The sequence below is a fragment of the Ochotona curzoniae genome, unplaced genomic scaffold (assembly GCF_017591425.1).
Source record: "Ochotona curzoniae isolate NIBS_2020 unplaced genomic scaffold, NIBS_Ocur_1.0 contig_2723, whole genome shotgun sequence".
In the NCBI taxonomy this organism is placed as follows: Eukaryota; Metazoa; Chordata; class Mammalia; order Lagomorpha; family Ochotonidae; genus Ochotona; species Ochotona curzoniae.
This window is the reverse complement of record NW_024465573.1, coordinates 11,232,071-11,496,058: the sequence shown is the minus strand read 5'-3', so window position 1 is coordinate 11,496,058 and position 263,988 is coordinate 11,232,071. Positions and strand designations below refer to the sequence as shown.

Sequence of the window (263,988 nt, the reverse complement as noted above, 5' to 3'; positions counted from 1 at the left end):
TGTTTTATAAAAAATAAAAACTTGCCTTTTCCTTTCAGTATGCAATTTCATCTAAATATATTTTTTCTCCAAATATTGCTATAGATCCAGAAATAAGGAGGGAAATATTTAAGAAAAGCAGCAAGGTTAGTAAGTACAGATATCAGTAACTCTAGTTTGCCAGTTTTCTCCGGTATCAGAGTGTGAGCGGTTGAAGTGTCAGTTTTTCTCTCTGTCCCTGACCTAGGGTACTGATAACCTCTAAGAGGGGTGTGCTCTCAACACCCTCTTAAATAAACATAGAATTGCTTCACTCTAAGGCTGCTCATGATAAGAGTATTTTTCTTTGGAATTTCCCATGATAAAAAAGCTATGAAAATTCAGTCCCCTCTGAATGTTTTCCTTATCATATTTGGATATTTATATCTAAGATTTCTACTGAGGAATCCAGAACTTAAAGTGAAAGTGAAATCTAACGAGGAACACGCTGTTCTAATTCTGAAGTAAACGCAAGAGTCACCATGAATGCGAAGAATTCCCTGGTCTGTTGAGAACTCATGATATCTTACAAATAAAATGCAATTAGATCATCCTTGAGGAAGTGACAATGAATGTGGAAATCACACAAGAAATCCTTTTCTCAGTGCAGTGAAACTTGCTCCTTAAAAATAGTGGCTTGCTTATATTTTATCCTGGCAGTGTTGTAATGAAATATAATTTTTGTGGTGTGAAATATAAGCAGCTCTTGACCGTGTAGCCCCCAGCGTCCTGGGAGATGACAGTTTTTCCAGGTGATCATCAATCTGAATGTCAAGAACATTTTCCTTCATCCCCCCAAACCCTCCATGCCTTTTTCATCAATATCAAGCTAGTTAATATCATCACCTATTCCCACAATCATTACTATGATTTCTATCACTATAGACTCGGCTTGGCTGTCCTTGAGCTTCACAAAAATCAAGTCAGGTCACCAGCTTCTTTTACTCAACATCCGTTTCAGTTTCATCACGATCACAAGGTGCATCAAAGTGTCACCTTTTCAAGGCATAGTAATAATTCCCTGGATGAACATAGTATATCCATTCTCCTCTTGATGGATAGTTACGATGTTTCCTGGATTAAAACCTCTGAAAAGCTAGAAACATTTTATTTCAAGTCTCTTTGTGAATGTATGAACCCAGTTTTGTGGGATAAGTACCTGGACATGAACTTGTAATTGTTTAGGCATAGGCTTATTGTTACTAGAAATGGCCATTTTTCAAGTACTTGCACCAGATACGGTCACACCAGCAACGTGCGAGTCTTAGTTGCTACACAAAACAGTCACCATGCTTGGTATCGGTGACCTCATGGGCCCAGTGGTGAAGTGCCTCTTAATCATCGGGCACCTCCTGGCTTCTCATCGGGGAGTTCCCCAGCCACCACTAACAGGACTGAACTCAGAAAGTCATCCTCTCTCTCTGTCTTATTTTCCCTCTCATTTCTTTACCTAGAGAAAAGCAGCAAGTGTTTCTGTCCTGCTGAAGTGGAGACTTCTCTTTACTGGGAAACTGTGGAAAAGTCATTCCTCCTGCAGCAGCCCAGGACGCTGTACCATGAATCCTGCTCTCTGATGAGATGTGTTCTTTTTGTGAGTTGTGCTCAAAGGGGTAGGGTCCTGGGCAGGCCGCCAAGGAAGACATGAATGGAATCAATGTCCCCCATTCAGTGTGCACATAGAAACTCAGAAGCAATTATTTTTCTGGCCCCAGACACAAACCCAAGAAAAAAAGGAGTGAGGGGGTCCGGCGAGATAGCATAGCGGTTAGAATCCTCGCCTTGAACGCGCCAGGATCCCATACAGGCACCAGTTCTAATCCTGGTGGCCTGCTTCCCACCCAGCTCCCTGCTTGTGGCCTGGGAAAGCAGTCGAGGACGGCAGAAAACCTTGGGATCCTGTACCTGCGTGGGAGACCTGCAGCAGCTCCAGGCTCCTGGCTTTGGATTGGCTCAGTTTCAGCTGTTGTGGCCACTTGGGCAGTGAATCATTGGATGGAAGATCTTCCTCTCTGTCTCTCCTCCTCTCTGTATATCTGCCTTTCCAATAAAAAAAAAAATCTTAAAAAAAAAGAAAAGAGAAAAAGGAGTGAGGGGGTGACTTTTCCTCTACTACTTTGAGTCTTAGTGGTGTTAAGCCCTATTGCTGGGGCTTATGTGGAAAGCCCCTGTATTCAATTCTGGGACCCTCCCCTTTCTGTTCAGATCTCATTGCTGAAGCCCATCAGGAATAATTCCCAACCTTCACATTGATGTAAGTTAGGGTCTTATCTCAGGGCTTTGTCTTAGAGCAAAAGTTGGACAATTCGTTGGTTTTAAAAGAGGTGGGGCCTGGCACAGTAGCCTAGTGACTAAAGTCCTCACCTTGAATGCACTGGAATCCAATGTAGGCTCTAGTTCACATCCTGGTGGCCCCACTTCCCATCCAGCTCGCTGCTTGTGGCCTGGGAAAGCAGTGGAGGACAGCCGAAAGCCTTGGGACCCTGCACCCGCCTGGGAGACCTGGATTAAGCTCCTGGCTCCGGGCTTTGGATCAACTCAGTTCTGGCTGCTGTGGCCATTTGGAGAACAAAACAGCAGACACAAGATCTTCCTTTCTGTATCTTCTTCTCTCTGTATATCTACCTTTCCAACAAAAATAAACAAAATCATTAAAAGATAGAGGTAGGGCCCAGTGTGGTGGCCTAGCATCTAAAGCCCTTGCCTTGAATGTGCTGGGATCCCATATGGGAGCCGATTCTAATCTGGAGGAAGTTCCTGGCTCCTGGCTTTGGATCCGCGCAGCACAGGCCATTGTGGTCACTTAGGGAGTGAATCATTGGATGGAAGATCTTCCTCTCTATCTCTCCTCCTCTCTGTATTTCTGACTTTGTGATAAAGACAAAACAAATATTAAAAAAAGAAAAAGATAGAGGTAATGAGACATCCACAAATGGATGGGCTGAGTGCTAACGTCTGGGATGGAGGCAGGATTTCAAGGTCTGGAACCCAATAGCAGGTAAATGTGAACCACTCCCATTAGTGGGTATGGGCCCTCAGTAAGGACTGAGAATTTATTGTTTTGGAGATCAGTGATGCCTGATTGATAGTAAGGGACTGAGAGGAACTGGCAATGCCCAAATTATAGCCATTTTCCTTTTCTTCTACCCTCTTACAGATGGCAGTTGCAAAATTCAAAATTCCTAATGATTAACCACTGGATGTTTGTTTAATCGTTGGAACGAGTTAGGCCCTCAAAGACTTCAGAAATGGACCCTCATTTTTCCTGTACCAAGGTATGGCTCAAATACCCTTTCAGAGATCAAGAGAAGTGGCCCAAACAGGGGACCCTGAATTAGTATGCCATCCTCTGAGAAGGTATTTTTCATAAAAAGCAGGGCATATGTGGTCTGAGGTCACCTAGATCTGACCCTTCTTCATCTTTAGAGACCACCCTGAGTGGATAGGGGAATGCCACCACACCCTACAACTGACCACAGTAGGAGTCCCCCCCCCGCCGCCTTTTGAGATGACCCCAATAAATGTATTTGGAATGGCCCTGTGCCCTGTGGGACAACCTGGAGAGACATAACTGTCACTTTGGGTAAGACCCTAAACCCAACTGAGAGGAGAAAAGTGGGTGAACAGCCTATTTGGTGTGGCCATGGGTATTACACATCACACTCCAAAAGGCACAAGAATGTCCCCAGTGGCAGAGTAGCAGTGTCTAAGGAAGACTCCAACTGGAAGCTTGAAACACGGTGCCATTAGCATTTCCTCTACTGCGTCATGTCGGGCCTTCAGGGTTCCAGGGTGAGCCAGGAATGCATATTCTACTGTTTCTGGTTCATTGGAAAAACCAAGAGCTCCCTCAGCTCTGCCACAGCGACACAGGGAGACTGCTCACTAATGTCTCCGCAGGCCTGGAGGGGAGCACACTCCTCCAGGACAGGTTCCCGGGACAGTCTGTTTCAGACACCCAGAAGGTGAGGGCACAGGCTAACAAACTCCTGACACCATATTTTCCCTCTCTGGAGGGAAAAGGAGGCTTATGCGTGGCTGGGCTGAAACATCCAACAGCAAGAACCAGATTTGGTTGAAGGCCAGTCAGGAAAAGCCACTGTTCCTGCTAGGACAGGAGGTGAACTGAGCAGGGCTGGCTCATGGCCCCCTGGTCTGCACGAAATCTGGCATTGGGAGAGGTTCTGTTGGGGGAACCTGGGCAACTCCTCTGGCAGGACACAGACCCTGCAGGTAAGTGCAAGAAGCACAATAGGAAACAGCCCAGAACAGGCCATGGAAAGTTTCCCACTGGCATACATTTGGCATGGGTCGGGGGCAGACCAGGCTGAACTAGTTCATGTCACCCACTGGCAAATCCAAGCACCAACAGCCAGGTTCGGTTGTGACAAAAACTAGTACACAGTACGGAATGCCAAGGTGAGGTTACCTGTACCGGATGTGACCGCAGCCCCCAAACAGCACATATGAGAACCAGGGAGGGAGGGGGGCAGGAGGAATGTGGGGGGGTCCCCTGCTGGACAGCTACTCCCCCTGGAGAGCGTAAGCTGGGAGGGGGGCAGACCAGACTAGGTAGGGCTATAACACCTGTACGCCTCATGTGAACTAGATCAGGAAAAACCCAGGCTGGGCTGATTATTCCTATTGGTGCAAATAAAAATTACAGTGGGTGAGGGTTGGTTGGGCTTAGCCACAGCATCAGCTGGCAGAAGCTGGCACTGGGGGCTAATTCTGTCAAGTTACACTGCAGAACCACCTAGAGAGTGCATGATCCAGGAGTGGAGTGACCTAGAAGGGAAATAATGGGCTCCTCCCTCTGGGGTTACCACTCTCACTGGAGGGCAAGAAAACCAGGACAGGGGCTGGGGTGGCTAGACAGAAAGGCACCCAACAGCATGTGTGTGGGCTAGATAGTGGAGCTGGTTAGGTTGAACTAGGCCTCAGTGCCCATTGACATGTATGAGAGCTGAATGGGATGTAGGACTGACTGGCCTAGTCTGCTACACATACTGGCAAGCATGGGAACCAGGGAAGGGGGCGGGCCTGGTGGGGGTTATTGTGGGTTGTTCCGACTAGGTTATAGCTCCCACTGGTTTGAGTGAGTGTCAAGTGTGTGCTGGGCAGAATCAGGCTGGACCGCAACACCCAATGGTTCCAGTGGAAGACAGGGCTAGAAACAGAACCGACCCAGCAATTGTAACCACCAGCTGATTGGGACTGAGCCGGGCCCTGTACTTGCAAGTACACACAAGAATCTGATCTGGGAACACCTCAGACAAAGTTTCTTTGGAGATTTCCACAGTCGAACTGCCAGACTCAGAACCCTAACCATGAAAAGACAGAGGACAGAACAAGTCAGTCAACCACCTCAGCCATATGTTGGCAGTGAAAAACTGAGCAAACGGAGACTCTAAGATGGACTATGTCATCTGTGGATTGTTCAACGACCTCAACCTGCTTGGAATGGCGAGGCTGGCAGCAATTCATAGCTGTTGAACTATCAAAACCACTTGAGCAAGACCCTCGGAGCATGCCCCACATCACGGACATGGGATGGGTGGGAGACTGGGTGGGCCTTCTCCCTTTGCCTCCCCCTTTATCCCAGATACATGAAAAAAAAAACAATGTGGAAATAATAGTCTTACCTACTTTACTGTAGCCCTTAACCTTTTGCCCTAATTAACTATGTAAAAATTGTCAAAAATAAAGAAAAAACAAAAAGGAGGCTTATGGTCAGTCATAACGCCTCCTAGCACAGAGAACACTTGAGCAATGTGTCAGCCCCTGCAGTTCACTCGCTATGGAGTCCAAACGGGCCAGGTACATGCAGAGGGCCAAGACTCGAGGCTTGTTAATGAGGCAGTGGTTCCATTCCATCCAGTAATCCCCTAACCGTGTACCCTCCTGACGCAGACACTCAAAACTGCTGGCTTTCCCCCCTCCTATTTATTAGATCTTAACGACACCTTTTTTGGCGTACCTATAGACCTGGGAAACCAGCCTGCTTTTGCTTCTGAAAACTCATTGACTGGGGTTAGACAGCTCACCTGGATGGCAAGCAAGGACTTACAGACACCTTCCACCTATTTGGACAGATCCTTTGTGGAAGATCTAAAGCATCAATCTCTTGAGGGGGTGAAGAGATGACCTAAAATGTAGACCTGGAAGAAGATCCTGGATTGCAACCTCACACTGGCCCAGCTACAGCTGTTGAGGCCATTTGAAAGTGAACCAGCAGCGTCAGATGTTTCTCACTCTTTCTTTCTCTCTCCCTCCCTCACACTCTATAACACTAGTTTTCGAGTAAAATAAAAATAAATCTTAGAAAACAGCAACAACAACAACTTTGTTCGCAACAATGTTGCATTTGTAACGCACCTCCGCTTCATGGCATGCTCGCCTCCAACACACAGACCCCTAGATAAACTCACGCACATACATGCTCACCCTATGCCCACGGATCTTGTATTTTGCAGGAAGGTTGCCTTATATCAGCGAGAACATATGATATTTGTCCTTTGGGGATTGGCTTATTTAATTGAGCATAATGGCCCCTAGTAGGGACCATCTGGTTACAAACGGTGAACTTTCATTCTTTTCAATGGCTAAGTAGAATTCCATGGAGTAGATGGACCAGTTTCTTTAAGATATTCTAGCAATGGTGAGGTCTTCAAAGAGTTCATGAAAAATGTGTATCACAGAGAAACATTTTTTTCAATTCTTGGATTTTAAATTCCTCCACCAAACTTGTCATTTCACTCCACTTTCCAATAACTTTTAAAAACATTCTCAAATCAGCCCTTCAATTGTCTGAATATTGTGAATATTTCCTCTCCATTTGTGCTTTGCCTTTGCTCTGTCTTTGACCTTTATTACTGATTTCTTTTGATGAATACATGTTATGTTGAACGTAGTTTAAGTTAAAATTCTTTTTTAAAAACAATTTCTTGGGCCCAGCGTGGTGGCCTAGTGGCTCAAGTCCTTGCCTTGAGCGTGCCGGGATCCCATATGGGCACCAGTTCTAATCCCAGCAGCCCTACTTCCCATCCAGCTCCCTGCTTGTGGCCTGAGAAAGCAGTCAAGGACGGCCCAAAGCCTTGGGACCCTGCACCCGTGTGGGAGACCCGGAAGAGGCTCCTGGTTTCTGGTTTCAGATCAGCTCAGCTCCAGCTGTTGTGGTCACTTGAGGAGTGAGTCATCAGACAGAAGATCTTCCTCTCTGTCTCTCTTCCTCTCTCTCTATATATATTTGACTTTGCAATAAAAATAAATAAAACTTTAAAAAAATTTTCCAAAAGATTTGTTTTAATTTTATTGGAAAGGTAGATTTACATAGAGAAGCAGAGACAGAGAGAAGGATCTTCTGTCCACTGGTTCACTCTCAAAATGTCTGCAATAGCTGGAAGCTGAGCCCATCTGAAGCCAGGAGCCAGGAGCTTCTTCCCGGTCTCCCACATGGATGTAGAATCCCAAGGCTTTGGGCCATCTTCTGCTGCTTTCTCGGGCCACAAGCAGGCAGCTGGACTGAAACTGGATTATCTGAGACATGAACCAGTGCCCATACAGGACGCTGGCGCTTGCAAATAGAAGATTATCCAATTGAGTCATTACACACTGGCCTCACAATTCTTTTTAAGTGTAGTGAATTAAACACACTGTTTAGGAAACATTTGTCTAGTCCAATATAATGAAGACTTCTTCGATGTTTTCTTTCAGAAGTTGTGTGAAATTCATTTATGGGCCTGGTGCGATAGCAGAGTGGTTAAAGTCATTGCCTTGCAAGTGCCAGGATCCCATATGGGCGCTGGTTCTAATCCTGGTGGTCCTGCTTCCCATCCAGCTCCTTGCTTGTGGCCTGGGAAAGCAGTTGATGACGGCACAAAGCCTTGAGACCCTGCATCCATGTGGGAAACCCGGAAGAAGTTCCTGGCTCCTGGCTTTGGATTGGCATAGCATCGGCCATTGCGGTTGCTTAGGGAGTGAATCATCGGACGGAAGATCTTCCTCTCTGTCTTTCCTCCTCTCTGTATATCTGACTTTCCAATAAATAAATAAATCTTTTTTAAAAAATCAATGAATATGTCATTGTTTCTGAACTCCAATTCTATTATTGTGTTTATCCTGCTTATGCCAGCACCACACTGCATTGTTCATTGTACTGTTATAGTGAACACTGATGCCAGACAGTGTAAGAACTCTGACTTTATTCTTCAAATCATCATGGCTATTTCTTTCCAATTTTATAAATTTCTTAGAATTGTCTTATAAAAATCATGTATTTTTTATTTATATGAAGGGAGCAAATTCTGTGTATTTCATATATACACCTTTCTAGATTTTTTTTAAAAGATTCAATCATTTTTATTGGAAAGACAGAATTATAGAGAGGAGAGAAATTGAAATATCTTCCATCTGCTGGTTCATTTCCCAAATGGTCACAATGGCCAGAGCTGTACCAATCTGAAGCCAGGAACCAGGAGTCTCTTCCAGGTCTCCCCCGTGGGTGCAGGGTCCCAAGGCTTTGGGCCGTCCTCGACTGCTTTCCCAGGCCACAGGCAGGGAGCTGGAAGGGAAGTGGAGCTGCCAGGATATGAATCAGTGCTCATATGGGATCTTGGCACATGCAAGGCAAGGACTTTAGCCGCTGGGCTATGCACTGGGCCCTAAAAGCTTATTTCTACGTGTTTCACATGTTTTGAGGCTATGATGAACCTTACTTTTACATTTAGCTTTCTAAATGTCCATCTTTTGATGACATTTTAAATTATTTTGCTAATACAATAAAATGAAACTGGTTTTATATGTGTATCTCTTGTTTTCTATTGCCTTGTTAAGTTTGCCTGTTACAGTTTTTCCTTTTTTTTTTTCATAAAAAAAAATGCACATGGAGGATATGACAATCCACTGGAGCCTGCAGATGACAAGCTTATGCTCACATGGGAGACCTAGACGAGGTTTCTGGCTCCTGACTTCAGATCAACTCAGTTCTGGCCATCGTAGCCAGTTGGGGAGTGAATCAGCAGTCAAAAGATCGTTCTTTCTGTATTTCCTCCTCTCTGTATATCTGTCTTTCCAATTAAAATAAATAAATCCTTTTAAAAAGACTAAAAATGAATTTCAATTAAAACAAAAAATAATATAAATTAATAAAAATAATTGACTTCCTCAGTTTTGCTAGCCACGTTGCAAGTGCTCACAAAGCTACATGGCTAGTGGATGTGACTTTTGACACAGCAGTTTTATAGCACACTTACTTAATCCTGGCTGACTCTGGAACCCATTGCTGATGTCCCCGCTATGTGCTATACATGAGCTCTTCGTCCTCCTTACGGACACTAGCTTACCCCTCTTCCCTCCTCACTGTCTGCTAAATCATCTCTCAGGGTGCAGCTTCAGTAATTTTTGTTCCCCTCCTCAGCAGCAGCACATGACTCAATTCAGATCTCCAAGTAGGTGTCAGGGACCCAGCTCCCCGTGCCACAACCTGCTGTTTTCCAGCATGGACAATGCAGGATGCTCAAACTGGGGAAAGTCCGTGGCTCAAACCCAGTACTGCAAGGAGAGGGCAGGGAGCAGTAATATGAAATATTCCAAGCCATGTTCTAGCCACTATGCCAATGACCATACTGATAGAATTGCTTCTTTTAAAAAAAATTATTTATTTTTATTGGAAAGTCAGATATATAAAGAGGAGAAGAGACAGAGAGGAAGATCTTCCGTCCTATGATTCACTCCCCAAGTGACCGCAATGGCCAGATCTGGGCTGAAGCCAGGAGCCTTCTCCAGGTCTCCCACATGGGTGCAGGGTCCCAAAGCTTTGGGCCGTCCTCCACTGCTTTCCCAGGCCACAAGCAGGGAGTTGGATGGGGAGTGGGGCCGTCAGGACACAAACCAGAGCCCATTTGGGAACCCAGCACACGCAAGGCAAGGACTTTAGCTACTAGGCTACCCTGCCGGGCCCTGACAGCATTACTTTTAAAAAACATTCAAAATGATGAAGGAACTGGAAATGATCCAGGATTCTAATTTTCACTTAGGGAAAGAAAGAGTCTCTGACAACTAAATAAGTTTAATATCTGTCTCTTCAACTGAATCCTTGAGTGACAGTTGAGCATTTAACCAATGAGGCAGTGATCACCAAAAGATAACGTGCAATCTACAGAACAATCTGGTCCCAACACACCCCACTTCCTGTTTTGGTAAGCTTACGGGGGTGGTGGTAATTCTGCAGATACGCACCTCATCCAAGTGCACTTAGCAACACCACTCACAGTACCTTGCAGCAAAATGGACACAAATGAGCCAGATGGTATCTCTCTGCCTCTGATATATACCCCAAATTAGTGTGTGTTAAGCAGGTTTTTTGATTGCCTCCCAACAATGTCTCTAAAGAGAAGGCACCCTCAGGATGTGGTATGAAATCTGTTTTTGGCAATATTTTAGTGAAAACAAATAAAACTAGACTGGATGGGGACATTGCATATCATTTAAAGGTAGCAGAAATCTAGGACTAATGGCCAATAAATTCAGCAGGAGCAGTCTCAGAGTTTAAGAGCCAAACGGGACCAGTGCTATGACACAGAGCTGTGAGACACCACCTGCAATGCCAGCATCTCATATTGGAGCTCTGCCTTGACTTCCAGCTTTCAATCCAGCTCTCTGCTAATGTGCCTGGGAAAGTAGCAATTAAATAAGTTTGGAATTCCAGGCTCCTGGCGCTGGCCTGGCCCAGCGCTGGCCATCACAGCCATCAGGGAATGGATCAGCAGATGGAAGATTTTTTTCTTTCCATGTTTTCCCCACCTCTCTCTGTCACTCTTCCTTCTTTCTTCATTTTTTTTTTTGCTTTATTATTATTATCATTTTATGATACAGTTCCATTGGCCTTGGGATTGCACTTAGCCCCTCCTCAAGCTCCCTCCTCCCAAGCCACTGAGTTCCCCCTGTATTATTACTGCAGTATAGATCTGCATAAACAGTTATATGCCCATCATTGCGGGCATGGACATTGGCAGAGAGTCCAGCATCCTATTGTCAAGATATAGTAAACAGTTTCATTGGGAGTCCATCTTTGTCTGGAAGTAGAGATGCACACTGCATTGTATCCTCACATCTGGATATGATAGTCTCCATTACACAGTTACTATACATCCCCTTAAGTGAAAAGCCACAATACAAAATCAACAACAGGCAGAAAAAAGAAATACCACGAAGTTATATAACATGCTACTGAATGACTAATGTGTCACTGAACAAATGAAAATGAAAATCAAGAACCTTCTTGAGGAAAATGATGCTACTGTGTGATCTATGAGTCAGTAAAGAATTTAATGAGGAAGAAAGTCTTTTTGAAGAGATAAAAACTAAATTTAAAAAAAATCAAAAGCCATGAAATATAGTTTCTGCTTGTATTTGTTGGTGAGATGTCTCCTGTCGGCAACAAATAGATGGGTTTTGTTTTTTTTAATCTAGCCTACTAATCTGACATTTCATTGATGAGTTTAAGCCATTTACATTTAGGATTAATATGAATGGGTGATAATTTGGTCCTGTCATTTTTCAATTGATTGTTCATTGAGGTAGTCTTCTGTTGTTATTTTACTGGAATGTTCTTCACATTTGCCTTTGGTTTGGGTGGGTGCTATTCCTCTTCTCTGTCAAGAGAACATCTTTAAATTTCCTTTGTAGGGCAGCTTTGGAATTAGCATATTCTTTTAACTTTTCTTTATGGTGGAAGGATTTTATTTCATTTTCAAAGACAAAGGAAAGCTTTGCTGTGTACGTTATCCTGGACCAACAATCTTTTTCTTTTAGAATCTGGAATATGTCGCTCCTTTCTCTTCTGGCCTGTAGAGTTTCCTGGGAGAGATCTCCTATGAATTTAGTTGGCATTCCTATATATGTCAGTTGATTTTTTTCACATGCACATTTCAGGATCTTTTCTTTATGTTCAATTGAAGAGAGCTTGATAATCATGTGTCTTGGTGAAGATTGCTTTTGATCAAGCCTGTTGGGAGTTCTGTGCCCCTCCTGGATCTTGTTTCCCAATTCTTTCTCTAGATTAGGGAAAATTTCCCTTATTATTTCACTAAATACATTTTTAAACCCAGCTTCTCTTTCTGCACCTTCTGGGACTCCCATAACTCGTATATTTGGCCCCTTAGTAGTGTCTTTCAATTCTTGAATACTTTTTTAGCTTGACCCAGCTCTGCTTCCAGCTTTTCGCTTGTTTCCCCTGGTGACAGGAAATATTTTTCAATTCTGAGATTCTTTCTTCTGCCTTCTTCATTCTATTTTGGAAACTCTCCTCTGTACTTTTAATTTGCTCCACTGCATTCTTCATTTCTAACATACCAGTTTTCATTTGATTCATTTCGTGTGACATGTTTCTTAAATTTCTTAAACTCCTGCATTGCGTGCTTGTCATTGTTAAGCAGCTTTATAACAAGTGTTTTGAATTCTGTATCCCCTACTTTCTCAATGTCTTCCTCAGTTAACTCTGAGGTTGGCAAAGGGTTTTTCTGCTTTGCAGTGGAGTCTTCAGTAATATTCATTGTGCCCCTGTATTTTCTTTTGTTCTTGGTCATTATACTTCCAGGGAACAGATTCTTCTCCTTGGGGCAGGTTTCTAAGCTGTGTCATGCACAGGTTAGCAATGCAGTTTTACTTATTGTGGTTGGCACATGGCTCTTTGTTTGCAATCATTGTACCACTCCCTCCAGTGAGTTCCAGGTCTGGGTTCTTAGGTTAGATGCTACCTTGGTCTTTGTAGTTCCAGCTCCTGGCTCACCACTCTCCACCTCCTGTGATACCGTGCTGAGGCTGTACCATTGTCTGTACAACCTTTCTCCCACTTCCGGTTGGAGCAGGTCCCAGGATTAGGGAGACAACTCATGTCCCATATAGCTAGGTTGTTAGTGGTGGCACTGACCTTGTCGGAACCTGTTGGCTGTTAGGTCTGGGGAATCACACAGACCTATTTTGACCCATATGATGCCAAAGTCGGTATTATTTTCCCTGTGGGACCAGTACAATGCAATGAGCTCAGTGAGTTTGCTCCCAGCTCAGCGCATGCGCAACTCACTGTTGTCTCCTGCAGTCTTAAAGTTTTCCACACTGTACAAAATGGTGCCTGATGTGCCACTACTAGAGTTCTTGATCTGCTGGCCGTCAGGTCTGAGGGCTACCTGGACCTATCTTGGAACCTATAGGATGCCATGTTGTTCACTCCCAGCTCAGTGCGTATACAGTACCCTGCATATCCTTTGCCTCCCTATAGAAAATGGCACCCAAATTGGCTCTAGAGGGTGGATTTGGGCTGAAAAATCCACCCTGTTCCCACAACACCCGTCTGAGACCTGCTGCTCTGTCTCTGCTCCTGGTCAAATCAAACATATCAGCAGGACAGGCAGTTCTTTCTCTGGGTTCACCTCCTGAGCTCTCGGTGAACGTCCCCTCCCACCTTGTTGCTGGTGGAGTTCTGGCTGCCTGTGTGGTTAGGATCACTGCTTGCTGAATGCCACTGGGGTATCACCATCATGCTGCTTTCCTGTGTCTGTCTGTCAGTCTCGAGGCGCCCCTCTGCTGTTGTTCTGTCCTCTCCTATTTCCTGGAATGTGCCCCTCTCTGCTTCACACTGGCTAATGTTTCCCTCTCTGTTTAAACGTGTCCTTACCCTATTCTGCCATCTTGATCCTCTTACTCTGCCTTTCAAATACACAAAATAAGCAAGCAAAAATTTAAAAAGAAAATTCCCAACAGTTGTTATTTGTGGTTTAAAGTGACCCCACCAGGGCATAAAATAGGTCAAGCACAGACTTGAAGAGCTATGATTTGTATGGCAACTTGGGTTTACCTGGAAATATATCCAGTTGCAGGTGCAACAAGATGTGAGGGAAGTGTACAGTTGCAAGAAGTTGAGATGTGGTTATAACAGTGTCTGGCAGCTGTCATCACCACAACTCTTGATCTGCGTGAAACTTTCCCTACTCTGGGTGACATTCTAGGTGTGGCTCATCCTTTTCCAATGCACAGTGAAGTCCCCCTGGGTAGCGGGCACTGGGGTGGCTGCTGCTGCCACTCTTACCAGCAGCTCCTCCAGCCCACTGCTACATAAAAGTGCACAGGTTGTAAGAAGGAGTCAGCTCTCAGCACTGTAACAAGTACTCCAGTCCCACTGTGTAGTGCAGAGTAGGGATTGTTGACCATGAAAACTGCTTTCTTGTTGAGGGAGAGCCTCTATGGACAGAAATGAAGACAGCTGCAAGAATCTGGCAGTTGCCTCTTTTCCAGTCTCTCCACATCATCTGGCTATTGACATTAGAGCATCTTGGGGCTGCCCTTATCATCTGCAAAATGCACAAGCTGGAAGCTCTCACATTTGTAACTGTAGCACATGGCTCTCCAGCTGGAGAGCTATTTATTTTCCTTCTTAGATGTGTCCACATAGCATACACAGTGTATTCCACGATACCTCCTAGCACAGTATGCTCTTTTATTCATCTAGTTCTTGTACCCACCTGGAGGTACGTCTGACAAAAGCAAGAACCAGTATCCCTGGCACATAGAAAAGTGCCCAGCATATAGTAGACATTTAAATATATGTTGGGTGAATGAATAAAAATATCAATTCCATATAACTTGCTAACCACAGAAATATTCAAAAATGGAAAGGATACAATGAGTTCCTATGACTGAAGACAGTCACTTGTTGGGGATATGGGGCAATATGTGTAATTACTCACCAGAAACAGGAAGGGAGATAACTGAGATCACCTATTGGCCCATCTTAGGATTAAGGATGCAAATGTAGGTGGAATCTGCATAAATATAACTGATACTGCTTCGCATCCCCTAATTCTTTTTCTTCTCAGTTGTCTTCTCTCTCTCCCTGTCTCTCTTTCTCTCTCTCCTCTCTCTCTCCTTTGCTCAGTGCCCCCCAACACACATATTTTTATGTAACCTGGATGCTGCTATCTGGAATCCTCCCTTCCCGTTGAGATCTAGATTGCCCTAAGATCAAGCTGCATGATCCAGGATACCCAGATCTCTATGAACTCCTGGAAATACATGTGGCTTTGAGAATCCTTATCTCACTTGCTGGCTCTGTCTAACCAGCACAACATAGAGTTGAAATACAGCTTGTTTATCATTTTCCACTAAAGCCCATAGCCTTTGCAGAACCACTGGTGTCGCTCACAGGCCTGGCTGTCCATGACTATTTGAACAATTCCGTGAAGTGCTTTGTAGACCCTTCCTCCAGTCTCCCATCCAATTTTTTTCCTGTTTCGTCTCCTTTTCTCCCTCTTCTCACTACATCTCTCTTTTCCTCTGTCCCTCATACTGAAAAGAACCAAATTCCTTTCCTCTATGAAGTACTGACCCAGGCCATATCCAGGCTTTGGAATTCTCCATATTCCCAAATGTTTTCCTGTCTAAGTATCGTTATTATAAACAAATATTTCTTGTCTATGAACAACTGTGGCAGCAAGTATCAACATGGCTTACTTGATGTAAAATTGCCCATTGTTATAATAAATTTTGAGCTCTTACCACATGCCAGACAATAATCACATCTAATTTTTGCCATTTAACCTAAATTAGTACTAATGTACCTAATAATGGAATGAAGCAACAGATGACCAAAAATATTAATTTAGAATGACTAAAATTGATAATATTCTGTGTAAATGCTATTTAATGACATAATTCTTATAGTTGATATTGAATTCATCTCTTCATCCTCTATATCAATTATGTTCTTTTAAAACGTAGTTTATTGTCCTTTCGATTATAATGTGAACACACACATAATCAGAAGACACAGTGCAGATACTGTTGCCCACAGCCAGGACTGTGGACACTCACCATGTGTCCAGCACACGTTGAAGTGTTGTGCTGCTGATAGACTGTAGGCCACATATTCCACGAAGTCCCCTCAACTCCTGATGGGTACAGAGAGGAACAAAGTTTTTTATTCTCAAGGTCACATAAGCAGAAATTAAAGGTCACAATAATTACATCATCTAGAGATAATCACTGTATTCACAAATATTTGCCACACTTTTTTCTTTTTTTAAAGATTTATTTATTTGTTGGAAAGTCAGATATACAGAGAGGAGGACAGACAGAGAGGAAGATCTTCCGTCTGATGATTCACTCCCCAAGTGAGTGCAACAGCTGATGCTATGCCAATCCAAAGCCAGGATCCAGGAACTTCTTCCAGGTCTCCCACAGGGGTGCAGGGTCCCAAAGCTTTGGGCCATCCTCAACTGCTTTCCCAGGCCACAAGCAAGGAGCTGGATGGGAAGCGGGGCCACCAGGATTAGAACCGGCACCCATATGGGATCCCGGGGCGTTCAAGGCGAGGACTTTAGCCACTAGGCCATGCCACCGGGCCCCACACTTTTTTCTATTACTCAGTTCTTTGTAGGGCAATTGATTGGATTGTAGGCCTAGTTTACAAAACAGAGAGAACTTCCAGGCAAGGGTATGGGAACAATTAGTAGGATCTGTAGGCAGGTGTAAAGGAACCCCCATAATCTCAAGTCAACCCCCCCAGATTGGACCCCGACTCTGTTAGAGACGGGGGATGATGACTGGCTGCTTCATGCTGAGAAGGGGCATAGAGGAACAACAGGGTTGATCTAAGCGTCAACTAGCAAAAGATAAAAGTCTTCAGGTATCCAAAGTACTGTTGGAATTTCACCGCTTCCTTTTACAGAGGTTTTTTTTTTTTTTTCTTTTTCTTTTTTTAGATTTATTTTTATTGGAAAGGCAGATTTTTACAGAGAAGAAGGAGAGACAGAGAGAAAAATTTTCCGTCTACTGATTAACTCCCCAAGTGGCTGCAATGGCCAGGGCTGAACTGATCCAAAGCGGGGAGCCAGGAGCTTTTTCAGGGTCTCCTACATAAGTTCAGGGTCCCAAGGCAAGGCACTGGACCACAAGAAAGGAGCTGGATAGGAAGTGGAACAGCCACGACAGGCGAGGACTTTAACCACTAGGCTACTGTGCCAGGCCCATAGAGAACAATTCTTTAAATGAGATATTAAGCCACAATTTTATAAACCATATTTTTAACTTAATAATACTGCATGGCTGACTTTGCATGGCAATAAACACAGATCCCAACCATCATTTTTATGGCTACAGAATGTTCCATTACGTAGGGGTAGCATCATATAGCCATTTCATTGTACTCTAAACCAAGTGGAAATAAATATCCATTCATCTCTTGATGTCTGACACTTTATCTTATCATAAATTTATCTTTTTTATGATTTGAAAGGCAGAGTGACAGAGAGAGAGAGGGTGAGTTAAAGAAAGAGAGAAAGAAGCTCCAAAGGCCCCAAATGGATTGGGCTGGGCAGGATGAAGCCAGGAGGCCAGGATGCCATCCAGGTCCCCACATGGGTGACAGGAACCCATGTGCTTGGGCATCATTGATTGCCTGTTAGTCACATTAGCAGGAAACTGGATCAGAAGTGAAGAGTAGCCAGGATTTAAACCAGGCAATCTGAAAGGGTATGTAGGCACTTCATGGGGCAATTTAACGTGCTATGGCACAATGCCTTCTCCTTGGCATGACTTTCAAGGAGCACTGTTGTTGAACCAACAGCATTGTGAAGTTATAATACAGCTAAGGGCAACAGATACGTTTTTTGTATGTATAATTTTTTTTTAATATCACTTTTCTAGACTTATCACTGTGGTGGCTTAATTCCCCAGGACCAAGCATTTGCTGTAGCATTTAGGTTTTGTTTGGGATACCCCAAACCCTTATTGGAGTGCCTGGCTGGAGTTCCGGTTCCTGCACTCCCAATGGCAGCCTTCCTAGAGACAGCAGATAACAGCTCAAGTAACTGGAGCTCTGAACCCAAGAAGAAAACCCAGAGGAGGACTTGCCTCCTGGCTTTGGCTTGGCCCAGCCCTGCTATTGTAGGGATTTGGGGAGCAAGCCAACAAATGCAAGATCTCCCCTGTCCTCACTCTCTCTTTCTCCCAAAAACAAATACCGATATCCAAGGCAAAGGCCTCAGAAGTAAATTCTCTCTCTGCAATTCCCCTGCTCTCTGTCTCCCATTCTGCATTCTGGCCCAAAGCAAGTCACGAGTGTGAGAATTCCTCTTCCCCCAGGTGGTCACAGAAAACTGAACCTATTTTCCCCAAAGCCAAACATCGAAACTAGAATTATTACTCTATTACCCTACTCCTCCCCTGCCTTTCTGTGTGGTGCCACTTAAGAAGAGGTTAAGACCCTTCCTGCTCAGGGGGCCTGCCCTGTGCACTCCTGAGGAGCCAAGAAGAGGTTAGACAGGCAATAGGCCTCCCTCGATTTTCCACTCAGCCAGTTTCCACTGACTCATGCCACTTTTGTCCACTCACATTTCTTGCCTCATCCGACCTAAGCACAGAATCTGAGAGCTTCTCTACCTCGTTGCGTCTTCAGCTTAGAGGCTCCCATGTCATGTAAGACTGTACTCGAATACATGGGCTGTGCTTTCCCTTTGCTAATCTGTGTTTCATCACAGGAAAACTATGAAAAAAAAAAAAAAAGCTACGTTCCCACAGAAACCTTCAGAGCAAAAAGGAATCCTGCCTAGTGCCTTTTCAACTTAGACAACACTTAGCAAACTTGCAGAAATAATCATAGAAATACTTCACCCCTGAGCTCTTGGCTTGCTTTCCCTAGAACAGACTTGAAATATTAGTGAATTTCTAGCGGTGTTGTTAGCGCCTCCTAGTGGTCAAAAAAGCAAAACCTGGTTGTGATTGTTACAAGTTTATGGGTTTTTTTTTTCCCCCAAGCAAAAAAAAATTAAAAAAAATTTTTTCTGTAGATTCCTGCCATTTTTACTTCCCTTTCCACTCTGTTGCTAATGTGGCAAAGGCTTCAAAACTCTGAAAAGCGACTGAAATATTCTGAAGTTGATTCAGAGTATAATTTCCTCGTAAGTATGAAACCATGCATTATGTTGTCATAAAAGGTCATGATTCTTCATGAAAGTTAGGGGTTTTTTTTTTTGGAGGGGGCAAACTTTCCACAGTGCCTTAGATTTCTAAACACTCACCTAAACCGTCATTGTCTTTGTGGTGATGACTTACCACTTTGTCTGCAGTTGGGACTTTGTTTAGATATCAGGGCCAGACATTGTGCTAACTCGTGGGCATCTGGCTACAAGAATAGAAGATGCAACAATGAATACTTGGCAACAAAAGGAAGAAAAGAAATACAGGCCCCACTGAGAGCAGAGAGCACTGCAGCAGAGCTGTGCTCGGCCTTCCACAGGTGTCTCCGTCCTCGGGCGGCTGGGCTGCCTGTCCTGCCGCGGCAGGGGAGACAGCTGGATCAGCCACCAGCGGATTATCGGCGTGCCATGGGCCAGAGCAGCTGTCCCTTGCTGGGCTGCAGTGTGGTCCAGGGTGGACACTGTCACATGCCCAAGGCTGTGTGTGCTCCAGGCTGTGCATGCCTTTCTCGATGCCCTTGCCCCGAGGCTGCGAGCAGGACTCTCAGTTCTGGCACTGAGGACTTCGGGACCGGAGGACTTAGTTGGGGTGGGGCTGGGGGAATCCTGGGCATTGCATGGTCCTTAGCAGCTTCCCTGGCCTCTTCTGACCAGACACCTGTCACTCTTTCCGCCAACCCCAGTGGTGACAAAAACGTCACAAATGGTCAGGTGACTAAGTGTACCGTCACCTTGGTTGCAAAACACTCGGTTACAGGCTCGGCCCAGCGGGGCCTTGAATGCGATGGTAAGTGGCCTGTACTTTACTGTGAGTGCAGGCATATTGTAGACTGCAGGTCTGTGATCCCTCAGTATTCGTTTGTTGAAGTTGTAACACCCAGTGTGATGGTGTTAGCCAGTGAGAGCCTTGGGCTATGATTGGGTTGTGTGGGTGAAGCTCATGTGAATGGGATTAGCGCCCTTGCAGGAAGAGATCTGGAGCTGACGTCTGACTAAGTGGGTAGGTTGATGCTCGGGATGGTTGGAATCTGTATCCAAGTGCCTGGGTTTGAATCCCAGCTCTTCCACCATCAGTCGGCTTCCTGGGGATGCATATCCTAGGAGACAGCGGCCCTGACACCCACATGGGGATCAGAGATGAGTTCTGGGCTCCTGGCTGTGGCCTGGCCCAGCCCTAGCTACTGCAGGCATTTAAGAAATGAACTAGTACATGGAAGACCTCTATATCTTTGTCTCTGCCTTTGATAGAAAGAGAAATTAAATAAACATTTTTCTTTGTAATGTGAGAGTTGGGACAGCTCACTTGTTTTCGGCTATGTGAGGAAAAAAACAAAAACAAACAAAAAAACAACCAGTCCGCTGCCCCCAGGAACTTCCAGTCGTGGAACTGTGGGAAATGTGTTGCTTAAGCCACCCACCGTGTCAGTAGCAACCCTTCCGGCAGCCTAAACCATGACAAATGGAAGCCGTGGAAAATTCCAAACAGGAGAACTACATGATCTCCACTACACTTTAAATATTCCCTTTGGAGGTTATCAAGCACTTGTTGGCACTGGTATTTTAACTTTGCCTACCAGTTCCAGCTCATCTTCATCCCCTAGTGCCCTGCTACGAAACCTCAGCTTAGGTCTCTCCTGACAAAGCCCATGATCTGGGGTGAGAATTAGTGAGGGGGCCTGGCAGGAAAGAAGTGGGACAAGACCCCTCCAGGGCTGACAGGGGCAGTGTGCCCTCCAGGTCTCCCTCCTGGGGCCCAGGGGCTGTGCAGCTGCAGGGGGCACGGTTTGCTGATGGCCTCTGGCTGTTGCTGCCATGGGCTCTGCCACGTGTTAGCTGCAGTCAGGCTGTTCCTGGAGAGGCAGAGGGCTGGAATATTTTTGCCAGATGCAGCCGCCTCTCATTGGTCATCTTGTTTCAGACAGCGTCTGAGCCTTCTTCAGTCCGTCATGGCCTCCTGCCCCTTTTATCTTTCGCAGGTGCTTCCGGTGCTTTACCCAGTCCCAGCATCTGCCACCCAGAGGGCCCAGTGTGCCGCTTGCTTTGCCCTCTGCCTGGAACTTCTCCTTTCCTTCTGCCCCTCTGTATCGCCACCTGTCCTCGCACTGCCAACACCACTATCATTTTCTCTGCAGAGTTCTCAGGAAAGCCCCTACTATCTTTGTTCAGAGATCCTACAAAACTTCCACCCAGTTTTATCACAGAGAAGGGAAAGAGAAGTAGTGTTGGCGAAGGGAGGTGACAAGGGATTCAGGTTCTTATCAAGGAGGAGTCAGAGGGACAGGATGAGCAACTTTCCCGGGAGTAATGTGCCATCCAGGATGAACCTCCGGGGTCACCTACAGCAGGTGGGGGAATGGCGGAGCTGCGCACCCTGGCTCGTGTGCTGCTGGGGAGGGAGGGCAGCTCCGCGGGAGGGAGAGGCAAGGTGAAACCCTGAGCCGCTAGGTTTTTTAAGAGATGCACAGATCTGTACCACCTTGGAGCCTGTGTAGGCCTGCTGGGAAGGGCACTTGTAAAGGGCAGCTGCGCCGGCAAGACCGAGGCGGGAGGCCCTTCTTGCCGGCGCCAAGCAAGGTCTGCGGAGGCAAAGGGGCACACAGCACTTCTTAAAACAGAAGGGGTTTGTGCTCCAGATGCAATGGAATTCTCCTTGGGGTAAGAGATGTGCTGATGTGTACAGAGCAAAGAACAGCACGGTGACTGCTGGCGGCAAGCCTGACCAAACCGGGGTCAGCTGGGAAAGGTGAGTCATGGCAGCAGGCTGCCGTCATAGGGGCCCTGTGATGCTGTACCCCTCAGGGATCATGGGGAATAAATGCAGAAACATGGGGGGAATGGACAACTAGGGGGAGGCACCGCTGTGACACGGTGGTAGACAGCCAGCCCACGCTGGAGTGCCTGGCGTTCTGGTTTTGCCCCTGATCCTGGACACCCTGGGACTCAGCAGATTGCCAAGGTGGTTTAGATCCCTCCCGCCCCTGCAGGAGACCCACACGGGCTGCCAGCCTCCTGGCCCGGCCCAGCCCTGGCTGCTGTGGCCATCTGGGGAACTAGCTCAGCAGCTCAACTAGGTTGAGGCTAGTTAGTTACAATCAATTATCAATGAGGTCGGAGCTAAATCAGTTGTTGACACTGCACTGCCGCTCTGCGGTGCGGAGCTGCCTGTTTCTGACTGCGTTGGCTGCAGCAGAATGGATATGTCCACAATTACACCCAAAGAGAAAACCTTATGGTATCAGTCCTTGGGATGGGAGGGTGCGGGAGCAGCCACGAGGAGCTGAAGATGTGATCATGGATCTAGCCTCCATCTCGCCCTGAGCAATCTGGATGCTGCAAAAATGCAGTCTTTGGGGCTTTTTAAATTTTTATTTATTTATTTTTTTTACTTGCTGAATCTTATGCACAGTGGCAAGTTAAGCTTGTGAATATCGAGTTAAAATGATGATTGTGCAAATATTGTTGAAGAGAGGGAGGGGAGAAAGGGCTGTCAGAGAAGCAGGGGAGGGATGGAAATGTGGTTATCTTTTTGGGACTGTGCTTATGGAATGCGTGGAATCTGTTCTCTTTGTACTCATAATAAAAATTTGGATTAAAAAAATTTGCAGTACAGAGCCAAGCAAACACTGCCATCTAGTGGCAATTCACACTTACTGCGCATCTTCTATTCTACCCATCAGTAATCATTCACAAAATGTCTACCATGTACCAGGCACTATCCTTTTGAAAAAAGGAAGAAGAAAAGGATTGATTTATTTATTTTAAATACAGGATTATAGATGGAGATGTAAATCAATCTCCCAACTGCTGGTTTACTTCCCAAATAACCACAATCAGCCATGGCTGGGCCAAGCCGAGGCTAAGAACATAAAACTCCATGCAGGTCTCTTACATGGGTGGCTGGAGTGCAGCCACTTGGGACAGGCTCAGCTGCTTTACCAGGTGCATTAGTAGGAAGCTTGATTGGAAGCAGAAGAGCCGATTCAGATTTCACATGGGGTGCCAGTGTTGCAGGCGGCAGCCTGACTCACTGAGCCGGAACCCCAGCTCTGGTCCTGCAGCAGTGCTGTTGATGCCACACGTTGGAAGAGACATGAGCATCCAGACTCAACAAGCTCAAGGGACGCCACACACGCCCAGTCCTAAAAGATCGTCTCCAGGGCAGGTTGTAGTCACACTGTCAGAAGTGGAAGACAAGGAGAGAATCCTGAAGACAGTAAGAGAAAAGTCACACACATACAGGAAAACCAGTAAACTAACGCCAGACTTCTCCCCAGAGACCCCCAGGCTGAAAGAGCATGAGACAATATAGTCAAGGTCTTAAGAGGAAAAAAGAAATCTTTCAACCCAAAATAGTATATCTATTAAAGTTATCCTTTCAAAGTGAAGGAAGAAAAAGGTATTTTCCAGATAAAAAAAAAAAAAAACAGAACAAATTCACCACCACACCAGGAATTCTTCGATAACAATTCCTGAATGGAGACCTGCGTCAAAAGGAAACAGCATGGAAACAGACCTCCACGGTCTGAGAAGGGGCACGGTGTGATTTCGGCCCTTAGGTTTGCTGGGATTAGATGTGCGGTCCAGCGTGTGGCCCGCCTACACACCCTCGCCCCTGCTGCTCAGAGTGCGCCCCCTGTGACTGCTGTGTGTCATGCCCTGTGAAGGCCTCGAAGCTCCATCTGGTTGAAGCTATGCGTCAGCTCAGATGCATCTTTCCTGATTTTTCTTTCTAGATAATCTGCCCAATGAAGAGGGTTGGATGGTGAAGACACCCCTGTAATTTTATTAAATTCTTTCTCGTTAGGTCTAATAGTATTTACTGTATATGTCTAGATGGTCTTGGGTACATATATAATTGGTGCATCTTCTTCTGAATCAAATATTTATGAAAGCATAATATCCTTCTTTATCTCTTTATATGTTTTGATCTAAAGTTTGCTTTATCTGATATCAAGATAACTATGCATGCTCACTTGGGTCTCCATGGGCATGTTCTCTTTGTCCAGCCCCTCACTTTCAGTCTATGTGTGCCTTTGTGAAGTGAGTTTCTTGGAGGCAGAGTGTAGTTGGTTCTTGGTTCTTGGTTCTTTATCCATTCAGCCAGTGTAAATCTGTTGGCTTGAAAATTTAAGTCACTTGTAGTCAGGGTTTGAATTGATAGATAAGACCCAATACCTGTCACTTTGTTGGTTGGATACAGCAAAAATAGCAGGAAGAGGGAAGTTTAAAGCAGTAAGTGCTTACACTGGAAAAAAAAAAAAGAGAAATGTCTCAAATTAAAGATCTAGGGGCGCATCTTGAAGACAGAATAACAAGAATAAACCTAACCCCAAGTCAGAAGGAGGCAAAAAAAATAAGAAGAATCAGAGCCCAAATACATAACATTGAAACTGAAAAAATAATACAAAAGATCAAAAAACAAATTTTTGAGAAGATCAACAAAATAGATAAACCTTTAGCCAAATTAATAAAGAAGAAAAAGGAAAATCTCAAAATTAGAGATGAAAAAAAGAGATATTACAACTGACACCACGAAAACACAAAGGCTCCCAAGAAACCACCATGAAGAACTACATGTTAATAAATAGAAGACTTCAAAGAAATGGATAACTTCCTGGATGCATACAACCTACCAAGATTAAATCAAGATGATGTAACTAGGGGCCTGTGCAGTAGCAAAGCAAGGTAATCCAGAGACTGTGGCTCCAGCACCCCATGAGGCCACCAGTTCAAGTCTCTGTCACTCTACTTCCAGTTCAGTTCTCTGCTAAAGGCCTGGGAAAGCAGCAGAGCATGGCTCAAGTTTTTGGGCCCCTGCACGCACATGGGAGACCCAGAAGAACTTACTGGCTCTTGGCTTCGGATTGGTTGAGCTCCAGCCATTGCAGCTACTTGGGGAGTAAACCAGAGGATAAAAGGCCTCTCTCTGTGTCTCCCCTTCCCTCTCTAACTCTGCCTTTCAAGTAAAAAAAAAAAGATAGGGCCCGGCGCGGTGGCGCAAGTGGTTAAAGGTCCTCGCCTTGCACGCCCGGGATCCCATATGGGCGCCGGTTCTAATCCCGGCAGCCCTGCTTCCCTTCCAGCTCCCTGCCCGTGGCCTGGGAAAGCAGTCGAGGACGGCCCAAAGCTTTGGGACCCTGCACCCACGTGGGAGACCCGGAAGAGGCTCCTGGCTTCGGATCGGCATAGTATCGACCTGTTGCGCTCACTAGGGGAGTGAATCATTGGACGGAAGATCTTCCTCTCTGTCTCTCCTCTCTGTATATCCGCCTTTCCAATGAAAAAATAATAAAAATAAATCTTAAAAAAAAAAAGATACTTAAAAAAAATAAATAAGATATAAACAAGCCAAGCAGACCCATAAGAAGTAATGAGATTGAAATAGGAATCAAAAGTCTTCTATCAAGGAAAACTCTGGAACACAGTACTTTACTACTGAAATCTACAAAGCCTTTAAATAGGAGCTAACTCTAATGTTTTCCAATTATTTTAATTCATTAAAAAGGATGGGAATCTCCCAAATTCATTTCACTAAGCCAGCATTGCTTTGATGCCAAAACTGAACAAAAACATGACACAAAAAGAAAACTTATACCCATAGTGAATATAGATGCAAAGATATGCAAAAATATTATAGCAAATCAAATCCAAAAACCACATCAGAAGTAACACACATCAGGATAAAGTGGGATTTATCCCAGAAATGCAAGGGTGGTTCCACATTGGCAAATCCAAAAACATAAATCACACGAATAGAATGAGGACAAAAACCATATGATCATCCCAATAAATACAGAAGAAGCATTTGATAAGAGTCAATATCCCTTCATAATGAAAATCCTCAACAAATCAGGTATAAACATATTTCAAACTTGCAAAAGCTATATATGACAAACCAACAGAAAATATCATACTGAATAGAGAATAGCTGAAAGCATTTCCCCTAAGACCTAGAACAAAACAAGCAAATTCGCTTTTACCACACTTAGAACTTTTAGCAAGACCAACTAGGGAGGAGAAAGAAAGAAAGGGTGTCAAAACCGGTGAAAACCAAAGTTCAACATACACATGTTTGCAAATGCCATGATGTTATACATAGAAAAACCTAAAGATTCCACCAAAACGCTTTTAGAATTGATCAATCAATTCAGTAAAGTTGCAGGCTATAAAAGGAACATTTTAAAAAGAAGCTTTTTGACCAAAGTTGTGGTGTAATTGGTTAAGCCACCACCTACGATAGCAGCATTCCCTACAGGTGCCAGTTCAAGCCCCGGTTGCTCCACTCCTGATGTGGCTCTCTGCTCACACACCTGGGAAAGCACCAGATGATGTTTCAAGTTGTGGGCCCCTGCACCCACACGGGAAATTAGATGAAGCTCCTGGCTTCAGGCTGGGCCAGCCCTGATTTTTGAGGCCATTTGGGGAGTGAACTAGCAGGTGGAAGATCTATCTCACCCTCTTTCTCTCTGTAACTCTGCCTTTCAAATAAATAAAATGCTATCTTCTTTTTTAAAAAAAAATTGTATATGCTATTAATAAACTCACTGAAAGAGAAATCAAGAAGTCCCATTCACAATAGCCACAAAATAAGTCAAGTATTTAGAAATAAATTTAACCAAATAAATTAAAGCTTTCTGCCAGAGGCCAGCTCCATCCGGGTTTGGAGCTTGAGAAGGGTTTGTGGAGTCAGACAAAAAGGAGACATGCACACGGTCACTTGGTGTTCTTGCCTGAACAGCTCAAGAAGCTGCCCTTTTGATTTACTCAGACACACACACACTCATTTTGCTTCAAAGCAAGCCGTTATGCACTCTTCAGTAGCAGCCATTGGGTGGCAGGCAGGACTCCAAGGCCAAGGCACATACAGCTGCAAGCTGCATCAGTAACACATTCCTACTACATTTCCATTTCTACAACTTACATATCACTTCATGGGAGAAATACATCCAAAGGGAAAAAACATGAAGATCCAAGAGAAGAGTCTCAAACATTAAATCCCCTTACAACTACAGGCTTAACTGTATTCCTGTGTGCATTCATTTTCATAAGCTGTTAAGACCCACTCACCAAGACATTGTCAGCAACATTAACACCTAAGCTCATGTCAGGTGCAAAAACCATGTCACAGGGCAAACAACAACACCTCAGTAGATTACAGAATTCTTCAATGGGGTGGCTGAGTGTCCTTGCAAATGGGGTGGAACTGTGTTGAGCTGGCTGGAGAGACATCCACCAGGCCTTGCCAACAGGAGAGCCCTTCTCTTTACACCTTTGTTGTTTGTTTGTTTTTTTTTTATTGTTCCTTACATTGTATTATGTAGTACAGTTTTATAGGCGCTGGGGATTCCCCCCACCCCTCCCATACCCCTCCCCCCATGGTGGATTCCTCCACCTTGTTGCATAACCATAGTTCAAGTTCAGTTGAGATTCATTGCTTGCAAACACATGCCTAGCATAAAGTTCAGCGTCTTATTGTCCAGATAAGTTCAGTGGCCTCTTGGGGAGACCTTCTATGGTCTGAAGATAGGTCTAACAGAGTAAAGATCCGGTCAGTTAAAAGCCCCAACAAGGCCTCAGTATCAATATACAACATTATGGAATTAATTGACATAGTAATGGGTAGACAATATGTTAAAAATAATGCAAGTTCCATTCTTCGAAACATCTGGGTTGAGACAGTATCAATGACAGGTTCAAAAAATAACCAACAACCAAACAAAAAATTACAGGTTAAATCAAGGCAAACATGTGGTATCTAATCTTTTGGGATTCACTCATTTCCCTTAGCATTATAGTTTCCAGTTGTGCCCATTTAGCCACAAAGAACTGCATTTTGTTTTTTTTAATAGCTGAGTAGTATTCCATGGAGTAGATGAACCAAAGCTTTCTTATCCAATCTTCTGCTGATGGGCATTTTGGTTGCTTCCATGTTTTTGCAATTACTGATTGTGCTGCAATGAACATAGGGATGCATGTTGGTTTGTCGTAAAACAGGTGTTTTGGATATATTCCTAGGAGTGCTATTGCTGGGTCATATGGTATGCAGATTTTGAGTTGTTTGAGTGTTCTCCAGACTGATTTCCATAAAGGCTGTACCAATTTGCAGCTCCACCAGCAGTGGAGTAGGGTTCCCTTTTCCCCGCATCCTCGCCAGCAAGCGTCGTTGGTGTTCTTGTTTATGTGGGCCAATCTTACTGGTGTTAGGTGGTACCTCATCGATGTTTTAATTTGGATTTCCCTTATTGCTAGGGAGCTGGAACATTTTTTCATATGTTTGTTTGCCATTTGGACTTGTTCCTTTGTGAAATGTTTGCCCATTTCCCGTGCCCATTTCTTGAGTGGTTTGTTTGTTTTGGTTTTTTGGTTGTTTTGAAGTTCTTTGTATATCCTGGAAATTAGCCCCCTATCGCCTATATCGTGTGCAAAGATCTTCTCCCACTCTGTGGGTTGCTTTTTTACTTTGTTGATTGTTTCCCTTGCTGTACAGAAGCTTCTTAGTTTGATGAGGTCCCATTTGTTTATTCTGTTCTCAACTGCTATTGCTTTTGGTGTCCTTCTTAGAAAGTCGGAACCTACTCCTAGGTCTTGCAGGGTATTTCCTACATTTTCCTGCAAGAGTTTGAAGGTTTCTGGATGTAGGTTTAGGTCTTTTATCCATGTAGATTGGATCTTAGTGTATGGTGATAGATGTGGGTCTATCTTTTTGTTTCTACAGGCTATCAGCCAGTTGTCCCAACAACATTTACTAAAGAGGCCTTCCCACTTGCTTGAGTTGTCATTGGTCTTTTTGTCAAAGATTAATTGGCTGTATTTGTGTGGGTTCCCTTTTGGTGCTTCTATTCTATTCCATTGATCTTCCTTTCTGTCTTTGTGCCAGTACCAGGCTGTTTTGATAACCACTGCTCTATAGTATGTCCAGAGGTCCGGGATTGTGATTCCCCCTGCTAACTTCTTATTTTTCAGGATGGTTCTAGCTATTCGTGGTTTTTTGTGTTTCCAGATGAACTCTTGAATCATTGTATCCAGTTCCGTGAAGAATGTTTTGGGCAATTTGATTGGAATTGCGTTGAAAATGTATATTGCTTGTGGTAGTATAGACATTTTAATGATATTGATTTTGCCTATCCAGGAGCACGGGATGTTATTCCATCTTTTGAGGTTTTGTTCAATTTCCTTTTTAAATAGTTTGTAGTTTTCTTCGAATAGGTCTCCTACGCTTTTGGTTAAATTTATTCCCAAATACTTCATACTTCTCTCTGCTATTTTGAATGGTATCCTGTTGGTTAGATCTTCTTCCATCTTGGTGTTATTTGCGTACACTATGGCTGTTGATTTTCGTTCGTTAATTTTGTACCCCGCCACTCTGCCAAACTCTCGTATAAGTTCTAGCAGTTTCTGTATTGAGTCTCCTGGTTTTTCTATGTACAGGATTATGTCATCTGCATATAGTGAAAGCTTGACTTCTTCGTTTCCTATACGTATGCCTTTGATTTCTTTTTCTTGTCTTATGGCCTCTGCAAGTACCTCTAGGACTATGTTGAATAGCAGTGGTGATAGCGGGCACCCTTGTCTTGTTCCAGATCGCAGTGGGAAGGGTTCTAGCTTTTCTCCATTCAGTATGATACTGGCATTGGGTTTTTCATAAATTGCTTTGATTATGTTGTGGATTTTCCCATCTATGCCTACTTTGGCTAGAGTTTTTAGCATGAAGAGGTGTTGGATTTTGTCGAAAGCTTTTTCTGCATCTATTGAAACTATTATGTGGTTCTTGTTTTGCAGTTTTTGGATGTGGTTTATAACATTTATGGATTTCCGAATGTTGAACCATCCCTGCATTCCAGGGATGAATCCTACTTGATCCGGATGAATGATCTGTCTGATGATTTTTTGAATTCTATTGGCTAGGATTTTGTTGAGAATTTTAGCATCAATGTTCATCAGAGAAATAGGTCTGTAGTTTTCCTTCTCTGATGGTTCTCTGTCCGGTTTTGGGATTAAGGTGATGTTAGCTTCATAGAATGAGTTTGGGAGGGTTGCTTCCTCCTCTATTGTTTTGAAGAGCTTGTAGAGGATTGGGGTTAGTTCTGTTCGGAATGTTTTGTAGAATTCTGTAGTGAAGCCGTCTGGGCCTGGGCTTTTTTTCGTTGGGAGATCTTTGATGACTGTTTCAATCTCTACCTCGGTTATGGGTTTATTTAATTCTGCAGTTGCCTCCGGACTGAGTTTTGGTAAGTGGTGGGAGTCCAAGAACTTTTCTATTTCTTGGTGGTCCTCAAATTTGTGGGAGTACAGTTCTTTGTAGTAATTTCTAATTATTTTCTTAATGATTGCAGTGTCTGTTGTTATGTTGCCTTTTTCATCTTTAATGCTATTGATTCTCACTTTCTCTTGTTTTTTTTTGGTCAATCGGGCCAGTGGAGTGTCTATTTTGTTTATTTTCTCAAAAAACCAACTTTTTGATTTGTTGATTTTATGTATAGTTTTTTTGATTTCTATTTGGTTTATCTCCTCCCTTGTTTTGATGATTTCTTGTTTCCTATTGTGTGTGGGACTCTTCTGCTGCTGTTTTTCCAGATCCTGGAGGTGTGAGGTTAGTTCCTGTATTTGGCGTCTTTCTTGGGCCTTGACATGGGCTCCGATTGCGATGAATCTACCTCGTAGCACTGCTTTGGCGGTGTCCCACAAGTTTTGGAATGTTGTATCAGAGTTTTCATTGGTTTCCATAAATTTTTTGATCTCATCTTTAATTTCTTCTCTGACCCATTGTTCGTTTAATAGCATATTGTTCAATTTCCAAGAGTGCCTATACTTCCTGGGGAGTTTTGAGTTGTTGATTTCCAGTTTCATCCCATGGTGGTCTGAGAGGGTACATGGTATGATACTAATGTTTTGGAAGTTGTTTAGATTCGCTTTATGTCCTATCATGTGGTCGATTCTGGAGAAGGTGCCATGCACCGCTGAGAAGAAGGTATAGTCTGTGGCCTTAGGATAAAAAGTTCTATATATGTCTACTAAGTCCAGTTGTTCTATTGTTTGTGTGAGCTCTGTTGTTTCTTTGTTGAGTTTTTGTTTCGTAGACCGGTCCATTGTTGTTAGAGGTGTGTTGAGATCGCCTACAAGAATTGTGCGGGTGTCTATGTCTTCCCTTAAGTCTGTAAGTAATTGCTTTACGTAAGTAGGTGCATTAAGATTCGGTGCATAAACATTAATGATGGTGATTGCTTCTTGATGGATCATTCCTTTCACCAGTATAAAATGGCCTTCCCTGTCTCTTTTGATGTTAGTTAGAATGAAATCTATCTCGTCTGAAATTAGGATAGCTACCCCAGCTTTTTTTTCTCGTCTATTGGCGTGAAATATCTTTTTCCATCCCTTCACTTTCAGTTTCTTTGCATCCTTTCTGGTTAGATGCGTTTCTTGTAGGCAACAGATGGTTGGGTCTTGTTTGATGATCCATTCTATTAATCTCTGTCTTTTGATTGGTGAATTTAGACCATTTGTGTTGAGAGTTAAAATTGAGAGGTTGCAATTTTGCCCTGCCATGTGATTGTGTTGTGTGTGTGTTGTTGCCTATGTAATTGTCTTGTTGGTGCGGCCTTTAGTTTGGAGACCTTCTTATTTGCCAACTTTGTTTGTGATTTGCCTCCTTTTTGTCCGGGACTAGCGCATTTCTAAGGAGACTTTGCAGAGCTGGTTTTGTGTAGACATATTCTTCTAGTTTTTCTTTGCTATTGAAGTATCTGATTTCGTTCTCATATACAAATGAGATCTTTGCTGGGTAGATTATTTTTGGTTGACAGTTGTTTTGTTTCAGGACTTGGAAGATCTTTGTCCATTCTCTCCTTGCTTGTAGGGTCTCTTCGGAGAAGTCAGCAGTGATTCTGATGGGTTTTCCCCTGTATGTGATCTTTTCTCTACTTCGTACTTGTCTCAGGATTCCTTCTTTGTCTTCATTGGAGTAGAACTTGAGCACCGTGTGTCTGGGTGAAGATCTCTTTGGATCATGTCTGTTGGGAGTTCTCTGTCCATCCTGTATGCGGGGTGGATTCGTGTTCCAAGTGTTTTGGAAGTTTTCCTGTATAATTTCATCGAGCACTGCTTGCATCCCAGATTCTCTTTCTACTCCCTCGGGGAGGCCGATGATCCGAATATTCAATTTTCTAAGGTAATCCTTCATCTCTTGCATCATTTTATTAGTTTTGCTGAGGTTTGTCTCCAGCTGTTTAATTCGCTGGGCACTTTCATTTTGTGTGTCTTCTGTTTCAGAGATCCTTTCCTCTGCCGCATTTATTCTGTTGATGAGGCTTTCAATCTTATTATCTTGGGCATCCAGTTTGGTTTTGATTTGTTGTATTTCGGTGATTATGCGGTTCTGGAGGTCTTCCAGCTTTGTGTCCACGTCTCTGAGAGATTTTAGCATTATTTTCATCAATTCCTTTGTTGGTAACACTTCCATGTCTTCATCTCGTATCGTCGATATTGATAATGGCTTTTGGCCCTTGTTTGGTGGGGTGCTGGCTCTTTCATCTGGAGCACAACTCTTTCTGGTGGTTTTTCCCATTGCGTTGGTGTATTCTGGTGAGGCAAATGGACCCGTGTGTTGAGGGGCTGTCAGGTGCTTTCCTGTAGAGATTGGAGCCTGTAGGCGTGGTGTTGCCGGGCGTGGTAATTTTCAAGGCACCGTTGGTGCGTTCTCAGGGCCCGGGGCTGTAGAGCACCACCTTGGGGGCCCAGTGGATTCCAGGCACACTCTGGGCACCTCTTCTACAGGTGTGACACCCCAGGGCGTGGCGGGATGGAGGCGCTCTCTGGGTGTGCTCCCTTCACGGGAATCCGCAGGGCGTAGAAGGTTTTATGTGCTTTCTCCCTGCGTTCTCCGTGTCAGGGACTGCAGGGTTTTTCAGAGCCCACCTGGTGCGTCTCCCACACACGGGACTGTGGGTGAGGCACTTTCCAGGCGTGGCTCTTATGCAGTGAATCCACCACTCGTGGTGTGTGGGTGTTCAGAGCCCCTGCTCCCGTGTGGCTCCCCCACACAGGCCCTTAGCGGAGGAGTGGCCCAGGCGCCCTGTTATAATGACTTCACGGCGGCAGGTTCGTACCGTGTCAGTTTGGTGCAGGAGTTCTCCTGACACCTGACACCTGCGCTACGGAGGTGCTGCTGCTGCAGGCGGGGCGCCCAGCCCGCTCGGTGCGGCGTTCAGAGTCCTGGTGGTTTCAAGCACTCACCAGGCAGGATGTGGGGGACTCCAGACCCTCGCCAGCTACCTCTGCGCACCGAGCCGCACTGGTCCCCTCAGCGCAGGAACATCCGATGCGCCTTCCCGGGGCCCCCTCAGCCACCAACACAACACCACTGTGCGTAGTTCCACACAGACCCAACAGTTTCGGCCGTCTGCTCCGCGTTCTGAGGCTGGAGCCTCAGCAGGGGGCAAGAAATGCGGAGGCTGCCACGTCAACCCCCAGCTCACCAAACGTCCGGCCGCTGCAGTCTGCCTCCACCGCTGCTGAAGCCTCTTTACACCTTTGTATGTCCCAATGACACAAAAGCTGGGAAACCTCAGCTCCCTGCAGATTTACACAATGAAAATTATCAAATATTGATGACATAAATCATCAAGGATACACAAAAAGACAAGAAATATTCCTTGCTCACAGATTGAAAGAATTGGTACCATTAAACTGCCACTACTGCCTAAAACAATCTATAGATCCAATACAATCCCTATAAAAGTATCAATAACATCCTTCATAGAATTAGAAAGGCAACCCTAAAATTCCTATATAATCACAAAAGACCCAGAGTAGCCAGGGGAATCCAGAGGGGGGAAAAAAATCAAGTTGGAGGATTCACAATATGTGATTCCAAAGCATATCATAAAGCTATGGTAATTAAAACAACATGGCAGGCACTAGCATAAACACGAACGCATAGATCAACGTAATAGAACAAAAAGGACAACATAGCACAATATAAATTAATCCATAACATACAGACAACTGATTTTTGGTAAAAAGCACTCAGAACATACGTTAGAATAAGCATAATCTCTTTAACAAATGGCGCTGGTCAAACTGGATACACACACACATAGATAAATGAAATGAGATCCATATCTTTCACATATATGAAGACCAACTCAAAATGGATGGAAGACCTAAACTTAAGACCTGAAATTACAAAAGTGCTAGAAAAAAGAAAAAGGTAGGGGAAACATTCCAAGACATTGGTACAGGAGACAACTTCTTGAACAAACCTCTAAGGTAAAGAAAAAAAAAAAAAGCAAAACTAAACAAATAGGATTACATCAAACTCAGAAACTTACACACAGTGAAGGGAATGCTCAAAAGCATGAGGAAACATCCAAGAGAATGGGAAAAACAATATTTGTGAGCTACCCATTCAAGAAAGAATATTCAGAATGTATCAGCAACTTGAAAAACTCAACCACAACAAGAAAACTGAACCAATGCAGTTAAGAAATAGGCAAAGCACTTCAATAGACAGTTTTCAAAAGAAAAACAAATCAGCAATTAATATATGAAAAAATGTTCAACGTCATTAGTCACCAGGGAAATGCAAATGAAAGCAGGCATGGACAATGGCATTGTAAATTCCTATTTTTCTTCCTGTTCTTGATTTTGGATTGTGGTTTTCATTTAAGCAGATGTATGGTGGCATGTCCAGATGTGAGGATACAATGCAGTATGCATCTCTACTTCCAGACAAAGATGCACTCCCACTGAAACTGTTACATATGTTTTGACTTTAAGATACTGGACTCTGCCATTGTCCATGCCTGCAATGGTGAGCTTATGACTGTTAATTAAGAACTATACTATAGTAATGATATGGGGGAACTCAGTGAGGGGAGGATTTGGGGAGAGGGCTAAAGAAATCCCAAGACCTATGGAATCACATCATAAAATGATAATAATAAAGTAAAAATTGTAAACTAAAAAAAATTGGAAAAAAGTCTTTCTATGGTAATGTAAATATGTATACTATATAAAACATGCTATCTCAAGAACTAAACAAGGAGGTGGGAGAGGAAGCAAGGCAGGCAAGAGGAGGGAGGGGAATGGGAGAGAGGACAGGAATAACATTATACTCTTAGAATCGTATCGAACGGTTGGCATCGTGGCTTATCAGACTAATCCTCTGCCTGTGGCACCGGCACGCCCATATGGATGCTGGCTCATATTCCATCTGCTCCAATTCCTATCGGCTCCCTGCTGGTGGCCTGAGAAAGCAGAGGAGGATGGTCCAAGTCCTTGGGACCCTGCACCCACATGGGAGAGCGAAAAGAAACTCCTGACTTCCAGTTTCAGACCGGCCCAGCTCTAGCCATTTCAACCATATTAGGGCAGAGGGGCGGGGGTGACCGTGAACTAGTGGGTGGAAGATCTTTGCTTCTCCCTCTCTCTATAACTATGACACTCAAGTAAAATACAAGCTTTTAACAAAAAGGAGGGGGTATGAATTACATTGGATCCATGAAAAATTAATTTAAAAATGTGTAAAAATTGCTTAAAAAAAAAAAGTCACCAGGGAACATCCAGGAAGACTGAAGGCTGAGCTTCAGGGAGACTCACATTGTAATGGGGACAGAGAAGCCCCATCCCACTGGAGTACCACAGGCCTCAGCAAGTGACTTAGTTTACATGTGTCAATCCTGGAGACCAAAACCACAAGTCCTTCAAAGTGCTCGTGTAAGGATGGTGCAAAACCTAAGACTGAGGCCAGGTGTCTGTCCTAACAGTCAGGATGCCAGTTCAGATGTCTGTGTCCATTTTGGGCACGCCTCGGTTTGATACTCGACTCTGGCTAGGAACTCCAACTTCCTGCTAATGCAGACACTGAGAAGCAATGGTGATGGCCAAGTGGTTGGGACTCGGCCACTTATGGGGGAGACCTGGAGGAAATTCCAGCTTCCCAGATTTGGCCCAGATGAGCTATGGCTTTGGGGATCATTAGGGGAGTGAGCCAGCAACTGAAAAATTTCTCTCTCTCCTTCTCTCTCCCTCCTCTCCAAATTAATAAATAAATGTTTAAAAAGTTAAGCCTATTTTGGCACAAAACTTTTGAAATCCAAATATATGAGAGGTCTGCAGAAAGCTCATGGAAAATATGAATTGGGAAAAAAAACTATGCATGGATCTGCAAAAATGTTCACAGCAAGAAAACTTATCTTTTAATCCCCTTTTCTCACAAACTGTTGGAAATACCCTCATGAAGATAAGACATAGTTACTAATTCTTTAAAACAAAAACAGGAAAACTATGTTTTAACTTAATGATATGCTGGGTAAAACAGTTCCTGAAAAAGCCAGCTTTAAAGTTCCATTTTATGCTATTTTTAACCTTCTCTGGATCACGCTAAGCATTTTTCTTCTCACTGCTTTAAAAAATTAATTATTTATTGAAAAACAGAATCACAGAGAAAAGGTGAGACAGGAAGAGGGAAGAAAGGGAGACAGAGCAAGAGAGAGATCAATTCTCAATTTGCTACTGGCTCACTCCCCAAATGCTTGCAAACAGCCAGGATTGGGCCAGGCCAAAGCAGAGGAGCCTGGAACTTCATCTGAGTTTCCCACATTGGAGGCAGGATCCCAAACCCTTGAGCCAGCCCCTACTGCCTTCCCAGGTGCATTGGCAGCGAGCCGGATCGGTAATGGAGCAGCTGGGACTCTCAAACCAGTACTGATAGGGCTGACAGACAGTGTGAGAGAAAACCTTCCATCCACTGGCTCACTCCCAAAATGGCTGCAAAGGCAAAGGCCAGGGCTGCTCCAGGCAGAAGCCAGGAGCCTGGGACTCCATTATGGTCTCCCCTAAGGGTGATAGGGTCCCAAGATGGGCCATCTTCTGCAGCCTTCGCAGGCACATTATCAGGGAGCTGAGTGGGACTTGAATTTGGGATACTGTCATCAAAAGCAGCACCTTAACTTGCTTTGTAATGCTGCCCCTCTCTCCTCAATTCTTAACATTTGTAAACGTATAAACTAACTTTTAAAATGTGCTTATGTGTTTTCCTGTAGGCGGGGGCTGTGGCACAGCAGGGTAACTTGCCACTTGAGAGTCCCATATTCCACATGCGAGTGCTGCACTTCCAATCCAGGTCCCTGTAAATGAGCCTGGGAGGCAACAGTGACAGCCTGAGTACTTGGGACCCTGGCACCCATGTGGGAGAACCTGATGAAGTTCCAGGCCCCTGTTGTCAGCATGGCCCAGCTCTAGCCACTGTGGGCATTTGAGGAGCAAATCAGCAAATGCAGGGTTTCACTCTCACCATCTCTCGGTGTGTCACTTTATCTTCCAAATTAAATAACTCTTTACCCCAAATCACTTTTCTGTTTCTGCTGAACACCACCACAAGAAGTAGGGTCAGCATCTATCGTTAATAAGCATGGGATTTTACAAGGTTTTATTCCCATTACAGAGTCTGACTCTTCTTTCTGACTGCTGACAGCTTTGGAGTTTCCCTCTTCCTCACTCCTGCCCACATCTGGGCAAGCTGATAAGAAATGCTGGGGGCGTCTCCTCTGGCACTCAAACAAAGCACAAGACATGAGAGCCTGGGCCCCATGAGAAGCCCACCCCAATCCCAATGGCAGCCAAGCCTCTCCCTCCTCTCCCAGCTCTCCGGAGCCCTCCTTGAGCCTATGTGGGCGCCGCCCTGTTCTGCCCAAAAGCCTCCTGATGTGATGACTAACCATTTTCATTCCTTCCTGGTACAAGTGTGGTGTCATCACCCTCCTCTCCCAAGCCAAGCTGGCCGGGGAGGCAAGGGGTCGGTCCAGCCTGAAGTTTTGAAACCAATAGGAAAGCACATCTCACATAATTGCTTCCACATACTACTTTGAGTACTTTGTCTTATCTATACAGCAGCCTTTATTCAGTCAGGTGCCATGTTTTCAAAAGCTGAAGATACTTTTGCCTGAGCGAATTGTGCCTTTGTAGAAAGGTGTGGCTCAAAACAAATACTGATATAAATATATATATAGTGAGAGAGAGCGTGTGTATATAAGACATCTAGGGAGTGAACCAGCAGACAGCAAATCTCTCCCCTGGCCTCCTTCCTCTTTCCCCTCTCCACCTTTTCCTTTTTCTCCTTCCCTCTGCCACTCCTCCGTTTCTCCTCTCTCTCTCTCTCTCTCTCTCTCTCTCTCTCTATCTATCTATCTCTTTTTCTGCTATACCAGGTCTCTGGTGCTCTGCCTTTCAAAGAAATAAAAAATAAATCCTTAAAATAAACAGGGGCCATTGCAGTGGCTCAACAGGCTAATCCTCTGTCTTGGAATGCTGGCATCCCATAGGGGAACCAGTTCATGTCCTGGCTGTTTTACTTCCAATCCAGCTCCCTGCTTATGGGCTGGGAGAGCAGCAGAGGATGGCCCAAGTCCTTGGGCCACTGTTGCCACATGGGAGATTTGGAAGAAGCTCCTGGATTCTGGCTTTGGATCAGCTGTCGCAGCCATTTTGAAAGTGAGCCAGTGAATGAAAGATCCGTCTCTCCAATCTGTGAATCTGTCCTTCGTGTGTGTGTGTGTGTGTGTGTGTGTGTGTGTGTGTGTGTGTGTGTCTGTATGTGTCTGTGTGTGTAACTTGAAGCAAATAAACAAAAGCCTGGTAATTTCAGTTTGCTTGTTCTCCCCTCCCCTCCTCAAGCCACTGGTTTTTGAAATCCAGCATTGGAGAGTAAAGGGGTAGTGGCAATTTGAGCAGACACCCAGCTTTTGCGCCTGTTTTGTTTGCATCTTTCCAGCTCTTTTAACTCCACCTCGTGAGGGTATAAAACAACTGGACTTCAAGTTCCACTCACCTGCACCAGAAGACCTCTTCTCATCTGTACTTTTTTTTAATCCATTTTATTTGAAAGCCTGAACAATAAGGAAGGGTATCTTCCATCTGGTTCACTACCTCAAATGCCTCCAACAGCTGGGCTGGGCCAGGCCCAAGCCAAGAGCCTTGAACTCTGTCCAAGTCTCCATGGTGGGTTCCTTGGTGGCAAGGACCCAAACACTTGAACCATCACTCGCTGCCTACTCACTTGTTCATTAGCGGCAAGCTGCACCAGAGCCAGAGGTGGGACTTCATCCAGAGCATTTTGATACGGGATATGGCCATCCCACGCAGTCAGTGGCTTAACACACTGCGCCACAACATTCACCCTTAGAATTTTTTTCTCTCGATTATTTTCAATTCACAGCTTAGTGTACTAATAGATACAGAGAGCTTATTATAATTTTTCCCCACCTACATGAGCATCAAAAATAGCATTGTAAATTTCTACTTTTCTTCCTGTTGTTAATTCTGTATTGTGGCTTTTTATTTAAGAGGATGTATAGTAACTGTGTAATGGAGACTAACATATCCAGCTGTGAGGATACAATGCAGTGTGCATCTCTACTTCCAGACAAAGATGGACTTAAAATGAAATTGTTTACGGTATCTTGACAACAGGATGCTGAACTCTCTGCCATTGTCCATACCCACAATGATGGACATATGACTGTGTATGAAGAACTATACCATAGTAATAACATAGGGGAACTCGGTGCAGGAGGAATTTGGAGGGAGCTAATGAAATCCCAAGACCTATGGAATTGTATCATAAAGTTATGATAAAAAGAAGCAAAAAAAATTTTTTTAATGCATTTGCTGTTCATTTCTTGGTTTTTCAGTATAACCTATATGTCATTACATGTTTCAGTAGACCATTAGCTTCAGCCTTTCAAAATGTTCCAAAAATCTCAAATGTGACAAAATATTTTACCTTCAGTAATTAGATGAGGAGAAGCCAAGCACTTTATCAGCTGTTGCCTTCAAGACTGCCTTAGCATGAGGTTGGAGCAGAAGTGGGGCGTCTCAGGACTCAATCCTAGGCACTGTGAAATGAAATGCAGGCATCCTAAGCTGTGGCTTATCCCACGGCACCACAACACCCACCCCTCCTGACACAATATATGGGGTAGAGTGCAATATTTCAACCTTTGTACACATTACAAAGCAGTGACACCAGGCAATTAGTGCCTCCGCTTCCCAGCTCGTGGGCCACAGTTACTCTACCTGGGGGGACTCGAACATGTGACCGTCACCCAACCATGTCTGGAAACCTATTACCAAGTCCTGCCAAGTGCCTAGTAATTATTCCTCTAGATGTATGTGGCTCACACACACACACACACACACACCTTCCATATATGAGAAAAACCATGAAAAATATTGAAAGTGTTATGAATTTACAAGTCATCCTTGCACTGGGACCATGCTGATCTTGGTATCACCCCAATTTTAGTATATGTGCTGCCGAAGTGAGCACCTGTCCATATCTTACTAATTGAGGGTTGCAGAAAATGACTCACATCAGTTTCAGCAAACCCTAAAGCACAAATCACCTGCAGGATCTGGGTTTCCCTTGGAGCGAGCAGGAAGCAAGACCAGACAGCTGCGTGAACAGCCCCAGTTTTAGTAATCCTTCCCTCAATCTGTAGTTCGAAATTCCAGATACTTTCACAAAATGATGTAATAGGCCTGAAGCACAGTTGATCCTTACACCAATTCCCTGTTGCCCCTGGGCTGGCTTGGCCCAGCTATTGGCGTTTTCCAGAAAGGGAGAGATGATTCTGAGCAGGACACCCAACCCAAGAGGCACCTGTGGCGTGCAAGCATGCATGTCAACTAGTTTCAGAGGTTTGTTTCTTCAATTTAAAAAAAAAAGTTGATTTGAGAGTCAAAGCTCCCATCTACTGGCTCACTCACCAGATGCTTACAGCAGCTGGGCTGACACCTAAGCTCACATCTGGGAACGGAATCCGGGTCTCCCATGCGAATGCAGGAGCCATCAGCTAGGCCATTGTGGCTGCCTCTCTGGAGCCAGGATCAAGAGCCAGAACTGGGAATCAAGCCAACTTAAAGGTGGGGTGCAGGCATATTAACTTGCAGGCTCAGTGTCCACTCCTGTGTCCACAGAGTTTCCTAACATTTTTTCTCACAGTGCATATTCAATGACATTCCCCAAATATATCATTTTCTACAAATTTAATACTCAGGATTAACTAAGTATAAGTAGATAACACTAAATGCCTATAACACATATATGGAATTACATATAAACCAGTATAAAAAGGAAAAAAATCTCTTTTCATACAATAACTTTAAAAAGTTCTGTGATTTGTATTTTGTCTCATACTGACTTCCTAATAGGGATTTCAAATCATCCTAAATATTACATTTTCCCGGGTAGGGCAGGTTGCATGTTCTGTTACCACAGATCTATGCTGTCATTCTTATTTGAAAATAGCCATAGACAATACACACATTGAAACTGTGTGTGGATACTGAAATTGGAATTTTAAAGAATAATCTACAGCATTCTGGGTTTTTAAAAAATAATTATTTATTTTACCTGCAAGGCAGAATTAGAGAGAGAGGACTAGACCAGGCCTAAACCAGGATCCTAGAATTCCCAGAGGAGCCCAAGTGTGAGTAATAAGATGGGATAATAGGCAGTTAGGTCAGGCCCGTTTGGAATGGGAAAATGGGCAGTCTCTTTAAGACTGGACAAAGGGGCCCTGGCGCAATAGCGTAGTAGTTAAAGTCCTTGCCTGTAATCTAAATTTGGTTTTGACATGTTCACATGTCCTGAACATTTTTCAGCCAATAAGAAGAGAATCACTAAGGCGACAACTGCCATAGCACCTGTGACAGAGTCAGGCATTGCCCTTCGAGTTGCAGTAATTGGATCTTCTAAAATCAACAGACAACATGGTGTGGGTGAGTTAAGTATCTCACCACAAGGTGACTTGGCTGCTGGGAGGAACCGGGGACCTTTTCAGATACAAGAGCCACAGGCTGCTCTTTTGTGAAAGAAAGTGTAGATGAAATCCATGTTGGTGAAGTGAAAACAGCCTCCTCCTTGCCCCGGGGTTGTAGACAGGCTGTTCTGGGGCAGGGCGGGCTTTCTGCCTGCGCAGGACAGCAGAGCCTGGGGGCCTGCGGGACCCTTGGCCCAGACACAGATGTCCGCAGGTGCTGCAGCCCGACAGGCCCTGTGCTTCCTGTAGCCTGCTCCATCTCGCTTCCCCAAGCCCAAACCCAGGCCCATCGGTCACCTGTGTGTAAACTGCACCTCTGGCCCTGCGGATTGGGCTTTTTGTCTTCCTGTTCATCTATTTTCAGTTTATCTCATCAACTGCATTATAGAGCGTTAGAGGTGGGGAGGGGCTATCCCCTTGGCCTCTATAACAGATTATCATGAGAAAGAAATGGAGCATACAAATGTATTCACCTGCCAGAAGTTCAGGAGCCCTGCAGAGAGCAAGCCACAGGGCCACTCTGAGCATCCCAGAGGGTGGCGATGCTGAGACATGAAGCGTCAAGGGAAGACGAGTGTGTGGAACAAAGGTGCGTCACGGTGCAGATAAGGTCTGCCCAGTGACTCTCCTATCTCTCCACACAGCATGTGACATCCTGTGGCAACCTCTGGGCAAAGATGTGATGCAATCTTCCCTAGATCCAGATGAGGCAGCCAAGTGAGCCTTGAAGAAGGCCTGACTCCACCTGCTGCTGAGGGGCGCTAAGGTGGACTTCCCCTTCAGGTGCAAATCTCCCCACTGAAGGCCTCCTGCTGGTGCCCGGCATCCCTCTTCAGAGCAATGGTCCTGTAGAGATACTCTCCGCCATGGCCTATTTAATCCACACACTCTACTACAACTGACCTCTTGTTAGAAAACGGAATTTAACTCTGCATTTTTATTCTAACTGGATTTTGATAACAAAACCATTGATGACACCTAAGCCTGTTTTCACTAGTATTGGTTCCTGCTTTTCTCTGTAATTAAGATTAAGCTATCATTTTTTTCTCTAAGGTACTTCAGGGACTAGAACTGCAGTGTAGTCAGCTAAGCTTCTACCTATGGTGCTGGCATTCCATATGGGTACCAGTTCGTGTCCCAGCTGCTCCACTTCCCATCCAGCTCCCTGCTTCTGAGCTGAGAAGGCAGTGGAGGATGGCCTAATCCTTGGGACCCTGCACCCACATGGGAGACCAGGAAGAAGCTCCTGGATCCCAGCTTTGTTGCCCCAGCTCTGGCCATTTTGGCCATGTAGGAGTGAACCAGTAGATGGAGGGTCTCTCTGTCTCTCCTTCTCTCTGTAACTCTGCCTTTCAAACAAAAATGAAATAGATCTTTAAAAATTAGAAGGTGGCACTCCACAGATGATCTGAAATGAATGTATTAGCACCTATGTTAAAACTGGAACATTGTGGGACCCAGCACAGTGGCCTAGTAGCTAAAAATCTTCACCTTGAATGTGCCGGGATACCATATGGGAGCCGTTCTAACCCCGGGAGTCTCACTTTCCATCCAGCTCTCTGCTTGTGGCCTGGAAAAGCAGTTGAGGATGGCCCAAAGCCTTATGACTCTGTACCTGTACAGGAAACCCAGAGGAAGCTCCAGGCTCCTGGCTTTGGATCGGCACAACTCCAGCTGTTGCAGTCACCTGGGGAGTGAATCATCAGACAGATTTTCCTCTCTGTATATCTGCCTTTGCAATAAAAATAAATAAATCTTAAAAAAACAAGCCTGGAACATTGCATCCAGCCCAATCTTACGCAGTTGTGATGAAAGTTATCTTGCGCGTGCTTGGTCTCTTTGTTCTTTGCACACGTCTACCAACTGATCTCACTGCTCTTACGTCAGTTTTTCCTTTCTGTTCCTTCTACGCTTCAGAATCAATAGGAGCCTCACTTTCACTATAACAAACAATTTACCAGTGAAAATTATGACTTCTTTTGTATTTCAACAGAGGGAGGGATGGTGTGTATATGGCACGCTGAGCCTCGGGAACCACTGTCCCCCAGAGCCCTGCTTCCTGCAGGTTCAGGTAGTCAAAGCCTTTCTTTCAGAAACAGCCCCCCAAATCACACCTTGATGGAAGATGACCCACAGATGCCCCATCACTAGGGTGTTCCCACTTCCCCTGCAATGGAATCCCACCTGGCCCCAAGCAGCCTTTAGTCCCAGCTGTCCTCCACTCTAAGCCTGGCATAGGTTGGGACAAATGGCATTCTTCAGGAAGAGTCACACAGTGAGAAAAGGATTGTGTACATTTTGGAAATATTGGCACACACCCCTGTGATTGAAAAAAACAGTGTCTAAACTGAAATGCTTAGGAGGGAGTGTTTAAACTCAGACACTCTCCCATGCCCAGGCCGTCAAGTCCACCACATACGGGAAAAGGCTTCAAATGCTGCTGGCAGTTGGCAATTCCTGTGGAATATCACTCTTTATATTTACTTTACATATAAAATCATCTATATTTACATAGCCTTACTTTCACAAGGTACCTAAAATATGCAAGTGAGTATTGAACCTGCAGGAAACGGCAGATCTGTATTGTTATATACAGTTAAGAATGCCTTTGGATTCTTGCCGGAAGTGGGCAACATAACAATTTAGAGCCCAGACTCAGAGGCTTGTGGAGAAGAGAAAATTCTTGTCCCGGGAGAAGCAGGTTAAGCTGTTACCTGTTCACTGCCGTTTCACTTTTGTTCCTTCGCTCCCCACGGGGCGTGAACTCTGAAAGGCTCTGCGCCTGCTGGCTTACAGGAGACCGGGAACAGAGCTGAACGAGAAGCAAGAGCTCCAGGCTCTCGGGTTACAATCTACTTTCCAGCCGTTTGAAGTTCATCTAACCCTCCGCTAAGTACTTGGCAAACTTGAAACTATACATCTGCGAAGCTGCTTTCCGCGCTTCACTCTACCTTTCACCCACTTTAAAATAAACCTCTCATTGTTACAGAGGGAAAAATCAAATTTGTTTTTCCAAAGTAATCCATAATGGAGTAAAACATTGCTAGAAGGTTTGCAATTAACTAATTTACTATGCAATAAATCTCAGAGGGAACAAAAGTTCGTGTGGGAACCATTTTTCAACCTTCAATATTTAGACCTCTGTTTTTTTTTTAATTAGCAAAACATACTCTTTAAATTACGAAAGTATATGAACCAATTTTTTTAATGTTTTATCCATACACAAACACACAATTAGAGAGGGAAAAGTAATAGCCCATTTTCTTGTGTTTCTTGATTTGGTTTGGTATTAAAATAATGGAAATAAACTTACAGAGGTTCACAAATTTTATTAGACTTCACTTTTGGGTTGACTTATGTTTTCTGAGATGTTGCCACTTAGAAGTAACAAAAACTGTTTCAGATATCACTAAAGAAATAACAACGGGAGACCTACTATGTGCTAAGGGAGGTGATAGGAAGATAATTAACCCTGAATTTGTAACTCTACTGCAGGCAGTGCGTTCCAAAGGAGAACTTCTTACCCGGGCTCAGAAGGCTTTTGCCTGGTTCTCACAGCTTCATCATGTACACTTGCCCAGCCCGCCAGCCCTAAGAAATTATTTGCAATTCTACACACTCGGTGACCCTTCCCATGCCTTTTACGCATTTGCAAATAGTAGTCTCTCTCCTTGCCCTGCCCTTTCCCCTCTGGAACACTCCATAAAGTTCCAGTCATCCTTCACATGTCAGCCCAAACATTACCTCCTCCTTAATGACTTCCAGGTTTGTTCCTTAAGTAAAAGTCATTCACTCCTGTGTCCTTGGACCCTTGGCCCTCTTGACAATTATACAAAGGGCTTCTCATAATCATTTGCAACCACTGATTTCTGTTTCTGTGTAGAGTTCCTGAGAGTGCAGGGGAGAAATCAGATGGCTTTTTTTTTTTTTAAGATTTATTTCTTTTTATTGGAAAGGCAGATCTACAGATGGGAGAAAAGAGATATCTCCCCATCCATTGGTTCACTCCCCAAGGGGCCACAACGGCCGGAGCTGAGCCAATCTGAAGTCAGGAGCTTCTTCTGGGTCTCCCATGGGGGTGCAGGGTCCCAAGGCTTTGAACTACCCTCTACTGCTTTCCCAAGCCACAAACAGGGAGTTGGTTGAGAAGCAGAGCAGACAGGACACAAACTTTAGCCACTAGGTTACCACACTGGGTCTGAATTCAGTCTTTTTTTTTTTATATATTCCCACTGATTTTCCAACATACCCACTGCATGGATGCTAAAAGCACAATGGGAGCATTGAGGATGGAGTTACTTCCTCTTTCTAGTTGGTGGGCAAAGATCCACACTTCTGATTGCTGGCTTTGATCGGGAATTTCTCAGTAAATTTCAAGTAGTAGGATATGCAGATATACCTAAGCTGATGTAGAAGCAAATGAGGCCTAAAAATGTGTTATCAGGTTGGGCGTGTGGCCTGATATCACACTGCCTAGAACAACCACACCCCTCACTGGAGTACCTGGGTTCAAACCTCACCTCGAGCTCCTGCTTCCTGCTCACACAGACCCCGGGAAGCAGGGGTGATAGCTCTAAGCACTATGAATCCTTGTCACCCGTATGGCACACAGGGACTGAGTGTAGCCCTAGGCTTTAATTAACCTAGTCCTGGTCATTGTGGGAATTTGTGGAGTGAACCAGGACTGGACCAGACGGAAGCATCCCGAGTGGATGCAGAGGCCTTAGTACTTAGGCCATCTGCTGCTGCTTGCCCAGGCACATTTGCAGGGAGCTGGATCAGAAGTGGAACAGCGAAGGCTCAAACTGGTGCCTAAATGGGATGCCATCATCATAGACAGTTTGCTGCAAGGCCGGCTCCTGGAGTGGAGGGTTAAGCACTGAGTCATAGAATGAGGTTTAGAGCGGATGGAATCTGGAGTGCAGGCAGAGAGGCTGTTTACCACAGCACTGCTGCCTGCCCTATTTCAGCTCCACTGCGCATAGACGAGACTTTGGGGGGGCCAGCTGGTTAACTTGACTTTCACTCTCGTATTACATTGTTTCTGTGGAAAAAGTGATTTTCAAACACACATTTGGAACCTTTCCCATGTGCAGTCTGGGACTGGCTGTTCTAAGAGATGTGGGACAGAAAGCCAGGGTTTGTAACAGCTCAGCACCAGGCTTAGTAACGTCACAAGGTGGACCAACCAGCAGTCTTGCACATCTGAAGAAATTACCACTTTGCTACATGAAATAAAATTTGTACTTTTCCATTCCTATTAAGTTATTACTACCAACTGGCTAGTGAGTAGGAACAGAGATCAGCTTTCACAATGCTTTCTTTGCCTGCCAATAAGTCCAGAAGCTATCCATTTCTAGTAAATAATAAAAAAGTATACGGTGATGGGAAATTACTGTATTCGTGCTATAAAAATAAATGGATGACGATATGGAAAATGAAAGTCAGGTATAAACAGGTAAAAACAGATAACCAGCTGAAGGAAACATCTTCCGTTGCCAGTGGGTTAAAAAAAAAATGACTATTTGTTATCACTATGCAAAAAATAGTTTCAGGAGAAGGAACTGTAATTATACATACTGTTTATGGTTAAAACCTGATCTCTGGAAGATAGGTCCTGGCTTAATCTAAGGTAATATATACTTCAGGGCTATTACATACTGCAAAATATCCTGCCCCACCCCAAGATCAGTCCTGACACAACTCTCAGGGCCCCAAAGCTAATAACAAGATTAAGTCACAATATATTCCAGATGGGGTCATGCCGGGCCTGATAAGAGTGGAAAGAAACTACTCCAAAGAAGCTGCAGGTGAGAGCTAGCACACACCAGCTGGAGGCAGGGGAACTGTGCCTGCCATTGGACGGGTGAACCTGGAACGTGGGATGGACAAGAGAAAAGTTTATTAACTTGGAGAAGATCACAGGATTTACCACCCTGGACAAGACCCGAGGGAGTGGTACAGCTGCACCAGCAGGACAGTTCCTAGAAGCAGACACAGAAACAAGAGCCCGTAATGAGCAAGGTAGATGTACAGAAAAGCAGAGGCACTACTAGTTTCAGAGAAATGGGCATGCTAGTAGGGATGTACTGTGGAAGACCAAAAGCAGCCATCAGAGAGCTGTTCCATGGAAGGCCATTTTCCAAGCAGGTCCATCACAGAGCAACACGTGTGGGGGGGCAGGGGAACACTAGAGCATCAAGATTAAGGTCTGAGTACGCTGCTCCCCAAATCCAGCTCTGAGGGAGCTTCAAAAAGCCCGTGGCAGAAAGGAATAAAATGATCATGTGCATTCCCAGAGCTTTCGGAACCCTCCCTCTTGGCCAGTGGCATAGTAAGAGTCAAGGCCTTGAGAAGGGGAGCAGGGGGCTCGCTGCAACGGCACAGCAGCTAAATCCTTGCCTTGCAAGCACCAGGATCCCATATGGACAACCAGTTCAAGTTCCAGCTATTCCACTTCCCATTCAGCTCCCTGCCTGCTGCCTGGGAAAGCAGTAAAGGATGGCCCAAAGCCTTGGGACCCTGTACCCAAGTGAGAGACCTGGAAGAAGCTCCTAGCTTCAGATCGACTCAGCTCCGGCCATTACAGCCACTTGGGGAGTGAACCAGCAGAAAGAAGATCTTTCCGTCTCTCCTTCTTTCTGTAAAAAAATCTGTCTTTCCAATAAAAATCAAGAAATGTTAGGATCCCATATGGAGTTCCGGTGCTTTTAAGTTAAGGATTTAGCCATTGAGCCATCATGTTGGACCGGAGTCAGATATTTAAAGAAATAGACCTCTAGCTTGTTTTTATTTGAAAGACAGAGTTAAACACACACACACAATGAATCAGAGATCATCTGTAGGTTTATTCCTCAAATGGCTGCAATGGCCAGAGTTGGGCTGGAGTGCAATGCAATACATTTGTTAGTAATGGAAATGTGACAGGATCATTGTCCTTGAGTGGTGGCAAGGATGGAATCTGGTGTCCAAGCCAAGGTGTTGACCTGGAGAGCGTGGACTCCATAATTATTGTACGTGAAGAGGCAGAACACATAGGCACGCTCATGGGCAGGTGAGTCTCAGGAGAAAGTCGAAACTCTGAATGCTTCTATTTGTTCAGTAATATAGAAGAAAGGTTATCAGCCAAGAGTGGCGCTGTCTGGGTGTTATCCTCTGAGGGACAAGGAACCCCTGGGCTGTTTGGAGAAGGGGTAGAATGTGGCCAGATGCAGATCTCGTGACTGAGACTCGGGGCAGTAAAGGAGGAGAGACAGGCGGAATAGACGGTGGGGATGAGGTGTCTTGATAGCGACCACTGGACAGAAAGGCACGGAGACTTTTAGAGTCAGAATCAGGCTTTCTAAAATAGATTCCTACTCTTCATCTCCTTCCCCTTATTTACTTTACTATTTCTTTGTTTATGAATAAACACAGATCTGCCAGTCTCTGGTTCATTTCCCAAATCTCTGCCACAGGGAAGAGCAGACCAGGCTGAGCGTGGGTTTTTCTTAGCAGGAAAAAGGCCACAGAGGCAAAGCCCGGGGACTCCAGCCCAGCCACTCTGATAGGAAATGTGGGCGAGCCAAGTGCTGTCCTCACCTTTGTCTCATATGCGTGTCCTTTTCATTATTTTTTTTTTCAATACTAATTGGAATCTGACAGTATGATCTGTCCTTGTTCGTAGATGGACTGAATACTTCACTAGAATTACATAGAATGTCACTTCTGATGGGATAGAGCCATCCCTGTTCTACCCCCACCCCCACCAGCCAGAAACAATGGTTGGCATATATTGAAGCTTGATAAATTCATGCTAAAAGAATGATTGGATGTAAAAGACAAGGGGGAGGTAAGAGTCTAGGGTAAGTGTGGAGTTCAGGGTTGAGGTCATTAGATAATGCTATGGAAACGCTTCGACAAACTCTGGAAGCACCCTGGCCTCAAAATTAGTAGTAGCTAAATTTGGAGCAACAATGAGGTCAACACCCCTTATGTACACAGCTCACTTCCCTTTTCCTACTAAGTACTCTGCCTGGGCACTTCACTCTGCTGCTTGCCTATAACTATTAGTACTCCTTAGCAACAACTAACAGGTAAACATGATCGTGGCTAGCATGTCGAGGCCGCTAGCTGTCTCCTGGCATGATGGCTAATTCATGTGCATCAATACTCAAGGGAGAGGAACTCAGGAAACAGAACTTATTTTGGAAATGAGAAAACAGAAGCCTGAAGATTGATTGATAGAGGCAAAATTTAAGTCTGGGCAGCTGGCTTCAGGGACCCAAGAGCCCGGTCTATACCATGTAGCCAAAAGCGTAGGACTTGAGCAAGAGTTGGCACTGGCACATGGCAGAGGATTTCCTAAGTTTACTCTCAAGTTTGCTTTTCTTTTCTTTCTTTTTTCTTAAAGATTTATTTATTGTTATTGCAAAGTCAGATATACAGAGAAGAGGAGAGACAGAGAAGAAGATTTTCTGTCCAATGATTCACTCCCCAGGTGATTGCTGTGCTGATCCGAAGCCAGGATCCAGGAACCTCCTCCAGGTCTCCCATACGGGTTCAGGGTCCTATGGCTTTGGGCCGTTCTCGACTGCTTTCCTAGGCCACAAGCAGGGAGCTGGATGGGAAGTGGGGCTTGCAGGATTAGAACCAGCGCCCATACAGGATCTCGGTGCATTCAAGGCAAGGACTTTAGCTGCTAGGCTACCTTGCCAGGCCCAAGTTTGCTTTTCACAGGATGTTCCAGCAAAGCTTACCTGGAATCATTGTCCTCAGAGGGGGCCAGGCCAAGGGTTGATCACAGCTGCAACAGTTCAGTGTGAGTCAGATTTCTGATCATGCAATGCATGAAGAGGTATATTTCAGGCAGGAAGTGCCCTCCCTCAGTTCCTTTCCCACACCTTGGACTTTCCCCTACTGCCTGGTCCAAAAGCCCTAGCAAACTGCTTCTGGGGAGACTATTTCCTTAGAGAACTATAGCTTCACTGCTCACAAGGAATAGAAGGTTTCTTTGAGCAACTTCCCCCTTGGGGCTGATTGTTCAGCGAACCTCAAGTGAGCAGCCCCCTTGTGCCCGTTACCGGCTGCCTAGTTACGGTAGACGACGGCTGAGGGTTCCTTGTACCCTGGCAGAGGCAGGTGCATCGCCTTGTACCAGTGTGTTATCCTCAAACAGCAAATGCTATCTCCTAGGGCTTCTGCCAGCTGGGAATCTGGGGGTAGCCTAGCCAGGCGGCTCTTCCTGCAGTCAGGATAGTCTCAAGTGCTCTGGGGGCAGCAAGGGTGGCAGTGGTTAGCAGCCCGGCTTCTCCAGAGCTCCTGGAACACCCTGCACAGCCTCGCTATGCCAACAGGCCCCCAAGGAAGGTGCTTTCCACTCAAGGGGCAGGGCAGGAGGAGGCCAAGAGAAGAGGGGCAAGGTCGGTTGTTACCCTGCCCCAGCAGAGGCGGAACCCAGGCCCGCCGAGGCAGCTGGAAGGACCCTGAGCATATGGGAAGCACAAACGTGCGGGGGATGAGAGCACATGGGCCAAGCAGGTGCTAGTGGCTAAGCCCCAACGTGCAGACGAGAGCCTGCAGAGAACAGTAATGGGAGGAAAAGTGTGGCCTCTGATGAGGCAGGAGAGTAAACGCCAAGTCTGGTGAGTGTCACCCACCACGTCTTCTCAAAGGCCCTGGCTCCCCTCTCATCCAGACCAGAGGAATATCTTTGTAAAGATAAGCTTTTCTTTAGTATGGCTAGAATCATTTTTTATACTTTATTTATTTGAAGGCAAAGCTACAGAGAAACTGAGACAGAGAATGAGATTTAGGGAGTTCATTCCCTAAGTGGTCACAGTTGGCTGACCTGAAGCCAGCACCCATGAGTTTCTGTTGGGTCTCCCACATACTCTCTGAGTCCCAAGAACTTGAGCCACCTTCTGTTGAATTCCCAGGTACATTATCAGGGAGCTTGATCACAAATTAAGCAACTGGGGCTCTAACTGGCACCCAAATGGTTTGTTTACACAGCAAGTGGCAGCTTTACCTGCTATGCCACCTCATAGATGCCTAGAAATCTTTTTAAGGAGGAAGGAATCCAATCTTCTCCCATTCTTTCTTCTTTTACTTTTACCTTTTAAGCATAATTGTTGTGGTTTTCTTTTTAAAGAAAATCAGGTCCTTTCTTAGTTTTATTTCTTTTTAAAATAATACATTCAGGGCCCAGTGCCATGGCCTAGCGGCTAAAGTCCTCACCTTGAATGCGCCCAAGATCCCATATGGGTGCCGGGTCTAACCCCGGGGGCCTCACTCCCATCCAGCTCCCTGTTTGTGGCCTGGGAAAGCAGTCGAGGACAGCCCAAAGTCTTGGGACCCTGCATCCGTGTGGGAGACATGGAAGAGCTCCTGGCTGTTGGCTTTGGATCGGCACAGTTCCAGCTATTGCAGTCACCTTGGAGAGTGAATCATCGGACATATCTTCCTCTCTGTCTCTCCTCCTTTCTGTATATCTGACTTTGTAATAAAAATAAATAAATTAAAAATAATAATAATAATACATTCACTGTAATTTTTATGATCTTTGCATGGTTGAGAGAGATGCATGCCCATGTGGACCACTGGTTAGGGCTGGGAGGGTCGAGCAATGGGGAAAGTGGATGAGACAACTGCCTCCAGTCTTTTTTCTTCCGGTATCTGGGGAAAGTGGGGAGTGAAGGGGAGGGCTGCTTCCAGCACCCAACTGCATCAGTACCCAGGAAGGGCTGAAGGCCACTTGATGTCAACCCAGGCGCCCCATGTGGAGCATGTTCACAGGGCGCTGCTCAAGTAGTTTTGACAGATACTGTTGATTTCATTGCTCCAAGCTTGCAGAAATCCTTCCAAGGACCACTGGCTGACATAGTCCACCTTCGAGTCTCCACTCATCCAAATACTCCGTTTTAAAGCTTGACCAGGAGAGCTGTCTAATTTGTTTTGCCCTCTAATTTGTTTTGATTTTCACCATGGTTGGGTTCTGAGTCCAGTGACCTAGTTATGGGGGAGTCCTCAACAAAATTTCACCAGAGATGGCTCCAACCTGACTCCTGCGTGTGCCAGCCAGTGTAGAGTCTGGCCCAGTCCATCACTCACATCAGCCTACACACATACTGGTGGCTATCATCAGCTGGTCAGTTCTGTCCTCGGCCACATCTCATACATGAAACCAATGGATACTGTGTGGCCCAGTGATACCCTATCCACCACACACTTTGAACCTTGGCCCACATCCTATTCAACTCTTGTGCATGTCAATGGGTGTTGGAGCCTAGCTCAGCCCAACTGACCCCCCTATCCAGCCCACACTCATGCCAGGAGGCGCCACTGACTGTCCAACCAGGCCCACCCCAGCCCTGGTTCTCATGCTCACCAGTGGGAGCTGCAGCCCATTAGAGGGTTGCCCACAATTACCCCACTAAGCCCACACCCAGCCCTAGATCTTGCACTTTTCAGGACTTGCACCTGCTAGCCAGTAGTGTGGCAAACCCAATCAGCCTGAGTTTATTCTGGATCAATTGTACACCAATCTGGCTAAATCCTAACCCAGCTCTCATGCAGGCCAACAGATGCTGCAGCCCTGCCCAGCCTGATCTGTCGCCAGTCCCAGCTCTCATGCTCATCAATAGTGGCCCAGCATAGCAGCCCCTAAAGCTCCCCTACTGGGCTCACTTCCCATCCCAGATCTTATGTATGTTGGTGGGAGCTGTAGCCCAGATTGGCATGGCTTGTCTCACCGCGGCATTCACCAGCAGGTTCTGCAGCCTGGCTCAGCCTGGTCTGCTCACAGTTCCAGCTCATGCTGGTGGGTGCTACAACAGCCTACCCCAGCCCAATCCAGCCAGCCCCCAGTCCCAGCTTTAATGTGAAATGGTTGGTTCTGTGGCTCAACCCAACCTGTTCTGTAGCCTGTCCTGGTTCTCACACCTGCCAGTAGGTGTTATTAACTGGCTCAGCCTGACCTGTCCCCAGACCTGACCCACATGTATGCCAGAAGGTACTGTAACCTGGCCTAATCTTGGCTGCTCCCACCCTTGGCTCTTTTTTATTTTTATTATTAATTATATTTATTTTTATGGTAGTTTATTAGGGTGATAAGGGTCAAGGGCTACAGGAAGATGGGTGAGATCACAATTTCCACATTCTCTCTCTTTTTTTTTCCTTCCTGCATGTGGGGAAAGAGGATAGACAAGCAGAGCAGCCACACACAGCCTCCCAAATGCCTCTGTACCCTGGGATGGAGGACAGCCACCTGACACCACCCCAGAGTCCCCGATGTGGAGCACGCTCTGATGCTTCTGCTCAAGAGGTTTCAATAGTTCAACAGTTCTGAATTACTGTCAATCTCACCACTCCAAGCACAACAAAATCAATCCAGAATCCACCCTTCGTTCTTATGCTCACCTGCACAGACTGCATCCTGACAGAGAAGCTCCCTAAGCTCCTCTATCAGGTCACCTCCAGTGGCAGACCTCTTGCAAGTGGATAGGTGCTTAGCCCAGCCTGACTTGGCCCACCTCCTGCCCTGGCAGGAACAGTGGTCTTTCCTGATCAGCCCATGCCCATTCTGGTTTTTACTATTGGGTGCTACAGCCAGCCCTCCCTGGTCTACTCCCAGATCCAGCTCTTGAATGGTTTGGTGGATGCTGAGATCTAGCCCAGGCTGTCCTACACCCACTCTAGCACATATGAGCATCAGCTCACAAGTACTGGAACTTAGCCCATTCTAGCCCACCCCAGACCCAGGGACCATGTCCAGCCCAGTCTGCTTCCCCCATTCCAGTTCTCACACTCACCAGCGGGAACCACAGCCCAGCAGGGACATTCCCTTAGCTCCCCAGCCAGGCTCGCTCCAGCCACAGATCTTATGCATGCCAGTGGGTTTTCCAACCCAGCTCACCATAATCCATCACCACCTTGACCTTAGCCATCGAGTGATACAGCCTGACTTGGCTGCCCCTAATTCCAGCTTTCATCGATATGTGCTGCAGCTTAGCCCTGACTAGCCTACCTCCCATCTCTGGCTTTCATGCAAAACAGTAGGTGTGATAGGCTAGCCTAGCTCAGCATGTCCTGTACCCCATCATGGTTCCCATATACGCCAGCATGCTATAGTATGGTGTAGCCATGCCCGGTCCCTCTGCCCCTAGAGCCAACCCATGCACCTGCCAACAAGTGAAGCAGCCCTGCCCAGCCTGACCAACATCCAACCCTACTCATGTCCTCACCAGCAGGAGTGACCACCCACCAGGGGAGATTCCCCAAGTTTCCCAAGCAGGTCCACTCCAAGACCCAGATCTCACACATGCCAGAAGATGTTAGGCCTTTACCCAGTATAGTCTGAACCCTAGTTTCAGCTTCTGTTTATGCTGGTGGATGCTGTGGCCTGGCCCGCCCCATATCCAATTCTTGGGTGCCCCTGTCGGTGCTATAGCCTGGACCAGTCAGGCCTATTCCCAACCCCAATAGCCATGAATGATGGTGAATTCTATGGTCATGCCTACCTTAGTCCATCAGCTCCCACAGCCCTTCAGCAAACCAGCTGGTATGGCAGTCTCACAGGGGTGGGATCATGATTACCCACAGCATCTGCTCCCAGACCCAGTTCTCTCATGAGCTGGTTAGTGTCATGGTCCAGCCTAACATGGTCCACACCCTGCTCCAACACTCGCTGGTGGGTCCACACCCTGCCCCAACACAACTGGTGTGGTTGGGCCCCTCCAGGCAGGCCCCTCATCCATGGCTTTGTATGTGCCAGTAGGCAATGGTTGATACCAAAAATTCTAGCTCAGGTCCCCTACGTGGGTGGACGTTTTGATTTGGCCCATAAGGTCCTCTGATTCCCCTCCTTTAGACCACCTGGTCTCGGCCCCCTCATTTACCTGCAAGTGTAATAGCCTGGTTGGTGGAAGCTCCCCAGAAGTCACTCCTCATCTGCCACGTTCTTCCTCAGCAGTCCTCCCTCCCACACATCCCAGACCCACTTTCCTGAGCAATGCATAGCCTCCCATGCTCACGAGCACAGATCCCCAGGTTTGGACCCTCGGAGGTGTGCTGTGCCAGCTTACAGCCCTGTCTACCAAAACCCACACACACTTGTATACAGGTCCCAAGTCTGCTTGTGTGCCAGCATCTGCCTTCCAAATATCTTTGAAAAATAAAATAAAACAAAGATTGGCAGCTATGCTGGCACATTGATATAGTTAACACAAATTTGGCATTAACCAGGCCCAGGATGCCCACCAACTATTACCTGACTTTCTCTCAGCAGTATAACACTTGCCTAGATAAACTGCAGCCCAGGCAGTTGCCTACAATTGGCTCTTTAAGAAGTTAAATAGGAGCCAGCACTCTGGCAAGTAGGCTAAGCTTCAGCCTGTGGCATGGCATCCCATGTGGGCACCAGTTCAAGTCCTGGCTGTTCCACTTCTGATCCCATTCACTGCTTATGACTTGGGAAAGCAGTGGAGAATGGCTAGTCACTGGGCCTTGCACTAGCATGGGAGATCTGGAAGAGGCTCCTGGCTCTGGGCTGTCTCAACTCTGGCCATTGTGGCTATTTGAGCAGTGAACTAGCAAATAGAAGATCTGTCTCTCTCTCCTTCTCTCTGTAACTTTGCCTTTCAAATAAAAAAAGTTATCTTTAAAATGAAGTAAGCAAGAGGTTGTTTTTTTAATAACCAGAAAATAGTAAGTTATTGAAATATAGAAAGAATTGACTAATATGTCAATGTAAAATTATATAGGAGCACACTAAGTGATCATTTGGAGTCATCATTTATGATGATATGAGGATCATATCATAATGTGCCTTGGACATTTTTAATTACTTTCACATCCATATTTATTCTATTTAGTAAAATTGTTTCCTAAGTAAAAACATTCCTTGGTGTGTGTATTTGGCACAGGGACAACAGCACTGCGCATGGGAGTGCCTGGGTGCAAGGCCCCACTCCAATTCCAGCTTCCTATTAATGCAAGCAGTGAGTGAGAGCAGGAAATGATAACTCGAGTACTTGGTTTTCTACCACCCAGGTGAGAGTCCGAGACCGGGTTCCTGGGTTGTGGCTTTGGCTCAGCTGAGCCATAGCTATTGTGGGTATTTGGAAAGTGAAACAACAGATGGAAGATCTTTGTCTCTTTCAATTGCATTTTAAAAAGAGAGAGAACATTTATTTATCTGAAAGGAAGAACTAGGGGGCAAGAGACAGGGGGAGAGAGAGAGAAGGGAAAGGGAGGGGGAGAGAGAGAGAACAAGCTTGCATTTGCTGGTTTGCTCTCCACATGACTTCAGTGGCCATGGCTGGGCCAGGCCAAGGCCAGGTGCTTCCCCAGGTCTCTCGAGGTGGCAGGGGCCCAAGAACTTGGGCCATCTGCCACTGACTTCTGAGTGCATTGACAGAGAGCTGGATGGGAAGTGGAACAGCCAGGACACAAACCATGAACTGATACCCATCTGCGATGACAGCACCATAGGAGGTGGCTTAACCCACTATGCCAACACAGCTGGCCCTTCAAATAAATATGTTTTAAAAAGGAAAGAAAGGCTTGAATGTCGCCCCAACCGAACTGTACACATTTTTGAACATCTTGGGCTGTGGTGATGCAGATTCCCTTATTATTTCCTGAATGTGCTGTAAAAGATTAGAGATGCAGCATTGCTGAATGTGGTATTAAGTTGTGAATCGGTGGGACTTCCAAGGAGCTTGTCAACATTTGAAGATATTGGTACTTAATGTCCTCTCAAGGAAAATTCACCTCCTAATTGAAGGTTGGAAGGTCACTGGAAAACCACAACATCTGAACTGGCTGGATCTGGATGGGTCTGAAGCCGAGTAGGTAGCTTCCTTTGGGTCTCCCTTGTGGGTGTGAGATCTCAGCATCTGGACCAACCTCTGTTGCTTTCCCAGGCCACAAGAAGGAGCTGGACTGGAAACGGGGCAGGTGGGGCTCAAACCAGTGACCACACGGGATGCTGGTGCTGCAAGAAGAGACTTAGCCAGCTATCCTGCAGCGCCAGCTGCAACTAAGATTTAATGAGTTCCTAAAAGTGGGATCCAACCACACTGTCAGTCTGCTTTTAGACTCACAGCCTCCAGAACTGTGAGGAAAGAAGTTTCTGTTGCTTAGTAGGGCAGCCTTAGCAGACCCATACAACATGAAACCAGAAACATACTTTATAACTGCTACTGTGACACTTTTGTTCCCATATGTGAACAATACTAGGTAGCCCTCATTTGCTGCCTGTACATGCTATGATGCCTTCTCTAAACTCACACAGCTCCTGGTTAGCACAGTGTTTCTCCTGGGGTATGCTGCATCACAACAATTTTGTGTGTGATTGTCAACTAACTCAGGAAAAGGTGAGCTTCAGTCTAGCGCGGCAACAGAGAATCATGCGGTAGCTCTCTGAACAAAGCAGGGAGCTGGGATGTGAACTTCAGGAACTGGTTGCATTTCAGGAGTGAAAAGTTGAGGGGGCTCTGACCTTTCGCTGTAGGGTGGTCACCCCAGAGGGATGACAGCCGAGTGGCAGACTTCCAGGGGTGTGAGGCTAGCGCCAGCTTCTGGGTTTTCAGAAGTGAGGCTGCTGACACCGTCACGAATCAGCTGGAGTAAGTTTAGAACTGGTCCTGGTAGCCACTTGAGCTATGACCACAAAACAGTTGGTCTGTTCCTTGGAGGCTTAATTGGGTTTGATTTTTTAAATTTGCATTCATTTATTCGAAAGGCAGAAAGACACAGCTCTTTTCATGTGCCACTTTATGTCCCAGGTGCCTATCAATGCCAGAAATTCCACCTGGGTCTCCCTCATGGGTGGCAGGGGTGCAAATACTTTGAGCCATCACCTGTCATTTCCAAGGCTGCATGTGAGCAGAAAACTGGATCTGAAACAAAGGAGCCAGGTCTTAAACCCGACTCAACAATATGAAATCACAATATTCCACATAATGACTTCATCGCTGTGCCAAATGCTTGCCCCATTTGTAAACCCTTTTCATCTTGGCATCTAACAGCATATCTTACTCCGTGAGTGTTGGCCTGGTTCAGACCCAGCTCTGCTGCTGATCCAGCTTCCTGTCTGTGTGCACCCTGGGTGGGGTCAGGGGCAGCAGTGTCAGCCAAGCAGTTGGGCCTCTGATGCCCACGTGCAAGGTGCGGGATTGGACCTCAGGTGGCTGGCTTCATTCTACCTCTAGTGGGCCCTTGAGGGCAGTAAACCAAAGGACAGACGATCTCTGTCTGATTCCACATCCTCAAATAAATACATATATTTTAAAGGGGGAAAAAAAATGGCTTTTACTCCATTTTCCTTTTACCCACAAAGATCAGGTCAGATCTCTTGGTTGGTTGGCCAGTCTTACCCAGTAGAACCCATTCTCTTCATTTCTTGATATGCCATGCCCTTCATCAATAATATGCATGTCCTAGCAGAGCTGCCCTGAACCCAGGAGGTCCAACATGGAGATAGCATGAGATAAGATGTGACTAATAGCTATAATAAAAGCCACCATCTATGGTGCTCATCCGAAAGGACTATATAAAACTGCTATGTGTCCTATATATATACATACACATCTACCTACACACAATGATTAACATATCTATGATTGAGTTATAATTCCTTAATGTAAAAATCCAAATATACTACATAATTTATAAAAATACTTTTTAGTGTGGAAAAGTTACTAAAAATGTCAACTACTAGGGCAAACATTTAAAATTTTTTAAAATGAGGAACATATGAAATCTTAGAAATGGATCCCAGCTTCCTGCTTGTGGCCTGAGAAAGCAATTGAGAATAGCCCAAAGCCTTGGGACCCTGCACCCACGTGGGAGACCCGGAAGAAGCTCCTGGTTCCTAGCTTCAGATCAGCTCAGTTCCGACCATTGCGGTCACTTGGGGAGTGAATGATCGAATCGAAGATCTTCCTCTCTGTCTCTCCTCTTCTCTATATATCTGACTTTGCAATAAAAATAAATCTTTAAAAAGAAGAAAGAAAAAAGAAAATGGATCCCTTTGATGGCAAATAGTTTAAAATAATATCTAATTTAACACAGAAAGTAAACACCTAAAATCACCTTTGAAGCTGAAGATTACTGTAGAAAAAACTGGCATCCAAAAATGTCCTCTCAAATGGACTTTAAATGGGGAAAGTTTATAGAAAAAAAGTTGATTTTTATTTTCATAAACATGACAAAACTATAAAAATAAGCATTTTACTTTAGTTATCCAACAAATCAAATGGTCCCCCTTGGTCCCAGTAGATGCCTAAAAACATGCAGAACATCAAACCATATGCTTTTTTCCTATACAAAATACATTGTTTAATTTATACATTAGGCACAATAAGGAATTAAAGATTAGTAAGACAGAGCAATAACGTGCCAGACTGTGAATGTGATCTCTCTGTCTCTCTCAGAAAGGTCTTGTTCTGTACTCGTCCTTACAATATGAGATGTTCCAAGGCCTACCTGTCGGGACGGTATAAGGTGTCTGACCAGGCACCTGACACACACTTTGACCACAAGTTTTGAGTTGGATGTACAACAGCAAAACTACCAGATACTTCTTGTTTCTTCTTCCCAATCTCACAGATTTCTTAACTGTGGATCTCAATAATATCAGCATATGGCTTCATTTTTTATTTTATTTTTTTCCTCTTAACAGTCAAGAACTTTCACATTTTCACTGAAGGAGAGCACTTTACAACTTCTCTTTGGCATATGTGAATTGCCACCATCACTACTCTGGTGCTTTGGGGCCATTACTAAGTCAAGTAAGGATGACTTTAACGCAACCGCTGAGGGATATCTTGACTGTCAACCTGATAATCCCGATGACTACTGAGTGGCTAAGGGACAGGCAGTGTACACAGCTTGGATACACTGGACAAGGGGATGATTCAGTCCCACACAAATGGAGCAGAACCGTGTGAGATTATAGACTTCTTGGAATGGCGCAAACCTTGAAATGTAAGAATTGTTTATCTCAGGGGGTGGGGCATGCCATGGCATAGTAGCTTAAGCTTCTGTCTGTAGTGCCAGAATCCTATATGGATGTTAGTTTGTGTCTTGGTTGCTCAACTTATGATCCAGATTCCTTTTTATAGCTTGAGAAAGCAGTAGAGAATGGCCCAAAGCCTGGGGACCCTACAACCATATGGGAGACCCAGAAGAGGCTCTTGGCTCCTGGCTTTGGAACAGCTCAGCTCCAACCATTTCAGCCATTTGGAGAGTAAACCAGCAGATGGAAGGTCTTTCTGTCTGTCTCTCCTTTCCTCTGCAATTCTGCTTTAAAAAAAAAAAAAGACTGAAAAAACAATTATTTCTGGAATTTTCCAGATAAAGATAGACCACAGATAACAGACACAGAAACCCTGGAAATTGACGTTTCACATAAGGAGGAACGACTTCATTACTAATTTATTCAATTTCCTCTTTAAAAGGATTTAATTAGGTGAAAAGCATCACAGCAGCACAGAGGGGAAGAGAGAGAGAAAGAGAGAGATACCTTCCATCTGCTAACTCACTCCCCAAAGGGCCCACAATAGCCAGGGCTGGACCAGGCCCAGCTGAAGCCAGGAACTCCATCTTGGCCTTTGGAGTTGGACGGTCCCCTGCTGCCTCTCAGGCCACAGTTGCATCAAAAGGGCAGGGGCGCAAACACTCCACTGGCCTCCAATGCAGGACACAGGCACTGCAAATGGCGGCTTCCTAACACTTGCCATGATATCCACCTCTTTTTTTAAAAAAAGATTTATTTTATTTTTATTAGAAAGTCAGATATGCAGAGAGGAGGAAAGACAGAGAAGATCTTCCATCTGTTGATCCATTCTCCAAGTGGCCGCAATGGCTGGAGCTGAAACCAGGAGCCAGAAGGCTACTCCAGGTCTCCCACACAGGTGCAGGGAGCTTTGGGCCGTCCTTGACTGCTTTCCCACGCCACAAGCAGGGAGCTGGATGGGAAGCGGGGCTGCTGGGACATGAACCAGAGCCCATATGGGATCCCAGTGCTTGCATGACAAGGACTTCAGCCACTTGAGCTACCACGTCAGGCCTCATGCTATCCCTTTTCTGATATTCACTATGTTTAACATGCCAATGTGAGTGGATTTCTCCAGATTTTCCCCAAAGGCAACATTAGTCATTTGCTAATCAAATCATAGTCTTTCCAGACACTTACCCTGTCCCCATCCTTGTAGATTCTCCTTCAGTTTCTAGGCGCTCCTGCCTTGCTTGTTTGTCAAAGGCTCTGTCATCTCCACCACCACAGCTTGGGGCCATCCTGTGTCCGTGACACTTCCCCTAGACGTGGTCTGTGAGGACAAGCAGCAGACCCAGAGGCGTGTCTGAGGGGCAAGTGTCCTTTAGAACACCGCTTCCTTCTCTGACACTGAAGGCTGCAAGGGCCAGGACCCTCCAGGAACTGGAGGAAAACTGAGCATTTTACCCAACTGTAATTATATCCTGAAGCCTCAGTGAACAGAAAAGCAACCCCAGGTCACCCAACCAACTAGGAGCAGCTGTGGGCTAAATTCCAGCTCTGCAACCCTCCCTCTTCCATCGTGCGGGCTGGGGAGGGGGGGAGAAGGGGAGCTTTTGGCCACCAACCTCACCGGCTCAGAACGCTCAGAACGTCCCCACCTGGAGGAACTGTCAGGAGGAGCCAATTAACTCATCCCCAAAGCAGCTCAGCCATCCTCCCCAGGCGGGCCAGAGAAAACTGCAGGCTGCTCTGAGCACAGCCCAGATTAAATCACTGAGCACCGGGTTTAAGCAGAGCTGGCAGCAGGGTTCACAGCTAATCCTGCAAACTGCTGTTTCAAAAGCAAAGTTCAGGGGGCGAATCACCGAAATAAAAACAGAACCAACTCCCAGCTCCCTACACAAAGGGAGAGGAACAACTCCACTGACTTGTTTAGGCCTTCTCATCTCCCAAGGCAGCCTGCAAGCCCCAGCCTGAAGCCTCGGCCCTACCCAGCTCCACCCCGTTTGGCGTGATCTCCAGAACAACTCTCGGGAGGGGCCGGGTCTTACGCAAGGCCTCTTGGCTTTCCTGATTCCGGCGGCAAGGCACGTGGAGGTGAGAGAGAACTCAGCTTTACAAAGAGGCAGTTGAGTCATATAGGGATAAAAAAAAAAAAAAGTTTTTTTTTTTTTTTTTCCAACTGACTAATGAAACTTGCTTTGGAATTAAGCCTAGTTCATAGTGGAGGTGATTACAACCCAACTCCATCCCATTTGCAAAGGGAGCAAGCAAATCCTTCTAGGAGTTGCTGAGAATGTAGAAGTCTATGGCTTGACCTCAAAAATTCTAGGTAGCATTTGTTTTAGACTTGAGGCATTCTTCCTTTGTCCCTCCTGCGACACTGCGCGGTGAGGAGCATAGTCGATTTGGCCCTTGCGTTTCTGATTTCCGTCTAGAGGATTCTTCTCGAAACCCACAGCAGATTCTGCAAACTCCCTTCAAGACATGCTTCGCGGCTCCTCTCCCCCTCTGTCCTTGCTCTAACCCCTTTGTGTGTCCACCTTCTTCACCAGACAGTAATCGTCCTGCGGGTTATTTTGTCATTAACGCCTTAGTGCCAGTAAACTGGTGGACCCTGAGTGTCCATTTGTTGAATCGGACTCTGAACACAACCAACGCTTAAGGGCTTCGGCTCAGGGCAAGACACACAGGTAACACTGACATATACTCTGAATCCGCAAACAGCTGCCACCTGCGGGGATCATTGACCCCATCTTATGAACATGGACATTGAAACTGGAGAGTTAGGTACCTTGAGCAAGGTACATAGCAGGTGGCGATGCAAAAGCGTCGCCAGGCAGGTACACAGTCTTCTGTGGCAGCCAAGCGACGCTGCTTTCCCCGAGTGCTGGCTGTCCCGGGCTGCCCGAGCCCGCCCGCCCGGGCGCACAGCCAAGCTCAGGCCCCAGTGAGCGGCAGGTGTCAGGGCGCAGGTCCCGCCGCTCCACGCCCGTCTCCGCGGAGAGAGGGGCGAGGCCTCTGGCGGGGTGGGATGGGCCGGAAAACAGCGAAACCTCCGTTCCAGGTGTGCAAACTCGAAGAGGGGAGAGGTGTTCACGAGGGGTCGCCCCCAAATCAGGAAACTCCTCCCCCTGTTGCCCAGGAACCAAACAGGTCAGGGTGTCTCTCAAACTCCACTCTAGCCTAAGTCTGGGGGTGGTTTGTAAACTGCTCTGTCAGGGCAAGTTTTGAGAGAGAGAGAGAGAGAGAGAGAGAGAGAGAGAGTTAGTTTTCCTAGACTCTTCCAGCTTCGCCAGGCTGTAAACAATGACTTTGCCTTAGAAGCTGCAGTTCAAGAGAAAGCGCTTGGAGAGCCTTTTGAATTGAATGCCAAGTGTGCGCTTTTGAAGCACCGCAGAAGTTGCCTTGAATCGCAGCCCAAGCGGCATCTTTTCCACAAGGGCTGGACGCATCTCTGGGTTCTGGTCCTTCCCCGGGGAACACTTGCCTCCCTCCGAGCCGTGTCTAGGGCAGGTAGATGCCTCTGCGTGGTCCAACACCCACGGAAGGACTCCAAAGTCCACTTGGACGCTTTCCACCCCCGAGGCCACGGCTCTCTCTCGGTTCTGCCTGTTTCTTGGACAAGATCCATTGGCTCCAAGACACCCTGTACTCATATATTTCTGTCTCAGACGGAAAACTCGCCCTTTCTTCCCGCTCGCTTGTCTCCCCTCCAGACTCCGAGAGCCCCATGGCACAGATGTTCTGGGGTTCTGTGTCAGTGAGTTGCCCTCTGGCCCACGGAAGACTTTTCTGGAATGATCTCGAAAGGAAGATGAATCCAGATAAGACCAAGGCTCAGGACACATCAGGGGCACTATGTAAATTTGATCTCTTATGAACTGGAGTCATGTATTTGGTTATACAGATAGGCAAAACACCACAAATTACTGCATTTTGCATGTTACATCCCCACCCCTTTTCACTCTTACGTGTATAAATGTAATTTACTTTAGGGACAGGAACTATTGAATTTTTATGTTTGATTATAAAATTTGGGGGGGGGGGATTGTTTGATTTACTTATCGGAAAGGCATAGTGACAAAGAGAAATCCTCCAAGTACTGACTCCCTCCCCAGATGCCTACAACAGCTGGAACTGGGCTAGGCTGACACCAAGAGCCTGGCGCTCCAACTTTGCTCCCACATGGGTGTCAGGGCCTCAACCACTTGGACCAGCATTCATTACCTTGTTAGGTAACCTTCCCAGGGGCTTTGCCTGGAAGCTGGAGCCTGATATTAGCTGTGGGTGTCACAGGGCTGTTTAACCTGCTGAGCCACAGCGGCCACTCCCTAACACTAGTTTTAAGGAACAAGAAAATTTGAACTCAATTTCTAATGTTTTTAAAAACTGAAATGAACACTTCACCACTCTTACTCAGCTATAGCTGGGTTCAGTTCACAGCTCCAGCTCTGTCGGCTCACTCCAGCTTACTGCCAGCAGTCTCTGGGACAGCAGAAGGTGAAGGCTCAAAGAAATAAAACAAATCTTGACAACAACAAGAAAAGCAGCATTTCAGAGAGGGAGGAACAGTGAGGTCTTCCACCTGCTGGTTCACTCCCCAAATGGCTATAAAAGCCAGAGCTGGACCAGGTTGAAGCCAGGACCCAAAAGCGCTTCTTCTGGGTCTCCTATGTAGATGGCAGGGGTCCAACACCTGCTTTCTCAGGTCATTAGCAAGAGGTTCAATCAGAAGCAGAGCAGCTGGGATTCATGTGGGATGCTGGCATTGTTGGTGTTGCAGGTAGAAGCTTAACTCCTTATGCCATAATGTTAACTCCTCTTCAGATTTCTTAAATTCATAATTAGTATCTCTTTTCAACACAGATGAAACTATCTCAATATTTAGATACAAAAATAAATGTGACTTTTTTTTTTTTACCTTATTTTCCCAGAGAAAGAAACACATGTCATTTCATATGAACTCTAGATTTGGAAGACGTTTTATAGGATAAACAAGCCTTCCGATTAGACTAAGGGAAAGTCATACAGGGCTCTGACAACACAACAGAGCAAGGAGAGCAGATGTTTAGCCTCCCTGGCTGTCAGGATGCCCTTGGCCTGCATCTGAGTTGCTGGATTTGCTTCCCAGCTCCTGAAACCAGCTTCCTGCCCCTACAGACCCCGGCAGACAGCAGAGATGGCCCGAGGTGGTGGCTTCGCACCTCTCACATGGGACCAACACCTAGATGGAGTTCTTGGTTCCTGGCTTCAAAAAAATATTTGTTTAAATGATTGAATAAGTATAACTAAAAGCTACAACGTTTTTGTATACAATATTTGAAAATGACCTAATTGCTAGCCATCTGTTTCTCAGATGGACAGGATAGGACCCCGAGACTTCCCATTGTCATGAATTATGGACTTTGCAGGATCACTGACTGAATGGGATAAAATTTCTTTCTTGCAAGATTTATTTATTTAGTAGTCGGTGCTGTGGCAGAGCAAGTTAAGCTAATGCCTGCAGTGCCAGCATCCCATATGGGCACCAATTTGAATCCCGTCTGCTCCACTTCCAATCCAGCTCCTTGTTAACGTGCATGGGAAAGCAGCAGACGATGGCCCAATGGTTTGGGCCCCTGTAACCACATGGGAGACCTGGAAAAGCTCTGGATCCTGGTTTCAGATAGGCCCAGCCTGGCTGTTGTCACCATTTGGAGAATAAACCAACAACAAAAGACACACACTCTCTCTCTCGCTCTCGTTCTCTCTCTACCTCTACTTTTCAGATAAAGAGATTTATTTATTATCTGAAAGGCTGATCTACAGAGAGAGCCAGGGCAGGGGGAGAAAGAGAGAGAGAGAAATCTTCCATGTGCTGGCTCCCCAAGGGCTGCAAAGGCCAGAGTTGGTCTGAAGCCATGAGCTGGACCTTCCTCCCAGTCTCCTATGTGGATGTAGGGACCCAGAGACCTGGGTGGTCCTCTGCTGCTTTCCCAGGCACATCAGTAGAAAGCTGGATATGGAGCAGTCAGGACTAGAACTGCTGCCCATATGGGATGCCAGCATTGTAGGTGGCAGCTTTAACTATTATACCACAGCCCCATTCTGAGATGAGATATCTTAAATCATCAGTTTTGCTGAATGGTGATCAGCCTGAGATATTTTATAGTAAAAGCCACACTGTGAATAAAATAGAACATTTTATAATTTTTGAGAGCAAACGAAAAGGTTTAAAAGAAATTTTGGCAGTGCCAGCATCATCTCTTGAATTTCCCAATCCTCATGATCCTTTGCTTCCTCCCTGGACTATGCATTTACTTCTTTTTCTTCAGATAAGTTGCAGAAGGAGGAGCTTAAGATTATTTTTGTGTAAAATGTTGATGTTAGTGCTCATGGAATGACCTTGAGGAACGCTAACTAACTCTGACCTTGGCTGTGTCTTCATCTTTATCATTCTGCTGCTCTTGTTCTTTCTCTGTCTCCTAGGCCTACTAACTTCAAAAGAAAACCTAAAGCTGTTATTTCTTTTAAAATAGTTTACTCCTTGCTTAGGCTGCACTTAAGGACTGTTAGAAGAGTGACAAATTGCTAATAATACTTTCTTTTAAATTGTCTATACATGGCCTGGCATGGTAGCCTAGCAGCTAAAGTCCTTGCCTGAAACACACTGGGATTCCATATGGGCACCGGTTCTAATCTCAAGAAGCCCTGCTTCCCATCCAGCTCCCTGTTTGTGGTCTGGGAAAGCAATACAGGATGGCCCAAAGCCTTGGAAACCTGCACCCATGTGGGAGACCTGGAGGAAGTTCCTAGCTCCTGGCTTCGGATTGGCTCAGCTCCAGCCATTGAGGTTGCTTGGGGAGTGAACCACCTGACGGATGATCTTCCTCTCTGTCTTTCCTCCTCTCTCTATATCAGACTTTCCAATAAAGATAAAGAAATCTTTAAAAACAAACAAATAAATAATTGTCTGTACATACATAAATATTGCATACAAGTCCTTCGGCTTCAGGCCACACAGTGTTCTCCTCTGTAGAGCTCCTTTGCCAAAAGCACCATGCCAGGTTCTCTCACTCTGCATCCACAGCTCTGACTCCGGAATGTTCACAGATCTCTACTCAATGTAGCACCTGCAGTGATTCCTTCCTGTTCCTTTCCAGGAATGTGCATCTGCATTTCCTGCCTCACTCTGGAGATGACAGGTTAAGTCCTCCTAAGGCCGAGGTGCCTTCACTGCATATCCCACAATGCTGGAGGCCAATATTATGCAATTCAAAGTCTGTGTCTGTAACTATTTCCTGTTGCTTCCGTTCATTCAGGTCTGATGAAAATCTTTAAAACCGTGAGATTTTTTTTGATTAATATGTAATTCTATCCACCTTTATGGAGTACAAGATAATATTTCAACACATGTCTACAACATAAATCAATCAATCAAATTAAGCAGTTAGCATCTTTACCTCCCCATCCTTCATTTTTTTTTAATTCTTAATTTTAATTTTAAAAATGCTTTTGAAAGGCAGAGTTATGAAACGAGGAGAGACAAAGAAAGAATCCTCCATCTACTGGTTTACTCCACAAAGGGCCTCTATAGTGGAGGCTGCGCCAGGCAGAAACCAAGAGCTTCTTCTAGGTCTTCCACATGGGTGCAGGGGCCAAAGCCCTTAGGTCTTCTTCCTCTGCTGCTTTCCCAGGTTGTGGACAGGGAGTTGGCTTAGAAGCAGAGCAGCTGGGACTTGAACCAGCATCCATATGGGATACTGGCATGGCAGGCAGAGATTTAGCTTGCTATGCCACAATGCCAGCCCCATTGCCATCCTTCTTCCGTGTTGGAAACCTATTGGCTACTCTACTGCAGCTCTGGTTTTTCTTTCCTTTTTCTGGGTGCAGAGAGACAAAGAGCTTGCTCCTAGCGGCTCACTCACCCCCACAGTCAGTGCCTGTATTCGGCTGAGGTGAAGGGTAGGTGCCCACTCCAGGTCTCCCTTGGGGGTGACAGGACCCCAAACCTTTGAACGGTTACTGTTACTCCAAGGATGTGCACTAGCAGGAAGCTGGAGTCAGGACCCAGAAGCTGGAGTTACACGCAGGCACTTGGACTTGGCATGCTGTCATCCTAACCCCTAGTCCAAATGCCTGCCCTCTGCCTGTTGTTTGTTTGATATATTGCCTATTAGTGTGTTCTGCAGTTAATCCACTCGGCTGTGGAACACTAGAAGCAATTAATTTTCTTATCGTCAACTGTGTTTTAATTCGTGTTATCCAGCCTCCCACCATTTTCCTTCTTTCCAGTCTTCCCAGTTACTAAAAAGCATTCAGAAAACAGGACACTGCTTTAAGGTGCACAGAATAAGAACAGAGGTGATATTTTGAAAGACTGATAGATTGAAAATCACCTCCTTCTATGAGACAGACTAAGATAAGGAAATGACTATAGCCCTGAGAAAGAGAGAGAGAAAGAGAGAAAAAGAGAGAGAAGATAGGGAGGAAAGAGGGAGAAAAGACAGAGCTACTTCCATGCAGTCTTTTGCTGTCCCCCGGGGGAAGCTCGGGCAGTGGGAGCTGAACCGGCCGGGAGCCCTGCCCTGGGGGAGCTGTGTGTTCGCTCAGGCACTGCGGGTGCTGTTTATGAGAACACACAGGCCGGCTGGAGGGGAGCTCACAGAACGCGTGACTGTGGGCTGGACTGTAAACTCCCTCATTAACTACAGCACAAATCACGTTTCCCATCCAAGTGCAGGCTGCCGTAATGCTAGGTCTTGAGAGGTGTGCAATTAACTCATACCAGCTCTGAGCACAAGTTTTAAATTAAACAGATGTGATATATATTAATGGTCTAATGTGACATCAAAGAGCAGTTTGGAATTATTTTCTTTCTTTTTTTCTTTTTTTTTCTCCAAATGGGCTTTGATCTGGAGCACTCCCTCTCTTTCTGCCAGGATTAGTGTGATGGCTAGAGGCTCAATGTTAGAAACACACAACTACTTAAGGGCTCATTGCGCCGCGGCGGCTGCCTCTCTCCGAACCCAATTTCCTATGGGAAGACCAGCATTGGTTCTACTTAGAAGAAAACAAATGAGAAAATGAATCCAGGAAGGCTTAGTATACGACACAAAAAAATACCAAGAATAAAACTTTCTTGGAAAAGGCCGTTTCATTATTTCCTTTTATGACTGTGCTATTCTTTTAGCATGTAGAAGGTACAACTTTTGGAATTGGGGCAAACTGTTATGCCTAGTAGCTGAGATGCAGCTTGACATTCCCCACTGCCGTGTCTCGGTTCGATCCCTGTGCCCCACTTCCTGCGTATATCCATCTGGCAGGTAGCAGCAATGGCTCTGGTAGTTTGGTTCCTGTCACCTACACGGGAAACCTGGATTGAGTTCCCAGCTCTCACATCTATCCTGACCCAGCACTAAGTGTTTGTGACGTGTGAGAAATGAACCAGCAGGAGGGAGCTCTTTCTGTCTCTCCCTGTCTGCTTTTCAAACAAATAAACATTTTTAAAAATAGACAATTTAAAAAGATGTATGGGAGATGAGTGTTGTGGAGCGCAGGTTAGGTTACTGCTTAGGAGACCCACCTGCTACGTTGGAGTGCTAGTTCAAGTCTGGGCTGTACTGTGCTTCTTCCTTTTTTTTTTTTTTTTAAAGATTTATTTATTACTTTTTTATTGGAAAGACAGCTACACAGAGAGGAGGAGAGACAGAGGGGAAGACCTTCCATCTGATGGTTCACTCCCTAAATGGCTGCAGCAGCTGGAGCTGAGCTGATCTGAAGCCAGGAACCAGGAACCTCCTCCAGGTCTCCCACATGGGTGCAGGGTTTCAAGGCTTAGGCCCGTCCTCGACTGCTTTCCCAGGCCACAAGCAGGGAGCTGAATGGGAAGCAGGGCTTCTTGAGATTAGAACCGGTGCCCATATGGGATCCCGGCATGTTCAAGGCAAGGACTTTAGCCACTAGGCTATCGCACCAGGCCCTGCATTGTGCTTCTAATTCACTTCTGCTTATGTGCCTAGGAGACAGCACGTGGCGCTCTAAGCACCAGCCATCCATATGGGACGTAGTTCCAGGTTCCTTCTTGGTTTCGGTCTGACCCAATTCCAAATGTTGGGGGCATTTTGGGAGTGAATCAGTGGGAGAAAGACCTCCCTTTGTCCTTCTCTCTCGCTCCTTCTGCTTTTAAAATAAATACAAAAATAGGAGGCTGGGTGGGGCTTCTCCTTTTATCTCTCCCTTTACCCCAGACACAGGAAAAAAATGTGGAAATAATAGTCTTACCCACTTTCCTATAGACCTTGAACCTTTGTGCCCTAAAATTAATTATGTAACGATTATAAAAATAATATTGTTTTTAAAAAATGAATGAAATCTAATACTTGAAAGTAGAATACGTTCAGTGTATCAGAACAGTACAGAGAACAAAGTATAAATTATATAGTTTATATGTGTGTATATATGTATACAAAGTATATAATTACACTTTATTTGTAAAATCCTCTTATCCCTACTCTCTTACTAGGTACCCATAGAGAAAGAGGAGCAAAAATATTAGTGCACTGTAGTCCAGGAAATAAAACTCTGGCATAACTTTTTTTTTAAAGTCAGGGCATTCAAGAGAGAAATTTCTTCCTTTTGTGAATGTCAGTTGATATGACCTGAAGTAGACATTGTCATTTTTGTTTCTGATTCCTAGCATTCAGACTCTTAGTAACAGGAGAGACCCACCTCCACGTCAATGCTGAAATGCCACATGGCTGCTTTCCTGGGCTGTTTTGCATTTAGGGTAAAAGTATGTCACCAGGATTCCTTTTTCTAGGTAGATGTACCCGAAATCTAACTGGAAGTTGGTGACTCCAAAATGCAGAGGAACTCTTAGTAGTGACAACAATACAAATCCACCTAGTATTCTAATTGAGCTTTGGGAGCCTGGACACATAGTACTGAATGAGCATGGAAGGTACTCCTTAAAATAAGACAGAAGGATACAATATTGGAGCCAAAGGGAGCTGGAGCACTGTAGGAATGGCTGGTTGCTACCAGACAAGTAAAAAACAGCGACTTGGATAAACACCACCTCTAAGCCAGGGTTTCCAAGGAGCACCCATTTTAATCACAGTTGCTCCACTTCTGAACCAGCTTCCCACTAATGTGCCTGGGGAAGAAGTGGAAGACAACCCTAGTGTCTGGGGCCCTGTTGTCTGTGTGTGACATCTGACCGAGTTTCCCGTTCCTGGCTTCTGTCTGTTGCAACCATTTTGGGGGAATGAAACAGTGGATGATTAATGAATCTCTCTCTCCCTCCGTGTGTGTGTGTGTGTGTGTGTGTGTGTGTGTGTGTGTGTGTGTAACTCTGCCTTTCAAGTAAATAAAATAATCGTTTTAAAAAGAAATGAAATTGGGGAACTCAAGAGTTGTAAATTGTTGACCAAGGCCCAGCTAAAAATAAGACTCTAGCACTTAAAGGAAAACAGCACATAACTATAGAGCTAAGGGTGATAAAAACCAAACATCAGTTGGATCTTGGTAAATTATACAATTAGCTCTCCCAGCTGTGAATATAGAAAATTAGAATTCTGGCTGGACAGGAACATTTCCCAGAGAACAGACAAGCTCCTACCTGGGACTTCAGCACATCCTGAGTTCCATCATGGAGGGTGCCGCCCAGCGTTCCTTCTTGTGCACGTATCCTGGTGCACTGGTTCGTAGTTCATTACTGCCACACACAGCCGAGGGGAGCTCCTTAGGAAGAAAGTTCATTTCAGGCCACAGTTTGGGAGGTTCACAGCCTAACATTGGGCAGTTCCACCAGCCTGCATCTAGTAAGAGCAACGGACGCTGATCGTATGCAGAGGGAAGATCACAAAGAACAGCCAGGTCCCACTAAGGTGGGGTTTTATTGAAGAATTATTTTTTTCATTTGCATGTTTGTTTTATTGGAAAACGAGAATTACAGAGTGAGGGGAAAGACATCAATCTGCTGGTTTATTTCTAAATGGTCACACCAGCCAGAACTGGATTTGTCAAAATTGGAAGCCTGAAGCTTCTTCCGGGTCTCCCACATGGGTGCAGGGCCCAAGAACTTGGGCCATTCTCTGCAGCTCTTCCAAACACATTTACAAGGAGCTAGATAGGAAGTGGAACAGCTAGGACTTGAACTGGCACCCATATGGGATGTGGCCACCACAGGTGGGGAAGTAGCCTGCTATACCATGACGTTCCCCCACTCCCCTCCCAATTCAGGGCTTGGTCCAATAATCCAAAGAACACCCACTGGGCCCACCTCCTAGACATCATAATAATATTATGTATTCATCCTTAATCCACTAACATAATCTATTAACCATTAATAAAATATTTTGGGAACCAAGCTCCCAATGCATATGCCTTTGGAATATATTCAAACAATTGTTCAAAGTAGAATATTTGTTTTACTTAAAGATTCTGCAACAGTTTTAACTTGCTTATAAGAGGAAACCACTTCCTCACATGCTCTTCCCTTCATTTTTCCTCCAAACTAAAATTAGAATCAGAATCTAATATGCTGCAGTGACCAATTATAAAGTAAGACTTTTTAAAAAAAAAGTCAGATGGGGCCCGGTGTGGTAGCCTAGCAGCTAAAGTCCTTGTCTTGCACATGCCAGGTTCTGATCCTGGTGGCCTCGCTTCCTATCTAGCGTCCTGCCTGTGGCCTGGGAAAGCAGTTGAGGACGGGCCTAAGCCTTGGGACTTTGAACCCGCATGGGAGACCCAGAAGAGGCTCCTGGTTCCTGGCTTCAGACTGGCACAGCTCCAGCCATTGTGGCCACTTGGAGAGTTGTAGGAGGACATTGTGACCCTAGAAGGTCAGCGAGCACAGGATTACAGTTGATTGGATAATATTTGCATGAGAACAACCGAATGGCTACCTTTTTTATACCTGATGGGAGATCATTTGTATAAGAACAGTTGAGTGGACAGCATGTGTATGAGAACACTTGGTGGAATATACAAGACAAAAGGAGTTCGGAACAAAAGTATAGAAACTGTTACTGGGTTTTGTTGATAAGCTCAATACTTCCTCCCTTATCCCATATGACCTTCAGTGTATAAAGTCTGATGCCACTAATAAACTTCGGCTTTGACCATCAGTCAGGGTCCACGCGTGTTATCGGCTCTGTGCACCAAGTCCATCGCTGTGGGACAGCGACAGAGAGTGAATCAATGGACAGAAGATCGTCCTCTGTCTCCTCTCTGTATATGACTTTCCAATAAAATAATAAATAATAAAATAAAAATAAATTTTTAAGAAGTCAGATGGAGGGGAGATTATATTATTACTTTGTGTTAGAAAAATATGGAATAGCTAAATGCTACTCTTAGGATGCTAAATGAAATGGAAAATAATATAATTTGGATTAGACTAAAATTATCAATGTGGGTGAAATTGCCAGATATTCTGAAATCACTGGTCCACATCGATATCACTGGGAGTAGTTATAACAACATGTGCCATTTTTATATTAAAATCTGACACACTGTGACAAATTATTGCCCAGAGCTGTTACAACAAGCTCCCACTTGGCCTGATGAGGCGAAGGGACACCATACGGCAGGAATTACATTACAGATTTGACGTCAGAAATCCTTTCTTTTGCAAATAGGTGGGCACTTGATGATGGCAAGAGTTTCCCTCTCTCGGCCTATGGTGACTTCAAACGTGGCCAGTCTTCTTCCTCCCTCTGTTGACCTGATGGCTGCTGAGACTGTGGAACTCACGGCACAGCTCTGAGATGACCGGATGTGCTCAGGCACACCAGCATGGACTCGTCATCATCTGAATGTTGTGCAGCCGGGTCTGAGATGTCATTCCCACCAACACACTAACATAGATGAGCCTTGGTGGTTCCATGCTGCCCTAGCTTCCCCGTGCAAATTGAAGCTGAGATATTAGAAATCCCTTAGTAGGATACAAAGGGAGTCATCGAAGCCTTAGAAAAGCAGGAATGTTGGAGTGCATTGTGATGGGGAGACAGCTCACTCATCTCGTGAATATAGAACGGGCTAGAAGGTTTCTGTTCATTAAGACCTTGACAAACACTAGAAAGAGCACCTGCATGTGGAAGATTGCCATAGTAGCTATTAGGAAATGCCCCAAATGACACAAACATCCTGATTTCTATGGGGAAAAAACCCACGGATTCAGTAGATGCCAAGTGGATGTCACTGTGACCGAAGGCCACAAGTCTGGGTCATTTTCAGAATGGTCTGACATTCAGGACCTGGCAGACTATTGGTTCTTTATGACCAAATTATAGGGCAGCCGGTGCAGGCTCTGCCTGTCAGTCTCCAGGATTGTTGAGCTTGAGTCACCTTGATGACGGACAGTCACAACTGGTAAGACCTGGTAGGCAGGAAATAGCAGATAACCAGGATGACATAAGAAGACATCCATCCTGCCTGCCAAAATGGAAGATCAATCATTAATCCCACAAAAACACAGAGGCCAAGACCATAGGACGTCTTTAAGGGCTTGAGGTCTGGAGCAGGTAGAGACACTTTCTCCTAATAGTGGATAAAATAAATGACCAATACAAGTACATGAAAAATTCTCACGTCAACCTCACACTTTAGGCAAAGCCAAAGGACTAATGACAAACTGGAAAATATTTTTGTAATTTGTGTAACAGAGGTAACCTCCCATTAACAGAACCTTTATATTCATGGAAGAAGAAGGAAAAAACCCCACAAAAGCACAACCCTAAACCCCCACCATCTCAATAGTAAAGTAGGATGGGGTGTGTCTGGCGTTGTGGTGCAGCAGGCCTCTGTGCCCACGTCGGCGCCTGGGTGAAGCTTCTGGCTCCTGGCTTTGGCTGGCCTAGCCTTGGTCACTGTGGCCACTTGAGAAGGGAACCAACAGATGGAATCTCTCTTTCTCTCCCTCTCTGTAACCCTGCTTTTCAAGTAAATAAATCAATCTTAAAAAAAAAAAAAGAATATGAATCAAAGGAGAGGGTCTATACTGTCACCGCATTAAAGAGTGAAAGTTGTACTTATGTCTGTCCTGAGTACCACAGGTAGTTTTCAAAAAACTTATAGTGTGATTTGATAAGGAAGCACAGGACAGACTGTGTTTAGAATCTTGAGCTCACAGACTGCTGGTGCTGCAGACCGAGGTCAAATTCCATACACAATGGGCTGCCCATGGGTAAAAGTCCGAGCCCAAGGGTGAGGCCTGTGGGCTGGGGTCTGCAGTTGGGCAATGAGCCAAGACCACAGGACTGTGTGCTTTAGGGTATCCTTGGACAGTCACGTGCTGACTTCTGTACACGCATCATGCTGTTGCTTCCTGAACGCCAAGCATTGGCTGACTTAAAATCAAATGGGATGCAGCTTTGTGCCACATCAAATCCTGTTGAGGAAACAAGCCTTCTGGGTCTACCACCTTCCTCAGGCAAGGGGACTTCCCTGTTGTAGTCTTTCTCTTGTGTCTGTCTCTTTCCTTATGTTCTCTGTTACACACTGTGCCCTCTCCGCTCACGGTCATGCTGCACTGCTTGTGTTACTGGGTGTTTCATGGGCTGCACATTTCAGCCCAGAGATGACTCAGTCTGAGAGCCACTTCACCTGAAAAATGGCACATAAATGGCATCAAGAAATTCAGATGGGAGGGGGTCGTTGTCCAATTCTGTTTGGGTAGCCCCCATTCCAGTCTGCTTCTGATCCAGTTCCCGCTAACACACCTGGGGAAGCAGCAGATGGCATGAACTACTGGAGTCTCTGCTACCCACATGGGAGACCCAGGTGGGGTTCCTGGCTTCTGCTTTGGCCTAGTCCAGCCCTTAGTTGTTATGACAATTTATGGAGTGAACCAGTGGATGGGAGCTCTCCTTCTCTCTCCTCTTTCTGTGATTCTGCTTTTTAAACACATAAATCTTTAAAAGAAACATATCACAGAGGTGTTAGCCTCCTGAGGGAGGAGCCCAAACTCCTGAGAAACGTGCATTTTGCCAAGAAGCACAGGGAGATTTGGGGCAAGGTGCACATCACAAGGCCAAGGCTGTGAGTGTGTGCTGAGAATGTCAACCCAAGCAAGTTAAGGGCAAGAACCAAGTATCAGCTGCAAGTTCAATCTATTTCCTGTTGCCTACCCCAAGCTCAGGAAGTGGATCATGCCTGTATAACTGAAGTCTTCAGCTGTCTTAGCCAAAGCTCAAAGGCCGAGGGCAAGCCTGAAACCAAGTCCCAGATCTAAGCCCAGGCCCAGGCCGCAGGTGCAGCTTCAGCTCTAGTCTAGCTCAAGGTCAGACACCTAAAGGTGCCCAGGCCCCCAAAGACTGTTATAACAGAAAGGAACAATTCAGCGGCACTTGGAACAAAAGTGAGAAGGTTGGTGGAAGCACAAAACAAGAGTTGAGTCAGGGTGAAGACCAGGGAGTCCTTGGCCGCACCCCGGCCTCCTCACTCGCACAGCCAATGGTTGAGTGTCTCCCTCCGACGGCTCAGTTTCCATTCACTATTCAACCCACTGCAATCTGGCTCCCACCCACGCCCCAGCTACTTTTGGCAAAGTTTTCAGTGACTTTCTAACTGCAAAATGCCATGCACAGTTATTTGAAACTGTGGAGTCATCCTCCTCATTGTCAACATCGTTACTGTCAGTCTTCGTGCCTCTGGATTGTTCTTGCTGGGTCTACTTTATTCATGTAAGAATTCGTGCTGGTGTTGGGAGTAAAATGTACCAGCGTCTTCCCTTATGGGGAAAGACAGACCCTAAGGAATAACCACAATTAGAAGTAAACAATTACAACAGCTTCATTGTCATTAGGAACACCATGCCACAGAGTACCAGGGGCCGTGGCAGCGTGTTCCAGGGATCTGGTTGACACTAAGGGCTCAGCGAAGGTTTACCTGAAGAAGTTACATTTAAGTGAAGACCTGAAGGACCAGAGGCTGTAACTAGGGGAAGGATTAGCAGCACAGGCAGAGGGAATAGAATGAGCAAAGGCCCTCAAGTAGGAAGGAATTTGCACGTCCCAGGAACAAAGAGACCAGCATACTCTATCTTATAAAAACAGCTTGCCATGTCTAAGTTTGAATTTATCATGCCCCATCTGTTTTTCCTATTACCTGTTTAAAAAAAAAAAAGTTACAGAGGGAGAGGGATAGTGGAAAAGCAGGAAGGAAAAGGAGAGGAGGCAAAGGTTTTTACTCCTTAGATGACTGCAACAGCCAGAGCTGGGTCTGGTGGAAGCCAGGAGCTTCTTGTAGATCTCCCACCTGTGTGGCACGGGGACTCCTATGGGATGCCAGCATTGCAGAGGGCAGCTTAAGCTGTTAGGTCACAACACTGGCCCTGTATTTCCTTAGTTTTTAGTATTCTTTTTCCGTTCCAAGATACATTACCCTTAGTCATTGTTGGCTCCTTGGGCTCCGCCTCACTCTGACAGTTCTCTCAGACTTACCTTTTTTTGAAGACCTTGGTGATTCTGAAGCATATTGGTCAGGTGTGTTGCAGAATGTCTGTAAGCTTGGATCTGGCTGGTGACATCCTCAGAGTTATATCGGGGATGTTTTGGGGGAGAAAGACCAGTTCCATCATTTTCATTCATATCAGGAGTATATGCTGTCAAGGACCTGTGTGGTAACATAGCACATTAATCTCCCTGTAGTGCTGGAATTCTAAATGGGTGCTGGTTCAGGTTCTGAGTGTTTCATGTTCAACCAGCTTCCTGCTTATGGTCTGGGAAGATAGCAGAGGATGGTTCAGGTCCTTGGGCCCCTGTACCCATGGGAGAAACCAAGAGGTAGCTCCTGGCTTGGGATTGGCTCAGCTCTGGCTGTTGTGGCCATTTGGGGAGTGAATCAGTAGATGGAAGATCTACAAGATCTCTCTTTTTTTTTTCTCTGTAAATCTTTCAAATAAAAATAAATAAATGTTTAAAATGAAGAGTATATGTCGAAGTCTGTCAAGCTGTGGATGGTAAGTCATCCTGACTCCCTGATCAGGCAGGTTTATCAGGTTCTTCCATCGGAAGCTGCTGTTCCTGCCCTCACCCCACCTCTATCTGGTCCTTTAGGAATGGAGTCACTGCACACAGCCCACATTTGAAGGAGGAATCATGCTTGAGGGGAAGCATTTACGTAAGTTATTTGCAATTCTTCTGCCCATCCTCCCTCCATGGACCTACTTAGATCAACATGGATTGATGGTTCTAAAAAGCACTTTGGGTTATAATTCAGATAACTTCATTTTCTTGCTCAGATCAGACTTCTCAGTTTGGGACATCAGGAGCTCTTAGTGGGCTCCAACACAGCCCTTGTTGTGGGGCAGGGCAGTAGTGCTTTCTTGCTTTCTGGTGCTTCAGAATCATGTTGTGAATTTCCTGCCACAATCCTAGGAGAAGCCATTTCTCCAAGGAACCCTGGATCCTTCTATTCGAAAACAATATTGGAAACCAAGATCTGACACACAGCCTGCTCTTTGCTCCTGGAGTGTTTGTCTTAAGCCCCACCCAATTGGCAGGAAGGAAATACATGTGTGTGTACTTGCTCACATACACACACCTGTACATGTTTCTTGATGCTACCATGAGCTAAATATGCATTCATACGGATGTCTACCACAAGAATCCATTATTCCAGGGGTCATTCAGGTCTCCTCCCTTGCTTTTCTGAAACCTGTCCCAGCAAGTGAGAAATCAAATTCTCACCTCCACTGTGCATTTAGCTACACATTAGGCCCTGGTGCACATGGAGAGTGGCATCAGAGTCGACAGGCTGTACACTGTGGGAACTAGCTTTATCAATTAGATAAGAAGGTGTACCTACAGCTCCTTGGGCCTTTAATTCTAAAAACTTCACATATTTCCAAAGTTACTTAGGTCAGTAATTTTTTTCTCCTACTTTTCAGTGAGGCTGTTTTACAGACGTGTATTACATTTGCTTCCTCATTTTAACAATCACTCACACCCTATAGGTTTTGATAAATGCATGGTGTCATATATTGACCATTAGAGCACCAAATAGCATTCTTTATCCTCAAAATCCAGAATTAACATTTTAGAAATAGGGCCCGGCGCGGTGGCGCAAGTGGTTAAAAGGTCCTCGCCTTGCACCCCCGGGATCCCATATGGGCGCCGGTTCTAATCCCGGCAGCCCCGCTTCCCTTCCAGCTCCCTGCTTGTGGCCTGGGAAAGCAGTCGAGGACGGCCCAAAGCTTTGGGAACCTGCACCCGTGTGGGAGACCCGGAAGAGGCTCCTGGCTTCGGATCGGCATAGTATCGGCCCGTTGCGCTCACTTGGGGAGTGAATCATCGGACGGAAGATCTTCCTCTCTGTCTCTCCTCTCTGTATATCCGCCTTTCCAATGAAAAAATAATAAAAATAAATCTTTAAAAAAAAAAAAAAACATTTTAGAAATAAGTCCTATGAAATAGGTTGCACTTTCAGCAATGACAAAGTGTCCAACTGGATGTGTACTGGTCTACAGGCCTTCAGAAATAAATATAAATGACGCAAAGGAATATTATCTGTAAAAATGCATTTGAATTAGAGATTGATTTTGTTTTCCTAAGAAAGAGAGACAGAGAGGGGGGTGGGAAGGACCGACAACAGAGAGCTCCCATACAGTGGTTCACTTGCTGTCTGCCCGCAGTGGCCAGTTTTGGGCCAGGGCCAGAGCCAAGAGAAACTCATTCCAGGTCTCCTACACTTGGTGGGGGGCAGGAGGGACAGGTATCCAGTCGCTTAAGCCAACCAGCCCTATTATAGCTCATTCCCACCTGCTGTTTCCCCAGGCGCGCATTAGCTGGAAGCTGCAATCCAGAGCAGAGCAGCACTCAAAACCAAGCACTCCCATGTGGAATGTGGGGGTTCCAGATTACATCTTAACTCCCCAAACTATAAAGATTTATAGTCACAAACCCAAGATTTCTTAACAATGAAGTGATATCTGTTGGAAAAAACCAAAATCACATAAAGAGTTCTACCACCCCAAAACAACTTTTTACTTTAATGAACACTTACATCATTTTCATAAAAATGTACTTAAATGTTTTTCAACAACAACAAAATGGGTATACATGTGTATTATCTTGTAAAGCCAGGAGGTGCTAGTCATTGTCACTGGTTTACAGGCTTTTTTGGTTTTGTTTTGACTTCTTAGCTTAAAAATGCAGTTTGTATTGTTCTGGCAATAAGCATTTGATTTTTCTCTTTTCGATTGAAATAATGTCAAGCTTCCAGAAAGCCTGCAGGAATATTACATATTTTTGTGGTTGCTGACATGGCATTCCATCCCCCAGGCTGTTATGAGTATTTTCCAGAATTAGGTGTGTTTTCTCCCTAGCCTTCGTCATCAGAGACACCACTGTACCCAGGGAACCCGCAGACCTCAATCAAATCCCTTCATGGCTTTTCTTCCCTCGAAAAGGCTCCCATCATCCCATGCAGGGCTGCCGGAGCACCCACAAGCCTGCCTCACACCTGTGGGTCAAATGTTCTCAGGTTGAATTACTCAGAAATGAAGGGAAGAGAAGAAAGGAAGCAAAAGCTGCACATTTTAAATTTTATACAAATGCTGTTTGCTTAAATTTGCTACTCAGTTTCCTTTCCTTGGTATCCACTGAAGGAGAGGGGTTTTATAACTGTGTGACCTTAAACTAGCTATCTGCCTTTCTGTGCCTCTGCTTTTGTTTTGTTTCTTTTTCTTTCCTTTTCTTTCTCTCCTTCCTTTTTTCCTTCGTCTTTCTCTCAAGATTTATCTTATTTATACAAGAAAGGAAGATTTGCAGAGAGGAGAGACAGAGAAAGATTTTCCATTCACTGGTTTACTCCCCAGTGTCCACAGTGGCCAGAGTTGAGTCAAACCGAAGCCAGGAGCTTTTTCTGGGTGACCTACATGGATGCAGAGTCCCAAGGCTGTGGGCCGTCCTCTACTGCTTTCCCAGGCCACAAGTAGGGAGCTGGATGGGAATCGGACATGAACTGGCACCCATATGGAATCCTGGCATTGGAAGGAGGATGATTAGCTAATTAAACCAACATGCTGGGTCCCTGTGCTTCTGCTTTTAAATAAGAAGATATTATTTATTCGAGGAGTTATACATTTATATACAATACACTCAGAACAGTACTTGGCTCCTAACTGCTTAATAAGTAGTAAACACACTAGGATCCCATATGGGCACCAGTTCTAATCCCAGTGCCCCACTTCCCATCCAGCTCCCTGCCTGTGACCTGGGAAAGCACTTGAGGATGGCCCAACACCTTGAAACCCTGCACTTGCATGGAAGCTGCTGGCTCCTGGCTCCTGGCTTCAGAGCAGCTCAGCTCTGGCTGTTGTGGCCACTTGGGGTGTGAATCATCGGACGGAAGATTTTCCTCTGTCTCTCTCTCCTCCTCTCTGTATATCTGACTTTCAATGGGAATAAAAAGGTGTTTTAAAAAAATAAGCTATCAAAAGAAATTAAGGTTACCTTAAGAGGCACTCTTTATTGGGTTGTTGGTTAAATGCAGATAAACATAACCCAATTGCAGTAGTCTGCCTGCACTAAAATAAGCTTGCTTACAGACGACTATTAACATTTTCCTCATACATGTAGTTTGATTTTAAAATATATTAATACGGGCCTGGCGGTGTGGCCTAGCAGCTAAAGTCCTCGCCTTGAATGCGCCGGTTCTAATCCCGGCAGCTCCACTTCCCATCCAGCTCCCTGCTTGTGGCCTGGGAAAGCAGTGGAGGACGGCCCAAAGCTTTGGGATCCTGCACCCATGTGGGAGACCTGGAGGAAGTTCCTGGATCCTGGCTTCAGATTGGCTTAGCATCGGCTGTTGCACTCACTTGGGGAGTGAATCATCAGACGGAAGATCTTCCTCTCTGTCTCTCCCCCTCTCTGTATATCTGACTTTCTAATAAATAAATAAATCTTTAAAAAAAATACATGTTTGTACAAAAATTTAAAAATATATTAATATGCCAATATACTAATAGTTTTCTTTCAGTGTACTAATTCAACATGTTAGTAAAAACAAAACTAGAAAAGTTAAGTTTTAGTTAACTTTCAAAATACTTTCAAGTGATGTTTTAATCCAGTGCCTCTTCAGGTTGTTGCATATTACTGTATGCACATTGATGTAATTGGGCCAATTATGGGCTTTAAAATCAATACATCTTAAGTCTTAAAGCCACTTTATCACTTACGGTTATTACTTCAGATAATGACAGATTTGACTTCTGTAGTTGGAGTACACTGTAAGAATTCATTGCGAATGGGGTTTTTGGAGACAGAGTCAATTTTTCCATGAAAAATAACTATGAACAGTTCTCAATTTCTAAAGTAGGACATAAAATCCATTTGTTCTGTAGGCAGCTGTAATTTCAATCAGGATTTCTGTAGACTAGATGCCAAACCTTCAACTTAAGGTTTATGTTGGATTGAGGATGGTCATGTCTAGCACACAAGGAAGTGAAGATACACTGCAGAATAAAGGGGGACTCCCAACGAAACAGTTAAATACACCTTCACCATAGGATACCAGACTTTCTATCTTTGTCTATACCTTCAATTCCATGAGGCACCTAAATAATAGAATGGTAAACTTGTAATTAAAGAGCTATAATAGAGCTCGGTGCAATAGCCTAGTAGCTAGAACCATCACGTTGCACGCACCAGGATCCCATATGGGCACTTATTCTAGTCTCAGCAGCCCTGATTCCCATGTAGCTCCCTGCTGGTGGTCTGGGAAAGCAGTCGAGGACGGCCCAAAGCCTTGGGACCCTGCACCGGTGTGGGAGACCCAGAAGAGGCTCCTGGCTCCTGCCTCCGGATCAGCACAGCTCCAGCCTTTGCAGCTGCTTGGGGAGTGAATCATCAGATGGAAGATCTTCCTTTCTGTCTCTTCTCCTCTCCGAATATCTGACTTTCCAATTAAAAACAAAACTTTTTTTTAAAAAAAAGAACTATAATACTATAATAATAAGGGGGAAAACGGCAAGATGGGAAGTTGGGGGATAGAGAAGGGGAGGGAAAGACTATTTTTTGCCTGGCCTAGCTCCTAGCTGTTGCAGGGATCTAGGGAGTAAACTAGTGGATAGAAGATTCTCTCTCTGCCTTACAACCAGTTACTTTAAAATAAATAAAAGTACAGGTGATTCCATTCATTTTAGCAGAGGCCCTAGCGAACCTAAAATGAGTGAGATTCTCCTGCAGTGGCTGCACTGGTTCTAGTGTCGGCCACCATGGCCCGTTCCCTGCACTGCCAGTGGCTTCCTGCCTGGCTCACTGTCACACAGCAATCTTTCAAACACACTGACGGGACCATAGCATTCCTCGGTTCAAGCTCTTCCGTGGCTTTCCATGGCCTTGAGGACTACACATCTATATCCTCAGCAGTTGACTATACCAGCCTGCTTGTTCAGTTTCCCTTGGGCTGACAGTCACTCCTTTCCATCCTGAAGTTTGTGAGACACTGTTCCACCTGCTGGCTTGACAGGCTCCTTGCCTTCGGTCCCGGTGACTTTTTCTCTATTCTATTTTCCTCCTTAGAGAAGCCATCTCTTGATCCCTTCAAGATGGATCATTTTCCAGACTCTCAGGGTCCTTCCTGGCTGCTTGCTGGTGATGCTGGTCACAGTGGTACACAATTGTGAAATAGGTTACAAGGGTCTCTTCTCAGGAGTTGTTCTTTTAAGGGAGGAGAGTTTAGCCTTGCTCTGCAGTAATTCATGCCTAGTTTCTTACACCTGTAGGTGTGGGTGTTCAGTATGTACTAAAATAAGGTTATTCCATATGGGTCTGCATGGGGCCTAATGACAACTGGCATTTGTTTCACTTTACTACTACTACTAGCTCTTATCTTTCTGACATAATCTAGTCTCTCCTGAATTGAGGAATCATTCATTCAGGGCTGATGGCTTTCTAGAAGAATGGATGGTGAAGTGTACTAATATTGTGCCCCTGACTGCCTGTCCCTCTGTGAGTCTCTGTTGGGAGTTTCCAAAGAGCTTCTCTTCATAGCACCTGTCTTTGGTGGTGTATTTTGCTGGGAGTTAGGTCTTTGTCTCCAGAGACCACATGAAAGCATTACACTGGAGACACTGGCTTGCAGCTCCACATCCCTTGTGTGCAGGCTTCATATCTCTGTTCATTGGTAGGGAAGGACTAAAAGGGAATTTCTGCATTGATAGCTCCAGAGAGCCAGCTGACCCTGTGGGCTTGGCAACCAAAGCCATGTGGTAGACTCCATGAACTTAGGCTTCTATTTTTTGACCAGGAGAATGTGTGCCTCTTCCAGTGATCATTATTTGACAAGTTTTCTCACTAAACTACAGGCACCTTAGTGCAGGGATATTATTATTGTATTCTAGGCCCAGGCTATGCAACTGCTTGGGACATGGTAGCTGTGCAAATATGTACTGTAAGAGCTTGACTCAAGAACACAGATGGGACCACAGAAAATGGCAGTTGAGCAAAGGATTTCCTGTTCCCAGCACCATTTTTTTTTAACAGCCTTTTAGTGAATTCCTGTTCAGTGACCCCAAAATGGACTGACACTTTGGCCTTTGAGTAGCTGTTCTTGGTAATCTCATGAATTAAAATTTTCTGATTTTCTTAAGTTTTACAACTCAGGAATTACTTTAGAGAAATTCCCCTACTTCTTAATAATGTAGGAAGGTATGCAAACTTTTTACTAGTGCATTCCCAGGGCCTATACATTATAAAAGTGCCTTGCACATTTACATTCAAATAACTGGTCAACCAATTCATCTGTTATACATTTACAATACCAATGGAAATACTTCTCATTCTCAGTTTTCTTGTCTTGTTTTCTCCTTTGCTACCCACCATTGCTGTTGAGTCAGTCCTATCTCCTCAGTGTCTTCTGGAAGATGTGTGCAGCTATCAACTGATCTTCCAAACTACTTTAATTTGGTTCTTTCTAAAACAAACAAACAAAGAAACAATCAGGCAAATTGCCCAATAACAGGATTTAAACAGGACTACTATCTACATTTCTCACATATTTTGAATAGTTTATTCCCCTCCCTCTAGGGGACCATTCTCAAATCCAAATGTATTTCTGAGAAGTGTATTAAACTTGCAGAAAGCCAAAGGCTAAGGGATTCTGATTTTCAAGATACCGAATGGAGGCTGGCTCACAGTATTGGACTTCAAGCCATACAACAGAAAAGATGGCAAAAGTTCTTAACACTAGAACATCATCTACAGATAAAGCTAAGATTGTATGTTGTGCTAGTGAAATAATTACTCTCAAGTTCCATGATTTGGCATTCTACGAACACAAAGAAACCATGCAAAGTAAATTATGGAACATTTCCATATCCACCTTACCAAAACTGGCATGTGTCAATAACTGATCTAAAAACACACACACACACAAAATATAAATAATTTCCTAGGACAGCCAAATCTACTTCTCACTAAAGGTTTAGGAACCGATCACTTAAATTTGTGGATATTTTTATTTGTGAAACAACAAATAATGCTTTTCACTAAAGCTATATGTTCTAAATTGGAGACCATGAAAGAACATATTTGAGGAAATAAAACAAAAGGCCATTCCGCAGTCTCATGCTTGTCTCTTTCCTCAGTACCATTACACGTAAAATGACTTCAGAAGTAGACAGAATTCTGCTTTTATTCCCACCGATGGTTTGTGGAAAGCACCAGACATGAATTTTAAAGAATCACATGCATCAAAGGTTCTGAATGCCAGGCCTAACTTTAAGGAGCTATATAACCTTAAGTTTAGCCCAGTTTTTACTGTGGTCACCTTTTATTTTCAGTGCTTGTTCTACTGGAAGATCGATAAGCCAAGAAATATTAAATATTATCAACTATTAAGAACAACAAAGAAGGGTTTAAGGAAAGAATATATTTGAATCACATAAACAAACAAGAAGGTATTACATAAGAAAAAATAATGTAACAATTTATGTAAGTACCTAACATGAGCATGCTCTTATACCTAAAACAAAAGACAAAAAGGTAACACTGCTACTATATATATATATTTGACAAGTGTGCATTAAAGAAATCTCTAATATAAAACATTTAAAATGTGGAGAATACTTTTTCAAGATACAGAAAACAACTGTTAAGACAGGCACACCCACAATTCATAAACATGCTTGTGAAATAAAATGCCACTGAGCCCATTTCTCAGATAGAAAACACTGCAAAATTATGGATTACTGGATATTGCCTTTCATTTTGCATTGAGTTTCAACACTGATTGGTATGAATTCTCAATTACTGTCATTTTTCAGTTTTCCTGCATGAATGCATTTATTTAGTATGAATACTTAAAACAGCAACATTATTTGCATTGAAGTCATCTTTTGATGTCATTTTTTAATTTAAAAACGGCACTGTAACTAGAAAGTTTTTACACTTGATCTGAGTCAAAAGGCCAAGAAGCAATTAGAAAGTTTTTAATACAACATATAATGCTTTGGAAGATCTCAAACTCCCAATCAACGTGTTCCATCAACCATAAGTATGATCTAAGGAACCCTAACTTAAAAAAAAACCACAAATGTGAAAAGCTGGTTATGTTTAAAGATTATAAAATTGATTTATTGTAAAAGCAATTCAAGAATACCCAGTTAAAATCTTATTACAATGCTACCCAATACAACCAAGAAGCAGTTAAACACTTTTACATCAGGAACAAGGACATAAAACAAGAAAGATCACTTCAAGGCTGTGATTCAAACTAAGAAACAAAGGGCGCTTAGGTCTCCTTAAGGTCAGTACATAAGATACGATAAGATCAAGGCACTGTGTCAGTCAGGTACCACAGTGTTGCTACAACATTGAGGTATAAGTGAGCAATTAAATTCAAGGGCAAATAAAGATCTGCATATTCTTGTTTGTGGGTATACTTAAGTGACTAAAGAAACTGCTTTCAATGACAGCAAGATACAAGACAAGTCTTTATTGAAAATAGTTATAAAATTCTCTAGTAAGGTCCCACTAAATCTTCACAACCCACTCCCACCCGCCCACTAAGCTAAAGCTACTCTGCTGATATATATGATATGATCTTAATTTGTGGCTTACTGGTAAATTGTAGGCATTCCTCCTAAGGAGCTTTGATCTTCTGCACATTAAAAACAACAACATGCTGTAAAGTTCATATACTCAATTTTGCTTTCTAGGTAGAATTTCATTACTGCTTTAAAACTCAATGCATCTGTACAGCGGGTATTCCCCCCCACCTCCCTCCCTGACTTATCCGAGATATAATCTTTCTGCTGTTTTCTTAATAAAAGCCTTCGAGTCAATTTTTATGAGTGATTAGACCTATGAATCATTATATACAACACAATGATTGCATTATTTGAGCACTGAAAGTACTTAAAATGAAACTTCCACTTTTGCACTCCTCCAAGTTGAAGGGCCAAAATACTTACATTTAATAATTGAAAAAAATTCCATCTTCCCATGGCAAGGCTTTTCATAGCAGCTTCAGCTAGGAAAAGGGGTTTTCTGTCTGTTACAAACCCTTGAAAATAAGGGCTTCTAGAAACATTGAAAGACCCTTAAATCACAGAGGTTGCAAGCGGGTGCCACTATAATTCATAACCAACTACTACTTCATAGCTTATACTGAAGAGTTAATTCATGTTCATTTTGTTCCTTTAAAAATACTCTTTGGAAACCATTATTACTACTGTAGACACTCTAATTATATCTCCTCCTGTAAAAATAAAGGTATAATTATGATTATCTCTATTTCTTTGCTAATTTCAACTACCAATATACATTTCATCAATCTGATCACCTTACCAACTAACTCATGACCTTTCAATATTCTAAGTACTACTGGGGGTCAATTTTCAGCATAACTATAAGCAAGTCTTACAACAACAACTTTGCAGGTAAAACTTATATCTAGTCTTTAAAATGTTCATTACAAATGAAAACCAAAGTACTAGAATTTACTTCTAAGACAAAGGTAAAAGTAAACTTTCCAAGCTAAAGAAGGCAAACCACTATAAAGCTTATTTCTGTCATGTACGTGACAAACTTAGTTGTAAATTCCCACCAAGACTCAAAATTCATCTAGGGAAGTCCAAGGGGGAGAAATAAAGTCATTTCCTGTTTGTTCCTTTCCAACCCTTCAGATTCTACTTACTGTGTGTTCAAAGGGCATAGAGTATTTTCCTAGGCACTATGCATATGAACAGCCCTTTGTAGAATACTAAACTACCTCAAACATTTGCAGGTTACCCAATTAAGTTCGAACTACCTGTGAAATATAAACCGCTAGTAATGTACTCAAAATGCATACATTCAAAGCTACCATTTAAAAAGCAACTGCAAAGAAGAGACCTAAAAAGATACATTCTGCTATCACACTATTATAAACATTTGCAGTGTGCGTGTGTTTACAGAGAGAACAAATATCAAGATTTAAATAAGATGGTAAAAAACTAGGAAATGTTGATTTTACCAAAAGAACTACCATAACCGCCCCAAGCTACACCTAGAAACAAACTAATATGGTAATTTGCCTATGTTCCAACAAAAATAAAAACAAAACCATAAAAGTATCCACCAAAACCTACACTAGAGTATGCGGCAATAATTAATATATTCCTATGGAAATTGTCTCATGCCTTATAAGCTCCTAAAGTAAAATCAAGGTCACTATGTGACTAACGATAGCACTAGGAGGAAAAAAAAAAAACCACTGAAAGTAAAAGTCTTCAGCCTTAGTTTCAGCTACCTCTTCAAATCAGCATTACTCAATTAATATTAGATACAACATTTTTGGCTTGTCAGACCAGTAAGTCATGTTTTCCCACTGGCCAAAGCCAGCTGAAGAAACAACTGCTTGAACAAATTAAACGCTGTGACATGAAGCATTTGATTTGCAAGTCTGAGTACTTAGTTAAAAGGACTGGTGAACGTCTAACTGGGCAAAAGGAATGGCATCAATCATCCAAACAGGCTCACTTCTCCAAGCCCCCGAATGAACAGTAGTTGTAATAGCAAAAAGAAATAAAACAGTTTTGCTTTTGCTTTTATGTTTTTTTGATTTTTTAGAGCCAACTGTGAGAGTTCAGCAATGTATCAACAGCAGCAACGGACAAGGGAGAGCAGAAGAGTGGATGAAAGGTTCTTGCTGGACGTCTGTTCATCTGTTTCTGTAATGGCCAGAATATTGTGACTGGCGTATCAGGTGTTATGTCTTATCTCCTAAGATCCTTCACAGATTTACAATTCAGTCTACCTGAGAGCTCTATAACCACGTAAGAAAGCTTTCTTTATCTAGCTTGGTTGCAGCCAAAACAGATTCCATATCATTAAGGATGTCAGAACTCAGCGCTTCCTGCAGACTTGGCATCAGCTCCTCTCCTTCTATGTTCATTCCATCTCCTTCCAGTGTTCCAAGGTCCACATTTGTCCCAGGAATGGCTTCAAGGTAGTCTGGGAAACGGTTCTGCTGTGAAGGCAGGGTGCTTTGGTTTATGGTATCACCTAGTTGGAACAGATAGAGATTAATATGGACCTTCTAATAAAGCTAACATCTGAACTGTATCATATGAACATCCAGAAACCTGAACCTATGCCCAGAATTTATTTTAGGGTCAACAAGCCACAGATAACAAAATAACAATATAAAGTTTACTTTTGCCTCAACATTGGTTAGGATATTAACCAACAATTTCATGGCCTAGTACTAGGTACTGAGCACTGGATAATGAAGAGGATTAAAAAAAAAAAACCTCTTTAAAAAATTATGCAGCAGAATGAGAAAGAACAAGAATATCAACATCACTACCCTACTGTTTTTCAGACACAAACCAGCACCATGAAAGGAAAACTAGAATGCTAGAGACCTTCTCTTTCCCTTACATATTCTCTGGGGAATACTAACGCGATGTAAGGACTACAGGAATAGTCTATTACACTCTTGGAGATTCACATATATCATGAAGAGCAAATTCCTGGGAGGTCTCCAAATAATAATCATAATCATAATAAAAGTCTTGCTTCTAGGTTTCCAAACCCACCTAGCCAGAGTTTTTGTTTTTTGATTTTTTTTTTTGCATGTGACAACATTATCATTCCTCAGTACTTCAACAGAATATGCTTTTTGAAAAACTCAGAGTTCACTGGGTGCTATAGAGGTTTGAGAAGATTGAAAATTAAAACAGGAGCAAAGGGAAGTGAGGTACATGATAGGTTTGAAATGATTTCTAAGGATGATTTAAGATCTGGGTTAAATAGAGGAGGTGATGGTGTGAATTCTAGAGCACATGCAAGCCTCGGAGCTAGGTAAGTAATACAGGCATAAAAAGAAGTCGTGGGCTAAATTTGGAGCCAGCTAGCTATAGAATCGTTTCATTTCTTGCCAGTTCATGAACCAGCTGTCAAGTCCAGGGTAGTGGGCACCAGGAAAACCAAAGGAGAACTGGTTCCTACTCACCCATGTGCAGCAACTATTTTTTAGCTCTTGAAACACTTTTTTTAAAAAACAAACAGTAAGCAACTACTCTAACAATAAAGCACTTACTACCTAACACTGCCCACCTGCTTCCTAAGCCTGTAACAGGTAAGCTGGGCCAAACATCTGCAGAGAAAAAGAGTCAGGTAGGTGTTGAATTCAATAGAGAAACCTCTTTAAAATTAACAATGTAAATTTAAAATGGAGAGAAACACTTCTAATAGGGTTCTTTATTACTATGCTGCTAGCACATTAAAGTAAGTGACCTTATCAGTTTTAAGCTCCAACTGAATTAATGCTTACAGGACTGTAACTGAAGAAAAATCTGTGCTCACTGTGGCTTGTTAGACTTGATGATACTAGGATTGTCTATGAGAGTAGATCAGCCAGAATACCAACCTGTATCCATCTCATCGACGCTGTTCAGGAAGTCATCTGGCGTGCGAGGGACACTGTAGCTGCTCATGCTCAGTCCACTGTCCGTACTCTCATCTCGAGAGTGATAGGTGCCACTACAAAAAAATGATTTAAAAGCTGATACAGCAATTTATGAAACCCAGGGTAAGCACAATGATGTATCAGACTAATCCTCCATCTGCAAGTGCTGGCATCTTTCATAGGTACCAGTTCATTTCCCAGCTGCTCCACTTCCAAAGCACTTAGAAAACTAGCAAGCTCCTGGCTCCCAGTTCTGGATCAGCTCAGCTTTGACTGTTATGGCCACTAGGGGAGTAAACCAGTAGATGGAACACATCTCTATTTTTCCTTCTCTCTCTGTAAAAACCTACTTTTCAAATAAAAATAAAATTAAAAACACAAAAATTTTAAATTTCATGAAATCTGGGCACAGCATGGTAGCCTAGTCGCTAAAGTCCTCTCCTTCATGTGCTCGAGTCCTACAAAGGCACCAGTTCACATCCTGGCTGCTCCACTTCCCACCCAGCTCAGTGCCTGTGTCCTGGGAAGCCAGTAGAGAACAGCCCAAACCCTTGGGATGCTGCACCCACGTGGGAGAACCAGAACAAGCTCCTGTTTCCTGGCTTCAAATCAGCTCAGCTCTGGCCACTGCAGCTGCTTGGGGAGTAAATCAGTGGATGGAAGATCTTTCTCTGCGTCTCTCCTTCTCTTTAGATATGACTTTCCAATAAAAATAAATAAATCTTTACAAAAAAATTCTTGCAATCTAAGATAAAGATAAATGCCTGCTCAGTACCAATATGATCCCTAGGGGATGAGTGAAAGTCTTGTGTAATATCTGAAACAAGTTCCCTCCTTCATCACCGAGGATGAAGCTTATACTATAACGTGAAACTGTGATTCTAAAAAGACCAAGAACTCTTCAAAGGTTGCGTAATTAATAGTAAACAAGTGAAAAAAGACACACCCAATTAGTCTTCCTAGTTGACATAAAGTTCTCTGTATAGGTTTTCTTCCCATAACACCATTTGCCCCAAGTGGGCAGGGGTCCACATAACTCAGTTGTTTCAAGATTTAAATTCCTCAGTTGTGTGCACAGGGAGAGAGGTCAAAAATACAAACTCCAGGTGGGTGGAGCGACAAGCCTGTACTAGACTTAGGCTAAATTCCTCACTTTCATGCAGAGAACTGAAGCCAAGGAGAAATTAACCCAAAACAAAGAACCAGAATTCCTTTCTGGACTGGCCCAAAAATAGAATAAGCAACTGCCTATTAGATAAGAATTCCTGCAGTTTGATATCCTTGCTTCTGTCTGGATGGGAGAGGGGAACGCTTCAGCTCTAGCAAGACTTAAGTATTTTCAGATTCAGACACAAAACACACAAGAAAAGTTTCTAGAGAATCTTAGAGAAAAACATGAGCCAAGACAGATTTTTCTTACAAGCTCAATGAAAAGTTTCCCAAATCAACATACCAGTATGGTAAATAACCTGAACACATTGCTTTCATAATCAGAACACTTTGCTAAGCTAGCAGCACAAAGATACCAGCTAGCTCTCATTATAAAACTGTAGAATTCTACCAGTTCCAGAAAACCTTATGGAAAAGTACAAAGGCAAGGCAATTTTTATTCTTCTTCATGATCTCTAAACATAAATGGGAATTTTAACTTCTCTTCACAACTTGGATGCTTGATGCTTAAGTAACTACTTAACTTACACAAAAGTTACAAAACTCAAACAGAAAGCCCTGAGCTTGTAAATAAGCTTTTACACCTCGTCAAACTTACAAGGGTGACTACTCAAAATGATGCAAAGAGGCGTGAGAACAAAAAATACACCTTTATGAGCAAAGTACTTTGAGATCATAGAAAAGGGAGATTAATGAGGAAGGGGAAGGTTTCATAAAGGGGAATGTCTGAGCTGGCCTGAGGCTCTCAGAATAAAAGGGAGAATGGTGATACTAAACCACTAGCAAGAGTCTAAGCCAAGTTAGAACAATGTGTGTACAGTTTAAGGGATGCATTAAAAACTAACAAGCAAGCAAGAGAGTAACCATCAAGGATTATTCTATTTATGTATATATTTCTTATTTGAAAGGCAAAGAAATGTGAGTACCCAAACCCATATGCTGGCTTACTCCCAAATGTCTGCCACACAAGGTCTGGACTGGGCCAAAGACAGGAACTGTGAACTTAACTTGGGTCTTCCACATGAGTAATCATCAAACGCTGCGTCCCAAGGTCAGTATTAGCAAGAAGTACGGGTCAGAAGTTGAAGCTGGACATTGCAATATGGATGTGTGCATCCTAGTTTCTATTTTAGTTGGTAGGCCAAGTACTCACCCCAAGGATTAAAAAAAAAAAAAGCTACAGCCAGGTGAGTGCTTTAGAAGTAGGTTACTGCAAAGAATGTAATGTATGGTATGAGTCTTTTCTTAGACTAGCAATACTGATTAACTAGCACTATAACATCTTACCAGAAAACAGAACCTCAAATAAGCCCAGACAGCAGTCTAGTTCTCATATGAAAACTTACGTAAGAAGGAAGAGGGGACTGGCGCAGCAGTTAGGGCACCACTTAGGGAAGCCACATCCAGCACCAGAGTGCCTGATGTTAGCCCTGGCTATTCTACTGTCAAACCACCTTCCTACTCACACATACTCAGGAGTTCTGGGCTCCTGGCTTCTGCCTGGCTCAGTCCTGGCTGTTGAGAACATTTGGAGGGTGAATGAGCAGATGGATGATGTCTTTCCAATCTCCTTCTGCATTTTAAGTAAAGTGAAAATGAAAAGTAAAAACTGACAAAAAAATTTCAACAGGATATGCAGCTTATTCATTTTAAAATGGTCTAATGCTATCCCTGAGTCAATACAGGTTTCAATAAGATAGATAAGTACTACAATTGTATTCATCTGGGGGCCAGTACCATGGCTTAACAGGCTGATCCTCTCTACCCTGAAGGGCCAACATCCCATACAGGTGCTGGTTTGTGTCCTGGCTACTCTACTTCCCATCCAGCTCCCTACTTGTGGTCTGGGAAAGCAGCAGAGGATGATGCAAAGCCTTGAGACCCAGCATCCACATGGGAGACCTGAAAGAAGCTCTTGATTTGGTTCAGCTCTGACTGCAGTGGCCATCTGGGTAGTGAACCAGTGGATGGAAGATCTTTCCCTCTCTGTAAATAGGATTTTTAAATAAAAATATACGCACATTAGAAAAATCATACAGATCTCAAAGTTTATTTGGTATACACATATGAAAAAGAATCTGCAGTTAAGACCTTCCCAAAATAGCCTGAGTTTAACTTCCCAACTAAAATATTGGATGTCAGAAGAGCAAAAACAAACCTAAAATACATTTTAGGTCTCTTCCAAAATCAACTAGGTTATCAACACTAATCTTAACAGTGGGGAAATGATGAGAAATTCTATTACATTAAATATTTTAGTAGCTATGATGATAATTTCTTAGGTTCATTAAGTTTTCAAGTAGTGATAATTAAAAGGTAACATAACAGCTTCCCCAAACTATCTTAATTTTTCTAACGTGTGTTAGCTGAAATCAATTTAAAAATGAAAGACATGTATTGCCATACTTAAAAAAAACCCTAAACTATATATGAATTAGTCCAAGGACAAACCAACCCTCTTTGTGAGTCTGTGGCTAGCCTATGGGTCTGGCTAGTCCTGGGGCTGGGCTCCCATGCGGTAGAGTGCAGGCCTGAGGACACAGTGATGGGATTTTGGGGTGGAGGTGGAGGGGTGGTGGGGAATGTTAAGACCTTTGAGGTTTAGACCAAAGCACCAGCCCTTGTGGGATAGCAGATCTGGGCTAGTTAGTATTGACCAATGCTGAATACCACTCACCAGTGCACACTAAAGCTAGGGCTGGGGGCCTACCTAGCAGGGCTAGATCACAGCACTTGCCAAAAGAGTCACAACAGGAGATGGGTAATGTTAGGCTGGGCCATGACACTAACCATTACGCAAAGAACTGGTCTAGGGGCAGATACTGCTGGAGATGTGTTGGCCCACTCTGTGATCTACAATTGTAGCTGGTTTGTTTGGAGTTGGGGGTGATGACAGGCTGAGCTAGGCATGATCATAGAAACCCTCTGACACTCATGAGTACTGGGGTTGGGTACTGGCTGGGTTGGTCTAGGCTGTAGCACCCACAGACACACCCAAGAATATGGTGTGTGGTAGGCCAGGCCACAACACCCACCACTCATACAAATGCAGGACAGAGGGAGTAGCCTATGACTGTAAGGGCCTAGTACCCATGGTTATGGGCGAGATCTGGGTCCGGGAATGGGTTTGATGGGTGAACTAGGGAAATTCCTGACAGGCCATTGTTCCTGCTCAAGAGCATGTGATTGAGACCTGGAGGTTGGTCAGACCAGCCAGGTAGCACCACCTGTCTGCATGTGTGGGGGGTGGTTTTGGAAAGGGGTGGATCAGGCAGGGCCAGGCCAACCGTAGCAAGTGCACAAGCCAGGCTGGAATGTGGGGCATGCTGGGCGAGACTATTGCATCTGCTGGTTTGCATGAGTCAGGGATGGGAGCAGACAGGGCAAAGCCAGGCGGCAGCATCCGATGGCAAAGGTTAAGGCAGGAGCTTGCAGAGCTGGGTCTGAGCAACCACTGGTATGTGCAAGATCTGGGGCTAGGAACAGGCCTGGTTGGGGAGCTAAGAGGATGCCCCAGCTAGGTGTGGTTCCCGTTGGTCAGCCTGAGAGCTAGAATGGGTGTGGTAGTTTGCACTGGATGTGGCTGCAGTGTCCCTTAGCATGGGCATGACAGGGTCTGGGGCACGCCACATTGGGCTAGACTCCAGTATCCACTGGTATTCGTGATCGCCAGAATGGGTGTAGGACAAGCTGGGCTAAATTTCTGCTACCACTGGGCCACATGAGAACTGTGTCAGGGAGTAAGCTAGGTGTGGCTAAGTTTTAATACCCAATAGTAAGAACTGGATTGGGTTTGTGCCAGTTGGGCAAGGCTCCTGTTCCTACCGGGACAGGAAATAGACTAACTCAGCCTGGGCCAAGGACCAACTGGATGCACGACATCTGTCACTAAGTGAGACCCAATAGAGGAATTTGGGGAACTCCTATGTCAGGGCGCATTTCCTGCAAGAAACAAAGCAAGGAGCAGCTCAGAGCAGACCAGGTTGTAGTACCTGTGTGGCTCAGGTATGAAGGCAAGCCAGGCTGAACCAGTTCATAACATCCACCAGCAGGTCTGATAACCAGGATTGGATATAGGATAGTTGGTTCTGGCCCTATCATCAGCCAATTTACATTAAGGCCAGACTGGGGGCTGACTGCGCCAGGCTGGTGAGCAGCTCCAGCCAGTGCGAGCTGCAATGGGAGTAGACCGGGCTGGGTCAAGCTATAACATTTGCCGGCAATTGCTGAGGAAAATTGGGCCACATCAGACTGGGTCACAGTGCCTACCAGCACATGTGAGACAAAGACAGGGGGTGAACCTGGTAGGGGAGCAGTGGGCACTCCACTGCTGGGTCACTGCTCATGCTGGCAAGCGTGAGAACTAGAACTGAGGACAGACCAGGCTGGGCAAGGTACAACATCTATTGGCCTACACATGAACTGAGTTAGGGGAAGAGCCAGGCTGGGCTAACCAATTGTATTCACAGGTACTGGCATGAGCCAGAATAAGGGCAGGTGGGTTGGGCTTTGCTGCAGCATCAGCTAGCTGGCAAGTGCTGAGACCGGGGGCAAGTCCTGTCAAGACAGACTGCAGAACTACCTGGTAAGTGCAATATCTGGGACAGGGAGTAGGTCCATTGGGGAGTGGCTCCTCTCTAACATGCTACCCCCACTGGTGAGCATGTGAACCAGGACTGGGGATGGGCCTGACTGGACAGGCAGTGACATCTGCTGCAATGAGTGTGGGCTTGGAGGGTAGAGTTGGTTGGGTTGAGTTAGGCTTCAATGCCCAGTGAAACATATAAGACCTCAATGGGATGTGGGGCAGACCAAACCAATCCACTGCAGATGCTTGTAGGCACAAGAACCAGAGCTGGGGAGGGGGACTGGTCTAGTAGGGGTTATTGGGGGTCATTGTGATTGAACTGTAGCTCCACCTGCACTACGTATGGGCTGAGCGTGTCTTGGGCAGGGGTAGGCTGGGCTGCTGAGGATGAAGGGCAGAACAAACTGATCAACTACCCAGTGAAGTTTGACAGCAAATTTCTGGGTCAATGGAGACTCGGCTGGACTATGACAGCCAACTGACCTTGAAGGGATTTCCTTATCTGTGGAGTGGTGATATCAGCAGCAGCTCAGAACTATCAAAACTACATGAGCAGAACCCTCAGAAAATGCTGCACAATGGAGACCCTGGACTGACAGCAGGTGGCAGTTTCCCATCCCTAGGGGAATGTGGCAGTTGGGAAGCTGGGCGTGTTTTTTCCTCTTGTATCCCTCTCTTCCCCATATACAAGAATAAGAAAATACATAAATAATGGTCTCAGTCTCAACCATTATCCTCTGCTCCTCAGTCCTTCCCACACTGATCAACTATGTCAAAATAATCAAAAATAAGTTATTTAAATTTAAAAAGTTATTAAAGATAAAAAATGAAATACATGCATCCCCATATTTGTTAAAATCAAAACTATAGATCTGAATTTCAGCCACATCTTATTTTATCAACAGTTTACAAATCTGAAAAGAAGGAGGGAGGAAGGTAGGGAGGGAGAGACAGAGGTATCCCATTTACTAGTTCACTGCTGAAAAGGTCACAAGTCAGGGTTGGGCCAGGAACCAGGAACTCCTTCTAGGTCTTCCATGTGGATGAGAGACTCAAGTGTTTGAGCCATCATCTATCGCCTCCCAAGCTCACCAGCAGAAAAGTGATATGAAATACAGTAGACGCAACTCAATCAGGCACTCTGACACAGGATGCAAGCGTGGCAAGTGGCAGTTTTACTGGCCAATATGCTTGCTCCACATTTTAATTTAGAATGGCCGTCTAGGCAAAGATTATGACTTGCTGCAGCTTGTGGTTTCCAACAGCAGTTGAAATACACCATTACAATCTTCCTGGAAGCCAAGACTTGTGGTAACTCACTAAGAAGTGAGGTGAGTTATGTCGTTTTCAAACACTGCCATTAATCTTAATGCACTTTTTGAAAGAGATACATTCTTACTTATTACAAACTTAAATTATGCATAGCTCTCAAAAACGGGAAGTCTTACAGTGCTGTTCTGTGAAATTTCGTAGATGGAACATTTGTGCAGAAAATTCCTTCTAATCATATTTACTATGCAAAAATGGATTTAAGATACAGTTCTTGTGATTTCACAGAAAAGCATGCACATGTTCCTTCATGATTCCGTAATTTTAAGTTAACTGTTAATCAATGGTACAGGCAGAAGCAAACAGTGACTTCTGACTATGTGTCCTCTTCACAAGTCTCAACAGTTCACCTCCTCCAACAGGAGACGGTTTTTAATCCTCAACTTTTATTGGATAGCTTTATTCACAGCTATAATTTTTTGGTTTCCACACATACTCAAAACAGCCTATTACAAAAGCATGATCTTAAACCTAGTTTTTTTTTTTTTTTTCAGACACTGGACAGTAGCATCTTTACTAACCTGTTAAGAAAGGGATCTGAGCTATTGGTTGTCATTGTTCTCAATTCCTGCGACATCCCAGGAGAAGATACCGGATTCTGAGTGCCACCATCTTGTTCCAGTGTTGGCAACTGGCTACGGAGAGCCAATTCCTTTAAAAACAAACACACACAAGAAAAACAACATAAACATGATCAATCTATCCTTTAACAAATCTGTTAAGTTTAAAGAATTAACGTTTAGTAGATTCCTGTGCACAAAAAATTGAAGAATTAGTATCTGTTTCAAATGATTCACTTCCCAATCAGAATGAACAAGTTCTTTTATCCACTGGAAGTGATTAAAAATTAGGTTGCTTCAATTCAAAGTTTGTTGAGTTATATTAATCCAAAAACATACATACTTCACTGCTTATTTTTATTCTGCTATTTTCCTTTCTTTGGCAGATCCTAACAAATCCTCCTTTGGAGTACTCTGGTCTTTCAAGAGTGATTGCTGAAAGTTAATTTTTACTCACCAATTCTCATATAGTTTTTGCATCAGCATTAAGAATAAGAACATCTGATGATGTAATATAAGATACCAATTCCCCTACAGCCCACCATCATTTTGTATTTTGATATCCTGTCTCATTTTGACTTCAATTTTTTTTTTTTTACATCAACTAGACACAACATGTTTTATCTTCCAGAAAGGAAAGAAAAAAAAAATGGCATCAAATATAAAAACATGAATCTCAGGCTTCTCCACCATAGCCACAGTATTTAAAATAGGGTAAATTTTTTTCAGGGACATCCCATAATTTCTAAGCAAGATTCTCCCTAGAGCATAAGTGAAGGCAATGCACTATTACTCCGATGGTTCTACACGGTCTCTCTCAACAGGTTTCCAAGGCCTCAGCTCCTATACTTGTCCAGGACCTCCAGATCAGCTCCTCTCACTCTGACCAATTCCCACACCTTCATTACTACTGTCCTTTTTATCTGTTCACTACTTCCTTCTCTCCTGGGAATTTTCCCTGTGCCTTTCAAGCTCTCATATACATACCAAGGACAGAGAATCCTATCACTCCACTAAGCTGGATTGCTTGAAAACAGATTTTTCAAGCCCAGTGCCTCACCCCCACGGCAGCTTTCTAGAATTCTCCTGAGACACAGCTGTACTGTATCCAGCCTTCTGACCCTCATAAACACCGTGGAGTCCAAGAGGTATGAGAACACACTCCCAGTTCCATACTGTCCCTTCTAGAATATCTTTCCCTCATAGAAAAATGCTGTTCTGGAAATGTTGTTGTTTATACAGGGTTTTTGAACAAGAAGGTCTTGAGATAATTCAGAGGGCATGTGGACTTGGATGGCAAAAATATAACACTTTTAACATTTGCTAACTTATAATTTTGCACTATCCTCAATTACAAATCTAGTGTTCAATTTATTTGACTTATCGTTAATGATAATGTATTCTTCATATCATGTTGTAGTAGTTATTAAGTACATTAAAATATTACTTATGCTCATTATTATTTCAGTATAATGGTAACTTAAGACATGTTTCCAGAATTTATTATTTCTAAACTAATGAAAAAGCATAACTGCCTCCTAAGGTCTGCCCTGCAACAAAGTAGGAGTCAAACACAGGTACCCTGATAAGAGATGGTGGTATTCTACCATTGGCCAAATGATCAACCCACAAACTATAATGACCTTAGCAGTAATTCTTTTTGGTAAACTCATACATTTTCCTCATATACTTGAAGAAGCACGATAACCTGAGTGTCCAAGCAGTACATGCCACCTTCCCTTAAGCTATTTCATATTACAGAACAGAAATTTAGAGCTTGGTTCAGACTCTAACCAATCTTGGCATTCCCAAAACCTGGCTAACATGCTTCAATATTAAGTGTAATAGTTTCTTTTATACTTATTTTATATATTTAATGTGTTACATTATACTTATTAAGTACAACAGTTTTTTAGAAAAGCAAAACTGTTTTAAGCTATTTTTATTTGAAAGGTGGGACAGAGAAAAGATAAGAGATCTCTGGCCTGTGGGTTCACTCCCCAAATGCCCAAAATGGCATGGTTTGGGCAGGACTACAGCCAGCAGCCAGGAATTTCATCCAGTTTCCCACATGGGTGGCAGGGACCCAGCACCTGAGTCACTGCCTGCTGCTTATTATTAGGAAGGTGGATGGGAAACGAAAGACGCAGTTCCATACACTATGATATTGGACACAGGCTTCCCAAGCAGCAGTTCAACCTGTTGCACTGCAAAGACTTTATTCTTTAAACTTTGATTTATTTTTACTTATTTGAAAGGCGGCAAGAGAGAGACACACAGAGTGATCTGTATCTTACTTTCCAAATGCCTGTAACAGCCGAGTGGTGCACCAGGCAAGAAGCCAGGAGCTAAGAACTCAATCCAGATCTCCCACATGGATGGTTGCAGATCAACAGGAAACTGGAATGCGAAGTAGAACCAGCACTCAAGCTAAGGCTCTCCAACAAGTTATGCAAGTGTCCCAAGTGGCATCTTAATTCTGTGCCAAGTGCCCATCCTTAAATAAACTGCCAATATCCACAAAACATCCCATCCCATGTTTAAATCCCTGGTTCTCCTTTAACTTGTGATAATGACCACCACATCACCACACTGCAATCACTAACCCAGTCAGACTCGGGAACCAGCTAAGAGGTCTCTCTCTTGGGAATACTATTCTAGTTTCTGATGCCTTTTCCTTTCAAACCCATTTCTGCATTACCTCACTTCCAGTTAGCTACTTAATTCAGTTTTGGCCAACAGGTCCTATGTATTCCAGTCTGCTGGTTCCCTTATGGGCTTGTGTTTTTTTTTTTTTTTGCTTCCTCCTAACTTTGAACTCATGAGCAATGACTTGAAGTAGACACAAGCACCTTTCAGATTCTTAATGTATACCTCATGTATATATACTTTTATCCCAACCTAGCAAATCCTAACTTTAAATTAACGCTAAAATGTGCTTAACTTTATTTTTTTATACTGAAACTAATGAGAAATATTAAGGGGAAAAAATACACACTACTTACAAATTAATGGTATTTAGCCCTGAACTGGTTCTTACTTCCACTCCTTGACTTCATGTGTGTATTTGGCCAGTACTCCCAAGATGGCACAAATGCCCTCTTAAGCCCTTTCAGTCGAGTCAATTTTTAGCTTTCCATTTAAATAAGAACACTGGCACAAACTCATTCTGTTTCTTTGTGCCACCTTTTGCTATTCCACTTAAGAGCATCTTCATTCACACTCATCTTCATAACTTTTCTTCAGGTCTCAGAAAAATGAGTTTGCTTTCCTTCCTCCTCCTGCTAAAGATATCATCACATTCTCAGTGTTTCTGGGGATATTTTGTCTTAATTTTCTCTCCATCATCTCCAATCCCAACAGGTGTCCTATTCATTAAGTTAACTGTCCATCTCTTATTTCATTTTTATCAAGGAAGGTATGTTTGTATTTGTATTTGCCTAAATTTAAACTTTTTTCAGCACAATGTATGTGACACTAACCCATAAATATTTACTGAAATAAATGATTGGTTAACTAATTTGCTGCAGACTAGACTCTCAATGCTTTTGCTATCTTAAATCTTGCCAAAACGCTTTTTCAAAGGTGATAAATTTTCACTTTTTGCTTTAAGAACTGAACATGTACTGTCAGCAGACAATGTGGAACAATCCAGGTTTAAAAACAGGTAACTTAAGAGACATTAGTAAAAAGGCAAACCTGGGCTGGTGCTGTGGCATAATTAGTTGATTTGTCACCTACACTGCTGGCATCCCATATAGTTCCAGCCCCAGCCACTCCACTTTCAATACAGCTCCCAGTTAATGCACTTGGGAAAGCAGTACAAGATGGTACAAGTTCTTGGTGCCATGCACCCTTGTGGGAGACTTGTGTGAAGTTCCTCACTTCAGCAGGCCCAGTAACTCCTCTATAATCTACTTTTCAAATAAATAAATCTTGGGAAAAAAAAAAAAAAAGAACAAGAAGCAGCAGGGGGAGTGATTTTAAATTGCCTGAGACAATGTTCAAACACCTGAAAGGACTACCAAAAAGATCTTGTCAGTAAATCTATTTTAGAGCCATGACTAAGAGTAAGTAACCTATGAATTTTCCTAAACTTAACAGAGAAAATCAATGGAAACAGGTTACTTTACTGGGTGGAAGCAGGATGCATAAATTATTAATCAGGGCTGGCACTGTGGCACAGCCGATAAAGCCACCACCTGCAATGCCTTCATCCCATATGAGTGCTCCATTTCCAATCCAGCTGCCTAGAAATGCTGGGGCCCCTGCACCCAAGTGCGAGATCTGGGAGAGGCTCCCGCCTCCAGCCTGATCCTGCCCTGGTTATTTTGGCCACTTGAGGAGTAAACTGCCAGATGGAAGATCTCTCTCTCTCTCTTCTTCTCTTCGTGCAACTCTTTCCAATAATTATACATACATACATTTCATTTTCATTTCTTCAGGATACCTTAATCATTAACAACTCCAGAAATATACTAAGTTTATCTGGACTACTATGTCCACTATGTTTCTCTTAATTTTTCTAAATGGTATGGACCAAACATCAAGGTTACATGGGGTCAAGATACTTTAACTACTAGACAGAATGAGCTTGAAGATTCTTTTCCATTCTACGGTTAATTGTATGCTAATTAAATGAGAGAAAGGACGTATGAGAATAGCCAATTGTTTGTAGAGGGATACCGGCCCCTAAAAGTTCACTATATAAAGTCAGAATACTCATGTTTGCCTCTGTGAAACAAGCTGGGAAGTTTTCCACAGTCTAAGCTGGAACCATTGGCTTTCCTTTTAATGTAGATAGCTGATTCCAAATGTGTCCCAGATTAGCTAAGATTTACAAGCTCAATGGGAAAAGCCACCACATTTTTGCATTATTACAGAAAAAAATGTGCTAAAAATACTTGCTTTACTTAGAAAAAGTCAAACACTCTAAAAGAACTATTTGACCTCTGAAATACAGAACAGAGGCATGATTAAGCTTTGGCTGGATTTCCTATAACTCGCTTATTTCCCCATTTTTGACCGTCTGTCAAACTATTTATTCTAACTACCTTTGGGAAAAGAAAACTTGTATTTTTAGCTCAGTACTCTAATTTTAGGCATTGTGATCAGCAGAAAACAATCCCAAAACTCCTTAGAGAGAGATGTTAATTTTCAACATGAAATGTTTCAACTGAAATCAATTTTGTAAACACTCCTATTATGTTCCAAGGCTTGTTTTTAAAATAGGTATGACAAATTTACACAATTACAAAATAATGTTCATATTCATCCAAAATGTGTTTTGACAGGAGCACTTTCTATTGCTGTCATACAGGCATTTTCTATATGGGTAGAGAGAGGTTTATTTTTCTTTAAATGTTTATAACTAATTCCAAATTAGGTTACATATCCATATTAAAGTACTCTTTTTTTTTTAAGTCACTAGCAGAGGTTATATATAAGCCTAAAACTAATTTTGATATATCATATTTAAAATTTTTAAGATTCAGCCTTGGCATGGTGGCCTAGTGGCTAAAGTCCTTGCCTTGAACGCACTGGGATCCCATATGGGTGCGGGTTCTAATCCTGGCAAGCCCTGCCTCCATCAAGCCCTCTGCCTGTGGCCTGGGAAAGTAGTCGAGGACGGCCCAAAGCCTGTGCACCCAACACCCACGTGGGAGACCTGGAAGAGGTTCCTGGCTCCTGGCTTAGGATCAGCTCATGGCTGGATGCTGTGGTCACTTGGGGAGTGAATCATTGGATGGAAGTCTCTCCTCCTTCTCTCTGTATATCTGCCTTTCCAATAAAAATAAATAAATCTTTAAAAAAATTTTTTTTAAGCTTCAAGTGCATCATTTCCTTTCATGATTACAAGCTTTGGCTAAGAATACAGGGAATTACAAAGCTTATTCAAAATGGAAAGGCCATGACTTAATTGCTCTTCAGCAGAAGCTGGATAGCCATGGGAGGAACTCTTCTTTCAATTACCTCTAATCTCATGTTCATTTCCTTCTAAAGCTGACTAGGTAAATCATGGAGTAGGAAAAATTTCCATTCTACTTCTAATCTGCCTTCTTACATAATAATAAAGATTATTTAAAAATTTTAATTGGAAAGGCAGAAATGCGAAGAGGAGGAGATACACAGAGAAAGCTCTTCCGCCCATTGGTTCACTCCCCAAGTGGCCGCAATGCCCAGAGCTGAGAGGATCGCAACACAGACGCAGAGTTCCAGGGTTTTGAGCCATCCTCTACTGCTTCACAGGCGACAAGCAGGGAGCTGGATAGGAAATGGAAAAGTCAGGATATGAACTGGCAACCATATAGGATCCTGGTGCGTGCAAGGCAAGGATTTAGCCACTAGGATATCATGCTGAGCCCTTCTTAACATTTCTTAAAACAACTAAAACTTAAAATGCTTTTTGATTTTTAAATGCTTGTTCAGTTCACCTTCAGGACAACATTTCTGACTTAGAAAGACATACACACAGATTAGGGGGGAATTAACAGAAGTATGTGGGGGCTAGCATTATGGCACAGCATGACAAGCACCATCCTGTAATGCTGGCATCTCAAATGAGTGGTTTAAATCTTTGGCTGCTCCACTTCCAACCCAGCTACATACTAACACTCCTGGGAAAACAGCAGAAGGTGGCCCGAGCGCTTGGACTCTTGCTGCTTCTGGGGAGTGAACTGGCAGATGGAAGATCAATCTTCCTCACTGTCTTTGAAGTAAATAAATCTTTGTAAGGTGGGAAAAAACTACACGATAATTCTAAATTTTGTAGTGCAAGATCCAAAACAGAGTTGCATAATGTGTGGTACATACATCTGTTTGCATTGGAGGGGAGCAGAGGTTCTCGTTTTTAAATCTGACTGTACTCCAAAATTAAGAAGGAAAAATTACCTTTTTCCAACATAAACACACAATCTCCCTCCTGATTTTGACAACGTCTTTAAATACAAACAATAACCATTTTTTATCTTTCTTACTGAACTCCTTGAAACAAGTTATTTGTATTGCATATAAAAATGCTAATGATCTAGGAAGGAGATTATGGAGTCAAATATAATAACTTTCTAAAAAGCAAATTTTATTTTGTAGCCAATTTCGAATTATATAAGCGTATCCATTTCTAGATAATACATGCAAAACAAGCCAAAGTTCCATTGAGGGGAGGAGGAGAAGAGAATGGTGGTAATCAGTTTGTTTAAAGGTTAGCTCAAGTGAACTGGAAATATAAACTCAGAAATGAAGGATAACAATAAAGAAAAGAAGCCATTTCTAAGTTCTTTAAAATGGGTGCCTGCCATAATCCTCTTCCCCACCCCGCACCACCCCTTTTCTTGTTTTAAAGATTTGAAAGGCAGAGTTACAGAGAGTTCTTCCATCCACTACTTCACTCCCAAAATGGCTGCAAAGGCGGGCACTGGGCTGCGCCAAAGCCAGCAGCTGGAAACACATTTAAGTCTCCTAGGCGGGTGGCAATGCCCGCCGCCCCTCCCCTGGACAGGAGCCTATTACACACCAGCTGCTCTCCCCGGCTCCATTGCAAGAAAATGAAATGGTGCTCATACGGAACATTAACACCATAGGCTTAATCCACTGTGCCACAATGCCAGACTGCCTTCCTTTCTAAAACACAGCTTTTAGTCAAAGACGGATTATTTCTAAAGCCAATCCTCAGAATTTTCTTATTTTTTTAATGCTAGTACACTTCAAAGGATCTTAAACTTCAGAACATTTTTTTTCTGATTAAATCAATATACACATGAATCTGGTTTTGAGAACTGTGATAATCCCAAGGAGTGAAAAATAACATTCAAAATGGACTTGCCATTTGGTGTTATACTGACACTCAATACTCTTTCTGAGAGGCTTTTTTTTTTTTTGTAATTAGGGCTTTTATAATTTGTGATATTTAACTATGGTCTCAAGTAATAAAAGCTATAAAGGTACTGCTCAAATAACAAAGAGGTGATTTTACTTAATAAAGTCAATTCAATGAAGCATGCAATGTATAAGGTTATATCCTCATACATTGGTAATAATCGATGTACACACATAAAAGAAACCATATTCATTGCAAAACATCTAAATTACCCTGAAGTAATCAATATCAGGGCTTCAAAGAGATATATACTGAAAACAGCCCTAATACATTCTCAATCAACTTTTTTTCTAACACCTGCTACCTTGAAAGTTTAGAGGATAATAAGCCAAATTCTCTAATACTAAATTGGGTAGACAGTTTTTGGCAACCGTTTTCTCGCAGCTGGCAACAATGCTAAGTATTTTGCTTTATATGATTAAAATTGTAGACAGTGTTTTCAATAGTTTCTGGGTTTCTCCCTCACTGCACAGTGACTGACCAGCACACACAATTACATTACATATAAGGAATACCAATTACACAAATTCCAAAACCTCTACTATAATTTCCATGAAGACTGAAGCAATTACTTGCTAAAAAACAAAAATCATTCCGTATCAATTCTCTGGCCACCTAACTTGGAATTGGCTATTCCAAGATTACTTTGTTTTTTAAAAGATTTTATTTATTTTTATTGGAAAGGCAGATATACACAGAGGAGGAGAGACAGAGAGGAAGATCTTCCATCCGATGATTCACTTCCCAAGTGAATGCAACAGCCGGTGCTATGCCAATCTGGAGCCAGAAGCCAGGAGCCAGGAACCTCCTCCAGGTCTCCCACATGGGTGCAGGGTCCCAAAGCATTGGGCCATCCTCAACTGCTTTCTCAGGCCACAGGCAGGGAGCTGGATGGGAAGTGGAGCTGCCAGGATTAGAACCCGCGTCCATATGGGATCCTGGTGCGTTCAAGGCGAGGACTGTAGCTGCTAGGCCACCATGCCGCAGGGCCCCCAAGATTACTTTGTATAACATTTTTCCCCCCATTTTCTGAGTTGTTTTTAATATTTTTCCTTTTTCCAAGGGGAAGGACACAATGAAACCAAGAGTGAGAGAGACAGAGTGAAACACAGATCAATTTTCACCCATTGTGTCCACAGAAGTGGAGACCGAGTCAAGCCAAATCTGGAACTAAGAAATCAATTGCATCTCCAGTGCCAGGAGCAGGTACCCAAGTACCCGCACATCACCTGCTACCTTGCAGACTGAGTGTTAGCAGGAAGCTGACGGGAAGTGAGGCAAGTATCCCAAGTGCCACAATGCCAGCACCACACTTTCTACATAGTTTTTTGAGTTTCATAAGGCCACTTAAGGATAAGTTTCTACCTAGGCCTTATTAAGGAAATGGAAATTCTTAACTGATAGATAACAAGAGAAAGCAAGATTTTCACTACAGAGAAAAGCTCAGAAGTGGCATCACAGGTACTCAGCTAACGAAGAGAAACTGGATGAAGCAGAAAGAGAAAAGGGTACCATGACCACAACCCACGACAGGTTGCAGAGACTAACTTTATCTCTCAGATATCAGAGACCCCAGATAGTAAGAACTACATCCTTTAGCATAAGTGATTGAAAAAAAAAAATCACACTTAAGAAGAATTATCTTTCCTGAATGTGTTTCTCTCTATAGATGTTAAAACAGAAGCTGGAATACATCCTTAAATTGCTCTCCAAAGGTCACTCCAATTTACAAAGGAGCACTGAGTTGTAAGAAAGATCGTACAACTAGAAAAGTGAGTATTATTTGTTGAGTACCACAAAGCAAAATGTTTAAGAAAGTTTTATCTGAGGTACAAATTGCTTTAAAAACACCAAAACTATGCAAAATTAAAATTGAAAAAAACTTTAAGCCTTATGTGGGGAAGATTCCTCCTGACTCTATAATGATAATAAATGCAGGGACTCATTTTCATATCTCACAAGATATATGATTATTTCTAAGGTTGTGTTTACTTTTCAAAATTTTGTTTCAACATCATGTGAGCTGCATCTCAAGATTCTTTCAATAACCTCATCCTTGCCTGTTCTAGTTTATATGAAGACAGAATCCTAAGACATACACATCATTTGTTGATCCTGTGAAGAGTATGGAAAGACAGCCTTTGATTCAGTAATTCATACACATTTAAGTTTGACATCTTCTTACTTTCAAAATCACATGAAGTATATAATAATAAACTAATTGTACTTATTTCTGCATGGCTTGCACCCATTCAGCTGCTCTAGTTTTTACTAGAAAACCAGAGCAAATAAATTTTTTAAAATGTCTGGCACACATTAAGTTACATCTTTATATATTTTTCTCTTTGAGAATACAGAGCCCTTTCTTGCTTTCTTAATTATACTGATAAATCGTACTTAAAAGCTTCTTCTTTTTTAGATATACCTTTTTGTAAAATCTTTCTGAAAATACAGTTGAGACTCGGGCAATGATATCTCACAATACAGGCAACTATGGTATGTTGAGAACTTCGAACCAAAGGATCATGGCCAATGCTGAACACCACAAAGCAAAACATTCAGTATAATAAGTTTTGCCTGAGATCAAATTGCTTTTGAAACATAAAAATCATACATAATTAAAATTACAATCTTAAGCTCTCTCTACACCCTGTCTCTGCGAACCCCTCCTATTCTTTCTCCCTTTTCCCATTTCCCCTTTTCCCCATAAAATCTAGAATTCTTTCTTCCCCAAAGCATGTCACAGAAAAATAATCTCTGTTCCTCAAGACAGACCTTATAAACTCCCATGCTCACTGCAAAGCAAGCAATCAAATCCAGGAGTATAATTCTAAGCTTGCTCTACTTTTCTGTGTAGGAACTAGTCAGAAGTGCTGACATGCCTCATTTGAAAGATAAGACTCTTTTCAGAAAGGGTTCCGCTTTAAACTCAGGAGGAAGGAACACTGCCGAGAAGCCAAGAAGATTCTAAACATCAGGCTTAGTTGACTTTCCCAGCCACTAATACTACCTTTAGCTCATACTCTATCACCTAATCACATTTCTAACATGGCTGTTCATTATTCATTGAATTCAGGAATAAAAATAGAGTATTCCCTAGGTTTGGGGAATCTTCACTTCTGAAAACTCCATGTGTCACCTAAAATTATCTAAGCTTGGTTATTCTTTTCTCCTGTTAACCTATTTCTTATTATAGGATTGTTAGTCATGATCCTTATCATGAATAAGAAAAGGCATATTACTTTTCAGCTCCTACAGCATCTTCTTTAAGACCACAGAGAAAATGTGTAAGATTAACACATACATGGATGCGCCCAGCACAGTAGCCTTGCCTGCTCCAGGATCCCATATGGGTGCTGGTAGATGCCCAGCTGCCCCACTTCGCATCCAGCTCCCTGCCTGTGGCCTGGGAAGACAGTCAAGATCAGTACAAAGCCTTTGGACCCTGCACCCACGTGGGACACTCGGAAGAGACTCCTGGTTTCTGGATTGAGACTGTTTACATATACACATGCTTTCCTGATGCAAGCATCACAACATTATATGTATCTGAGCTATAACAAACTTAACACTCAATACTCATGTATTTCCTGTATTGCTGTATCTTTGCCAGGTAAATACATTGATGATTAAAATATATTTAACCATTTAATATTTTAATCTCCACCATATACAATTTTAAAAGGTCTCTTTTTAAGTTTCTTGCCTTTGCTTTAGCAAATACAAGCAATTCTGTAATTTTAGTATCTTAAAGAGATTTTTTTTAAAAAAATTCTAGTTTATCCTTAAAAAAAATTTTTTTTATTGGAAAGGCAGATATTCAGAGGGTAGGAGGAGGAGACAGAAAGGAAGATCTTCTGATGATTCACTCCCCAAGTGACTGCAATGGCCAGAGCTGAGCTGATCCAAAGCCAGGAGCCAGGAATTTCCTCCATGTCTCTCACATAGATGCAGGGTCCTACGGCTCTGGGCTGTCCTCGACTGCTTTCCCAGGCCACAGGCAAGGAGCTGGATGGGAAGTGGGGCTGCTGGGATTGGAACCGGCGTCCATTTGAAATCCCAGCATGTTCAAGGCAAGGACTTTAGCCACTAGGCCACCACACTGGCCCCTTAAAGAGTTTTTAATGACTTTCAAGCCTACACTTTCCTAAAGTTTTACTATTTTTTTTAAAGCTAAGACTTCCTGGTGGTAATTTTAATAACAGTAACTGTTTACTGTTCTAATTAAGTATGAAATACTGTTAGAAGCACTTAATTTATAAGCATAAGATATGACTAGGCAAAAAGAGAGGCAATTTCAATATCTACTTTTGGCATGGAGAACTCTTGAGTCCAAATCTCATTTGTATGAATTTCGGTTCCTATATTAGTTTCCACTTCATTTGTCATGAATAAAAAAAAACTGTCTTTCAGAAACATTAAGGAAGAAAAATCAAGAATGTCTTCCCTTTTAAAAATCCAATATTCTGTTGCTTTTCATAGTCAAATATGACGTTAATACCCTCAGCATTAATTTTTAGGAAGGTAAATTACTATGAACTATTCCTTTACTTAGTCTTTGATTAAATGGAGGAATTTGATAAAGAACAGATGTTCTTCTCTCACAGAACTGTACCTGACCTTATCGGCACAGCTCTCCACTGAACAAGCTAACAGTATCTAAAATGAGTGGAATTTGTCAACTCCCACTTTCACAGCTGGTGTTACAACAATGCACTTCTTTGGCCTCATAAAGAATGAGCTGCATTGAACGTGAGGTGTTTTCATGGTTACTTTTATCCATTCAAGAAAGGAGCAAAGACCCTAAGAATTTCGTGGACTCCTAATATACAGAATCTCTTTGGTTTCAAGGATGAGATTCTTCCACGAGTCAGACAAGTGCCTGTATTAGAGACAGAAGTGATCATAATGAGTTAGAACTGGTGGTCATTCCAATTCAGAAAGATGCTGTCACTGCCAGTGTTCCCTGAGGCTCATTAGGGATGAACACTGATAAAAGCCAACACAGAGAGACCTGAAACACTACCCAGACAAATTACGGCCCCTGCTTCATTTAGATACTGTTCTTTTGGAATGAATGTCTAAGAGAAAGACTTCTTCTCCCCTAGTATCCTGATTCTTCACATGACTTCCTAAACTAATCTATGTGACTGGCCAAATAAACAATTTATCCTACTTTCTGTTCAATTTAGTTTTTGTTTATAGCACTAACATTTTTAAATTAGGCATATCTAATTTTTACTTGAACTGAACAACATGGACTTTTACATTCCAAATGTGGGACTGAAAAGACCTCAATGGAATCAATATAAATATTAGAAGCTCTCTGGAAGGAGAAAGGAAGAGATCAGATAGTAGAAACTTTATGGGAACAGCAACTTCATCTTACATATCCTGGCAGAAAAGAGAGCTCACAATTATACTCTGGGCTAATCTACAGGAAGGACTGGCCCCTGGAATACAAGGTTCTTTTCCCTAACATCTTTTTTTTTTTTCTTTCAATGCTAAAATATCAGATAAGAGCCTACCTGACATTTTGGAGAATTTGCTGTGCTGGGATTGATATTCCGCATTGCCTAAGAGTAAAACATAAGATGGATAAAAATTACTTTAAGCCACATGGTTTGGCTGTGTAGGCTGACTTACAATCGCATACAGACATATCACCATAGCACAGAATTCCCAAAGCTACCCAAGCAACAGGCTGAGGAAGACAGAAGCCAATGGAGGGACCACGTAACAAAACTGAAACCTCAGACATCGCTTTAACAGTATCGAGTAGATAGGACAGTAAGAATTAAGCTGTCAGAACTAAAGTAAATTTGATATTGGTCAGGTAAGTTTCTATTTCTGCATATTAGATGAAGCAGGTAAAATAATTTATGTTTCAGTGATAAGAGAACTATCATGGAAGAAGTTTGCAGGGAGCCAAGGCTTAAGACACTGAGTTTATATTAATAAAACAATTCTAAAATACAGATTATTAATGAGAATCAAGTAGGTGTGTCACTTCAGCATAAGACAACAGAGTAGGTAAATAAGGAAGAATAAAGAGGTTACCTTTAAAGGAACTGAAATTATTCTGCTCAGGACCCACCAACCAGAGCAAAAGTCAGATTTAGAAGGGATAGTTTTACAAGTGGCAGCACCTTGCACACCAAAAAACCAGGCTGATCTACAGCACACGGAAAAATGCTGAATGCTCCATTTCTAAGACTTTAAAACTTATCTCAAAAACAACAAGACTTCAACATTAGCAATCAAAGAACTTCTTTCTTGTTAAGGCTTATTGACAATCTTCAAATGTGAAATTGAAACTTGTATGTTTTTGAACTAATATTCATTAACAATAAGATGAAAAGTAAATAATGAAAACAGGTGGTTGCAAAACATACTTAAACTACTGCTTCTTCTAATATCTGTGTAACTACATTATGGATGATATGACCTCATTCTGACAATAGGGTTTTATCTGAGTAGAAACGCCCTTCCTTTTCAGCCATTTGTTAGAAAGCTAGTTAGAGGTTAATAAACCATGTCAATACGTTGCCTCTCTCCAACTTGCTTGCAACAGTGAAGAAACATCTCTCTGCCAACCACTTCCCAGCAGCAAATGCTGGCACAAACTCTCTGCCTCGTCAGGGCTCACTTCTGATGCCAACCACAGAATTACACTCACCGACAGAACATAGTTTAAAGGTAGTCTGTCCGGATTTCCGTGGCTTAATTTATCAGATACCAGCTCCTAAAATCTCCCAAATCAAGAGTTCAGACATAATTATCATATTCATGCATATCATGGACACTCAAGTCACAGCTTTAAAATACAGACCATTGAAAAAGGTGTATTAAAATGGTAGCAAAAATGCAGAATGCAACAACTCTACACCGTCTATGTTAGGCATGCTTGATTTGTGAGGGGAGAATAGTATAGATATGTGTATTCTATGTTTGTAAGTACGGTGTCTTTGGGAAAAAGATTAAAATCCAGGAATCTGTTATTTAAACTCAACTGAGAAAACTGAAAAAAATATTCACTTCCAATGTACTTACCTTTTGTACACTTGCATTACTGTATCATTTTTCCTTTACCTAAAATTCTTTTTATATGAGGGTGCTTTAGTAAGTCCACAGAACACAGAATTCAAAACTAAGTTTATTGTGGTACAATATCTTGAAATCCATACAGTTTTTCATAATACACATTTCTATGAATATATGTATATACTAATTGCATATGAATTTCAACTTTGGCCTCAAAATTATCTTTCCATTTCATTTTCCATGAACTTTGTGAAATACTGTAGTAAAAATTTAAAAATATCCACATTGTTTAAGGTCATACCCCAATTCAAATAGTCTCTATTTACTCTAAAACAAAACAAAGTCAAAACTAATTTTGACATAAGGGATTAATTTATCCTTATAGAACATGAAGACCAATAGATCTGAAAGGAAATCGACATAATATGGCCAGAAAGGGTTTCAAAGTATTTGCTGTTTGGTCTTATCCTTACCAGATAAAAAGAAAAAAAGTAATGTAAAGGAAAATTTGGCTCTTCCATAATTAGGGATAATTCCGTTACATCTGAAATAAAAGTCCTTAGATTCAGCAATACTGAAACAAGTATGTCATTCAAGAAATGGCATGCTGGTTTACCACGTAAGCCCTTGTCCTCGAAAAATACATCACTTGAAACAAAAGTGCTTTTTCCAAGTGATATTCCATAGTTACCCCTTTATTCAAATCCTCAGAAATAAAGTCCAATTCCTCACACATTTGTGGAAGCACCTTTATTTCCTTAGATTTCTGTTCAATTGCAGTGTCTCTGGCCAGCTCTGTATGATATGGTTTGCCATATACACCCAATGTGACCTCAGACCAGTCCAGAAACGAAGATGATACAGCTGAACAGAATTTGTTCTTGCATTGCTCTGATTTTACAGAGACAACACTCCTTGTGACTAACAAGCAGTAAAATGAAATCCGCTTGAGTTTATATAGGAAAACGAATCCAAAAAAGTGGAAGGCTGGTTTTCTAACCTGTGGCCTCACCTGCCGGAGCAATTCTTGCTGTTTCAGTCGCAGTCTCTCTTTCTCCATCTGCAGCTGCTGCAGCCTCATCTGCTGCTGCTGGTTGGAACTGCCACTACCCAGGACACCCCCTTGTGGGCTCTGGGGAGCAAGGGGTGGTGGCTGCTTCACTGGAGCACTCTGACTGATTCTCTGGTTCATGGCTGCAATGAAACAGGAGATGTGTTATCCAAAAACCAGTAAAGGAGTAGAAAACGATGACTTCACTGTTCAAAAGCAACTGGGGACACTCAGGGCAGTGGTTTCTCTTCTTTTTTACATTAAGGATAGAAACAACCCAAAAATCCATAATGATTACTTAATATTGTTGTTTTCATTGCTGTTAAGAGCTCTTCAGAAAGCTTACGAAAAATATCAATTAAAATCTATGCAAAATCGCTTCTCAGCCTTTTGGCTAAGATCAAGTGTGAAATACTATGTAAGGCTTAAATTTTTTTACAACGAAACAATTTGTCATTTAATTCCATTTTTCACAAACATTCTGAATTACTTCTGTACTGTTACAAGCAAAGTATAGAATACAAAATGCAAAATAAAAGGAGACAGGAAATATATACTGAGTATAGTATGAACTGAAGACTAGCAAAAAGCAGCTAATAAGTTGGCCCCAGAGCTGGGAAATTGGGTGACTAAAGCTGTTAGTTTGACAGAAATCCTTAACATGTCTTAAGCTTGGATGATGAAAATATATCTACCATAAATATATACATATAAACCTAAATTAAGATCCATTACAAAAGCAACTGAAACAAAGTATTCTGAGTAATTAAAATCCATCAAAGTGCTCCTTAATGTGTTCCTATTTAAGGGTCAATCAAAAAGTTTGTGCAAAATGGAATGAAAAGTTAAGTTTTGTTCTGGTACATGAAATTTGAAGTAACCCTGTATACGTCCCCAACATAGCCAAGTAAATGCCTAGTGTATGCTCACGGCAAATGGGCCCACAAGCACCTGGACACAGGAGAGCTATAGTCACCACATACTGTGTTCCCCAGCACACACCCAAATAGGTTACAAACAGTTTATTTAATTTTTATTGAAAATTCAGATTTACAGAGAAGGAGAGACAGAGAGAAAGATCTCTCATCTGCTGGTTCTCTCTCCAAGTGGATATAACAGCCAGAACTTAGCCAATCTGAAGCCAGGAGCCAGGAGCTTCTTCTGGGTCTCCCATGCAGGTACAGGATCTCAAGGCTTTGGGCCATCCTCTAATGCCTTCCCAGGCCACAAGCAGGGAGCTGGATGGGAAGCAGAGCAGCCAGACTATGAACCAGCAAGCATACAGGATCCTAGCATATGCAAGGGGAGGACTTCAGCCACTAGGCTACTGAACCTGGCCCACATACTGTGTTTTTTACAACATTTTAACTAAATATTTAATATACTCTGGTGAAAGAAAATCCCAGGCCCAAATGGGTTTACCAACATTCAAGAAAAGCAGATCAATCACACATTACCTCTTTCAGATAACAAAGGAATATTCTCCAACACTCCAGAGGCCAATATAACCTTGGTACCACATAAGATCATAAACCTTGCAATAAAGATCTTAACACACACTGAGAGATCCTGTAATTTCTTTGCATTCCAGGCACAGAATTTTTCACATCCTCTATTCTGTCACAGTAGAATATGGCAGAACAGTTGTAATTTGTCACCTCTTCCAGACCACACAACACGAGCTTTCCCAGGATTTATTACAAACAGCAAGACTGCTTCTTTAAGTGCGTCAGAACTTTTTCACGTTGTGTAGTTATTTCTTATCAGATTCTAATTTGCTTATTCATTTGTACCCTATCTTATCCTGTCCCAGAAGCAGAGAGGCAGCATTTTATCCACATACACATCCTCAATGCCTGGTACAAAGTTGCTGCCCCCTGTGGTGTTGGCCCCTCATACCAGCTGCTCCACTGCCAATCCAGCTCCCTGTTAATGTGTCACGGGAAATAGTTTGGGCACCTGCACCGGTGGGAGATTGGGAAGAAACTCCTGGCTTCAAACTGGCCCAGCTCTGCACATTACGGCCATTAGAGGTGTAAACCAATGAATGGAAGATTCTCTCTAATTCTACTTTGCAAATAAACAAATAAACCTCAAAAAAAGAGAACACTATTTAAGATATAAAATGTCATAAGAAGGCTAACAATTTCCGCTTAGATTGCCTAGCTTTCCTACGAAGTCATCCTATCTAAGGAAAAAAAGGCCATTATTAGAAAAAAAACAGACCAGTATTTCTCAGAATGTTTTACCTCAGTAAAATCTATTGATTTGCTCAAGAACATACTAACATAGGATAATAACATTACCAATTAACTTATTTCTACTATTTATTCCCACTTCCCTTTTATTTTGTTACTGTTTTTGAATTTCAGTGTCTTATTTCACATCCCAACAGATAATCAATTATTAATAAGCTTTGGATTTATTCTCCTTAAAAAAAATCTGAGTAAAATCATATATATCTTACTTAGATATATAATAGCACATTACAAATACACTTTCTTCTATTTGCTTTTATTCTGTGAGGAATATAAACTTGATATTACAAACCAGTACAAAGGATCCCTCCCCCCAATTTTCTGAAATAGCTGAACTGTATTCCACTGAACAATTTCCTACTACCGTCTCACTATTCTCCCTTAAAAACAAGTCTAAAGAAGAAGTACTGCACAGAAATAAGCTCACATATATTTTATATCTTGCTACTTTATCTTTGTGAAAGACTCCTAAATGGGGGTTTACTTCATTAAACAGTTAAAATTGTAAGTAAATCTAGATACTGCTAAATCTTCTCCTGTCAGGGGCTGTACTCTGTTCAATGTTCATCAATAATGAAAGATAGTCTTCAATTCTCCAAAGCTGGTCCAGCTCAAAGTATCTCAGTGTGATTTTTGCTGTCTTTAGTACAAGAAAATTTAAACAACTTTTGTACTTCAAAGGATCATTTTATCTTATTTTTTCACCTGTCGGGGCCCGGGTCTCACCTTTCCACACAGGCAGTGGGAGATGAGCTGAGGCTCCTGGTGGCTCTAGGCGCTGAATCTCACCCACGGCTACGGCCAAAGCCAGGGCGATTTTCAACCAGCGCCATTAAAGGGTCATTTTAATTACTTACTGATCTGTTAGCAACTTTCTGTAAGGTTACTGTCTTTACTATTTCTTTTCTACACGAACTATATACTAGAAACAAACTTTCTAATGATTTCCCACAATTTCTCATCTGTCCTTTTGCTTTGCTTATCCCCATTTTAAAAAATTATTTATTTATTTGAAAGGTCAGGTCAGAGGGAGAGGACAAAGCAGAGAAAGCTACCTTCCAACCTGCTGGTTCACTCCTTAATGGCCGTGACAGCTGAGGACCAGCCAGGCTGAAGCCTTGAGCCTGAACCCCACCCAGGCCTTCCATGTGAGTATCGAAGAATCAAGTATTAGGGTCATTCCTGTTGCTAGTCCAAGATGCATCAGCAGCTAGCCATATCAGATGCCCAGCAGCCAAGACTCAAACAGGTATTCTGGTTCTGGCTCAGAAATGAGATGCCAGCGTTGTAGGCCACAACACCAGCACATTCCATGCTTTATGTTTTGATATTTTTGCTTAAAAAAAAAAATCCTTTGTCATCTACTTGAAAGGCAGGGTTGGAAGAAGGGGCATCAACAAAGAAAGAGAATCTTCTACCCCCTGGTTCAGTCCTCAAATAACCAAGACATCCAAGGGAGGCCAGGTAAAACCCTAGAACTTGAGGTGGGTCTCCTACATGGTTGCTAAAGACCCAAGCATTTCAGCCATCTTTCATTGCCTTCCAAGATTCATTAACGGGAAACTGAACTAGTAATGGAGTAACCAGGACTCAGATGGTACACTGATATGCAAGGCAAGCATCCCAAGCAGTGGCTTTGCCGCAATGACCACCACACGTTTGTTTTGCAAGTACTCAAATCTTCTAATCTTTCTTTTGAAATCTGAATTATATATTCCTCACTAAAGCTGTCGCAGGAATTCATCCATTTTTTAAATTGAAAACTGTGTAGTTCAGTTGTGCTTTGCAATTCAATCCAATTTTTTTTTCTGTATTGACTATTTACCAGTTTTACACTACTCTTAAAAAAACAATGTTTACCACAGGACTGGCAGGGTGGTATAGCAAGCAAAGCACCCATTTGCAACACTGGAATCCCATGTGGGCTCCAATTCAACTCCCAGATGCTCTACTTCCATCCAGCTCCCTGCTTGTTGCCTGGGAAAACAATGGAGTATTAGGTATTCTTCTAATTCACTTCTAAGTCCCTGGGACCCTGCACCCGTGTGGGAGACCAGAAAGAAGCTCGTGGCTCCTGGCTCTGGATAAGTTCAGCTCTAGCCATTGTGGCCATTTTGGTAGTGAACCAGCAAATGGAAGCTCCTCTTTCTCTCTGTACTATCTGCCTTCCAAAAAAATTTTTTTTAATTATGCTTATCTCAATAATCTTTACTGTAGATTTAATTATGGTTAAAAGGACATAATATGTATAATACTAGATTCTTAAAAATTTGTGACTTCTACATGATTTGACACGTGGATACTCCTTAAAATGTTTTACCAGGCCAGAGTCGGGGCAGCTGAATATTTAGCTTTCGTCATCAGGCTTTTTAAAGTTTGTCTTTCTGCATTTCTTTGCTAATTCTTAACATTTTCAGCCCGAGACTCTCAGGAACTGAAGGCATGGGCTATTCAGGCCTTTCACATTACTCTCACTGCCCTATGTTTTATTTTCTGATATAAGCAGATCTTTCAAAATTATTATGTGTTTAGTTTAGATTATCTTTTATATTTTGTCAAGAAAACACAGAGGGATATCAAGATAGGATTTACTGCTCCATCTTGTTTAACCTTTTATATGACACAAATCAAAGCATTTAGTTATTTACAAAAACTTGAAATATCTTTGAGGAATAAAAAAATTAAACCTTTCATAATTAAGTGGGTTTACAATTTCAGTTACAGGATTACAGAAAAAAAATGCTATTTTTTTAAAGCTAAGATTCAGCAGGTATCAGTGATCTCATTTAATAAAATTACATTTGACACCAATATGAATGTTCATGGATGGGTTCCATGGTGGGTAGGATCTGCCTTATCAGTGAAGACGCTGACCAGAATACCTACTTCATGCATCCAGCAGCATCCATCTGCTCCCTATTCTAGCTTCCTGCCAATGAGCACCTTGGGAAGCAGGAGGCAGTGACTTAAGTATCGGGTCTCCTCGGACGTGCCATGTGGAAGACCTGGCTCAAGCTCTTGACTCCTGGCTCTGGCCTGTCTCAATCCTGGACGCTGGGGGCGGCTGGGGAGTGAAAGAGCAGATGGGATCTCCCATTTCCCTCCCTCTCAAAAAGAAAGTAAAAATAATATTTTAAAAATTGTTGATTTCTTCAGCTCTAACTGTGGGAGATATTATTTCCTTTCTGGGAGTCATTGTGGAAACAGTATTCAATTATAGTCCTGTGAAGATAATTGCTCCATAAATGTCTGTCTCCTTCCTTCTGCAGAGTGGCTCTTTCTAAAACCTAAGAATACCCTCTTGGGCCTGTGCAGTAGCCTCGTGGTTAAAGTCCTGGCCTTGTACACTCCAGGATCCCATACAGGCAAGGGTTCGTGTGCCAGCTGCTCCACTTCCCATCCAGCTCCCTGCTTGTGCCCTGGGAAAGCAGCAGAGGATGGCTCAATGCCTTGGGACCCTGCACCCATGTGGGAGACCTGGAAGAGGCTCCTGGCTTCGGGTTGGCTCAGCTTCAGCTGCTGCGATCACTTGGGAAGCAAACCAGCGGATGGAAGATCTTCCTGTCTTTCCGTAAATCTGACTTTCCAATAAAGACAAACAAATAAATCTTAATACCCTCTTATAATCATTCTGTGCTCTGGTCATTTCAATATATACCTATTCTTCCTCCCATCTTATCACCTCATTTATTGTTTTTAGGTATTCTTCTAATTCACAAATACATCTTTCTTTTCTATAAGATCTAAGTGGGAAAAGTTAGGTGGTCACAATTACCTAGGTAAAAGGTGTTTTTGACAGTGGACAAGTCAACTTATTAGGGTTTTCTACCCTCCATTCGACTCCCCACTAACATACTCTTGGGAGGCAGGTGGTGATGGCTCATGTGCTTGGATCTGAGTCATAAACATGAGGGATCCAACTGGGAATTTCAAGCTCCCTGCTCTGGCCTTATTCTTCCCCAGCTGTTATGGGCATTTGAAAAGCCAATCAGCAGACAGAAGCTCTTTCTCTGCCTATCAAATGGATACAAATAACCATTAACTTCAGCACATTTGACTAATTTCAAAACAGATTCTACAGTCTCACACTTAAATATTTTATCTCTAAAATTAGAAAAATTACACTTTTCATATTATTTTACCAATGCATTAAACATGTACTGTAATACCTGTAAGCAAATACATTAAACACGTGCCTGTTTATTTACTTAAGGACAGGAAAGGTGAGGGAAGGTGGAGTACAGGCCTTGCAGCAGGGAAAGGGAGGGAAGAGTATGTTGAGGGCGGAAGGAATTTTCTATCTGCTGATGGTTTACTTCCCTAATGCTCATAACTGCTAGGGCCTAAAAACCCAAGTATGAGGGTCATCATTGGCCCCAGGCATATGAACCAGAAGCCAAATCAGAAGCAGAGGAACTAGGTCCTGGGCTGGCACTTGGTTTAATATGCAAAGGTTTAATATGTTCTACAGCATTAACCTTAATATCAAATTTAATACTTATATCATCTACATATTTATATTATATATTCCAGGTAAAAATAAATTAGCAACAGAAAAAAATGCATGAAAATAAACAACAAATAACCTTTGTTTTGCATCAGCCTCCCAGATACCATAAACTGTAATTTTTTTTTTTTTTAAAGATTTATTTTTATTATTTTGTTATTGGAAAGGCGGATATACAGAGAGGAGAGACAGAGAGGAAGATCTTCCATCCGATGATTCACTCCCCAAGTGAGCGCAACGGGTCGATACTACGCCGATCCGAAGCCAGGAGCCTCTTCCAGGTCTCCCACGCGGGCGCAGGTTCCCAAAGCCTTGGGCCGTCCTCGACTGCTTTCCCAGGCCACAAGCAGGGAGCTGGAAGGGAAGCGGGGCTGCCGGGATTAGAACCGGCGCCCATATGGGATCCCGGGCGTGCAAGGCGAGGACCTTTAACCACTTGCGCCACCGCGCCGGGCCCTAAACTGTAATTTTTAACAGCCATCGCTTGATGGCTAAATGAATTGGTTGGTAAGGTCTTACTTGATCTGTTTATCTGACTATTCCAAATCACAGACTGGGAAATGTTTCGGTATAAGATGATAGAGGAAAACCAGTCCAAAGAACGCAACAAGAATGTGCAAAAATATGCACCACAAATGTACACTTATGGCTATGTTTACTTCACTATTCTTAGATAACGATAGTAGCAGAGTGAGGAAGGTTCCTCAAGAACAGCTCACTTAAATGACAAATTCAAGCATCCCTGTTTATCTACTGACGTGGAGACTGCTTCCTCTCCAGAAGCATCCTGTTCTTTAGCCTGGGAGTATAGTAAGCATTTCAACACAACACAGAGCACTGCACCCACATGGGGTACACCAGAGACCTCACAGGCAGGCAAGAAACAAAACAAGCCTTGTTTCCTTGGGAAAGAGGGCAGGGCAGCCAGAAAAGAACAGCGTTACTAACTTCTTCCAAAATCCGAAATTCTAATGTTTTCCAGCCCTAATCAAATTTCTAAAATGTAAAGTGCCAGGGCATTGATGGGAAGCCCTATGTCAACAGAACTTGAATTAGTCTTCATTTTTAAATTCAAGGTCTATGTTTTCTGGACTGTGAAACACTCAACTGTTTCAACTTTTAATCAACAAATCAGTCCCAACGTCTTTATAGTAACAAACCAAGGCAATTACTGAAAAATAAGAAACTATCTTCTTTAAATGAAAAGAAACAGGATCATCATAACACATCTCATTTGAGTCCAAACATCTGAACTTGCAAATTTTAGTTAAGTTTTAGATTTAGGTCATCTGTAACCTCAGAACTTTGAACTATTATTACTGCATTTGATATACAGTCAAAAACTATGTGTTAATTCTAAAAACTTCAATAAATATAAATTAGAAATTCTTGAATATATTTCCCATTAACAACTTCTGAAACACTAGATATTTATATATTAGCAATGACTGTATCAATACTGTATTATTGTGTTTATGACATTCAGAAGCAACACCTGGGTTTTCCTCATATCAAAGTACACTCAAGACAGCAAAATTACACACTTGGTTTCAAAAGAAAAAGACTTTTTTCTATCTGTTGTTCAGCTTTTATTACAAAGGCAGATTTACAAAGAGAAGGAGGGACAGAGAGAAAGACCTTCTATCCACTGATTCACTCCCCAACTAGCTGCAAGATCCAGAACTGAGGCAAAACCAGGAGCCAGGAGACTCTTCCTGGACCCTTCCCACAGGGGTGTAAGGTTCCAAGGCTTTGGGTCATCCTCCACTGCCTTCCCAGACTAGGAGCAGGGAACTGGATGGATAATGCAGCAGCTGAAACAAACCAGCATCATATGGAATCCCGGTGTGTACAAGTGAGGCTTTGGCCACTGAGCCAGGGTGCCAGGCCCTATCTGTTGTTCTTAAAAAGTTAAAACATTCACCACTAACTTCTACGAACGACCTATAAAAACGTGCTGTGGGCTGGTTAATGTAGCACAGAGGGGCAGGCTAGAGCCACATCTAGACTGCTGGTGAGTCCCAGCTGCTGTTTTCGGGAAAGAAAAGTAGGGAATAAATGGCCCCAGTACTTGGACCCCTGCCCCCCATATGGGAGACAAAGATGAAGTGCCCCAAATAAAACCTTTATCAGCAGTTCATTACTAATGACCCCACCCTCCCTACTCACCTTCCTCTCCTAATACCCGCTTCACCTCTTTCCTGGCCTGTTCATGCAAACCTCTTGTCTTCTGGACATTTCATACAAATGCAATCTAGTAATATGTAGTCTTCTGTGACCTACTTCTTTCACTCAATATAATGTACTCAATATCCATTCATGCAGTAGTATTTATCAGCCCTGAACTCTTTCTCATTATAAAATGCTATCTCCTTGGATGTATTTACCATTTTGTTAGTCCAGTCATATACGATGGACTTTGCATTATGGTGTGACTGATTAAGCCACTGTACGTGACACCAGCAGCCCAAAGGGCACCAGTATGAGACCTAACTGTTCCACTCCCTTTCCAGTTCCCTGCTAATGTACTAAGGAAACAGAAGATGGCCCAAATGCCTGCATCCCTGCCACACACATGGGAGACCAGGCTGAAGCTTCTGGCTCTGGTCTGGCTCGGGCCACTGCAGCCAAGAGTAAGCCAGCTGAGGGAAGATCTCTGTAACTCCAGCTTTCAATAAATATATTTAGATAAATTAATTAAATAAGAATATTGCTTTAACATTCCAGTACAGATCTTTGTATGGACATGTTTCTAATTCAATCATGTATATGTCTCTGTGTGTGTATAAATGCAACTGCTGGGTCATATGAACATTTGTGGTTAACTTTCTAAGTTATTACAAACTATTCTGCAAAGTGGTTGCATCATTTTTCAATCCCTCCAGGAATGTATGAGGGTTCCAATTTTTACACATTGTATTCAACAACTGTTATTGTCTTTTTATTAATATGGCCATCCTAATAATAGAAAAATGGTATATCTTACTGTGGTTTTGGTTTTTCCTGTTCATTTTCTATTAGTAAGAACTTACTCTATGTCTTATATAGAAAAGGGAGTTTCTCTCCCCAAAAATCAATGCCCAAGTTCTCTGCTACAAAACTGGGTTTAAGTATTCATCTGTTCAGCTGCTCAAAAAAAAAAAAAAACACTTATGGGCCCAGGGTGGTAGCCTAGCAGCTAAAGTCATTGTCTTGTTTGCACTGGGATCCCATATGGGCACTGGTTCATGTCCCGGCTGCTCCACTTCTCATCTAGCTCCCTGCATGTGGCCTGGGGAAATAGCAGAACATGGCCCAAAGCCTTGGGACCCTGCACCTGCATGGGAAACCTGGGAGAAGTTCCTAGCTTTGGATAAGCTCAGCTTCAGCCATTGTGTCCACTTGTAGCGTGAACAGTGGAAGGTATATCTGCTTTTCCATTAAAAATAAATAAGTCTTAAAATAAAAGATAGCCAATATAAACATTTAGAATAATTGAGTTTCTAGCTCCTTTAACTATGTATCAAAAGACTGGTCTAATTGGAAAACAGGAGCAGATGCACACGGGGACATGACTGCCAGCTCCTCTAGGCCAGCAGGGGATGTCAATTACCTCATCAGAGGGTGAAAAGCAGAGCAGGTGAACAAGTCTGCTGGCCAAGCTAGCAGCATGTTCCTGGATCTGTGGATACACTAAGGCAGACTCTGTCCAACCAATAGACCTTGGAAAGATTTTCTCAACCCTGGAGCAACGAAACCAACAACTTCTCAGAACTATCAAAATCACTCAAGTGACATCCTCGGAACACTCTTCCCCACATCTGGGTCTCTAGGGTATCAAAAGACCATCCCCCATCCCTGGGTGCTGATGTAATTTGGCAGTAAGAAGTGGCCTCCCTTTCCTTCCTCCCCTGCAGACACAGGAGGGAAAAAAAGAACATTGGTCCAATCCACCTTCCTCCATACTGACCCCCTCCCTACCCTAATCAGAGCCCCACATGGGCATACATTCCTCTCAACTATGTAAACAATATGAAAAGGAAAATAAAAAAATTAAAAGAATAGCATAAAAATTTAACCTAATGATTTTTTTTTTCAAACACTGTAATTGCTGATGGAATTTTTCAAAACAATCTAACAGAACATTTTCTTATCACCTCATGAAACAGTCTGGGGCAGGACATGAAGTTGCTAAATGAGGTGAGGTTAATAAAGAAGAGAGCACTCTATCCCCAGAGCTCAATCCTCCTAGTATGAGAAAATTTACAACCTGCCTTGGATATAAAATGTAGATGAGGATATTCCTGCTCCAAAGAGGACAGTTAAATTTTAAAAATAAATGTTTCATTAGATTCTATCAATGGGCATATACATCACTCATTACATCGGGGAAATTTATAATTTAGAAAAGATGCATACAGTTACCCTGTTCTTCAAAAAAAATCCTTCCTCAGCAACCCAGACACAAGCTAGTTCCCTACATCCCATACATTTCGTTTCATAACACCTTGTTGTTGATTACCTTTCATGGTACTGAATGAATTTCATAATGATTGTTTAGTAGGTTGCTTGCACAAATGCTTCACCCTCCACACTCTAACTAGTACAGTACCTGGCATGTAACTGGCTTGCAAATATTTGTTCAGTGATGAATTTATTCTATTAGTAATGCACAGCAGTCCCCTCTAAGTCAAAGCAAATCCAGGATGAGCTCTAAAATATCTCCGCAACTAGCACCGCAGACCACAGCATGAAAACAAAAAGTCTCCATCACTCTCCTGGATCAATCTAATTTACTTAAACAGATATCTGACTTCTTAGGAACTGTCAGTATCTTTTTCTTGACTCTGAATCACTGGGTTGGCACCAACAGTGGCAAGCAACATTGGGTGGCTCCTCTTCCCCAACTTACTTCATAAGATACTTGCTGTTTATACCAACTCAATTTGAAACATGGTTCTCTTCTAAGAATCAGTGTTTTTTTTTTTTTTTCTAATTGGGGACTTTTAAGCTTTTAATTTTAAAAATCCTGTGGAAATAATTACATAAGCAAAGACAGAAATATTTCACTACACAATAACTATTTAGAACACTGAACTAGTTGTCAAACAAAAGTTACATATTAATTTAGCTACTCTATGTCCACTTACTTTGGTGAGACTGCCTACCATCATCAGTAAACTATTTTGGCACTATCCTACTAAATTCAGTATAAATTTAAAAAGTGAATAAAATGATAAAGCTGAAGTGTTTAGTCAGTTTGGTATTGATTTCATAATTTTATGTATCAAAATTTTCATTTAAAAAACGTTTGCTTATTAAGTCAAAAAATGCAGAAAAAGGAACAACTGGTAACAATCTCTAGTATACCTGACGTCAGGCTCATCAGGCACTCGGCCTGGAACCATGCTTCTGCTGCATCAAGATTTCAATCATGGTCTTTTCATGGGAGTTCTAAATTCTAGAAACAAAATATACTAATAACGCACTATCTTCAAGGCAGTTAAGTTGAACTCTGCAAACATAAGCTCCTTGAAACTCTATACAAATCAAAGCCTTTGAGAGTTCAGACAAACCTTAACTATTCCACACAGGACTTCCCTTCCCTCATCTATTGTTTGCCTGGGCATACTTATCATGTGATAAGGCTTATCTTTAGATTAAAGCATGAGCTTCCTTTGTCTCCTCTTCAAAAGTAACTCCCAACTGTGATCAGAGAACCAAAATCTAAACTTCCACAGCACAGCAACAGTTCAAAAGTGCCAATGAGACCTCAATGTACTCATTAATTGGGCAGTGACCTTAAGCAATGGTTCAAAGCACTGAAAAATCCATAATCTAGTATACTGTATTCTAAAAACTAGAAATACTCCCAAGAGTATAGTCTCATCTAATCACATTTTACAGAAGAGGAAAATCAAGAGAAAGTTAGCAGTGCCTGGTGCAGTAGCTTACAGGAGATGGCCTTTGCCTTGCATGCACTAAGATCCCACATGGAAACCAGTTCATATGCTAGCTGCTTCATTTTCATTCCAGCTCCCTGCTTGTGGCATGGGAAAGCAGTCAATAACAGCCTGAAACCTTGGGACCCTGCACCTGCACCGAAGACACGGAACAGGCCCCAGGCTCCTGGCTTCGGATCAACTCAGCTACAGCTGTGGCAGCCACTTGTGGATGGAAGATCCTTCTTTCTCTCTGTAAATCTTTCTTTTAAAAAATGAATAAAAATCTAAAAAGAAGAGAAAACTAGCTATCTTTCTGAACCAGCTAGTTACATTGTGTCTCAATTCCCAGTTAAGTACATTTTTTAAAATCTAAATCACCACTTGATTCAATTGAATTCATTATATAACCACCATGTGGAGGACATGTTAGTCACAACTGTAGATTTGAGAAAGAATTTTTCAGCGGCATAGAAAATACCAAGTCACAGCAACGCTACAATATTATCACATAATGTTCATATAAAATACTTTATCATTGTCACATTTAAAGAGGCACTAGTAAAAATGCGTTCAGAGGAGGTAAGTGATGTTAGTTAAAAACAGAATTCAAAACATAGTAAGACACAGACGGGAGTGGGGGGCAAGGACTGTTGGGATTAGAGCTGCATTCTCACAGGAGAAAGGAAACAAGTTTTTGTGCAATAAAGGATCACAAACTTCCTGGTCATCAAAACGTTTCTTACATATAGTGGACTGCCTTATACTACAGCAAGCCAGTCAAAGGAAAGGCCTGACAATCTCAAAAACAAAGATTAGCAGAATCGTACAGACAACTGAACTAGATGGCTTCAAAGCCAGCTCCAGTCAGAAATCTTACTATTACCTTTGGTTAATTACCTCAAGATGAGTCACAGAGCAGGATATGAACGTATAAAGCACGTTTTTGTTGCTCTAAAACTTGCATATCAGTATGCTATATGTGCTGATTTTTAATTAAAAACTTTTTAATTCGACAGGAACAGGCAGAAATAGAAGAATTCTTCCAGACGCTGGTTCACCCTCCAAGTAACTGCAATGGCTGGGGCTGGGTCAGGCAGGAGCCAGGAGACTCAGCTCCACCCGGTTCTCCCTTGTGGGTGGCAGGCACCCAAAAACCTGTTTTCTCAGGCACATTAGCTGAAACTGGACCGGAAGCAGAGCAAGCCAGGATTTGCAGCAGTGCTCCCCCAAGGGATGCCAATGCCACAGATGCAGCTTGAGCCACCGCACTGCAACATTGGGTTTATTAGGTAGGTGGGTTTTTGAAAGAATAGCATGCGGTCTAAATTTTCTACAAATTCCAGGTTTCAAAATAACAAGTTAAGATTTTGATCTTCCTACTTAATTATGTATATCTACATAGCCTAAAACAGATTAAGATTCCCTTAGATCTCCGAGTTCCTCAGACTTGGGGGAATGGTTGCTACCTCTGCTAGGACTTGCTGAAATCTCTGTTGGTGGTTTGGGGACTTGCAGGAACTGGAGTAGCTAGAGCTGCTGCAGTGCTCAGAAAAGCTGCACCCCTTCCCTGCAGGAGGAAATGTCGATTAGAGGAAGCATGAAAAACATTTTATTTGCAGGACAAATTTTGAGAATGACTGTTAATAATACACCAGAAAAGATTCAAAAGAATTGGCAAGAAAAATAACCTACTTTTTAATGTATGCATCAAGAAATTTGCTTTGATAAAATTTGAATAATTAGATGTTGAAATTATTTATATCCAACACTCCATAAATGAAGGTCCATAATTAGTTCCTATTGCCTTTAGCATGTTTTCCCCCATGTGTTTAGGACACATGATTAGTTGTTAACTAGGCACATTTTCATACAAAAAAAAAAAAAAAAGACAGCATTTACAACGGTTGTCAGAAATATTGACTTGTAAGAGAAGAGTTGGGGCCGGCTGACATAGTAGGCTAATTGTCTGCCAGTGGGGCCAGCATCAAGAGTTAACATGTTAAATAGATATTTAATCAAGTAAAATATTTAATGTCAAAAAGTGCTGAACAATTTTTAGCTTAATTTAATATTTCAGATTTCACTTAGTATTTTGACATTTCCAACGTAGTTTATATGAGCTATGTGAGTATGTGTAAGATGAAAATCAACATCTTGCTGTTAACTCATTTGACATTTCCACGCACAGAATTTTAGTTAGGAACTAAAGGTTATTCTGTTTTGTTCTTGTTTTAAAGACTCCAGTGTTGGGGCCCGGGCTGTGGCACAGCATGTAATGCTGCCTGAATCTGATGAGCACAAGTTTGTGTCCTGGTTGCTACACCTCCAGTTATCTGATTAACAGCCTGGGAAAAGCAACGGAATACAGCCCAAGTGCTTGGGTCTCTGCCACTCACAAGAAAGACCCAGAGGAAGCTCCTAGCTCCAGTCTGACCCTGTACTCACCTGAGTGAACCAGTGATTGAGAAGATATCTGTCTCTCTCTCTAAATAATCTTAAACAAAAAACAGTTCTGGCACAGTAGCTCAGCAGATAATGTCCTCACCTTGCATGCGCTGGAATCCCACATGGCAACTGGTTCTAATCCCAGAGGCCCCTGCTTCCCATCCAGCTCTCTGCTTGTGGCCTGAGAAAATAATCGAGGATGGGCCAAAGCCTTAGAACCCTGAACCCACATGGGAGACGCAGAGGTTCTGGGCTCCTGGCTGCAGACTGGCAAAGCTCTGGCCGTTGCAGTCGCTTGGGGAGTGTATTAACAGACAGAAAATCTTCCCCTCTATCTCTCCTCTCTGTATATCTGACTTTCAAAAAAATTAATCTTACAAAAAAAAATCTCAAAGGTGTAATTTTTTTCCGCAAATCTCTGGCTTCCAATATCTTCTCTACACCAAATATTTTTAATATCAATATACCATCAATACTGGTATCCAAAACCACAGATTAACTTACATTAGTTAAAAACATCTTTTCATGTAAATAGGAGCAATAACACTGTATAGAAGGTTAAATACATTTTTGGTGTTTTGGAGATCTTTTTTGCACTCCAAACAGGAATTATTCCAATTCCATTGTTTTCATTTAGTCTCTTACTAGAAATAGTACTATACTACATAAAACAAGTAACTGCTCCAAGTTTAGTGCACTATTTAAAGATAAGTCTCTTTGTATATACCAGTACATAACCTCCAGGAAAAAAGAATCTCTTGGGTTTTTTATTTATTTTATTTTCCTGAAATAATTTAATGGTCTGTATCATATGGAGTAAAAAAAAAGATTTTTTTTTAATGACCAAAAAACCCTTTCGATTTCCATAAATATTGGTACAGCCTATTGATATCAACTCATGTTTTGTTGAAAATGAGCAACATAAATATCAAAGAAACATTGTTTTTTACATCAAGAAATCAGATCCACAAGAACCAATTCACAACAAATTACTATTTAATTTCCTGATTATATAATGCATTACAGTATAAAGGATTTATACTTTACTATTTTAAATGAAAGAATCTGATAAAGAATAGAAACATAAAAGCACATTTAAAGGAGGTGAGTAATTAAGTTTACTTGGTATGAGCCTTGCATTCTAAGGTAAGTCTACTGGATTCAGCTAAGAACTCATCAATACTTAACACACTCAGAAAACACAGGAAAGCAAATTTCACAATCACACCATCCACTTCTCGAAAGGTCAGAAATAAGAAGGCAGTTAATATTTCTTTGGCAGAGTTAAAAATATAATCCATTGTATAGAACTTCAAATTTAAAGGAAAACTTTGAATCCTCAGCTAACAGCTTGTCTCTATTTGCTGTCACTCCAGATCACAGAAACACACATATTTTTTCTTTCCTGTCCCCGGCTTCAGTTACACTTGAGCTCCCTGACTGAAAAGGTCTGGAACAGATTAAAAGTCGGGCTATGAAATAAAAAGCTTTGGCATGCTGTCAAGCCTGTCTGGAATACACATACACAGTGGGCCCTAAAAGGGATACTAAATGTAATGGGAGAATTTCAGAAAACTTTCTTTGGCATATCTAGTTGTATGCTTATGTACATCTATGTTGGATATTAAGAGGAATTTTTTTCCTTAATAGCTTCTTATCCATAAACAAAAGACCAAGCTGTGCAGTACTTAAACTCACAGCAAAATTGTTTTTATTTCACTGTTTAACTGGAAATATTTCTTTAAAAAAAGCAGCTTTGTTTTATTTTCCGGCCCTTGCAGTTGTTTAGGAGTCAATCATCTTTCATAAACATAGGTTGCAGGGTGGAAGTGGGAGGGTGCGCCACAGGACCATTCTTTAATATTTCCAAAAATGTGAACAAACTGAATTCAATTCATTGAACATTTGGTGTTATCATTCTAGTCCATACAAATAATGAGTTTTAATTAAACTTTAACCTAACTTGGTTTCCTGTTTCAACCACAAAGGCTTATTCAAATATTAAACAGAATCTGAAGTTGCTCATTATTAACATGCCATATGACTTTTTCTAACACGGTAACAGGTACTGAGGCGCAAAAGGCTGGCATTTAAGCCCAACCGGGTATCTGTCAAAATGAGTGTCTGCCCTGACCCAGCTTTGACTTCACTTTGTATAGGGGGTTCAATCCGCCTGCAAAGCTAACCAGTAAGCTTGAATCAAACCTGAACACTCACTGTTTTGTTTAAGGCACATGTAAGACATAGAAGAGTTACTTGTAATGCTTCTTACAGGGAAGTTATCCTGCCCAACTAACTCCACATAGCCTTTTTTCCCCCTTCCCTTCAGAACTGTGTTTTGATGGCACTCATAGAGTTAAGTCCTCTTTCCCGTAAGGGCCCCACAGTTGTTGTTAGGTCAACCCCTGTTAAGCTTCAAAGGTTCCGCATCCCCTCAGTCTGACCTACTCAGTGATCTGCACATTGTTTTCATTTAGCTGCATCTAGTCCAAGACGAAAGCTTCAAAACCACAATTATCTGCTCCTTTTTAGATTCATTTTCCATGGCTTTGGAAAAATATCTCAGAAACCCAACTGAAGAAACTGAAAACAGTCAAAATGTATTTCAAAAACAGACTGAAGAACTTGTACATCCTTATCAAAATGTACACATTTGGGAGGCGAGGCTCTCAAGAGGAAAACGGTGATTTACTTACATAGTTTAGAGGAGAATCTGGCTCTCTTTTTGCTTCCTACATAAAGAGCAAAGAAAAACACCCTGGAACGTTTCTAGGCTGGTAGGTTTTCCTAACTTAGGATGGGAAACAGCACCCAGGCATGGAAAAGCACTTAACACTTTGAAAAGTTAAGGATAAGTAAATATCAGGTCACTGACAAATGCTGCGTTTGCAGGTTTTTGATGCGTCTGACAGTCCAAATACTGTTACAGCTAGAACAATAGTTCTGAAAGATGCCTGTCCCAAAATGTGAAAAGCACAGTGGATTGTTAGCTGGCTACCATGCCGAGGCTAAAAAGCCGACTTAGACTTAAATGTTTCAAGCTTAAAATGAGAGGTAGAAAAACCGCGGTAAGAAAAGTTAGGTGGACAGCCATTTTTTCTTAGCAGTATAAAACAATGCAATTTCACTTAACTATGCTTTTGTAAATTCACACACCCACAAAATACTAATAAAAAATATCTAAGAGAGTTTTGAGTTGAACCTTTACCAAAACGAGGGTCAAGCCTTGGGTCTAGCCAAGAGGTGGTCTTGTTTTTATGGTTTATATAGTAAATTTCTCCATCCTGAGTCATGGCTTGTTCCCATCCATCAGGAAGAGGACCTATAACACAGAAAAACAAAATCATGCTTTTTGGTTTTTGTTTTATTTTAATCTGGAAAACCTAAAAAAGGGGGGAAAATGTGTTAATTAACAGAAAGCTCATCCTGACACACACACACATTTCACTGAAACAGACTGAAGTCTCTGCTCAGAAAAAAACGCATATCTACACAGTCGATTCTCTTCTACTAAAGGAAATCACCAAAACAATAAAATCCTCAGACACAGTTGGGAAAAAAAAAGGCAAAAAAAAAAAAAACTCATGACTCAAGTAATTATTGCTGTTAATACAAGTCATAAGCATTTGTCTCAATCCTATCAGTTTTGTGACACTTCTCTTGCTTAGAGGGACTCCAAGGTTCTTTACCAAGTAGAGCATGCAAATATTTTCCGATCCTCAAAAGTAATATAAGCATTCAACTTAATATAAAGCACACTTAAACTAAAACTGCCAAGCTCGATGTGTTTCCACTATGTATGTGACCAACTTACATCAAGAAAAGCATAACAGAAAACTAAGACTGAGAACTTTAAACTCCATTTTTTAAAAAAAAGATTTACTTAACTTTACTGGAAAGGCAGATATACAGAAAGGAGGAGGAAACAAAGATCTTCCATCAGCTGGTTCGCTCCCCAAGTGGCTGCAATGAATAGGGCTGAACCAAGAGCCAGGAGCCTCTTCCGGGTCTCCCATGTGTGTGCAGGATCCCAAGGTGTTGGCCTGTCCTCTGCTGCTTTTCTCAGGCCATAAACAGGGAGCTGGATGGGAACTGGAGCAGCTGGCAGCATATGGGATCACAGAGCAAGCAAGGCGAGGACTTTAGTCACTGAGCCATCACATTGGACCCCCTGGCTGCTCACTTCCAATCCAGCTCCCTGCTTATGCATTGGGAAAATAGTGGAGGATGGCGTAAGTCCTTATGCCCCAGCACCCACACGGGAGATCTGGAGGAAGCTCCCGGCTCTCAGTTTCAAATCAGCTCAGCCATTGCTGGTGTAGCCATTTGGAAGTAAACCAGTGAATGGAAGATCTCTCTCTGCACCTTTCCTTCTCTCTGTAAATCTGCCCTCAAATATATAATCTTAAAAAAAAAAAAAGTTAACAGTAGTGAAGAGAGAAGTCCCTTGTGTTACTACTCAACCATATGCCGAAAATATTTTCTGCTAGGACTAACATGAAATAAGTGGTCACCATGTGTCAGATACAATTCTAATCACATTCTATACATTAACTTAGTAAATTCTAAGAGTAAACATTAGGATAATACTAATACTTATTCTAACAAGGTATTTAGGTACAGAGTGACTAAGTGTAATGTAGAATCATGAAACCAGTCAAGTGTCAGAAATGATACTCAAACCCAAACAGCCGGATTTCTCACCAGTGTTCCTTAAAACTGAACGCTCATTCACTCGCCACATTCAACATAAAAGGCTAAGTATTTTTCCTGTGCAAAAATGGAACAAGTTCCTTCTCTGTACATAGGTAGTTCAGCCTCATATGTGTTGCTGAATAGGTAACTTGGTTAAACTGACCACGCACCTGGCCCTCAGGATCCAATGCCTAAATGTAGGCCAGTTTCATTAATACAAGCAACAGAGCAATTTGGTACTATACTTTCAAAGGTCTACTACGAGGAGGCAAAATTCTTAGGAAATGTTACTGATGGTTTCTACACACCTAGATTTCACAAGAGCAAGGATGAGGAACTCTACACTACATTAATCACATACAGCACTGAATCAGGTGAATGGGAAACAAAACTGCTGGACAAATATAAATCAAGTGTCGTTGCGAATTTCAATGTCCTGTGGGCTCTGGAGGGAACTCAAGGAAAACAGACTACAAATTGAGTATTAGTGGTTTGCTATTACCTTTAACTATTAACACAGTTCAACTGCAAAATTGCTTTTGAAAATCAAGTTAACTGCTTTACATGTTCTAAGTTCCTAAGATACTAAGTGACTACACATAGTGAGGTATGAAAAGCAGGCATCATTGGATGCCTATCCATGCCGTTGGGAGCCTCAACTCAACAATCCCAAAAGATCTCATTAGTCCCAAACTTGCATGAGCATATGGACTCTGCATTCACTTTATCTGCTTATTTAAAGCAGCATCATTCCCTACCTCAACTGAGTTATTACTTTGGATACAAACCAACCTTGCCCATATGCTCTACTCACTCCATCCCACTGATAGTTCCTTCTGATCTGTCCAGCTGCAGAGTGTCTTTCCTTATAAACAGACTTACCTCCATCTACGCCACTGTCTTCTGTAAAAAGGTCACCAGGGTTTTTTTTTTTTTTTTTGGTTAAAATGTTCTCTAATCAACTTTCATCACTCATTGTCCTACTAAAACAATTTCTATCGCTTTGCACCAAGAGATTGAAAATATCCATATCCTTGCCAGTTGGATTAACCTAAGAGTTCCATCAACTTTTCACAAAATCATGCCACTGCCTTTTATCTGTTCCTCCAATTTTTAAGTATCTTTCAATCCCTGCCCCAAACTCCTATCATGCAGAACAGCTTTTCAATTCAGATTTCCAGATTACTCTGAACACAAATCAATTTCTTCTTATGCAAACACTCTTTATTAACATTAGGTGAGGCTATAATTATCTGTTTCCATGTCTGTTTTTCTGGCAACAACTCAGCCTTCTTTTCATGTTCACAGTTAGTACCTGAGTAGTTACTCAAAAAATGTTTAATGAAAAAAGGTATCATGGTTTTTAATTAATTCTATGAGCTAAAATTTATGTAGTACGTCATTTTCAATTAACATGTTTTTAAACAATGTAAAAGATAAATTATTAAGACTTTGTCATCCCATTTTCTTCTCATTTAAGCCTAAAAAAAAAAAAAAAAACCACACAAAACCAAACAAACAAAACCAAAAAAACCATAGCACTCAGTGGCAGGGTATTCTGGTGCAGTGGGTTAGGCCCATCAGTCTGGATGACTGCATCACATACTGAAATGCCCTGGCTTCTCTGTTCTTCCAATCCAGAGTCGTGCAAATACGCCTGAGCCGCAGGTGAATCATGGCCACTCACATGACAGACACAGGCTGAAGTCTGGATACCTTATTGTCTCTGGTCCAGTTTGAGTTATTACATGCATTTGGAGAATGAACCAGTAGACCTAAGATCTTTTGAAGATCTCTGTTTCCCTTCCTGTCATTCTTTTAAATGAATAAAGGAATGAATGAATAGCCTTTGAAAGCACCTAAAAGTTATAGAAATGTGTAATGGAAAAATCAAAAGTGCCACATATTCTACTCTCAGCAGGTAACTGGTACAGTGAAAATTCGTGTATACTCTTTACACACGCCTACCTCTTGGTATCATCCTGTTTATATCAGTTGTTTATATTCACTTACTACATTATGTGCATATCCATGACCTACTACACAGGTTTATAACATTCTTTTTTCTTGACACTAGTCTTACAGATCATGTTGTAGTGATATACTCGAGTTTACTGGTCCATATCCTTAGTGCTGGCTACCAAAGCAATCCACCACCCTTATCCATTTCTCTGACCACTGGAGATAATAAGATGTAAAACCCATGTGGCAGTGACAGTAGTAGCGCCCCCATTACTGCTTCTAGTTCCATTATCACCATCACAAGTGGTTAAATTTTTTTTCCCAAAGATCTATTTATTTTTTCGTGGAAACAGATCAGATTTACAGAAAGTAGAAAACACAGAAAGGTCTTTCATCTGCTGGCTCATTCACCAAATAGCCCCAACAGCTAATCCTAACAGGATCCAAAGCTAGAAGACAGGAGCCAGGAGCTTCCTTTTGGTCTCCCATGTGGGAACAGGGTTCCAATGCTTTATATCATTCTTTACTGCCTTCCCAGGCAATAAGCCAAAAGCTGGATATCAAATGGAGCAGCCAGGATAAGAAACTATGCCTATATGGGATGCCAGCAGTGCAGGAGGAGGATTAGCCTGTAATCTAATTTACAGGTTAATTATTATTTAAATTATTTTATTCATAAAACATAACATCTGCTACTTACCAAAGATATGATATAAATATGTACCCCCAACATTTATACTAATGTTTCTAAAACTTAAATCCCCAAAATAGTAACTTTACTCATTTTACAACTATGTTTTAATCTTTATTAATTTCACTTAAAAAGTAGTCAATTTCTGAGCCCAGCACGAAGGGATCAACTGGCTAATCCCTCTCTTCCAAGCGCCAGGATCACAAACGGATGCAGGTTTGTGTCCTGGGAACACGGTCAAGGACAACTCAAAGCCCCGCACACCTGCATGGGAAACCAGGAAGATGCTCCAGGCTTCGAAATGGCTCAACTCTGGCCACTGTGGCCATTTAGGGAAGTGAACCAGCAGGATGAAGATCTTTCTGTCTCTCCTTCTCTACATAAATCTGTCATTCCAATAAAAACAAATAAAGCTTAAAAAAAAGGAGACTTTAAAAATTAAATTCAGGAACTTTTTACTATTTTATGACATAACGATCAAAAACAAATCTCTAAATGCACAAATTTTGTACGTGAATATATAAAAGTCCAGTAGAAAACAGTGTGGTCATTCTGGCCAATTTTCTCACCCTCTTTACAACTAAAGAACTACACTTGATGTTAGACAAAAGGCTGAGAAGCAATGACAATTAAAGAATTGAATCATGCACATATAAGTAATTCTACTAATAATCTTATAAGAACTTTACATAAGAATTTATACAAAAACTCTGGGTTAAATATAAACTTACAGAAAAAGAGATAGCTCAAAATCAAATGAATCTGCACAATATTTGACATATTCAGTGGTACAAACTAACAGAGAAGGGCCACCTCAATGGCTCAACTGCCTAATCCTCTGCCTGCCTATGCTGGCATCCCATATGGACACTGGTTCATGTCCCAGCTGCTCCACTTCCCATCCAGCTTTCTGCTTGTACCTGACAAAGCAGCAGAATATGGCCCAAAGTCTTGGGACCCTGCATCCTCTTGGGAGACCTGGAAGAGACTCCTGGTTTCTGGCTTCAGATCAGCTCAGCTCCAGCTACTGTGGCCATTTGGGAAGTAAACCAGCCGATGGAATGTCTACCCATCTTTCTTGTTTTGACTTTCAAATAAGTAAGTAAATCTATCTTAGGGCTGCACCACAGTGTAGTTGGCTAAGCCTCCACTTGAGGTGCTGACATCCCATATGGGCACTGGTTCATTTCCTAGTTGTTCTACTTCTGATCAGCTCCCTGCTTGTGGCCTGGGGAAGCAGGAGATCGTTCAAGCGCTTGGGGTCGCTGCGCCTACATAGGAGACCTGGAAGAAGCTTCTGGCTCCTGGCCTCAGCTCAACAGCCATTTGTGAAGTGATTCAGGAGATGGAAGATCTCGGTATTTCTTCTAACTTTGCCTTTCAATTACAAACATCTTTAAATAAACAAGTGCATACATTTCAAAGGATTTAGTGTGAGACAGAAAGAGATTGTGCATTTATTGGCTGACCCCCTAAGCAGCTGCAACAGCAGGGATCAAATCAGGTCAAAACCAGGAACCTGGAAATCTATGACCTGGGCAGGACATGGGCTAACCTCCAGTACTTTACAGGGAGCTGGGTCAGAAACAGAGCACCCAGCATTCGAATGGGCGCTCAGACAGGATGATGGTACAATAAGCAACAACCTAGCCAGCTGTGCCACAATACTGGCTCCCATAAAATGAAATTAACCTAAGAGACAATATCTCATATAACTAGGATGATCTAAGACAGCGGCCCTCATGCTTTCATTGGCATCAGAATGCATACATGTGGCCAAGCCTCACTCCTATAGTTTGTGACTCAGCAGGTGAGGAGCTAGGCCCAAGAATCCTCAGATGTTCCTGGTCATGTTGGTGTAAGCACCACACCAGCAAGTCTGTCTGGTGTGGGAGGGCAGCAGGGAACAAGCAGTGAACACCATGTGTGTACCATATTGGAGTATGTAGGTTCGAATACTATCTTAATTCCTGATTTCAGCCTCCTAGTTTTTTTTTTATAAAGATTTATTTATTTTAATTGGACAGTCAGCTATACAGAGAGGAGGAAAGAGGAAGATCTTGTGTCTAATCGTTCACTCTCCAAGCGGTCGCCACAGCTGAAGCTGCACCAATCTGAAGCCAGGAGCTCTTCTGGGTCTCCCACATGGGTGCAGGGTCCCAAGGCTTTGGGCCATCCTCGACAGCTTTCCCGGGCCACAAACAGGGAGCTGCATAGAACCAACGCCCATATGGGATCCCAGCAGGTACAAGGTGAGGACTTTAACCACTACTCTATCTCAACGGGCCCTCAGTCTCCAGTTAATGTGTACCCTGGGAGCATCAGTTGATGGGCTCAAGTGCTTGGGTCCCTGTCAGTCACGTGGGAGTCCCGCAGCTCCTGGATTCAGCCTGGGCCAGTCCTGGATAGCCCAAGCTTGTATTACAGAGAAGTAAATCAGAATCTCTCATTTGTCCTGTCATGCTCTGATGGAAACGAGCAGCAGGCGTTTGGTGTTGAAGAACTGACACTACCCATGGGAATTATTACTGGCCGCTCACTTGAAATCATTTAGCTGATAAGGCCTTACCTTTAAAATGTAAATGAGTTTACACTGACAGAATATTTTCTTTATCCCACATCACAACATTTATCTTACAGTGTTATTTCATTATGTGTCTTCTTTCAGACTAGACTGAATTTCCTAACATGTGATTATACATATTTTACTCCATTGTCCAGTATAATTAAAGGCTACTATTCATTTAGAGTAAGAATAAATATTAGATGAAATCAAAGTAATAACAATGAAATTTAAATACTATGCTTATAGAACAAAATGCTATCTTTCTACCTAAGTTCTATAATCTCCATTATTTGGCACCACTGAAACTAAAGACACAGGAGTATGGCAAATTATTTCATTAAGTATTTACTCAGCACCTACTATATTCAGACACTCTTGTAAAGCCAGGTGATACAGCAATAAACAAAGTTAATAGTACAATAATAGCTAATGATGAATACAGTTAAAAAAAACATGAATGTTGAAAACAGTTTTCTTTTAGAAATACAGACCAAGAATGAACCATTGAGGACATGACCTTTAACCTGACATTTGAGTGCGCTGCAAGTTCCAACATGTGACAATCTGGGGCACAATCATATCAGGCAAAGAAAATAGTGACAAGGGTGTGCGTGTGTGTGTCAAAGAATGCGTAGATGGCTCATTCAGCTTTTATGACCAAGAATAATCCCGAATCCTTTTATCATTTCAACCAGTGAAAAGGTTGAATGAGAAATATTTAAAAGGAATTTCCATAATAAAGGCTAATACTTATTCCCTAAATTCACTGAAATCCTCATCCCTTCCATTCACTTTTACATATTCTGGAGCTGGGCCCTAAGACGTGGAAAAGCTGTAAGAGCCTTGCCAAGACTGGGTATCACACCTGATCCCCACACCAAAGCCTTTCGGTGAGGAGGAAAAGATAAAAATAGGCCCTTTGTCAAGAAGGCAGGGAGGGAGAGATCAGAATTTTATTGAGTTGCAGATAAAATAAGAAATTTGAAACAGGATAAGCAAAATACAACGGTAAGCTATAATTAAAGTAATTCACATTTTAGGATTTTTCTGTGGTGAAAATTTTATGCAGGTACTAATCTACTATAGCAAATACTTTCTAGAATACTTTTAAACAAAGTACAAATAAAGTACCCTATGTCACAATATTGGAGGTGACTCAGCATCAACTTCCTGCCCTTGCCTAAGGATCTTCTAGCATTAGTAATGACTAACTAAAACCATTTGCAATGTCTAATCAAACAAGAAAGTCTTGCCTAGCTACGCAAGATATTTGGTTAACCTCTCCCTCTCATGTGTCCCACAATTCAAGGATAAAGAAGTCACCCAGGACACTTAAAGTTTACTAAGCACACCCTGACGAGTTGCTCAAAGTACAGGAAGCAGTTTTCCTTAGAAAATAGTAGTGATAGCTGGAAAAGTAAATTCAATGGTCTTTTATAGGAAGAAAACTCTACACATCTGATCAATTTGTTTTGAAATTCTGCTCTCTTGTATTTAGGATTAGAATGCAAGGCATCATTCTATGTGCAAACATTTGTAAGGAAATATTAATTACTTAATGTACTATCACTATCCCCACTTTACAAATAACAAAACTTGAAGCAAAGCCAAGTTAGCCTGCCCAAGATCATCGGGTCCGAACAAGTGCAGGGCCAGAATCCAGCCTTGACAATCCAGTGCTCCAGAACTCACACTGTTATGAGCCACACTGCCAAATATGGTAGACAATAATCAAAAGTTACTCTTTCAAAATTTCATCTTCCTGAAGCTTTCATGAAATCCTGAGGCGCTGGTCATTTTGACTCTCATGGGTCACTCAGGGGAAAACTTCCAAAAATGTATTCCTGTATTTTGAATTGGTTTTACTTTAAGATATCATTTGCACTTGTCATCAAATTAAACTTTATTATAAACTTTTCCATCTCCAAACTTAAATTTAAGTAATAGCTTATAAATTGGTCGTCCATCATTAAACTTTGTATATACTAGAAAATCATCCTGTTTTACTTATTTTTGGCTCCATAAGTCCTGAATAAAAATTTTCACATCATTTGGTTATCCTCTATAATCGGGCTTTATTACATAGCACAGTTAAGGTACTGAAAATACCAACCATTCTAATTTCTACCTAGTCTTCCAGGATCACTTCACAGTCCTTCTCACTCAAGTTTTTTTTTCAGTACCTAACACTTCCACATATGCAGAACTCTTCCATCCTTCCTATGTACAGCTACTCATTCTTCACAATCTGAACGCCACTTACTCCTTTATCCTCATACCATACCATGTGCCATCTGCTAGATAAAATGATTCAACCACTTCAGCAATAGAGTAATCCATTCAATGTCACTCCTCTCAGTTGTATGGCTTATCATTCCTGCCTGTCCAGTATGGACCAATCATACACACTTTCAACCTATACACACTCAATGTGTCCTTATCCCTCATTCTCCTGCAAACAGCTCTGAAATTGTCTTCATTTAAGGAAAGCTTTTAAAATTTATTCACAGTTAATTTTAGAAAGAAAGCATGCAAGTGAGGGAAAATTAATCTATATTGATCTTCCATTCTCTATTTCTCTGGTTAATTCCACAGCTAGGGCTGTGCTACGCTAGGCCAAAGCCAGGAGGAGCTAGGAATTCAAGCTGAGTATTGCACACAAATGGCAGGAACACAAATACTTGAGTTTCCTAGGATGCAAATTAGAAGAAAACTAGATTCAGTAGTGCAGCCCCAATTTGGGTTTGACCAAACATTTGAGATGAGGCATCCCCCCCAAAGTGCTCTTTTTTTGTGTGAGACAGTATGCATAATTTTGCAAAGATCCTCGGGAAAAAGATGACAACATTTGTTAGAAATCACTGCAAGGGCCCCAACATGGTAACCTGAATCCTAAAGTCCTCAACTTGCATGCACCAGGATTCCACATGGGTGACGGTTCATAGCCTGCCTGCTCCAATGTCCATCCAGTTCCTGCTTATGGTCTGGGAATACAGTAAAGAATGCCCCAAAGCCTTGGGATCCTGCAGCTGTGTGGGATACCTGGAAAAAGCTCCTGGCTCTGGGCTTACGATTGGCTCAGCTCTGGCCTTTGCAGCCACTTGAGGAATGAACCATTGGATGGAAGATTTTTCTCTGTTTCTTTCTCTTTGTACATCTGACTTATCAATAAAAATAAATCTTAAGTCTTAAAAAGCAATTACTATGAGGATAGATTGTGATATTCTGGATTGCATGCTATACCTCTTAAACAAGAACCTAAGCATATTTATTCACCTTTGACTCTTCTGCAGCTTGGTTTAGAGCATTCTAAATATAAATATCTGAAATTAATATGCTTGTAACTATAAGCCCTAAACAATGTCTAGGAAAGTTCTGCTGACATTCCAGGTACAGACATGTAATAATTGCCATATGTAAACTGGAAGAGCCTTTAAACACTGTCACTGACTTTTTGTGGCTTCAATAAGTGAAATAAAAAAAAATAAATGTACTGGCTGTGAAGAAAAAGCTAATAATTCTAATTTTAGCAGAAGTAGTAAGATTTTTCTTTTGGCCTCTACTCTTACAGTAAACAATTGAGCTGAAAGGGGCTGATGTTATGATATACATGAGTTAAGTCAGCATGCGCAATGCCTGCATTCCATATGAGAACCAGTTCCAGTCCTGGCTGCTATACTTCTGAACCATGTAAAGCGTCTGGGAAAACAGAATATGGTCCAAGCCCTTCCTTGGGCCCCTGTAACCACAAGGAAGACCCAGATGAAGCTCCTGGTTCCCAGCTTTAGTCCAGCCCAGTCCTGGCCTATGCAACCATATGGGGAGTGAACCAGATGGAAACTCTCCATAACTCTGCATTGCAAATAATCAAAATAAATCCTTAAAAACAAAAACTGAGCTAAAGTAGTAGAGTTAAACCATAAAGCTGGATTCTATGTTAGGCCTACAAGCTGCAACTAGAAATATTATAAACACACTGAAGAAAATTCGTGCTGGGGGAAACCAATGTGTTAGCTATCTCATTTCATTTTTCACCTTAACTTCAAACATTTATCTACATGTTCTGTTAAGAGATTCCTTTGAGAAACTATCAGAACATATCAATGAGCCTAAAGCCCTTCTACACTATAGTGGGCAATGTGGCAGGATAAGATGAACTTTGAGCCTGTATCTGAAGGCCTGAGCCAGATTCTTGGCACAGCACCTTACCTGCATTTCACTCACTGGCACTGGGCTGCCCCAACCACCGAGCTCACGACTGCTGTACTGTAACCTCATCGTTTGCAGACTTGCAGACTCTTCTCTGCAGACTTTAAACTCTTGAAGCAGAGATCATGTTTTGTTTTATTGGTGAGGCAGCTTAGTATCTCCAGGACTTAGCACTTCCACCAAACACAACCAAAGTTAGCTAAGCTGCAATGAGTAAGAACCTAACAAGTGAAATAATGATTAGCCATGATCAACTCACAGCTTCTCAGATTCTTGGTTGGTGCTTTTAGAACTCAGAAACAATTTAAAAGGTAGATAACCTTTATTTTGCAAAATTTTTATATTAAACAAGTGAAGATGGAGTTATCTACTAGCAACATCATCTTCCACTCTAAAATAGAAATAACAAAGTAAAATTCTAGTAATATTTCTATATCTTTAAAGCGTTCAAGAGCTTTCTACCTGTGGAGCTTATGAACCAGCAGTATTAGCATCACCTGGTTAACCATTTAAAAAGCTGAATCTTAGATTCTAACCCTACTGAATTAGATGCACCAAGAATCTTAATTTTAACAAATCCTTACGCAATTTCTCCAAACAGGAATACAGAATAAAGACTTAGCTAATCTTTCTTAGAATTACCATAACTCAAACTCTGCCAATATAGCAAAAGTGACATTCAAAAGGTTACTTAGAGGCCTGGCACGGTAGCCGAGTGGCCAAAGTTCTAACCCGGCATGCACTGAGATCCCATATGGGTGCCGGTTCTAATCCTGGCAGCCTGGCTTCCCACCCAGCTCCCTGCTTGTGGCCTGGGAAATCAGAGGACTGTCAAAGCCTTTGGACCCTGCACCCACATGGGAGACCTGGAAGGCTCCTGGTTCCTGGCTCCAGGCTTCGGATCAGCACAGCTCTGACAGTTGCGGCCACTTGGGGAGTGAATTAACAGATGGAAGATCTTCCTCTCTGTCTCTCCTCCTCTCTGTATACTAAATTTCCAATAAAAATAAGCCTTTAAAAATAAGGTTACTGGGTGTAAAAACCCAAAAACCTATATATCACAAACAAAATTAAGCAATATTTTAGCTTCACATTCAACTCCGGACAGTGTATTTGTAGGGAAATTGTACAATATTTATATTCAGACAGACTTTGTTTCACATCCTAGATCCAATATTTATTAGTTTTCTAACCTTGGGCAAACGCTTGATGCTCACTTTCCTTACCTGTAAAATGGAGATAAACACTTTCTCAAGGGATTGTTGAGAACCTGCTAAAGAAAAGGCTCAACACTAGGCATAAAGTCATTTCCTTACTCTTGAAATACTCTATCGGTGTAATCTAACAATAGATTTAAACTATTAAACTCACATGTTGTATACACAAAAAACCAGGGTAAAATGAAAAATAAGATTTGGGTCTTATCGATCAAATGATCAGATGACAAAAAGTGGAAACAGAAGAAAAGACCCCCTAGTAAGTCATTACTGGGGCTGGCACTATGGCAAAGCAGGTACAAGGTACCGCTTACAATGCTGGCATCCTGGGGCCAGTAGGCTGATTATCTGCTTGTAGTGCCAGCATCTCTTATGGATACTAGCTTCTGTTCTGACTGTTTCATTTCTTATCCAGCTTCCTAACGGCCTGGAGAAACAGCAGAGGATGGCTCAAGTCCTTGGCCCTGCACCCATGTGGAACACCTGGAGTAAGTTCCTGGCTCCTGGCTTCCAATCTACCATGAAAGTGGGGTGAGAGGATACAGCAGGTAGAACCTCTCCATCTCTTCTTTAACCTGTAAATCTGCCTTTCAAATAAAAAGTAAATATTACACACACACTCACACCTCTCTCTCTCTCTCTCTCTCTCTCTCTCTCTGCCTTCCCCTACTGGAGTGCTGCTTTGAGAATCAGCTCCACAGCTTCAGATTCAGCTTCCTACTGGTTTACCCAGAGGGAGCAGTTGATGGTCCAAGTACTTGGGCTCCTACCACCAATTTGAGAAGCTAGGATTGAGTTTCTAGTTCCTGGCTTCTGCCTGGCTCACCCCTGGCTATTGTGACCATTTGGGAAGTACACCAGCAATTGCAAAAATTCTGTCACTCTGTTTTCTAATAAAATTAAAAAAACCATTTTTTAATGAAAATACATTATTTTTAATGGTGTCCCTAAATTTTCATAGTTATTTCAGATTATCATGCAATGGCAAGCCAAGGAAGCACCAGTCTCAACTTCCTACCATTCTACCACTAGTTACATGCTGTGAAAGGCCTCAGTGATTACCCATACCCTGCTACTTTCATCTTCCCTCTCTCATAATCAACTTAATTTCCACTCAACTACTGCACCTGAGGTTCTGAATCACCACTTAGCCACTTCCATAGCCACCACTCTGTCATCCTCTCCTGAAATTACTGCGAACTACCTTCTCCCTACTTTCAAAAACTTGCTCAGATGCTGCTTCTTTGTTCCAAGTCTACAAAGGCATATGTAATTCGGCTTCCTGGCTACATTTCATCAACCCACTTAGAGTGGCCTTTGTGCCATTCTTCAGATAATGTCTCAGCACCTTTAAAATGTGGTATGTGATGAAGACAAAACAGATCTGATAAAGTGGTATGCATGGAACATTCTTCTCCTTGTCCCCAGACATCTTCATGGTTCTTTCTTCTGCGTAGTTCATTCAGCCCTCTGCTCCAAGGACATCAATCACAGGCACTATCATCTCCCTCTAGCCCTACCCAATAACTCCAACCCAAACAGGTTGATTTTTCTTCTTTGCATCATTAACTACCTGGAACACTGGATTATTTGTTTATATTCTATATTTTCATGATTCTGAACAATGTCTGGCACAAAGTAAGCACTCCGTACTGGATGAGGAAATGAAGGAACTTTCCTGTTGAGAACACAAGTCTTTCCTGTTCTTCCCATTAGTGATCAGCATGCTGCAGCTACTTTCCCAGCACCCAGTACATTCATGTGCTGTAGAATTTTTTTTTTTTTTTTTTTACAATTATATAGAAAAAGTTTGTCTTAACCAGGCTGTAACATCTTACTGGCCATTACACTGCTTAGTACAATGCAGAACACTTGATATTTTTTGAATGAATGGTTAGAAAAAATAAAATTACGCCCAAATAAACCTATGAAACTGTTATGTCATTCCTGTTTGTGATTTTACAGCTGGATGAACTTCCTAAAAAAAAAAAAAGATGCATAGGCTTAGGAGAACTCTCTAACAGGGAATTATTCAAATATTCTTCAGTGTAATCTGAATTGTTCAGATTTTAGTGAAATAGCTGAAGAGTTTTAGTAAATTTACTGAAGAAAAATAGCTGAAGCAAAAATAACATTTAGGCTTTACACTGTTCAAATAAAGCAAACACTTCTGATTAAAACCTTAACATAAAGCAAGCTTTCCCACCTGCATAAACCTTGCTAATATCAAATGAAAATATTGTCTTGGAAACTTTTGGCGGCCCTAACAGATCTGTTCCATTTTCACTTCTGCTGTCTATATATGGTAGTCTATGAATATCATTTAAAAAGAATTAGTATCCTAATCTTTCACACACATGGTTGTCCTATGAGTCATAACATTATCATAGTAAGAGCAACCAAAAGAATTTAGAAATCAGTGGGAAACACAAAAATATTTCAATATTTATCAAGAATAAAAGATATTCAATCTTGCCCTTAAATGTAAATAATTTAATCTTTTTTATTCTCTAAAACTGAGCATTTTCAAACAGCCACAATCACTACAATGTTGAACGTGGACACCTCTATGTCTCATTATCTCATAACTCACTTTACTAACTGCTAATGATACGCGCAAATCTGTTTCCCTTCACACAGATAATTGGATAGACAAAGAGCTCCGATCTCCTGGCTCACTGCCCAAATGCCTGTAGCGGCAGAGGCTGATGCAGAGAGCCTCTAAAAACTCAATCTAGGTCTCCCACACGGGTGCAGGGTTCCAAGGCCTTGGGCCATCCTCGACTGCTTTCCCAGGCCACAAGCTGGATGGGAACTGGGGCTGCCGGGATTGGAACCAGAATTCATATGGGATTCCAGCACATTCAAAGCGAGGACTTAAGCCGTTAGGCCACTGCGCTGGGCCCAAGATTTTTAAATTTTTTGACTTTATCTGAAAGTACAAATAATAAATATTTTTAAAAATAATTAAAAGTCTTTGGATTGGGGCAGCTCCAGCCATTGTGGTTGCTTAGGGAGTGAATCATCGGACAGAAGATCTTCCTCTCTCTTTCTCCTCCTCTCTGTATATTGACTGTCCAATAAAAATAAATAAACCTTTAAAAAAAAAGAATTTAAAAATCTTGAGTCTCTATATATTTCTTCTTGCGCTGAAAAAAATAAGCTCTTGGAGGGTCAGTGCAGTGGCTCAGCAAGGTAATTCTGTGCCTGCAGCACCAGCACCCCACATGGGCACCAGTTCAAGTTCCAGCTGCTCCACTTGCAATCTAGCTCTCCATTGATGGCCTGGGAAAAGCATGATAGCATGGCTCAAGTCCTTGGGTCCCTGGACCCACATGGAGGACCCAGAGAAAGCTCTTAGCTCTGTTCAGTTGCGACTACTTGGGGAATGAACCAGTTTCAGATCTCTTTTTCTGTCTCTCCTTCTCTCTGTAAACATGCCTTTCAAATAAACTGCCTTTAAAAAAAAAAGGATAACCTTCAAAATAACACCCCCCCCAACACAATAACACATGAACAAATCTACCTGTCCGAAATAATCAAGTACACAACCAATACATGAACACAGTATTCTCCAAATCACCTGAGATTTTAGATAGTTACTCTGAATTTCATAATTCTGAGATTAAAATAATCTCCTAAAAAAACACACGAGAATGGCATTTGGCCTAGCACTGAAGATGTCCACGCTGCACACACAAGTGCCTGAGTTTAATACGTGTCTCCAGCTTCCTGCTAACGCACCCCCTAGAAGGCGGCAGTAACAGCTCAGCTGACTGGGCCCTTGCCACTCTCCTGGGACAGATTCCTGCTCTGGCTATCAGCCCTAACCAAAGGCACTGTGGGGATCTAGGGAGTGAATCAGTAGATGTGGGGTTGTTTCTGTGTCTTTCTCCCCAAGTTTCTCTCTCTCAGAGAGAGAGAGAGAGAAACTCCATAATATAAATACGTATTGATTTGAAATTACTGAAAAAGTTAACTGCATAAACACTTCTTAGCAAAAGCAATTTGGGTTTCTTTAAGAAGGGAAGAAAAATGAATACTTAAAAAAAAAAAAATGAAGACTGGAAGCAGGTAACATGGAGAGATCCCCAGGGGAAGAGGAGAAAGGGACTCTGGTTATCCCTGCAGAACAGAGGTGCCTGGCTGCACTGACACACACAGCATACGGAATACTGTAGCCAGTCCCCAGCCATGTGTTGGTCATCACTGGGTAGAAAGACCTCAAAGAGCTACTAACTGGAGAAGCTCCCTTAATGCAAGCTGACACCCTTTATAACTATATGAGTTCACGGAATATTTTCTTATTTCACAAACGAATTCCCAATCTTCACATTCCCTACATGCTATACACTGTTCTACATTTTAAATTAAGTATAAAATGTTTCAAATATATAATATTAGATCCTATTTATCCACTTTTATATATGCAAGATATGACACCAAACATACCCCTAATGAGCTCCAAGTTGCTAAAATCTTGGTTATTCCATTCTGCAAGTGAAAAAAAAAAATAAAACCTAATAAGCACATGCAGACACTGTAACTTCTCCAGTAAATCAAAGACAATTAGTGACAGCTGTGACTGAAATCAAGGTGTAATGACTCCAAAAGCCCACGGTCTCAGTCCTTATTCTGGAGAGTCTCTGTATCTCAAATACAAGCGAGAACTTCAAAGTTTATGAGCAACACAAAAAGTAGGGACTGTCAACACAAATTCTTTTGGCTTTAAAACTTCTCACACACCCCTTATCCTCTGTGCTCTTAAAGTTAAAAACGTTCCATTGGAGCTTTGGGTTAAGCCACTATTCATTACACATGAACACTGGTTCAAGTTTCAGCAACTTCATTTTGGATCCAGCCCCCTGCTTATGCTCCTGGAAAAGCAGCAGAGGATGGCCCAAGTGTCTGAGTTCCTGCAACTCGGGTATGGAGACTTGGAGAAGGTTCCAGCTCTTGGCTTCAGCCTGGACAATCCTGGCTATTGTGGTCATTTGGGAAGTGAATCAGGACAGAAAACCTCTTTCTCTGCATACATACATAAATATTTTTTTAAAAACCTGCAATGTCTTATTTATCATTTTTAGACCTTCAAACTATTCTCTAGCTCTGTCATTTTTCTTAGTGACTATCTCTCACTTTGCTTTGTGTGTGCATGTGTGCTGATAGAGATTACAAGCGTAACACAACAGGTAAACCATGAGGTCTTTCCATAACCCTCAGCTGCCTGCATCGCAACACCTTGCCCTCACTGTGATGCAGACACTCAGCATATTCCTCGAACAGGCGTAACTTTTCACAATCAAGACAGCATCCCCTAGACCTTTCTGAAATGCTATTAGTCAAATAAATGCCAATAGTGCTAACTTGAAAGTGTAAAAACAGGGTTTGGTGTGGTCATGGCATAGCTCGGGAGCAGTGGGGGCATCTCTTATGGGCTCAGGTTCACATCCCTGCTCACGTGCCTGGGAAAGTAGCACAGGATGGCTCAAATGCTTGGGTCCCTGTATCCAGGTGGGAAACCTGTAAGAAGCTCCTGGCTTCTAGTTGCAGCCTGGTGCTGCCATTCGGAAAGGGAGCCAGTAGGTGGAAAAACTCGTCTTTCCAGTTCCTTTTATAAACATCATTTCCATTTACATGTCAATTACATAATAATTTTAAATAAATAATTTAGGGGGCCTGGTGATGTAGTCTAGTGACTAAAGTCCTCACCTTGAACACACTAGGATCCCATATGGGTGCCAATTCTAATCCTGGTTACCCCACATCCCATCCAGCTTCCTGCCTTTGGCATGGGAAAGCAGTTGAGGACAGCCCAAAGCCTTGGGACCCTTCAACCCCGTGGGAGACCCAGAAGAGGCTCCTAGCTGCTGGTTTCAGATCCAGCGCAGCTCCAGCCACTGTGGCTGCCTGGGGAGTGAATCAGCAGACTGAAGATTTTCTTTTCTCTCTCTCCTCCTCTCTGAATAACTGACTTTCCAATCCTTAAAATGTGAGTGTGCGTATTTATTTTTTAGGAACCAGTGTAGTAGCCAAGTGGCTTCAAGTCCTCACCTTGCACGTGCCAGGATCCCATATGGGTGCTGGTTCACAGCCTAGCTACTCCATTTCCCATCCAGCCCCCTGCTTGTGGCCTGGGAAAGCAGCAGAGGGTCAGCCCCAGTGCTTGGGATCCTGCACCTGCATGGGAGACTCAGAAGCTCCTGGATCCTGGCATTAAACAGGCTCATCCCTGGCCATTGCAGCCACTTGTGGGGTGAACCAGCAGAAGGAAAATCTCTCTCTGCTTCTCTCTATAAATCTGACTTTCCTGTAAATATAAATAAATCATACATACACACATATATACAATGTAATCTTTTCCACAGGATGTAGTGAACCCTGCTTCCAACTCTTTTTCCAAATAAACCCTTTCTTTTTAAGATTTACGTATTTTTATTTGAGAGACAGATTTACAGAGAGAGAAAGATCTTCCATCCTTTGAGCCACTCCCCAAATGGCTATGAAGGCCTGGGATTAGCTGATTCAAAGCCAGGAGCAAAATGTTCTTCTGATCTCCAAGATGGGCACAGGAACCCAGGACTTGATCCATCCTTAATTGTCTACCTATGTCCTTCCCAACCCATAGGTAGACAGCTGGATTGAAACTGGCACTGCAAGAAGAGAATTTTGTTAAGCCACCACACAGGCCCACAAGGGTAATTTTTCAATTGCACATAATTGGAAATCTGCCCAATTGCAAACCACAGATTTGAGGCCCATCATTTCAACTTCCTATTTTGAAAAGGGACTTATAAAAACAAGACTCTGATCACTTCTGCTGAACTCAGACTTGCTCAGATAAATTTCATACAAGTCTCAGAATGTGGGGGAAAAGCTTAATAGTGTCATTAATCATTGAAATTATGCAATAAACAGCTTTGGGAAGTCTAGGAAATATGTATTTTAAAGACACAACAGGAGCAGAACATGAAATTGGACTCTGAGTGAGACTTTTTCAAAAGAACAAAACTAGAAAGTTCTTGCTGAATTAATTGACAAAAATGTAAGCCAATTTATACTTAGCTTGATTTACTCTGTAAAGTGCTTCAAAAGAGTTGTGTAGCCTTCTCTTTCACCACAAGGATTCAGACTGGCTTATGTGGAAGGCACTGTCCTTCACGGCAAAACTGCACACAGCCTGCTTGACCAATATGCCATGTGTTATTACAGATAATGCCCTCAAAATTTATTTAAATGCTCTTATAGTTCTCCTTTTGCTGACTCCAGGCCTTACCAATTAAAAAAAAATCCTTAAAGTATACTTTAAAGAATACTTTTTCTTAAAACTCCTGAGCATACTCTGTTGTGTGCCTTATCACAGCTCCCTTCCATGCTGAAGAATCCCTTCCACCTGAGACCTAATTGGACAATACAGCTGTAACTATCACCATGACCTGTATCAAGATTACAGAGGCTAGGAGACTCATCCAAACATTTCAACACCATGTAGAGATTATCTGCTTATTCTTAAATATTCAACAAACGAGTATGTGTAATTCAGAAAGCAATCAATAGCTTCATTATTTTCCAACTACAAATCGAATTGTGACAAAATTCAGAATAATTCAGGCTTAAGTTTGTCTGATACTGAGAATTTTCACGAAGAGTCAGGATCTTCCATATTCAAAGGCTCTGCATCTGCAGATTCAAGCAATCACAGACTGAAAATATTTGACAAAAAACAAAACGCACAAAACAGGGATGTGCACAAATAAAGGATGTTCTTCCTGGTTAATAATCCCTCAACACCAGATCAGTCAACTAGGCACAATTCTGTGATTTGAGTACACAGATTATTATGTTACAATAAAGAGGGGTCTTTTGAGTTAACAGAAAATGCATAATGAAAAAACTGTGCACACATTTAAAAGAAACTTTCGTACCAACATAAACTAATTCCAGTTTCAGCGAACTTCTTGAGGTACCCTAACACAACACCCAGGCACCCTAACACAGGGGATCCAGGCATTCTCAGATGTTTGGTACAAGCGTGCAGGTTGTGGAGGTGTGTCCTAAAACCAAACTCCCAGACACCTGGGCTACATACAGGACATATCATTATTGCTACACTTACACATAACTCCAGTCTTTCTTGGGTGGCTTTTCCCACTGCTCAACTCTACCCACAACCTTCTCTTCACTTTCCATCGCTTCTAACTCTCCAGTTCCGTTTCTTGCCGCCATACTATTGTAACTGTTTCTGCCAAAGCTAACTCTACTAAATATAGCTCTCAGATACCAGGTCTAATTTATATGCAAAGGACTTAAAAAAATATTTCATGTTTTGCAAATGAGACAGTTGCAATGCAATATATGCAATTATTCCAAACTAATACATAATTTGATTTTATACATACATAAATAAAAATTCTTTTTACCAAGCTATCGTAACATAAGAAACAAACAAATGTTCTATAAGAACTATAATCCATCTTAATAGATGGGAAATGCCTACATTTAAATCCAACACAGGGTTTAAATCCATGAGTTATTGCTATCCTCTAAAAATATTCATAAGTATTTGTATACTTGTATACTTTTCTGCCTATAAAATTTGAGATTAAATTTAATTTCAGATATAAAACAAATTCTGAGAATAAGTAAATGCTATCCTACTTTATAAGTTAAAATGATAATTTAAAAAATCTTGTTAAAGATTTTTTTATGGTATTTATTTTGCAAGAGATAGATCCTCCATCTGCTTGTTCACTTCCCAAATTGCTGCAATGGCCAGTTTGGAGCCACACTGAAGCCAGGAGTCTAGAGCCTCAGACAAGTCTCCTGTGTGAACCAAGCCCTTGGGCCTTCTGCTGCTGCTTTTTTCAGGTCAAAGCAAGTATACAGATTATACTGAAATGGATTAACCAGGACATGAACCTGTGCTTACACGGGATGCCTGCACTGTAAGCAGTGACTTTACCTGCCACACCACAAGGCCTGTAATTGATGAATTTTTTAAAAGATAAATAAAATTTATGACAATGAGAGAGAGTTCAGACACAAATTTTGTATTCTTTTTCATCTTTGGCTCTTAACTCTTTAGAGTTCAAACATTCAAATCCCAAAAGCAAGAATACAATTACGCAAATGAAAAAACCATTTTTGACCCCTGGCATTATCCTCAGGAATAAATGGACACTTCATTTTGGTGCTGTTCCAGTCTAGGAATTCTTCCATCAACTCATTTTACCACATGCCCCTTGGGCTACAGGACTCTTTCAAAAGCTGTAAGAAGGTCTACAGTGCAGCTACTAATTTTTTTTTAAAAGACAGGAAAGACGGATGTGCTGAAGGAAAACACCATCAGTGACCCTAAAACTGTTCCCTGCGTCCAATGAAGTAAGAGAGGAGTACCCAGAACCCCAGGCGTGGAGCCAAGCATCGGGAAGGACTGCCTTTTCTTATTATATTCAGGCTAGAACAGGAGACCCTAACAGAGGAAAAAAGGAGGGGAAGGGAATTAAACCAAGTTTTCACTTAGTACCTATTTAACAGTAGAAATATAATAAATGCATATGTGTATTAATTTTTTAATGTGTTCCTTTATCATAAGAAGCGCTGTTACTCCAGATGATGCAGCTGAAAAAAACCCCGTAGCTTCAAGTAAACTGCCAAAAATGAGACACAAAAATATATATTTAGGTTTATCTTTCATGAAAAAAACTGGAGATGTGTCTAACGCACCTTAACCTAGGGATAGCAAAGTGCTCTGGGTTGAGTTACCACCCCTCCAGGTATGTTCAAGATAGAATGAACATTAAATTAATACACATTAAAAGGTAGACTACAAACACTATAGTTTGGCTTTCTATCTAAACCACAAAAAGAGGAGGGAGATTCCAAATCAAACACAAGAAAGCAGCAAAACAACACATACGCAAAACTAGAAATTTGAGACACTACAGAACCAAAAATTTAAATACAGTTGGTTCTCCTTTACTGGTCCATTTATGTACCATTAACTTAGCAAGATTATGATACAGCCTATGTTCTTTTGAAATAAAATGTCTACAATGTGAACTGGATAGAAAATTGACAGCACTCCTCCTCCAAATGCCCTAAAAAGAATAATGACTATTTTTTACAGACAGTTTTCCAAATGCATAAGCATTCATCTTTGTGCTCTGAATACAGGCTCTGTCTCACCTGAGGCCGAGTTCATCATATTCTGCTGCACCGGCGGACTGGTGGGGGCTGGAACGTTCATCTGAGAGAGCATGGCCTTCCTGGGATCTTGCCACGTTGTTGTCTGATCAATGTGACTGAAACAAAACAAACCACTGCATCAATAAACACGTATACAGATGCAAAAGATGAGATAAACAAGTTTTACAGAAATATAAAATCCGTCACATCACCATCTTCTCTATACATTTTTCACCACTACATCACTCAGCATTTGCCTCCGAGACCTACAGTACAAACACAGGATTTGAAAGAGTTACGCTCAACAATTAAAAAAAAAAAAAAAAAGATTTAATTACTTCTATTTGAAAGGCAGATTTTTACAAAGAGGGAGAAGTAAAGCAAGAGACATATTCCATCTGCCAGTACACTTTCTATATGGCTACAACAGCCAGAGCTGAGCAGACCTGAAGACAGGAGCCATGGACTTCTTCTGAGTCTCCCATGTGGACGCATGGGCCCAAACACTTGGTCCATGCTCCTCTGCTTTCCCAGGCACATTGGAAGGGGCTGTATCAGAAGCAGAGCAGTGAGACTTGAACCCATAACCATGGTGCTAAGTACTACAAGTGGAGGCTTAACATACTATAAGACAGGGAACATTTTCACCTAGGAGACAAGCATTACTCACTTCTATTTTACAAGTTAATAATCTAAACCAGTAATCATGAATTAAAATTCATGATGTACAAGTAAACACATCTTCCTCTTTGAGCTAAGAATGCCAAGAAACATAATTTTTAGGCCTAAAATTCTTTTTAAAAAGTAAGACCAAACCCAGCACAGTAGCCTAGCGGCTAAAGTTGTTGGTTTGCATATGTCGGGATCCCACATGGATGCTGGTTCTAATTCCAGTGGCCCTGCTTCCCACCCAGCTCCCTGTTTGTGGCCTGGGAAAGCAGCTGAGGACGGCACAAAACCTTAGGACCCTGCACCAGTGTGGGTGACCCAGAAGAGGCTCCAGGCTCTTGGCTTTAGTTCGGTGCAGTTCTGGTGCAGCCACTTGGGGAGTGAATCAGTGGAAAGATGTTCCTCTCTGTCTCTCATCTTCTGCATATATTTGACTTTCCAATAAAAACAAATTTTTTTTAAAAAAGGCTAGGGCATAATATAAAGATGTGACCTATGGCACTAGCTTCTTATATGGGTGCTGGTTCAAGACTCAGCTGATCTAACTCCCTGCTAATGTGTCTGGAACAGCAGTGGAAGATGGTCCAAGTGCTTGGGCTCCTACTGGCTTTGGATCAGCTCAGCTATTTGGCTGTTGCAGCTATCAGGAGAGTAATGAAAGATCTACCAACAGATGGAAGACATCTCTTTCTCCCCCTCACTCCCGCCAACTTCCTCTTTCACATCTCAAGCATTATTATTGCTGGGACTGGCATGATACCTAGTGGTTAAATCCTCGACTTGTAAGTTCTGGGATCCCATATGGGCACTGGTTCACGTTTTAGCTGATCCACTTCCTTTCCAGCTCCCTGCTTGTGGCCTGGTAAAGCAGCTGAGGACAACCCAAGGCTTTGGGACTCTGCATCCACGTGGGAGACCCAGAAGAGGCTCCTGGCTCCTGGCTTTGGATCAGTTCAGCTGCGGCCATTGCGGCCAGTTGGTGAAGTGAATCAGTGGATGGAAGATCTTTTTCTTTGTATCTCCTTCTCTCTCTACATCTGCCTTTCTAATTAAATAAGTAAACACATAAATACAAAAGGATTAGTATTGCTAAGATCAAATAAAGAGTTGCTGGCCCTTCTTCCCCAGACATCTGCATGGCACCTCACCTCATCACTGTCCAATCTTTGCCCAGATATCATATCTTAGTAAGGCCGTCCCTGGCAATGCCATCTATAATCCAATCTACCCAAACTCCTTTGCTCACTTCACTTGATAATCCTTTGTCATTATCTGACATATAGTTTAACTGGTCTGTTTCCTCCAATTAGAACACAAACAGCTAGGCTGGGGTTGCAGCACAGTTGGTAAATTGCAGTATCTATGGAATGCCCATACACACAACCAGTTCAAGTCCCAAATGCTCCACTTCTGATTCAACTCCCTGTTAATGGCCTGGAAAGTCAGAAGATGGTCTAAGTCCTTGGGCCCTGGCCACTAATGTGGGAATTCTGAAGTCCTGGCTCTGGGCTTTAGCCTGGCTGAGCACTGCCTGTGAACACCTGGAGAGTGAACCACTGGATGAAGATCTGGAACCATGCCTTCAAAAAAAAATTCCTGGAAAAAATAATTTTATGTCTTATTCACTACAATATTTGATCAAGCCTAGCCTGGTTGTTGATATCATCTGGGAAGTAGGCCATCAGTTTCTCTCTGTGCCCCTCTGCCTTACAAAAAGGTAAAAAAATATTCAGAAGGGTTTAAACAGTGTTTAATATTCTCTGGTGAGATGTAAAATCACATGAAACTCATACCTGGACCATCAAACTGCAAAGATTCTGATCTTACAAAGAATAGCAATACTACTACTGTTCTCACCATCAAATCACCAGGTAAGCAAGAACATTAATTCTACCTGCAGTTACTACAGGAGTCTATTAGATTTCATCTCTCCCATAGTTTAAGATAAAGAGTCACTATTTAATCTATTTCTCCTAAGAGTTGAAAGAAACAATCAATTACATTTTTTAAAGGATCATAATTTAAGCGGTGTGTCTTGGCCAGGTAACTAGAATGAGAAATGGGATTTAAAATCCAAATTGATGTAAAGCCTGCACTTTCCACATCTGCCATTATCTCAGGCTATGCAAGGGTTTGGGTATAGTTTATACTTCCTAAGATTAATCTCTATATTATGGCCCTTCCTCCTTCAAAACCTGGCAACAATTGAAGAAAGAGAAAGAAATCTCCTGGTCAACAACCCAGTCAATTTAAAACAACAAAACTAAACCCCAGGATCACACTTCTTTGATATGCTTTCCATTCAAATACAAAATGCCTCCAGTTAAGAGAGGTCCCCAAGACTTTTTTGATGGGGACATCATATCTATCTTTTTTTTTTTGAAGATTTCTTTATTTGGAGAAGCAGAGATAACTATCTTCCATTTGTTCACAACAGCCAGAGCTGAGACAAAGCTAGGAGCTTCTTTCAGGTCCCCCACAGGAGTGCAGTGGCCCAAGCACTTGAATAATCTTCAGCTGCTTTCCCACATGCATTAGGTAAGAAACTGGACTGATATTCCAACAGCTGGGTCTCTAATTGATATCCATATGGAATGCTGGCGAGACAAGTGGCAGCTATACCCACCAAGTCACGGCCACAGCCACAATCATATCTTCTTGTATGAATAAACCATGGCTACAGGCAGGAGTTTTCTATGCAGATTCTGAAAGTCAAGAAATATCCTAGCAAAAAGATGCCATGTTAGACGCAAGTGTGGCCTCATCACTGAAATCCTGGGGTTTCCTGTACACAACAGACTGGCCAACCTCCTCTTAGGAGGATGAGCTCCTGTGAGGTGATGATGACAGCTGATGGCCGACAAGGAGTAGAAAAGTCTCAGGCTGAGATGACCGCAAGCAGATACTACGTACATGCAGATTTCCATTAAAATGATTCTACCTTCTCAAAATAATCCTCTAACCATTAAAGGCAGAAAGCCTATCTGTTAGCAAATAATATAATCAGGATTAAACCACATCTTTCAGTTTCTTGATGAGCTGTCTTTTCAATCCATTATACTGTCTGAAAGTAGAATGAATTTTCTACAATTTGTTACTCTGACAGAGCACAAAAGAAAATCTAAATCCTTATAAATGCTTTTTCCTATCATCTATTAATACTAATTTCAGAGCAAAAAATTACTTTTATTATATAAAACATACAATCACTACAGAAAATTAGCAGTTTGATCCAACTGCAGAGGCACTGTACTTACTGTTTATTCTCCTTCATCGTTTTCTTATATTTATTTATTTGAAAGCAGAGAGAAAAAATAAAGATATTTTATCTGCTGGTTAACTTCACAAATGCCTACAACTGTCAAACAAAATCTAGAAGTCTAACAATTCAATCCAGGCCTCCCCACTCAGGTAGCGGGAGCCCAAGCACTAGAGCCACTGCCATGAGGAGCTGGCCTCCTGAAAAGGATGCATTAGAAAGAGGCTGGAATTGAGAGTGGTCCAGGCTTGAACACAGGCACTACAGACAGGGCTACAGGTATCCCAAGCAGCAGCTTGACCAATGCCCCAAATGCCCTTCCCTAGTTCTTTAAATTGACAGTTTGCAGGCTGAAACACTCAGGATGGTTTCATGTGCTGAAACACGATATTCTGGCACTGGTATGATCACAGACATGATACCCTGCAAGTTGCTCTCCCATCTAGTTGCTGCTCTGGTTCTTGTTGTTTGTAATACTGTAGTATTAAAACTCCTACAACAAATTGGTTTCAAAGGCTACAGTGAAAATATCTCAGCACTATACTTCATGGTTCTACTCACTGCTTCCTTTAATGGCATACGCACAACTATGGGTTTTAAGGTGAGTAGTGAATCCCAAATGGGCTTGGACAACATGTCTTGTTTAAGGGAAAAAATCCTCATGTTGTCAGTGATATAAGCAGAATTCGAATCTCTGATTCCTTTAAAACAGCCATTACATTTCTCATGGCTATAGTTTTTCCTTAATCATTGCCGCACCCATCCCACAAATTTTTACCTAAGCATTTAAAGACCTAGATGATTCTTTTCAAAAGATTCCTTCATATAAAAAAAATTTTTTTTTTTTAAAGTAAAGCCAACATATTAAAACTCTGGTCTCTACCAATGACCATCTCAACTGAATCATGTGTTGCAACTTCAGCAAAATGTGACTGATTTACTTGCTTTCCCAAGTTACACAGAGTACATTAAGTAACATATAAAGCAACTAGGAATATACAGAAGACCCTTAAGTACTTTTTGACATAATCCTTTTGTTAGTCCAGTATTTAAATAGGAAGAATTCAATGGAATATGGATCCAGACATGTTGAAGAATGAAATAAAAATGAGAATGACAGATATAAAACTTTAAAAACTTATTCCATGAATTAGCACATAATTAGCACTTGAATATCTTTATAAGGCAATATTCCAAAAGTTGAAAGATTTTGGCTTTCATCAAATAGGTAGAGATGCATAAAGAAGCTACGAAAGGTTTGCGGCAAGGAAAAGAAAGGATGATGACGCTTCAGGGGCATCCGTTCATCCTGCGCAGAGCACAAAGGAACCCAGCTGAAAAAGAAGCGCAACAAAAGAACTTAAAAGCGAAAAGTAACTTCATTCCAGTAATCACAGATGTGGTTAACAACTTGTATTTTCTAGCATATTGGTCACTCAATACCATGTCAAATAACCCCGTAAGACTGTAAACTGTTGTTGATATTATGTTGTGGCTTTTAATTGGTCGGGATGATATTCTGCCAGCTCCGCTTTTAAACCAGAGATGATCTCCCCAAGAAACTGTTGAAATTATCTGGACAATAAGAAGCTGGACTCTATGCATGGTACATGCTTTAAATGAAAGAATCATGACTGGATTTGAACTGTAATACTGCAACAAGTTGGAGGAATCCACCATGGGGGGGAAGGATATGGGTAGGGGTTGGGGGAAACCCAGAGCCTATCAAACTGTGTCAGAAAATGAAATTTAATTAAAAATATTATTAAATAAAAAACTAGTGGACCAGTAGAAATCATCAGAATCTCAATAATGAATACACACATCTAAAACCAATTAATTGACAAATGAAATAAAAATTACTCCTTGGGGAAAAAAAAAGAGTAACTTCATTCCTATAGCCAAGTATCTCAAAATAACAATTTAAGTTTTCTACACAAATATACCTATGTATGTGTATTGTGTATACAGAGTGTGTATACTTGTATATGCATATGAACACATATACACTTTTGTATATAACACATACTCACACACATTGCTTAGGTCATAAGATGGCCAATTCTATCAATCTGCATCAAGGCAAAAAAATAAGAAACATTTTCTATGTAATAGCCAAAGCCCATCCCAACAAACTTTAAGGAATTCTTCAAATTCTGGGGTGTGTATTTGGAAATACTAAATTCATATCATTCATTTAAGCAATACTAAGTAACATAATGGGAAATGGATTTTGCTGTATTAGAAAAATACTGACAACTTTCTACATCTACTCTCAAAATTTAATGTTTACACTGTACCTTTGTAAAAGCACCCATGAATAGGCAGTCAGTAAAATAGATTTAGAGACTAACACTGATACTATGATAAAAGTGAAAACAAAGAAATGAATAACCAGAAATTGTTTTATATACTCATTCCTTAAGAGTGTGGGCCTTGGGGCCCGGCGCGGTGACGCAAGTGGTTAAAGGTCCTCACCTTGCACGCCTGGGATCCCATATGGGCGCCGGTTCTAATCCCAGCAGCCCCGCTTCCCTTCCAGCTCCCTGCCTGTGGCCCGGGAAAGCAGTCGAGGATGGCCCAAAGCTTTGGGAACCTGCACCCACGTGGGAGACCCGCAAGAGGCTCCTGGCTTTGGATCGGCATAGTATCGGCCCGTTGCGCTCACTTGGGGAGTGAATCATTGGACGGAAGATCTTCCTCTCTGTCTCTCTTCTCTGTATATCCGCCTTTCCAATGAAAAAATAAAAATAAATCTTTAAAAAAAGAGTGTGGGCCTTGGATCTATGGAACAGTGGATTAAGCTGCCCCCTGTGACACTGGCATCCCCCATGAGTGCCAATTTGAGTTTTTACTCTTCCACTTTCAATTTAGCTCCTTCTCTCTGTAATCCTACTGTTCAATAATACATATAAATGAGTTATAGCAAGGGAGAGATGGTAGAAACGAGTGAGAAAGAGATCTTCTATCCGCTGGTTTACTCTCCACATGGCCACAACACATGGTGCTGTGACAGAGGAACCAGGAACCTGGAACTTCACCCGGGTCTTTCCCATGATGGCTAGGGACCAAGTCCTTAGGTCACCTTCCATTGCTTTCCCAGGCTTGTTAGCAGGAAGCTCGATAGGAAGTGGAGCGGCTGAAACCTAATCAGCATTTACATGGGATGCTGTTTCAATAAGCTTAATCTGATGTACCACACCACCAAAACCGATGCACAGAAAATCCCTGAGAAGTTGTAGTTTTATCCAACCAACAGCCAGCTAATAAACAAAGATCTACAGATTAATAGGACCTAGAGATAGGGTCCCATACTACTTTAAGATTTCATACATGCTTCCAGGAAAAATTTTATGGTTTCAGAATCAGATGTCAACAAATAAGTGAAGGAGTTAAGGATCTCTTCAATTCTTAGCTTGTAAAGTGATTCAACCTTAGTTAAAAAGAACTAGTTATTAGTAAAAACATGCTATTATAAACTTATGTCTAATTACATATATATTTAAATATTCATTTTTATCTAAAAGGAAGCAAGAAAGAGACCTTCCATCCATTGGTCCACTTCCCAAAGAATCCAATGGCTAGAGTTAAGCCAATCCAAAGTCAGGATACAGAAGCTTCCTCCAGGTTTCCCATGTGGATATCAGGGACCCAAAAAAGTTGAGCCAGCCTTCACTGCTTTCCCAGGCCATAAGCAGGAAGCTGGATCAAAGGAGCAGCTGGTACAAGAACTGGTGCCCATCTAGGACGGTGGTGCCAAAGGCAGAAGCCTAGCCTAACACAATATGGCACTGACGAACAATTATATGTTTAATCTCCTTATATCTGCTTTTGAAAATGTTCTGGGCCAGCACTTGCAGTTGGTAAAATCGCTGTCTAAAGTGCTGGATGGGCACCACTGTGAGCCTTAGCTGCTCCATTTCTGACCCAGCTCCCTCCTCCCTGGGAAAGAGGAGATGGCCAAATCCGTAAGCCCCTGCATTCCTGTGGGATACCTGAAAGAAGCTCTTGGATCCCAGCATTGGCTTGGCCCAGCCCTAGCCACCTTAGCCACTGCAGCCATTTTGGGAGTAAACCAGCAAAAGCAAGTTCACTCTCCCCAGACTCACTTCTTCTTTTGATTTGTAACTGTCTTTCAAATAAATAAAATCTTAAAAAAAAAAAAAAAGAAAGAAAGAAAGTTTTCCGTCTAAACTAAAATAATCTGTACAGTGGCTGGCACTGTGATGTAATGGGTTAAGCAGCTGCTTATAGTCATCAGTATTCCACATGGGAAATCCAGTTCAAGTCCCATCTACCTTACCACCAATCTAGCTTGTTCTGCTGGCTACCCATGTGGAAGACTTTCACAGAGTTCCTGGCTTGGCTTCTGGTTGATCCAGCCAGAATCATTTGGGGATTCAACCAGGGGAAAATCACTGTCACTCTTCTTTTTACCACAAGTTTTGTATACCCACCATAGCGCCTAATAAACTCATTCTTTCTGACAAGATTCTGTGATGTGAGACGGCACAAATTAGGAATAATATTTTAACAGTATTGGTGAGGCTGGGATATTAATTCAGGCTTTGAAAAGTCATCCAGAGTCTCAGTGCTCCAAATCTTCCCTCAGTAGTAATACAAGGTGGGAACTTAACCCAATTACGGTGTTTGGAGGCAGGTCTTTGAAAGATGGGATTAGACTGGTTTGCTAGGATGGGACACCCACGATTAAATCCTAGTGGTTTCATGATACAGATCACATATACAAAGGATATACATACCCCTTGGATGCTCTGAAAAGCCAGCGGACTCTGTCAGCAAGAATGTCATTATCAGAAGCCAAACTTATGCAATAAACCCACCTGATCTTGGACTGTGAATCTCCAAAACAGTAAATGTGCCTTGGTTTTTGTCATAGTAATAAAAAGTTGATCAATAAAGAAAATACCCCAAGAACTTTCATAGAAACTTTTTTAAAAATGCATTTTTCTTTACACACACACACACACACACACACACACACACACACATTGCAAAGGCAAATTTACAAAGAGGAGAAACAGAAAGATCTTCTGTCCACTGGTTGACTCTCCCACGTGGTCTCCTGGCTTTGAAATCAGAAGCCAGGAGCAAACCAGGAGCCTCTTTCCTGGTCTCCCATACAAGTACAGGGTACCAAGGTTTGGGCCATCCTCCACTGCCTTCCAAGACTGCAAGCAGGGCTCTGGATGGGAAGTGAAGTAGCTGAGACACAAACCAATGCTTATACGGAATCCTGGTGTGTGCAAAGCGAAGATTTAACCATCACGATGGGCCCAAAAAAATGCAGTTTTCTAAAGTTTGTTTTTAAATTCCCAACACACCTCCAAGACTATTGTTACAAGAGGAAAAACAGAAAGAATGTCAAAAGTCACTTATTTCAAGAGTGGCCTGCTCAGACACTGATATAATGCATTTTTGTGAACTCAGACATGTAATTTACTTCATTATAAGAACAGTTTGAAATTTGTGATTTTTCCAACTAAAAAAATGAGCAAAGATAAAAAAATAATAAAGTGTGTTCTGGATTTATGCCAACCAAATCACCTCTTCCTAAGAAAAGTGGTAAGATTTATACTTGCCAAAGGAGAAATCCAGTGATCTAACCATTCTTTCTAGTAAGAAACGTTGACTTGAATAAAACTAAACCATGAATAATAACATAAAATGAAGTGTAAACAATATTTTCATTTTAAAGTTCTGTTATTTCTGTAAAGCCATCAGAGCATTCTGATGGCAGTGCTGGGAGTGGGCAGTCATCCCAGATTTACTGCTCACTTATCAAGCCCATGTTTGTTGTGTAAGTGTTATTTATAGAGTCACATGCTAGAAGCTGGTCCCAAACCAGCTAAACCTACAGGCTTAATTGACTCTAGAAACAATGATACATTGTTCAATATAATCCTCCTATGAGCTACAGTTCCTAAACCACAACCATATGCTTTTTATATTTGTGCATGTCTATTATGGACTATTTTTGGAGGCTTGAAAAGTTCAGAAACATGCATAAACTATAAACCTTTGATAAGGATGAGACAACTTGCATGGTTTGGCTCTGTTATTATCAAAAATCAAAATCTCAAACAGAAACTTAAATAATAATCAAAGGCTGTTAAAATGAATTAAAATTACACACAATTCCGGAAAATATGGACCAACAGACACAATAATTGGTTATACTACACAAACTGTATATCACACTGTACTCTAATCCTATAACCTTAGGATAAAGAAAATGAGTATCAATTTACACACAGCCAAATTTCCACATAAAAAGTGATATGCTTCTATACATTTCCTCTTGGAGATTATTGTTCTGCAAGGAATGGATGAAGATGGAGCAGTCACAAGAATAAAGGTAAGCTTCAATCAATAGAATATCTAGATATCACATGGCTTTTATGTGATGTCAGAACAGTTCTCCAAATTTAAGAATTCTATTTATTTGTCCTTATTTCAGGATATTAAAAGAAAAAGTGACTGATGTAATCATGGGATACATTAGCAATAACAGATAAGAACTCAACTCTGATGCCCAATGCAGTATATCTAGTTCCTTTCACAAGTCACCAAAAAGGAAAAAAGAAAAAACTAAACCATCCAAAAATCAAATAAAAAATAAACTTAAAACAGCTCTGAGAAAATTTAAACCACAGAAAGTCTACCTACTACACATATTATTCAAACTGTGAGCCTTAAACAACTTGGATCAAAACTACCTGAAGAAAAAAAAAAAAGGCTCCTTTTATTTTCTTTTTTAATTGGCAAGACAGATACACAGAGCGGCACAGAATCAGAGAGAAAGATCTTCCATTCACTGATTCATTTCCCAAATGGCTGCAAAGGCCAGAGCTGAGGTGATTTGCTTTCCCAGGCCACAAGCATGGGAGCTGAAAGCAAAGTGGAGCACCAGGAATGCAAACTGACGCCCATAGGGGGTCCTGGCAGATGCAAGGTGAGAATTTAGCCACTAGCTACTGCACTAGGCCAGGCTCCTAAACAGTTTTAAGCAGAAAGAAAATGGGTCAGTTGAAGTCCCAGTTGTTCTACCTCTTATCCAGTTTCTTCTTCAGTATGTGGGGAGGCACTGGAAGATGGCCTGTTTGCTTGTGCCCCTGCCACCCAACAGAGAGAACAGGATAGAGCTTCCAAGCTCTTGCCTTTCCTGGCCCATCCTTGACTGTTGCAGCAATTTGAACACTGTATCAAGCAATGGAAGGTATTTCTCTCATTCTTTCTCCTTCCACCCTCCCTCTGCCTCTTTCTAACTCTGCCTTTTAAGTAAATAAATAAATCCTTAAAAACAAACAACAACAAAACTGGAGAATAACCTAGCAATTTTACATTCTGAGTGTTTTACATACAAAATGATATTTTTGTATCCCAAAGAGCCAGATGATTAATGGTTTTATCTTAAAAAAAAAAAAAAAGATTATTTTCATTGGAAAGATTTACAGAGAACGAGAAACAGAAAGGTCTTCCTCAAGTGGTCACAACAGCCAGAGCTGAGCTAATCCAAAGTCAGGAATTCATTCCAGGTCCTGCACGCAGGTACAGGGTCCCAAGGCTTTTGGGGCCATGCTCTGTTGCTTTCCCAGGCCACAAAGCAGGGAGCTGGAAGGGAAGTGGTGCGGCTGGGGTATGAACTGGCACCCATATGGGATCCCAGCACTTGCAAGACGAGGAGTTAGCCATGAGTCACCGCACTGGGTTCAATGGTTCCATCTCACTGTTTAAACTGATTATAACTGGTCAGGTTATTTTTTAAACAAAATCTATCAGATGTCAAAAGAAGTGATTTGTTGCACAGTTAAATCTTAATATTAACCTGTCATTTTGTAACTGCCACTCTAGAAGGGGGGAAAAAAAGCCTGTTGGAGCAAGGAAACAACTGAGTCCCAACACCTGACCTAATGTGCCAAGACATTACTTAGTCCAATGGCTCTCAACCAAAGACCAGGAATATATAGGTTTAAATAGTGAAACAAAGCTATAATCAGCTTTCTGGGGCCACATCAGACACTAATGGCTTCCAAATAAGGATCTGCTCAATCTGCTGCTAATTCATCTACGTGAGGGAACCACATTTAGTTAGAAATGGGGAATTATATACATGTTTGACTATATTCAAGTCTTGTACTACTAACAAATTTTTTACATCATCATCACAGGATTTCTGCACCCAAAATACTCAAGCAGGAAAAAAAAATCCATCAGCTTCAAAATTATTTCCCAAAATACCAGGAAAGACAATCAAGAAAATGTAACCAACTCACTTCTAAACAAAGTAGGCAAACAGTTCTCACCAAAGGAAAGCACACATGGAACCTTTAACAAATACCTGCTGCCACCCACCACTACTCCTCACTTCAGTGAAAACACAATTAGGACTCAATTTCAGCAATAGTTTCATAACACTGAGAAGTATCTTTAGCAGGCTGGTGGTGTGGTATAGCAAGTAAAGCTGCCGCTCATGACACAGCCATCCCACATTGGCCAAAGTCCATGTCCCAGCTGCTCTACTTCTAATGCAACTGCGCTGATGGCCTGGGAAAAGAAGCAGAATATGGCTCAAGCGCTTGTGCCCCAGCCACCCACATGGGTGACCCACATGAAGCTCCTGCCTCCAGACTTCTGCTCAGGCCAGCCCAAGGCACTGCAGCCATCTGGGCAGAGAACCAGCAGTTAGAAGATGGATCTCTGTAACTCTGTCTTTAAATACATAAATATTTTTTCATAAGTCTTTAATTATCTTGAAGAATTCATAATTAAATTAGCAAAATAACTAAGCAACAGGCCCCACAAAATAAAGAAATTGATGTTTACATAGTCTATGCTGCATTTTAAGGGCAATCATATAATAAATCATGTATATGTATGGCTTGGCTCAATGGCTAAATCCTCATCTTACAAGCAACAGATTCCCACATGGGCACCAGTTGGTGTCTCAGCTCCTCCATGTCCCATCCACCTCCCTGCTGGTGGCCTGGGAAAGCAATACAGAATGGCCCAAAAAGCCTTAGGGCCCTGCATCCACATGAGAACCCAGAAGAAGCTCTAAGCTCCTGGCTCCAGATTGGCTTAGCTCCAGCCATTAAGCCATTGCAGATACCTGGGGAGTTAACCAGAGGAAAAAAGATCTGTCTCTCCTTTTCTCTGTGTGTCTGCCTTTCCAATAAAAAATAGTAAATCTTTAAAATAACTAAAAAGCTTAACAACTGAAAAAGCTTCCTAAAGTAACAACTCACTTTGATATTTATACAGCTCATTTCGCTAAATGTAACTCATATAGGACAGACACAATGAAAATAACTGACTCTTTAAAATATCCGAGAATTAGAAAACATTATTTCAGGGTACCTTTCAAAAAAACAAAGATAAGTATTTTCAAAAATTATCTTGCCCACTACAATTCTAGTGAGCAGGAGTATTGGTAAAGTGACGGAGTGGACAACACCTTTTCCCTGTTATGAATTGTTCATGTCTGTGATATCATGGAAAGTTGTGATCAATAATTATAGCTCAAGACTGACATACAGACTGCCACATAACATACTGGAATGACCTATGTGACAGAATGATAGGCACAGTAATAACCAGAATACCTCAGTCCATAAAAGCTAGGTGGAGATGTGACTTAAAGTTTTCAAAATGTGAAAAACATTGGGATTGGAACAGTGGCATTGCATGCTAATCCTCCCCCTGTGGGGCTGGTATTTCATATGGGTGCCAGTTCATGTCTCAACTGCTTTACTTCCAACACAGTTCCCTGTTAACCACATAGGAAAGCAGCAGAATATTGTCCAAGTGTTTGGGCTCCTGCACCCACATGGCAGAGCCAAAAGAAGCTCCTAGCTTCAGACTGGCCCAGCCTTGGCTGCTGCAGCCACTAGTAAACTAGCGGATAAAATCTCTCTCTCCAACTCTCTCTCTCTGTAACTCTGCTTTTCAAGTAAAACTAAATACAGTTAAAAAAAATAATAAAACTAAAAACCCTTAATACATGTCAGTCAATTTCAACCTGTTTTATCCTGACTTTACATCCTGATGGCTTTCTTTGTTTTGAATACTCTTCCTCCCGACTCATTTCCTGTTTAAAGTCTTTGAGGCCACACTTCAGAATTTTTCCACAAGCTTTCTTAGCCTCGACTCAGCCCCTAATAGATTGAAACAGCCCTCCTGTGTTTTCACAGAAATTTATAAAGCTATTACCAAACTGATAGGAAGTTTTACATACATGTCCTTTAATTCCCACTATAAGTTCAGTAAGGTTCAGACCCTCTTGCATACACAATATACACTCAAATATTTCAATAAACAAGAAGTTATTATAGATTTACGAAGCACTGTAAAATCGTGAGTGAGGCATTATAAAAGAAATGGTGTGTCACCATAATAAATACTGAGGCAGAGGATAAATCTACATATCTGAGAGTTTCACTGGTACCATACAAAACTTGGATTCTTATCATGATTTTAGATAAATGAGAGGCAAAGCTATATGAAAAGTGTTTCTTATGACCCACCAACTAGTATCTCCTAGAAATTTCAGTATTTGTTAGAGCTCAAGATTTCAGAAGTATTTAATTCAAGATATTCATGCTTTCAATTAGAAAAATGACAAACAAAACCTGCTCTTGTCTTCCACACTCAGAGATGCCCAAATAAGCAACCTGACAAATATACACTGAGGAAACATATATTGTGTAGCACGTAAACCTACGTGCAAAGCCAGAATCCCTGGCTTGTCTCCCAGCTGTTCCCCTTCTGACTCAGCTTTCTGTGAGTGGTCTAGGGAGGAAAAAAACCAGCCCAACCGTCTGGGCCCCAGCTCCAGGTTCCTGTTTTCACCTGGCCCAGCCTTGGATCTGCAACCACAGGGAGAACCAGTGGATGGAAGATTCTCTCACTTTGCCTTTCAAATAAATTTTTTGTAAAATGTTAATTCATGGGCCTGGCACAATATCTCGACTGGGTAATCCTCAAATCTGCAAGCATCAGGATCCCACTGAGGCCCCAGGTTGTGTCCCAGCTGCTCCACTTCCCATCCAGCTCTCTGCTGTGGCCTAGCAAGGCAGTAGAGGATGGCTCAAGCCCTTGGGGCCCTGCACCTGCATGAGAGACTCAGAAGAAGCACCTGGCTCCTGGCTCAGGATTGGCTCAGCTCTAGCCATGGCGGTCATTTGGGGAGTGAACCAGTGGCTGGAGGATCTTTCTCATTCTCTGTGTAAATCTAGCTTTCCAATAAATACAACTTAAAAAAATGCTAATTCGGGAGGGGTTGGGGGAATCCCAGAGCCTATGAAACTGTCATAACATGAAATAAATGCAGTTTTTAAAAAATGCTAATTCATGCAATCTCCAAAATCATGGAAAATTATAAAGAGAGGCATCACAAAAGACACCAAATCTGTTTAGGACTGACTGATAAACTTCCAAAGACGCCAACCCTCAATTATCTTTTGCTCAACTGTTATCACAGTCAAAGGGTGCTACATGCAGTCACTGAAACACTCAACTCCTTAACACTAAGCATGGTATTAGGTGCAGGGAAATCAGAATATACAAACGTGCTACTGTTTTGAGATAGTCCAAATTTAATATGTTTGATATAGCATATTTTACCAGTTAGATTATAAAACTTCCTAAACTGCTTCCTTTCTTACACCCTTTCTTACACACAAGACTAATATGCAAAATTAATTCAAGTTACTGATTAGGCCAGAAAAAAAAAATCAATACAGTCCTAGCCATCTTTTTGTTTTACTGCAGTTTCACCATGCGTCAACTAGCTTCATGGGTCAGTGACAGACGCCTAGTGGGAACCTCTAGACAGTATTGAATATTATCAATGCCTCCACCATCTTAATAAGGTACTTACGATACAACTGGACTAAGACTTCTGCAGTCTGAAGTACAACAGCAAAACGAGTGTACATTTCTTTTTCATTCTTTGCAGTTCCAGACAGAAGACTTCATCTAATCTTAAGCAGGATGAGTATGCAATCTCATACTTAAGTTGAAAACTTCCACATTTTTTCTTAAAGGGAGTACTTTACACTTTCTTTTTAACATATTCACATTTCCACCTTGATTGCTGTCACACTTTGAGCATTTATTACATAAAATAAGTGCTACTTGATTACAAATATTACCATATCAGGAAAGTTTGTGTGATAACCTAGACATCTGCTAACTGCCATGACCCATGGCCAGGTAGCAAGAACAGATTGGAAATGCTAAACAAAAGGATGACTGTTAAAATGGAACGAGACATTTAGTTATGCTACTAAGAATGCCATGCAAATTAAAACATTATTTCTGAGTTTTCTGCTTAATATTTTTGGAACACAGTTGACTATGAAGATTGAAACCATAAAAACAAAACCGTAAGTAAGGAGGGCCCGACGTGGTAGCCTAGTGGCTGGAGTCCTCGCCTTACATGCACTGGGATCCCTTATGGGCACCGGTTTGTATCCCAACTGCTGAGGATGTCACAAAAGCCTTGGGACCCTGCTCCTGGCTCCTGGCTCCTGGCTCCTGGCTTCTGACTGGCTTAGCTCTGACTGTTGCAGCTGCTTAGGGAGTGAACCAGCAGGTGAATATCTTTCTCTGTCCATCCTTCTCTCTTATAAATCTGACTTTCCAATAAAAATAAATCAATTTTTTAAAAATTAAAGAAAACATGAATAAGGAGGAGCTATTATAGAGAAGACTGACGCATCACAATGTTGACATCTTTCACCTCACTTCATCTCAGTCATAAGTCACATCAGACTACACTCACCTTGCATTTCATTATATTTCATTTATTATTGTTACTCTCTCATCTGCATTAGTAACAAATAGAGCATTTTCACAGATCTGTATGTACCGGAGGATTTGCACTATCTGTGATTTCAGGAATTCATGGGGATTTAATACTGAAAACCCATCCCCAGTATATAAGAGATTACTGTATTTCTAAGAAGGCCAGTTAAAGCTTCTCTTTAATTATTCTGAGAAAACCATTTTTATGAAATAAAGTAGACCCTAAAACATATATGTTACAGGTATAGAAATGGAACTGTCTGAATCACTTAATGGCAAAATCATTTAAATGGCTTGGTAGCAAAATCATTTAAATGGCTTAATTTCATCATTAAGCCAATAGAAATAAAAGAATGGCTCAAATAAAACACAATGTTAGAATTAGGAAGAGAAATAGAGAACATCTGATCAGGTTTTACTGCGTATGAGGAAATGGACAATCATTTAAGTATTTGCAATGTCTGACTCACAAACTAGCATGACTTTACTTAACATCCAAACTGGCATCTCAAATCAAGGAACCAGGTTTACAAAGACCAGAATGAAAGGTGCATGTGCTGCTTCCCAGTCACCTGTCTGACACCTACTGACACCGAGGTCACCGAGTAAAAGTAGCATCTATGATTGTTCTGGTGACTCAGAGACTGAAAAACAACTTACAACAAAGCCATTTCAACATCTGACAGCTAGCTCCTCTTTGGTCATGTAAGAATTACTAAAGACTGTGTGAGTCACACTAAATATCCATCACTTCATTTATTCAAGCCATCAGTAAAAAGTAGAACCCAAAGTTCTTCCGCAGCAAAGTGAAGGGATCCCTTCACCCCAATGTGTAGTGTTTGGTATTTAATATTAACTGCTCTTTTTCACGCATTGCCTCACACAATAGGAAACAACATGACAGATTGAGCCACATAGCATTAAGCTTTTGTGCTCTAAGTGGACTATGATATACCGCTTACAGACTGAAGTCTCTTTTTGACCTCCCAGTCCAATTTTCCCTCATTTTGTAGAGACATAATTCAGAGTTATTATGGTCGCTCAAGCATGCCTGAAGCCATGACACTGGTGGATGACAGAGGCACAACTAGAGTTCAAGTCTGCTCAATCACCTTGGCCTGATGGCGAGCAAAGGCAACATGGCAACATGTTAAAATGCCAAAGGATGCTGAATGGTCATTAAGAAAGTAAGCCTAAAGAGCCCTCAGACTACAAGATATATTTTGTGAGTGAGAAACACAGTATTTAACAACTGACAGACTTTTTAAAAACAGTATTGTTACAGTATCATGAAAAATTAAAAAGTATTGTTATACAGCACAAGATAATTCTCACCCTTCCTTTGACTCTGCTTCTCAAATAAATCTTTAAAAAAAAAACCACAAATACAAATGAATAATACAAACACAAAAACATGCTCAATATCACTTAACTGCTGGGGAAATACAAATTATATAAAGAAGGTACAACCTTCACACTGGGAAAGACAAATGCATGTGTTGGTGAGTACCAAAGTTTATGGAACCCTTGCTGGTGTGAATGTAAAACAGCATCACCCCTGTATAATATCCCACAAATCCATCAAAATCAAGTAAATGTTTAAATTGTACACTAAAGCACTCAATGTAATACAGGCCACACACACTAAAAAGGCGACTTTGATAACTAAATCAAGGTAAAAAAAGTGAAGCCGCGTCACCCAATGATTATAACTAGGTAAGAGAAAAAGCTATTTTGTTATAATATTTTCATAAGGAACTGTGGGAGAAAGAATGACTTGTGTATGCAGGAATTTTTCATTTTTAATATCTTTAATTTTATGAATGGATTAGAACATAAATTAATCCAGTATACAAACTTTTTAAAGTAACTATAGGGCATGTACAAGTCTAGAGATGTTGTAGAAACTAAAAAGTACACAGACCTTTACTTTCATGATGATGCCATCTAAAAGGAGAAAGATTTGGGTAAAACTATAACTAAATACATTTTGTATCTCAGGCTTAATTAAAGCTATCTGTCATTAGATTTTTACATCACAAAAATGTTTCAAGTAGGACAATTGAGTGTTCAGTCACTTTAAAAGCTCTCGAGGCATTGGCCAACCCTACTTCACTTGGCCAAAGATCAAAACATTTGAGACTTCTAGTTTAATAGGCAAAAAACAAGAACCACTAAGATGATAACTCCAATTTCTGCATAAAGAAACATAGTGTCCCCAATCTCTTAGCAAGTACCCATAGTACCCATAGAGGAAGGAGGCACAACACACCCTCTAGTAACCTAGATTCTTTCATGTATGCAATTAACAAATGTTCCTGAGCAACAACTCTGTGCATTCATGGCTCAAGTTCTTGTACTTGTGCCGCAACATAGGAGACATGAAGGAAGCTCCTGGCTTCAGATCAGCTCAGCTCCAACCAGTGAACCAGCAGACTGAAGACCTTTCTCTATCCTTCTCTATAAATACGCCTTTGAAATAAAGTAAATCTTGAAAAACAAATGGCTCATAAGCCACCTTCCACACAAACTGCTCTTGTGTAGATAAATGATCAATTTCTTAACCACTACACAGGCCTTCCTTATTTTATTCCACTTCCCACCACACCCCCTCCCCCGGTACAAATCATTTCCCTTTATCCTCTTACCCTATTGTTTCTTCCAATTGTGGTTCTGAAATACAGCTCATTTAAGAAGTTCTAGTTGGGGCCAGCATTACAGTGGAGCAAGTTAAGCTGCCGCTTGCAATGGCAGCATCCTATGTAAGGACCTGTTTCTGATCTAGTTCCCTGCTAATGTGCCTGAGAACGCAGCAGGTGAACCAAGAGCGTGGAATTCTGCCAACCGCATGAGATACATGGATGCAGTTGCCAGCTCCTGGCTTCAGACTGCTCAGCTCTGACTGGCTGTTGCAGCCATTTGGAGTATCAGTGGATGAAAAAAGCCTTCTTTCCCTCTCCTTCTTCCCCTTCTTCCTCTTCTTCCTCCTACTCTAACTCTTTCAAATAAATGTAAGCCTTTTAAAAAAAAAAAAGTCATAGAAGGACTCCACTTAGATTATTAGATTAGCATTACTATACATTTAATTTCTCACTTTATCAGTACAATCCTAAATTTTCCTCCACAACTCCAAAACATGGTCATTTCTACCTAAAGCAATTCATGTTTCAAATGTAATTCAAAACCTACATAACTACAGGTGAATGTATAACAAAGTAACATTGGGGGCCCGGCGCGGTGGTGCAGTGAGTGGTTAAGGTCCTCGCCTTGCACACCTGGGATCCCATATGGGCGCCGGTTCTATCCCGGCAGCCCCGCTTCCCTTCCAGCTCCCTGCCTGTGGCCCGGGAAAGCAGTCGAGGACAGCCCAAAGCTTTGGGACCCTGCACCCACATGGGAGACCCGGAAGAGGCTTCTGGCTTCAGACCGGCATAGTATCGGCCGTTGGGCTCACTTGGGGAGTGAATCATTGGACGGAAGATCTTCCTCTCTGTCTCTCCTCTCTATATATCCGCCTTTCCAATAAAAAAATAATAAAAATAAATCTTTAAAAAAACATAGTAACATTGGAATACCACAACAAGCAATAGAACAGTACATTCTAACAGACTGTATCATATGCTGCTAGTGAGAAGACAGTTACTACTTTATGGACCGCTGTCTGGCAATAATCAGAAGCAAATGGCCTGAACATGCACAACCAACATATACTTGAAGAATAATGAGAGCATGAGTTTTGTTTTGGCTTTTCACCACTGCCTACCCCTGCAAAATGCATCCTTAAGTCCAATATACTTATATACATGCAAACTGAGAGGTAGGTGACTCAGTGCAGTGGTTAGGATATTATGTGGGATGCCTGCATCTGTGTCAGAGTGCCTGGGTTCCAGGCCTAGCTTTGCTCTCAATTCCAGCTTCTTGTGAATGCAGATCCTGAGGGGCAGCAAGTGATGGCCCAAATATGGGGGGGGGGTTCCCTTTACGTAAATGGAATACCTGGGATTGAACTCTAGGCACCTGGCTTTCATCTGGCACAGCCCTGACCTTTGTCAAACTTTGGGAATGAATCAGTACATGAAAGATCTTATCATCTCTGCATCTGCTTTTCAAATAAAATGAAAATTTAATTTTCTTTGTTACTAAAAATCTGCTAAAACAATGACCAGGAATAGCCAGAAGATGAGTAAAGGCATTTCCGACAATGGCATGCTATCCAAAAACAGTATTACTATTTAAAACACATGATCAAATGCTTCTTAATGTCAGTGCTCAGTGGCGCTGACACTGAGTATCACTCTAACAGGAATCCTTAAACCTGCCACAATTACACTACCTAGAAGCTGTCAGTTTGTGGCAGAAAGTGCATAACAAGGTTAAGCATGCACTATTAAATCCATGCTATGAAAAATCCATGCTAGAATTGAAAACACCATTTTAAAAACATTTTTTAAAAGTCTTACATTTCCAATACTGGTTTTATGTAATTATTGTAAATAAGCAAAGACAAAGTTAGTATAGTTTTAGAAATTTAAAAGTACTGTGAGAAGGCTTAGTCTATTTTTACCAGATTTCCACAATATACTCTCGTATATAGTAAATATTTCTCATCTCCTATTTTACAACTGTTATTCTGATTTTTTCTAATATACCAGTTATTTCAAAGTTCAAACAGCTCATATAAGAACACTGTAGCCAATATCATATATTTATAAGCATAATCATAATCACATGGGTGTAGCATTTTGTAACAGCTTTTGAGTATCATTAACTAGGAATCTCATATTAATTCACTGGCGGTGGGGGAAAGGTTTCATAAATACTCATGAACGGGCATGTGTTCAGTTAACGGCAGCAACCTGCATCTCACGTCAGCATGTCCAGGTTGCAGTTTTAACTCCAGTTTCTTCAAATGTGCACCTAGGGAGACCGCAGGTGACTAGCAGTCGGGTCACTCCCGCCCACGGGAGACCTGGACTGAATTCCTGGCTCAGATGACGGCCAGGCTCAGCCTGCTGGTTATGGTCTGCCGAGCAGTGAATCACAAGATTGTGAAGCTATCCCTGGGTCTCGTTGTCTTTTAAATAAATAAAAATGCCTAAAATTATTTTCAAACCCTAAATATATATGTATATATATACCTATAGAATAGCCAATTATAGAGGAAGAAATCCAAGGATGAAACAAATTCTATTTTCCTTGTTCAATCAGTTATTGAACTTATGTATTCTCTTTACCCTTTCCTGTAAACTGGGATAATGGCTTCTTCTGATCAGTACAGACATTCAGTGTTAATTTATTTCTTCCAGAGACTGAATTTATATCACACTTATATGTTTCTATTTATCTGTTTATTATTTATATAAAGTAGACAGATTTCACTTACATTGCCATACACACCAAGGAGCCTAGTGACACTTCCTGATGCATTCCCCACCTACATTCTCCCTTATTTTTTCCTCTACCTTTGAAAACAGTGTATTTTCACTGTATTTCACCATCGCAGGTTAATATTCTATTAGGTAAAGATATCAACACCTGGCTAGTAGGGAATAACAAAGAACAGAAAGATCAAACAAAATTTTTTTTAAAAAAAAAGTATTATTCCTCATATGTATAAACAAAGGCTGTACACAAAAATCAAATTTAGATTGTCAATCTCACACCTACAGATAAGGATTTTGTAATCTGCGAATTAGTTACCACAGATTAAGGAAAACATATTTGTCTTTTGGGGACTGGCTTATTTCATTACACATAGTGATTTCCAATTGCATCCATTTAGTTGTGTAAGATTTCACTCTTTTTTACAGCTGAGTATTCCATGGAGCGTACACACACACAGTTTATACATCACATTCCCTTTATCCAGTCATCCACTAATGAGCATGTGGGTTTAATCCAAGTATCAGGAATTGAGCTGCTAAAACCATGGGAGAATAAATAATTCTCTCATACACTGATTTCATTTCATTTGCATAAATTCCCAGGAGTGGGGTAATTAGATCATCACAGATTTTCAGTTAGCTAGGGAATTCCATATTGCCTTCCATAATGGTTACACTAGTTTACAATTTCGACCACAGTACATGAGGATTTCTTTGCCCCCCATATTCTTCTAGCATCTTTTGCTTTTCAATTTTTAGATGGTAGGCATTCTAAGTGGAAACAGGTGAAACCTCACTGTGATTTTTTTTAATTTGCGTTTCCTTGACGGCTAGTGAACCTGAGCACTTTTTCATCTCTGTTGGCCAGATGAACTTCATCATTTGAGAAAAGTCTGTTTATGTTCACTGACCATTTCTTAACTAGACTATTTGTTTTGTTGTTTTGAATTTCTGTAGCTCTTTATCCTGAATATTAATCCTCTATCAAATGCATTGCTTTGCAAATACTCTCTCCCATTTGGTTGGTGGCCTCCTCACTTCGCTGATGCTCTCCTTTGCCATGCAGAAGCTCCTTATTTTGATGTAATTCAATTGGTTTCGTTTTGCTTTGCCTGCCTGGTTCCTGAGGTCCTTCCCAGAGTTCTGCCTACAACTATGTCTTGCACAGTGTCACCGTGATTTTCCTCTAAAACTCTGTTGGTAGCAGCCTGTGGATCTATACCCTGATCCATTTAGAGTTGACTTTTTACAAAGTGTAAGGTAGGGAGGGGCCTTGCTTCATGATCCTGCACACATATCTAATTTTCCCAACACCAACTGTTGAAGAAAGTGTCCTTTCTCCCTGGATTAGCATCGGTTCACTTGTTTCTGCATACCAGGGATAAATCCCACTTGGTCCGCGTGAATGATCTTTCTGACATTTTGCTGAGAAGCTCTCCATCTATGTTCATCCAGGATACTGGCCTACAGTTTTTCTTTGTTGCATCTTTTTCTAGTTTTAGAATTAGTGATGCTGGTCTCATCAAAAAGTTTGAGAAGATTCTTTCCTTTTTAATTGTTTTGAACAGCTGGAAAAGAATTGAACTTGGGGGGGGAGGAAGAACCAAACTTAGTTCCTCTACAATAGTTTGGTAGAATTCAGCATTGAAGCCATGTGATCCTGGGTTTTTTATTGGAAGGTCTTTATTCCTGATTCAACCTCCACCTTGATTATTGGTCTATAGGTTTTCTGTGTCTTCATGACTCAATTTTGGTAGACTGTAGGTGTTCAGAAATATATTAATTTCTTCTAGATTTTCCAATTTTTGGCACATATAGCTCTTTATAGTAACTCCTGATGATTTTTATTTCTGTGGTATTTCTTGTAACATCTCCCTTTTCATCTGATTCATTAATTTGGGCTATTTCACCCAACCTCATTTTTGGTTAGTGAGCCAATGGTTTAAGATTTAAAAAACAAACAAAAAACCAAAAACTCTTCAATTCACTTATGTATTACATGTGTGTAATTCACATATATTACACACATGTATTAATATGTGATTTTTGTTTCTTTCCTTCCAGTAATGTGTCATTGTTCTTCTAGGTCCTTGAGATGCTGTACTGACAGAGCACTTGTTTGATGCCTAGATAACTTCTTTCTTCTTGTTGTGTTTCTGCATTTACTTTTAGGCATCTGTGAAAACATTGGTTGGTTTTCCTTTCACCCTGCCACTTGACAGAGTGACTATTCCTGCAGTGGAGGTCAGGGTACTCTGACCAGTGCTGAAGTGCAGGATGAAGAGTCCAGGGTGACACCCAAGTTGGGCGTGAGTCAACGGGGGAGGGACTGATCATGACTGTTGGCTTAACCATTACTTCAACCTCCTATCATTCATGGTGTTCAGTGCTGGAGTTTAGCCTATCGTGGCTACAACTCTTACCTAGGTGGACACATGAAAGACACAGGGAACCTCTGTAGTGTTCGCATGAACACACGATCTTGCTATTATATATCTCAGACAATCTGACATCTCTAAGTGTTTTATGTTAGACACATAGAACGCCTAAACACGCACCTGCTATGCATCATCCCTTACTGCAACTGCAATTCCTGTGGTTCTGCCACTTAGGACTCCCAGTCACCAAAGCCAGAGATTTTGCTGCACTTGGGCTACATCCCACTGCTTTCCCAAGCCAGCTAGCAAGGAGATAGATCAGAAATGGAGCAGCCAGGATTCCAATTGGCTCTCTTGACAAGGTGGATATTGGCACTGCAAGCAGTGGTTTTACTCCCTGTGCCACAATGCCAGCTCTGTGTATTATTGTTTACAACAATTCAAAGTGATGGAATGAAAATTATGGTCAACACTTTACAACTATTTCATGCCTCATAAACTAATTGTTTACATTGTCTGACAATCTGTTCTTACCTTCACTGTTCCCATAATTTAGTTGTTACAATTTAGAAAGCCTACGTCTTCAAGCATTGAGACCTAGAGAACACATTTATTAAAGTTTCTCTTCCATTTAACATAAAAATGGACACCTCTTTCTACTGATGACAAAGGAGCAGAAACAAGTCATCCTATTGGTGTTTCTATTATAATTCCTCCTCAACCCTTTTAAGAAACTACTTGTAGTTTACCTAACCTTTTCCCTACTAAAAAAAAGTTCTTACTCAACTACATACAAAAATCAACAAAATGTCTCCAGCATTCTAATGACTGGAAAGCGCCATCAAAACAGAGTTGAACTCCAATCATTAAGCAGAATACTTCTATTCTTAGGAAACGGCAGGGGTTGGTTCAGTTGGCAACTCTCTGGGCCTCAAGATCAAGAGGTCATAATCTCACATTTCACATACGAACTCCAATTTACAACTCTTCCTAACACTCCTGCAGAATAATTCAACAGTCATTAAGTACCAGACCCACCAGCTAAACAATAATACTTTTAATGCAGAAATACAGAAATTAAATATTCCAATCCTTTTTTAAACAGGACTGTACTTAGAAATAGCTGTGCTTGTGTGTGTGTGTGTGTGTGTGTGTATGGACATGCATGCACACATGCTCTTGTCTGACCAGAGATAGGAAAATGAGTTATATTTCACAACTAAATTGACATACTTTAAAATGCATATTCCAAAATCAGAATAAGGCAATATCTATGATATTACAGGTAAGTATCTGGCTTCTAAATAGTTTTATTACATAATGTAACTTCATCATAGGATAGTGAGCTAAAAATATGGGAAAAAATTTTCCAAAATGAGAGGCCCTATCAAGTGATTTCATGTAGACAATCCACAAGCACACAACACAGACAGTGTGGCACCAAGTGATTAACAGCCCTTTACAAAAATAGACAAATAATGTTGCAATACATGAGCTCTCATTTGAAATACTAGGCTGAATTCCTGAAAGCAGAAGCTAATTCCGTACTATAAAGATAGGCATCCTAGGAAAATCAATAAGCCACATTTAAAACTCATACAACAGGTGAGTTTTAAATAAGACTAAAGGTTGTAAAATGCCATAATGTTAATATCCTAAGTAAAATGGTTTCTCACTAAAGATTAAATATTTGAATTTTTCACTCCAAAGAAGTAATTTGATCCAAAGATCATAAGAACAATGTAACTCAAACGAGTTGGGAAAAGAATACTAGAATCTCTTTATCTATGTAGCTATAAATAATGACAATAATAAATAAGTGACTATCAAGTGGAATTTGCTACTATTTTCACTTATCTTATACAAGCAGAATGCTTGAGTGAAAACAAAACCCTTACCAAATCCTAATGCAATGTATAGATATGAATAAGTACCTCATTAAATTAAAACACTGGCATAGTTGTTTAAGCTACCTCTTGCAATGCCAGCATCCCACATGGTTGCCCAGTTTACATTTTGTCTGTTCCACTTCCAATGCAGCACCCTGCTAATGATGTGAGAAAGCAGCACAAGATGGTCCAAGTACTTGAACCCTTGCTACTCCAGCATAGAGACTTGGAGGAAGTTCCTGTCCCCTAGCTTCAGCTTGGCAAAGTTCTGGTTGTTCCAGCCCTCTAGGGATAAACTAGCAGAAAGACAATGTCTCTCCTGTCCTCACTCTGACTTCTCAATAAAAAAAATTTTTTTTTTAAGTTTACAGAATTAGGCCTGACATTATGAGCTAGCAGCTAAAGTCCTCGCCTTGAACACTCCAGGATCCCATATAGGTGCCAGTTCTAAATCCTGCATTCCCGCTTCTCTTCCAGCTCCCTGTTTATGGCCTGGGAAAGAAGTTGAGGACGGCCCAAAGCCTTGGGACCCTGCATCCATTTGGAAGACCTGGAAGAGCTCCTGGCTCCTATCTTCAGACTGGTGCAGCACCGGCCTTGCAGTTACTTGGGGAGCAAATCATCGGACAGAAGGTATTTTTCTCTGTCTCTCCTCTCTGTACATCTGCCTTTCCAATAAAAATTAATAAATCTTTAAAAAGTTCACAGAATTGGAAATCTGAGACCTAATGGGTAAAATCTATCTCAGAAATCATGGTTTGATCAAGTGGATGCATATCAGAATCACCTTGGGAAATGCTTGTTCTAATTCTGATTTGTTCTGATGTGCAAGGAGACAGAAAGGGGGTGGGGGCAGGATGATCCCACCTACTAACTTTCCAACTGCTCCCCCAATGTGGAGGGCTACATTAGGCTGAAGCCTGGAGCTAGGAGCCCACCTGAGGTTGGCCCAGGGCTGGTAGGGCCTCTGCCATCTGTGCCAGCACTGCTGCCTCCTAGAGTATACCCTCTAGCAGGCATCTGGATGTAGGAGTGACAATCACACCTGAAAATCCAGAGATCCTGATGTGGGGACACAGGCGTTTTAGCCACTAGGCTAAATGCCCATCCCAACCTCAGGAAGTTTCGAACCAGTAATTAATTCTTCCTTACTAGCACTATTTCTTTCAAGAAATATATTAAGTATCCCAGCTTTAGTGAGCAAGTATTTACTGATGCTCATGTGATTATTCAACATCAATGAGACAATGCAGAAAATATAATGTAGATCCAATTCAATCCACCCAACAACTTGTATGGCCAAAGAAAAAGCCCAGAACACTTTTACAGCTGCAAAGTAGTCATGGATGAATAGTAATTACACACACATACTTTGCAATGACAAAAGCCTGGATGGGAGAACATCTATAAGTTACATCTCTCTAAAGCAAATCTTCAATGATTGAAAAATATTATCTATGGAGAGGATTAGGTGAGACAAGACATGGTAAAAGGTTAACACATACATAAACAAATATTTGATACACAGTTGCTTTCAGTTTAAAACAATAATGTGAAAAGCAACACAGAAAGAAATTTTACAAACTAAAAAAGAAATTTCCTTAACTTCTAATTGCTGAAGCCTGGAAATTCATTAGCCTTCAATGCTTTTGTTTGTTTTTGAAATTAAATCTTATTATAAATTACAATTTTAATGTTCTTTCTTAAACCTGAATGAATGCATCAACAGTCATTAACAAACTGAATAAATCAACAATCATTCACAATTTGCATTAGTGCCCGTAACAGGTTATAAGAACTGTTGGGGCAGGCACTGTGGCACATTAAGTTACGCTGCTGCTTGTAATATCTACAGCTATTATTGTAGTACAGGTTTGAGTCCTGCCTCCTCTGCTTTCACTCGCCTTCCTGTTAATACATCATGGAAAGCACTAGCTAATGGCTCAGGTGCTTGGGGCCCTGGGCAAATAAAACAAAGTTGACAAACGATTCAGCAGAGAACAAATCTTACTTTATCCAATGCTATTCATCTTTCAGATACAATGAAAAGCCAAACTTCTCTGCAAACCTTTTGCATGTCTGTGTTCCTAGGATTTACTACTCAGCACTTACCACACTGTTTAGCAAGCTAACTGGCTATTTTTTTCTTGCCACTTCTTTAGTTCCATCCACCTTGTCTCCTATTTTCTGTTGAGTATTTACTGCACATGGTGTTAGGAGCAGGGGATATAACAATTAGGTGAAAAATTGGAGGGGTAGGTTAAGCCTCACATGAGCCTCAGATTGAGTCCAGTGCCCTGACCGCACGCCTGTGAAGGCAGTAGAAAACAGACCAAGTCCTTGCCACCACGAGAAAAACCGATACAGAGTGCCCAGCCGTTGTGACGATTTGCAGAGGGCACTAGTGACTGATGAGCTGTCTCTCTCCAAATCCCACCCTTGCAATAAATAAAATACAGTTTAGAGGAAAAATAAGTGAATACTGTACTCTTAAGGAAGTATGGCTTATGGAAAACAAATCTGGAGCTAGGAAAAAATTATGAAGGTTCCCTAATAGAATGAACATCCAGTCAGAATCTCAAAACAACTGATCCTCCATTTAAATAGTTCTTGGAAACAGGAGAAGCAAAGACAGATCAGGATACTCCCAAACTAACCTCCCCAAGTCATCTGGTTTAACAGCAATCTCTTAAATCTTTGAAATAGATCACGGAACTAAGAAATTTCTTCCAACCGCCACCATTAAGAAATTCACTACTTCACCCAATCTGAACACGAATTCCGGGAGGAATATTCATGGATTAGAATATCACTGCCAAAACTGCTTAGTAATACAGGGCATACGTTTTCACGCTACTATTCTTTATCTGTGTGGTTGATTATCTTAGGTTGAAGGGGTTAGTAAGTTCGGAGGTAATTATTTCACGGAAAATGCTCACATAAGTAGAAAATAATTTTAAGTCTATTTTCGTTTTAAAAGTTTAAGAAGTTTATAGAAATGTGAACCAAAAAAAAACCCACATGAATATCCTAAAATTCTATTTTCCACGTTTTAAATAATCCTTGGAGAATCAAATGCCAACTCAGATTTGAAAGAATCTGAATCAAAAGCAGATTTCAATTCTTACTGTGTAATTTCTAATTAATTGATGTTTCCCTGAAACAAACAAAAAAAAAAACAGTGCTAAAAGCTAACTAGCTAATGGTCATTTAAATTTTGCCTGACTGACAGAACTCAATCCAGGTTTTTGACCTGAGTAACAGAAGCCAGTGCTGGACTTCATTATCTGCTCCCTTCCAAGGTAAACACTGGCAGGAGGTTCAAAGGGGAGAAGAGCTGGCACTCAGAGCCCAGGCACTGATTGGGGAATAAGGACACTGCAAGTGCTGTCCTTTGTTGAAAGTCAGAAAGATAAAGGCGCGCGCGCACACACACACACACACACACACACACACACTCTCACACACACAGAAGCCAGTGGATGGAAGATCTTTCCTTCTGTCTCTGCAATGCTGCCTTTTAAATAAGTAAATCTTTGAAAGAAACAATTTAACAAAATATTTTGACAAAAATCAAAGAGGGACAAACTGCCCAGCGGTTCTGCATTCTTCCCCTACACAGGCTGGAGGGAAGGGGCCCCGAGTGAGTGATGGTTGGCCTGCAATCACTGACTTGTTCAGCAACTTTGCTATAATGGCTTCAAATTACAGGCCTGAGGAAAAGCTCCATAAATAGCTGCTCTTTTTCTTGCAAAGCCTCTTCACAGACCCAATACAACTCTACTACCAAAAATGGAGGTGTCACCATGGCTTTGTCAAGAGAACTAGGGATTTCCTGCTAATCATGTTAGTCATTTTGGAAGTATGAATCACCGTGTTGAAATCTGATTCATTGTTTAAATTCAACTTTAGTTAACAAAAAAATGATTCAATTTTAATAATCATGCAACTTCAAAAAAAATAAAAAATTTGTTTTAATTAGCCTTTAGAAAAACGTATGCTCAATTCTGGGCCAGCGTGATGGCTCAACTGGCTAATACTCCACCTCCAAGCACTGATATCCCAAGTGGATGCAGGTTCTTGGTTTGGCTTCTCCATTTCCCATCCAGCTCCCTGCTTGTAGCCTGGGAAAGCAGCGGGTGGACCAAAAAGCTTTGGTACCCTACACCTGTGCTTGGGAAACCCACAAGAAGTTCCTGGCTTCGGATGGGCTCAGCTTCAGCTGTAGTTGCCACTTGGAGAATGAACCAGTGGATAGAAAATCTTTCTGTCTCTCCTTCTCTCTGTAAATCTGACTTTCCAATAAAACAATCTTTAATAATAACAATACTAATAATTTTTAAAATAGAGAATATACTCAATCCTAAAATTAAATGACAGTATCAGAGTGAGCATTTAATCCAGCACATGGATTGATTCCTTGCTCCAGATTCTCATCAATACAAACCCCAAAGGCAGCAATGATGTGAGATTCAAATTGAGTTCTCTGCTTCTGGCTCCAGCTCTGGCTCCAGCCCAGGAACCTCAATGCAAGCGTTCTGGAATGAACCACCAGAAGGGAGGTCCTTCTCAAAAAATAAAAATTTAAGGAATATTTGAGAATGTCTTTACTACATTCCAATAAGGCAATGTTTGGGGGTTTTATCTATTTAATTTTTTTAAGATTTATTTTTATGCGAAAGGCAGACTTACAGAGAAAGGAAAGATCTTCCACCTCCTGGTTCACTCCCCAAATAGCCACAATGACTGAAGCAGAACTGGTGTGAAATCAGAAGCATGGATCTCCTTCGAGGATGCAGGGACTCAAGCACTTGGGCCAACTTTCACAGCTTTCCCAGGCACATTAGCTGGATTGAAAGTGGAGCAGCCAGGACTCAAACAGGCACAGCAAATGGAGGCTTAACCTACCATGCCAAGGCACCAACACCAAGGTACTGGTTAGAAACCAAGAACCTAGACATGTGTGGGTGTTCACAGAACACTTACTGGAAATTGAAACAACCAAAGCAGTCATTCTAAAGGCACTGCAAAGGACTTGCCTCCTACATCAATATATTTGTATACACTGATATAGACATACTATAACTTGATAATCACAGTGATTTAATATTTTGCAAATAAACCCAAAAAACAAGTGAACCACATATTAACAAAGTTTTATACACTAGAAATGAGTTAGCATTTTTATCAACTTAATTAAATTCACTGAAGGAAGCAACAAAGTATATTTGTATGTTACTTAACAATGAATGGGATAGGTTTTAAGAAATGCATCATTAGTCAATTTCTTTGTTGGTCACACATTACAAGCAATATGACCCTTGAGTGGTCTCTTGATGTAATGAAGAGCCATGATGACACAGTAGAAACACAAGATGTATGAGGCTGCTTGCTGGCATCATATAGCATAGTTTTACAACAAAGGTTTTTAAAAAATGTCAGCAGGCATATGCTTTAAAATAATGGCTAGCAGTAAATGCATAAACAGTCGTGTAATCATTTACTATCAAGCATTATGTAAAGTACATAATTATGTGTGCTTTACTTTTATAAGACCAACAGTACAGAGCAAGCTTATTTATACCAGCATTATCATGAGCATAAAATTGCTGCCCTACCACATTATAAGGGCCATGACGTCACTAGGCAGTAAAAATTTCAGCTCCACTATAATCTTCCAGGAGTATTGTCATACGTATGAACCGGCCTTGAATATCATCATATGGTACATGACATTAATTAAATGAAACACAGGAACCAGGAAACCCAGGTTCCATTTCTGCCATAGCATGTAAACTCAAATGTAAATTAAATCAGTGTTAAACACCAGGAGACATTTTTGGTAAAACATCAAAATTTTGTAAAATTACAACTAAGAGGCTGGCGTTGTAGCATAACATATTGAGCTGCTATCTGTAGCTCATCCCATATGGCTGCCAGCTGAAGTTCTAGCAATTACACTTTCAGCTCCCTGCTAAGGTACCCTGGGAAGTGGCAGTGGTCAGCCTAAGTGCTTCGGCCCCTTTACACATATGGGAGACGAGAATAAGATCTTGGCTCTTGGTTTCAGCCTGGCCCAGCCTAGCCAGTGCAGCCATTTGGAGAGTAAACCAACAGAGGGAAGATCTTTGTCTTTCCCTCTCTATAACTCTATAAAATAAATAAATCTTTTTTAAAAACTACAATTGAGTGCCAATAAAACTCAGTCTTAAACATAAATGCCAAACTGTAAGCAAAAAGTCCATATTGATCCGATCTATGGGTCTGACTAATTTGATGGCCTCTGAAGAACAAACAACTGTCAATTTCCAGTGAGATTTGATGTGATTACCATGATTTTAACTAACAAGAATTTTAGGTCCCAGATACTAATACATCTATTGTCAATAATATTTAATGAAATTTCAAGTTACATGCAATCCATCAAAAACACAGCTGTGATCATCTGCAGTTCCCACCATCAGAGGTACAGTGTGCTTCCTAACTCTCCATCTGTGCTCACTGCATTTTTTGCTTCTACCATAGGAGAATATAACAGAAACTGATGTGGTGCAGTGACTGACGTGAAGGCAGGCAGGAATTCTTGCAACAGAACCCTGTCTCTTTAACTGTGGATTTGATAGTCCCTCATTCCCAGGATGCAACTGTCACATCTAGGAACAAGGTACAAATTACACCAGTATGTATATCCAATTGGGGTAACACCTCCTTCTATGTAAAAACAGGTGACAGACAGGAAAGAGGCCTCTTCCCACAGGGCAACACTTGCAGTTTTTGTTACTTACTGGCAAATTTTTGGCCATGGTGGTAATACTCATGGTGGTATTTCTCTCTCTAGGGTATTCCACATTCATGCATTAATGTATATAATTATCCTCTCACCACTAAAAAGATTCTGTTCCTATTTGCACGCATTATTAATCTCTACTTAGTATTTCTTTGAAGGATGTAAGAACCTGAGTTGGAAATTTACATATTCTCCACACACAATAAAATGACATTGCATAATGGCTTCAGGATTTGAACATTCCATCTTCATTTTGGAATGTTCCCAGTGACAAAGTCTGGACTACACAACTGAATCACAAACTAACAGGAAAAAAAAAAAAACAAGTCTAGCCAAAGCTGGCACTAAGGCAGCAGACACTGGAGTGAGATCTTACATTCTCCTACCCAAACAAAGCTGCCAGACACAGCTGCATAAGTTGAACTGGCAGCATCAGAAGAACTGGTCAGGACCCCACACGGTAGCCTAGTGGCTAATGTCCTCACCCTGCCCACACCAGGATCCCATATGAGTGCCAGTTCTAACCCTGGTAGCCCCGCTTCCCATCCAGCTCCCTGCCTGTGGCCTGGGAAAGCAGTCGAGGACGGCCCAAAGCTTTGGGACCCTGCACCCGCGTGGGAGACCTGGAAGAGGCTCCTGGCTTCAGATTGCCTCAGTTCCAGCCGTTGCAGCTGCCTAGGGAGTGAATCATCGGGTGGAAGATCTTCCTCTCTGTCTCTCCTCTCTGTATATCCGCCTTTCCAACAAAAAGAAAATAAATCTTACAAAAAAATGTATTGCATATGTATCTGAATATTCAAGCACTGCGCTGTTACATAACAATCTAAATGTTCCTCAGTTAAATATAAAAACTAAAGCCGTGTAACTATGGAAATCAACAATATCGCAATGTAAACTGACTATACATTCGCCAAGTCTTATAAGTATCAATGAAAGTAAATTTAAAGGCACAGGAGACACAAGGACTCCAATAAGGCATCAGTTCTAACACTGAAGGAGAAAAAATTTAAGGATATCAAACTTCAAGAGCTATCAAGTTACACACCAATTTAAGACTTTGCCCCTAAAGGCATTAGGGGAGCATTTTGAAGAAGTTACTACTGATACGACAATAAAGCACAAAAATGCAGAGAAAGAGAGCACAACTGAGGTGAAAACAGTGTTGGCAGTTCACATGCTTTTCAAATACTGCTTTTCTTACTAGGAACTCAAACATGAGCAGCAACGCAAGTACGACTGAAGAGGCCAAAGTGGAGAGCGCACTCCACATTCCTGACCATGACCTTCCTGGCCCTGCTCCCTTTGAAAGTCACTCCACTGTTGAATTTTTTTCACATGGTAACAGAACTAATACCCAATAAATGATGGCAGGTTAAAAAAAAACAAGTTACAAAAATATCTGCATCATTACTGACATAAAGCTGAACAACAAGAAATGATGATTTAAGGACTGTAGTGAATTAAAAATGACCAACAATTCTTTCCCATTCCTTCAATTGAAAAAATAAAATCTAATTTAACCTGACTCCATGATTTAGTTTAATAACTGGCTTCACAGAATAGGAAACCCAAGACTAGGGTATAAGCAGCATGGAACTTCTCTGTTCGATCCTTTAAGTCCCCTACCTAGGAATCCTCAACTGCCACTGAAGTCACGCAGCTACTAAAGAGTGCTGTGATGGGAAGGCCTTGTGCAGGCATTCTGGATGATCCAGCCCAGGCAGACCTTCCAGCCAACCTCACCAAAGGACAACCTCTGTGATTGAAGACAATTCCAGACCCAGTGTACCAGTTAAATAATGGTAAATTGCTTCTACTACTGCTACATGGAAAAGAACACTCAGCCGCACCTTCACTGAATTCCTAACCCACAAAATTGTAAGCTACAGCAAAATTGCTGTTTGTACTTTTATTTATTTGAAAGGCAGAGTTATGAGAGAGAGAGGGAGAGAAGGAGGTTATGAAGGAGGAAAAAGAGAAAGGAGAATGAAAAGGAAAGACAGAGATCTTTCACAAGCCGGTTCACTCTCAACATGGCAACCAATGGCTGGAGCTGGATTAATCTGAAGCCAAGAGACAGGAACTTCTTGGTCCCTCAAATAGATGCAGGTTCCCAAGGCTTTGGGCCATACTCTGTTGCTCTCCCAGGTCATCAGCAGGGAGCTGGATGGGAAGTGGAGTAGCTAGGACTCAAACAGATGCCCATAAGGGACACAACTTCCAGGCAGTGCTTTTAACCACTATGCCACAGTCCTGACCACTATTCATAAGTTTCAAGGTTTGAAGTAATATGTCATGCGGTAGGAGGTAACAGAAAGCTACATGGACCAGGCAAAATTTAGGGCTAGTGGTTATCTCTGGTGGTGATATGACAGAGTTCTTGCAACGCTACAGAGAACAATATTCTTTTCTTATCTTGGATACTGATTGTGTGTACATTTGCATCATTCTTTTTTTTTTTTTAAAGATTTATTTTTATTATTTTTTTATTGGAAAGGCAGATATACAGAGAGGAGAGACAGAGAAGAAGATCTTCTGTCCGATGATTCACTCCCCAAGTGAGCGCAACGGCCGATGCTATGCTGGTCCGAAGCCAGGAGACTCTTCCAGGTCTCCCACGTGGGTGCAGGTTCCCAAAGCTTTGGGCCGTCCTCGACTGCTTTCCCGGGCCACAGGCAGGGAGCTGGAAGGGAAGCGGGGCTGCCGGGATCAGAACCGCCGCCCATATGGGATCCCGGGCGTGCAAAGGGGAGGACCTTAACCACTTGCGCCACTGCGTGGGGCCCTGCATCATTCTTCAAAGCAAATGTTTTACGGATTTGTGAGTGTGTGTGTGTGTGTGTGTGTGTGTGTGTGTGTGTGTGTGTTTCAGTATCAGAAACAATCCCTTTCAACTAGAGTTTTCTGACAGTTATGTCAAAAATTAGCAAAATCTTAAATAGGCACTAACAGAAAAGTAAAAGTTTTGTTTCATACAATGAATAAAACCAAGCCAGCTAATGGTTTCAAGTGCTTTTATACAAAAAAATATTACAAATCAAAAATTATTTGTTTTTTTTAAAAAAAAACTTCAAATGTAGAGTTCAGATTTAACCATGACCAGGGAGGAGAGCAGGGAAGAGTAAGCTCTCTGGGGTTACCAGAAGGCCTCTGTGCCACCTCGCCACACCCACAGAGTTCAAGGTGCTAATTCCAGCATGGTGTGTACACACGCTCTTGGCATAAATACCAGTGCCACCTCCTAGTTTCCCCTGCCCTGGACTCCCAGAGTAGTTTGAATTCTATTTCTTATTCAATTAATTCTAAAGCATTCTGATATTCACTGGCAACTTCTAACACTCCAGAACTACTGCTAATTTCTATCCAGAACACAAGTAATACCCCGCTTCTGATTAGTTTTAGTTATTTAAGGATAATCTCAAATTCATAAAATTAACTTATAAATGCACAAAGGAAATCCTCTAGGTTCGCATACAGTTCAGAATATGCAAATTTTCATCTAAAGTAGAATACTTTTGAGAAAAAGGTAGTAATATATGATACATGAAATATGGGCAAAGTGACCAGCGGTTTCCAAAATAATGAATATTCTAAGAGATGTCATCTGCCAAAAAACATAATGCTCAACCAAGAGGGTAAAAGTCTATCTGCACGGGCCCGGCGGCATGGCCTAGTGGCTAAAGTCCTCACCTTGAACATGCTGGGATCCCATATGGGCACCGGTTCTACTCCCGGCGGTTCCACTTCTCATCCAGCTGCCTGCTTGTGGCCTGGGAAAGCAGTTGAGGATGGCCCAAAGCTTTGGGACCCTGCACCTGTGTGGGAGACCCGGAAGAAGTTCCTGGATCCTGGCTTGGGAGCGGCATAGCATCAGCCGTTGCGCTCACTTGGGGAGTGAATCATCGGACAGAAGATCTTCCTCTCTGTCTCTCCTCCTCTCTGTATATCTGACTTTCCAATAAATAAATAAATCTTTAAAAAAAAAAAAGTCTATCGGCACTGCACTTAGAGTCAGCCTCCAGTCAGAGACAGCAATGAAAGGGTAAACAAGACGACTTACAATGGAGTTTTGAGACCCTTCCTGACCATTAAGACTGATATATTATTTTGTCCCAACTCCACAAAGAACCCAGAAAACACTAAAGGAAATAACAACATAGATATTTATAAAGCCAGGAGACCAATAAGCATATATATTGACTTCAAAGAATATAACAGAACAAAAGGGACAAAAAAACTATAACCCCATAAAAGCAACCCAAGATACATCATCCAGAACCAAGCAGCTTTTGTTTGTTTGCTTGTTTTAGCAAAAGCACTCTGTGAGAGCAGAAAGGGAGTTAGTCTACAGGTAAGCTATGCGTATCCCAAGCACTAATCAAAACCGAACAACAGACAGGTACACAAAGGGCATGCTTTATTCTCAAATACAGAGGACGATGGTATTTATACATCGTCGTCACATCGTCGTCAAGAAGCAGTATTTTCTTACTTACAGGTAGAGATCTGAACGAGTCCTGACAGGAAAACTCTACACCCTCCAGCTGGGAGGAGTTAAAAGTGATCCTTTTACATCATTTGGAATCCATCCAAACTACACTGATTTCGGAAACATAACCTGTATCAGTCTGAACATGTGTAGAGGAAAACTAGAAACATCTCTATTTGAACAATTCTTCTTCAACATTTTTATCTTCTTTAAGTTAGCAAGGAGAGCTTGGTCAATTTTAACCCTGCAGAAATGATCACTGGTAAGGATCAATTTTAGGAGGGCATCAGGAATCTTATTTAGCTCATTTGTGATCTTTGCACTTGACTATTTTAAAACACTTCCTTATGCTGCCTATCTAACCAGGTGCACTGACACTACTTCATTCTTCGCCTAGCATCTAGTACTTTAATGTTATGTATGTATCCGAAGCGTCCCCTTTCCTGGCAGTAGCACACGATCCTCTTCTATGCCAGGGGGTAGTGCTCAGATTTTTCTTTCTTTAGTCACTAAAGATTTTATGCAATTTTAAAACGATTCATTAAACCAATTTTTACCTGAGCAAGAAGACAGTCTGAAAAGTGGACCTGGAAAATTCCAACTTGAGAGCAACAACAAAGGGGCCATGGCCTAAAGGGAGATCTATCTAACAAACATCTAAGCCTTCATGAAATTCTTAGTACTTCAACATGTTTATGTGCTCACAAGGTGACAGACAGAAGAAACAGATTATTCTACAACGTAAGACAATGGCCTCAATATTGAGCACAGGCTATTTCCTGAACTATCAGAAGAGTACAAGAAAAGCAACAACAGAGATGAAACACACCTTTTGATTTACCTGTGTAAGTGTACTAACACTTACTTAATCAATCATGTTTCTCACCACTATGGGTATTGATGCAAAAGACAGACGGCCAGATCGCTAATTCAAAAAGGCTACGCTAAGCCCTAACCTTTAAAGCTGTATATACAAGAGTGCATTCAGGACCCGGCACAACAGCCTAGTGGCTAAATTCTGGCATTTCATTTGCCAGGATCCCATAAGGGCATCCCACAAGTTGCAGCTACTCCACTTCCCATACAGCTCCCTGCTTATGGCCTGGAAAAGCAGTAGAGGATGGCCCAAAACCTTGGACCCTGCACCTACACAGGAGACCTTCTGGAAGAAGCTCCTGAATACTGGCTTTGGATCAGCTCAGCTTCGGCCACTGTGGCCATTTGGGAAGTGAACCAGCAGATGGAAGACCTTTCTCTATCTGCCTCTGTGTAAATCTGATCTGCCTTTCCAGTAAATACATCTTTAAAAAAAAAAAAGGCAAATTTATCGAGAGGCTAAGGACCCACCATGGTGCCAGCATGCCATATGGGCACCACTTCACATCTGAGCTGCTGAAATTGTGATCCAGCTCCTTGCCGATGGCGTGGAAGGGCAGTAGAGCATAACCGAAATCAATGGGACCCTCTATTCACGTGGGAGATCTGGAAGGAGCTCCTGGCTCCTAGCTTTGGATTGGCCCAGTTCTTGCTGTGATGGTCATTTGGAGAGTGAATGAAGGAATGCCAGATCTCTGTCCCTCCCTCTCTGTGTCTGTAATTCTGACTTTCAACATTTCTGAACAAATAAACTTTGGGCCCAGCACTGTAGCCTAGTGGCTAAAGTCCTCGCCTTACAGGTGCCGGGAGCCCATAGGGGTGCCCATTTGTGTCCTGAATGCCCCACTTCCCATCCAGCTTCCTGCCTGTGGCCTGGGAAAGAGGTAGAGGTCAGCCCAAAGCCTTGGGACCCTGCACCCGTGTGGGAGACCTGAAAAAGGCTCCTGGCTTCAGATCAGCTCAGCTCTGGCCATTGTGGAAGCTCTTTCTGTCTCTCCTTCTATCTGTCAATCTGACTTTCTAATAAAAATCTTTTTTTTAAAAATGTACTAAAGGGCTTGTGTTCAGCACAGGCAGTTAAGCTTCTGCCTGCAACACTAACATACCATGTGCTGGTTCAAGTCCCAGCTCCCTGTGAATGCGCCTGGGAAACAATGAAGGATGGCCCAAGCTCTTGGGTCTCTACTACCGAAGCAGGCAACCTGGACAGAGCTGCAGTGTCCTGGCTTTCATCAGACCTAAATCAGTTGTTTAAGCTATCTTGGGAGTGAACCAGCAGATGGAAAATCTCTCTCGCTAGCTCTCCCTCTCTGTGACTCTGCCTTTCAAATACTCTTAGGAAACCAAAAAGAAGCTACTGCTTCCTCTCCTGCTCCACTCTAGCGGGATTTAGGAGATAGATATATTTAACTATGTGAAAAATACTGCTGGAAATAGAAGTAAAACAGCCTGGAAATAGAGACTGTATGATAGCCAAGAAATAGACCCAGAGACTGCAGAACAGCCAAGAGCAGGAAGACGCCTGCTGGTTGGTCATAACATCCATCACCTTTAATGCTACCTGGTAAGACGCCATTGTTACTGTTTGTCTGTGGCAATGAGCCACTTTAAGGGAAAAAAAACGAAGATGCTGACATTTGAGGCTCCTACAACTTCAGGGGCCTGGTCCACACTGAAGCACTCTCCCAGTAAGCCTTTTTAGCTAATGAGGACAATAGAAAAACCCAGTGTAATATTCCTAGAGAGATGTTACATTACTGTATCTATATATAAAATAAGAACAAGGTGTGATGAAAACAAAACAATGGGGGCCCGGCGCGGTGGCGCAAGTGGTTAAAAGGTCCTCGCCTTGCACGCCCGGGATCCCATATGGGCACCGGTTCTAATCCCGGCAGCCCCGCTTCCCTTCCAGCTCCCTGCTTGTGGCCTGGGAAAGCAGTCGAGGACGGCCCAAGGCTTTGGGAACCTGCACCCGCGTGGGAGACCTGGAAGAGGCTCCTGGCTTCGGATCGGCGTAGTATCGACCTGTTGCGCTCACCTGGGGAGTGAATCATCGGATGGAAGATCTTCCTCTCTGTCTCTCCTCTCTGTATATCCGCCTTTCCAATAACAAAATAATAAAAATAAATCTTTAAAAAAAAAAAAAAAAAAAGATAGCTTTAAAAAAAAAAAAAAACAATGAGTTTAGAAAAGAGCCACTGGAAATTAAGAATAGCTTGAAGAAATCTACTGCAAAAAAAATTGGAAAATGAAAGTTTGAGATGTAGGGATCCAGCTAGTTCATATTCCAGCTCCTCTGCTTCCAATTCAGCTCCCTGATAAGGGCATGGCAAGAGTGGCTGGCTCCGGCTCCCAGAGGAACCCCAAGACAAAATGCCAGGCTTGCACCTGGCCCAGCCCCACCTGACGCAGACATCTTGGGAGTGAACCCGCAGATGAAGAGATCTTTGTCTCTCCCTCTCTTTTAAACAAATACATCTTTAAAAAGAGAGAGAGATCTCCCAGAAAGCATAAAAAAAAAAAAAGGCTAACTAAAGGAAAACAAGACGATACAAATAAGAAAACTGAAGATTTACTCTGGCTACCAAGAACTCCAAGAGAATAGGAAAGGAAGAAATTCACTGGAAACTAAGAACTATTTTCCAAAACTTACGCACAGTTAAGGAAACTGCCCTACACAACTTTCAGAAGCATGATTCAGAGGGTGATGGTTTAGCACAGTGGTTTCAACACCACTTGGGATGCCCAGAGCCCTTATAGCAGTGTACCCTAGTTCTCTCCTAATTCCAGCTCCCCGCTGATATGAACCTTGTAAGCACATAATGTCTGAAGTGGCTAGGCTGCTGCAACCTATATGGGAGATCCAGACTGAGTTCCTGGCTCCTGCCTTTTCAATAAAAATAAATAAATCTTCTAATGTGCTTGGGAAAGCAACCAAAGTTGGCCAGGTGCCTGGATCCTTGCCACCCATGTGAAGAGACGTAGATAGAGTTGCAAGTTCCCGCATTCAGCCTGGCCCAGTTCAATCCCTTACTCACTTGGGGAGTGAACCAGGAGATGGCAAATCTCTCTCCCCCTCTCTATATATAATTCTGTATTACAAATAAATAAAGAGAAAAAATTGTGGTTTCTTTTTAAAAAAGATATTTCTTTTTACTGGAAAGGCAGATCATATTCACAGAGAGGAGAGACAGAGAAAAATATTCAATGCTGCTTCACTCCCCAGATATCCTCAATGGCCAAAGCTGAGCTAATCCAAAGCCAATATCCAGCAGCTTCTTCCAGATCTCCCAAAGCGAGTGCTGGGTCCAAAGGTTGTGTACTATCCTCTACTGCTTTCCCAGGTCACAAGCAGGGAGCTGGATGGGAAATGAAACAGGTAGGCTACAAACCTGGCACTTTCAAGACGAGAATTTAGCCACTGAGTCATTGTGCCAGGTCCAAATTCTTTCTTCAAAAAATTTATTTATTTGAAAGGTAGAAAGAAACAAAGAGACGTCCCCATCCACTGATTCCAAAAATGCCTCCAACTAGTGGAGCTGGGCCAGGCCCAAGCTATTACACCTGATCCAGGACTCACACACCAGAGCTGAACCCAACTGTTTAGCCACCACCTGCTGTTTCCCATGGTGAGCAGATCCAGGTACCCCATACAGGCGGCATCTTAATGACTGTGCCAAATGCCCGCCCAAAGAAATGGGGACTGTGAAGGATGAAGAAAACTCAAGAGTCAGGGTAACATATTTCATAAATATGAAACATCCTGAAGAATCAGGAGAAAAAGCACCTAAATTGAATGTTAAGTGTTCGCTACTGAGACATACAATCTAGATGTAAATGCAAATTACCGCTTTTTCTTTGTAAACCTTGCCATACTGTTTTGAAGATCAACATATGTGATACTTCCCCCCAAAAACTAAATTTCCAACTAAGTTTATACATGAGGCTACTCTAGAACCTCTTTCGCTACTTCCACCTTTCCTGAATTTCCGGATTCTTATGAACAAGTGTTACTACTATATTAGAAATTAGAAGAAATTTGTAAAATCAAATACATCAAAGAAAGAAGACAGAGGAGAGTTTTATAATTCTAAAAAAAAGAATCCCATATCCCTGCCTTAGGGGAAAAAAAAAACCCCACTTTTCATGCCAACTCCTACAAAGCAGTTCACTTTCTTCCTGAAAAGCCTGCTCCACATTACAGTCAATTCAGGATACAAAAAATTTGAAATTTAAGCAACTTTCTAGTTCATGCTTTTGTTGATGTACTTAGTAATACTCTTTTTAAAAAAAAAGGTTATAAAGTCTATAACAGATTTTTACACATGTATGAAAATCCAATCTCTAAATATACTATTGCTCAGTAAAGCCCTAATTTTGAAAATAAACAAAAAACATCACTGATTTAAGCAAGCAATTTCAAGAAGAAAGGAAGGAGTTTGTTAAGATTTATTTATTTAGGGCCCAGAGGCGTGGCTTAGTGGCTAAAATCCTCGCCCTGAATGTGCTGGGATCCCATATGGGCATCGGTTCTACTTATGGCAGCTACACTTCCCATCCAGCTCCCTGCTTGTGGCCTGGGAAGCCTTGGGACCCTGCACCCACATGGGAGACTTGGAGGAGTTTCCTGGTTCCTGGCTTCGGATCGGCACAGCATCGGCCATTGTGGTCACTTGGGGAGTGAATCACCGGACGAAAGATCTTCCTCTCTGTCTCTCCTCCTCTATGTACATCTGACTTTCCAATAAAAATAAATAAATCTTTAAAAGAAAAAAGATTTGTTTATTTAATTGAAAGAGAGTCAGGGAGAGAGATCTTCCAGCCACTGGTTCTCTCTCCAAATGGCCGCAATGGCCAGGGCTCAGCAGGGACAAAGCTGGGAGCTTATTCTGGATCTTCCACGACCTAAGCACTTGGGCCATCTTTGCTGCCTTCCCCGGCACAGAACTGGATAGGAAGTGAAACAGCTGGGACTTAAAAGATGCCATTTGGGATGCTGGCATCACAGGTAACAGCATAACCTGCTAAAGCCAACAACACCGACCCAAGAAGGAGCTTACAATGAAATGTTCTCCAACACAGTCTCAAAATCAAGACTCAACAGAAAACAAAGAGTTCAGTAACCGTAATGCACATTAAAGATGAAGTAACAGGGGCCAGGAGCAATAGTCTATTGGTTAAAGTCCTTGCCTTGCACCGCCAGGATCCCACAAGTGCTCCAGTTCATATCCCAGCTGCTCCACTTCCCACCCAGATCCCTGCTTCTGTCCTGGGGAAACAGCAGAGCATGGTCCAAAGCTTCGGGGCCCTGCACCTCTGTGGGAAACACAAAAGCAGTTCCTGGCTCTTGTCTCTGGATCAACTTAGTTCTAGCCATTGTGGCCACTTGGGAGTGGACCAACAGATGGAAGGTCTTTCTGTGTCTCCTTCTCTCTGTAAATCTGTCTTTTCAATTAGCCTAACAGCTAAAGTCCTCGCCTTGCACATACTGGGATCCTATATGGGTGCCTGTTTTAATCCCAGCAGCCCCACTTCCCATCCAGCTCCCTCCTTGTAGCCTGAGAAAGCAACCCAAAGCCTTGGGACCCTGCACCCACATGGGAGGACCTGGAAGAGACTCCAGGCTCCAGGCTCGAGATCAGCTCAGCCGCTTAAGGAGAGAATCAACGGCTGGAAGATCTTCCTGTCTCTCTTCCTCTCTGTATATCTGACTTTGCAATAAAAATAAATAAAGCTTTAAAAAAAATTAAGTAACAGCATTGAAAATACAATAAGAAAGCCACATATTCTAACAGATACTCCCATTTGCCTTACTCTGCTAATTTGCAACATTATTCAAAGAAACAATAGCTTATCACTTGATAGAGATGATTCTTTGCATGATGACATCCAAATGAGAATTACACTACTAACTACTTTTCCTCGTCTAGAATATTAAGGAGAAAGAAAGGATTACTGTGGTTTACATTAAACTTCTTTGTTTGCTTTTAGAAGGAGTCAAGTTCAAAATAAATACCAAGTGCTTCTTTGGTGGCAGTACTTGTTCCCAGGAACTCAGTGCTACAGTACTTGAACAACCAGAACCATGAAACAATTCTTCATAGAGACAGCAATGCCCCTTTCAGGACCTGAAGTTCTGATTAACCCTGGAATCAGAAGCCCTTTTGGGAAGAACTGCGTCACTTAGTAACCACGGTTATAGAACCAAACAAGTCTTTTAAGACCTCCCTTTACACAATGCTACTCAACTATTATTAAACTCTCAAGCCATAATTAATGGCTACATTATGCTATCACACAAGGCAGCAAATTAAGTTTGAGCAACCCTAAATTTTAACTGATTTTTTTAAATGACTGCACTTTGACTTGTCCTAAGCCTAAACTTCAACACACATGTTGGCAACTAACAGGCTAGGTTCCAAAAGCCATAAGGTACACAACATTACTATTTTAAACTGCAGAAAGTAAAAACACAATTTTCTACAATATCAAGAGTTTATCTCAGAGTTCCAAATTTTTTTTATGTTTTAAATATTCAAATACGATCAAGTTGATTTAAATGGTTAACATAAGAGTGTTTGGAGGAAGGGGTATTTTTGAACATTATATTTCAGAAAAAAATCAGCCCACCACCTTGCAGTTAACTGAATTTGATCCATTTAACATCTATTTTTCTAAATTAAAAAATCCTTTCTTAAAAGTTCCCACTAAAAATACTCAATATTTTTCTCAGGGAATAATTTGAGCTTTATGTGTTACTTTCTCTGCATTTCACCATCTTTGAATGTTTTCTTATTTTGCCACTGCTGAATACATTCCCCCTGGAGTTCTTCTCCCTCACCCACCAAGGCACTGATGGCCATTCTTGCCTGAGGATGGCCACCCACTGAGCAGAAGCCAGCCCTTTTTCTAAGAGCTGGGGGTGTACTTTCATCTCACCACTCAGCCTCAACAGCAAGACAAACAGGTAGCCACTGGCCCTCCCCTCAAATAGGGAAATACTTAGTAACTTGAACTGTTTAGTCAGTGTGTGTGTGTGTGTGTGTGTGTGTGTGTGTGTGTGTGTGTGTGTGTGTGTGTAGGCACGTGAACACACATACGCATGTGCTTCATAAACAACAACTGATGGCAGAATTATAATCTTGTCATTTTTTTAAAGAAAATAATTTTCGTTATCCATAATACCAAAAAAAAAAAGCATAGCTTTATTCTTTATGAAACTGCCTGCTTTTGAAACATATAATCGTATTGCAGCAAAAATACTCATTGTATGTGTTTCTATTCTTCTGGGTAAGTGGGAGTTTAAGATCAATTTTAAAACAAGAAACAGATTAATTCTTGTCTTTTCCTTGGTACATTTCTCAGCTAGTATGAATTGGAGCAATGAACACTGATTTCCAAAGGACCAGGCAGCACAAAAACAATTAACTGTTTTATGGTGACCAACAATATCTACAGGGTAAGTTAAACTTAATGTTGCAACATGACTAAGTTACCCTCTGCGTAATATCAAAAAATTTCTGAGAACAGTACCTTCTTGAACTACAGATCAAGATAACATTTATAACTTCCGACCACTACAACTTTTAATCAAATCACAGCCACATGAAACCTTGACTCTTGAAGGGCTAAAATCACTGTGGCTTGTGACTCAAACATTGTAAATGATGGAAATTGAAGAAAAGTCTTTCTCAAAAGTTACTTGCAGGACACTATTACAACACAAAATTGTACACTTCTAAAAATCACTGCAGCAAATTCCTTAAATCATACTATAAGATCTTAAATGGTATGTTTTATATTAACAAGTTCTCTGTACAGGTAATAGTTACAAGGTATCAGATTCAATAAAATAAATCTGAGAAGTAAAACACTCCTTTGTAACCAGAGATATTATAGAATACTAATTCAGGAAGTTATTCAGTAGCTTATAAAGAAATAGGAAGTTGTTGACCAAATACTTGAAGAACCATTTCCTGCAGGAAAACTACATTAAGACAACCAAAGAAAGCAATAATTCTGAGAGCTGTAAAAAGAATGAATTCTTCTTCAAGTTCAATGCACTGTGTTGGAGAAATCAGCTTCAAATGGTAAACAGAAGCTTAGTAGCACACAAATGACTAAATCTTTTTGACATACTTCATTCCCAATCCTTCCAGAATGTAAATGTGTCACCGATAAACGTGGCAAACATTACATTTCCACCATATCACTTCCCAAGATAGGATACAAGTCTTTTTCCAAAGATCCAAGGCTTAGGAAGCACTTTAAAAATACCAATGACTGCCTGACTATAATTCTCAAGTAATTATGTTGCTTTGTAACCAGAGGATTAGTCAAGTGACTTCAGGAACTCCTTCATCTATGGTCACAAGGTAGCAATTAATTATTTCAAAAGTCAACATTGAGTTTTTTCTCAAATTATATTATCTTCCATATTTTGGACCATTTACTGTCAGGGAACTTTGTGTGCAATATAAATCTCAACAAAATATTTTGTAACTTAAAAATTCATTCCAAAGAATCTAAGAATATATATATATATATATATATATATATATATATATATATATCAACATTTAACTTTCCACTACTGACAAATGTACAGTGTGTGCAATTAGTTTCAATCTTCATCCTACATCTGGCTAGCAACCATAACACCAAAATAACGTAAGGACTGATTGAAACCAGTCTAATTTTAAAGCATCAAAACAAATACAAAGATGAACTTTAACAATAGTAACCTGATACCAAAAGCTTATCATTAATCATTGACTCACAGGAAAGATTATAATCTCGCCTATCTGCTCAGGACACAAAAGTCAGTCATTTAACTGCACAGCCCACAAAAATATGGCTGCAGCTAATAACTCAGAGTGAACTGACAGTTTCACACACCTCCCAATTGTATCAAGTTCCTAAAGAAGATACTCTGTAGAAGCATGTGAACTATTCTAAGCCACGGTAACCATTTTCCACTTCCACTGCTAATATGTACCAAGTTATCCACTTTTGTTGACCAAGATCTACCTCTCTGGGAAAACATCCATTTCTGTAAAGTCTGATATGAGGAAATGCTTGCAAAATAGCTCATGTTCCTCATCATACAGTAAGCTTAACCTCAGACCCATGGGAGAGGCCCTCAAAAAAACCGTGAATGGACAACCACATTTTAACTCTCCTCTTTGCAGTTTCTTCTTTTAGAAGTCTCTCTCCTTCACTTTCATAACTTATCCTCATATGGCAAAATTGTTCTTTTGGTCTGGCTTATCCTCCTACGGTAGACACTACAGACTCTTCACCAACCCATCTGTTTTCATACATCAATATTCTTTAAGATTTCTCAAGGAAATTTACATTTTGTAAATCATTCCAAGTGTGCAAAGCAAGCACTGCCCACAAAATACATAATATCCAACCTCAGAAAACTATCCATTCAAGAAAACAGAAAGGTAAGCAGAACTCACCTACAAGCAATTATTTTAAGAGACTAAGAAGAACACAGTGTTGCTCCTTCACCTTATACTTTCAGCCGAAGCATCAACCAAAGAAAGAAGGCAAGCAGGCTATTAAGCTGTTCAAAACCTCCCCCTCCCCAGGTCAGCATGGGACCCAGCAGGGAGAGGTTCAAAAAAGTAGAGTCTTTCTTTTTCTTAACAACCTGGTTTGTTTCCACTCTTTTCCTCCTGAAGACACATCCCTCACAGCTAGCAGCTCTTTCAATCATTTACTTTGGATGTCTGCTTGAGAACAAATGATCTTGCTCATGCAGAAGAGTCTGCCAGACTCATGTGTGCTGTCCAGTCTCAGGCCCCTTATTGTTCTGGTTGAAACCTGACCCTTTGAAATGGATACCAGGACAGCAGAAAAAGAATTTTTAAAGAAGAAAAAGTTGCAGAAAGAGGCAGAGAATAGTAGGAACTTTTCCCTTGTTCTTCTCCTGTCACAAAACTTTCAACTTACATTAGAACCCATCTCAAAAGAAAATCATGATAAACACATACTGACACTCATACCACAAAGCTGCCAATTATTGCGTTATCTAACATGTTCCATTTGCCTTAGATTGTCAAGACATATCAATCAAAATCTAGATTTTTCACTTTGGTATCTCAACTTGATTACATTCTAAAATAGTTTTAAAGATCAATTTCAATTTATAATTAGTTTTAGATAACAGTTTGTATACACGTGATCCAAACAAGTCAGATAAAAATAAGGTCTCATCTGTGACTTCAAAATTAGAGAGGTTAAAATTTGAAGTACGCTTTTTCAGCTTCAGGCAGTTCTGGTAAAGACAAAAAAGCTGATAAAATTTTTTCTTCTTGTTTTTTCCCAGAGAAAAGAAGTCTGTATGGAAGACCTGATAACTCCAAAAAGAAGTTTATTAGTTGTGTACTAAAGCTTAAAATATTTTTCCCTACATTTTGAGAGAAGAAAACTGATAAATCACACCAAGTCACAGCAGAATTTTTTGAAATGTCATAATTTAAAATAATATAAAATCAGGTTTTCAAGGAAGTCCTGTTTTGGAGTTAATCTCCACCAATTAAAACAATTTTTTTTAATTAGCATTGTATATATTTCACTATTCCTATAATGTTTTAAATTTGGAGATTTTCATAGTATTGCTGGTTTCTGGCTATGCTACAAAGTCTGGCATAAACTCAAAATGAGGATATCTAAATTGTCACAAAAGACAGTGAAAAGACTGAACCAAAAATAAATCCAGCCTTCAAAACAACATCCATAGTGTTGAAAAAATTGTGGGGGGTGTATTTAGATAGCTGGTAATTTTATAACAAACCGAATCCTCAAGAAACCATGGAAGAGACAACTGATGGTGACACAAATATTAACTACAATACAAAACTAAACGCTATGTCCTGACACAACTTTTCTCTAATTTTCCAACACCCAACCACCTCTCATGGCTATTGTCACTTACTTTAAGAAGTATCTCTGACCAGAAGAAGTCTTTGCCATCTCCCAGCCTGCTGGCAGAGGAACATCATCAGGTATTTCAAAAGAAGACTGCTGAAGATGTTGAGCCGTGGGTGTTGCTGCTGGGCCAGAGACCACTCCCGTGGGGGTCAGTGTCCCGGGGGTCACAGCTCCTAACTGCAGGGAAGCCGGGGACGAATGAGCTCGGACATGCTGCGGCGTCAGGACTCCGGCTGTGCCAGCATCAGTACTAGCCTATGGAGAACAGCAAAAAGTAAAGTTAAAAAAAAAAAAAAAAAACTTTTTCCAGTCCCTTCAAACTGTTTAGCTGGAATTTCATTATAACCAAATATCTGAGTGCCAAGCCAAACTTGAACAATACTTGATATTTAGTGGAGGTTTTCAAATGTATCCTTTCAACCTGTGCTATGCTAATATGTACTTTCATAAAGGTTTGTCATTTTATCAATGCGCAGTCCATCAAAATGAATTTCTACCTACTACACCTGTACTGACCATATCTTCCATTTCTTTCAGAGACAACCAGAGCAGAAAACAAGAAATATCCCGTAAATAACAACTTCTAAGATGTTTAAAAGATCAAAGCAATGTGGTGTTTCCAAATTCTAAAATATTCCAGTTATAGACACAACCAAAAAATAACCACAAAACTGTCTCACTACATTTTAAATGTGTCCCCAACCCCCAGGCCAATTCCTTATCTTTTTTTTTTCTATGAACAAATGCCTTCAATAAAGCAATCACAAATTATACAACTTTTAGTGAATGTGACTCAGACTTGTCTAAATGTTCTTAAAAGCCATCCAGAGAGAAATGAGAAAGCAACAGTATCTATGGACCTAGAAGATAACGATGTTATCAGTTCAATTACGAAATAATCTAAGAAACTCTGCAATTACTAAAAAATCTACACTCAGTTCTGAGTTCTAATCAAGCTGGCTAGTGTAATCCTGAGCCTCAACCTCCATGAGCCTTGGTTTTCTCATTTTTAAACGCACCTTTTTGAAAACAGAAAAAAAAAAATGCCTATCCACACATACAGACACAATGGGAAAAAGAATAACTTACTCAACAGTTTCTGGGTAACAATATTTAGAAACACAGATTCGTGCTACTCAACCTAGGAGCGTCCTTTCAAATTTCTTTATTAGAATTAGGCTGATAATCAAAGCCAGAATTTGCCGATTTATACAGGAAAAGTAGAAGAAATCAGCATCGATTAAAGAAAGTATGTACTGCCGAGTTTCCAAAGTCTGAGTGAGCAAACCTTTAGCAGACACAAAAGTTAAACTCAAAGGCAGAAATCAGTTAAGAACATTAAAAACAAAGGTAAACTGTGATTACCATGCATCCATAAAGTGTTGAACATAAAGTCACGTGTATCTGCTTATTAAAGAGATATTTTTCAGTCCTTTTTCTTTATGGTTTATAGGTGCCGCAAGGTGGGAAGTTTCATCTCCCGAGTGTATTATCGGCTAGCAGCACAGCTGTGCGGCCATTCACCTACCACCCACAATGATTCCAGAAACCTACTCCCAGGGGTCCGAGGAAAAAAGCACACCCAGATCTCCCTCTTAGAAACCGACGCGTTTAAACCAAGCAGCTACAAAGTTCCCTCCTCCTCCTTAAGCCCGGTTTGTGCCATCACACTTAATGAGCTTTCCTGAGTTCCCAAATCCCTGAGTTGCGACACCAGAAAACACAACAGGCCTGCAAGTAGGAAGGGCAACGGGAGTGGGACGGCAACTCTTCCCCCTCACTCAACTCAAAGCTCAAGTAGGCTAACTACGTCGCAGCATTTGGAAAACCAATTAGCCATTTGGGCAAACTTCCGATGCTGAAGTTTAGCCTGAAGCAAGTTGGGGGGGCGAGGGGGCCGTCGCGGGAGAAAGGGGTGGGTGGGTGGGGGAGAATGCTACAGGAGACAAATCTGCTGGGATCTATCGGAACGCGAACTCGTTAACAGTTTCACTTCAATGATGAATCAAGCTGGCAAAGTAATCGAACGTCGTGTGCGTAGAAAAGCAGCCATGTTCATATCCACAATAAGCATTAAAAAGCAATGGCGATCGTAGAATTAGTCATCGCTTCCCAAACATTAACTTTTAATCACAGTTGAAGTAGGCAGGACTCGGCCTATGAGTCAACCTGCAGTGTATTATCAAAGGCTGTGTGTTAAACCCTCGGTACTGTAAAGCGCAACTCAGTTCCTGCGCAACGTACAGATGTGGCTAGTTTCAAAGCATTTCAGTAGACTGTAAATAATAGGCTGCAATTGGGAAACCAACACGTGAAACTACCAAGTTTGATAAGCGCGAGCCTGCCCGAGTTCCAAGGCGCAAGGCAGGCGCACAGTTGAAAGGACTCATAAACAACTTCCAGGAAAGTGTGGGCAGGGGCAGCCAGAGCCCTGGACTCTGAAAGCGCCTGGGCCGCGAGGAAAATAAATGCAAGGGGGTGGGGAGGGGGGAGAATAGAGGGAGCGGGAGGAGGTGGGGGGAGAAAGAGCAAGCAAACTAAATGGACCGGTTCAACCCCCACCCCTAATCAACACTGGAAAACAAGAGAACAATTATTTGACTCCCCAGGAGACTGAAGTGGACCGAGGGGCCCCCGGGGAGGAAAAAGGGGGGGCCCGGGGCTCCACTTCACCCAGCCGGCGGCCGCGGGCGACTCCCCCCACGCACATGCCAGAGCGCCCCCTCCCCCCGGCCGCCGCGCCAGCGAAGGTGCGGAGCGCGGCGGCGCGCGCATTGTGCAAGCCCACCGCGGCCCGGCCGGCTCCCCACCCCCTTCCTGCCTCCCCACCTCCCGACCACTCCCGCCAACCTCCCGGGAGCCCCGGGAAGAAAGAAAGAAAGAAAAAGGAAGAAGGGGGTGGGAGGAGGGGAGAAGCTTGCCCCCCCCCCCGCGCACACACACACTCCCGCGGCTGCAGCCGCAGAGACCAACTCCCAGGGGAAAAGCAAATCTCGGCCCCGGACTCCCGGAGCACTGGGGGAGCCGAGAGCCGCGGCCCGGCGGGCGTCCCCGGGTCCTCCCCTTCGCCGCCAGACCCCCCACGCCCGTCGGGCTCCCGGGACCCCCTCCCCTGGGCAGAGCCCGCGGCCGCGGCTCCCGAGCGCCCCCCCAGTCCCGGGGCCCGCCCGACGGGGAGAGGGGCAAGAGGCGAGGTTACCTGTCGGGAGTGCGATTTGGGCTCCGGAGGCTTGAAGAAGGAATCGGGCAGCTTCCGGAGCCTCATGGGCACCGTCTGGGGCACGTTGGCCGTCTTGGGGTTCATGACCGCGTTGAAGAGTGCCTCCAGGTCGGTCTCCGAGTCCCCCCGGACGTGCACGATCTGGTGCCCCGCCGGAGGGGCCTGGGGCGCCGCCTGGGACGCTTGGGGTGCCGGCTGTCCGGGCCCGGACGACGGGCCTTGCCCCTGAGGGGGCTGCGCGGGCGGCTGCCCTTGGCCCTGGGGAGCCGGCTGAGGCGGCGGCTGCTGCTGCGCGGGATCCATGGCTGCTGCCTCCCCCAACGCGCACCCCCTGACCAGGCGGGCGAGGGCTCCGCCGGGACGCCCCGGCTCCACGGGCCGAGACGGGAGAAGCGACGAGTGCGGCGGGCTGGGCGGCGCTGCGCGGCGGGAGCGACGCTGTCCTCGCTCTCAGGGCCGGGGGGCTGCGCCGTGGCCCCGCATCCCCCGCCTCGGCGCCTCCGCCCCCGCCCTGCGCCCGGGCTCCGCTGGTCTGGCGGCGGCGCCTCGGGAGGGGCTGCCAGAAACTCGGACCTGCGGCGCCTCAGAACTTTTTTTTCCCCTCCTCTCTCCCTTCAACTCCCTTGACGGAGGCCGGACAGCTAGCTTGCCTTTCCCCTCCCCCCTTTCTCTTTTATTTCCTTTTCTTGTTCCTTCCTTCCTCTCTTTCTTTTCCCCCGGCGGCGGCTGCGCCCGACTGAGACGGAAACTCGCCTCAGACGCCAAAACTAAAGTTGAGAGAAGCGCCCGCCCGAGCCTCTGGCCGGCTCCGCCTCCTCCCGGCTCTTCCTTCCTCTGCGCGCCCGCCCGCACTGAATCTTCGGCCGGCCGCCCGCCCGCTGAGGAAAACTTTCCCCGGCCAAGTTACCACATTCCTGCAGACTCCGGCCTGCGCCGGCGCACGTGACCAGCTCGCCCTGCCCCCGCGGCCCCGACCCGAGCTCCCGCAGCTCCAGGCGGGTCGGAACGCCGGTCTGCACGGAGCGCGGCCGGAGCGGTGCAGAAAGTCCTCCCGCGCTCGCCTGCACCTACCGAACCAGCCAAGGCCCAAAGAGCTGGAAGAGGTGGAAATCCGTTTACACCCCCCCCCACCCTGGCGGAATGCTCTCTTGCGCATAATTGAGCTTAAAAATAGATAACATTAATAGGCACCGATTTTAGTAAAGATCCTTTGGGGGGAGGGGTGCGTAACTTGATTTTTTCAAAAATTTTTCCTTATTCCAGCATGCATAAGTGCACTTGAAAGGGATAAAAGCTGACAAATAAGTGGTTGAAGCTGAGTGTGAAGTTCTGTGAATGTATTTTACTAAGTAACAAAAGCATTTCTTTTTTTTAAAAAAAGTGAAAATCAGGGACCAGTATTATGGCAAAGGGGGTAAAAACCCAGCCCGCACCCATGTAGGGTGCATCCCACATGGCTGCTGCTTGGTGGCCCAGCTGCTTCACCTCCCATCCAACTCTGTTAATGACCTGGGAAAACGACAGAAAGTGGCCCCGTGTTGGGGCCCCTGCATCTAGAGACACCCGGTTGAAGCTGGTTCCTTCCTGTCTGGCTCTGCCATTGCAGCCAGCAAATGGAAGCATGCTCCTCTCCTCCACCCTTCCCTGTCCTCCCCAGCACTTTCAAATGAATCTTAAAAAAAGAAGGAGTGGATGGGTACATCACAGGGTGAGCCTCCTATGTGAACACCTCTTGCAGCCCTGGCTGGCTCCACTCCCATGCCAGCCTCCTGCCAGTGTGCCTAGCAAAGCAGAAAAAGGCCCAATTGCTTGGACAACTGGATGAAGCCCTTGGTCTTGGGTCGAGCCCCAGCTATTGGCCATTTGAGGTGTTGAACCAGCTGATGGAAAACCTCTCTAACCGTCATTTCCTCCCTTTCTAACTCTGCTTTATTTCTAACTTCCTTTCTGGACTTACTTATTTTTATTGGGAAGACAGATTTACAGAGAGCAGGAGAAAGATCTTCCACTGGCTGGTTCATTCCCTAAATGGCCACAACGGTCAAAACTGAGCCAATCTGAAAACAGGAGCTTCTTCTGGGTGTCCCACACAGGTGCACCCTCCATTGCTTCCCTAGGCCATAAGCAGGGAGCTGAATTGGAAGTGTGGCAGCCAAAACACAAACTGGTGCTTGCAAGGAGAGGAGTAGACAATTAAGTCATTGTGCTGGGCCTTCACTCTGCTTTTCTCAAGACATTTTAAGTGAAAATTTATAACTTTTTGCAGTACTTAGTGTGGCAACTCAGTCACTGGAAACTTGAACACAGAATATCATCACTTCACTTTGCGTCTTTCATCTGCCAAGAACTGGGGGCCTGACCTCTCAGCCCTTCGGCCAACACAAAGCTGGACTCGCTAAGTGAGGCCCAGGCGCCCCTCCCTGTGTGACAATGTCACATCAGTAAGGAATCCATTTGAAATCTTTTCAAACAGTGAAGATCTTAAGTCTATACATTCTGGTAACGTTGAGATTTAAGTCGCATACTGTAAAATTTACCCATGTAAGCAATTAATTTTTTTTTTTTTTTAATTTGTGGGGTTGTGTAACATCTCTGGAAGTCCACTAGCTCATTCTAAATAAATCTGGCTTCAGCTTTTGAAGATTCTGTCTGTAATTCCAGTGAAACAGGGGTATAGCTAGGATTAAGTAAAGGAAAAGGCCTCTGGGCAAACAAGATAATCTTTTCCTCTAGCCAAGACATGCCCAGAACAACTCCAAAGAAAAGTCCCCCAATGTGATGTGGGGGGTTGTGTCGGGGAAACAGGCATCAGACACTGAGCAGCTCCTCTAGACTCCCACCGTGCTGGCTGGATAAACAAACCCGAGTCAAGGATACCCAAGACTGCTTCTTCAATGTCCCCATCCAGCCTACTGCCCTCTTCCCCCACCAAGTAGCACATGCATTTAACCACAGAACTTGCAGTTACAGAATTTCAGCGCTCAGTTTCTAATCCCACCATGTGTGGCTGTGAGACTGGACTATTTATTTAATAATCCTTAATGCTGACACCTGCCTCACGTTGAGGCATGAATTGAGTCAAGGACTATGACGGATTTAGCCGTGGTTTTGACATATAATGAGCTCTGTATTAAAGTCAGCTATCACCATTGCCCCATGTGCACAGATGCCTTCAGAGGCGGAGACATGAATTTTCTAAGCACAGCCCATGGAACTCTGTGACAGTCTCTCCCATCCTCACATTCAATAACCAAGCACAAACTACGTATGAAGAACCCTAACCTGCAGTGGGCATGTGACAAGAGTGGTTAAAATACTTCCTGTGAGGTGCGCACCCCATGCTGGAGTGCCTGGGTTCAGGTTCTGGGTTCCCTCCCAATTCCAGCTTCGTGTTATGGCAGGCCCCTGGAGGCAGCAGGCAACGGCAAGTAATTGGGTCCCTGACCTTGTGAGACACCTGGATTGAATTCCTGGTTCCTGGCCTTAGCCAGGTCGAGCCCTAGGTGATGTAGGCTTGGAGGAGTAAGCAAACACATTCTCACTACCTCCTTCCTTCCCGCCTTATCTACCTATCTGCGTCTTTTCTATCTCTACCTTTCAAATAAGACACACTTTTTAAAAAAATGTTATAACTTCAACTGAAGGAAAAGTTTAAGAACCAAAGCAATTTCTGAATTCATGGAGTTGTGATGAAATCGGTCTGTTATCTAGAGCATTTACTGCTAAGAACAGTATAATTAAAAGGCTCAAGATACAGCACAGGTGGCTTTGTTCAATACTGTTCCACCTGTCATTAAACTGAGAACAGAATTATGTGGATAAGTGGACAGAAAGGCCCTTTCGAGTGATTCCTGTGTTCTGTAAGCACCTTTGTAACAGCAACCAAGATTGTATAACCTACTAATCTTTACAAAATTTCAGACAGTATCGTTTATGCAGGAAGTCCATTGGAAAGGAATAAAAGCATACAGCCAATCTTTGACCCTTCTCCTCCTCTGCTGAGCCTCTCTTGCAGCAATTATTGCTTTAAGTCACCTTGAGAGGGGCGGCGCCTTCTTCACACTCCATTTCCTGGATTGTTTTCAGTGTCCTCTTTGATCACTATCTCAGACACTAGTCTTAAATTCCTCAACTTCTTAACTACAATGGACATGCGTATCTACTTCACCTAAACTACACCCTGTTCTCATCCAGAAATACCCCAATTTTGAAATCAAGCTACATTGTATCATTCTTTGGTGGTCTTTCATTACTCACACTTCATTTACCATTCTCTACAATCTGTCATTCCCTTCTCTTTTCACTTGTGCTGTGGTTTGAATGTGTTCTTCCAAAATTAACACAGACTTGTGGACTCTGGAGTCACCCATTAGACAACGTCATCGGCTCCACCTGCTGAGAGGTGTGGTGCCCACTGTGAACAAAAGCCCTGACAGTCTCCCCATCAACCAGTAGGAAAAACCTCCTGCCCCTACAAGTCTTTCACTCCTCAGACACATTGTTGGGAAGGGCAATCCACATGATACAGCTTGTTAATAAAGACTTCACACTTTGGTTCACCCTTCTACTCAACACATCTAGAACTGAGCTCTTTTACTGCGACTCTGCTCTACCACCACCATACGATATATGTGATTTTTTATTTTTTCAATTTATTTATTTTTTTTAAAGATTTTATTTAATTTATTTATTTATTTTTGGAAAGGCAGATATGCAGAGAGGAGGAAAGACAGAGAGAAAAATCATCTCTCCATCCTATGATTCAATCGCCAAGTGACCACAACGGCCGGTGCTACGCTGATCCGAAGCCAGGAGCCAAGAGCTTCTTCCAGGTCTCCCACGTGGGGGCAGGGTCCCAAGCTTTGGGCCATCTTCAACTGCTTTCCCAGACTCCAAGAAGGGAGCTGGATAGGAAGTGGGGCTGCCGGGGTTAGAACTGGCACCCATATGGGAGCCTGGCACATTCAAGGTAAGGACTTTAGCAGGTAGGCCATGGCACCGGGTCCTATGTGATTTTTTAAGGATTATTTATTTTAAAGGCCGAATGAAAAAGAGAGGGACAAAAATACATACTTGGTAGCATATTCATGTTATAATGGATTTCAACATGGGAAATCTTAAATTTTTATCAAAAGTTGATGTCAAATTTTATAATAAATTATTTTTCAGGGCTAACATGACAATGCAGTGAGCCAAGATGCCAACTTTTAGGGTCCCACACTGGATCACTAGTTTAAGTTCCAGCTGTCTCACTCTGACCGTGTTCCCTGCTAACGAAGGTGGGAAGGCAGCGGGAGATGGCTCAAGTGCTTGAACGCTCACCACCCACACGTTAGACCCAGGTGAAGGTCTCGGATCCTGGCTTCAGCCTGGTCCAGATCCTACTGCTGCAGTGATTTGGGGAGTGAACCAACAGATAAAAGCTCTCTTACCCTCTTTGTCTGTCTCTCCCTCTATATATAACTCTGTGTTTGAGATAAATGTGTTTTTTTTTTTAATTTTCAGATCTCTTAAGAGGTTCAGATTTATGTATTAATAACTGTAACTATTGTTTTGACATATACTTATCTTCCATGTGAGTGTGGCATTAAACAGTAAATTTCCTGTGAAAAGTTGATATACCAGACTCTAAAAGTGCTTCTTAATACTGAGCTTCTCTCTTCTTTATCTGAAATACTTAGTGTTCTAATAAACAGGGAGTAGCAGGCTACTAGTCTAAGAATCCTTCATAAACTTGAATGTAACGATTACAATTTCCCTTAGTCTTTTTTCCAAGCAATCTCAATTCCTTAACCTCTGTGCAATCTTGTTCAACTCTTTAATCAACTTCTTGTAGTTCTCTGCATGTTCTCTAAGTACTCTATGCTCTCCTGTTGTAAATATAACAAGTATAATCTAAAGCATTACATATTATACCTACTTGTTTAAAATTTGTTAAGATTTTCTGTAGCAAGTGTATAATTTAACATTGAAAGATCTATTTGGGCCCAGTGCAATAGTGTAATGGTTAAGGTCTTCGCCTTGAAAACGCCGGGATTCCATATGGGCTCCGGTTCTAATCCCGGCAGCTCTACTTCCCATCCAGCTCCCTGCTTGTGGCCAAGGAAAGCAGTCGAGGACGGCCCAAAGTCTTGGGACCCTGCACCTGCGTGGGAGACCTGGAGGAGGTTCCTGGTTCCTGGCTTTGGATTGGCACAGCACCGGCCAATGTTGTCACTTGGGAAGTGAATCATCGGACGGAAGATCTTTTTCTCAGTCTCTTCTCTTTGTACATCTGCCTTTTCAATAAAATAAATAAATCTTTTTTTAAAAAAAGATCTATTTTGTTTCATAAAGTCAAAATTGTAACTTTAAAGCATTTATTCTCTTTTTATTTAAAAGGCAGAAAGAAAGAGATGGATTTTCCAAATATAACAGCCAGGACTTGATCAAGCCAAAGTCAGGAGCCACAACTCATTGCAGGTCTCCCGAGTAGGAGTCAGGGATCCAAGTCCTTGAGCCATCACCTGCTGCTTTGCAGGATGTGCAGTAGTAGGAAGGTAGATCAGAAGTAGAACGGCTGCAACTCAAACCAGGCCTTTGATATGGGTGTGGATTGCCCAAACAGCAATTAAAAGATTTTGTTTATTTGAAAGGCTGAGATAGAGATAAAAAAAAAATCTTCTATCTGCTGGTTCACTCCCCAAACTGCTGAAATAGTCAGGGCTGGGCTAGGTCAAAGCCAGGAACTGCAGCCCATAGGCAGTGGTTTAACCTGTTATGCCACAGTGCCTGCCACCCAACTGTTTTTAAAGATTTATTTTTATTGGCCAGTAGGATTTACAAAGAGGAGGAGAGACAGAGAGAAAGATCTTCAGTTTGCTGATTTACTCCCTAAACGGCTGCAATGGCCAGAGCTGTGCTGATTCGAACCAGGAGCCAGGAGCCTCTTGTAGATGTCACACACGGGTACAGGGTCCCAAGTCATTGGGCCGTCCTCTGCTGCTTTCCCAGACCACAGGCAGGGAGCTGGATGGGAAGCGGGGCTGCCGGGATTAGAACCGGTACGCATGTGGGAACCCAGCGAGTGAGAGGTGAGGACTTCAGCCATTAGGCAATCATGCTGGGTCTTCAATTTTGAACTTTTATAATATGTGTAGAAATTAATTTTGCTAAATTAGAACATTATTTTATAACTAGCCACATGTAAATTAAAATTCAGTTCCTTAGTCACACTAGATTTCAAGTGTTTAACAGTCACACCTGTGCTCAATAACTACAGTTTTAGCAGATATGGAACAGCCTTCTCAACTGCAGAAATGCCTGTCAGGCAGTGCTGGGTTAATTACTTTGCCCAAGGCCATACAACTCCTTAGTGGTACAGCCAGAACGTCCAGTTCCTGGTCTAGACATAGCCTACCGTGTTATCTAGTGTCTTTACAAAAGACAAAATATGAGAGACCGTTCTGTAATATATAAATATTCAATAAGTTTAGGTACAAAACATTTGTGTTGGGCATAAATTCTGATATTAAGATTTTAAAAAGAGAATTACTTAAGGTAAGATTGCAGCCTATATGGAAAATGCCTGGGTAGGGCTCTGTCACCTTTTCCCTTCTGGCCCCTAGCTGTGTGTGTGTGTGTGTGTGTGTGTGTGTGTGACTGAAATGCCTTCAGTCCCTTTGACCTTCCCTGGGACATCAGAGACTTCTCATCTCACACTTCCATTTCTGCAGTCAGATCCTGGCTGCCCTCCCAGGTTCCATCCAGCCTTTCCTACTCCCATCAGTCACCTACAGTTCTACATCCTTTTCCCTGAAGAGTCTTTATTCTCCTTTCTTGCCCATTCAAAACTGTAGTAGACTTGCCCTGTATTTTGTACTCTAAAAACCATGACGAAAAAATTCATAGTGACTTTCACTGGCATGAGAACTATACTTTCCTCAACACATCCTAATACTTGGAACTGTTTTATGCCATTTCTGTTTCTGGATAGCAAAGACTTCAATTCACTGTTGCCTTTTTATTTCACAAGATTGTTTCCTGTTGGCTATTTTAAGTAGAACTGTTCTAGAAGATCAAAACCTGGGGTCTGAGAATCATCCTTGATTCCTCAATCAAACCTATTAGTAATTAACATCAGCTTCAGGTTGAAGAACACATCTGGAGTACATCCACTTCCCTCCAAATATTTCCTTTATTAAAACTGTCATGATAAAGCACCACAGACCAGGCTTAAACACCAGCAATGTATGTTCCCACAGTCCTGGAGGCTGGACGCCTGCGACTGGGTTGGTTTCTTCTGGGACTTCTCCTTAGCTTGGAAAAGACTGTCTACCTGTTATTCTTTCGTCCTCAAAATCAGTGTGTGACATCCTTTTTTCTTTTTTCCTTTAAGGAGTTTTTATTTACCTGGGAGTTAGAGAACATCTATTTCCTGGTTCATTCTCAAATGCCTATAACAGAGTGGACCAGGCTGAAGCCAGGAGCTGGCAACTGAATCCAGGCCTATTGTATTGTACAAGTAGCAGGAAATAAATTGTTTCAACCATTACTGCTGCCTTTAGGTCTGTATCAGCAGCAACTTGGAGTCAGGAATAAGAACTAGGGGCTAGCATCATGCAGCAGTGTGTTCTAGCTGCTGCACCTCTGTCCAACTTTCTGCTAGTGGCTTGTGCCTCTCATGTGAAAGACCAGGGTGGAATTCCAAGCTCCTGCCTTCATCCTGGTCCAGCTGTGGCCACGGCAGCCATCTGGGGAGTGAACTGGCAGATCAAAAGTATTTCTGTGTCTCTATCCCTCCCTCTTTAAAGCCATTTAAATAAAATTCATCTTAAAAAAAATAGAAGAGCAGAGTCAGGTATCAGCTCAGCTACTGTGAAATGAGATACAAGTGTCTTAACTGCTAGGACAAACACCTGTACCTGTCTTTTTTTTTTCAAGATTTATTTTTATTATTTTTTTATTGGAAAGGCAGATATACAGAGAGGAGAGACAGAGAGGAAGATCTTCCATCCGATGATTCACTCCCCAAGTGAGCACAATGGCCGATGCTATGCCGATCCAAAGCCAGGAGCCTCTTCCAGGTCTCCCACGCAGGTGCAGGGTCCCAAAGCTTTGGGCCGTCCTCAACTGCCTTCCCGGGCCACAGGCAGGGAGCTGGAAGGGAAGCGGGGCTGCTGGGATAGAACAGGCACCCATATGGGATCCCGGGCGTGCAAGGCGAGGACCTTAACTACTGCACCACCTCGCTGGGCCCTACCTGTCTTTTTTTGTTGCTGTTTTAAGATCTATGTATATATTTGAAAGTTAAGGTGAGTAGGAGGAGAATGAGAGCAAGAGCAAAAGAGAGAGAGAGAAAATTCCATTTATTGATTCAATCACTAAACGGACACAGTGGCCAGACCTGGACCAGGTTGAAGCCAGAAGTCAAGAACTCCATACTCTTCTGGATGAGTGGCGGGGGCCCAAGCACCTGAGCCATCACCCACATTTCCCAGGCACATTAGCAGGGAGCTGGATCATAAGTGGTACAGCCAGAATTGAAATTTGCATTATAATATAGGATGCAAGCAGCACAGGCATCAGCTCGAGTCATTGGGCCATAACCTCTTATCTTTTTTTTTAAAATGCCCTTCAATATTCTTCAAAGAAGCTTTTCATTATAGATCATAATTACTGACTCCCTAAGGACATGGCAGTATGTTTGAACTTACTGTTCTTTCTTTTAAGATGCTAGACTAAAAAAAAAAAGATGCTGGGCTATCTGACATTGTCTGTACCAGAAATGTTGGGGCACCCTTAAATAATAGACTGATGGAATTCTGACTCCTTATGGAGGACTATACTATTGTAGCAACATGGGGAAAATCTGTCAGGGGATGGGAGTTTGTAGGGGATCCCAGTCTATATGAAACTGTACCATAAAATTCAAAAATTCAAAATAAAAATTTAGCAAAAAAGATTTATTTGAGAGGCAGAGCTATATAAAGATTTGTTTATTTTTATTACAAAGTCAGATACACAGAGAGGAGCAGAGACAGAGAGGAAGATCTTCCGTCTGATGATTCACTCCCCAAGTGAGCGCAACGGCTGGTGCTGTGCTGATCCGAAGCTGGGAACCAGGAACCTCTTCCACCAGGTCTCCCACATGGGTGCAGGGTCCCAAGGCTTTGGGCCGTCCTCGACTGCTTTCCCAGGCCAGAAGCAGGGAGCTGGATGGGAAGTGGAGCTGCTGGGATTAGAACCGGCACCCATATGGGATCCTGGTGCGTTCAAGGCTAGGCCACACCACCAGGCCCAGAGGCAGAGCTATATAAAGAGAAGGATAGGTGTGAGAGAAAGAGAGAGGAAGAGAGAGGAGAAAAGGCTTCCATCAGCTTGTTCACTGATAAAATATAAGGATTCCCTTTGGGTCTTCCATGTGGGTGCAGAGTTCCAAGTATTGGGCTATTTTGCACTGTTTGCCCCAGTGCATTAACAGGGAGCTGGGTCAGATGTGGGGCAGCCAGGACTTCAACCAGTGCCCATATGGGATGCTAGCATAGCAGGCATTTGCTTAATCTACTAAGGTGCAATGCTAGCTGCACTTACATTTATTAAGAAAGCATTTTTAAACATAGCGGTTTATTTTGCAATAAATATGTGAATAAAAGATACCACTGAGTAGAAATTATTCTGGATGCTTTTTAAAAAAAAAAAAGATTTATTTATTTGTATTACAAAGTCAGATATACAGAAAGGAGGAAAGACAGAGAGAGATCATCCATCTGATGATTCATTGCCCAAGTGACCGCAATGGCTGGTGCTGTGCTGATCTGAGCCAGGAGCCTGGAACTCTTCCAGGTCTCCCATGCACGTGCAGGGTCTCAAGGCTTATGGGCCATCCTCGACTGCTTTCGCAGGCCACAAGCAGGGAGCTAAATGGGAAGTGGAGCTGCTAGGATTAGAACTGGTGCCCATATGGGATCCTGGCGCGTTGAAGGCGAGGGCTTTAGCCACTAGGCCACCGCACTGAGCCCCAATTCTGGATGCTTTACTCCTTCCTGTTTCACCACACAACTTTCTAATAGCCAAACAAATTTTTAAAAGTAAGGAATATAATGTACAGAGTCCTAGTGTCTGTTAAAATAAGTCTAGGTTATGTTTTTTTCCTCTGAGAGAGAGATAACATACAAAGTAATGTTAAGTTTCACCCTGATTCAAACCCAGGTTAACCTACCTATCAAAATGATCTTTAACAGGTGTGCCAATTCAGGAGATTGAAGACTTCCATTAAGGCTGTCACGTGTACCCCTCAATAGAGTGTACCAGTTAACAATACCGAATGACACAGAATACAGCTTTTAGTAGTAATGAATGCAGCTTTGATTGTAAGAGCCAGCATAGTTCCTAGTCTTTTATTCTTTCCCGTGTTCTTCTGGTTTTGGTTATTATTTTCTCCTTCTTTCCTTAAAAAAAAGTCCAGGTCAGTGGCTTAGAGGCTGAAATCAATGCCGTGCAACCACTAGGATGCTATATGGATGCCAGTTCGTGGCCCAGGTGATCCTCTTTTGATCCAGCTCCGCGCCAATGGCCTCAGAAAGCAATAGAGGATGGTCCATAGCCTTGGAATATCTTCCTCTCTGTCTCTCCTTCTTTCCAGTAAAAATAAATCTTAAAAAAAGATAGAAGTGATTCTCAACACCAACACTGCCCACCACAATCAACGCACAAGTACAAATGTACACATCAATGCTTGACCCCATAAAGAAGCTAGAGTGATTAAAACAATACTATTTCACATTCATCGATTTGAATACTACACGTTTGACAATTGCTAAAGGTTGGGTCTTAAAGTGTTTAAGTAGGGACCCGGCATGATAGCCTAGTGGCTAAATCCTTGCCTTGCATGTGCTGGGATTCCATATGGGTGCCAGTATGAGTCTCAGCTTCTCCACTTCCCATTCAGCTCTCTGTTTCTGACCTGGAAAAACAACAGAGGATGCCCAAAGCTGTAGCACCTTGCTCCCCTGTGGGAGAGCCAGAAGAAGCTCCTGACTCCTAGCTTTGTAACAGCTCAGCTCTTGCTATTGTGGCCATTTGGGGTGTGAGCCAGTGAATGGAAGATCTTTCTCTGTCTCTCCTCTCTCCTCTCTCCTGCTTTTCCAATAAAAATAAATCTTAAAAAAAAAAAAAAAGAATCCTGCATATATAAAACCAAATGAAAAAAAGTTTTGAAATAGGAATTCTTCCATCATTGGAGGTAGCATAAATGGATATAAAGATTTTAGAGAATGATTTTTTGATACCTATTAAGGCTGAGTACACCTTGCAATCCTCCAGTTTTGAAAGATGAAAGTCCAGAGAATATTCCTCAGGAAGACCTGTGTAAGGATCCTTATGTCTGCACTGTTCAGACTACCAAAATGTCTCACGTTAAGGGGATGAGTGAATATAGCAAGATATACAGGGAGGAGAGACAGAACGATCTTCTGTCCATTGATTCACTCCCTAAGCAGCTGCAGTGGCCAGAGCTGAGCCGATCTGAAGATAGGAGCCCGGAGCTTCTTCCAGAAGGTCTCCCACGCTGGTGCAGGGTCCCAAGGCTTTGGTCTGTCCTGGACTGCTTTCCCAGGCCACAGGCAGGGAGCTGGATGGGTAGCAGGGCTGCTGCGACACAAACTAGTGCCCATATGAGATCCTGCTACATTCAAGGCAATGACTTTAGCCACTAGACTATAGTGCCAGGCCCTAATTTGTTAAACATTTTAACAATGTAACTGCTATAAGAGGAAGACTGGGTAACCTTTAGAAAATGTAAGGTTCTGGGCCCGGCGCGTGGTGGCGCAGTGGTTAAGGTCCTTGCCTTTGCACGCCCAGGATCCTTCTAATCCCAGCAGCCCCGCTTCCCATCCAGCTCCCTGCTTGTGGCCTGGGAAAGCAGTCGAGGACGGCCCAAAGCTTTGGAACCCTGCACCCGCGTGGGAGACCTGGAAGAGGCTCCTGGCTTCAGATCGGCATAGCATCGGCCGTTGTGCTCACTTGGGGAGTGAATCATCGGACGGAAGATCTTCCTCTCTGTCTCTCCTCTCTGTATATCCGCCTTTCCAATAAAAATAAAAAATAAATCTTAAAAAAAAAAAGAAAATGTAAGATTTTAGGTTTCTTTGTGAATAAACTCATGCAAATAAAAATTTAATCTTCACTTTTGTCTTTCTTTAGGGTACCTTTACCTTTCCTTATTCTTTCTTTCTTTATAAATTTTTCCTAATAGGGCTCTCATCCAGAGGATCCTTTCAGATCCTCTTAAATCTTTCAGCAATTACAGTCTCAACCAGACTTCAAGTTCTCTGAGAATAATTTACTGTTTTTCTTCTATTGTGCCCAACATAATTATGGGCATTAGAATATAAGCTTCCTAATACAGAACCTTTTCTTTTTGTCATTGCCATTATTTGTAAAGCCTAAAAAGTGGCCACCACCACCAACAGGGTCATCAATAAATATTTGTGGAAAGAACGGTTGAGATTAACTCTTTGCACAAACTGATTAACTAGACAGTCTTCTATAAACGCCCCAGCTGGGTTTTAGAAGTTTCAGGCTCATTGCTAAAGTTCTAAGAAGCGACGACTGGATTGGAACACAAATGACAGGCCCATCAATCTGAACCCAAGGGGAAGTGCAGAGCTAGGGACTTCCCCACTCTCACCACAACTTCCGGCCACAGTGCCCACTTCCTGATCCTCAGTGCCTCAAATACCCAATATCACGTAATTCACCCAGGCTGCTAACCCTTCACCAGCGTTTTTATTTATTTATTTTTCCTGATGAGCACTTCATTGTCACATACTGTAGGAAACCCAAAGAGGTTTTCTTTGCTATAAGCTCAGTTAATTCTGTGCTTTGACTGACAATGATTGCAATCGATTTAATTACATTATTTAATAGACTTTTTTTTAATCCCAATCCATCATTGCCAGACTAATCTCTCTAGAATATCACTATTGTTCTGCTGCAACACCTACTCAAAACTTACCCATCATGCACTTAAAACATTAAAATGTCTTAGCTTTGCACTGAAAACCCTCCGTGACTAGGTTCCCTCTAACTGATCTTCATTGTTTTTAGTTAGTAGCTACTTCTGTTACTCTCTGGTCCCTCCAAACCACCATGTGGTCTTTTTTTTGCATCTTTTTTTTTTTTTTGCCTCATGAGACTGAAATGTACCAAATTCTCCCTCCTTCAGCCTAAGGCTCCTCTAATTTATAAGTTACAATTCTTTGAGACACTTTCCTTAAGCAACATTTGAAATTTCCAAAGAATGTTCTCAAGTTACAGAAAGTCTGCCGTCACATGATCAGTTATCCTACTCTAATCTTTCTAGTCTGAGTTGGTCACATCTCACTTTTGCAAATTTGGTTTCCATAGGCTGCTGCTGGTCTCCAGGGACAGTTTTGCCACAGGCAGGCTCCCAGGCTGTATCTCTAAGCCAACACTGTCCAGCCAAATCTAGACCATAATTGTTCACAAAATGTAACAAAAGGCACTGGAAACTTCAGATCTCATTATGACAGCTCCTAGAGTCTACCAGTGTGCCTGCAGAGTATCCATGCTTGCAGACCTTGGCCACTGACCCTTCCCTTTCACTCTGCATTGCCAAAAGTCACACTTCCAGGGCCCAGCTTCTGCCCCTCAAACAGATGCTGGCTTTTAGAAGGTGAATATGTACTCAGTGTCATGCAGGTACCAAACAATGTTAGGCATGGGAGATGCAAGACTAAGTGAAATAGACAGTTGGTGTTTTCATGAAAAATAGATGATTAAACAAATTACTATACGCAGTTGGGCAAATCATTCCCAGTGCGCAAAGTGCTGCAGAAAAAGTACTTGACCTCCAACATTGTGTAAGGACAGGAAGGATGGACAAACCAATCTGTAGAAAAGCAATTCTGATTTTAAGAAAACTTCCATAAAGAAAAATCCTGATAGATCTTTGCAAATTATTTATTTTAAAAAGGTTTAGTTATGGGACCTGGAACAGTAGCCTAGCAGCTAAAGTCCTCATGTCGTATGCACCAGGATCCTATATGGCCGCCGGTTCTAATCCCAAAGGCCCTGCTTCCCATCCAACTCCCTGCTTGTGGCCTGGGAAAGCAGTCAGGCTCCTGGCTCCTGGCTTCAGACTGACTCAGCTCCAGCCATTGTGGTCACTTAGGGAGTGAACCATTGGATGGAGTTTCTTCCTCTGTGTTTCTCCTCCTCTCTGTATATCAGCCTTTCCAATAAAAATAAATGAATCTTAAAAAAAAAAAAAACAGGCATCAACAGCCCAATCCAAATTCTTTGTCACTACTCCATTTCTCCACAAGGAAAACTGCATAAACACAGATGAGCTGTTAAAATGATCTTCTCAAAATAGAATAATCTGTCCTCAAAGGTACATTCTACGAGAACCTTCACAGCAGAGAAAAAAGAGCTGATGGTTCTGCAGTATCAGCTTCTGCAGTATCTTTGTCTCCCACTTTTATCCCAGTTCCAGACTCTGACTCCCCTGTTGCCTTAGGCTCTCCCTTGAGCAACTCTCCTTTGCACTGCTGAAAGCCTCTGTCACCTTGCACAGAATCCAGACCAAGCCTTTCCTAGAGCTTGTTTACAGTGACCATCCCCATTTTTAAATTCATGTAACAGCCATTGTCTGGAGCTGACTTTAACAGGTTACCTTTGGTACTGGATTCATTGTAAATATGTATTGCCCCTAGTGAATTACAGAGACTATTAAAAGACTTGGAATTCAGACAGGCTCACTAATCAACTGACTGAGAGGGTCCTCATAGCCTAGGGTATCGCATGGTATGTAGAAAGGCTGGTAGCAAATAAGCACTTTAGTTCTTGATTTTATATTTTTATATAATTTTTAAAATTCCATAGTTATTATTCATTGACTATTCTTAATGCAAAAATGTAAAATATGAAATACTTTGAACCTGAATCTTTTTTGTTGCTTAAACTAAGTGACTGGTCTTATTCTAAACCCAGTATGTTTCTCAATTATCAAATTTTGGATTAGGGATGTACAATCATTTAAGTCTATGCAAGTGTTCCCAAATCAGGAAAACTTGATGTCTGTAACATTTCTGTTCATCAACATTTCAGGAAAGGGGTATATAACCCGTGTAACCATACCTGGAAAGCGGCTATTCATTCATCAGACATATAATGTGCCAAAGCATTGTGTAAGGGATTAGAGTAAAACAAACTTACTTCTAGGCCTTATATCCCAAGAGCTGTCTTCCAGATTAAAATCCAGGCATAAACTGAATTTTACCATCCTCATCCTTACAACACAGAAACCCCATGTTCCAAACTCATCCCTCCTCAAGGTCTCGTATTTCCCACAGTTTGTCCATCGCCACCTATGGAATACAAATCAATTAGCTTTTCCATTAAAACATTTAAACTATATGCTCATGCTATCACTTTAATGAACAACAGAACTAAACAACCTGTTTCTCCTTCTTTGTTCACTAAATAATTCCATCAGGGCAACTATCTGCTTACATATTATCCTTGTGTCAGCTAAAGGAAGCCTAAGTGCTACTAGGTGATAAGAGTTTGAAAATCCTATCAGAAGCTTGCTTACTGAGGACGGTAAGTAGACCAATGAGGCAAAAGGATGGTAAATGTAGACACGAATGTAATGAAGAAATTACACTTAAATGAATCTCATGCAAAGCTAACAATTCACATTAATGATCAATGGTAGAGAGGTTTAGTTTCCTGTTACAATCGTGAAGACAGAAGACATCTTGGTGTTCTTCTTCTGCTTTAATTAATTCTTTAAGGTGTTCCTTAAATTAATTTGCATGGTAAATGTTTAACATTAGTAACAGAAAAAAAGCTAATTTAAAAATAATAGACATAGATAATGTGACAGAGAATCAAGACATTTCCCCCACACCAAAACAGTGGTATAAAACATTAACATGGCGCTTCATGGGATCCACAATAAAGTAAGAAAATGTCTGTTCATGATGCTTTGTTGAAGGGTAACACATACCAGTAGAATCCTGAAAAAGACAAACCTTAATTAGCACAGATATATTTAAATAATAATCAACTTATTTGACTATTTTCTGTCAAAGCATCATGAAACACATAAAATGTTTGAGGATAAATTAGCAATTTGAGCCCTGTGTCATGGTCTAGGGGCTATATTCTTGCCTTGTCTCTGCCAGGATCCTTAATGGTATTTTGTTTACCTTGTGGAGAGTGGGAATTTAGCCTAGTGGTTAGAGGTCCTCATCCATATTGGAGCACTTGTCTTGGATGCCTGGCTCTGCCTTCTGACCTCAGCTTTCTCCCAGTTAGGATCCTGAGAGGCAGCAGCGATGGCTTAAGTATCAGTTACTCCCACTCTCATGAGGGGCCTGGGTTGTATTCCCAGTTTTGTCCCAGCTCCAGCACTTGTGGGAATTTGGGAATAGAAATAGTAAATGGGGAGGGTGGTGGTGGTTGGGAGGGTATTATGGTGGAGCAGTGGGCTAATCCTCTACCTGCAAGCACCGGGATCCCATATGGATGCTGATTTGTGTCCTACCTGCTTAACTTCCCATCCAGTTCCCTGTTTGTGGCTTCAGAAGGTAGTCAAGGATGGCCCAAAGCCTTGGGACTCTGCAGCCACCTGGGAGTCCCTGAAGAAGCTTCAGGCTCCTGGCTTCAAATCAGCTAATCTCTGGCCACTGTGGCCATTTGGGGAGTGAACCAGTAGATGGAGGAACTCTCTGTCTTGCCTTCTCTCTGTAAATCTGCCTTTCCAATTAAAAAATAATTTTTTAAAAAAGAAATGATAAACTGATGAGTGGGAGCTCATTTTTTCTTTCTCTCTGCTTTTCAAAAAGGAACAACATTTTAAAAATTGCCCCATAAATTATGGATTGGAAAATTAGGGAACTGTGTTCTATTTCATCTGAGTCAAAGATCTGGCTATAAGATAACTAAGGAATATTAATCCATCTAGGAAGCAGAGAGGGAGCCAGCAGGCAAATTCAAACTGCTTAAACTGTTAATTGTAACAAATTATTTTTAAATCATCATCTTTTCTCCTAGGTACCATGTCCTAATTTATAACTCTACTTGTTAATAATTCTGCTTATTAACCACGAATTGAACTTTTGGTTGCAAATTCCTCCTCAATACTTACATAGGCTGTAACTTTAAAGACTGAAGAGGTGATTTGTATTTTCTTGGTTTGAGGATTCTTCCGAACACTAAAAGAAGGGGATAAAAAGGTTCATTTAAAACATAACAATCACTGCCATAATATACTTTGTAAAAAATATTTTATTATTTTTATTGCAAAGTTGGATATACAGAGAAGAGGAGAGACGAGAAGTAGATCCTCCATCTAATGATTCACTCCCCAAGTGACCTCAACGGCTAGTGCTGAGCCAATCCAAAGCCAGGAGCCAGGAGCCTCTTCTGGGTCTCCCATGCGGGTACAGGGTCCCAAGACTTTGGGCTGTCCTCGATTGCCTTCTGAAGCCACAAGCAGGGAGCTGGATGGGAAGTGGGGCCGCCGAGATTAGAACTGGTGATTTATGGGATGCTGGGGCATTCAGGGTGAGAACTTTAGCCACTAGGCTACTCTGCCAGGTCCTGTCATAATACACTATATGTAGTGATTCCTCTTAGCATTCATGCGTTCTTAGTTATAAAGAACATGGAGGGGCTGGCATTGTGGTTAATGGCTTGAAGTCTTCAATGCTGGCATCCATTCTATGGGTCCAGTTTGAGTCCCAACTACTCTACTTCTGAAGAAACCTACATGGCCCAATCACTTTGGCTCTTGCACTTACATGGGAGACCCGGCTGGAATGTCTTGCTCCTAACTCTGGTATGGCCCTGCCCTGGGACTGTTCTCAGTGACAGGTGAGTGAACCAGTGGAAGAAAGATCTCTCTCTCTCTCTCTCTCTCTCTTATCTGTAACTGTTATTCAAATAAAGAAATCATCTTTGGGAAAAAAAAAGAGAATGGAGATATATAATACCCAATTAAAGTAGTTTGTAAAGAATGGCATCTGAGACATTCAGAGACATCATTTGAGGATAGGGCAAAAGTCAGCTGAATTCAAATAGCTGCAAACTGAATGTTAAAGTTAGAAGATTTGAAACTTGGATGATGAAATGACTCTCCCAAACCACAGGGACAACTATTAGAAGAACAGATTTCTAGAAGCAGACTGAAGCATACACAGGTATAGTGATAGATGGAAACATAACAAAGGATCACATAGCCGAAATACAAAGTCCCTTTCACCCTTTCGTCTTCTTTTGGGGCTGAGCCTCATTTCCCATAGTCAAACTGACCATACTTTGATTCCTTCTTAGATGTGAGAATTAAGTGAGATAATGGATATGAAAATGATCTGTGGGGCTGGCACTGTGGTCTAAGTAAGTTAAGCTGCTGCTTGCTGCACCAGTACTACATATGGGCGCTGGTTCAAGTGCTAGCTGTTCCACTTCTGACCAGCTCCCTGCTAACAGGCCTGGGAATGTGTCACAAGACAGCTCAAGTCACTGGGCCTCTGCCACCTGTGTGGGAGACCCAGAGGAAGCTCCTGGCTTGGGGGTTGGTTTTTTTGCAGCCATTTGGGGAGTGACTAGTAGATGGATGATCTATCTCTGTCTCTCCCACTCTCTCTGTGACACTGCCTTTCAAATAATACATAAATGAATCTTTTTCTTAAATTATGTATTAACAATTCATATATATTTTTAAAGATTTATTCATTTTTATTACAAAGTCAGATATACAGAGAGGAGGAGAGATAGAGAGGAAGATCTTCCGTCCGATGATTCACTCCCCAAGTGAGCGCAACAGCCGATGCTATGCCATTCCGCAGCCAGGAGCCTCTTCCGGGTCTCCCACGCAGGTGCAGGGTCCCAAAGCTTTGGGCCGTCCTCGACTGCCCTCCCAGGCCATGAGCAGGGAGCTGGATGGGAACTGGAGATTCCGAGACTAGAATCGGCGCCCATATGGGATCCCGGCGTGTTCAAGGCGAGGACTTTAGCTGCTAGGCCACACCGCCCGGCCCTGATATAATATTAAAATCTTTTCTCTCTGTAGCTTTTTATACTGATACTGTCCTTACCAAAGATTAATGACAGCAATGAAGAGCGTGAACTGAGTATCAGAGTACGTCTTGCCAGAAGCTGGCATCAGGAACCGGAGTATAGAACAGAACCTGTGTACTCCAATGTGGGACACTCTGCCACATGCCTTCCCCGGTGTTCTAAGAACTGTACGCTACCAGATCTTCAGTTGTCACTAATTGCTGCCTCATTTAGTCACAGTTTTTAAGAATGCTGGAACATAATTTTCCTATAATATTTTTAAAGTGAAATTATTCTAATGATTTACAAATAACAAATATGATTTGTGATGATTTCTGAGGATCATATTAACTTCAAATTTCAGGGTATACAGGCTATTCTAGGCAACTCGGCTCATTTTAAACAGCAAGAACCCCATTGCTGAGCTAGCATCTGAAGGCCATAATGCAAGTTTCTTAGTTCAAATAATAAAAGTTCACATCTGGGGTAGATACGTAGTTTGGGGAATGCTCCAAAAACTTGGACAAGACCATCTGTTTAATATCTAAAGTAGAAAAGACACAGGCACATGATGAGTCACTATGGAATTATCTCTGCAAATACATTTTGAAATATAATGAAACAATTGATCATTTATTTTTCAATGAGATGGTTCTACTGCCTACTTGATTTAAACAAACCGTACTCCATGGATGGAAAGCATTTCCCCAAACATTTTTTTAAATTTATTTATTATTATTATTATTTTAATTGGAAAGGCTGATATACAGAGAGGAGAGACAGAGAGGAAGATCTTCCACCCGATGATTCACTCCCCAAGTGAGCGCAACGGCCAGTACTCTGCTGATCTGAAGCCAGGAGACTCTTCCTGGTTCTCCCACACGGGTGCAGGGTCCCAAGGCTTTGGGCCGTCCTCCACTGCCTTTCTGGGTCACAGGCAGGGAGCTGGAAGGGAAGCGGGGCTGTCAGGATAGCCCAAATGGGATCCCGGGTGTGCAAGGTGAGGACCTTAACCACTTGCGCCACCGCGCCGGGCCCTTCCCCAAACATTTAAAAGATGTATTTTATGGGATCTGTAATAATAGATAAGGAAGATTTTATTCTTTTGTCTGAGTCAGAGGTTCCTAGAGTCACACGCTGTGGTGTACCCTCAACATCTACCATTACAAATGATGGACTTTGCTAGAATATATCAGTGATGATGTGTATCTGCTAGGGCAGGCTAGGTTAGACACTGTAAAGCAGTTACTGCATGTAAACATAACTAGAAGGTAGCAATATTTTTCTAAAATGCAAAATATACCCAAAAGGCAAATTAAGAGACAGGGGGAAACACTGTCTTGGATAATTGGATTGTAAAATTACAGAGCTGGGTGTGGTGGCTTGACTGGCTAATCCTCCCCTTTTAAGTGCTGGGATCCCAAATAGGCGCTGGTTCATGCCCTGGCTGCTACACTTCCCTTCCAGCTTCCTTACAGCCTGGGATTGCAGTGTAGATTGGCCCAAGGCCTTATGCTCCTGCACCCATGTGGGAGACCAGGAGGAGGCTCCTGGCTCCTGATCAGTTCAGCTCTGGCCATTGTGACCACTGGAGAGTCAACCAGCAGATGGAAGATCTTTCTTTCCTGTCTCTCCTTCTCTGTTAATCTGCCTTTCCAGTAAAAAATAGATGAATCTTCAACACATGATGAGATTTTTTGGCATTCTGAGAAATTACTTAAGATACTTCAAGTTCTACCTGTGCTTCCACTGCTAAAATGCTTCTTGACAATTGCAACATTGATCCACTGTATAACTTGACCACTGACTGCCACTTAATTACATAACACGGCATTTGACTCAAATCAGCATTAGAAATACCAGAAAAGCCACAAGTCACTCATGTGATAAGGAAGCCAACATAGCTCTTAAGGGACTCTGAGATCCCTTAATCCATTCAGTTGTTTTCTGTTGGACCATAAACCATCTTAACTTTAGTGTAATCATAATTTTCTACTGCAGCTACTTTGGAAAGACCTTTTCATATCCTTACCTCATTCAGCAAAGAAATGTGCAACTATGCTCAAACTTGAAGCGTCAAGGGAAGTATTCAATGGTTTCAAAGGAAAGTGCAGCTGTAACTGGGCTAATGTCTTTTCTTGTCTTCCCTAGAGGGACAGACTCTGCAGGTACCTCCTGTAAAATGGAAACAGACTGACCTCCTCTTGGTCAGTTTTCAGGAACTGCATTCCATTAAGAATTCCCAGATTGCTAACATTTGCACTGATAACTACTTCTTTTTAACTCCTGGGGGCATTAATTGTAACATTAAATATAAAGAGATATAAACATTTGCCTACAAAGAACAGAACCTTTGATTATATGAAAAGTTTTACCTTAAAAATTCTAAATGACTAGTTTCCATTATTTTGTTGTAATTTCCTTAAGATCAAGAGGGTTGTCTGATGTTCTTCTAGCCTCTTTAGGCCTTGGTAGAATTTTGTGTACAATATTAATACTTGCTCGTTGCCTGGTTGATTCCACAGAAGAAAATCCTTTTCCTTCTAACAGACATCATGCCTCTTGGCTACTCTGCCTTAGCACACAGAAAATACAACTGAGAATCCAGAGAAGGGAATGCTGAGGCAAACAGCAGTTGCTATAATGTTAGGTTTTAGTCTTTCCTGTTTTAAGTATCTCCACCAGAATCTCCTCCCAAACAGAACAGGGTGGTGAGGAATTCCACAGGTTCCTGTGGCTGATGGGATACAACACAGCAGCAGGAATGGCAGCAGGATGTGTGTTTGAAGGAGCATCTTCAAAAGTTAGAAGTGTTCTAGTAAGTTTTATAAGACATGCAAATGCTTCACATGGAACATGTCTGACATAGATAATGTGCATGATTCTGCTGAAATTCTAATGTGGCTCTTTCAATAATTTTTATGCATTGGCACAATAACCATTTCTTTAAAATCAGAGCCAGATTATATACATGTACTTAAAAATCATATCAGAAATAAAATGATCACTGCATCCCATTATATAGCTATATGGCACAGATAAGAATTAAGGTGTTGGGTGTAAGTACAACTGGGAACAAAATAAGAAGTTAATTCTGCTGTTTTTATTAAAATGAAGTTATATAACCAACGTCTAGGACAGTATGCTTTCTCTTATTCTACCCCTTTTGCCTATAAATATGATCCAACTAAAGAATATTCACTTCTGTCAAAAAAAAAAGTATAGTTTTAAAAAATTGTAAAGTTTTAATTCTGATCTGATCTTTTAAAGGAAAAAACATAGGCTCTAGTAGAATACCAAAAAGCAAACTGTATAGTTTCAATTCATTAGAAAAAGTAAAGATTACACCTAGTTGAAACTTTTTCCACCTCTTTGAAACAAAGGTAGTAATTTTTTATTATTAGCCAAGCAAACTCAAACATCTTGCGGGATTGCTTCTGCTCCTCTGACATTCGGAAGGTGCAGTATGGGGGAAAGGAGCAGGGAAGAGGCCTGGAAAACGGTAGCTGTTACAAAAGGAACAGAGAGGGTGGCAGCTCTGAATGAGGGAAGGAGATGAAGATGATGAAGTAAGAACTCCGAGAGCATCAGGGATACCTGGAAATTCTAAAGGCCAGGTAGGGAAGGAGATTAAGAGAAGGGGTCAAAGCTGTGCCATTTTTACGCACTGTGCTTGTTAATATGATCATGAAGTGATGCCTGGGAATCCCGCTGTGATAAGCTGCCAAGCTTACCTCACCAGGTCCTTATAGATAAGCTTTGTTGTGTCCAAATACGGGTTAATCACATCCTCGTACTGACAAAGGGATCCACCAAGGCAAAGATGTTTAAAAAGACAAAACAGGAACTCTTCTCTATCTGGTGGGCTGAATATTTCATACTTTTCTGAGTCTTCTTCTAGTAAAACCTAAGACGACAATTTTTAAATAGCTTCAATGTATGTGGTTTAAAATGTTAGATCTATTTGAAGCAGCAGTCCTGAGGCAGTTGGGGAAGATAATCTGTTATCTATACCTATTTTTACTTCCTTTTTATCCTTAGGTAGTCACATTCTATGAAAGAAAAAAAATCAAATATTAAAACACAGAAGCTAAGACTGTGTTTCCAATTAATTTTTAGTCCTAGTATGTGTATATAAATATATATATATACATATATAAAAGATGTATTTATTTTTATTAGAAAGGCAGATATACAGAAAGGAGGAGAGACAGAGAGGAAGATCTTCCGCCTGATGATTCACTCCCCAAGCAGCTGCAACAGCTGCAGCTGAGCTGATCCGAAGCCAGGAGCCAGGAGCCTCTTCTGGGTCTCCTGTGTGGGTGCAAGATCCCAAGGCTTTGGGCCTTCCTTGACTGCTTTCCCAGGCCGCAAGCAGGGAGCTGGATGGGAAGTGGGGCCGCTGGAATCAGAACCGGTGCCCAAACAGGATCCCAGTCTGCTCAAGGTGAAGGCTTTAGTTGCTTGGCTATCACGCTGGGCCCTAGTCCTAGTGTATATTTTTAGTAATTTTTCTAAGGATACCGTATTTTTGCTCTGAGGCTATTTCAAATCTTATTTGAAAATAAGTGGGAAAATACCTCATTATCATATGGTATCTCACTTTCATTTCTATTTACAGAGTAAATACAGACAGTCATTTTTTAAGTGCTTTCATTACTTCTTCCCTTCTTCCCACAGCTCTTCAAATGTGAACAAGAAGGTGCTGGAGCCTCAAATCTCCCTCTCCTTTTCCAGCTCCCCTTTCTAAGATTACTAGGCATTAAATATACACACTGTCCCTTGGTCTCCTCAGACTTGGCTAACACTCAACTAGCTCTGATGTGAGGGATATTTTTGCTCAACTGGGCATTATAGACAATTCATTTATTGATTGAAGGTAGTAAGCATAAACAAGGTGATAAACTTAAAATATATATACTTATCTTACTGAGTTTTTTCTATGCCACCTATTTTAAAAAATAATTTGAATGGCACAGTGTTGTGGTACCTCAGGTTGTTACTGTTTGCAATGCCAGCACCCCATACCAGGATGCTATCTTGGCTACCTCACTTCCAATCCAGCTGTCTGCTAATCCACCTGGGAAAGCAGTAAAAGATAGTCCAAATGGGCCCCTGCCATCCAAGTGGGAGACTAGGATGGAGTCCTGGCTCCGGGCTTCAAATTGTCCCAGCCCTGGAAGTTGTGGCTATTTGGCGAGTAAATCAGAGGATGCAAGGTATCTTTTTCTCTGTCTTTCCCTATTACTCCATCTTCCATAGTAACAAACACATAATCTTTTATCAAAAAAAGAATGTGAAGTAGCTAACAATAAAACAAGGATACAGTAAGACCAACATAATGAAAAGTAAACAAACAGAAATCTTTAACCAAGAAATAAAGTAGCAAGAGAAAAAAATACACAAAGAACTCCAGATAGGGAAAAGGTAGGAAGTTTGCCTGGGTCTGGCGTAGTAACTTAGTAGCTAAAGTCCTCACTTTACACGCCTGGGATTCAATATAGGCGCCACTTCTAATCCTGGTGGCCCTGCTTCCCATACAGCTCCCTGCTTGTGAGGACAGCCCAAGGCCTTGGGACCTTGCACCTGCATGGGAGACCTGGAAGAGACTCCTGGCTCCTGGCTTCTGACTGGCTCAGTTCTGGCCTTTGCAGCCACTTGGGGAGTGAAGCAGCAGATGGAAGATCTTCCTTTCTGTCTCTCTGTGCACCTTTCCAATAAAAATAATTAAATCTTAAAAAAAAATTTGTCTAATACTTAAAGATATCAAATAAGTAAATGAGGGAAACATGGTGTTACACAAGAATGTTGTCTAATACCAAGGTAAACTAGGTAAACTGCTGAAGCCTTTGTACAATATATGAACATGACATCAAGTCATCATTTAAGAGCATCTGTTTACAACTTGATGAAAGCCAAGTTTGTGCTTGTATATAGCAGAACACAGGCAAGGGGAGGCAGTCTATAGGTTATTGCTGCCTGGGTGTGCTGCATGTAAAGTCTGCACAAATTCTTGACCACCCTCCCTTCCCTCTTTTCCTTTTAAGAAAATTTTATGATATCAAGCCCATGTCTGCAGCTATCTGAAGGTCTAGTTTAGCACCAGGGTGGATAAAGCACCTAGGAGTGAATAGCTAATGCATTCCTCATGAGAACATTTTCAAATACTGACTGATGCTGCTTATACAATTTTTTAAAAATCTGGTAACTTAAAAATTAAAAAAAAAATTTATTTTTATTGGAAAGCCAGATTCGCAGAGAGAAGGAGAGACAGAAAGATCTTCCATCCACTGGTTCATTCTCTAAGTGGCTGCAGTGGCTGGAGCTGAGCCAATCTGAAGCCAGAAGCCAAGAGTTTCCTCCAGGTCTTCCTCATGAGTGCAGGGTCCCAAGGCTTTGGGTCATTCTCTACTGCTTTCCCAGGCCACACGCAGGGAGCTGGATAGGAAGTTGAGTTGCCAGGGCATGAATCAGCGCCCATATGGGATCCTGGTGTATACAAAGAGAGGATTTAGCCACTAGGCTGTCATGCCAGGCCCAGTAACTTAAATTTTTGAACACTGTGTTAAAATATTCTATATCTGTTCATCCTCTCTGTTTACATACAGATTACATTCTCCTTGCAGACCTCAGGGATATAATTGCTAATGAATCAAACTTCTGCATTGTGGTCAGGAAAAGTTTATTATCAATACTTACACTGCAGTTGCCAGGAACATCTGCAGTGCTGCACAATGGGGAGCCCTTGGTAGCAGGAAGTTATTTGTTTGTTTTTCACCCAGAAAGCAATCCAATTAAAACCTCTCCCTGTCACTACAGAGTGGCAAAGAACACAAGAGCAAAACATCCAGGAAAGCAGTGGAAAACACTGAATCCCAGCACAGGATTAGATAAGCACTAAATAAGACAAGTAACAGGCACTTTTGCAGAGTCTTTTGCTGAAAAACAGATTCTCCTTTTAAGCAAGTCCATCGATGAGGCTCTTTCTGTAGAAACGATGGTGAATTCTCTGAAATTAGAGGTAACAGTCTTGTGACACCTGGCCAGAGTAGATCAATGAAGAAAAGAGGTAAAAGTAGAAACACTCAATGGAAATGGAGACTCTTCCATCAGCTGGTTTATTCCCCAAATGGCTGCACCAGCAGGATCTGACCCAGGCAGAAGCCAGGAGCCAGGAACTCCATCCGGGTCTCCATACAAGTGACAGGGGCCCAAGTACTTGGAGCATCTCCTGTTGCCTTACCTGAAGGAAAGGCATAAGCAGGAATCTGGAGCAGAAGTGAGGCCGCCAGTTTTCCCAGTACCACTCAGCTAACTCTGACAGGGGTCGCCAGTGTCACAAGCAATGTTGGCTTGCTTGGCTGCATCATGCCAATATCCCATCTTAGACACAAATACACTATATTTAACTAAAGAACAAACGTCAGTATCATTTGTTCTGCCAGATGTCTTATAGGTCCACACCTCCAAGCACACAGAGCTCCCCTAGTGTGACTCGAGGGCCCACGAATGCCTCTCAGCATCTGGTGGGCTGAAAGTCCCCTCATGGGCCTAGGTTGCCTTCTCTCCCTGCAGCTACCATTATATGCTGCTGAGGGGAGTGGAGCTCCTGTTCACCTCACCCAGCTCAAACCAGCACCTCTAGGCGTCTGGCCCATAACTTCGTTTTGCATCTGAGTATACCACCCTTTACTCCATCTAAACCACCAAGGAGGCTCTGATTTGCAGGCACAAGGACCTGTATTTCTCAGAAGTCATTTCTCACCTAGAGCGGAACCCTAAAGTCCCTGCACATCCACACCTGTACTATAACCCAAACCACCTATGAGTGCCGAACCTCAGGCACTCAAAGGGCACCACCGGGCAGCCCCCGGGCTTCACCGGCACCAAAGTGCCCAGGCCCAGGCGAAGACACCAGCCCCCTGCTTGGGGCTCAGAAGTCCAGTGGCTTCTGAATTTAAATAAGGGCAGATTTACAGAGGGGAGAGACAGAGAGAAAGATATCCACCTATTGATTCATTCCCTAAATGGCTACAAAGGTTCGAACTGAGCCAATCCGAACCAGAAACCAGGAGTCAGAAGCCTCCACTGGGTCTCCCGTCTGGGTGCAGGGTCCAAAGGCTTTGGGCCATCTTACACTGTTTCCCTAAGCCACAAGCAGGGAGCTAACTATATGGGAAGTGGAGCAGTAAGGACACAAACCGATGCTCATATGGGATGCTGACACAGGCAGGTAGAGGATTACTCAGTTTAGCCATTGTGCTGGACCCCCTTCCTTCTCTTTCAGTGGAGAATGGTAGTGATCATAATAGTGGTAGTAGAAGTAGTGCTATGATTAAAATTACTGAAACTTTATCAAGTATTGTATTAAACACTTAAAATGCATTATCTTATATAATTCTCAAATTATGCCTATTTTATAGATGAAGAATCTGAGGCTGACAGAGTTACGTACCAGCTATTAAGTTTCTAAGCCTGGATTTGTGTTTATATCTATTTGATGTGAAAGTAATTTTTAATCATTTTGTAAAAATAATAGTATTTCGTAATTTCTAAAAAAAAAAAAAAGTTAAATTCTTTCTCAATTCTTTTTACCAATGATTTTACAAAGGTATAAAGAGCATTTTCACATTTGAGTTATATATAGATAAGATCCTGAAGTTCAAGAGGTTGAATGATTTATCTAAGATTACCTAAATGAAGCACGGTGCAACAACTCGCTAGCTAAATCCTCACCTTGCATGCTCTGGGATCCCACATGGACAACAGGTCATGTGTTGGCTGCTCCCCTTCCTACCCAGCTCCCTGCTTGTGGCCTGAGAAAGCAGCAGAGGATGACCCAAAGCCTTGGGACCCTGCACCCGTGTGGGAGACCCAGAAGTTCCTGCCTCCTGGCTTTGGATCAGCTCAGCTTAAGCCATTGAATCTACTTGAGGAGTGAACCAGCGGATGGAAAATTCTTTTTCTCTCCTTCTCTGTAAATCTGATCCATCTTTCCAATAAAGAAAAATAAGTCTTTTTTTTTAAGATCACCTTAATTAATTTAGCAATAAATTAATAAGTGAAATAATCCATGTGTTATTTTTCTAAGTTCAGTGTATCCTTTACAACAAAAAAATTTATTTTAGCTAATCAAATTACTTTGTTGATCTTATCCATGGGAAAAACATTCTCTCACTCCAGGAGTGCTCTTTATTCATTTGAAAAGGGGTGTCTAGGAAAGCACAGTAGACATTAGTAGGCCAGAATTTCTTCACTTGTACTTCATGCGGCTGTAAAGGACCGTCCCTGCAAGCTACACACTGTTCAGCAGCCTCTCCAGCCATCAGATGTCAGCAGCTCCCACTTGGGAACTGCTGAGACATACAATTAAGCTGACAGTACAAATGCTACGCACGAAAAAATAGGTCAATGTAACGATTAATATTGCTCCTTATTTATCAACAAGAAATATTATATGGGTTTTAGGCAAAGGTCTTTGCATTTCCTGCTCATTCCCTGAAATAAAATTCCACTGTGAAATTAGAAAACGCTGTACTTACTTTGCGTAACTCATCAGAAATGAGAAACGGATCGCAAAATGAATCTAAACATTTAACAATATGCCCACTGTCTCGTACAATATCTTCGTCATACAATCGATTGAAAAATGACATTGAAAGTTGTGTGCAAGGAACATTTATAGCCTCAATTTTTTTCACTTCAGTTCCTGGAGAAAAAGGAATTTTACAAAGAACAGAAGATAGGAAAATCAATTTAGTATTCTTAATTACTTTCAAAATAAATTATTATGCAGAAAAAATGAACCATAACTTACGTTTTGATATAAATCAAGCTCTAAATACTGATATTTTAGTCAATGACAGACTATAGATACAATAGGGGCTCCATGAGATTATTAATAGAGCTGAAAACTTTGCTTCCTCTAATAACAGTACAATGCACGTATCTATGGTGATGCTTGTGTAAACAGGCAGTGCTAACCACACGAAGGTGTAGCTGTACGATTACAAATACGCATAGTTCATCATACTCAGTAAAGAAAACAAATGGCTCTGTTCAATGGTAGAGTTAGTGCATGTATTTCTACTTAAAGCTTCATTTGTTATTGGAAAGTCAGTTTTACAGAGACGAGACAGAGAGAAAGATCTCCTGTCCACTGTTTTACTCCCAAAGTGGCTGCTATGGCTAGAGCTAAGCAAATCTGAAGCTAGCAGCCAGGAGCCTCTTCTGGGTCTCCCATACAGGTGCAGGGTCCCAAGTCTTTGGGCTGTGCTCGACTGCCTTGCCATGCTACAAACAGGGAGCTGGGTGGAAAATGGAGCAGTCGGGACACGAACTGGTGACCATACAGGATCCTCGCGCATGCAAGGCACGGACTTTGGTCACTAGGCTAAAGTGCTGGGCCCTCTACTGTCCTTTTTAAAAAATCAACATTGTAGAGCATATTCCTGCTTATGAAAAATTACATCGAACAGCAAGCTGTATTACACTGGCAAGAACTTCATCTACATTGTGTTCTTATAAGGCTTCACTTACCAACAGGCAAGACTGAGTATTCACCTTGGTATTTACAAGTACATAATGATGTTCACACAATGACAAAATCACCTAATAATGTATTTTTTAAGAAAAGATTCATATATTTTTATTGGAAAGGCAGATATACAGAAAAAGGAGATACAGAGAGATCTTCCGTCTGCTGGTTCATTCCCTAGTGGCCACAAAGGCTGTAGCTAAGATGATCCAAAGGCAGGAGTCAAGAGCTTCTTTTGGGTCTTCCAGGCAGGTGCAGGGTCCCAAGGCTTTAGACCATCCTCTACTGCTTTTCCAAGCCACCAGCAGGGAGCTGGAAGGGAAGTGGAGCAGCTGGGATGCAAACCGGTATGCATATGGGATCCTGGTGGTTAGAAGCAAGGATTTAGCCACTAGGCTATTGCACTGGACACATAATGTATCTTTTTAAAAAGATTTGTTTAGGAACTGGCACAGTGGCACAAGTTAATCCACTGCCTGGTGGCACTGACATCCTGTATGGGCCCTGATTTGTGTTCTGGCTACTGTACTTGTGATCCAGCTCTTTGCTTTTGCTCTGGGAAACAGGAGGCTAGCCTAAGTCCTTGGGACTTTGCATCCCTGTGGCAAACCTGGAAAGAGGCTCCTGGCTCTAATCTGCAAACAAGGCAGGCAATGACCTCCGTGACCATTTGGAGAGGGAGACAGTGAACGGAAGGTAGATCTTGTTAAGGATTCATTTATTTTACTTGAAAGGCAGAGTTACAGGGTTGGAGGAAATGCAGAGAGAGAGGGACAGAGAGAGAGAGCTTTCATCTGCTGGCTCACTCTCCTCTAAGATTTTAATTAAGTCCTTGGAGGTACTTGAAAACATTTTTCTATCTATTTAAACATTTCTCCTTTGTGGTCTGATTTGCGTTTATTACAAAAAGTTTTCCAAGCTGAGGTAACTTGATCAAGTTTCGCTTTGAAACTTATCAGCACTGCAGAACTAGAGAATTTGGAACGATGACATTTGGCCTGTTTTTCTCTTGTAGCTTTAGTTCTTTCTCCCCTTTACCTGACACTGATTTCCTGTAGGCATTTTCCAGGAATAAATTTTCTGTTTCTAGAGGTCTGTTAAATTAAAGAAAGCCATAATGATTACATACTTTTATTTTAAAGATTCATTTTATTTTTATCGGAAAGCATGATGTACAGAGAGGAGGAAAGGCAGAGTGAGAGATCTTCTGTCCCTTGACTCACTCCCCAAGTAGCCTCGACCTGAAGCCAGGAGTCCGGAGCCTCTCCCATGCGGGTGCAGGGTCCCAAGGCTTTGGGCCTTCCTCAACTGCTTTCCCATGCCACAAGCAGGGAGCTGGATGGGAAGCAGGGCCTCTGTGACTAAACTGGTGCCCACATGGGATCCTGGTATATGCAATGCGAGGACTTTAGCTCTTAGGCTACCCAGCCAGGCCCTACATACTTTTTTATTATTTCAATCTATCTCTCTCACATGTACATACACAGATACAGATATAAAGGATGGCGTTCTTCTGTTCAAAGTTCTAGTGTGGTGACCTCTCAGCATCTCTGTTCCCTTAGAAACACTTGCTGAGTCTCTGACCTGAGGAGCAGCTTGTGCCCGAGAACTGGCGACAGTGTACATTTCCTGTTTTGGCTGTCCACCCAGAGTCATGCCAGGACCTGTAGCCCCTGTGAGCCTGGCTAGGCTGCTGCGGAGACAAGGTTGCCTGGAGCCAGGAACTGTGTATGGCTCAGTAGTTTTAAAAGCTCTGCTGCTAAATTCCTTTTGTTTCACAGGCACAATCCTCTGGGGGATTAAAACAAAAAGAAGGCCATAGAAAATGACAGAGTAGTTCAAGCACTGTTGAAAATGCAGAGAACAAGGGCGGCATTGAGCCTGACAAGCCGATAAGTGACTGGTGGCCACAGGAAGAGGGACTGACATTGGCCCATTGTAATCAGTCTACCCTTACTCTGATTTGGGGAATGGTGAGAAGTTTTGGATGGTAAGACAACGTGTTTAAACTCAAGCCATTTAATGTGAGGTATGAAAATAGCACTCTTGTGTACTGTAACACTGTATTCCTTCAAAATTGGTAGGTTGAAATCATAATCCTTAAGGTGATAGTGTTAGGAAATAGGAAAGATTAAGAGTTACATGAGCTATGTATGGGGGAGTCACACGGCTTCAAAATATGAGTTTTAGGGAAAACAACACACTCATTAGCATTTTACCTCAGCTCCCCAAATTAATGTTTTTTTTTAATCACATGCAAAATTATATTCACCCCAAGTTCAAAAGCTTTAACTCACTCTAGCATTACTTAAAATCTAATGTGACACTTAAATGTAGCCTAATATGGACATGGGGTGAGACCTAAGGTATGATTTTTCCTGAAGCAAAATTCCTCTCAAGCTATGAACTTATGAAAACAGACACACTATATATTGGCAAAGGATGGAATGAAAAGAAATAGCTGCTTCCAATTTGAAAGAAAAAAAACAAACAAACAGAAAATAACGTCACTGCAGTAGCTAAGCCAATCTGTAACTTAGCAAAGCAAGCTTCTTTAGATCTTAAGATGCAAGTATAAGCCCTTCCTGGTTCAAGTGGAAGAAGACAGGGCTGGAAATAGAATTGACCCAGCAACTGCAACGACCAGCATGTGCACAAGCTGATTGGGGCGACGGACTGTGCCAGACCCCGTATTGGCAAACACACACAGGAATCAGATTTGGGATCATCTCAGATGAAGTTTCTCTGGAGCTCCCTCCAACTGAACTGCTGATCTCAGAACCCCAACTATGAAGAGACTATGTCAGCCAGTGGTTCTGAAAAGGTTTCATCGCGATTGGAACTGTGAGATTGGCAGTAATCCAGAACTGCTGAACTATCAAAACTGCTTGAGCAGGACCCTCTGAGCATGCCTCACATCGGGGACCTGGGATGGGTGGGAGGCTGGGTGGGGTTTTTCCCTTTGTTTCTCCCCTGACCCCAGATACAGGGGGAAAAAATGATACTAGTGTGGAAACAATGGTCTTACCCACTTTCCTGTAGCCCTTGACCTTTTGTACCCTAATCAACTAAGTAAGATTATTTTAATTAATTAGTTAATTAAAAAAGAAAAGAATAAGCCTTTCCTATTTCTTTCCTCTGCCTCTTGAACCCTGGAGTACCAGTCTTTCTCTCCTAGGTGTGGGTAAAGCCATACAACTTCAGGTGGCCATGCTCCGAGGTTCTACCTGAAGATGGTGGGGAGAGGCCTGATGGCCTTGATGACCTAAGTTGCTTTTTGGATATTTCTTTCCTTTTCCTTTGAAAAAAAGATTTATTTTTATTGGAAAGCTTGATATACAGAGAGGAGGAGCATGCAGCCATAACAACCAGAGAATCCAGAACTCCATCATGGCGCACCAACTGCCATTTTGTACAGTGTGGCAAAGGCTGTGAGACTGGAGCGACAACAGTGAGCTATACATGTGCTGAGCTGGGAGAGATCGCACTTCCAGCTCAGTGCATTATACTGGTCCCACAGGGAAAATAATACTGAGTTTGGCAACCTACTGGTCAAAATAGGTCTGAGTGGCCATCAGACCAAATGGCTAGTAGATTCCAGCAAGATCAGCACCACCAACAGCCTAGTTATTTACGACATGTGTTGTCTCCCCAATCCTAGGAACTGCTCAAACTGGAAGTGGGAGAAAGGTTATATAGGCAATGGTGTGGCCTCAGCATGAGATCACGGGTAGGGGAGAATGGTGAACCAGGAGCTGGGGCTATGGAGACTATGGTGGAAGCCTAACTCAAAAACTCACTGGAGGGAGCGGTGCAAGAACCAGGCACCAAACACAATCAATAAAATCAAACTGAAGACTTGTGGGTGACACAGCTTAGAAACCTGCCCTAAGAAGAAGAATCTGTTAACCAGAGGTACAGTGACGAAAAGCAAAGGAAGAGACAGATGAACGATGAATATTACTCGACTTCCTTGCAAAGGAGCAGAATCCTTTGGCAGCCTAGAGTTAACCAAGGAATACAACGAGGATATGGTGGAGAAAGAACTTCAAAAAAATTTGTTATAAAGCTTCTTATCAACAATGAGAAGTACATACAGGAATTTAAAGAACATGTTACATAGGAAATAGCAACACTGAAACAAAATCAAGCAGAACTATTAGAAATGAAGGACACAATGGGCAAATTAAAAATTCAATGGAAACTCTCAATAACAGAATGATGGGGCAGAAGAAAGAAACTCAGAATTGGAAGATATTTCTTGCTACAATGGTGAAATAATCAAAAAGCTGGAAGAGGAAATGAATCAAACTAAGAAAAGTATTTAAGAATTAAGAGATACTATTAAAAAGCCGAGCATAAAAGTTATGAGAGTTCGAGAAGTACAGAAAAATAAACTGGGCTTAAAAATGTATTTAATGAAATAATAAAAAGAAATTTTCCTAATCTGAAGAAAAGAATTGGGAAACAGAATACAGGATGGGCACAGAACTCCCAACAGGCTTGACCACAAGTGATCTTCACCACGACACATGATCATTAAGCTCTCTTCAGTCAGACATAAGGAAAAGATTCTTAAATGTGCACATGAAAAATATCAACTGACTATATAAGTGAATGGGAATTACATTCACAGGTGAATTCTCATGGGAATGGAGTGAAATATTCCAGATTCTAAAAAGAAAAAATTGTTACCCAGAATAACAAAACCAGCAACTCTTTCTTTTGTCTTTGAAAACGAAATAAAATTCTTCCACAGTAAAGAAAAGCTCAAAGAATATGCCTCCTTCCAGACCTGCCCTACAAACGATGTTCTCTTGACGGAGAATAGGAATAGCACTCAACAAAACAGGAGGTGAATGTGGGGAACATCCCAGTAAAATAACAACAGAAGACTAAATCAAGCAATGAACAATTCACTGCTAAAATGACAGCACTGGGCCTGGTACGTGGCCTAGTGCCTTAAGTCCTTGAACGCACTGGAATCCCATATGGGTGTCAGTTCTAATCCTGGTAACCCTGCTTAACATCCAGCTCTTTGCTTGTGGCCTCAGAAAGCAGTCGAGGACGGCCCAAAGCCTTGGGACCCTGTACCCATGTGGGAGACTCAGGGGAGCTCCTGGCTCCTGGCTTCAGATTGCCTCAGCTCTGGCTATTGCAGTCAGTTGGGGAAGATCTTCCTCGATGTCTCTTCTCCTCTCTCTGTACATCTGACTTTGCAATAAAGATAAATTAAAAAAAAAGAACACTTAAAAAAAATGACAGGACCAAATTACCTCCTATTCATACTAATGCTGAATGTAAATAGCTTAAACTCATCAATCAAATGTCATAAATTAGCAGACTGGGTCAAAAACAAAACCCATCTATCCGTTGCCACAGGAAACACATCTCACCAACAAAGATTGGCAGAAATTATAGCTCATGGATTTTGATGTTTCTGTTGTTATTTTCATTTCTTCAAAATAGTTTTTTTTGGGCCCGGCGCGGTGGCGCAAGTGGTTAAAGGTCCTCGCCTTGCACGTCCGGGATCCCATGTGGGCGCCGGTTCTAATCCCAGCAGCCCCGCTTCCCTTCCAGCTCCCTGCCTGTGGCCTGGGAAAGCAGTCGAGGACAGCCCAAAGCTTTGGGAACCTGCACCTGCGTGGGAGACCCGGAAGAGGCTCCTGGCTTCGGATCGGCATAGTATTGGCCCGTTGCGCTCACTTGGGGAGTGAATCATCGGATGGAAGATCTTCCTCTCTGTCTCTCCTCTCAGTATATCCGCCTTTCCAATAAAAAAAAAAATAAAAATAAATCTTTAAAAAAAAATAGTTTTTTTTTTCTCATACTAAATTCTTCACGGATTCATAGGTCATACAGTAACATTTTCTTCAAGAAGGTTCTTGATTCTCTTTCATTTTTTCAGTGACACATTAGTCATTCGGTAGCATATTATTTTATTTCATGGTGTTGTAAATTTCTATTTTTTTCATCCTGTTGTTGATTTTGTATTGTGGCTTTTCATTTGAGGTGATGTATAGTAATTGTGTAATGGAAACTATCACATCCAGATGTGAGGATACAATGCAGTGTGCATCTCTACTTCCAGATCAAAGATGGACTCCCAGTGAAACTGTTTACTGCATCTTGACATGAAGATGCTCAACTCTGCCACTGTGCATGCCCACAGTGATGAAATTATGACTGTTTATGAAGAACTAAACTATTGTAATAATGTCAGAGAACTCAGTGTGTGGGGGGGGATTTGTAGGGGGTATGGGAAATCCCAGAGCCTATGGAACTGTATCATAAAATAATAGTAAAAAAGGGAAAAAAGAAAGAAAAAACATGATTGTCATAAAACATTTTCAATTCATTTTCCTTCTTAATGCTAGTATTATAATACATTGAAAGCTTTTTCTTTTAATTTGATGTTAGTGATTTTTTTGCAGGGATCAACTGCATCAACAAGAAAATGGCAGAAGTAGCACACACTAGTGGTCAAGTTGTTAAATTTTGTGGCCTGGATTTCAATTTCAACTCCACTCAGAAAGCTGTGAAAAACTAAAAATTACTTAACTTATGCTTCTGACTCATCACTGACTACACACACATACACACACACACACACTACATCTCCATACACAGAGAGAGATGAATCTATAAATAATACCTCTTACAATGTTGTTTGACAATTAGAGGAGGCAGCATGTAGGAATGTTTTGGGTGAGTACAGAGGAAGCATCCATTACACACGATCCGAAAGAGACAAAGCGTGTCTAAAACAAAGCAGTGGCTCACTGAGCGGAGAAAGTGGAACTGACAGCTGGCAGACAAGGCAGTGCAATTAGCAGTGATGCAGGTGTCATCAGCACTTTTCTACTTTTTAAAATATGTATGTTTATTACAAAGTCAGATATGCAGAGAGGAGGAGAGACAGAGAGGAAGATCTTCCGTCCGATGATTCACTCCCCAAGTGGCCACAATGGTCGGAGCTGAGCTGATCTGAAGCTAGGAGCCTCTTCTGCGTCTCCCACGTGGGTGCAGGGTCCCAAGGCTTTGGGCCGTCCTCAACTGCTTTCCCGGGCCACAAGCAGGATGGGAAGTGGGGCTGCTGGGATTAGAACCGGTGCCCATATGGGATCCTGGCAAGGATTTTAGCCGCTAGGCTACTGCACTGGGCCCTCATCAGCACTTTTCTTCAGAAGCAATTCATTTTCGCTAAAAAAATGTCTTTTCTCTTATTAAAAAAAAAAAAAGGTTACTTTTGTTTATAGATGTCCCCAAAGGAAAACTGGAACAAAGAGTGCTGGGGTACCAGAAAAGGGAGAAAAGAAAAAGGAGATAAAACAATCTAATGAAAGAGTACTACTATCCATTTAGAGCTTATGCTTTTGAAATGGAGTGATACGCTTCTGCTGTTTTTCAAACACTTCTGATTTCTCAAGTACACGTGGAATTCCAGCAGCTCTCCCTTTGCAATGCCTTCTTCCAAAATGAAAAAATAAGCCAGTGCTACTTTGTGAAGTAGGCACCAATATGGGGGGAAGCTGAACACTTGTTTTTGGTGAACCTTATATTTTCAAGTGGATTGACTTAAGTTAAGTATAAACATGCTTTAAAAGCACTGTGATCCCACGGCTCTGATTATTTCTTTTGAAAATTCTGAGTTAGGAAACATATTTTTCTCAGATAATTTTGTAAGTAGTCTGAAGATCAGGATGTACCAGCTTTTTGCTCTATAAATTTTATAGTAGTCTAGCCAACAGCAATAAAATCTGACCTACTAAATGTAACTTCACGAACTGTTTGTAATTTTGTTCTTATTCATAAAGAAAAATGATTTCTGTGTAAGGTTACTAGACTCCCATGGAATACAACAATTTACAAGAGCAAAACAAAATCTTTCATGTAAAGTCTACCTGCATTTGTATTACCAACCAGATTCTCCTCCTAAGCAGAACGCTCTGCTTTGTTGCTTAAAACACAGTGTTTCTATCCTTGTTTGTGCAGTTTTAAAATCTGATTTATTCCTTCACTTGAGTGTTAAATAGATTTAACTGAATATTGCTTAATGTTCACACACTGCAGTGATTTTTCTCTAAGTGTATTATAAAAATGTGATCTATACAATGTTTTTCTTCTGGGAACTGAAGATTTAACATGCTATTATTTTAACATGTTCCACAGTGGCAGAACTCTGTCAGAAATGCACGCGCTTAGCCCAACTGAGATTCCTCTAAAAGCTTCCCTGTAACAGGGGAATCTTTCTCGATCTTTTCCTTCCCGGTAAAACCGACCACGCTCCTCCGCTGGGTCTCACATCTGCAGAAGCACGGGTGATGTATTACTACACAAGCATATTTAAAAATATCAACAAGTTCCTTCAAAGGTTTTCACCTATTGCTCTTAATGATCCCTGCATCTAGCAAGTACATACACGGGAGACACACATTAAATACTGTCCAAATAAAGAAAAAGAAAAATTGCTCCTGTAAGCTGAATCAGGGCAGTTCCACAGGCTCGAGGAGGGGCATGCAAGGCAAGCGTCACACAGCTGGTCAAACCTAATCTGATATGACCAAACAGATGAGCCATTATTCATGATTTAGGTTTTAATAATGAAAACCCCTAGACAATATTTTGTTATAAAACAGTCAAGTGAAAAGATAAAAATTAAATTTTGCTTACCTAATGTAATCCATTGTCCAGAAGATTCTGAAAGTAACTTCAGATTGGGAATAACATTAGGGTCTTTGAAAAAGGCCTAAAATGCAAATTTGAGGGGTACATGTTACATGTTTTATTATAAATAATAAAAATTAACTTCTATAAGAGTTGTAATAAAACATAATTTATTTCGAAATAGAAAAAAAGAATAATTTTAAACTGGTAAAATAAGTAATACAAAAGCTTTGTTTTTTCTTTTTATTTATTTATTTATTTTTATTGGAAAGGCAGATATTCAGAAAGGAGATACAGAGTGAAAGATTTTCCGTCTGCTGGATCACTCCCCAAATGGCCATAACAGCCAGAGCTGAGCTGATCCGAAGCCAGAAGCCAGGAGCTTCCTCCAGGTCTCCCACATGGGTGCAGGGTCCCAAGGCTTTCGGCTGTCCTCCACTGCTTTCCCAGGCCACAAGCAGGGAGCTGGATGGGAAGTGGAGCTACTGGGATTAGAGCCGGAGCCCATAAGGGATCCTGGCATGTGCAAGGCGAGGAATTTAGCCACTAGGCTAGCATGCCGGGCCCAAAGGCTTTTTTTCAAAAAAACATTTATTTATTTAAAATGCAAAATTATAAGGGGAGGGAGTGGAAGAGGACATAAGAGAGGGAGAGAGAGAGAGAGAACATACAAATGGCTGCGATATCCAGGGCTGGGTCACTCTAAAGCCTGGTACCTTATCCAGATCTCCCATGCAGATGGCAGGGACCCAAAACCTTGAGCCACCTTGTACTGCTCTGCCAGGTCTATCAGTGGGGAACTGGATCGGAAGTAGAGAATCTAGTACTGGACTCCAGCTGTTGTCCCTATGGGAAGCTGGCCTACACAAATGGCTGCTTTAACAGCTGTGACATAATACCAGCCTCATAAATGCTCGATAAAGAAGTGATGTTTATTACTATTCAGTAGCTTTGGAATTTCATTCTCCAAATCATTTCTTTGGTTCTTTACATCACTTCAATTACATTAGCTACAGTGTTAACTCGCACAAGTACCATGGATGCTCGCCAAGTAAAAACGCTCTGAAGTCACTTAAGGTTATGGAACATCTTAAAATTTTGATTTCCTTCTTCCTTGTTTCCTGAATTGTCTTTTTTTTAAAAAAAAAAATCTATGAAATTAAAAGATTTATTTATTTATTTACAGGGAAGGCAGATTTACAGAGAGGAGAAACAGAGATCTTCCATCTGCTGGTTCACTGCCCAAAAGGCTGCACTGGCCGGAACTGAGCCAGTCCAAAGCCAGGAGCCAGGAACCTCTTCCAGGTCTCCCACGCGGGTGCAGGGCTTCAAGGACTCGGGCCGTCCTTGAGTGCTTTTCCAGACTACAATCTGGGTAGGAAGTGGATCAGCCAAGACACGAACCCATGTGGGATACCAGCGCATTCACGGAAAGGATCCTGCAACTAGGCCATCACGCCAGGCCTCCTGAATTGACTTAATAACCACTCACACACTCATATGCAGAAACATAATACACTTGATTTGCTAAAAATGAAATTTCCTATATGGCAAAAGATAATGATGAAGAGCTTCAGTTCCAAGCACCTCCAGCAGAAGGCTTTGACTGAAAAGGCACAAAAAAAATTAATTTGAAAACATCTCCGGGAGTTCACAAAATTTCTCAGAAGTAGAAAATATCACATTCAAGGTTAGACTCTCAAAGTAATCCAAAATCTTTGCCTAACTTCCCTGATGAGGAAACTGCTCCGCGTGCCGTAGCCCCATCTAGTACAGAGGACGGCCACACCATTCCTGTCGCCTAAGCACTGCCCGGGCCCTATCCTGCTTGGTTTCGAAGGCCAGGCAGGCTCAGGCAGCTGTGGCCACAGACACCAACACTACTGTTTTCTAACCAAGGTCACTGATGCGCAAGCACTCCCTAGACTCAAAGCTAGACAGCCGCCTCACTCCAGACAGTTAAATGGACGGCGCTAACTGTACTGATGGGGAAGCAGAGGACTCGAGCTTACGCAGTTGATGCACAGGAGTTCATTCACTGTATTTTCGTGGCGGGGAGAGTGATTCACTTGTTCTTCACAAATAGATAGGATAGAAATGACTGACAAATAAGATGGATATTCCAAAAGTTCGTAGGGAGCCAAAAACGTGTCTGTAATAAGCAATCAACAAAACAGACTGAGAGAAAACATTTGAAACAATATTCAAACATAACTAATGTTCAACATTTACAAAAAAAACTTGCAACTTGATTGTTAAAAAGAATTCATTTCCTGGAAAGGCAGCGTTAGAGAGAGCCATGCGGGCTGGCAGCGGTATCGTCCATCTGCTGGCTCACCCCCCAGATGGCTGCAGGGGCCAGGCCTGTGCCCTGCTGAGGTCAGGAGCCTGAAGCTTCCGCAGTTCCCACACATGCACAGGGACCCAAGCACCTGTGCTATCTTCCGCTGCATTTCCACGCAATGGGGGACTGAACCAGTAGATGGGAAATCGTTCTCTGCTCTCATAAATAAAAATAAGCAATTCTGTAAAGGACATAAGCAAGCACATAAAAATACAAATATTCAGGGGCTATCACCATGGCACAGCATACTAAGCTTCTGCCAGGGGTGCCTATGTCCCATACTGATCCAGCTCCGTGCTAACTGCCTGGGAAGGCACTGGGTGTGTGGGGAAGCAGAAGTGCTTGGGCCCCTGTACCCATGTAGGAGACCTGGAAGAAATTTGTGGCTTGTGGTTTCAGACCAGCACAGCTCTAGCCATTTAGCCATTTGGGGAGCAAACAAGTGGATGGAGGATCTCCCTCTTTCTCTCCATCCCCTCTGCTTATCTCTGCCTTTCAAATAAAATTTTTAAAATAATCTTTAAAAAAAATACAAATATTTGGGCCCAGTGAAGTAGCCTAGTGGCTAAAGTCCTTGCCTTCAATGCACTGGGATCCCATATGGGCACCGGTTCTAATACTGGCAGTCCCCCTTCCCATCTAGCTCCCTGCTTGTAGCCTGGGAAAGCAGTCAAACACGGCCCAAAGCCTTGTGACCCTGCACCCATGTGGGATACCTGGAAGAAGCTCCAGGCTCCTGGCTTTGGATTGGCTCAGGTCTGGCCGTTGTGGCTGCTTGGGGAGTGAATCAATGGATGGAAGATCTTTCCGTCTCTCCTCTTGTGTATGTAACTTTCAAATAAAAGTAAATAATATTGAAAAACTACAAATATTCCATAAACCCATGAAAAGATACTCCAAGAGCAATGAAAGAAACACACACACACACACACACACACGCATACAAAACTAGAGGATACCACCTTTGTCTATTATAATGCCACGTTTAGAAAGATTGGGAACTTTGGGTTAGAGTACCAGAAGACATACACCCTCACACGCCGCGGGTAGAAATGTCATGCATCTTTATAACCTTTCGGAAAAGTAATCCATTATTTTCTAGAAGAATTTTAAAATGTGTATCTTCTGACCAACAAACTCAGATTCTGGGTTCTGACACCACCAACAGATAAGATTTATAGGGACCAGCACTGTGACGCAATTAGTCATCCCCACCTACAATGCAGGCATCCTGTGCTGGAATGCTGGCTTGATTCTCAGCTGTTCCACTTCTGACTCAGCTCCCTGCTATTCTGCTTGGGGAAGCAGGGGAGGGCAGCCCAAGTAGATGGTCTCCTGCCACCCATAAGGAAAGCACAGCTGGAGCTGTAAACTCCTGGCTTCAGCCAGCCCTAGCTGCTGTGTCCGCTGGGGAGTGGATCGGTGGATGCAAGGAACCGCCGTTCTATTTCTCTCTGCTTTGCAAATAAATACATTTTTTTTTCAAATAAATACATTTTTAAAACAAATTATGTATAAAGTTTTTAATATTATTTCTGTAGTGTTAAAGCCTGGAAACAATTTCAATGCCCCTCAGCAGAATGGCTGAATCAAATACAGCACATCCTCACTGAAAAGTATGTAGCTATCTGAAGCCGAACGCACTGTAAGCTCTGGAAGAGTAGGGACTCTGTTTCCTCTCCTACTGCTGCATTCCCAAGCACTTACTAGTTGTCTAGAACATAGTAGCTTGCTAAGTAAAAATTCCCTACATGGGTATGTATTGACCTTGAGGGACAATGTAAACAGTTTCAGTCAAAAAAGGAGAGTTCAAGAATAATGCTCATAGTATACAAAAAACTTTCATATTTATATGAGTACAAATAAAATTATGGAAGACTATCTGTACATCAGACCATAAGCCACAGAATTAGCAATTACGGGCTGGGGAACAGGGTGAGGGAACTTGGGGGAGGACTAGACTGGGAGAAAATATGATTTTTTTTCTATAAATTGTTCACTGTTCTCTAAATTGCTAACAAAAGGGCCCAGCTCAGCAGCCTAGCAGCTAAAGTCCTTGCCTTCCACGCGCCAGGATATGGGCATTGGTTCTAATAACAGCGGTCCTACCTCCCATCCAGCTCCCTGCTTGTGGCCTGGGAAAGCAATTGAAGACGGCCCAAAGCCTTGGGACCCTGCACCCATGTGGGAGACCTGGAAGAAACTCCTAGCTCCTGGCTTCAGATCAGCTCAGCTGCAGCTGTTGTGGCCATTTTGGGACTGAATCATCGGACAAAGGATCTTTTCTGTCTCTTCTCCTCTCAGTATATCTGACTTTGCAATAAAAATAAATCTTTAAAAAAATAAATTGGGGCCCAGCGGCATGGCCTAGTGGCTAAGTCCTCGCCCTGAATGTACCAGGATCCCATATGGGTACCAGTTGTAATCCTGGCAGCTCCACTTCCCATCCAGCTCCCTGCTTGTGGCCTGGGAAAGCAGTTGAGAATGGCCCAAAGTCTTGGGACCCTGCACCCGCGTGGGAGACCCGGAAGAAGCTCCTGGCTTTGATTGGCTCAGCTTCAGCCATTACATCCACTTGGGGAGTGAATCATTGGATGGAAGTTGTTCCTCTCTGTCTCTCCTCCTCTCTGTATATCTGTCTTTCCAATAAAAATAAATAAATCTTTTAAAAAAGTGTATGATTTTCATCTACCTGAAAGACAAAGCACTACACAGAAAAAGAGAGTGAGTGTGACAGAGCAGACAGAAAGAGGGAAAGGCAGAGTGTTATTCCAGTCTCTGGTTTACTCTTCAAACAGCCAGGGCTGAGAAAGCTGAAGCTGAAGCCAGGAATCCTGCTGGTCTCCTCCACGGAGAACTTGGGCCCAAGGCCTAGAGCCATCACCTGCGGCCTTGCAAGATGCTTTAACACAAAGGAGGTCAGCAGCAGCCAGGACTCACACCAGAACTCCCATAAGGAGGGGACATAGGTGGCAGCGTAGCTTTCTGTGCCACAACCACCTAAAGGTGTCAACAGATTTAATAACTGGCAAACAAGAAGTTTTTGAACTTTAGCAACTACGCTCCTTTGTGTGTATTCCAGCATACTCCTGGAAAGTACATTTTTTTTTTTTAATGGAGAAAAAGCAAATTTGAAGGCTCCCAGCGAGAAAGAATGGGGCAGTCCATTCAAGGAATGTGAAGGGGGTTTCTGTTACCATGAAGGGATGGCAGTGAGACGAGAATGGAGAGTCAAGCCGGACCTTGTTACCAAGTGGAGAATTTTTACTCTTTCTCTAAAATTGATCTACCTCACTATCAGTTTTACCCAAGAACAGCAGGAAGACTCTGATGGGTTTTAAAGTAAAGGGAATTGTGATTTAGATTCCTATTTAAAAAAATTCATGGACCCAGCGTGGTAACCTAGCGGCTAAAGCCCTCGCCTTGCATGAGCAGGGATCCCTTATGGGCGCTGGTTCTAATCCTGGCAGCCCCGCTTCCCGTCCAGCTCCCTGCTTATGGCCTGGGAAAGCAGTCGAGGACGGCCCAAAGCCTTGGGACCCTGCATCCTCACGGGAGTCCTGGAGGATGCAGGACCTCCTGGCTTCTGACTTCAGATCGGCTCAGCTCTGGCCATTGTGGCTGCTTGGGGAGTGAATCAGTGGATGGAAGATCTTCCTGTCTCTTCTCCTCTCTGGATAGCTGACTTCCAATAAAAATAAATAAGTCTTTGAAGAAAAAAATCTTTTCATTGTGACTGCAATGTGCCTTGAAGGGCTGATAAACAGACTAGTCAGGAAGGAGGTTCTGACTGCAGATGTGTGATTCCAGCAACAGCTAATGTTCACTTTACACAAGGTGGCAAGAAGTGGGAAACAGTGAAGTAGAATGATTCCATCTAGGGGTAGGAAACAAAAAGAGGAATCACTGATGCCTCCTGGGACCTAAGTATTATTACTTAACGAGCATGGGAAGAGTGAAAAGGATCATCACTGCGTTAAGAATTTTTTATTAATGACCTCATTAGGACAGATAAGGGAAAATCTGTGTTCCCATAGGATTTACATTCTAGCAGATACAGGGAAACATACACATTTTTAAAGGTACAATGTGGTGGGCATTTGACACAGCAGCTAATGAGCCACCTGCAACGCCTGCATCCCATATTAGAACTCTTAGGCTTGCGTCTCAGCTCCGTTTCCAATTCGAACTTCCTGCTAACACATCCGCAGGTAACAGTAATGACTTAGGTCCCGACCACCCTCGTGGGAGAGAGCTGTTTTTCTCTATCTTCTCCTGTCAATCTGCCTTTCAAATAAATAAATCTTTTAGAAATGAATTGACATTTGATTGTATCATCTGTTTGGCAGACTGCTGACATCTCATCCAACAGAAGCTCTCTCTGAATAGATCCTGATTTTCTTTGGGATAGCAGTGTGCTTAGCCAAACTCTTCTTTGGGAAGCTAGGAACTTACCAAAGTTCTGGTCAAGAGGTATTAGTGTTGTTTTCTTGTGTCAAAATCTCTCATTTTTAATTCCACAGTGGGGATACAAACATCACACATTGATCCCAAAGGTTTGTCTTGAGACTAGAAACTGGATGCTATGTTTAACTATCTACCACACTGCCACTTGGGTAAACCTCCAATTAAGCATGCCTCAACCCAGACTCATTTTCCTTGTTTATTCTTCTGCAGTCTTTCCCTTCCAAAGACTTATTTATTTAATTAGCTAATTCTCAGGCTGCAAGCACCAGCATCCCATATGGTCACTGGCTTGTGTCCTGGCTGCTCTACTTCCCATCCAGCTCCTTGCTTATGGTCTGGAAATGCAGAAGACAGGCCAAAGCCTTGGGATCAGCTCAGTTCCAGCCATTTCATCCATTTGGAAAATGAACCAGTGGATGGAAATTCTTTCTCTGTTCCTCCTTCTCTCTTTAAATCTGCCTTTCCAATAAAATAAATCTTAAGAAAATAAATATATAAAAGGAAGCGTGACAGAAGGAAGAGAGATCCTTTATCTTCTGGTTTATTCTCAAAACATTAAAACTTTCAGGTCTGGGTCACACCAAAACCAGGAACCAGAACTCAATCTGGGTCTCCCACATGGGCAGCGAGAACCCAAATACTTTGGATTATCAGCTGGCTCTCCCAGGCACGTGGGCAGGAAGCCGGATCGTACGTGCAGATCAGCCATGACACGAACATGCAGAGCACAGGCTGAACCCACTGCACACAACACTCACCACTTTGTGTTCTCTATGCAACTGAACAGTCTTAGTCTCTACAGTGAAGCAAGAAACTTGAGAGCCATCCTACATGTCTTTTTCTCCCTAAATCTCTTATTCAGTCCCGCAGGCTTTTTCCTAATCATTGCTCTAAACCACGCTAGTGCTGCTATCACATACTCTCTGGAGTACAATAATTTCCAATTCGTTCCCAGACACAAACCTAACACTCTACCCCCCAAACTTCAGGCAAGGTGCTTTTGGTATTTAAAATTTTTATTTTATTTATTTATTTTAAAGATTTATTTTTATTGCTAAGTCAGTATGCAGAGAGGAGGAGAGTCAGAGAGGAAGATCTTCTGTCTGATGACTCACTCTCGAAGTAGCAACAATGGCAGAGATAAGCTGATCGGAAGCGAGGACCCAGGAGCTTCTTCCAGGTCTCCCACATAGGTGCAGGGTCCCAAAGCCTTGGGTAGTCCTCGACTGCTTTTCCAGGCTACAAGCAGGGAGCTGGATGGGAAGCGGGGCTGCTGGGACTAGAACAAGTGCCTATATTGGATCCCGGAGCATTCAAGGTGATGACTTAAGCTGCTAGGCAACTGCGCTGGGCCCTTGGTATCTTAAATTTTCAAGGTCTTTCTGATGATGTACATTCCCATAATCCTCCATATGCATGGATTTCAAAATTTTTGCATCAATATAAAGGTATTTTTAAATACACACTTTCCATTAATTTTCTGAAGCAGCCTTGTACTTCCAGTGTCTCGGCACTCCTCAGGAGCTTTTCTGAGTGAAGAGCTGAGCCAAAGACGGGCCCTGAAGATTCATTTGCTTCAAGATAAACCTTCTTCTGGGTCATAAGCACCTACACTGCTTTTTTGCTTTCAAGTTAGTCACATGAATAAAAATAACGAGCTTTACATTTCTCTGAAATGAAATATGGGAATAGCATGACTTCCTGAGAAAATATAAACACACATAAATAATTTCAAAAATTAAACAAAAATTGTAAGTGGCATTATGGGAATCTGGTGAGTTCTAGAGATGAATCTTCATTCCCTTCAAGAACTTTATGACTACTGAACAACTCAAACTCATCCTGTGAAACTTTTCCCAATACCAAAGTCTTCCTGGATGATCTTTTTCCCGTTGTCAAGGACATTTTCTATATTCTCCTTTGTAGAAATGATTTTATTGTTTGTTGCAGACTTTTCTTTCCTATATTTCTAGCTTCCTAAACTACCTGTTTTGTAAGCTGTGAAGCTGCAATCAGGTCTCATCTTTTTAAGAGCCACTCCCTGGGGCAGCACTGTGGTACAACAGGTTAGGGCAGTGCTGGCTAAGCCTGCACCCTCTAGCACAGCACCTGCTGAAGCCCTAGCCGCTGTGCTTCCGGTGCAGGTCCCCACTAACGTACCTAGGAAAGCAGCAGAAGGCACACTATGTGTCTGGGGCCGGCAGCTACGGGGGAGATCTGTATGGAGGCCCCAGATAGTGGCTTAGGCCTTGCCCAGCTCTGGCCGTTCCAGTCATCTGGGGAGTGAGCTGGCAGATAGAAGATCTCCCTCTCACTCTGCCTTTTGAATAAATACATAAATCTTAACAAGAGTATAAAAACTAGCCATGAATATCTGAGAAAAGTCATTATCCATAGTTGTGTAATTGTAACAAGGAATAGAGAACAGTCAACCAATTACTCTGTTATGGACTGAGTTTTGTCTGCCAAAATCCATGCGCTTCCTGTTATCCCAAAAAATGGATCTTGGTTGGATGCAGGGTCCCTGCAGTCGCAATGACTTACGATGAAGTTGTGCTGGAGTGCGGCAGGCTATTCATCAAGAGAGGAATTAACACCTAAGGAGAGGCCACAGGACTGAGACAAACAGGGTGATGACGGTGCTGCAGCAGGGAACCAAGGAGAGCCACGTGTTGCCAACAGCCACAAGGCAGGAGAAAAGGAAGGAGGACTGCCCACCAGTCTCAGCGGGATCACGGCCTTTGGCCATCCAGGCTCAGCCTCTATGTGGCAATCCCATTCTGCCTCACCTCTCCATTTCCTTACTTTACTGCGCTTAGCACTCCAAGAATGCAATCTTGCCAAGGACCTGAGAAATGCTGGGGAGCTGAGTTCTTGTTCCTCCTTGTACGCGCATCACTTGATGGAACTCCTAATACGTGGCAGACCCTCAAGAAGTGTTTCTGAAAGAGCTATTCATCTATAAAGTCAAACTTCGTAGGAATTATGTGACAGAAGGAAGGTCATTTTATAAACCTTAATATTTCCATTTGATTACGAGACAAAACAGGATTAAAACATTTACAGAACAGAGTTGTAACCAACATATCAGAAGTTATCCCTTTCACAGCAAATCGGTGGTGAGGAGAAATATTCCTTCGGGCCGGCTCTATGTTTTAACAGGCTAATCATCTACGTGCCAAGTGCCAGCACATTATACGGGCCTTGGTTCGTGTTCAGGCTGTTCCATTTCCTATTCAGCTCCCTGCCTGTGGCCTGAAAAAACACTGGAAGACGGTCCAAAGCCTTGGGACCCTGGACCTGCGTGGGAGACCCGAGGAGGCTCCCGGTTCCCAACGGGCTCAGCTCCAGCCCTTGCGGCCACTTGGGAGTGCACCAATGGATGGAAAGTCGTTCTGTGTCTCCTTCTCTGTGCAAATCTACTTTTCCCATTTTAAAAAATATTTAAAGAGACATTCCTTTATAAAAGGACAATTTACACCTCTTGTTATGCCCAAGTTCCAAGAGAAGGTGTCTAAGCAATGGTGTGGTTACAAGACTCCTCGCCGACTTCCCTCGAGGAACTCTTGGCCTCCCCCTGCCCCCCAGCACACGCCCCAGTACCAACCAGAAGGAAATCATCTTTCCGATAGGCCTGAAAGGTCTGGTCAAACCCGAAGGCCTGAGCCTCGATTCTGCCCAGCATCGACCTGGGGCAAAGAGTAACAGTCAGCAGGCAGCTCACACCCGCTCCGAACACGCAAACAGCTAGTCCCACCCCCGGGATGCACCCTGCCCGCGCGTTAGGGGGCTTCGGGGTTCCCACTCCCTGGCTGTCAGGGTTCCCACTCCGTGGCTGTCGGGTCCTCCGCTCCCTGGCCGTCGGGGTTCCCCGCTCCCTGGCCTTCGGGGTCCTCCGCTCCCTGGCCGTCAGGGTTCCCACTCCCTGGCCTTCGGGGTTCCCACTCCCTGGCCATCGGGGTCCTCCGCTCCCTGGCCATCGGGGTTCCCACTCCCTGGCCGTCAGGGTTCCCACTTCCTGGCCTTCGGGGTTCCCACTCCCTGGCCGTCGGGGTCCTCCGCTCCCTGGCCATCGGGGTCCTCCGCTCCCTGGCCGTCGGGGTTCCCACTCCGTGGCCGTCGGGTCCTCCGCTCCCTGGCCGCGCAGGGCTCGCGTCCCCACAGCCGCTGAGGCCAGGGTGCTTCTGCCCTCCCCGCCCTGTCGCCCCTCACCACTGGCGAAGCCTGCTGGTGGTTTCCCGGGCGCTCAGAAACGGGAAGGTTTTCTGAGGCAGGAACCTGAAGTAGTAACAGCCCACGTCTCCCGGCTCCCCCGACGCCATGCTGCCCTCAGCCGCGCGGAGCGAGAAGCCGTTTCCATGGAGACGCGGCGGGGCGTGCGCAGGCGCGAGCGTCCGTGCCGGAGGCGGGGCGGGAGGGGGCGGGCCGGTCTCCTCAGCCACGGGCACCCCACACACCTACCGGCTGCTGATGGAAACGGTGTTCGGGAACGTGAAAGAACTGTCAGTGTACATAATTACCCAGCGAGAGTTAGTGTTCGAGTCTCAAAGCTGTAATCTCAAGTTTATAATTATCGAAGTTTGATGACGCAAACGTTTCCGAGGAAAAGGATTGTTTTGACTTAATTCGGTTTATCTGTTTTGGAAAGACAGATGTGTTTGTGACTGCTTGGGGAACAAGTGTTACCATCTGGTTCTTTTAAGAGCTACATTTGAAGGTTAAAAATGTTTTCATATACACTACACTGTTTAATTAGAAAAACGTGCTTCTTATTTTTTATTGAAAATTGTTCTATCTAGTTCTTGCTGTGTTTTGCTTATTTGCGTGTATCCAGGATTCAGTATCGGAGATGGTGTTTTCCTCCTCTTTTGTAATTTCCGTGAAGTTTCCAATCAGAACAGATTTTAGACCTTTAGAAACCTTTTACGATTTTTACTTACCTTTTAAAAGATTTATTTGTGCGGCAGAGTAGAGGGAAACACACACACACACACACACACACACACACACACACACACACACACACGGGAAGGAGAGGAAAAAGAAATTTGCCCTCACAGCACTTGTGAGCACACACCATTGCATTAGTACACCACAATTTTGGGATTCCATCTTGAGCTAGGAAAGTATGACCGGTCATTCCTTGTGCATCTCTTTTGATGGGCTTATGCACTTTTGAAAGTTGCCTTGAAATTGCTCAGTTAAATGGTGTCTGTATAATTTTACTAGCTATTGCTGGAAAGTTTTCTGAACTAGATCAAATTGTACTCCAAGCAACAATGCCAGGGATTGCAGTTCATCATCCTCACTGCTGCATGGTATTGAAATTGTATCTATTCTGGGGTTCCATTAATTTATAACTGTGATTTCAAATTCATGTTTCATTGATAGTTGCAATTATTGAGAAACTTTTGTATATGATTATGGGCCTTTTTTATTTTTATTAAGATTTTTTAATTTATTTTCATTACAAAGTCAGATATACAGAGAGGAGCAGAGACAGAGAGGAAGACCCTCCATCCGATGATTCACTCCCCAAGTGAGTGCAACGGCCAGTGCTATGCCGATCCGAAGCTGGGAACCAAAAACCTCTTCCGGGTATCCCAAACGGGTGCAGGGTCACAAAGCTTTGGGCCATCCTCAACTGCTTTCGCAGGCCACAGGCAGGGAGCTGGATGGGAAGTGGAGCTGCCAGGACTAGAACCGATATGGGATCCCGGGCGTGTTCAAGGAGAGGACTGTAGCCACTAGGCCACGCTGCCGGGCCCAAATGGGCCATTTTTATATCTTTAGTGAAGTGCTTATTCAAGTGCTTTGTCTACTGCAAAGTTTTCAAGCTTACTAACTTTTTAAAGATTTACTTTTATTGGAGAGTCAGATTTACAGAGAGGAGGAGAGACAAAGATATTCTGTCAGCTTAGTTTGCTCTCCAAGTGGCGCTAATGGCCAGAGCTGAGCCAATCCGAAGCCAGGAATGAGGAGCTTCCTCTGGGTCTCCCATACAGGTGCAGTGTCCCAAGGACTTGGGCCATCCTCGACTGCTTTCCCAGGCCACAAGCAGGGAGCTGGATGAGAAGTAGAGCAGCTGGGACACAAACTGGCACCGTATAGGATCCTGGTACATGCAAGCCAAAAGACTTGGGCCAAAGACTGGGCCCTAGTCTTACCAACCTTTTTTTTTTTTTTTAAGATTTATTTTGTTTTTATTGGAAAGTCAGATATACAGAGAGGAGCAGAGACAGAGAGGAAGATCATCCACCTGTTGATTCACTCCCCAAGTGGCTGCAATGGCTGGAGTTCAGCCAATCAAAGCCAGACACCCAGAGCCTCTTCTGGGTCTCCCATGTGGGTGCAGGGTCCCAAGGCTTTGGGCTGTCCTCCACTGTTTTCTCAGGCCATTATCAGGAGCTGAATGGGAAGTAAAGCAGCCTGGACTGTCACCTTATATTGTATGCTGACATCACAGGCAGAGCCTTAGCTTGCTATGCCATAGCACTAGTCCCAGAATTTGTTTATTTTTATTGGAAAGACAGATTTTACAAAGAGAAGGAGAGACAGATCCTCTATCTGGTTTTTTCTCCCAAATGGCTGAAACAGCCAGAGCTGATCTGAAGTCAGGAGCTTCTTGGGAGTCTTGCACGTGGGTGCAGGGTCCCAAAGCTTTGAGCCATGAGCAGGCAGCTGGTGGGAGGTGGATCAGCTAAGACATGAACTGGCAGCCCTATGGAATGCTAGCACTTGATAGATGGAGGGTTAGCCAGTTGAGCCATTAATGTGGTCCCCCAGAATTTGTACTTTTAAAATATTTCAAAAATATTTCTAGAATGCTCAATAATAAAAAAAAATCCTATACTTTCTTTAAACTTTATGCTAAATGTCATCTCAGAAAGGGATTTATTCCAGTGTTTCTAGCTAAATTCATAAATCTTGCTAACTGATCAAATCTTGGATTATATACTATGATTTTGTACTCTGATTTTCCTTTTGGACTCTGATATTTTATGAACATATTTCTAAGTAGATTATATGCTATAGGACATGGGGAATTTGCTTAACACTTTACAAGAACATACAGTATCTGAGCGGATAGTTTTTAATTTTTATTTTCCCATTTTGTTGAAGTATACATGACATAGGATTCATTGGAAACATTCATGTTTTACAATGTGATGAAATTTTATGTATGAGATCTTGGTTTCTGAGACCTTTAAAAACAATAATTTTTGTTTTGAGATTAAGATGTTATTTATTAAGTGTAGGAAATTCTTTCCTTATTTTTGTATTATTCAATAGGAAATGATTTTTGTGGTATTGACAAAATTATCTTTTTCTAACCCTATTAAGATTTGTGATTATGCTTTGAGTACATAGTCCCAAGTTCAATATTCGCTTAGAAATGATAACGTTCTAATTACTTAAATATGAATGGTAGCTATATATTCTATTTAACACTTACAAATTCAGTCTTGACAGTATGTTTTATTAAGCCTTTCAGTCATTAACTTTTAAAAACAATTTTATAAGTAGCTTGTTTAATACAGAAACAAACAAGAACTACTCTACTCACAGAAATATAAAGGATAGCATTTTATAAAGTACACATCCTTCCAGGCTTGTTTTGTTGCTTACCCAGCACTCATCCTCTCATTTTTCACAGTGATGGAATCTCTATTTTGTTAAACTATTCACTATCATATAGTCATATGTCTTTGGGATACAATTCTATTTTACTTATGACCAAAAGAAGTTGATATGATTTTCTTTGTAAAATTAATCTGTTGGAGTGGGCACTTGGGCCCCTGTTAGGATATCACTTGTGATGCCTCTTGCTCATTGTGTGTGGGCGTTTTTCTCAATTCCATTTTCCTGCACACCCTGGGAGGCAGCGGGAGATGGAAAAGTAGTGGAGAGACAGGAGGGGAGAGACAGCGAGCTCTTCCATCTTTTGGATCGCAGGGCTGGCCAGCCTGGAGCCAGGAGTGTAGAACTCTATCTGGGTACCCCACACATGTGGCGCAAGCAACAAGACCAGTTTGGATTGGGAGCAGAGCAGCTGAGGCTCAAATCAAAATGGGATGTTTGTGTTGTAAGCAGTGGCTTAACCCACATGGCAGATCTGGATGGAATTCCCAGCTCCTGATTTAGGGAGTGAATGAGCAGCTGGGAAAGCTGGGAAGCCCTAGTGTGCCCCCTACCATGTGTCCATTTGCCTCCCTGCTTTGTTGCCTCTCAAACATTTAAAAAATGTATTCCTAATAAACTCTTATATTTGAAAGCTATCCTTTAATAACCATATCTTTTACGAAATCATAATTATCTGAGAAAAGCTTGTCACCCTATGTATATGGAGTTGTAGTCATTGAACCTTGCTGTCCAGTATGTGTCTATGGGACCAGCATTGACTTCATTTGGAAACTTCTGAAAAGGAAGAATTTTTGGTACCGTCTCAGACATCATAAGGCAGATTCTACACTGAAACAACTCTCTTCAGGTGCTTCACAATACATGGACGGCTGCTGCTCCTGATGTTACCATGACCTCTACGCAGTGGACCCTGGGAAAGGACGTGTCTTCTGCCAGCCAGCCTGCCCTCTTAGACTACGCTTCAAGTTTCACTTCTCCAGTGGGCTCTTTTTCTTTTCCTTTTCTCTTTTTTTTTCTTTGCAAAGAGCTTTATATATCTTTAGAAAAAACTTCTAGGATTTTATATTTTAAAAAACATGTTTTAAACCTAGAAATGAAAAGGCTGTTGAAACATCACACAAATTTTGGCAAAAAAAAAAAAATTCAATCTCTATCACCAACCTAAGCAAAAACGCTCAGGGTCCTTGTTTTATGTGGTTGGTTCTTGAGAAAATCCCTGTGGATTATCAGTAAGGAGCCACTGCTGTGACATAATTCCAAAGGCCTGTGTCAGCAAGGGCTGGACCTGGACTTCCGTCAACCTTAAACAGGAAGAAGGGGCTGTTTTGGTGACGTGTGCAACATGGAAGCACCTACCCTAGCATGCGTGCTCCTTTGATCTTTCTTTGTGTTTTGGTCCATTTTGCCTGTTTTTTTTCCCCCCATTTTTGTTTGGCTTTTTCCATCTTTTTTTTTTTTTGCCCAGTTTTTCCATTTTTTTCTTTCCCTCATTATTGAGTAATACTGCCAGATAAGCATTACTAATGTTTTTTGTTCATTTTGCCTCATTTTTTTTGTTTTCAGTTTTA

The 263,988-nt window shown here is 42.3% G+C and overlaps 2 protein-coding genes and 2 non-coding genes across 15 annotated transcripts; all 4 read right to left on the bottom strand.

Moving 5' to 3' along the window:
* Positions 1 to 40,207: 40,207 nt before the first annotated feature.
* On the bottom strand, positions 40,208 to 40,311 carry LOC121154344. Its single transcript, XR_005883486.1, has one exon. It is a non-coding gene; the product is annotated as a U6 spliceosomal RNA (small nuclear RNA).
* Positions 40,312 to 89,509: 49,198 nt separating this feature from the next.
* Positions 89,510 to 209,318, bottom strand: YAP1 (Yes1 associated transcriptional regulator). Of its 10 annotated transcripts, XM_040976854.1 has the most exons (10): positions 208,929 to 208,991; positions 208,668 to 208,883; positions 205,473 to 205,723; positions 155,963 to 156,078; positions 133,643 to 133,756; positions 115,262 to 115,443; positions 112,734 to 112,781; positions 99,291 to 99,421; positions 91,644 to 91,756; positions 89,510 to 90,274 (listed from the first exon to the last, which is right to left on the bottom strand). In XM_040976854.1, exons 1-10 carry the CDS (start codon positions 208,989 to 208,991, stop codon positions 90,036 to 90,038), a joined length of 1,473 nt encoding a protein of 490 aa, XP_040832788.1. In that variant the 3' UTR covers positions 89,510 to 90,035. The 10 variants fall into 10 exon arrangements, with proteins under 10 accessions (XP_040832788.1, XP_040832785.1, XP_040832784.1 ...); XM_040976851.1 differs by having other exon boundaries at positions 208,668 to 209,318; XM_040976850.1 differs by having other exon boundaries at positions 115,250 to 115,443; positions 208,668 to 208,991.
* Positions 118,262 to 118,386, bottom strand: LOC121154361. Its single transcript, XR_005883503.1, has one exon. It is a non-coding gene; the product is annotated as a small nucleolar RNA ACA64 (small nucleolar RNA).
* A 15,886-nt stretch (positions 209,319 to 225,204) lies between the features above and the next one.
* Positions 225,205 to 259,132, bottom strand: CFAP300 (cilia and flagella associated protein 300). Of its 3 annotated transcripts, XM_040977220.1 has the most exons (7): positions 258,989 to 259,112; positions 258,384 to 258,465; positions 247,972 to 248,047; positions 238,304 to 238,470; positions 232,496 to 232,668; positions 226,849 to 226,915; positions 225,205 to 225,715 (listed from the first exon to the last, which is right to left on the bottom strand). In XM_040977220.1, exons 1-7 carry the CDS (start codon positions 259,096 to 259,098, stop codon positions 225,587 to 225,589), a joined length of 804 nt encoding a protein of 267 aa, XP_040833154.1. In that variant the 5' UTR covers positions 259,099 to 259,112; the 3' UTR covers positions 225,205 to 225,586. The 3 variants fall into 3 exon arrangements, with proteins under 3 accessions (XP_040833154.1, XP_040833155.1, XP_040833156.1); XM_040977221.1 differs by lacking the exon at positions 226,849 to 226,915 and having other exon boundaries at positions 232,501 to 232,668; XM_040977222.1 differs by lacking the exons at positions 225,205 to 225,715; positions 226,849 to 226,915; positions 238,304 to 238,470 and having other exon boundaries at positions 232,474 to 232,668; positions 258,989 to 259,132.
* Positions 259,133 to 263,988: the final 4,856 nt, after the last annotated feature.

Bases quoted from the DNA above. Each gene is read 5' to 3' on its own strand.
- YAP1 (XM_040976850.1), bottom strand. From the start codon at position 208,991: ATGGATCCCGCGCAGCAGCAGCCGCCGCCTCAGCCGGCTCCCCAGGGC. The intron at 99,422-112,733 runs GTAGGCTCTTAT...TTGTTTTTAAAG, and splicing joins CAAATTCTCCAAAATGTCAG to GAATTGGCTCTCCGTAGCCA. The intron at 91,757-99,290 runs GTTAGTAAAGAT...ATTTTTTTGTAG, and splicing joins TCAGATCCCTTTCTTAACAG to TGGCACCTATCACTCTCGAG.
- CFAP300 (XM_040977220.1), bottom strand. From the start codon at position 259,098: ATGGCGTCGGGGGAGCCGGGAGACGTGGGCTGTTACTACTTCAGGTTC. The intron at 232,669-238,303 runs GTAAGTACAGCG...TTGTCGTCTTAG, and splicing joins TTTCTGATGAGTTACGCAAA to GTTTTACTAGAAGAAGACTC. The intron at 226,916-232,495 runs GTAAGCTTGGCA...CCCTTCTTTTAG, and splicing joins ATCTATAAGGACCTGGTGAG to TGTTCGGAAGAATCCTCAAA.